Genomic DNA, 273,757 nt, shown 5'->3' with positions numbered 1-273,757 from the left:
TGAGAGGGAGAAAGGCAGCTTTTGTGCTGCGTCTGTTTGCAAAAGACAGCACAAGCCCCTTTTGGACTAAGGTTTAATTTATTGGACTCTGGAGAGCTGAGGTTCCCAGCCCCACAGCTGCTGCAGGTGGTGGCATTTTGGGGCAGCGATAGGGAACAGGTAGGGAGAGAGGTGTCATGAGCGAGGAGCTCCCTCGGAGGGGCTGTAGGACACATGGGACATGACGCCAGGTCCCTGTCTGCTCTGGGGAGAGCAGATCTGCTCTGTGACCATTCTGCTACAAGCACCTGTCCCAGGCCACCTGGAAGGGACAAGGGAAGCTGGTCTGCGTAGGCAGGAGCTTTCAGCCTGGCCCTTCCTGCTATTGTCCCTCTGTTCAGTGTGCCTGTTCCTGAGCACCTCCCGAAAGACTGCTGGGGGCTCCATAGCTGGGTTCGGCTTTCCTCTTCACCAGGCCAGGCCAGGGGGTTGCTGTGCTGTCACTGGGGCAGGGCACAGCCAGAAGAAAGATGCTGCAGCATTGCAGAGTTCTCCACAGTTCCCAGCCGGTATGAAATTCCCAGGGCAGGACCGTCTCGGTCAGCCCGTCTGGGACCCACTCACCCATTTTCAGCAGATGGATGAGAAAATGTTATTCCCTTGTGAATGAAAGGAGGCACTTGGATGCAGCAGGAATCCACTGTGCCCAGGTATCCTCCCACCCCATTTCGGATGAACCAAATTCCTCCCCTCCGAAGCTCCTGCTCGGCCATGGGCAGAGCTTGGCCCACAGAAGGCAGTGTCAGCATGGAGCACAATGCCCGGCAATCACAACAGGGGCTGCTGGCTTAATCTGCTCTGCACAGCTTTAAAAACACGGCTATTGTCAGGGTGATCCCACCGGTTGCATCAGAAGTCTGCATGGGACACGGGGCTGTCCCAAGGGCAGGCAGCACTCCGCGTGGGGGGGGTGCCTGGGGTGCTGCCTGCTCAGGACAGCGTTGTAGGGTGTCCCTGGGGCTGGCTCTCTGGGGCTTGGCAGATGAGCCACAGCTCGGGCTTGTGCTGTGCCCCTGACCTACAAAGAGAGCCTGTGGCCCTTCGGCTTTTGCCCTGCCTTTGTGTCTCAGCTGAGCTGGTGGAGGGGTTCATTCTTCATGTCATCCCTGCAAAGGCAAAGAGCTTAGGGTCTCCCTTTTGGTGGGGAAAACCCCCATACCATCTCTATTTTTCCCTTCCCCGCTTCCCCTGCCTCTGACCAGTGCTAAATGCTTGGGCCCTCCCAGGAGCAGCCAGCAAAGCAGGCGGCTCGGTGGGAACGATCCAATTTCCAGGGCAACGGGGACGGGATTGAGTCCAGAGCGTCCTTGACTCACAGTGCTGCTCTTATTTCTCCACAGTTTCCTCTCCATTTGCTTTCTTAATTCAGCCTGTCCTTTGCCAGGGGAGAAGCCAAAAAAGTAGAGATGTGGCACATCCAGAGTCCTCCCCGCTGGCTTTACAACTGCTGGGGGATTTTTAGCTTTCCAATTTCGGGAAAGCTTGCCCTGCCTGCCCTGAGGTCAAAATACGTTCAAAGCAAGAGCATAGGAAACCAGGAGGCCAGCTCTGACTCTTTAAAGGCTCTACACTGAACTCTTGGCTCCTCAGCAAGGGTCCATGTGCTGAAGACAGGGATGTGTATCCCCAGGTACGGATCACCATCCTTTGCCACTAGCACTGGCCACCTCCACCATGAACCTGGTGGGGACAGCCGGAACGACAATTCCTGGCGTGGCCAGAGGAAAACCAGAAAGGTGGGGCCCCTGCGGCCCACCAACTATCTCAGCTAAGTGTCTCCAAACCCCTCCTGCCACCCACTTGCTTCCCTTTTCCCTTTAGGGTCCACGGCTCCTCTGAACAGGGTCTCAGCGTGCCAGCGGAGCGGTGGGTGCTCAGCTGCATGCCAGGCAGCTCAGCAGAGAGGCTGTGATAGCAAGAAGCCAGCAAACCTTCTCCGTGAGCCTCCCAGAGCTCCAACAAGCAGCAGGAGCCGCACTTGGGATAGATGCTGGAAGGGCCACTTTGAGGCAAAGGGAGCTGGGCACGAAGCAGCACCGCTCTCTGCCATGGAAAACAATAGACCCAACCCAATGCAACGCGGGAGGGGTTTAAAATTCATCCCTAGGGCGAGATAACACAGAAAAGCTCCAGCTGTTTTTTCCAGATTTACAAACCCAACAGAGGAGCTGCCAATTCCTGCCAGAGAAGCAAACTTGCTTGTCCGCATAAAGCTGTGAGCCAGGCGTTGCTCCCCACGCCTGGCATTGTCTCTCTGTCCCCCAGGCTGAGCAGCAGCTCAGCCCCACAGCGTGTGGGGGAGTGGGGACAGAAAGCGTCCCTGTCCCCGCACTGAAACGGGCCCTCCCAGGTTTGCAGAGCAGAGCTTGCTCCCGGGCTGGGGGCGAGTGGCTGGATCCCGCTCCCTGACACGTCCGCCCGGGACCACGCTCCAGGTGCGGCCATTGGTAGGTGCAAAAAGAGGGGCCGTGAGAGGAAATCTCACTCCCTGTTAGTCCCTCCCTTCCTCTCTTCCACACAGAGCTCCAGCCAAGTCAGGGGGAGGGATGCACTTTCTGATTCCACTGGAAAAGGTTGAACACAGAGGGATTTGGGGAGGAGACAGAGAAGGAGGTGTCCTTTCCCATCCAACCTTTCCACCCCACCTTTCCACCCAGAAGCAGCACAGATTCCCCCGGTACCACTCACTATTTCTAATTCCTTGCAGGAAGAACGGCATGGGAGACAAAACCTTGAGCGAAATGACATCAGCATCAGTCCAGGCACACCTCGGGCAGCGGGGACCTTCGCTCTTCAGGGTTTATCGGGGGAGAGGAGCAGAAAAGTAGCCCTTGGGCACAGCAGGAGCCAAGTCCCCTCGCCCGCTGCACATTCGCCCTTGCTGCCCACAGCTGTGTCGGCTTCTGCGTGCATTAGAGAAGGAATTAGCTGAACACGTCCCCGGCAGGTGTGGTGTGAGCTGCCCGCATCCAGCCGGGTGACCAGCCATAATCCCACAGCACGGTGTGCTCTCCCTCCTGTTTTGCAGCTGCGTATCTCCAGCGATGCCCAAATTCCCCGCACCATCCCACTCACCGAGAAAGCTAGTGTTTTCCTAATTTCTCCGTTCCCACCTTTTCCCCACAAAGTGAACAGCAGAATTTTTTTTTTTTTTTGAACGTTCACACCATTAAAAATCCACCCCGTTAATCCTGGTAACAGATCCTGGGCGAGCTCTCCCCGGGCCGGCGTGGGCAGGCAGGTTAGTGCAGGAGGGAGGATGCAGCAGGCAACTTTGGGCAAGTCTGAAATTAAGGGGCTGGCAGGAGGGGGGTGACATCGCCAATGCTCACATCTCGCCACTGTAATTTTCTCGTTACTCTTTGCAGACACCCGATACGATTAATGTTCATTAGCAGCCTCAGCATCACACAGGGGATGCCAGAGGCCTCTCCAGAGCTCCCATCTCAAGGAAGATTTTTTTCCATGAGTTTTTCCCATAAAAGAGAATATTAAAAGGGAGTTCTCCAAATCTAATTTTTTTTTTTAAACTGTGGTTCTGGTCCCTCCATCTCCTTAAACAGCTGCTGATAACAGACGCAGGGCGGACGGCATGGGGAAACGCTGCTAATTTTAGTGGAAGGTCCCAAGGGAGGGACCCAGGTCCGGGCCAGGGGCAGGATGGAAAGTCACAGCGTTCGCTCGGGGCCCCGCACGACCTCGCTATTTTGGGGCTGGCCACATCCCACCTCGCCCCGAGCCCACAGACACGGTGCAGCATCAGCCCCGAGCCTTCCCACAGCCCAGCCATTCCTGCCCACAGCGCCGGCTCCTGCCAAACCCCGGCCAAACTAGACGGTGGTTTTTGAAGGGAAGTAAACAAGTTTCAGGGCTAAATCGAGATTCCCCAGAACTCATCACACCGAAGCAATGATGGATGAGGTATTTTCTGCATATGCCCTCATATGGCAGCTGTGTTTTCATCCAGCTAAGGGGTTTGTGCCCTCTTGGGTTTCTTTTACCCTCTGAAATCCCATCAAGCTCCAGGCAGACGAAGCCAGTGATTCCTCCACTGACTGGCCCTTGCAAGGAGCAGAATATGCGTGGCCATAAAGATCTGAATTGCTCAAGGTAGGAAGATTTTAAGGGACCTGAACTCCCCAGGGTAAAATCCAGCCTGGGCAGGGGAGTTTACAGGGGCTCAGAAGTGCACCGGGAGATGATCTGGAGGAAGCCAGCAAGCAGACATGGCAGGGAGGTCAGCGTTCTCGCTGTCAACGTTGGCCTGCAGCGGCTGTGTTTGTAAATCACAGAGTCATCAGATGCTAAAATCCTTGAGCGGTTGTCAGCACTGTCCCTGCCCACCCGACCTGCCCTGTCCCAACAGCCCTTCACGCGGCTCCTTGGCGGCGGGGATGGCTCAGTCTCCCAAGACATCCCACCCCAAAGCCTTGCCGCCAAAAAGCATTTCCTACTGTCTCCCCTGTATCTCCTTTGCTTGCTTCTGAGTCTATCTGTGACTGGCTTGTTCCTCTCTACAGGATCCTTCCAAAAGCACACTGCCAAAATCAATCCCATTTTGTCTTCTTTAAGGGACACCCTGTTTACGGAGCCTCCTGCAGCCGACAGCCCGGCTCGTTCGTCTGGTACATCTCAAGCCGGGGCTTGTTCTGAAGCAAGCTCAGCTCCAGCAGAAAGTGTCAGAGCAAGAGACTGAAAAATGCAGATTCTCAGGGTAGATACACGCAGGCTCAGCCGGGGGTGGCCCCGGGGACCCCCATGCTGTGCCCCTGCCTGCTGCGCTGGGAGGTAGCCACAGATCCAGCACGGTCCGATTCCCATCCAGGGATGCTGTGAGCTGTGCTAGAGGGGACGTGGCCTCTTGGGATCCCTCTGCACAGCGTGAAGCTGCGTTGCCTGGCTTATGCAAGAGCAGGGCAGCCGGGCTGTACGGCTGGCAGGGGACCGGGACGGTGCTGGGAGCACCGAGCTACACACAGACTGAATTACTGTGGGGCAGGGCTGGCCTGGAGGGGGGAAATATTTTGATAGGGTTTTGCCAGCAACGAGGGTTAATAAGAGGACAATAAAGTCCTGTTCTTCAGCCTCCACAGGGAGCTGCTAAGCTTTCCAGGCTTTAATTTAACGAGCAGCCCAGCCTCCCTGTCACCAGCGTGCCTTGTCCTCCCCAAGACCATCTTTCCCTGCTCCTCTTTGCCTCCAGGAATGCACAAGCCTGGAGCAAAGGCAGCCATTCCTTCAAGCCCATGTTCTCAGCTACCATGCCCCCGCAGCCAGCGCGTTATGCTGGTGACAACACCAAGCCCTGCCGCCTGCTTTGCCCCAGCCGTGGTCCCCATCCAGGGCAGCTCTGCCCCTTCCCCGCTCAGCCCCGCCAGAGACTCACCAGTCTGCCCACCGCATCGCGTGGCATCCCTGGCAGGGGAGACACCTAAATGGGCTCCCAGCAAATCACCACGGGGCTCCCAGCAAAGACACAACCCAGGATAGCCACTCCTTTCACTCCCAAGATTTAAGGTTGTGGGGCTAATTAATCTTAATTAAAGGGGTCTGATTACCAGTGATTGTGAAGTATGTAGCCAACTCATCCGAGAGCCAAGATCTTCTAAGAGGACCTCACACTCATAGCCTAAAAAAGTGGATGCAGCTGGCCCCAGAGAGCCTTGTGAACCCTGGCATTTGCTTTTCTGTTTTTTTCCTCACCCGTGGTTATTACCGCTGCTTTCCAGGTGGTGTTTGGATGTCCCAGAGCTTGCAGAGCTTCACCTGGGTACTCCCATCAAGGCTGCCTTTTAGGAGAGATTTTCAGGCTGTGTTTATCCATGTAGAAGGGCTGCCACTGCAGCCCAGGAGCTTCCCTCTCCCCGCATGTCCCAGGGGCTTGAAGGTGAATTCCTGTTTATTTCCTTAAGCAGCTCTATTCATAGCCTTCAAAAGCTGCCAAGCCGCATCTGTCAGGCCCAAGAGGACTCGAAAGTGCATCTTAGGTAAACACCAGGAGCAAGGTGGGACTGCCTGGAGTTAGCAGCGTTTGCTGCGCTTCTCCCTTGGAAGCTTTATTGCCTCTTCTGTAAGTCACAGGCACGTCTCCAACGCGAGGTCTCGAGCAAAAGTGAAGTTGGGCTGAGACACCAGACTGTAATTCAGGCACACAACATCTCCACGTTCAGGATTAATAGAGAACAGTCTCCTGCAGCAAGGGAAAAGTCCTTTTAGGAAAGGCAACAAGGTCCTTTGGATGTCGGAGGTATTGGACTAGGACCAAGCTCAGCCGGGCTGGATGTGCCCAGACCACACATGGGAGCTTCAAAAGTGTCTGAAGACCTGTCCTGTGTGATGGTGCCTGGTGTGACGGCTCCAGGCAGTGCTGTGGGGACCCTGCCACAGGGATGCGGTGGGGGGCTATAGCCAGAGGGGTTATATTGACCACCTGCTCTGGGTGTAGCTGGGGGCAGGCACAGCTGTGATGTGCAGACCTGACACCCACCGGGGCATCCAGGGCAGTGTAGGGACAGCTGGGGCACACCGAGATCCCTGCTTGTGCCACAGCTGGGGAAGGTGGTGGCTTTTTTCCCCTCTGCTTCTTTGGGATCAGAGTGGTTTCAGGGGGACAGATAAGCTTCTCCCAAGCCTGCAGCCCCACGTGTTTCCAAGTGAATGAGATGAGTATTGCAGGTGTAGTTTGAAAGAGGTGGGGGAGAGATACCTCCCGTGGGGCGTGGGAAGCGCTTTCCACCAGAAGCCCCAGGACACAGCTGTGAGAGCCCGTGCACACCACGGAAAGAGCGAGCAATCCCACAGCAAGCCTGTCCTGCCTCCTGGCTCCGTAGCCTGCTCCCGGGTCGTGACTCACTGCGGAGCCACGCACAGCTGCCTTTCCACCCCCTGCCCCGCAACCCTCTGGCTTACAGCTGAAAACCTGCAATGACATCCACTGCTCCTTCTCCATCTGCTTCTGGCAGAGCCAGCACCCCGTTTGCCTGCATCGCCCCATTGAGCCGGCTCACCCCCAGTCCATCTGCAGAGCACTGGGGCTCAGGCTCCCCCAGTCCAGGCACTTGGCTGGGTGTCAATTGCTCCATCTGGAGCAGGCATCAGTCCTACTGCTGAGCCCGGGGGGGAGAGTCCCGTCCTACTGTGGGGAAGTCCCTGCCCCATGCAGGACAAAGACAGCCACCCTCGGGCAAGTTCCCAGGACAGTTTGGGCTCATCCTGCCCCGTGCAGATGGTGCATCCCAGTGGCCATGAGTCTGCTTGGCGTGAGTCTAGAGAGCTCAGGCTTTCTGCCTCTGAGCTGCTTCTGAAATGGAAAAAAACCAGAAACCCTCCTGCAGGACCTGCTGACACACTCGCAGAGAGCAGGAGAGCTGTGACATTCCTGGGATAAGCAGATTCCTGCCTGCTCTGTAGCTACTCGTCTCACTCGTCTTTTCCTGAGCTGGGTGCTGGGTTCCCACCCCGGCGGCCGTTGCCTTTCCCCGTGCTGCCCTGTGCCTGCGAGGAGCTCAGCCGCCAGCCACACGCCCGGCGATGAAGACTGAGTAAATGACATTTCCACAGGGGTTGCGGGGCATCCTGTTTATTTATGTGCACTTTGGGCTCATTGTTTTGCAGCGGCCTCCACCAGCAATTAATGCAGAAACATCCTCTCTAGAAAAATTCGTTAGAGAATCCCTCCCAGAGCAGAGAGAAGGAAGGGCTCCTTTGACAGGTTTGTGACGAGACAGCAGGGCTGTTAATCCCCGCTTGTATTGTGTCCACCAAGCTGCTCACTTGCGTTTCCCTCCTTCTCTTGCGGCAGAATTGTTCCCCTCTTGGAGAGCATCAGGGTTTTCTCAGCTGCGCCAGCCCAGATCTGCCCAACCGGGCTTAAAATGGCACGAAGAAATTTGGATTTTGGACTGGGGTTAGCTGGAGTTCAAACCTCAGCCCTGCAAAACCTCTTGGCTTGGCTGTAAGCTGAGATCAGGCCTCGAGGGGTCTTGTCCTGTTTGCTGTTTCCATCGGAGTTTGTGTTGTCACTCGAGCCCGGAGCCCTGGCGTGCATCAGCTGTGCCCAGACCACCCTGCTGGCATGTGGTCGGAGACCCCAAGCTGGACCTGTGCTGCGAGGGCTCCTGGCGCTGATGAGGCCCCTTGGGCGATCTCCTACACAGCCAGTGCCCCAGACAGCATAAAATGACCTTCCAGCATGTGCGAGGTCCAGTTTTCCTCCTGGCAGCCTGACATCTCTTTGCCGGCCCCGCTAAGCCTTATAAGCGTGGAGAGGGCTTTTGAGGACTTCCCTTTGCAAGCGCTCGGTCATTTCTGGAGCTTCTCAAAGCTCCTGAGATTAAAGAGTCAGCCAGTCCTTTCAGGCTCTTGTTTCCCTCTCCGTGCGATCCCCCTCCGTCCCACTGCTGAGAAGGCACCCCCGGGCCTGGCAGTGTGTCCCTCACAAGACGCGGGACCCAGCCGTCCCCACCCCGTGCACGGAGGACCGTGAGGACCCCTCACTCCCACCCACCCGGGGGCTCACTGCCGCGAGCTCGGGGGCCGTTTCCAGATGTGACTGCATCACTGCAGCAGGCTGCTCTTTGCTTTCGCTCAAAACCAGGGTTTAAGCCGCCACGTATATAAAGAAATCCCTGTTATAATTATCTTCCTGGCACTGTCAGTTGTCTAAGCCCTTAGAAGAGGGCTTAGCTTCAGGCTACAGCGAAGAGCACTAAGCAATTGCCACGTTGTCAGTTAGAAAAGACGTGGTTTCTTTTCTCTTCTGTTTTTTTTTTTTTTCCCTCCCTAAAATTTTTTCCAGATGTCTTTTTTTTTTTTTTTTTACTTAGGAGATGTACCAGCAGCTGTACAATTTCAATGCGAGCCGTGACTAATCCAGCGCAGAGAGCATTCAACGAGAGCATTCAAATCCTTGGGGTGCGAATCAGGCAAATGGAACTTGGGCTGCGGGGGGGGACGTGTGACCTCTGGAGCCAAACTGGACCTATGGGTGGCACGGAGCTGCACGTGGGAGCTACGGATGCTTGTGGTGGGAGGAGAAGGTGCTCCAGATGCCACAGGTTGTTGGCTGCGTTAGAAGAACCCATGGGGTCTTAGATACGATCACAAAGCTGGCCTCCGCATGGACTCAAGGGGGTCATGTGGGGTATTTCTGGATGTCTCCGTGAGCGTTATCGCCATCCAAGTATCAGCACCCAGGGATGGCTTTTGAGCGGTGTGTAAAGACGAGTAAACAAATTTGTGTAAAAACAAGTAAAGAAATGGGTGAAGAAGACTTTCTTCTCTTGTTCTTTGCCACCAGCCTCCGGAGCTGCCTGATCTCAGGGATCGACCGTCTCACTGGGAAGTGGTGATGGTTTCTCACAGCCCCCTTCCTTATCTTTCCCCTCCCCTTTCCTTTTCTGTTTTGATTAGTTTTTGTTTCTTGTTGGCCATATGGACGTTTAGTCTTACATCTGTTTCTTTCACATGCAGCAGAAGTGTCGTGGGGCCGGAGGAGGAGCGAGCTGATAAGGGATCACAAATCACAGAGTAACAGGTGTCCTACAGAGCAAGGAGCCAGCACGGCCCAGCAGGTCAGGACAGGCCAGTTCCTACATTGACATCTAAATCCTCAGCGACATCGGTGGGAAGAGTTAAGCACCCACATCAGTGTCTCAGCCCCTCTCAAAGATAGCGTGTAATCACGAGGAACGAACCCAAACCCCTGGCAGCCAAGACAAAACATGAAGTTGCGTTTTGTTATGGTCTGGGGTGTCCTTCACCCAGCATCCGCAATCAGCCGGCTGGTGCCCAGATGACTGGTCCCCGGTCCTGCTGGCTACACGAGCCACCCTCTTTCCAGCAGCCCCTGGAGTGCAACCTTGCGTCGCCCGGGACGGGGGGAGTGTTGGTGCCACAGGTGGGTCACAGGCTGCAAAGAGCGGGACTATCTGCAGTGCTCAGGACAGCCCTGTATGTCACAGAGACACACCTCAAGGGCGCCCAAATTCCAGCAATTTGACAGCCTCTCTTTTTTGGCTGCTGGTTTTACTTTGCAGTGCAGTGGCGTGGCCATGCTGATGCAGAAAGGCCTTGGTGCAGATGAACCTTAAGTCCTCTCAGTCACGGTGAGATGTGAGGAGAGAGGAGCTGGGTTTTCACCCTGAGCATAGAGAGGAACATGGGAAAAGTCAACTCCGAACAGCTTCGCTCTGTGGCTGCCCCTGGCTGGGCAGCTGCTCCGGCTGAGTTATGATCTGTGAGGTCAAAATACTTAGTGATGTCTGAAGAGAAGATCGGATTCAATGGACCAGCAATTTCGACTGTGAGTTTTGCTCAATCAGCCCAGATCTGCTGGACAATAACCACAGCAGAGAAACCAATCTGCTGAGGGTCACGTCTCCCAGCACAGCTCTTCTCTGCCTACTTGGAGCATGTTTCAGACATGTCATAACTCACTCCACTCTCTGGATCATTCTTTCCTCTCCCTCCCCACAAGGCAGTCCCAGGTGGCAGCAGTGGTAGGAGAGAGGGTGGAGGAGCGAGGACTCTCCTGCCTTCCTCTGTATCCCCCTGACCCTGGGAAACACCAGCTCAGGGACTGAACTTGTGAAATGTGAACTTGTGAACCGAAGTGACAGCATTTAACATTTTAATTGCAGTAGGCCAAGGCGCCAGGAGGTGCACAAAGCAAGCACAGAGGTGGTATTCCTCCCTGCTCCCCCTGTGCTGTTAGTCTGAGAGCGCCAGAGAACTGACAAACTCATTGCAGTAGTGCAGGCAGCTGCTGCGGCAACGACTCTGCTGGGAAGGTTGTGCTGGGGGCTGATGTGTCCCTGTGAGAGACCCCCGTGATTTCCAGCCCCCCGCTTGATTTCTCTGGTCTGTCCTTTGGCCCCAGGCTGCGCCTCAGCCCGTCTCTGGGGCGGGGTATGGGGGGGACCGGGGACTGCCCACCGGGGAGAGAGGGAGAGGAAGAGACCGATTTGGAAAGATAGCGAGGAGGAGGAGGAGAGGCAACGGGAAACCCAACCCACCCTTTGGTTTCCTCCTGCCTCCTTCTAAAACCTGCAGATTCCTCCAGCCCGTCCAAGCGCCTGAAGTGTCCTCAGCCCTGCTGCCGGGACTGCGAGGTATGGCCTGAGACCTTCGCGTTTGCCTTTGCCGTGCTGTTTCTCCCGGCGTGGGGGTCCCGATAGCCCCACTGGCGGGAGTCCCTGTCCCGGGAGCCACTCTCCTCGTCCATGGGGTGCAACTGGTGCTTGGCAATGCATCGCTCGGGGTCCCACGGCATCCGTATCCCCACCCCGAGCGACGCATTTAGAGGCTTCTCCTGACTCTTCTCTTTCTCCTCTTTGCAGCATCTCCGCTCCTAAACTGAGCTGTTACTGTATTTCCCCGCCAGCTTGCCAGCTTGAACACTTTGGTGGCATCTGACTGTAAAGCTTTAACCTGCCCTGATTTTTCTCTCTCCCTCCCTTTATTCCCCTCCGGGTTTTCAGTCGTGGGGTATTTCCTTAGCGAGATGCGTGAGACCAAAGTCCGGGCACATCAAGCCAACCCGCAGAGCAAATCAGATCTAGTTATAAACCAGTAAACCCGTCCCGATTGCACCCAGCCTGAGGTGCGTTGGCAGGTGATGTTTTACTCACCGGAATATCTAGAGGAAGAACAAAAGAGTTGGTGACTTCATTTCAGCATTTTTATTTTTTCAGCACAGCCGCCCCTATTTCTCCTAAAAAAAAAAAAAAAGGAAAAAAAAAATCCCGACACTTGGCTTTTTGTTCCAAGCTGTCTTTGAAAGCGTTTCAAGTCCTGCTGCCCTGGTTTGCTGAACTCCAGCTGATCAACTGTTAGAGAGACGGAGGTTGCAGGAGAGGCGGAACAAAGCTCTTTTGGGTTTGTTTGTTTTTTTTTTTTTTAAAGTTTTAAGAACTTGGGCTCAGCCAGAGGGAATTTAAGTCCGTGCAGAAGAGCTGAAGGCTCGTTTCCTTTAAAGGCAGCCGCTGTCCTTCCCGTCCCGCTGACGTGCGTGGCAGCCTAACTCTGCTCTTTGTGTCCCTGCTCTAAGAAAGCTCCTCTCTGCTGCATCCAGCCAAGAAAAGGAAACTTAACGGGATGGGGGCCGAATTCCCACCCAAACCGAGAAGCAACGGTTTCAAGTTGGAGTGAAATCGGGGGCACCGGGAAGGTCGCCAGTACTCCCAGCCCTCAGTTACCACCAACTTGAAACAGCCCAAAAGCTCAGCAACCCGGCAAAAGGACAAACGTAAATCGCAGCCGTTTGTTAGGGTCGATCAGGCGAGTTTTAAGCAGAAATAAAAGGCTGTCGCATTCTGCGCAGCAGTTAAAGCCAAGCTATTGTCTGCCACATAGGCAGGAGCAGGGATGCGGGCGGTGCTGGGAGGGGGAAGAGGAGAACTAAACTTTTCAAACTTTTTTTCAAGCCCCTCCTTCCCCAGCCCTCTGCTCTTCCATGACTCAGCCCCAGAGGAATGTCGGCTCCCATGGAAACCCTTTCTGGGTCCTCTGGTCGAAGGGATGTCGGGGCTGTTATCGCTGGAGCGGCTGTGGCAGGGCGAGCCCAGGGAATGCTTTGAAGACGGTTTGCATTTTTGCAGAATATTTAGCGGACAGTTTCCTCTCTCTCTGCTTTGTGGCGCTGTGCGAGATCAGCTTTCCGTATTCCCCGGGAGCCAGGGGCACCGCTTGCACCTGGCACAGAAGTATCCCGGCTGCTTTTGGCACTGCCCCACGTCCGTTTCGAACAAAAGAAAAAGCTCAGGCAGGACAGCAAAATGCTGCATCGCCTGCCTTCTGACTGAGGTCTGCCAAGCGCTCCTCCATGCACCGCATCGGTACTAACTTAACTGTTTCCCAGCGTGGACGCAATTTGCAACTTAGACAGACTATGACGGCTTCGAGCCAGCACGCCCCGATGGTGGCATTTGGGCTCTTGCCCTTATATCAAGAAGCCCTGTGAGATCTGGAGCCTTTGTAAGTGCAATCAGAGCTGCTCAACCCCCTGCAAGGGGGATGGGTTAGTACAGCGTTGTGGTGTAGACGTGTCTTTAGTGACTCTGCATGGACAGATGTGGTATTTAGACTTTTTTTTCCTGTGTTTTACTGAGTGAGCGTGCAAGCGTGTGCCTGAGCTAAAGGGAATTTCACTTCCATCTAAACCTAGCTTGGCTTTCGGAGCCTGCCCGCTGCATGGAGGGGACTGTGCAGGCGGCAGGAGCCAGGCTGGCTTCTGCCCAGCCCTCTCTCTGCTCCTGCCCTGTTCCTCTGTGACCCCGTGCAGCTGCAGCACATCTGGGCGAGCCGGCACTCCCAGCAGCACAGCCCGGACACGCAGGGACCTGTTCAGCAGGGACCTTTATGGGGACTCACGCAAACAGCTCTGACTTCAATTCGAATTTTAGCCTGGGAGTGTTTACCTGGATAAGTCAAAGCTCAGAGGGTCTTGCTTGCATAGCCAGGTCAGGGCCAGATGGTGGCGTGTCTCTGTGGTGGCCACGCTTGGTCACCCATCTGCAGCTTGAAAACTGTGGCCCATGGTGGGATTTGTAGGCAGAAGCTTTTTCTCAGCTGGTCCAGCCTTTACATTCAGTCTGCGGTGCTGGGGCACGTCGGAGCCTGCAGAGCCTTGGAAGAGCAATGAGGAATGGAGGGTGGGTGCAGGAGACCCTGCGGCTGGGGCTGGCTGAATCCTGCGTGGCCGGGCTGGGGTGCCGGTAGGGAGCCGAGACACGGGAGGGTTTTTGCCCAACAATTACCCGCTCCTGCCCTCGGCTGCTGGCGATGGGAGGTGGCAGCACTGCCCCTCGCCCCCCAGTTAGCGGTGGAGGCAGCTGGGGTTATCCCAGTGGCCTCGGGGAGGAGCTGTCAAAGTGGCCAGGCAGAGACTCCTCCCCACGCTAACGTGGCATCCCGAAGGGCTTATGCAACCCTGGCCAGGGCCAGCACCACATGGGCCACGCTCCACCACCCATGGAGCCTCCTCTGGAGGCTGCACCCGCCTGGTCCTTGTCCTGCCCCAGCCCCCAAAAGCCCCCAGGCTGGGCAGGAGGAGACATGAGGGACCAATAGACCCCAGCGGCACAGACTGTCCTCTTCCCCAGCAGGAGAAATTTATGTTGGTGCCACAAGGTCAGGGGAAGGGAGGTAAAGGGATTGCCAGAGTAGCCTGCCTTGAACTTATGGAGGTGCTGAGGCTCAGCCTCAAACCTCTTTACACCCCTTGCCTCTGTTGTTAGGGACATGGCTGCAAAATGCAACAAGCAGCCAGCTCTGAGGGACAGCCTGGGCCACACTAAGAAAGTGGACCATCCAGTGGGGTTTATGGAAGCCACAAGACTCTATTTACACAGCGACTGGGAGCTGAAGCCCCTGCTTAGGATACAAGTGGGGTCAAGCATCAGAAATTCCGTGCAGGCCATGGGTCCTGCAGCCCATGGGTCCCAGGCCCTCCTCTTCACCATCGGCAGTCAGGAGGGAAGGTCTGAGAAGGGATAGTGACCGTGGAGGCTTCTCTTATTTTATATTCAGCAGCCCCCTTTGTGCCCATCACGTGCTGGTTTCTGGCGTGTCTTGCAAAGCACTGGCTTCTGTTGATTCCTCTAGGATACAGAAGGTGTAAGTCCCTTCTTGCTAAAATCCCTTTCCTAGTCCTGTGTTCCTCTGTCCAAAATGACCCCCTGCTGCGCCCCATTGCTCTGCCCCTCACGCTGCCCGCTGCCCTCCACGGGGCTCTTGCAGAGCAGTGCCAGGCATTTCCAGAGCAGGGCCCCTCGCAGGGATCCCCCCGAGCCCCTCCAGTTGGGGGATGGATGCTGAGCTCATGGTATGGCCCAGCTGCCAGCTCCAAAGAGCATCTTCTTGGACTGCAGGACCATGCTAGATCCATAAGGAGGGAGACTTCCACCATGGGCCAGGCTCTTCTGCTGGAGCAGCTCTGTCCCCAGAGCTCCTGAGCTGTTATTTCAGGACTTTTGACCACCAGGAATTCAGGAAAGACCATGCCTTTGCAAAACAGTGAGGTGCTCACAGACATTGCAATGTCTTCTGTGCACAGGCTCTGCTTCCAGGAGAATGTTATTTTTCAAATAAACTTGTTTTCCCATCCCTGGCACAAGACAGCTCTGCAGAGCTTGTTTGCTCAGACCCTTTCATGCTCCTTCTTCATCCAAACACAACACTGGCAGCTCAGACTGTCTGCTGGCTCCTAGCAAGCATGTAATTCCCTGACCCCGGTTTACTGCATGCCCAGACTTTGAAATTCAGGATTTTTTGGGACTTGGGGAAATGATCTGAGAGGGTCTTGGTCTGGGGTCGGGTTCCTCTTAATGCCGTCTTCCACGTGTACACGCACTGTCCTCTTCTCCGGGCTGGGCATTGCCGTGTTTCTGCCCAACGAGCATCACTGAACCTCAGAGCGTCTTCCAAAGCAAACAAGGCCCTTGGGAGAAGCCCAGGAGGAGCTTTTACAAGCCAGGGGACGGCAGCAAGGGAGGGGATGGCCAGATTCACCAGTACTTTTCCACCTGCCTCCCCCAAAACCACCTCTCCTGAAGCGAAGAACCAGTGATGTCCGCTGGCAGATGCCAGGAGAGCTCTCAGCAGCCCGCCGAGCAAATAAAGGCAAGGGGAAGGGACAGTTTGTACCGAGCAGGAGAGGGGGGAGCTGCTCAGCTGCAGCCTCCACAGAGCAAATGGACTCATCCACCCCCACCCGCAGCCCCTCTCCCCACAGGTCCTCTGTCCCCACCACCCCATGCTCCCAGCCCTCCGACGTCCCTGCAAAGCTCCCTCCGTGCCCTGACACCTATTTTGCCCAGGCATCCAGCCAGGGCTGGGTGAGGCGCTGAGGTTGGAAGGAGGATTTTGGCCTCTGCGTGGTTGAACCTTGCTAAATTAGGAAGCACAGCCCAGCCTGGCTGGTGCCCTGGCAGCACAGCGTTGGCATGGTTTTATACCCGGAGAGATGCCATGCGTGAGGAGGAAGGGAAAGGATGCACCGGCAAATTAGATATCCATCCGTGCTCCTTGGGAGAGAAGAAGACACCTTGTCCAACACTTTCTGTCCCAGCAAAGCCATCCAGGGCGCCGGCGGGCTGCGATGCCCCGGCCACGCAGGTGGAGCGGAGGAGGGCGAGCGGAAGGGAGGCAGCGGAAGCCTTGGCAGGTGGACAAGTCCCCTCGCTGGCAGGAGACAAACCAGGGGGTGTTTTGCTCTCCTGGCGGGCGGAAGGGAGCGCGCAGCCCTCACTGTCAGGAGTGGGATGCCACCAGCATACTAAGCAGCCAGCTGAGCTCCTCGCTGCCCTCACACAGAGGGGCTCCATCCTGCCAAACAGGAACTGGGGGGGACAAGGACAGGGCGATCGCACCAGCTGCGCTCTCCTTCTGGCTCGCATCGCGGCCGGTGTGAGCTGGGCTGCCTGGCTCCCGCATCCTACGGAGTCCCTGCCACAGCCCAGACCGAGGGTTGCAAAGGCCTCATCCTCCCGGAGCTCATCTCCCAGCAGGACACAACCCCAAAGCATCCTGGATCCCGCAAACCCACTCTGGGGACTCTCAGGTCTTAGGAGGAAAGGGAAAAACTACAGCAGAGACCCCAACATTTGGGGGTTCTGGGGATAGGGGACGGGTCGCTGATACCCCTAGAGATGTCTGTGTCCGTGTGGGAAGGGATTTTCTACAGGTTTTTATTCTCAAGTGCCCCATCTCACTCTCTCTCTGTTCTCTCTTTCCTTCTCCCACTTTCATTTTTCCTCTGATTGATGAATAAAATGGTAGACAGTTTCATTGCTTGTAGCTGGGGTTTGTATCAGGGGCTTTTAACAAGAGAAATTTTTTTTTTTTGGTTCAAAAAAAACCTCCTGTGAAGTACAGGGGAGCTACCATTTTGACTGCAATTTTTCTAAAGGCATCCAGGGAAGCAACAGAAATCTAAACCTCGATGTCCCATTTTGCAAAATCAAAGGAATTTGTCTTGGAAACATGATTTGGCTTAAGGTCTCGACTAGAAAAGCCAGCATGTGGGTCGGTGATATTGAACAGACAAGGAAGGAAATAAAGAGAACGCCCTTTTCGGAGTGTCTGGCTGCCAGCCGTGAGCTCAGCCCTGAGCCAAGCGGCACACGATGGCCTCCTTCCCCTCATCCCTCCTTTTCCTCTCCTTTATTCAGGGTCTGCTGAAAGATGAGGGCCTGGATTTTTTTCCTTCTCTGCCTGGCAGGCAAAGCCCTGGCAGCTCCGGTAAGTACAGGAGAAACGGAGCCTCTCTGCTCTTGGGGTTGTCTGTCCACTCTATCTGATGGGGATTTTCTTTTATAATGAATAAAAACCTGAGGGATGGGGGAGAGGAAACCCAAGGGTGGCCCTGACATCTGCCCTGGCAAGTCACCCCCTTGGCACTGTCCTCCCCGGGGACCCCAGCTCACGGTCCTTTTTCCCTGCAGCAGGAGGCTCTGCCCGATGAGACGGAGGTCATCGAAGACCCCACCACAGAGGTAGGTGACTCTGCTCCTCCTCGTCACCCATCCCTTGCAGCACCCGCTGCCCTGGGAAGAGCACCTCCGAAGCCCAGGGGAGCGGGGGCAATGGGCGGGGAATGGGGCCAAGCTCTTTGTGCACCCCCACCCAAAACACTGACCTCTTTTGCAGGAGCCCGTGGGGGCTAACCCTGTCCAGGTGGAGGTGGGAGAGTTCGAGGAACCCACAGAAGATGTAGAGGAGATTGTCGCTGAGAGTAAGTCGCTTTTCCGCTGCCCTCCAGCTTCTGCCCTCCAGCAGGCAGAGACCCCGTCCCTTCCCCGGGTTGACAAGCTTTAGACGCTCCAAACAGCGAGGGGTTTCTTTGGGGAACAGCTGTAGCACAAGGACGATGTCAACCTAGAGGCACAGTTAAAAGCAAAAGAAAGAGGTACATGACGTCTATCCAGCACTGGGTTCTCCATAACCTCTTATTTTGCCACGGAAAACCCACTGAGTTGTGTGGCTACAGAAAGGAGCCCAGGCTTAGCCCAAGGGCTAACATGGGCCTCTGGAAACACCCACATCTTCCTAATGCAGGGAGAGCTGCTTGGGGCTGTCCCTGGCGAAGTCTCTGTCTTCCCTCTGTGCCGAGAGGCCCCGGGGCAGCTCGTGGGAGGTGGGGATGGGGCAGGCTCTGACTTTGCTCCCTGCCCTCTCCCAGACCCCTGCCAGAACCACCACTGCAAGCACGGCAAGGTGTGCGAGGTGGACGACAACAACTCGCCCATGTGTGTGTGCCAGGACCCCTCCAGCTGCCCAGCCACCGCCGGCGTCTTCGAGAAGGTGAGGGCAGAAGCTGCTTGATGGACCGGGAACGGGGAGGGACCTCACACGGGGCATTGCCAGAGACGGTGGGGGAGACTGTCAGAGTCAGCGTGGCAGGTCCCCATCTGGCCTCGGCCAGCAGTGACCAAGGAGCCATTATCCACCCCAGGAAACAAGTTAAACACCTCATTTGGAGGCTCTCTCTGCTGACCTCGCAGCAGGGCTGGGCTTCACTGTCCCTCACGCAGCATCTCCCCCTCCTGCGCAGGTCTGCGGCACCGACAACAAGACCTATGACTCCTCCTGCCATTTCTTTGCCACCAAGTGCACCTTGGAGGGAACCAAGAAAGGACACAAGCTGCACCTGGACTACATTGGGCCTTGCAAATGTAAGTGGAGCCATTCCCTTAGACAAGAGGACCCTAACCTGAGCACAGCCCCCTTGCCCACGGGCTGAGGGAGAGCAAAGGTCCAGGCAGATGCAGGGCTGAGGTGGGGAGGCGCTGGGGCTGCGTGTCCAGGGGCTGTGCTGACCACCGTGTATGGCTTCCAGTCATCCCTGCCTGCCTGGACACAGAGCTGACTGAGTTCCCCCTGCGCATGCGGGACTGGCTCAAGAACGTGCTGATCACCCTGTACGAGCGCGATGAGGACAACAACCTGCTGACCGAGAAGCAGAAGCTCAAGGTGAGGGGCTGGGGAGGGAACTGGGAGGTCACCCTGCCAACAGAGCCCAGCACACGAGGGAAGCCCATCCAGAATGATCTGTGGGCACCTCATGTAAAGCCCTTCTCGGGGCTCCCCGTCACACACCATTCCCCTGCTGACAAGGTCTCCCCGGCCTCTCCTACGACAGGTGAAGAAGATCCATGAGAACGAGAAGCGCCTGGAGGCCGGTGACCACACTGTGGAGCTCCTGGCCCGCGACTTTGAGAAGAACTACAACATGTACATCTTCCCTGTGCACTGGCAGTTCGGGCAGCTGGACCAGCACCCCATCGATGGGTGAGTGATGGCAGAGCTGGATGGGGACCCCCACCAGGACCCTTTCCTACCTGAGGACCAGGGTGATTTGGTGGCAGAAGGTGTCAAGGCTGGAGATGTGACAGAAGTGGGTGGCTGGTGGCAGAGTCACAGGCAAAGCCCTGTAGAGGGGTAACCCCTGCACACATCTGGCAGGGGCTGGGGCAAACCAGGCTGGGGTAGAGGCAGTTTTCCTTTCTGCAAAAAGCTCTTCTGCAGAAAGAGGGGCCTCCCCCAGCCCCAGCTGCTCCCGTCTCCCTTGGGTGTGGAGTTTCTGTCTTCTCAGATTTACTGTCGTATGATAGTTCCCTGAAATATCTTAGTCCACGAGCCCCGGGATAAGTTCAACAGCTGAGATCGCAGCTGCTGGCTTAGCTGTGAGCTGGAGATGGGCACGAGAGCGAGCACACACACGGACCCATGGTGGGGGGGCAGGCGGTGAGGACCCCCAGGTGCTGGCTATTTCGTGACTAGCACAGACAGTTGCAAAAGCAGCCACCAGTCCTTGACCTTCACGGCACTCAGTGGCGGGTACTGGGAGGGCACTGGGACAGCAGGCAAACCAGACCAAGAGCTGGGGCCAGCATCTTGCCCCGCGCTGGCCCCCACGCCCAGCAGAACTTCTCCCCTCCCGTGGGAGGGCGGCTGGCGGGCGGCACGTTGACCATGCGGTCGCCTCGGCAGGTACCTGTCCCACACCGAGCTGGCCCCACTCCGTGCCCCCCTTATCCCCATGGAGCACTGCACCACCCGCTTCTTCGAGGCTTGCGACCTGGACAACGACAAGTACATCGCCCTGGAGGAGTGGGCCAGCTGCTTCGGCATTAAGGAGCGTAAGTACCGAGTAGGGAGGGAATGGGGGTGGAGGGGACACCGAAAAGCACCCCCAAAGCCCCCAGTCGGGATGAAGCAACGCATTGCAGCTGGTCCTGGGGAGGGAAAAGCAGGGGAGGGCGGGGAGGGGGGATGGCGGGAGCGGTGGGACCCTGGGAGCACCCTCCTCCTAACCGCGTCTCTCTCTTTTCCTTCCACAGAGGACATAGACAAGGATCTTGTGATCTAAAGCCCCAGCTTCCGTCTCTGCTGCCAACTTTGTCTTGTTTTAACCTTCCCACTTCCTTCGGTTCTTAAACCGCTTTTGTTTTGTTTTTGTTTTTTGTTTTTTTTCCCTGGGAACAAGGTGCTAATATAGATCTAAATGTATGTAGTAACGGTGCTAAGAGAAATAACAGTCCTCGTTCATAGCCTAATCTATCACCACTAGATTACTCACCCGGCTGTTTCCGCACGCTCTTACCAGCCCTTTCTCTCTCCGACGTGTCTTTACCATTGACCGACCCTGTTCCTGTCCTAAATATCCGCTCCGTCTCTGTATCCGCTCTCGGAACGACTGCTCTTAACTTCTTACTAACTGCACGTTCTTGGACACGCCAGCGCAGATGCAGGACCTCCCAGCTGATCCCTGATCCACCCCCCCAGTTACAGACCGCCAGCGAGGGACCGCAGAGCCAGAGGACGTAGGAGCATTGGGCTTTTTGAGCAGAGCAGCTGTGGGTGACGTTGTGGTCACCCAGCTCATGGTAGGGGGGATGGAGAGAGGTGAGAAGGATGTAGAGTGGCAGGATTTCGTTTTCCTTTTTTTTTTTTTTTTTTTTTGTAATTCCCAGGGCTCGAATTTAACAATCATTGGGCACAAAAAATAAAAGAAAAAAGAAAAAAAAAAAAAAGGGCTAATCAAACAAGCGAATAGGAAAGCGCACAAAATTGAAAACAAATAAAATGAAACGCATCCCATCCTGTAAAATCCCCTCGAAAAATAAAGGTTTGAAAGTGCTACGTGCTTTACCATTACTCAAGGATCGTACTGCTGTCGTGTTTTCTGTGCTGGAAAGAGAGACTGGGTGCGGCCGCCGGTTCCCCCCGGGTGCGCGTGGCTGGACCTCGCCGTTGCGATTCTGCTGTAGCTGAGATAAAGCTCTTGGCTCTCCTCAAATCACGGTGCCCTCGAGCACTTCCCACCTCTGCCTTGGTCATGCTTAAATTCCAGCCCTGCTCTCCCAGGGAAGCTGTGTCAGGCTTGGAAGGGACGTTTCTGCCCAGAAAGAGGTGTGCTTGCCACACGCTCGAGGGAAAGGCTGTGATGATATTTTTTTTTCCCTGTTGTGGATTTTGGGGTTTAAGTGATGAGGGGGAGGGAAGGGAGAAGGTATTTGGATTTTGCTTTATAGAGAGGGTCCTGAAAGCAGCGAAGGGATGGTTAAGTCTCACAGGCTGAGAACTCTTTTTTTTTTACCTCTGAATGTTCTCTGTGCCTTATATTATTAAATTCCTGCCACAGTGTGAGCAACCTGATGAGTCTCTGTAATAAAAAATACTGATTTGAAACACTGACAATAAACAAGCTTGCAATGTTCCTCTCTTTCATCCTATCCTGAGGAGGGGGATTGCACACATGCCAACCCCATGCATGTGTTCAGGGTGTCCCACGGGCATCCCAGCCCCGGGGAAAGGTCTGGTTTGAGGTAAGTTAAGGTGCTTCTGCCAGTGACAGCCCATCACTGCACTGTAAACGGGCTCGTTGGGGGATATGGGATGGGTAAAGCATGGGCAGATGGGGCTGGAGCGATGGAGACAGGCAGGGTGACTGCAGCAGCCAACACAGACACTTGCGTGGCTCTGAGGTCCTTGCTTTCATGAGCAATAAAATCCCTGGGAAAGGCAAAAAGGCACAACAAGTAGGAAAATAAACACCGCCATTTGCACGGGCTAAAAATATCTGTGCTGCAAGGGCTCCGGTTCAGCTGTGAGGTCCCCCAGTTAACAGCCCCTTGCTGGATGTGCTGTGCCCCAGGCGGAGCTGCAGGGTCAGATCCTGCAGAGGGTCCCCCCTGCACACCTCCCCCCCCCCGGCAGGTCCCATCATGGGGGACGGTCACTTTGGAAGTGCTTTGCCAAGCTGTTTGATCCCTGCGGGAGAGCTGGAGAGAGGGGCCGGGCAAAGCTTTTTCACCCCTACCTTGAAGCCGAGGGCTCATTCCACCCGGCCACGCTGATTCCCGGGGCTGTTATCCAAAGGGGGGATGTTCTCGGTGGAGACACGGCGAGTGCCTCCCCACCTCGGAGGTTGCCATTTGGCAGGCCTGGCACAGCGAGGGGCACCGCTGCCCCCCCGATCTCCACCTGCGAGATCCAGCTGGCTGCAGCAGCCATCGGTGCCGAACCACCTCCGGGGCCAGGAGAGCTGGCAAGAGAAGGTTTGGGCAGCGGGGAGGACGGGAAGAGAGGCGGGGATCAGAGGAGATGGGCCGCCCCGTGCAAACCTGCTTTCCAGTCGCTCCCTCTCAGCCAGAAACTCCAGCTCATGCTCCTCCACCAAGAGGCAGCCGCATTCCTTCCAGCTCCAGCCCTCGCCGCCAGCGCCGCCGGACAGACTCGGGCGGCTTCGCTCCCGTGCAAGGGAAGGTTTTCCAGCCCTCCCTCTCCTCTGACTTTCCCTCTTGTGTAGGAATCGGCTCTAAATCACAGCAAACTCAGGGAAGTCAGCAGGCTGCGCCAGGAGAGCCGGTTATCACGGTGCGGGAAGGCGAAGGGATGCATCTCTAAGGCTATGTCCCATCCCAGGGGACAATACTCATGTCCCAGCAGTCTGGCAGAGCCCAGAGGACCCAACTCAGCCCTATTACAAGTGCAGCTGTCCTGGCTTTAACTGAGCGTCAAAGCCAGCTCAGGAGGTTGCAGCTGGGCCTCCTTTAACCCTTCAAAGATCACAGCCTGAAGTATCAAGTTGCTGGAATTTCACTGCCTTGGGGCAAATGCCATACACGGGGTTACATCAGGACTTGAGGAATAAGCTGGTCTTTTTAAGCTTTCAGACCAAGACGGTCAGCAAGGGTGGAAGAGAACAGCCCTTTCCCTGTTACAGCCGAAATCGAGCCTTCCAGTGCCTGCACGGCAGTAAAGAAACTTTGCCTGTACTTTCCAAGTGGAAATTCTCCCTGTGGTTAGTGCTGACTGAGGACGCAGTTTTGTGAACTTGAAAAAAAGAAAATGGAAAAATAACGCAGAGCTCTGGATCCAAAACCAGCCCGACACACGCACAGTCTGACCCAAGTGCTACAGTGCATCTGCAGGCGGAGGTGGTTAATTTTGGTGTAGTTATTCAGGGCAGCACCACAGAGCATCTCACTCAGCATTGTCCTGCCTGCATTGAACGGAGAAGAGATGGGAAAGACAAGGATTCATGTAGAGATTAGTGCTTTCCTGTCTGTTTTCCTGACCCCCCCCCCTTTTTTTTTTTTCCCTGACCTTTACAAAAATAACAAGCTGCGGCATAAATAATCAAAATGCAAGTGATGCAAAAAGGTGACAAGCCAGGATCACTGTGACTGTGCCAATCACGCACCTGTGACAGCCCGGACTCCAAGGCCCAACATCTGCAAGGTGTAGCTGCACCTGGAGATGCTTCTGCTTTAGCTCACGATGTCACTGGAAAACCGCTGGGTTAAACTCACCCAGAAGCATGTGTGAAGGTTGGTATTTCACACGTGCTCATGCCTCGTTAGCTAGAATCAGTTCTGCAAAGGAAGACTGAGACATATAACCAAGGGCTTTGACCTGTATTTAGGCGGCCCTTGGTGGTGGGGGTGATGGGGTTACTCTTCCCAGCAGTTAGGTGGCTCTCACAGCAGCTAAAGCACACCCAGACTTAGAATCATAGTCAGAGAATGTTTAGAGTTGGAAGGGACCTTAAAGATCATCTTGTTGCAACCCCCCTGCCCTGGGCAGGGACATCTCCCACTAGAGCAGGTTGCTCAAACCCCCCTTCCAACCCTTGAATGCCTCCAGTGATGGGGCATCCACAACTTCCTGGGGCAACCTGTTGCAGTGTCTCACCACCCTCAGAGTAAAGAATTTCTTCCTGATATCTAATCCAAATCTATCCTCTTTCAGTTTAAAACCATTACCCCTTGTCCTATCACTACACTTACTGATAGAGACCTTCTCCACCCTTTCTGTAGGTCCCCTTTAAGTACTGAAAGACTGATGTAACTTGCTGCTGATGGGGGAATCTCATCATGACCTGCTGGGTCTGTCACAGGGTGGGTCCCACTGTGCTTGACAGGGACAGTGCCAGGACCACCCCCACCCCTCTGCCTGGCTCCTGCTTGATGAGCAGCTCCTGAACTGCCCATATCCACTGCAGAGCCTTCTTTTGGCTTAAACCAGCCTGTATATTCCAAAAACGGGCGAACTCAGTAAAAACAAGCCCTACCTCCAGTGAGGAGACAACGCCAGGGGAAAACATGTCAGGGGATGCTTATCCCTGCAGCCGGCCTGGAGGGAGAGCGGGAGGGAGGCAGACACCCCGCTGCCCCCCACCAGGTTGTGAGAGGTGCCCGCTCCTCCATCCCGGGCCGATCTCCATCCGTCCCCGGGCCGATCTCATCCATCCCCGGCCGGCCCCCATCCACCCGTCCCCGGCGCGGCGGCAGCGGCGCGGCGCGGCCGGCGGGGGGAGCGGCAGAGCCACGGACGGAGCCCGGCGCCGCGGGAGGCGGCGCCGGAGCGGGGCCGGCCGGGTGTCCCGGGCCAGGAGGGCGGGTTTGAAGCTGCCCTGCTGGGGCAGGGGCTGCCCGGGGACGGGGCGGGAGGAGGGACCCGCTCCCGCGGGCGCGTCTCCCGGCCCAGGGCTTTGCCCTTCGCAGCGGAGCATCTCAGCAGCAGCGAGATGTGGTCCCGCAAAATGCAGCCCTGGTCCCTTCTGGGGCTACGTCGCCGCCATGCTTGGCCATCCCATCCCATCCCATCCCATCCCATCCCATCCCATCCCACTCAAAGGTGCCCGAGCCCCCCCGCCCCCGGCCTTTCTGGAGCACGGACACGCAGCTTATATGATCCCAGGCTTTGCGTTTTGCCGATCGAGCTGCCTGTCTCAGTACAATTCCCTCTAATTATTGAACCTACTGGCTAGTTTTAACTTGATTCGATGGGGCATAAAATCACAAAGGCATCACATTCCTCAAGGTAGCACTAAGACAGACAGAACAAGGACACACACATACGGACAAGTACTTCCCTGCACAGTGGGGTTGAATTCTAACAGGAGCTGGGCTAGGTTTGCCTCCCAGATGCTCTGCTGCCCAAGGTAATTGCACGATAGGTAATTATTTATGTCAGGGACTATCCAGTTTCTGCATCAGCCACGGAGAATTTACATTACTTTCTATTTCATGGCCTACCACATAAACCATAGCCATTTCCCAACTAAGCCCACTTTTTGTCAGCCTCAGTATTGTGCTCCTAAGAATCACAGAAACTCTGATTCTGTGATCCTTGGGAAACAACTCGCCCCAGGACACATTTTTATGTGCATTCCCTACATTTTTCTTAATTTCATATTCCTTTTGATCACTGCTTCAGTTGGACCCGAGAGACTACACAAGTCTCTTGTTATTTCTTGTCCAAACACCTCGCTGATCACCTTTACTGCCTGGGTTTTGGAGACTTTGCTGCCGTCAGCTACAGGGCTGAAATTTCCCCTTGCGCAAAGCCAAGCCTGACCGCAGCGTGATGGTGGCCATCTGCGGCCTGCCCAGGGCAGCCATGGCACCGCAGCCATGCCCGGCAGGACAGTCCCTAGTCGCTGGGGCTGTACTGGCCACTCATAGGACATTTCACAGCCAGGACAAGTGTAAAAACCACACAGGACTCCCAGAATGAGCATCCAGTGCTGACCAGACACGTGGTGCATTTCCTTCCCATGAAATGAGGGGTCTCCTGGAAACCGAAAGTCCTTTCTCCCTAACACTGATGTCTCCAGAAGAGCTGCTTTGGCTCAGGAGTACCTGAGCTGGACACTGGCTGGAACCTGGGTGAGTATCTGGGGCAAGTATCACCACGTTTGCTATGCTCCCTCTTCCTGAAGCATCTGCTGTTTGGTGCAGAGATGAGTCAAGGCAGACCTTTGGTCTGACCCAGTCCTGCTGCTCTTCTGCACTAATTACTTCTGCAGTCATGCCCTGTCTGCTTAGGCTTGAGCAGCAGGACGCATCCTGCAGGATTCCTGTTGTTTCCTCTTGGTCATGGTGTTCCTAATGAAATCATTACCTTATCTACCATCAGATGATTCCCCCATCACTTGGGACCCAGCTCCACGTTTTCGCTCTGGTGCAGATTTTCATGCCCTTCAAAGAGCCGTTCCCTATTCTGAGCACTGCCCACATGCAGTCTGTTTGGTGAGCCTTTATCCTGCTCCACAGGAATAATTTCCTTTTCCTTTACAGCTTGCTCATCCAGGTTGGGTGCCAGAGTATTTTACTTAACATGTCTTGTTTGCATCCTTTTCCTCAGCCTGGCAGCTGGCATCTGATGAACTACCTGTGGCAGGAAGGAACACGCTATAATAATCAGAGGAGAAATCTGGAGGGCTCTGGTTCGCTCCTCCTCAGAGGCAGATGCCCATATCCCTTGCACATTAATCATAACACAGGGCCGGCACATACAGATGTTCTCCAGCCATTGCTGGCAAACTTCAACCCCTGGCCATGGAAGCTCGCTTCCCCTGGAGATCCTGGCACGCCGGTCAGACTGGAAGGAGCACGAAGATAATAATCCCCCTCCACACGCAAAGAGGAAAAGAGAAGGGGAGGAGAAGACCATACTCTTCTCCTTGTTTGCCTCTACCTGAAAACTGGCAAGGATGAAAGTGCTCCACATGCAGCTCACACCTGCCTGTGCTGCTGCCCACACGGGCAAGCCCTCTGGGGAGGAGCACGCCGGCGAGTGCCAAGCAGCCTCCGCAGCCCCCAGCGCTGCTGGCCTCGGCCCAGCACTTCTCCCACTCCCTCCACCCCTCCAGACCCCCGTCACCACCACGCAGCTGCGGTGCTGTGGCAATGAACCCTTGGCAGAGCAAGCCCTCCTCCTCTGGATGGTTCATCTCCCCAAGGATGCTCAGTTCTGGCTTGAAAATTTAGAAGAGGAGGAACTCTTGTGGAAAGGAGCTGTGATGGGAAGCCAGGGTACACATTTCTGCTCCAGCTGCACCAGCAACCAGCACCCCTTCCACAGTCATCGCCGGGTGGAAGCGCCGAGCTCCGGGCTGTGCTGATGGCTCCCCTTTTCCTCCGTGCTGGAGCCATGGCTGGCTTTCCCTGCGTTTTGCCTCCAGCCGTACCTTTAACATGTGTGGGCAAACCCAGGCTCTTGAATGCAATTCGGTTCAAGGCAAAGGTGTCGGGGCACGTTCCGCTTGGGAGAGGAGGAATGGTTGAACTGCTGGGGAAAGGCCAGCCTTGGGCTGCCAAAGCTGGGAGAGGCCTGGCTTCCCAATTTGGCCCTGTCTGGGGAGGCTTGTGAGCAGACCCAGGGAGGAGCCAGCGAGGGATTGTCTGTGCCTGGCACGCACAGGGACAGAGGGAGCAAGGTGGGGATGAGGCAAGACCTTTGCTGCAAAATGTTCTTTCTACAAGGGTGCCGAAAGATCTGCAAAAAGAGCGAGTGAGCCTGCCTTGCCATCCCTGCAGCTGCTTCTTTGTAAATGTCTCCTCTTTCCTTCCAGGTGGGAGAGCGAAGATCTTCTCCTTCTGCGCAGACAGAGCGGAGATTCCATGGCAGAGTTGTGCTTAACACACGCGTGTGCACATACACACACACACAGAGGGTTTCTTGGGTTATCTGTCAAGTTTCCTCTTCTCCTTCCTTCTTCTGCTCCCTCTCTTGCTTTCCCCTGGCCTCAGCTCATCTTTTGCACAGCCCCTTCCATCCCAGTTGCTGTGACACCACAGTAAAGCTGAATCCAGGCGATTGTGACTCTTCCCGGCTCCACGCCAGCCCCACGACAACCCACAGGCACCTCCCCACCAGCCCCGCAGAGGAGAGGGGCTGGGCTTGTGAACCCGAGCCACAACCTTGCAGGTGCCTCTGTATGGGAATCATCTGTTCGGACCCTGCTGCCAACCAAAACCCATGCCCGTTTCCGCACACCCTCCTCGCCCTGTCTCCCCTCCGTCCCGCGGAGCCGGCTGCAAGGGCTCAGGGAGGCAGCTGCCCCCAGTCTGCCTGAGAGCTCCTCCGAGTGCCCCAGGCCCTGTGGGGTTGGACACACATCTCCCCTGCCCATTTCCCAGCCTGTCTCCTCCAGAGCCTACAAGGCTTCCCAGGAAATGCTGGAAGGCATTTTCTGCCTTTCTGCTGTGATTTCCGGGAGCCAGAGCAACCTCCCCTGTATCTCCAGATCTAAATCACCAGAGATGTGCCACAGCCAGGAGCCACCCCAGCTCTACCCCCATCTCTCTGGAGTGAAGTCAACCTTCCCCCAGAGCTAAACAGGAGGCTCTGCTTCCCACCTCTTTGGCAAGCCCGTTGCTCACCCACAGGCTAATATCATCCTCCTTTCTCCCAGCCCCATCAGTCTCTCCTTCCCCGCTCAGTCACAGGTGCTGGGATGGAGCTGGCGCTGATCTCTTGGGACTTTCTCCTACCAGAACCCTGCCTGTGACCTCTCCCTAGAGACCTGCAGAGAGGAAGGGTGAAAAACATGAGCACAAATTGAAGGGTCTCAGCTGCTCGCCTGGGTCGATTCATATGCAGGGACCCCAGGAATGGGATTAGCTGTGGGGTCAGAGCCCTTATCCAAGTACTTTTAGTTTGATCCCGAGTTCCCTTAGAAGAGATGGGTCGATTTCTTGCAGATTATTTAGGGGACCAGAAGTAGCCTGGCAACAAAAATGTTTCTTCCTTGCGGGACCCAGAATTAAGTAGTGAAATGACGATCACACAGGCGATCATTAGCAGAAAAAAAAATATAAAAAAAATTCAAGGCCTCCCAGTGTCTTTTACTCATTTCTAGTTTTGCTCATGTTGCCCATTTCCAGTGCCCGCCCCCCACTCCCACCATTTCTCCTGACCCTGTGAAGACAAGAGTCATTCCAGCACATGGAAGCATTGACTGACCAAGTTCTTCATCCTTTTATTTACTTTCTTATCGACCAACAAGTGGCCAGGCTTCGATTCTCTGAAGAATCAGCCCTTTGGTGTTCTTGGAGACTCATCTACAGTGATAATCAAGCACAGATGCCCTCAGCAGGGTTGAGCCGTTTGCGGGAGGGAGTGCTGATTTCTTGGTGGGAATCCGATGAATGATCTCATCCTAGAAAGGAAGCCAGAAATCACCGTCTCCACTGGGCAAATCACGGTGTTTTCTGTCAACTGCACAGACAACCCCGTGCTCTCTGCAGATGGCCTGTGGTGCCTCTCCACCCCTCAGTCCTACCAACACCTCCACCTCCACATTCTTCAGCTTTGATTTCTTGGCAGGAGTAGTCGGGATTGCTGTCACCACTGTGACAGAGCCACTGTACCACCAAACATCAACTGGACATCAGACAAGCTGGCCAAAGAGTAGAAGAAAACCAGTTCAATGTTGGAGTAGTAATACACACCTCAAAGAGGGTGGCACAAGCAAGCGGTCTGACTGACAAGGACTGGATTGGCATGTGTGATGTGGTAGGAACTGCTGGGCTAGAGGCAGATCGTGTCATCTCAGCTTCAGCCCCATCCCTGTGCTGTCCCTTCCCCATTTCCCTGCCCTCATGGTGGTAGGACAGCCTAGCCATCACCCACATAGCCGGGTGCTGTTCTGCACCCCAGGTATTGTCCCAGTCATCCCTTCTTTCCTTAGCCATGGGACTATCAATAAGACTTTCCTGTTGCCTGCTAAGGTGGTAGCACATCAATGGGAGCATGATGAGGTACCATGTCCCTCATGAAGCCAACTGTCCTCAGCACATCCCTTCTCAGCCCTTTGGAACGAGGGCAGCAATGCAATGACTGATCTTCCCTGTGCACCAGGCACTGTTTTAGTTTCTCACCTGAGTCCCATCCTGCCCCCAAGAGCATGCCTGTCTGCCTCCCAGATGTGTTTTCTGAAGAGGAGCTTTAAATCTTGTTGATGAAACTTAGGAGCCATCAGGTCTTACGATGTTCACCCAGCCTCCATCACACTGCAGCCACAGCTCTGCTTTACACCAAGCCCTCAACCTTTTGCTTGCTGACACAGCCTGTTGACCTCCTGGAAGCAGTGAGGGAGTGAGTGACTGACCTGCCATGGTCATGGAGAGGGTAGGGAAGAGATGCGATTTCTGCATGTCCACAGACATCCATTGCAACGCTGCCACTGCCAGCAGGTCAGAGGCCCAAACCGGTTGGGAAGAGATCGCTCCTCAAGGTTCCTCCCCAGTCATCCACCTGGGAACACCCTGCAGCAGGGGGGCTCTGTGGTGGAGTGGAGCCTTCCTGGCCCTGGCCCACCTGCCTCTCACACTTGTTCATCCTCCTAGAGAGATCTCTTCTTTGTTCTGTGAATCCTTGTGACCTCTTTTTCCCCCTTCCTCTTTTTGTCTCAATCCAGTCCTCCAGAGCTCTAGTTCTTCCTTCCAGACTCTGTCCCACATTCTCTGTTTTTCTTCTCTGTTCCAGTGCCTTTTGCCACAGCCACCCATTTCACACATCTCATCTAATTATTTTTGCTCCATTTCTCTGCCACTCACAGGCATATCCCTCACCAGCTCCATTTCCCTTTCCAGTTCCACCCAAAAACCACCTCCACCCCCTTTCTGTCTGCTCCCAGCTGCACTCTCTGCCCACCTCCACCCACAGCTTCCGACAGCACTGCCTACCTCACAGGTGGCTTTCCAGGCTCACATTCATCCCTCCCATCTTCAGGCTCTCCAGGAAGGCGTGGAGCCACCAGAACAGGTCTACCCCTTCGGAGAGAGATCAGCCTGCCCAAGATCCCTTTCCATGACTGTAAGAGCCAGCCAAAGAGGTGAGGTACTTGAGATGGGTGCCTCCCTTCGGTGGGAGGAATTGGGGTCTACAGGCAATGGCTTTTTGTCTCCTGGGCTGAAAAGCCCTGCGGGACTTCCTTCTCTCCCTGCCTATCAGCCGCTCTTTCCAGAGAGACCAAGGTACCCTCTGCCAAATGCAGTGCAGGTCCTTCTCTTTGTTTCTATTCCAAACCTTTGCAATACCTTTGTTCACTGCAGATTTCAAATTGCTGAAAGATTTATAAGACCGCACCAAATCATAAGATGTAACGCCCAAACGGGGCTTTAATTATCATCACAAAGGTATTAAGCGTACATCCAAAAAGAGAGGGGGACTGCTCATCTCTCCGTGGGTATAATTCCCTGTTGATGTGTTTGGGTACATCTCTTCCCCCCACCCCACATATTTGTATACCAGTGCATGAAATCATCTTTGAAGGCTTTACAAGAATGTGTAATCTCCCTCTTTTATGTGCTTCCATATCTTTTCTGATCTCGATTTGCAGGAGTACTCCCCCTTAGTCATGTTCATACTATGCCATGAAAGGCATTTATGCTCATACATGGAGAAGAACGCAAACTGGTGTTTACTAACTCAGGATGTATTTCCACATAAATACATTCTGCATAAACTTCTGCTTTAGCACCTTGCAAAGACGTTTTGACATATGTGTGTGCTCGTGTATTTATTCTAGGTGCCTAAACACACTCATTCTGTACATGCACAACTTTGTCACTGCTTTCTCTACCGTCGGTGTCATATGCTTGGACCAGTACTGTTCCCCTGCCCACCGATAGCAGATGCCTAAGCCCGTGCATGCTGGCTGCCTAACAGAAGAGAAAGCAGCAAAGTGAAGTCCTGGTGTATTTTCCAGGTCACTCGTTTTATTTACACCACCTACCCTAGGTTAACACAAGATGCCCAACCAGCTTTGAAGGCAATCCCTTGATCCTGAAACCACCCAAACGCCTATGTTCTTTCCCTTGGAATTAACTCTGCCTTCAGAATTGGCTCTCCTCAAAAGCCCTGGCAGAGAGCAGACTTTCCCCCAACGTCATTTGACTGTCTCCTGAGCCTCACACAGGTCCACGTCTCCCCAAGAATAAAACCTTCCTCACACGCTCAGAAAGGTTGACTGTTCTGTGTAACCACCTGCTGTCACTTTGCCTTTACACTCTGTGCAGCCCATACATGCGTAACTCCACAGCAGAAAAAGACTTTGGCCAGGTACATCCATGGCAAGAGTTTACAGGGTATTTGTCCATCTGGTGCTCACGTGCCTGCTGAAAACCCATGCTCTAATTGCCTTGCAAAGGCTGCTCCATTCCTGTACAAGCAAGAGCAAGCTGTGTCCATGCTGTTTGTGTTTCTGTGTTCCCTACAGCCTTTCTGTCCTCTGTTAGGTTTGGGCAGATATACTTTGGAAATTATAAACCACAAGGTAACATAGAGGGCCCTTTCAGTGCTGCTGGCAGTCAGATAAGAGGCTTTCTTTTCCCTGTCCTTAATGATCTCAGGCATTTGGAGAAAGGAGATAAATCAGAGATATCAGAGCTCATGAGGACCCACGTATTCTCCTGTTCTCCCAGCAAACAAAGAGCAGAAGAATTTCAAATCCTGTAGCCGAGAAGCAAAGGGTGCCCCCCTGTGCTGGGGGACGGACGTCCGTGCCCACACGCTATGCTGAATACGCCAGACTACGTTCAGCCAGGGCTTCAGAGCTGAGCCTGGCTGGCCGGCTACTGCAGAAAGCCTCCTGGCCTGCCTTGCTCTCTGCCAGCACCGCAAGCTTTGGCTCATTGCACGTGGTTTTGGGAACTAGGGCCTGTCCCTCAATTCACACCGGCCTTGGCCCAAGGCACCTGCCCTGATGGGCGTCCTGCTTCCCAGGATTGACGACCGGATCCGCAGTGCCTGCCCGGCACAGTCATCAAGGACCTGGTTTACCCCTGAAACCACATCTGCACACCCAGAGGGGAGCGTACCCCAGCAGGTAGCTTCTGTCCGCATTAAGCCCCTTGGACTTAGTGGTTTAACGCAATCAGGGCCCTCGGGGATGCAGGCAAAATAAGTGGTGAGCTGATGGCTCTTCCCCTCACCGAGGGTTTAGTCACAGTCAGCGATGCCTCACGGGTCCCAGCTTTCCTCGCTTCCAGGAGATGAAAAGGCTGATCTGCTCTGGGACAAATTCCCGAGAGCATAGAGAAAACTTCACAAAGCTGGGGTGCTCGGCTCTCCCTCTTCCAGCTCTGGGAACCCCCGGGCTTGCCCGTATCCCAGCCCAGGGAGCTTGCTCAGGTGCCTGCAGACACAGAGCCCAGCTCCACTGCGCTTCCACGTGCCGCTCTGCCACCCTTTCTGCCACAGAGGTGCGTTCACCCCTAATCCCTTTGTAATTTCTCCCAGTAATACAGAGTTCTGATTTTGAAAGGGAAATCCTTTTTGAGTGCCTAACAAAGCCATGCCCCATAATATTCTACTCATTTGGGAATCCTGCATGTTGCTGAAGCTGGTACTACGATGGGCTGTGCTAAGGACTGGCAGGGAGCGCACGGTACTGCCTAAAGTAGAATTTCTCCTATAACCAGCTTAGGGAGTGTTAAGAGGACCATAATAGCAATCTGGGCCTGTTTAAGGATCAGCCAGCGCTGATCTACATCTGAACACCTCCTGTTGCCTACACCTACCCAGCAGCAGCGAGCAGCAGAGCCAAAGCGCATCGACACGACGGGGTGTGCTCCCAGCTGCAGCCAGTCAGGGCTCCTTGCACCCTGGGGCTGTAAGCACGAGGTACTCCAGGCTTAAAACTGGATGAAAAACCTGGCCGCGAGCTTATCTGAGAGCAGTCCTACGTCTGCTGATGGGACAGCCGCAGATCCTGTGCCCTCGCACAGCTCCAAGCGATGCTAAATGACGGGACAAGGGGTGGCTGGTGGACTGAGGATGGGCACCTCCACCAGCAGCATGTCACGTAGCCAGGCACAACCTTCCCTTCTGCACTGACAGCCGTGCAAAGGACACAGGGTGCAGGATCCCCTGTGCCTAGAGCAAGACGTGGCATTAAGGAGCACCGTGTGTCCTGCGTTGTGCTCCCACAGCATTGCCCAAGCGGGACTCTCAGCCAAGCAGTGCCGCAGCCGAGGCACTGGGACACCCGAAGAATTACCCCTCCCTGGTTGTGCAACATCTGCGTGATTTGTATAACAGAAAACTATTGCCCAACAATCATATTTAGGCTACTCACAGTCATCCTATGTACACATATGCCAAACCGTGTCAGCATTGGCCAATATATATTAGAAGATCTCAACCATCCATCTGCCTGCCTGCATGGCTGCAAAGTTTGTGGTGAATTAACCAGAAAGCTGGGTTTCACCATGGTCAATGAAGGAACTGGTTGTTTCTCAATTCCTGCTCTCCTGGTGCTTGGAATTCCTCATTTCATGGACTTCAGCCCTCTGATTTGATACCCAGGACATCCAAGCTGTTTGCCTGCAGCGCAGATCGATACGTGTTCAATAAAGATGTAATTTACATCTTTACCTAAGACAAGTTCAGACACTGGTGTTGAGGAATAACCTCATGCTCTGAGGATGCATGTGACCCTAGCAGGGTACCTGATTTATCATGAGAGCAAACCCCGGATCTTGTCCTCCTTTCCTTTCCATGTCAGCATGTCCCCAGAATTACTTATTCTCCATTAAAAGAAACAAACAGCAAGAAAACGCAACTGAAAGGAGATGCTCTCCAGGTACCAGGCAAAGCTTGTCAGAAAGAAGGCGGAATGACCCCAGTGGTCAGCTCAGCCACCTGAAGCACAGACACCCCCTCCAGAGCTCTGGAGGGGCTCTTAGTGTAAGATCTTAGGTTAGTTCCCAGTTAAAAGCCACCTGATACCTGATGACCTCTCCTAAATCTCAGCGGTAAACCTCCACCCTCAGCCCAGCTGGGGCAGCGATGGTGCACAGCGATGGTGCAGAGCGTTCACTTTTTAGTACAGCACGGGGCCGCATGGAGCTAGACCCTCCCTATACAACCATGGACAGAAAAGGCCCACCAGAGCCTGGAGGAGGAGGAGATGCTGATTGAGAAGATAATTTAAGCCAACATACCAGCCGAGGCTCTAAACCTCAGCCCAGGGTGCTCCGGAACCCAGGGAGACAAAGCCTCGTACTAATGCACAGAGCGGGGTGATGCAGGCTCTACGGCAGATCTTTCTTCAGGCAAGTCGTTAGATGTCCGGGAAATAAAACCCAATGAGAGCTTCGCTCTGGGTGGCACCCACAGGAGATAATTGCTGCTGGATAATTGCCTGGGGCTAAGGAGAAGTTCCTGAGCTGCTCCCCAGGTACCCCCGGCTCCTTTACATCCACGTCTCCCCCTTCCAAACTTCACCAGGGGAAATTCAGACAGATCGTGCAATCATTACAAGAGTGTCCAGCAGCCTCAGAGCATGATCATGCAAGATGGGTTAAATTGCCAGCAACAGGAGCCCACCGCCTGAAGGAGCCGTCCCCCGTACAACCCCGCTCCCCCTCGCCTGGTGGGTCCTGCCTTTTCCCGCTTCCCCCAGACGAGTCCCGGTTTGTCCTGAGGTTTGCTTGCTCGCCTTGTTTATACGAATGATAATTTTGGATGTGGTAATGGCAGAACTGTAGCAACACGCCTCCCTCCCGGCCCCCATCCTCCGTCGGTAGCGCGGGGCACAAAGCTGCATGTTGCCGTAGCCCAGCCATTTCAGGGCCCAGGAAGGACCAAGCTCCTCACAACTCAGCTTCCAGCCTCCCGGTCACATCCTCTCTTAATCCCAAGTCCCATCAGCAGACCACAGACCCCATCCTGGCCAGCACTGTGGAGTACCCATGGAAAACCTACTCACAGGCTGCCGTGCCCCCATCGCCCTCACTGCCGCAGCAGGGGTTGAACCAGCTCAAGGGCATTTCAGTGTTTTAACCTGATTTATTACACGTGTCTTCTGTGGGCCTGTCCCACACAGGTCTAATAAATCACAAACAAGATCCTCTCAGAATAATATTAATGACCGTGTTTATAGTCAGCAGTTTGCAGGAAATTCCCTACCCACACCTAACAGCGTCAGATTTGTCATTTTAACTTTCAGGGGCTGTGATTTTATTGGGACACTTGATTCCTGTGCCAGAAATAGATGAGCTGAAGGTCTCTCGCCTTGCCCCAGAGACGTGTATCTGAGATTCTTCCCCCGCAGTTATTGATCGTGTGAATTACCATAGCACCTCACAGCCCTCATCCTGGGACACCCCAGCCCCAGCCGCGTGAATGTGCACGTGTCTGCCAGCAGTAACAGCACGAAGAAGGTGCCTGAAGGATGGCGACACCAGCAGGGGGGAGGCTGGGAGCCCTCTTCCCAAGCCCAGGGGGCAACAGCCTACTGCTTGATATCAGATAAGGGATCATGGAATCATAGAATCATGCTTGACCATGTGGGATAAGCCATGATGCATCTTGAAAACGAAGGCAATGAGCCGAGTCTGATGTGACACAGGGTGGGGGGGACACAGGCGACCGCATCAACACTGGCTTTTAGGGACCTGTTTCCAGATCAGGCACAGCTTTGCTGTTGTCCAGGTCACTCCTTGGGCAGACTGAATGGAGCCAGCAGCGAGGCCCAGCGATACCGGCCGATATTCCTCCTGGAAAACTCAAGTCAGACCCCCAGCCAGGCACGGAGCCTGGCAGGCACCTCAGAGCACAACCCATGGGATGACCATGCATCTATCAACCCATGGGCGGGCTGACTGTGCTCCCTGACACCCGGGTCCGTGTTCTGGTCCTGCCCTTTCTCCAAGTGCTCCCAGGCTGCATCCACAGCTCCCCGGGGCAGGAGGCTGCTCAATGACTGGCCATAAGGCTGCTCCGACCTGATCGGGACACATTTTTGCAAATCCCATCTAAAGAGACGCTCACCAGACTCATCCATCACACCAGCTTTTTGGGGAGCCCAAAGCAGCTTTGCCCTCAGCTCCCAGCTCCAGGACTTGGGAGTGCAAAAATGATTTTGCTCCAAGTGAGTAATGCTCGCCGTGCTACAGAGTGCACCAAAACAGACAGGTCAAAGAGGAAAACTCATCAAGTGGCTTTCTTCTAAAACTGGTGTCATTGCCACAACTTATATTTATTCTCGTAGTTCTTAAATTAGATGCCCTTAACTGCTCCGGGCCAGTGTACAGCAAATGCAGATCACAGCAAATGAAATAATACAGCCAAAACAACACAACGAAAACTCACTCCCTCCGCTCAAAATGCCACCCACTGCCTGTTAGAGATGACAGCTGAGCAGGCAGGATGGCCCCGTACCAGCTCCCCTGCTTGCAAAATCCCCAGCCTCCAGCTCCAGAGAGCGGCTGTGGGAATGGGCAGAGAGATCAGCCCGGCATCAGCTCCACGCATGACAAAGCGGACATCCTCTCTCTGCGGTGGCCATGTCCCAGCTTGCCTGAAGCATCAGCAGAGAACGAGCCACCGGGCTGGAGACAAGCTGCAGCCCATGCAGTCGGAGCAGGGCAAGCACCGGCTGCTCTCCGCTCCAGGAGGACAGATGCTGGGGTGGCCTGCAAGTCTATACAGGAGCAACCAAATGCTACATCTCCACTTGACTCTTCTTCCTCTGCCACCCAAAACCCGAGCGTTGCATTGCAAAGCGGCCCCGGTCCCAAGCGCAGGAGGAAGGTTTCCCTGCCAGTGAATTCCCAGCTGCGTTCCCCTTCTCCTCTCCTCCCGTTCCCCTTCCTGCGCGCAGCAGGCAGGGCTGGGTAAGCCACTCCTGGGTGATTCACTCCCCACCAGGCAGAAATGCTTTCCTGGATACACACAGCTGGGCAGAGGGAAGAGGCTCAAGTCCTCTGATCTGAGCTGAATCACTGCGCCCCGAATGGGCTCCTGCATGCAGGGACACGGCTCCCACAGAGGTCGCAGCAAGGTGAGTGTTGCAACAGTATGTGTGACTCACCGGCAGAGAAAAATGCAATTTGGGGTAGGAATCGGGAATGCAAGGAGGAGAGCAACCCGCCGGGGCACAAACCCAGGGTGCAAGTCATGGAAACACCCAGGTCTGTCTCAGGTGAGCCCCTGGCCCAGGCTGCCCAGAGAAGCTGTGGCTGCCCCATCCCTGGAGGGGTTCAAGGCCAGGTTGGACGGGGCTTGGAGCAACCTGGGCTGGTGGGAGGTGTCCCTGCCCAGGGCAGGGGGGTGGGACTAGATGGTGTTTAAGGTCCCTTCCAACCCAAACCATTCTATGATACCATGAAGTGGAGACCAAACTTGTGCAGAGCGGTGCAAAAGTGTGGGAAACGGCATCGAGTGAGCGAGCCCACCCTGGGAGCCACGGGCACCTCGTTACGCTGATGAGGCTGGCGCATCCCAGCTCCAGCTGAGCACAAGTGGGAAAAGATCCTCATCCAGCCACAGCGCTGGGAGCTTTTTTTTCTCTTTCAGGACAGGATCTACCCACAGGAGTCCCCACATGTACAGGACGGTTCACCTAAGGTTTGGGCTGGATGACACCAGGGTGCATCTTGCTGAACTGTGCCGCGGAGCCGGGCTCTGGCAGAGATGCACCCACGCCAGACAGCGGCACTGGGCGGGCTCAGGGCAAACCAGCCACGCCACGTTTTTCTTCTCCTCCCCTTCACAGTCCCTGGGGCGGCAAGGGCAAGACCTGCACCCATGCCCCAGCTGCGAGCCAATGTCCCCAGCACCCAGATGCCTCCATGGGCACTGTTTTGGGTAATTCCAGTTGCATGCCCTACACCTGCCCTACAGGGTAACAGACTTTTTCCCACACCCGTGTTTTCTTGCTTGTCCCTGAAGGCAAGGCAGCCTTGATCAGCATTTCCATTTTGTGTTGCAACAAGACACAAGCTCCCTGAAGTCAGCTGCCCCAACAGCTTTGCCAGGGGCAGCAGGAAAAATGGGCAGAGGTTCTCAGTAAGGTAACCAGGCTTTCTTAATCCCTGCTAGGAAATGCACGTCCCTAGTCTGGGACACAGCCTGGTCCCTATTTCCAGCTGGCTGCAGCCGAGGGGAAGGTCAATTTGATGGGAGCATCAATGCCGAGATGACAAGAGTCATGATGGAGAGCTGGCAGGGCGTCCTCCCGCACCCCTGTGAGCCAGCTGGATTTCTTCCCGGGGACTACAGAGGAAGGGAAAGAGGGTGCCCATGAGTCATTCACACCCAGGTGAGCAGCAGGGGCTGCCCCGTCTCCCTCTAGTTACTGCTGTCCTCAGAAGATTTCAGGTTAATTAGGCTGGATGGTTAACTCAGGCTGCAGCGCCTCTGGTCCACGGGGCCCTAGGACTTATTCTCCCCAAGGGCAGAGCCCACAGCAGTCACGGAGCGATTGAGCAGGAGCATCCCCAGACGTGTGGGAGCGCCCACGTGTATGACAACAGCATGTCAGAGCAGGGGTACGGAGCCAGAGCCCTATTGTGCAGGATGCTGTACAAAATGGAGAACGACAAAAAAAAATAATAAAAAAAAAATATATCTATCTATATAAATAAACCAGGCACATCTCCACTGGGAATTTCTGAAAAAAAAAAAAAAAAATAATCATCACCCTTTGGGATGCAAAGCAGCTAGACCTGGAGAGCAGCTAAGCATCGTTATTAAATAAATTAATTAGCTCAGCAGAGCCCGCCAGGTACTGAACACTTTCCACTTCCAAGCAGGTAAATGAGTCCGTGGGAACAGAGGCTGCTCCACGCTTGCTTGGCAGCGCCGGCTGCATTTTCATGGTAATGCAATTTCTGCAGCTCTGCCCCTGGAAGCAGCACACTGGGGTGCTGTGTGCCCCCCCAGGAGGGGCCAGAGAGCCTCCCGACGCCAGGGGCCACGGCCACCACTCTCCGTGGGCCCTGATGCAGGAGAAGGCGCTGGTGGCAGCGGGAGGCCTGTCCCCAGCGTAGCCCAGCTTTCCCCGCCGCGGGGAGCGGGGCTGGCAGCAGCAGGTCTGGAGCCAGCGCTGCGGTCGGGGGGAACCGCGAGCAGGGCCGGGAGGACGAGGTGTGCAAGGGCTGAGCATCGCCTCGGAGAGAGCAGCCCCGCGCTTTGCATTGCCAACTGCTTCTGTAGGCAGGCAGGGTGCCTTTGATCCCCTCCCCAGCCCTATCGCGCTGCCTTTACAAACCAACTTTCATCACCCTGGGGTCTGGCAGGCGCAGGCTAAGTAAACTCTCCTCTCCCGTACCTAATTGCAGCCGTCAGACGACGCTGGCAGGCACAAGCCGGGCGGGCAGCGTGTGGGGCAGGCGACAGGGCAGCGCTGCCCTCCCTGCCAGCACGGGCGTGAGCTTGTCTCCGGTCCCCGATCAGGAGGAGGCGACCCAGGGACCAGGCTGTGGGTCAGAGCTTACCACGAGGAGGCAAAAGAAGTGGAAAACAGGAGCTGGGGAGGGGAGGCGGAGGAGAGAAGAGGGAACTCTCCTTCCCTCCATCCTCCCCGCAGGGCAGGTCCAGCCGCGATGGCCCTTCCCACATCTCCCCCTCCAGATGGTGCGCAGCAAAAGGCGTTCAAGTCCCTGTCCTCCTGCAGCAGCTTTGCTAAAACTCTGGGGATCTCAATGGGACTTTAGAAAACCCGCTGAAAAGCGGCAGCACCGCTCCAGCCTCCACTCCCAAAGCAAGCGTTCACCAGGGAAGCGGGAAGGGAGATCTCTGTTGTAAGAGGAAGTTCACAATTACAGCACAAGTCGTTACTGGAAAATAAAATTCCCTGGCACGTTGCAAATAAAATCTGAATTCCCCAGGCTGGGGTACAAGACAGCCCACAGCGTTCGTTCCAGGACCCAATTGAAAGAGAAAATGAGACGATATTTACGATGGCGGAGAAAGATAAAAGTTGGTAGGGGAAAAACTCCAGGAGGGCATTTCAAACAATGAATATTACATCCAAAACAGCACAAGATTCGCTTGCAAAAAGAAGTCCCCAGCGAAGACGCGCTGCTGACAACTGCGGAAATTAAATCTCTGCGCACACACCTGTAATCTGAGCAGCACTATTGCAAACAGCTCCAGAGATCCCGATCGTGCTGTCTCTTCCTCCGCTGGGAGGAAACGGGCTTATTCAGACCCTGAGAATCTTTGAACAGCCCTAAGTTTTTGTCCGCAGGTGAGGGGCAAAAGGTGAGGGTCTACAGCCATTCTGCAGACAACATCTACGTCCAGGGCACAGGGCTGCTTGCAACCAGCCACGGCAGCACATCAGGGCCGGGGGCTCTGCCATGATTCCGACTCAGGAGTACCAAGACTGACCCGTGAACAAGTAGTCGGTCCTTTTCCCCCCTAGCAAAGGATGCTGATTGAGGTTGATTCCTTATTGCACCCCGATCCCCACTCCGGATCAACCCTCTGCATCCCCCACAGGGACTCCCCTCAGAGCAGAGCCCGACCCGCCCCTCCTGAGCGCTCCTGCCTGCCCATACAGATGTGCCTGCCCATACAGATGTGCCTGCCCGTGCCAAACGCATCACCCGCCCTTTCCTCCCAGCCTCCTCCAGAGCCCAGACAAGCCACAGGAGCTCTCAGGCGGGCTGCAGAAGCATCTCATGTCGCCCCATAGCCGAGCAACCCGCAGATTTGCCCTGACTTGGGCAGGATTAGGCAGAGCTGCTGCTGCCAGGCAGATCCGCCCGGGGAGGAATGATTATTCCAGCCAGGAGCCAAGGCTGTGAAAAGGGACATTGTTTCAAGGATGTAGCTCCAATCTGGCTTTTTTGCGAGGTGCCTGCTACCACGTGCGGTCAGTGATAAGATCAGAGAGGGACAATCAAGGGAAGAAGGGAGCGAAAGCTGGACCAGTCGGTCAAACCCAGGATGCTCTGCAGAGGGGCTGAGCCCAGCCAGCTGCTCCCAGGGTTGTGCATTGATTTGAGGGTACCCCAGAGCCGCGTGGGGTGCTCTGTTCCCCTTTCAGACCAAACCCTGGCTTCCGAATACCCCCTGCTATTGCTCAGGAGCCACGTGTACGCAGTCATTGCTGGAGGGAACAGGTTGCAATACCTCACTCCCCTTCCCCAGCCCATCTTGGCTTGGGATATGCTGGCAGCTGGGAAGAAGCCGTGTTGAAATGGTGACCTCAGGCTCTGCAGGAGCTTGATTTGGGAAGGCGATGTGCTCCGGGCAGCATGGCAAGCCCACACTGAGGACTGCCATGCTGTCCTGGCCTCCTCATGCACAGGCTCACTTCCCACAACCAAACCCTTTGCCGAGCCGCAAGGAGGGGGACAGAAGGCAGCCTCCAGCTCTTTCCAGCAAATAAACTGCTCAGTCTGGCGTGAGCTGATTTCAGGGCTCCTACAGCCCTACATCAGCATCCCACATGGCTCAGCCCAAACGCAGTCCCTCAGGGCTGTTTAGCCACCAGCCTTCCCCAGGACAAGGGAATAGCCTAAAGCCGGTTTCACACGCGTGCTCCCGCTGCGGAGCCCCACTCCTATTTCTCTTTGCCCTACAAGATCCTCCTTCCTCAAGGCACTTTCCTCCACGCTACAGGACAGCAAATCCCACCAAGGTGGACTTACTTACCCTTATCTTTCTTCTGCTGCAAAGCCACCGCTCCAGCCTGGGTCACACCAAAGGACTCTCGGAGAGGTGATGGACAACCTCCTCCCCTGCCATTAACCGTAACCTCCTGCAGCTGCTCCCCTCCACTTTATCAGGCAGCAAACTCCCCACCTGTACCAGTCACCAGCACCATTTCCCCTAACCCTTTCTCTGCCAGCACGGTCCCTGCCCAGAGGCAATGGCAGGCAGGCCCACGTCAGCACGGCGTACATCAACCTGACCTCTCAACTCTGGGAACTCAAATGAAAACGGGCCTGGGAGATAAACCAGCCTCCCAGGTTTGCTTTTTAAAGCTCAATGCAAATGAGGACGTAGGACATTTTGCAAAAATCAACATTGCCTCCCGCTGCGGCGTTTCAGCTCTGTTATGAAACAAAAAGAAACCTGTGGTTTATGGGATGGCTTGGTACTGACTATATCAATGGGTCAGGAGCGTCTGTCAAACGCGCAGCCAAGTAAAGAGGTCAGAGGGTGGCTTGAGGTCTCAGCAAAGCCTCCTGCAAAGGACTTGGTGCTGTCAAAGCGCTGGGGAGGGTTTGTATCTGCTGAGCAAGGAAGAGTGCCTGGGGCTGCGCTCCTGATACCCATCGGTCCCCGTGGCCGAGGTTGCTCAAGCTCCTGGGCATCGTGGCTCGCCCCACACTGCTGGGAACGGAGCAGGAGCGCCGGGCGGAGGAGTCATGTTCGCGCCCTCAGCTCCCTCCAAAACACTCACGGATGGTTTGGAGCAGGATGCCAGAACCACCCATCATACTTCACTTTTTTTGTTTTTTCCCTTTAGTCTTTGCTATAATCCTTTAATGAATTAAGTGGAGCAATTAAGCAGGATTTTTATTTTTTTTTAAAGTGAACGCGCATGAAAATGGAGATGAGTATTTTTGCTGTTCAAACACTTAATATGATAATGAATGCAAAGCCCCTCAGCTCTAGGGATTCTCCACACCTCTCACCCAGCCCTTTTTCTGTTTATCTTTCTGGCAGACTGCCTCTCATATTTATTCTAACGAAGGTCGACCCTTCCTCTTGCTCACGCTATACTCAAAGTGCAAGCGAGAGGGGGAGGAGGGAAGGGTGGAGACTCAAAGCTGCTTCAGAGCAAAAGCCCCAACCCAACATCAACAGTGGAGAGCCCTTTCAGGGTAGAAAATGGGGAAACCTCCTTTCTGGGGCAATTCAGAGGGCACCACGACCTCAGGGCAGAGTCAGCATCGTGAGCAAAGCCCTGGCACCGTGGGGCTGCTCTGCAGCCCTCTCAGGGCCATGGTGCCTGGTGCTACAGGCAAAGAAGAGGAACCTTCATCCTCTTCCCACGCATGGCCCCGTTGCACCCATCTTTCACAGGTTCAAGGCAAATCAGGAAAGCCCTGTTTAGAGGGGATGCTGAAGAGACTCTGTGTTTGCTATCCAGTAACGTATCCAGCCTTCGTCTCAAGTGGCTGAGTTGATTCCTCATGCCCAGCTCACTGGGGAAGGATCTGCTGCACAGGGTGACAAGGTAAGGACCTTCGCCATCCCTGACAAGAGGAGGCTGGGCAGGCTCGCCTTCCCAAGGCAGCCCTTTGGTAGCCTGTAACTTCTGACCCCATCAAACCTCCTAGTCCTCAGGCCCCTTCTCCATTCCTCTGTTCTCCCACCTAACCCGTGTTTGGGTTAAAAAATTTGTAAGCATAGTTGAACGTCTCTGTGCCTCAGTTTCCCCACCCATGAAAAGGAGGTTAACAGATCCCCCTGCCTCCCTTGGAGGAGGTAGGCACTGGGAGATGACAAACATCTGGGAGATGTCACAGGCCCAGGTCAACACCGAGAGGTGCCCTGCCCCTCCTGCTCCCTCACAAGTGTTTTACCCCTCACCAAGAAGACTGCCAGCCCTACAGCTGTCCTCATCTCCCCGCCCCAGAAACCATGGGAAGGAGCCCAGGAATGAGAAAAACCAACAGCACAAGGAAACCACTGGGACATTTCTCTGAATGCTTGGGCAAAGCGTTTCAAAGATGGGCAAAGTCTTACCTGTAACTCCCACGGGCAGTTAGCAAATGTGGCTCGCTGGAAAGCAGGCAGTGGGTCACCGGTGAGTGCCAAACAGACTGTCCCCGCTGGGCTGGATGGTCTCCCTCGGCACTAAGATTTGCTGATTGGGTTGGGGAAATGCCTCTGCAACCCACAGTTCTCTCATTTTTCACTCTTTTTTTTTTTTTTCTTTTTAAAAAAAACCCACCTTCTTCCTGTTTTGATCAAAATGCATTTCCTGACACAAAAAGGTCTTGGTAAACGTTCCCTGACTCATCGAACTGGCCAAACAGATCTTCTGCCTCCTCGGGAACTGGACCATCCTGTTTGCGGGTGCAACAGCCGCCCCCAGCTGTGTGCCGAGGGCTGAGGAAGGCCGTTCCCATTGCAAAACACTCCCTGCCAGATGTGGGCAAGCCTTCCCCCACATCTGGACAGCAGTCAGCCATTTTGATTTCCTCTCTCAGTTGTTTGTTGCCTTGTCCTGGAGCAGGACAAGCCTTGGAGATGACGCTCTTGGCCCATTTCTGCAGAGCAGTCTACCAGCTTTTTGTCTGTAGGACCATGGTTTTGTAAACCTGGAAGGAAGGTACTAACAGCCGCGGAAAAGTAGCTTCACTTCTGGGAAAGAAGTTTTTATCCCCTCCTTTGATACCCTATGAGAAATCGGTGATGGTTGGGACACTGGATTTGTTCAGTAGCACAAGTTCACAGAGATTTGGGTGACTGCTACTGCGTCCGTTGGTGGCCACCAACCTTTACAACATGGCTGAGACCCTACTTTTCTCCGCACCAACGCACAAAGAGTGCTGCATAGGTTGGAAAGGCTGCAGTGATCATGGCCAAACATAACAGTCAATAAAGCTGATGACCCTTGCTTGATTGTCCAGTTCAGCCAAAGCAAACACTTTTCCCCTTGGGCAGCTGTGCAAGACGCTTCAGAAATGAGGGAAATTGCTCCCCCAACGTCCCTGGGAAATCTCAGGGACACACCATCCATCAATATTTTGCAGTGTGAGACAACAGCAACATCTCCTGCTACACTGGTACAAGCCCAGACACTGTGCTCTGGCTTCCTGTAAACAAGAACTGTTTAGCTCTAAATTCTTCTTTTGGCTCAGGCTCCCCTGGTTCAGGGAGGATGGTATCGAGATAATCATCACGGGGATTGTATTCCTGGTACAAGGCTCCATTGCACAATGGCACCTCTTTATAATGCCCTTGGAGCAAGGAAGTTCCAAGCTGGCTTCTCCGCCAGGCATGACTGGGCGTCAGGTCTCAGCACCAAGCCGAAGGAGAAGTGGTAGACAGTGAGGATCTGAAAGGGGAGAAGAAAAATCTGGGGTTGAGGCAACTGATTAACAGAGAAACATTTACAGACTGCCATGCAAAGGAGAAAAGGGGACAAAGGATCTGGGCTGGAGTAGGACAGAATTTTTTTCCCAAAGCAAGACATAGCAGGAGAGGAGCGGTCTTTCCTAGGGAAAAGAGTTGGTGGCCCCGGATTTTTCAGGCCAGACCAGAACAAACACAAATAATTTCCTTACTTGAAAATTAACCTCCACTTTGAAAGGGTTTCTGCTTGAGCTGGGCAAAATGGAGACCTCTGAGTGCAGCAAGAGAGCGGGCAGTCATAGAATCATAGAATCGTAGGGTTAGAAGGGACCTCTGGAGATCACCCAGTCCCACCCCCTGCCAGAGCAGGGTCACCCAGAGCAGGTGGCACAGGAACGCGTCCAGGCGGGTTTGGAATGTCTCCAGAGATGGAGACTCCACCACCTCTCTGGGCAGCCTGTGCCAGGGCTCTGCCACCCTCAAAGGAAAGAAGTTCCTCCTCATGTTTAGGTGGAACTTCCTATGCTCAAGTTTGCACCTGTTACCTCTTGTCCTGTCCCGGGGCACCACTGAAAAGAGCCTGGCCCCATCCTCCTGACACCCACCCTTCAAGTATTTATAAGTGTTGATAAGATCCCCCCTCAGCCGTCTTTTTTCCAGACTGAAGAGACCCAAATCCCTCAGCCTTTCTTCATAAGAGAGGTGTTCCAGTCCCCTCATCATCTTCATAGCCCTTTGCTGCACCCTCTCCAGCAGTTCCCTGTCCTTCTTGAACCGGGGAGCCCAGCACTGGACACAGTGCTCCAGGTGCGGCCTCACCAGGGCAGAGTAGAGGGGGAGGATGACCTCCCTCGACCTGCTGGCCACACTCTTCTTGTTGCACCCCAAGTGCAATCCCTGCTCTGCCCGTGCAATCCCCAACATGCGATCCAGTGCACTGGGCTAACGTTGGACACCCAGTCTAAGCAAGTTGTGCTGGGCCAGTAAGGGGAGAGAGGCATCTTCTGGGAACAGCTCATTCCCCCTGGACAGACACCTGAATTTAAGGGGTTGTAATTTAACTTCTCGTCCCTGCTCTGCCCTTCAGATAAATTAACTCGCTGTCCTCTTCCCCCACCCAACCACTTCCCATGGTCTCCCCACCACCCATCTTCACTGCCACCTTCACCAGCCTCTGCACGAACACCAAGCTGAAGCCTGCTTTCTCAGACAGGATGATGGAAAAACATGTCTGCTTTAATCCATCCACCACAGCCCTGCTCCTTCCTGAGAAACAGTTCCACGAGGAGGGACTTGCTGGGGTCCTGCCTTGGCTGGAAGCCACCATGCCTTGAGGTGCACGGTGGGGAGAAGGGGCTCCAGTGCCGTAACTTCAGAAAGAATTATGGTGGCCCGGGACACTCCTGGTGGACAAAAGCATGAGCCAGTGAAGTCCTGTGAAGAGCACCAGCTTCTTAACTAATTAAGCTAGGTGGGTTAAGGAGTTGGTGATACCAGAGGCACTGGCCATGTAGGCACTCCGGGAATGTAAGGCCAGCCACACTATCTCAGAAAATGAGAGAGGAGCCTCCTGCCAGACCTGGAGGCTGTTCCCTGTCCTTGTCCCCCCAGCACGCTCTGATGAAATCACCCCCTCAGGTCTGGTGGACAGTTTTGCTTGAGGTCACTTCCCCGTGCCTCTCAGGGACATGGTGGCTCCTCTCCCTGCACTGCCCCGACGGCCGCCCCGTGGAGATTGCAGTCACACGCCGCTCCGGATTCAGTCACCGCCACCCCAGCCAACGATGAGATCAGCCATCCGGCACGTGGTGGAGACCGATTGGCTTGAGATGAGCTAATGCCTGCTCTGCGCAGACGGATGGAGGGGGAGGAGGAGGAGACACGCTGACTTGCTAGCTCATCCCATGACGAGAGCCGTGGTCCAGCCCGTGCCCTCCCAGGAGGACAATCCGCAGTTCCCGCCTCCCAGTAGGGCTCAACTCAGACGATGGAAGCAGGGCCATGGCACATCCCGGTACTCTCTGCCGGCAGGTCTTCATTGCCTTCCCTGCAACACCAAACCTTCTCCTGTGGTCTTGCACAGCATCTCGCCCCATCCCATCAGGGCCCATCTGTCTGTAAAGTGATGACATCCCCTCTGTGGGCTGGCATCCCAGCCTTCTGTTGCGCTGAGCTTCTGACTCTGTCCTGGTGCCAGATGGCTTTGGAGGCAGATGACTTCATCTCTTTTAAAGGGGCAAGGGATCTGTCAGCATTGCTCTGTAGGAATCAGTGTGCATCATCCTTGGTGGAGAAGCCAACAAGGGGAGCACGGCACAGCAGTGGTTATGACCCCACAAAGGGCCTGAAGAGTCATGGATTCCAGTTCAACATGGCCAACAGATTTGTGTTGTTCACTCTTAGCGATCCATTGTGTTTGATCTGCATGACAGCCTTGCGCAACACCATAGAGAGTGGGGGGCCCGATTCCAGCACAAGCTCTGTGGTGATGCCCTTCTGTGCGTGTAAGGGCAGGGACTGCCCAGCATTCAGCTTCAAAAGCCAAAGATGGCTTAGTGGAGCCTGCACTGGGTGCTGGGGAGACCAGGAGGAGTCGTTTGCATTGCACCAGCCTCTATCCCCAAAACTAAGTAAGATGGGTGGCCTGAGTCAAACCCGCCCATCAATGGGCTCCTCTTGGACCTCAGGCCAGGATAACCCGGAGCTGCTCTAAGGAAATCTAAGTTCAAATTTGCATTGGGTAAAAAGGGTGAGTCTCAGAGTGAGAATCAGGTTTGCACACAGAGACGTGGTTCAGGGCCTTTGGTTACCACTCGGAGAGTCCACTGCAAAGGCAGAGATAGATCCACCCTGTGCCCCTTGGGAGGCTTCAAGAAGATGAGAGAGATGCCACCCGCCTGTCCCTCTCTGCAGACAGCACCCGCCTCGCTCCCCAGCGCGTTCTGCCCCGCTGGGAGCTGCACGGTGCTTTGCAGCTCCACAGGAACAATCCTGACTCATCGGAGCAGCTTCACGAAGGGTTATTATCAGCGCTGGTCAACGAGGTTGCAGTGCACACGCAAGCAGAGGGAGCCGATTCCTGCGCAGGGCTGGATCCTCCCCTCCCCCAGCCACACGCTCCCGCTTGTTGGGGAAAATGCTGCTGTTGTTCCAGGCAGATAATCGCCCCTTCCCTTGCAAGTCCCTGCACGCTCCCGTGCAAACATACCCACAGAGCGTTTCAGCACAGCAGATGCTGAGGCTCAAAGGCCAGATCCACAGACCGGCTCTTCTTTTTGCAAAGGGGAGACAAAAGTTGTTTGTCCCTGAGGGAGGTAATTCTCCGTCTGCCTTGGCTCTGCCTCAGGGTCCGTCAGACCCCGGCACAGCGGTGAGCGGATATTTGCTGTAGATTTGGAGGTGGCCTGATAAATCAGGTCAGGCACCATGGGAGAGCAAAGGGAGCTGGGACCACTTAGGAAGTGCCCACCACAAGGTTGGCTGCCCACCCTCACACAACGGCTGGAGAACTTCAGTCCGGATCTGGGCCAGCTCGCTAACAGAGTGCCAGACCCTCAGCAGGGGTGAGAAAGGGGGTTGCACCATCACATCTGTTTCTGAGGGCAGGAGGGTTTGGAGAAACACCCCGGTGCCACATCTCAAAAGCACTACCCCGACCTCCAGATCCATGGAGGCAATGTCCCAGCGGGGCCAGTTGCCAGTGTTGGCCAGAAAGGGCACATGTTTAGGAGGATGAGCTGGAAGATGGGCCTGCAGGCATGTGTTCAGGAGGCAGGCAGATCTGCTCCCCAGGGCAATGAGTAGGTCTAGCCATTGGCAGCAAGGCCCCTGTAAGTGTTTCTTGTTGGTCCAGAGAGGCCCATGGTGATTTCCCTACCCTAGCCTGAACATGCTGCTTCTCTCACAACTCTTTGCGTGCAGCTAACCCACAGCAGAACATCTTGGCTTTATCAAATGGAGATCTTGGGCGGAACCAGGAAATGAAATCCCTCCCTGTGATTAGGGAGAAAGGAGCGTGTTTGCCAGCCAAGCGATGGAGCCCTGACATTCCCCGCACCCTGGAAAAGGGCCCATTGCATCTGACGGGGCGAGATCCCAGCAGCGGGACATGGTGGTGTGAAATGTTGACACCAGCTTATGGAGCTTTTGTTGGCTTGTCTGATTGACTGTCAGAGTGGTGTGAAGCAGCAAAGCCAGGCATCACGCATGGCTCCGTCTTCCTTCTTTCTTTCCTCCTGGCGCAGCTCTCCCAGCCAGGTCAATCCTCTCTGCTGGCAAGCACAGGTAATTCTGCAACCCACCCCTTTCTGCAGGAGCAGGAGCCGCTCCTTGGGACAAACACAACACTTTTCTTCCCAACCCAGCATGACTTCAAGTTGAGTAGGAGAGCTGAGAAGGCAGAGACATCCAGTTTTCACCAGTCCCAGGCTTCCACCCACCACTGCTAGAGAATTAATAGCTGGACCTCAGGAGAAGTTCTCCTGTGCTCCTTTCCCTTCCTGGATTACTGGGATAACAACCAATCCAAACGGGCTCCAAGAGCCCTTGCTTGCCTTTGTACGGAAGGCAAGAGTCCATCTTAGTGTCCTAGCCAACTATAATCTGAGGATTTTGGGGTCCCTTCTCCACAGCTAGAATGCTGCTCACCCTGATGCTGTGATTTAATTAGGAAAGGCAATATTTCTTATTAAATCGCCTGGTACATTTGGAAAAATAGAAAGGGTTTTGGGCAATCAAGTCCTCCTTTGCTCACATCCCAAAAATGCCTGTCTATTTTTTTTTCCATCTACACCTGTTGGGCTAATATGTTTCTCTACTCCACAGCCAGGGAGCAAAGCCTTCTCTGAGAACTGAAGTCGCTCGCAGCCCCCTGCGGCAAACAAGACTGGTACCGTGCTCTGCTGTGGAAAGGAAGACCCGGCGTCGCCAATCTGCTGGCAACAAGGTGGAGCTGTTGGGGGCTTTTGCGTTCGCTGGGCATTTCTGTTTTGTCAGGGCATTGGGTAATAACCACCCCGAGCTCATGCCCAACCTTTCCGCAGGGTCTGCCTGATACACGGCTTCATACCAGCTTCCCCAAACAGCATTTCATCAGCAAAGCGCAGCAAAGCAAAGGAGCTGAAAGAGGGCCTCTGTGGCCACCTGGAAGACCAATGAGGCAGTGCAAAACGGAGAGCTGTCTTGTGAATGGCACGATAGTCTCTTGCCTTGCTAAAGAACAGCATTTTCAGCCTGGCTGGCCAAGAACTCACACCTTGCTACACGAGATGAGACCAGGTCCCCAAGTCCAATGTCTCCAGGGTTACCCGCTGCTCCAGATGCCGGCAAAAGAAGGAAGGCGCCTGGCCAGTTGTGAAAGGCTCCAAACACAGGGAAATGCTGGTTCTTGTAGCGATCAGCTGATGCCCCGAAGCCAGAGGTTTGCTCACTTGTACCTTGGTATGTCTAAGTATAATACAAGTATTGTTCGGAGCCCTGCCTCAGCCCCGTTGAAATCCAGCCGCCAATACCTGATTTTCTCGCCTTCCACGGCTGCGAGAGACGCAGCTGCGTGAAGGAGCTTTTCCTTTCATTCCTCCCAAATGCACCTCCCATCGCCATTGCTGACTGATCACCTGGACTCCTGTCATGAGGCGTCTTAAAGACGAGAAGCTGATTTGCAATTTCAAGGTACTATTACTTCTACTATCGCTTTTGTAATCCTCAGAACTTCCCTGCAAGTTCCCTTGCAAGTCATCTGACTAAACCAGCTGGGAAAATGGACAACTGCACATGTAGATCCAACCGGATTTATGCCCTCTTCTCATTCAGTTCAAACTATTTCTGGAAAGCCATGATGAGCTCCAGACCGAAGACGTTTTCCAAGCGAAATTAAGACGCCGTGAGGAGAGCACCCAACAGGAACATTTGTAGCACAAAAGTTAGCAGATCAGTCCCCAACCCAGCACTGTCTCGGGGTGACCCTGGGGAGATCGCTCAGTCTCACCACGCTGTGCGAACTTCCTCTCTTTTTCTTGGTCCAAGCTGTTCACTAGATTTAGCCTAAAATGCTGAACCATTTTTGATTCCCTCAAAACTGTATTTTCTGACGAATTTACCAGGTTGCTCTCACTCACCTCCACCAACAACCCAATATCTCTTGGGTCAAGCTCTCCCCATCTTTTTGGATTTGCACCATGAAAGCACGTGGATTTCCCCACAGATTGGTGTCCTGTGATTTAATTCAACAGTGTCTAGTTTGAGACGAGTTCCAGTCGAAGTGGCTGGGGGATTCTTAACCTGCAGTCCCGGGGGATTTGCTGGTGACTGGTAAAGTGCGAGTTTGCACCAACCATTCCTCCTCCAACGGGATGCCGAGAGGGTCTGTCTCTGTCCTCTACCCGCTCCTGTGATCACTTCCATCATTGTCCCCTGCACAGAGCCTCAAAAGGAGCAGTTAGGCACCTATTCAGATTGTTTGAAGTTAAAATTATCCACTTTTCACATTCTTTACTTGCAGGTTTTTTTTTCTTTTTCCTAAAACTGTACAGGAAGCTTTCTGGTCACTTCATCTGCAAAAATGCATCACAGGGTGGGGGGGAAACTTCACCTAAACCTGGACATTGATTTCCCATATTGAGACCTGCCCCTGCATCTGTTCAAACCCTGTTGCAATCTAAAGGGGGTACATTAGCATTTACCGAGGTTTGGGGGGAAAAGGAGAAGGGGAAGTGAAGGGGACTGGGACAGAGGGGACCGAAGCCATGCAGTGGCCGCCCATGCTCTAGACATTGTGACAAGGAGCACCCACAGCCGGGTCCATGTCCCTTCCCCCCGGGCCAGCCCTGAACAACACCCCCAGGGGCAGGATGCTCTTTTTTTTGCCAAGAAAAATCCCCCAAAGCTCCAGTACGACGTTTGGTCTCCCTGTGCTGCCGTCTCTCCTTGCTGCCTCCCTCTTTTTTCCTCTGCCTCCTGCCTTTTCAGGACAGGGACCACCTTTTCATCCTCTGCCTGTACAGCACCGAGCACCCCGGGGCTTGTTGGCAGCAGCTGGGGTTTCTGGGGGCTCCCCCAACACAAACAACAACAACCACCTTCAAAGTGCCTCTCCGCACGCAGCTGCTCCGAGGGCAGATTCAGGTTTCCCCCACCCCCTTCTCCCCATCCCCATCCCTCCTCGCAACACCCACCTGGCAGCTTCTTAAAAACAATCTAAAAACAATCTTTGGGTTTTTCAGGTGTGTTGGAGGGATTTACCTGACATATTCCTTCCCCCCCCCCCCCCCCCCCAACCTTGCAGTTGAGGTCCTGGATTTCATGGCAATACTAGTTCATCTAATAGTAAAAAGCTCTGCAATTATTTGGCTCTAAGGCTTGGGTCCTTGCCCGGCTCTGACACACACACACACACACACACACACACACACAAAGTGCACTTCTCCAGCGAGGGAGCGGGTGATGCCTCTCCTCTTCCTCCTCCTCCAGTCCGTCACGGAAGGGCTGGCTCTTCGGTGAGGGAGTTCCACCTCCTGCAACTTTCTCTCCCTCGCCGCTCTCAACCTGTGCCGCCGGAGTTTCAGCCAGCAAAATCCCTTCCTGCAGGAATTTCTCCGAGCCCCCTCCTCCCGTTCGCAAGCACCATGGACCCCCGGCAGCCGGCGAGGGGCTGCTGCGGAGGAGGATTTTCAGCGGTGAGGGCAGAGAGGCAGTAAACTTCAGGAGAGGTCTCTCTCCTGTTGCAACAGGTAAGGCACGCTGCTCGCTGATGTGGGGAGTTGGAATGACTCAGGGAGCAGTCTGTACAGCATGGATGGAGGCAGGCACGGAGGACGCAGAGATTTAGTCATGAAACTGCTTTCGCACGTGAGCAACTTTCGTTGGAAACAGCTTTTTCCTAAAGATAGGGATTTGGCATGCAAAGGGAGAGCCTTTCATCTTTTTCTCCCTTCTGGCAGCCCTAGCATGGGGGGTTATGGAAGAGCCAGGAACAGCTTGAGCCGTGTTTGCATGGAGTTTGTATCTGGTCTCAGCTGGGAAAGTTTAGCACGCTGCAGCCAGTGATGCAGGTGGGCTCCGGGTGGCAAATGCGAAAGCCACGCTGCTGAGCGAGGCAGGCGAGGAGGGAGTGGGCAGAGAAGCACTCCAGGTGTCTGCGCGGGCAGGATTCCTGCAGAGAGCACGCTTGTGCTGGAGTCCATGGATGTGCCGCTGCGGGAGCGGCGATGGCGCCCGGCTCTAGGCTCCGTTGTTGGCCATGTACAACCTCACTAACCGAGGTGGTATCGCTCCACGCTCTGTCTCTGTGTTCTCCATTAAGCCACCTCCACTATCAGCTCAAACTCGGCTATTCCTTGGGGATCCCTGTGTGTAGATGTGATGCTGGTGTTTCCCCAGCCCTGCCTCCCTGTACGGCCAGGCAAGAGCTTCTTGCCTGCCCTGGTCCCCCTCCACAGCGGGCAGAAGAGGTGGGGACCTGATGTGAGAGCCATCATCCCTGCTTCGCACGGGAGCACGTATGCCAAGGTGTGCACATTTGCACCAACGCAGCTATCAGGAACCTGATAGTTCTCTATCAGGTGCCCGATGGCCAACTAGGGTGAAACCCCAGAGCAAATCCAGTCCCAGTTCAGGGCGTGCAAGAATTATTTCCCGTGTACACGTGCGGTGCTGAGAAAAAGAGGTGAAAATACAGGGAGGGAGAACGGGGCACTTGGAGGAAACGCGGCCCTTCCAAACAGCAGTTATCAGCTAATCAGCCTCCCCCGGGGAATTCAAGGCAGACTCGGCAGAGTGCAGCGCTCCAGAGGGACAAAGATCAGCTGTCACACGACAGGGGTTGTTTCAGACAAAACTCTTGAAAAATGCTGGCGCTTGCTTGGGTTTGCTGCTGCGAAGGGCCGAGAGTTTCCAGGACGCGTGGAGAGTTGGGCTGTGTGGTGGCCGGAGCTGGGCAGGCTCCACCGGGGCAGGCAGGGCTGTGGCCAACAGGCTCCCGCTTCACCCAGGGTGTCGTGGATCCAGGCAGGAGAAGATGGATCCTGCTGCTTCCTCTGCCCCGGCACTCGGGGAGGGGTGCAAAGAGCAGGCATGGGACGCATAGGGAGCTGCCACGGTTCTCCGGGCTGTCAGCTAGAGAGACCTGGGAGGTTATCGGAGCCTCAGGACGGAAAGCAAACAGTCTGTATCAGGCTCCTGAGGAAGGCTGGGCTGTCTCGGAATTCGGGGAGGCAAAAAAAAAAAAAAAAAAAAAAAAATCACTGGGCTTGGTATTGTGCACCCTTATCATCTCGTAATATGCAGCACACCTCCCCTTATCGGGAGCAGTTCAGGGACAGCCGCCTGTCGGACACACGGTTGGGGTTCCCGAGGGCCTGAGCAAGAGGTTTCTAACCCAGCCAGGGGCTTCAGTCTCTGCTTCTCCCCATCTCCTTGGTGCGCTCTAACGTGCTCTGCAGCAGTGCAGAAGTGAGCCCGGCTGCCCTGGCCACCGAGGGGGGCGTACAGCAGCGTCTGCTCCTCTCCCGAGCCTTTCCCTTAGCTACAGCTCGCACCATGATAATGTGTTTCAAATCCTAATGCTCTCAGACACCAGTGCGTCTCCCAGCCCTCCAAACAAACAAGCATCACTCATGCACGAAGGGAGAGTTCAAAGGAGGCGTAACACCTGGAATCAAACATCTGTGAGGAACTAATGCATTTTGCATCCTACGCTCCTGCCAACAGCTCCAAGGCAAGTCCTAGAGGATCGTTCCAGCTACCTCCATGCTACAGAAATGGCATTCCCTGCTCCGTGCGCCTCGCTTTGTTTTTTTGCCACGTGCGGAGCGTACGAGCGCAGCTGCATCTCAAGCAGTAGCGAGCTTTCTTCTGTACCCTGCACAAGCATGAGAGGATTAAATACCCTCAGCCTTTTTTTTCTTTTCTTTTTTTTTTTTTAAACTGGGTTGGCAACGCCGATGCTCCATTGTCTATTAGCAAGCCGATTTGCTGAGCAAGCGATTTTTTTTCCTCTCAACCACACTTTTTCCTTGGCAATGGGGCAGGTACTGGTTTATTAGCGAAGCAACTTTCTTTCCTAATTCTCGCAAGAAGGAGCTCCAGGGAGGGGCAGGCTGCAAGGGCTGTTAGGAGAGGGTTGTAGCTCCGAATTGAACAAGCAACAGGTTTGAAACAAACCAAAGGAAGTGTTTTTATCCCCCCCCCCCCCCGCCCCGCCACACAGACACAGAGGGCATAATTAAATTTTGGAACACATTGCCACAGGATATTGCAGAGGCCAAGAGTGTACTTGGCTTACAAACAAGGTTTCGATCCATTTGGGATGGATGGCTCCAGTGGAGGTTGTTAAACCCAACAGCCCGAGAACAACTGTTGCACTAATGCTGGAAAGCAGGAGAAGGAGCACGTTACAGGTACCTTGTTTCTTATGCTCCTGGCACTGGGGGATCAAGATTAGCCATTTTGGGAGCGAGATTATAGAAAGAAGGCCAAGCGTGGCTATCTTGATGTCCTTACGTTGTGGGACTATTTTGGACTGACCAGGTTGCACCTCGGATGGATGCTGTGAGTCAGGCAGCCCGGGACAGGCGGGTTGTGCCATGAATAGATACTCCATATGGCTCAGGCTGGGAGGGACATTGTGTGCCCAGCCTGGTACCGGGTTGTCACGGGTGCTGCAGTGTCGGCACACCGCTGCCCGCTCCGCAGAAGTGTTACGGCGGCGAAAGCTTTCAGAAACGTGTTTCCAGCAGACAGTCCGGAGTGGGAGGTAGCGCCTTGTTCCAGGAGCGTAACGAGAGCGGACAAGGACACGCTGCGGCAGTGAGACCAGCCTGGGCAAACATCCCCGTCTCGGGGGTTAATCTTTTCTCCGGTGGAACCCTGAGCTCCCCAGGCCGGGGGCTGGCTTTGCATCAGCTCGTATGGCACTGCGGGTACCGCAGAGGAGGTGGGCTGCTGTAGGCAGGTTTCCCGAGGGCAGGCAGGTCTGGGAGCTGAAGGTTTTCGATCAGCTTGCAGGTACCACTTTGCATTCAATAAATGTCTGCTGCAGGGAATTTCTGTGGCACGGCTACCGGCATCCTGGCTGGCCATCCTTTTACAAGGAAGGATCATGCCCTGGTTCTCATTCATTCTCGGTCCTCTGTGTCCTTACGCTGCCTCTGAACATGGGAGAGGGACGGGAAGGAGCAGCACAAGGCAGACAGATGGCAACAGAGTGAAAGAGGCTGCAGGCAGGGCGGAAAGCTGCTCTCCCCGCTCACCTTCAGGCACCAGAAGGGAAAGACCAGCAGGGTGCTGGGCAAAGGAATGAGAAGATCTTCATATCAGCGCAGGGACAGGTCTGCGGGTGAATGAGAATTGCCTGGTAGGAGAGAAAAAGCCGAGGGAGGAGGCACGGTGGCCAGGGCTGTGCTGCAGGGCAGAGAGAAGTCAAGCGGTCCACGTCCTGCTGAGCGCCAGGGCTCCTCACCTGCATCCAGCGGGGCTCGAGGTCCCTCGCCCAGCTCTTCATGCCAAGATGCTCTTGGACTCCTTCCTGACAAATTTTACTGATCGCAGGATAACACGCATGTTCCCCACAGGGAATCACAGAAAAGGGCATCAGAGGACTACCGGCACTCAGGTGACGTAGCCTGTGTCCTTATTGCAAACATCCAGGTCGAGTTAAGGTGTGGATGAGGATGCAAAGGATCAAACAGCTCAGGGTTAGAGCCCCTTCAGAGACTGGGCAGAGCTCGTCCTCTCTCCGGGCTGGGGTGGGAGCTGAGCCCGGTCTGGGTTCACAGCTCCGGTGGGTCAGACGGGAGTTGTGCGCTGGGATCCCTGAGAGAATCTCACAGGCTTTGCAGCACCTAAATAAACAGCTGTTTTGCGAGCAGCAGAATTCATGAAGCTTGGTTGCCTCGGGCGCTCTCTCTTGTGTGGATTCTCTGATGTCTAATAATCGGGTTGGGCTCACATTAGAGCCTTTTCTTCCAGCTGGGAGTCCTAATTTGGATTTCTCTCCTCTCTCCTGTTGCTTTTCACAAGCTTGTGCAAACCTAACTCCTTTCAAGTCTTCACCTATCTGGTTAAATTTGGCCGAAACTGGCCAGTGGATCCAAAAAGTATCAGGGAGGACTGACAATGTGGATCCTGTGCACCAGCTTCCCTCAGTGGTCTGCAGACGGGGGAATGATTATCAGTGCAAGGCAATTCACATCCCAAGCACGAGGAAAATGTGAAAGGCTCAGTACGAGTTTTGTCGGGAGAAAGCAGTCAAGAAGGAGCGTAGGATCCCTTGTGGGCTCTCGCAGCCTGTGCTGGTGGTCACAACGCGCCAGCTGGGCCGGCTAGTTTGCAGTGACCGAGGTATGTGGCCCTCGGCACTAACAGCCTCCATGGGAGCTGAATCCCAGAGAGGGGCGCACGGTGCCAGCAGCAGGAGAGTTGGGCACGCTCACAGAAGTACCTGCCACGCTGCAGCTGGCTCTTGTGCCAACAGGCTTGGGCTGCTGCGCTGCGGTGCCCAGCCCCTCGCACCCTGCCTGGTGGGCAGCTCCGCCGAGCCCCCTTCCCACCGGCACTGCCCATCCCCCGGCTCCAAGACCGTTTCTCTTCACAGGCAAGAAGTACCCCATTCCCACCAGAGCCACCAGTGGGATCTGCTGCTTCCTCCCTGTCTCCTGGCTGTCCTAGCTGCCCTCCTTGGACAAGGAGATAGTCATCAACCCCGACACCTCCCTGCAATGGCAGCTTCTGGACCATGGGCAGGATTTATCTGCCTGCTGTCGGATAACTGGGGAGGGCAGGAAGCGATCAGTGAGAAGAGAAAAGCAGCTAATCTTTTCAGGGGAGAGCAGAGGAAGGGGGTTAGAAGTAATGCATAAGGATGCTTCCCCCTGCCCTTGGCACAAGCAAGTCAACCTCCCTGATTTCTCTGGGACAGGAGCCAGCAGCAGGGCAGTTGGCACTGCAAGGCTCCCTCAGACCCCCACTGAGGGCTCCACAGCTCTGGAGCTACACGGTTAACTCTTGCTCCAGAATGATGTTGCAATGCCAAGACAGATAAAGATCACTGACCCTTATAACTCTACAGGGAGTTCAAGCCTGTTCAAGTTCTCCTGTGCCTAACAGAGGAGCTTCTGGAGGCTTACAACAATGACAGAGAAACCTCAGCTATGCGACATATCTGAGCCAGGCTTAGGTGTTGGCGGCGGTACAAAAAATCAGGCTCTCCCCGGGTTTCTCACAGAGCATTGGACACAAATGTGCATCGCAGGTGGAAAGATGACAAGAGAAAGCCTTCAGCTTCACACGCAAGATGGTGCCTTGCCCATGGACAGAGGATGGCTTGGAGGCAAAGACACGTAGCGCCTGCTTGCTCCGGTGGAGGGGCAAACCAGGGCAGCAGGTAGAGCAGCAGGGCACAGTCAAAGCCATGAGGATGGGACAGTGGGGGAGACGTCCGAGGGGGAAGAGGGCGAGTAGCTGGCTGGAGAAGGCCACAGTAAGATAACATGGAGGAAGGTGCCTTTAGAGCCAGTCTGTATCTGAGCGCTCAATTTGTGAGCAACTGGCACGGTGACAAAGATGGCACAAGCATTCGGTTGTGTGGGGGAAGGAGGACATCAGAGGGATATCAGAGTAACTAAACGCTTCCCAGCCACCTTTCCCATGTGGGAGGCCATCCCACTCTCTCCTCTCCTGCGCGACTAACCCAAGTCTTGCACATGTGCCTTCACCGCTCCAGGGACAGCATCCCACCATGCTCCCACTGTCAGCCCTGAACGGTGGTCCTAGCAGGACCCCTGGCAGGTCCACTGGCTGCAGCCGACTAGACCCAGGGAAGTCAGCTCTGTCTCAGAATGAAGGATTTTTAAAAAAAATTTTTTTTTTTTTAACCAACCCCTGCAGCAATGCAGCCTGACTAGAGAAAAAGGGTGTTCCAGCACCATCCCAGGTCTACCAACCTGGGGCCCAGCTTGCCCCACGCAAGTCAATGACTCACAGGCTCCCCCCAGAATCCTTCAAGAGAGTCTCTGTTCCTCCAACACCCCTTAGAGACTGACGGTCCAAGCTCCCCAGGGTACCCAAACTCCCCAGGGCTAAAGCACCTGCCTGGTCCAGCTGGCAGATGATGGGAGGAACATCTCCGTGATGTTCATAGGGCTGTATTCATTCTGCTCAGGGACCTGTATGTGACCCCCTGGCATGCTGAGCAGCCCAAGCAAGAGTCACTGCTCCCTGGACCAGCACGACACTCATTAATCCAACAGCTTTCCATGGCTCTGCAGCTGAGAAGCTCCCAGTGCAGCCCACCCCATCTGCACACAATCTCTTTACCGCCAGGAACGGAGCTGAACCATGAAATCGTTACGGCGCAGGACCCAGGCACTGCCCATGGGCCACTCTCTGTGGGGCAGGAGCAGCATTTCACAGGTCACTCAGAGCAAGGGCAGACCTCGGTTGTGAAAGGCACACGCACCAGGTTTTAAACGATCAGCCGCCTTGCTCCAGGCTGTCTAGCAATCTGGAAACAATTTCCAAAGGTCTGTCCAAGCCTTTTGGAGATTGGAAAGTTGAGATGGGGAAGGAACAGCCCAACTGTGCCCTGGTGGAATCTGCAAGTCCACTAAAAAGCTGCACCCGCACTAACACCCCCCAAGCAGGCTGGTGCAAAACACAGTTCTGCAAACATCAGCCCTATGAAAACCATCCACAGGCACTGGAAAACCCCGAGATACATTAAGGAAGGAAACACCATAACTTCAGGGGCTCTTTTCATTAGTTTTCTGGCTTTGTGTAGTACCTCCAGGATGTATTTCTTCTGCTTTGCTGCAAAACCAGGCAGAGCCTGCACAACCAAATGCAGGAGCAGGATCTCCAAGGACAGCACCAGCCCGGATTCAGCATCCCATTCAGAGAAACACTGACGAGATCATGGGAACAGCTCCGTGCCATGGCTTGGGAAGGGATGGGTTTTGTTTGTTTTTCAGACTCCAAGAAAACAGTTCAAAAAATACCCATCTCCCAGCAGAATTCAAACCCCGCAGGCCCAGCTCTGTGAGCAATCAGCAGGGAACTCACCAGGACTGAGCAAGGCTCCAAATGGAAAAGGATCTAATTCCCATCAGCATTGCTGCGGCAGAGGAGAGGGCAAACATGAACCAAGCAGCCCAGGCCCCCCCCACAGGGTGTATATGGGTTGTTTCAGCGCCGGGAATCAAAACGTCTCACAGACATGGCTCAACACCCGTACAAGAAGCGTACTTTTTAATCTGCGACTTCCCAACATTAAAAACCCAGGGACTGCTTTCTGGTTGATCCTACGTGGCGGGTGGCTGTAAGGACATTACCCCAACCATAGCTGAATCCCTTCTGCTCAGTGACCACCCAAGCCAAGAGAAGACAGGGTGCCAACACCAATTCACTTTCCTAAAGCCTTGTACCCACCCTCTTGTATGATTTACTTCCTTTGCTCTCTGTCTCTATTCCCCAGCGACCTCTGAAATTCACCGTTAAACTGCCCCGTCATTGATTATTCGAACAACCAACGCATTTCCCTTCTCCCCCATCTTCTAGTGCTTGTAGCCTCCAACAAAGATGTTGAGGTCCTTGGGGATGGTTTTGGTCGGTACCTAGCCCGGGGGAAGGACTGTTTCTTGTAGTGAAGAAAAAAAACAAAAGAGAGAGAGGTGGGAGGATAGTGAGAGAGAAAGAAAGCTGAAGAAAGAGAGTTTTGGATGTGTGCTGGCAAAAGAACAATAAGGGAAGAGTTGTCCTTATTTTTCCAAGAAAATGAGGATTTTCCTCCAATCTTCTGATGTCAAAACTTTGGGCCAAGCCCCCACCACGGCTCGCGAGGGGAATGCTGCTCTTGGTTCACTCGGCACTCGCCTTGTTTTGTGCTTTTATTGCTTTTAAATGCTCCTCTTGAAGTGAATCAAAAGGTGGGGTTGGGGCCACACCTGCATCCTGGCAGGCTGCAGCATTTTTCTGCAACATGGCCGACAAACATAGCAGCCTGCATATCACAGGAGACCCCGGGGAGGACCCCCCAGAGGACCCCCTGGGCCATGACCCAGCCAGACGGAGTAGCCATGCCCTGCACCGATCCCCCCCAAACCACCCATCTCCACAGCCTCCCCACGCGCACACTTTGAACCTCGGCGCTGTGTTTGTTCCTTCGTTTCAAACCAACAGATTTGGGCATGCCTTTGACAGAGGATCACAATTTGGATGTTAAATTTAGACGCGCGCTTAGGCTCTGATTAGAGATACACCGAGTGTTTACTCGCTCTGCGGGGAGTTTGCATCTACAGGGCTGAGGGCGAAGCCCCTCGAGGCTCTCTGATCCTCGCCCGGTGATTAGGAGAGGAGGCTGAATCACCACATAATGATGCCCTGGTATTTCCCTCAGTCTGGAGCGTGCCTTACCTTCCTCAACTGCGCCCCACCGATGGGCTTTCTCCAACACATCTGCCTCTCCATGTGCCACCAGCTCCAGGAGGGCATCCGTGCCCCAGGAAGCCACAAAAAGGAGAAGCAGAGAGCTTTCAGGAGTAGAAATAACTGATCCCATGAGACGAGGGACCAGAGACAGGTGAGGATGTTTAAGTGTTTAATGCTTGCAGCTGATGAGACAGCCCTGAAGTGGGTATCACCCTTGCCATAGGTGCCATGGATCACACACTAATTACTGTCAGCAGGAGAACATGCGGTAGCACAGCTCAGAAAAACAGGAAAAATGTTTCTGCTAATCTACAGGAAAAATCTCTCACAGGCACAGTTGATTTCACCCAGCCTCAACATGGAGATCCTTCGACCCCATTGCAAGGACCCTTGAGCTTGGCAGCGCTGCCCCCTCAACAGCCACCTGCATAAGGGATTTTAAGGGCTAGTAAATTGATTTTATGCCGTTTCCACGTTATGCATGGCTTTGCCACCCACGGTACAAAAGCCATAGAAACCCACTTCATTTCTGCTCGTTCATTACTGACACCTTCCAGGGGCGGTTCCAGCGGGGCTTTCCCTGGAGCTCAGCCAAGGCCGTAGTTGACCAGATTCGCCCTCTGTTCAGAACACTGCGCCCCGTTTTTCTGTTGAGCTTCACCACGGCCTTTGGAAATGTCCCAGTCCCACTTCTGTATGGTTTTGCGTTGTGAATGTGGTGTAAATGGTCACAGAAGCAGGAGACAGAGGAGGGACTGCACAGTTATCTCCTGGGAGATTTATTACTCTTCCCATTACATTAAAACCACGCTGGAGAAAAAGAAACAAGACATCCAGTACATCGTTGTTTCCGTACCAAAGAAGAAAGGCTACAAGTAGTAGGTGATGGTTTCCAGTCCTGAGGCGGGATGTTGCGAGCTTTCCTGGTAGCCCCAGGACATTCAACTGGAATAGGCCAACTCTTGTAGGACACTATGGTCACCAACCCTCTCCATCTCATTCTTTTCCCAAAGGATAAAATAAGAGAGGATAAACATGAGCTTGTGTGATGGAACTGCTCAAACAGTGACAGGATATCCCAGCAATATTGGTATAGAAATTGTCCAAGCAGATGCACATGCAGTAATAAAGATGATGAAATAGCAAGTCTTGGAGCACAAGCAGTTGCTGTCAGGGGACACGACGGGGTCTCTGTGCTAATGTTGGGGCTTTGGGCATGAGCCCTGCCACAAAGAGAAACTATTAGACTTCAAAAGCCGATAGTGATGCCTCCTAGAAAATTCTCCCTAAGTTTTGTCTGTACCTTTCAAAGTTTCAGATCATTTCCAGAGGAAATGAGGCTTCTGCCTCATGCCCCATGCACGTAGTTACTCTCCATCCCTCATAATAACTGCTGAAGTCATTGATTGCTTTCAGCCCAGCTTGTAATTGAGAGCAAAGCTCTCAGAAATATGAGGTCATGACAGGTTTTGTAAAATTATTAGCTAGACAGAAGAGTATAACCCTGCTAATGCCCCCACGGAGGAAAAACCAGCGATGTGAGTGAAGCCCTCCTTAGATGTCAGGAAATCTACAGGCAGGACATTCCAGGAGAGATTCAGAAGAAAGTTTGCATCTTGTTAAACGCCAGAAAACCCACTCCTTGCTCCAGGTTATCCTCCCATATTGAATTGCTGGTGCCCAAGAAGGCATGTGCTTTAGCTCCAGCTTTTCTTGTGGTTGTGGAGTTCATAACGTCTCTGCCTTGTGGGTTCTCTGATGTCTTATAAGAGATGAGTTCACATTGCCGTTTCAGTACAATTCAATTAAAAAGTCAATTAGCCCAGATACAAAGTGATCGGCTTCATTAATTCTGCTGTTCATGGAACAGCACTATGTTTTGTTGCTGTTTTATTCTGCTGTCTTATTCTACTCTGAATTGTATGTGACTTTTCCTGCTCCGCAGTCCTAGTAGACACACGCGCACGCAGCATGCATACATCTTCTTTCCAGGTTCAGCAGTTGAAAATGTTGGAAGGGAGCAGCTCTAGGCAAGTCCCTACACGCTGCAAAACTTTTAAACGTTGTTAAGTAACAAGCAGAGCTTTTAAGAACATGGTTTTCAACTTCTCAGAAGGAACCACATGCCTTTCTGGATCACCTAGCCCTGTCCTCCAAGATTTTCTTTCATTTGCTGTGCGTTTGAGACTATGTTGTATTTCCTAGAAGTGAAATGATGTCATAAAAAAAAAAAAAAAAAAAAAAGAAGAGTATGAATTTTGTCAAATCCAAATTGCGTTGACTTCTCTGCACATTCTGGTAGTTTCACTCCTGCTTCAGACCATTTGTTTCAAAAAGGAATGACCGGAGCAGGGAGATTGCTGCATGGTTGACATCTATTTACCACGGAAAAAGGCATTTGAAGGAAGTATGAAATTTACAGCTTTGTATTTATCTGTAATTAGATATCTCAGAGAGAGAATGAGACACATACTGTTAGTCAGACTCTGATAATTTGTTCCTAACATTCAACTTGACTTATAAATTGAACTAGTTCTGGCTTTTAAAGAGATGAGTCTTGAAAAAGTGTCTGGAAAAACAAGTCTTCCCTGTTTAAATCAGGAATGTGCCAAATGACTGGCAGGTACTTGATATATAATTTAAATTTAAAAGAGGAAGAAACAGTCCTAGATAAAGATCTCCTGGGATATTTAGGGGAAATATATGCACCTATATTTAGCTTATCCTGGGTTTCAACCCCTGCATGCACACACAGCAGCACGCACTTAGCTTTTGAAAAGAACAGGCCTTGATCCCTTAACAAGCTCCGCAAAGCTCACTAATAAAGTTACATCCTTGTTAATCACGTATGTGCTCCCCGGTTCCTTCTTTGATACACCTTGTTAACAGAGACACGTCATGGAGCTGCAGATGTTCGTTAGAGAAGGAAGCTGATGGCGGGTGGTCATGGATGGCAGATCCTCCGCAGGAATCCTGACCCTGGGGCTTTGCCGTGAGAAAGGAGGAACCAGAAAGATTACTCAACGGCTGAGGGTGACATGGTCTAAGTGTCTTGCTAGAAATCTGCTCTTTCGAGTAACACAGAGGAGGCTGCCAGGGTCAGACCTGCGAATTAGAAGAACTTTGAGGTAACTGAGATACAACTTGACTAAGACCTGAGCTAAAGCTGTTGAAAAGGCCACATTGTAGAGCTGGCCATTCAGAAGGAATTTGCACAATGTAGCAGGACATGTCTGCTGAGGAAGGAGAACAGATTGATGCAGCAGGGGGAGAGGAAAGGGAAGACAAGCCACGGGGAGAGACATCAAATCACAGTTTGTATATTGTCTCTTGAAAATACTCTGCAAGAACTTGTGTGGAGAGAGAAGTTAAGATGGAGAAGGGAGGATGGAGAAACAGAACAGAAGTGAGGTTCGGATTGGGGTGGAGACTTCAAACGTGCTGTCTGACTAGGGAGAAGGCAGAATGAAGGGAGCGAGAGATCATTCACAGAATAGGAAGCCACATTGCATGGCTTTTTACATTTTGCCCTCTACAAGGGCAAAAACTAAAGGAGAGAAAGTGAATGGATATGAGCCAGCATGGGGATGTGGGAGGACAGGTCTCTCACTGGGATAGAGGGAAGAAGAGCAGAGCTAACAACTGCATCAGCAAAGATCACGGTAGGGAGAGCAGGGAGGTGAGGCTGAGCCCATGGAGACTTTTTGTCTAACACACGAGCCTTAATAAATTTACCAATGTTCTTCCTTTGACACCTGCAGGACCCAAGGAGACACCACACCATGGAAGTCACTGTCAGGAGGCACTTCCTGGGTTTTGCTGTTTTCCTGATGCACTGTGTGGTCCACAAGGCGAGCTGTGAGAAAGGCAACACTTCCCCTCTGCACTTCACCCACTTCTTCTACAATGCCACCATCTATGAGAATTCAGCCCCTAAGACCTACGTGGAGAGCTACGTCAAAATGGGTATTTACAAGACAGACCCCGAGTGGGACATCAGGTACAGAATAGCATCTGGAGACAACACCGGTCTCTTTAAAACAGAGGAGCACGTGATCGGGGATTTCTGCTTCTTGAGAATAAGAACCAGGAGCAGCAACACAGCACTTTTAAACCGTGAGGTCAAAGACAGTTATATGTTAATAATCAAGGCCACAGAGAGCACCTTTGCCTACGAAGCCTGGGCCAAAGTCTTGATCCACATTCTGGACAGAAATGACTTGAAACCTCTCTTTTCACCCCCCTCCTACAAAGTGTTCATCAGAGAAGACACTCCTCTAAAAACGGTGGTCAGCACGCTCAGTGCCACTGACGCTGACGCTGGCCAGAACGCTGAGTTCTACTATGCACTCAACACCAAGTCCAACCTCTTCACCGTCCACCCCACCACAGGAGCAGTTATGACCACAGGCAGGCTGAACAGCACCCATCGAGGCAGGCACCACCTGCAGGTTTTGGCTGTGGACAGAATGAGAAAGATCACGGAGGGGAATGGCTTTGGGAACTTGGCTAGTCTCATGATCCAAGTGGAGCCGTCTACCAGAAAACCCCCCTCTATCTCCTCAGTGAAGGTGACGCCACCTGACTCAGCTGAAGACTTTCTCTATGCAACTCTGTCTGTAGAAAGTGGTGACTCAGAAGCAGGGATAGATTCGGTTGACTTCGTGGATGGAGATCCGGGAAGACATTTCAAAGCCATCAAATCCTACTTTGGGAGCACTGAGTTCATGATTGTGTCCACCAAAGAGATCAACTGGCTACTTTATCCATTTGGTTTCAACCTCACTCTGCAAGCCAAGGACAAGAGCAAGCCACCACTGTTCTCTCCTATTAAAGTTATCCATATACCTCCCTCCAAGTATGTCTCTGCCAGGTTTGAGAAAGAAGTGTACCGGGTCCAGCTCAGTGAATTTTCCCCAGCCGGAAGCCAAGTTGTTATGGTGAAGATCACACCAGCCTTCCCAAATCTTAAATATATTTTGAGACCTACTCCTGACAGCACTAGCTTTAAAATCAACCCTCACACTGGACTGATAACTACAGTCAGAGCAATGGACTTCCATGAGCAGTCTCATTTTGAACTTGAAGTTACAACTGTTAACAGTCACACATCCACGACTGTTATCATCGACATCACGGACTGCAACAACCACGCTCCAAGTTTTAGTCAGTCTTCATACCGTGGGGCCTTTGATGAAAATGTTCCTCCTGGTACCAGTGTCTTAACAGTAAGGGCTACAGATGAAGATGAAGGAGACAATGGCTTTGTCACCTACACGATAGCCAACCAGAAAACGGTTCCCTTTGTCATTGACCCCTATTCTGGCATCATTTCTACCTCCAAGTCAATGGACTACGAGTTGATGCAGAGATGGTATCATCTACGAGTGTGGGCATCTGACTGGGGCTCCCCCTTCCGCCATGAAACGGAGGTGTACGTCTCCCTCACGCTGAGCAATGTCAATGACAATGCTCCTGTGTTTGAGAAGGCAAGCTGCAGTGGCACCATCCCACGGGACTTTCCTGTTGGGAACCCTGTGGCCACGGTCTCTGCAATTGACAGTGATGAGCTGCAGCATATCAAATACGAAATCAAGTCTGGCAATGAGTTACGGCATTTTGAACTGAATCCCATCTCTGGAGTAATATCCCTTAGAATATCTCTGCGTGATCTTCCTTCTGAACCGCCACTTTTCTACTCTTTGAAAATAACTGCAACAGATGGAGAGAACTACGCTGTGCCAACATCTGTAAATATCACTGTGGTCAACCAAGGTCTCCCTGTCAAAATGCAGTGTGAGGAAACAGGAGTCTTGAAACAACTGACAGAAACTATCATACACTCCATTGAGTCTCAGTCTCAAGGCCACGGGCAGGATGATGAAACCTCTCTGAACTTGCATCTTATAAACCATAACGCTCCAAAGTTCGATGATGGCTTTCCACGATCTATTGATATCATGGAGACTGTTCCCATCAACTCAACTATTGCTGACCTTTCAGCTATTGATCCTGATACTGGTTTTAATGGAAAATTGGTCTATGTGATCTCAGATGGAAATGATGACAGTTGCTTCACCATTGACCTGGAACTGGGTCTCCTTCAAGTCCTTTCTCCTCTAGATCATGAACGAACCAGCTTCTACATTCTTAACATTACTGTGTACGACCTTGGCACACCACAAAAATCATCCTGGAAACTCTTGGCTGTGAATGTGTTGGATACCAATGATAACACTCCTAAATTCCCACAAGGTGCCTACTGGGTGGCAATACCAGAACATGTAGCAATGGGGACAACGATAGCTCAACTGAAAGCAGAAGATGCTGATACAGATGACAACGGGAGAGTAAAATATTCTCTCCTAACCCCCACTGATAAGTTTGCCATTAACAGTGTCACTGGAGAAGTGACAGTTACAGGTGGCCTGGATAGAGAATTGTGGCCTGGCTACGTGCTGAAAATAGAGGCTAGAGACCAGCCCAAAACAGGCTACCAGCTGTTCTCCGTTACGGATCTCATTGTGACTCTGGAGGATGTCAATGACAACACCCCGCAATGCCTCCCAGCCCTCAACAGCGTGAAGGTCCCAGAGGACCTGCCCGTGGGAACCATTCTCCTGTTTCTGGAGGCTTTTGACCCAGACGCTGGCTCTGGGGGCGAGGTGAGGTACAGCCTCATTAATGATGAGGAGATGATGTTTCATGTGGATAAGCTGACTGGGGCACTCCGGTTGGAGAAGGAGCTGGACTATGAAAAGAAGGACTCTTACAATCTAACCGTGCAGGTCAGTGACGGCGGGAAGCCCTTCTCTCGCTCTTCCCTTTGCCACCTGGAAGTGAACATCCTTGATGTCAACGAGAACTTGCACCCACCACGCTTTGCCTCCTTTGTCTTCAAAGGCTGGGTGCAGGAAAACAGCCCTGAGGGCACATCAGTGATGATGGTCACGGCAAAAGATATCGATAAGGGGAAAGATGGAGAGGTTCAATATTTCCTCCGAGAAGGGACTGGCTTGGCTGTCTTCCACATTGAAAAGGACACAGGTAATGACAGCTTAGTTTAATGGTGTACCTTAAAGACTTAAATGGCATGCTGTGTTTGGCCTGACTTTTTGACCCAACAGGGCGTTTCTGTATTCTCTCTCTTTACAAAGTTCCATGCATTCAAATCTTCCTTGCTTGTGCAGGGATGTACAACGTACGTCCCTGTATCTGGGGAGGAGCAAGCAGGGTTTGTCTCCTTAAAATAATGGAAAATCAATGCCTGTCCTCCCCAAAATACTGAGGTCTTCCCTTTCACTTGTGTATTAGGTCACCGTCAGCACAAGCAAACCCTCACCTTCCACACAATCTCCCAGCCATACAAGGTTGGTGCCACAGTTTATACCTGCAGCAAAGACCAGGAAGTAGACTAGACACACAGACTGGTCTGGCATTAAGGACAAAGTGGTCTGAATTGCTTAAATCCCTCACGAGCACTTTCTGTCATTCTTCTAGGCACCATCCGGACCATAGGACCACTCGACCGAGAAGGAACGTCTCACTACTGGCTGACAGTGCTAGCTCTTGACCTGGGGACAATTCCGTTGTCTTCGGTGACAGAAATTTACATTGAAGTCACTGATACCAATGACAACCCACCTCAGATGTCCAGACCTGTCTTCTACGCCTCTGTGATGGAGAATTCCCCACCAAACACTTCCGTCCTTCAGCTCGATGCCTTAGATCCAGACTCCAGCTCAGAGGGAAAACTGACTTTTCACATCCTAACTGGAAATCCTCAAGGACTCTTCACCATTAACCTCGTTACAGGTAAGACTGACCCAACTCAGCATCTGTTTTTGAGGTTTCGAAGTGCCCAGAGGATGTTACATATTCAATACAAACAGCCCACACAGCTGCCTTTGTCACAACTTCCTTCTGCAGCAAAAGTCCCAGTCTCCAAATACACTGTGTGGGGAGGCTAAGGATTGAAACCCTCAACCTGAGGGCTGCGATTTGCATCTAGATGGGTCTCAGAATGACACAAATGTGCTACTTTCAAAGCCCTAACCAGAACCAAGCAGTTGCTTTTAATCTTCCCCCTTATAAACAACTGCCCTATTGCACAGCCTGAGCCAGGAAACACCCTTCTGGAGGTGACTGTCTGTTCCTGAGACAGACCAAGGCAGGATTAATAAAAATGAATCCCACTGCATTTAAAGGCTCCACCCGTTCTCCGGTGCTATTAACGTAGTAAGTGTAGTAAGCCTCTTCTGCCATCTTCCTAGACTGTATCTTTCATCTGAGGATTAATTACCAGATCTTTCAGAGCCATCAAAAACCCGCTGATGTTTTGTGTAAACAGCTTCCTCAAACTATCCCAGCGGAGCTGACATCAGGCCAGTCTGGCAAGGAAAGCTGTGCCGAGCCCTTCGCTCCATCAGCTCCTGGGAGAAGAGGGAAGGGAGGGCACAGAGCCTGAGTGTGGGAGAGGATTAATTGCATGACTTTGATCTCCTGTGGGTGATAAAAGCAGTTCACCTACTGCAGCGGGATAGGAGCCTGCTCTCAGATGAGAAAGGGGCTGGATGTATTGAAAAAGGCTGGCGCAGCTCTCAATTGCTTGTTACCTGTGCTGTACTGGCTCTCTGGCAGTCCTCTACAGCTGGCCAGGAGGGGGGCGTTTAGAAATAAATTGTTAAGCTGCAACACTGAAATCCTTCTGCTTGCAAGAGATTCATAGGGTGTCTCTATGTGCCACCATATAGATACACAAGGAGAGGTCAGGTGTGACCACTGTTACCCCCAGTTGTAGCCACCGCCGCCGCCAGAAGCTTTTTAGACAGGCCAGGGCATTGCTCCATATCCGACTTCCCCATACAGTCCAAACAACCATGCACAACTCCCCCCCACGCACAGCCTGCAGAAACACTGGGTTCCCTGAGGAGGTGCCTTCAGAGGCCCAATTTTAGAAGACCACTGGTGGGATTTTGGATGGGATGTGGACCAGAAATGGCCATCAGGAGAGCAGGCTGGCACCCTTCCTCCGCTGAGCACCGGCTTGCACCCGTGCACCTTGCAGGAAATTTGGTTTTCTCTATGCTGCGAGCAGCAGGCGAAACTTTCACCCCGGTGTGAGCGCAGCCCTACAAAGCCCTGCTCCAAGGATCTCATGTTTTATGGTAAAACAAGCGACACTGGCAAAATCTGAGCTTTTCCTAATGAGACGCCTCACCTCTAAGCCAACCCTTTAACTCCCATCTTAGACAAAAAAAGCTCTCTCGGGTATGAGTCATCTCCTATCCATCACTATCTACAGTCAGGTAATTTGCATGTGAAGAGTGATAAGTTTGTCAGTCCTGTAAAAAAACCCATGAGCTGATCTTATCTCTTGGACAGTTGCTGGAGGTCTCTTCTTGAAACCCTGAGCTTGGAGGTTGTTTAAGGACCTGCTTCCAAGCCTGATGAGGATTCAGTTATCCGTTGTTTTACTTGCATGTCACCCAAAAGAACAAATAATTACCTGCAAACATTGGCACAAACTGAGCGGTTTGTATCCTCACGCTTACAGTATCTAAAGAGAAGTCATCTGCTACTAATGCCAGAAAGAATATCACAGCTTGTCTAAATTTCAGGGCTGTAGGCAGCTAATTGGAAACCCCGTGATATTTTCATTCTCCAGACAAGGGCGTGCTAGTTGCTCTGTTAAGCACAATAAAAATATCATCTTTGGTCTCGGCGTGGTAGTGAAGCGTTGGAAGCTGAACTGCTGGTCTTTTGAGCTCCTGGTCATCCACATCAGTGCAGGGCTGTATTCAAAAAAAGGGTTATCCCAGTGCAGCGTAAATCAAATGACTTACATTTGAACTGCAAGTATCTGAGCATTATGGTGCTACTAGACCACTGGTGTTTATTCTGCATTTTTAGTTAGGACATGCCCTTTGTTTTTTAAATGCAATAAATGCATCTCTTCTTTCACTGCCTAGAGGAAATGATCACAAACAGACCCAGAAACATTTCAGTTCTTGAAATGCCAGAGATCTGTATGATCCAGATTGCCAATACTCCTTCCGTGGTCAATCCCAAATCCTATGAGAGCAGAAGAGTTTGAGTAAGCACAGAGCTGCTTATCTGTGATGAAGCTGAGTCTCTGTCACATTATTCAATGATAAACATTGAAGTTTCAAGAAGAAACCACAGAGGCTGCTGCTCTTAGTCACTCGATTTGTGCAAAGGACAGGATAATCTGCACGTGTCAGGAGTTCCTCCAGCACCCGGATCAGAAGGGAGACTCCTACATGCAGAGAAGACTGTGATGGAGACCTCTCCTCTTCTCCTATCCCACGCTGGCGTCAAAGGGCAAATGAGTCACATCGGCACTGAAATGGGCAGAGCACGAGAGGGCCAGCGGTCAGTCTGGGTCTCTCCTAGGCAGGGCACTCCTGGTGGGAGCCCCTTGGCAGAGGGAGAGGAGGAGGAGGAAGCTTCTCCTAATCCGTGCGCTAATAGGAGTTACAGTCCTGATTTACGGTTACAGCAGGCACGTCTACACCCAGAATAACCCTGCAGAAAAGCCCTGGATAATTATTCACGGCACAGTGCCACACTATTGCGAGTAACCTGTTTCTGATCCTGGAGCGGGCTTGTTGTGCGTTTGATCCAGTATCTCAACACGAGGGTGAGTCGGCCAGTGGAGACACAGCCAACAAGACCCCCTGACTTCTCCTCTCGAGGCCTTGCAAGGGGACAGGAACGTCTGTGACAACTGTCCCTCAGCAGGGCTTGGCTGCTCCAGCATCCCTGAACTACCACAGAAGGGCTCTAAGCTCTTCCAGCTCTCAGTTCCCTAAAGAGGGTGGAGGAAAAAAAAAAAAAAGAGGGAAAATAAATGAAAGGCTAATGAGAAGAAGGAATAAAACTGCGCAGTGAGATGAAAGCTTTCTGCCATCGGCGATGGAATCTCTCCAGCCCAGCCTGGCAGCTGGTGCAGAGCAGTGTTTGTGGGAGACAGAGAGATAGATAGATACATGGAGAGATGGAGAGATAGTAGGGTTTGGGGTATTCTTTTGCTGGAAAGGTTTTCAGCTTGTTTTGTGCAGGGTTTCCAGTCCCTGATGTGGAGTGGGTTCCAGTTCAGACAGGACTGGGAGGAATTGGGAGGCTGTCGCAGGAAGAGTCAGGACGAAGCCATTCATCCCGCTGAAAGGCTGTTTGGAGAATCCTTTTACCTTGGACTGTTCACCCCCAGATCTTACCTAGCGCTTGCTCTTCTGGTGCTTCTCCTGCTGTGTCAGTGTCCACAGGATTCCCCAGGATGCCTGTGGTTCCCTGCATTTCTCTGTGTGTGGAAGGACATCCCGACACAGCCTGTGCTCTTTAAATCTGAGGGATGGTTGCACTGCGGCTCCCCGAGCCAACGTACCACAGGCTGAGCACGCAGCAGTGCAAAGCAGGGTCGGAACAAGACGGGAGGTGGTAGGAGGAGGAGAAAAGAGAAGGTGAAATGGAAGCAACAGTGGGACAACAGAAAGAGGACTTCAGGAGAACAACCTATTCCCTTCTCAGGCTCTTTTGAAAGCCCCAGCGCCTGCAAACCTGATTCTGGCTATTTTCACTATCTTAGATTTTCCTCCCTGCAGCAAGGGCAGGGGGCCAGCAACCTCCACCCCAGCCCTGCTCTTGCCAGCAGAGGTTATTATTATTTTTTGCTCCCTGACAACAATGCACTGTTAATTTTGCTGCTCCTGTTCCGACACGACCAGCTTTCCTCTCTCCCCTTTCCAGGCAGCAAGCAGGAGAACTACAGGCAATCCTTTCCCATTGCTGTGTGTAGATAGGCTGCAAGAGCAGGGCTTGTGCCTCTCTGTGTGCAAGCAACAGGAGGGATCATTTCTGGACCTGCAGGTGAATGCAGAGCTTGGCTAATTGGCCAGCTGCAGTTATGGCCTTTGACAGTTTGGTTCAGTCTCTGTAGGACTCAGCAGAGAACTTCAGGGCCACGTAAAAGGACCCAAATAAAAGACAACCCACTCGATCGCAAGTCCCGTGGGATGGGCTGGCTGGTGTTTTCCAGAGGGGCAAGACTGCGCTGATAACTCACACACATGCACACACAAAACACTATCATTAAAAACTAAACGTGCTCTTCCCAGGTCCTTGTAGGGGGCAGCAGGAAGAACCAAGGAACTGTTTCCCCGGGCCACGAAAGCTGACAGCAGTTCCCCTCTAATAACAGTTTCCACTTCCATTTTAGCCCTCTGGCTTCACAGGGTGTATAACCAAGTAGCAACAAATAAAAATATGCATTAATTCCAGCTGGCTTCTCTCGAGCACCACGTCCCATCCCCATCTCCCTGTCTCTGGATGCTCGGCTGCCGTGTGAACACTGCTGGCAGATTGTGCATCTTGGCAGCCGCACGGCACCCCGGCTCCGTACGGGAATTAGAGTGATTAACCATCAACCACAAGAGTTTTCTGATCCCAAGGCAGAGTGGTAACTGGCTCTGGAGAGGGGAACGGGGAGCCGCGACTGAGCACTGTGTAAGGGACAGAGGGAGTTTGCCTGGGGTCAGGAGGAGAAGCCAACCCTTTGACTTGTGGCTCAACCGATACGAAGCTAAACCCAAAAATGTCATCCATTAAGACTCCCAGCTGGGATACGGTACGGGTCTATGCTACGGTACAGGTCAGTGATAGAGCGTGGAGTCAGCTCTTAACCCCCAGGAGATCTGAGCATCTCCAGTGGCACAGACATACAAGACAGTCATTAAGTTCCAGTTCATCTGCCTTTGCTACAGTCCTCCTCTGGCTCTAGAAAGCTCAGCTATGATCCTGTTTTCTTTCATTTTTATCATTAGGTCATGAAAGAATTTCAGGGTGTGTCCAGGCAAATTCAAATAATCACTTTGGAGTGGTTTAAGTTACCTTCCATCAGCTGGCATGCAGTAACCAAAAGCAAACAAGGCCTTAGTCTGTTGCAACAGAATTTTGCAATCCGATAGACTAGAAATATCCCAGGTACTGGGTGGCTCCGTTGTCAATATCTAGCTATGTGTCCTGTGGGATTGTTAGGCCAAAATTATGAACCGTCCCCTGAGGTTGCTGGAGTTTTAGGCTTTGCTCCCCTGTCCCATCCAGCCTATTGGCAACGTGGACGGGAGCATCGGAGATCTCAGTGAACCACTGCTGCGATTCCTTCTTTAGGCGCCCGTTAAGAGAGCATTTCCATGCACATCGCGAGTTTTGTGGCTATCGGAGCCCTGCAGCCTCCCACGAGCCTGGGAGGGATTCAAAAGCTCCTCAGCCGCTGGCTGCCAGGGCACTGCCGAGTCCTCTTCAGCTGCCGAGGTCTCAAAAGGAAGAACGGGGAGAAAGAACAAAAAAAAATTCCACGACATACAGGCAGAGTCTTTCAAATCGTCTTGTCGTAACACATTAAGGAGTGTTGATTTATGATTGCAAAGGCATCAAATAAATGTTTAGCACAGCGGCTCGTGCCAAATACGAATGATCCCAGAGAACAAGTGGAAACGGTTTGCTACAGTCTTGTTCCAAGCAGCTGCCCCGCGCTCCCTCTCTCACCGGCCCAGCGTTTCCTGCAGCCATCTCAAATTTTCTTCTGCCTGTCATGCTCAGACAGCGATACACCACAGAAGTAGGATACAACTGAAAACAATACTATTAATTAAAGCTTTTTGGCTTTGGACCGGGCATGCGAGGTGAGACGGGTGCGCGCAACGCCGGTTTACAAGCCTTTCAGGATGCAGGAGCGCACGTGCTCGCGCCGCGGCAAACACGCGCTGCCGCCCCCACGCGAAGCACTTCCCGCGATCCCGCGTCGCTGCTTGTGGAGGGCAGGAAAACCCCCCCACACACACCTTTCGTTTGTGTGAGGAAGCAGGACGGCCCTTCGCGAGGAACGAACGCCAGCCACCACAACAGCAACCGCTGGGAGCAGGAGATGCGGGGAAGGGTCAAAACCACTCCCAGGCGTCAGACCTGGTGACCATCAGAAAATCGTGCGCTGTGCGCGCAATTCCCATCATCTGTGACGCGGCCGTGAAAGCGGTCTAGAGCTGCTTCTCCCCAAAGGTGAAGAGCCAAGGCACTCGATAAGGACTGTTATCAAACCAGACGTGGAAACACAAGCCTCAACTCCACCATTTCCACACTTGCGTCTGCTCAGTTTATTCACTGACGGGTCGAAGAGAGACAATTATGACGATTTCGTTTAAACTCTAGTTTACTATAGACACAATTCCTCCCTCCTGCATCCAACCTGTCCCCTGCGGTTAAACTAGCGGGTATTTTTCAGAAATCCCTCAAATCTTGCAGCTGGTAGAGGATGCGCCCTGTCTCTCAGCAAGGCTTAAATAACATACCAACATTATTAACGGCTGTGTATCTTATTGTTAGCCTAAATGCATTTCTTCTAGCAGTAGTGTAGAGGGTATTTCCCGAGACAGAAGGCAAAACTTTTGTCAAAACACTGTAAATTACAAAGAGCAAGGTTCAGCACAGGGGAAATAGGAGTCGAGACTTGTTAAGAGGCCAAACTTGTGCCAGCGCATGCAGAATGTTTCTTACTTAGAGGCATAAGATAAGTCTTGTTTTCACAGTCCTGCAGCCTTTCTCACCAAATGCCTTGAGAACCCTCGGCTGAGGCAGGCGTCTGGGTGGTGTCCCCCCTCCTCCGCGGTCTCTGTAATCGGAGGATTCCCACTGGAAGTGGACAGCTTGCCCTCCGGGGGTATCCGTCTTTCTCCTCCGGTCGCAAAGGGAAGCTGAAACAGGACGGACGGGCAGGCTGATGTGGGGCACATGGGGATTCGGTCCACCCTGGCTTTCCTCGGACGGTGTCTTGGAGCTCAAAGGCTTTCTTTCTTGGCAGGTCTGATTTCTACCACTTCACGGCAGCTGGATCGAGAATACAAGGCTGAACATATCCTAGAGGTGGGTAATGATTATTGTAATTAGCTTTATTTACCTACAAGTGTATTAAGTCCTCAAAGAGCTTTGCTTGCAAGTTGGAGCACAGAGAAAGAATCTCATCCCATCAGCTCGCAACTGCTGGGAAACTTAATTAAATGGTGTGCGTTGCCCTAAGAGACAGCTGCAGCAGTACTGCGGGGTTTATTATTTCCTTACTGAAGACTGGAGCTAAAGGCCTGCTCTGGAAGCTGTGGGAATGCAGGAAGAGGACTGGAATTGTCCTCTAGCAGGATGGATAATAAGTTATGGGGGAAAGAGCGAGCCAGAGAAATCCACCCTGATTTATCTCATTGTATCAGAGGTTGCTGTGTAGCTTTGTGTTACCTGCCCCATCCTTAGCTGCTCTGAGCTACACTTATTTACATTAGAGGGATCTTGAGGTGTTGCAGTCTATCGGGGTGATTGAGGATAATACATTTCTCTCTGCAATGCAACACGCTGGGAGCGTGCACAGGCACAGCGAAGGGAAGATGGGGGACAACTTGCTGAGCCGTTGCCGTACAAAGGTTTTGAGTTGTGTGACCCCTCGTGAGCAACAGTCTGACCTAGATCTGACCCACTGCCCTGAACGGCTGCGGGCGCATCCCCCTGGGCGTGCACAAGCCTTGCACAGGGCCAGCTACAGCCGCCAGACTTCACCCTACAGAGAGGAGCAATGTCTCTGAAGGTGTCGAGCTACAAATGCAGATCCACACCAAACCCCTCGTGTAGTCATTGCCCACCAGGACGAAGGCTGGCTGCTCGTGTCCTGGGTCACGACAAACAGCTCTGTCACCTACTCCCTTTCCTTGCTGGCAGGTGGCTGTTTCTGACAACGGAGAGCCAGCCCTGAAGTCCACCAGTAGAGTCGTGATACAAGTCCTGGACGCCAACGACAGTCCTCCCAGTTTCCCCCACAAGCTCTTCATGGTGCAGCTCCCCGAGAGAGATGCCTCGGAGATGCCGCTGCCGGTCTACAGGCTGATCGCTTCAGACCGTGACCAGGGCCAGAACAGCCAGATCACCTACACCATCGAGGAGGAGGAGGAAGGGATATTCACCATCAACCCCACAACCGGCATGGTGTTCTCCAGAAAAGCTTTTCCTGCCTCCGAATACAACATACTGACGGTGAGAGGGAAACAGAGAGAGCCAGTGGGAAGAGATGGGTGGAGAGGGAAAGAGAGGAAAGGCTGCAGAAAAAGAAAAGATAAAAGAAGGAAAGAGATGGAGAGAACGCAGCAGTGGGAGGCGAGCTTGAATGAGACAGACCTGCATTACAGGGAGAGAAACTAGGAGGGAATGATGGGAAATGCAGAAGGTAAGAAGCTATTAAAAATGGAGTATAAATTTAAAATTAACTGTCCAACCCGCTCTCAGAGATTAGTACAGTGATCCACGATCCCATATTGATGTGGACCCGAACCTGAACAGTCTTGGGATTTCAGTGGTACCTCCGTTCGGCAGTTTGATCAGGACATGGGGCTTGGATGCAGATTTAAAGCTCTCACACGCTACGAGGGTCCCTGCCACAAGGCTGGTGATCCAGGTCTCTGCTGTGGACCGAGCTTGGCAGATTTGCTTGATAGCCAAGAGGAATTTGGGTTGCGTGGCTCTGCCTCGAAAGCAGGCAGAGCATGGACCACGGGGTCAGGTTTGTTTTGTGGGACGTTGAGTGCGCTCGGACCTGAAACTCCTGGTGGGTGGGAGAAGCAGCTTCCCATGGGGCTCCTATGGGCTAAATCAGCCTTCTCCTTGACTGCACATGCATTTCCCGGCAGGTCAAGGCAACAGACGGCGGCAGCCCACCACTTTCCTCCCACGTGCGGCTTCACATCAGCTGGGTCGCCCGGCCCGGCCCTTCCTCAGAACCACTAGCTTTCGATGAACCCCATTTTAACTTTGCTGTGATGGAAACAGATCCCGTAAACCATATGGTGGGAGTGATCAGCATCGAAATGGGCCCCAGCCAAGTGTGGTTTAATATCACAGGTGAGACACAGAAATTAAAGCCGGGCAGCGGTGTGTCTGGGAGCGCTTGCCCCAGCTCCCTTGGCTGTCAGCACTCGCATGCCTGAGCTAATGAAGTTGTTTGCTTTAGGTGTAGGTGAGCTACAGGGAAAGCTTTCTCACAGACACCAAAAGGCTTAAACAGCAATAGACAAAGCTGCCTGTCCAAGGGCTCCGCTGCCAAGTGCAATTATCTAACACGCTTTTTTTTAATGACATTCTGAGACTTGCCAGTGTTTGAGGTGTTCTCCGATGTCGTGTGAAAGGCAGGGCATGCTGGCCCCGGCTCCTCCTGGGAATGGAGTGACACTGTTGGTTGTGGTCAAGCAGCCTGCGAGGACCCGGGTGTCTGGCTGGGTCTTGCAGATACCCCCCGTCGCTCCCTCCCTGCTGAGCCCGTGGTCCCGACAGGGAGCCGAGAGGGAAGGATTCCTCAAAGAGCTGGCCTGACCTGACTGGTGGGACTCTCCCTTCCACCTCACGGCATCCCAGGGATGACTTAGACATGAAATGTGAGGAGGCTGTAGGGCCTCCTCTAAGACACACAATGCCAGGGCAGAGGGGACGTGGGCTGTCACCTCAGGGACTCGTGGGGCAGCACGTGTGCGGAACTGGTCCTACGAACGAGGGCAAATTGTGCTCGTGTAATTTGGGGTTTTGAAGCGGTGCCCCAATCTGCCTTGCACAGCCTTTCCCTGACACTGCCTGCAGGGCTTGCCCTCGTCAGACAAAGCCTTAATTGGGTGAGTGAATAGTTTTCCCCGTTACGGTGTTAGGGCAGGGATAATGGTGTATAAATACAATTAAGCAACAAGAGATACAGCGCTACAAGGAGCAGACAACATCAGTGCAAGGCTTATGTGGCATTAGTAGTGTCTGCTTGGGTTTGCAGCATTAACGGTGTATTCCTCTGAACGTTATCCCGTCGTTTCCCTGCTGAGTGCTTGCCTGTATGCTTGACCTCATCTTTACCAGTTTCTGGTGCCCCAAGTGCTACTCAGGGCTCTCTTGGTTTCTATACTGGTGGAAGAGGGCAGGATTTCATTTTCCCTGTTAGGGAAGCAAAGCATCACGGTAGCTGGTAACCAAGCGGGTGATGCAGAGATCCAGGAGCCTTCAGCACCTCATTCAAAAATTCGCCTTTCCCATTCCGCAAAAGCTCTGTCACTGGTGTCTGCAAGAACTCTGACAAAGCAGCATCTTTTTCCACTTCTTTCCTTTCCTGGGCTTCCTCTTTCCCTTTGGCAGCGTGCAAAGGGAGCCCTTCTCTCTTCTCAGGGAAACACACTCATGGGTCTCTCTTTTCCTCCGTCTCTGGTTCTTTCTTGTCTCCTTCCCAGCAGAAAAGTGGTGGTCCAGATGGCTGGCAACCACTGCATTTCTCCCGCAACGAAAGATGTGTCATTTAACTACTACACAAGATTTTCCCAGTTGGCAAGAGAATAAAGCAGAACCCAGAACACCCAGTAGCTGGGAAGGGAGAAGCTGAGACCGGGGACAAATCGCAGAAAACTGCTTCTACCTGTCCATATCTCAGAACAGCGTAGCAGTGTTTCACGTGTGAACGAACAGGCCGCCAGCGAGTGAGGCATGAGAAATGGAGGTGCCACGCCAGGGCTGAACAGCAGTGGCGTGAGGGACAGCCTTCTGCTGCTGAGCTGCTCAGGCCTGCGGTTCCCTGCACTACGCAGCCATCTGGGTTGGAGGCAACAGGCTCTGCTCACCCTGGAAGCACCGTCTGCCTCCCCAACTGTTCAGCTATTGGGCTTCTTCAGGTAGCCCACAGGCTCCAAACCGCGGCAATGAAGACCGTTGCTGACATGCCCACAGTGTGACCTTGAGTTGGAAGCCAGAAAGAGCGTCAATCAGCCCTGCAGGTCACCAATCCCTGCTAAGCCTGTGACACTGCATAGCTGGAGACCTTGTGCAGATGAATCAATGCTCAAATCTGCCTCTTGCAAATCTAGCTAGGACATCGTATGCATATGTGCATCCTTTCCCCTTCTCTCCTCCTCCTCACTTGCTCTAATTCCCCTCACCTTCCCTTTCATCCTCCTTTGTCACCATCTGTGACTACCTTTTTGTCCAGCTTCTCCATGTCCTCCCTGTCTCCTGCGTCCATCTAGCACATTTTGTATTGAGTTTCCAGATTTGGGGGAAACCTCACCTATGGCACTGTCCCCAGTCTAGCTGTGGCCAAAGAGGCACAGCTAGAATGAGTGCCTACATGTCCCCATTCAAGGTATATTGCCTGGCACACCACGTATCTGTGGCTGGGCATGGCCTCATGTGGTTTGTGTATGGTGTCTGGAGGGGAGATCCTCATCCTTCAAACCTCCAGGCGACTCCTGGAATTCCTTCCCCTGCAGAGGCTGCCAGCACCCGCAGCTTGCTCCAGACGAAAGTCTAAGTGTAACTGCCCCCCATTTCATTTTCTCATCTCTCCCTTATCCCAGGTGGCGACGACGACATGGATTTTGACATTGAAAAGAGCACAGGCAGCATGGTCATTGCAAGACCCCTCGATGCAAGGAAGAAGTCAAGCTATAACCTGACAGTAGAAGTCACTGATGGGTCCACTACCATAAAAACCCAGGTAATGCTTTTTTCTTTAGTAGAGACCCCATCTAGAGTGAGTATATGCCAAAGGGGATCTTCTGACCCCACTGAACTCAGGTGCCAGGCACAAGAATCTCCTTATACTGTGATCTTACTTTACACAATGGCCCAAGTCTTTCCTAAGTACCAAGATAAGTTGGTTTTTGTTTATGTTGTTGGAAACACAAATGTTCTAGGAAAGCCTGAGCCTTTCCTTGTTGATCACAGACAGCACACAAGGACACATCTACACCCGCAGCCAAGCTGGGGTGACCATTCACACTCACAGACCTCAACCTGCTCTCAGCTGCTCAGGCTGAACTACAACATTGCTGGGACAACGTGCTAAGACGTAAGGGAAACACATACGCCATTAGATCAGGCTTGGGACCATGGTACCATGTCAAGGGGTATTCCTGGGACTTACTAGTCTATGTATAGCCAGCACAGACGCATCTGCAAGAGGTGGGATGAGGCCCTGTCCTGTGCTGCTCCAAGTGCGTGGACCACTGATAACACATCAGCACTGAGGTCCATGGGACTGAGTGGGGCAACGGCAGAGATGCTGCGTCCTTTGAGTTGCCACGTGAAAAGCAAGCGCTGCCGAAAGGAGGCGCGCTGCTCTCGGGCATGCCCCCGAGCGCCAGTTAAAATGGCTACTGAGATTTGCCCATGTTTACCTACCCTCAGGAGGGGTGTTCAAGGCTTGATCTTTCACCAACCGTTTTCTGCACGCATAAGCAGCAGCCAAAAATCCACCCCTCACTGCGCAGGAAGGCCTAGAACGTGAGTCACCCGTCAGTGATGCTTATTGTGGGAAATTCACTGCGGAGGTTTGCGGGGGATGATGAGTGAAGAACACTGCCGTTCCTGCGAAATGCAATGCTAACGGATGGCTATCTCTCTCAACTATCTTCGAGTATTGTTCCAAATAAACAAACAAAGCCCCACCTTGCCTGGTGTGCATTCCCTGCCACCTTGCATCTCATCCCTACGTTTATTTTGGCACTCAAGGCCGCTAGCAGATGTCAAAAAACCTGCTTGCGCAAAACACCCGTGGCATGTTCAGGATTGCTAAAGGAAGCAAATTATTACACTTGGTTGGGACTTCCTAAGATGCAGTCAGCACATCAGTAGGGGGGTCAGGACAGTAGAAGGCAGAAGGAGAAAACAGAAGAAACTAGGTGACTTTGCAGGCAGGATTCAGGCAGGCCATTCTCAGGGGTTTGCTGTTAAATGCAGAGGGGAAGATGGAGCTACAAAGCGTAGACCACAAACTTTGCTTCTGCATACCTTCTCCACGCATCTGCTGCTCTTGAGATAGGCCAGCCCCCCCCGCCTCCTTTACCAAACGTCCCCTCTCTGTCAGCTTTCTGGTGTGTAAATAATGAGGGCTGGTTGTGGAGGCACCAGCCAGCAAAGTTGGCACCATGGCTGAGCCACTGCTGCTTTTCACAGCAGGCTGTGACAGTTTCCCCATGTGCCAAGTGCAGGCACGTTCAGTCTGAATGGCTTGCCAGATCGGAGAGATTAAAAAAAACGAGAGGAAGCAAACTGAAAATCACTAAGGGAAGGCATCACCAGAGTGCCTCGGGGAGAAGGACAAAAGGGCTCCGTGGATGGCAAAGCCCCAAGGGTTGGAGATCTGTGATGGTTCCAGGGCTCAGAGCGTTGCTACACCCCAGAGGGGTTGGTAGCTGAGATTTTATACGGCTGCATAAGTCAGGTTGTCCCACACCTCTGCTGCCCTCACTGTGCTGTCTCCCCCACAGGCCTTTATCCACGTGATTGATATCAACCAGCACCGTCCACAGTTCCTGGAGAGCCATTACGAGGTGAGGATTCCTGAAGACACCCCCTCGGGGAGGGAAATCCTTCAAGTCAGTGCAACAGACAAGGACAAAGGCAAGGGACTCATCTACACCATCCATGGCAGCGTGGACCCCAAAAGCACAAGACTTTTCCAGTTGGATCCAAACAGCGGGGTCCTCACAACAGCAGAAGGCTTCAGTTCCCAGCCCATGCCACAACACACCCTAACAGTGATGGTGAGTCCTAGCCAAACCCTGCTGAATCCATCACCTTCTCTGGGATATATAAGTCACTGGAGAAATTCGGACTGGTTCTAGTCTCTGAGGGAGGTCTTGTCTAGAAGCACAGGGTAGAGGAAAGCAGGATGTGAACCTTTAGTATATAACCATCCTGGATAAGTCCTGCTTTCCTCTAACCATGTGCCGAGACCATCACCTGCTGATTTCATTGGAGGGTCCCTGGATTCTTATCCAAGAAAGCCCAGTGGATAATTGTTAATGTTTGGTTTCAAGTCCAAGGCTGAGCTTTGGTGCTGAAACTCACAGGCTCATTCCCACCCAAGGGGTTGGTGCCACAGAAACAGACCACCCTCTCTAACAGTCCTGGTGAGCTACTGGAAACCTGGTGCAGGAAAGGCTGTCTGCTCCCTGATGTGACCATACCTGCTCTTCCTCTGTCATTCAGGTACGGGACCAGGAGGTCCCCATCAAGAGGAACTTTGTTCGGGTCATCATTCACGTGGAGAACTGCAACCTTCACCCTCCACAGTTCAGCAGCATCCATTACGAAGCAGAAGTGCTGGACTCAGCAGTGGTGAGCACAGAGGTTATACAAGTCAGAGCCCTTGATCAGGACCAAGGAGCCAACGCTGAAATCCACTATTCCCTTCAGGCAGGTGAGAGCCATGCAACAAGGTGGTTTTGGCTATGAACGTGCCCGCATTTCCGTGCTCTAGCTGGTGGCCAGACAGTTGACCAGCTTCCTGTAGCTTTTGCAAAGATCAGTAAGGGCCGCACATTGCTAAAATGTGATTTTTTTCCTACCCAGAGGAAAAAGCATCTTTCCTTAGGAAGACAGTTCAACCTTGAGTCACTGGTCTAAGAAAAAAATGGGACTGGACAAGTTAGATCAACTTAAATCTGCTCTTCCCATCTATGGGAACTGTGGAAGGGATCCCTGTCCAGTTGTTCGGCAAAAGTACTCCCATTCCCACAGCAGTCACCATCACTTCCACCAGTTCTACCAAGAAATACATCCTTGAGGAAGCAAGCACCCTCTCCTCATTGGTTGATGGTCTTTTTAGGTCACACAAGCTCAGTGGGCTAGTATTTTATCATTCACTTTAAAGGTTAAAACTTAAATATTTAAAGCTGTGCCACATTGCCTGTTTACCAGGTAAATCCTTTGCAGGAGACAAGCCATCCTTTGCCCCATCTTTCTCGCTGCAATTTAGATCAAGGACTGAGGAATTTAATTGCTCCTGAAGTATTGGTAATTATAAGCATGACAGGGCTTGAAGCAACTAGTACAGTCTGCGCTACCATGTTCTGCACACGAGGCAAAAGCTTCAAGCACATGCTCTGCCACCACTAAATATGCTCAAATTAGAAGGGTATTATCTCTAATTTACATTTTGATTGATTTAAAAGTTAACTTGTAGATCTCAATGGGTTCATTGTTCTTAGAACGAAAATTATTTAGAAACTGATGAAGATTGTTGTCTCCCAATGAAAGAAACAGATGTTAATTAGGTCTGAAATCAGGAGCATCTATGGAAAAGAGGATCAGAAAACCAAAACCAGTAGCGTGTCTGTGTTCTTCATGTTGCATTTTCTCTTCTTGCAGGTAATGGGGAAGGTTTCTTCAGCATCGACCCATATTCTGGAATTATTACAGTTGCCCAGAAACTGGACCCATCCAGGCAGGAGCGATTTACTCTTATTGTAAAGGCAGAAGATCAGGGGTTTCCCCAGCTTAAAGATTCTGCTACAGTACACGTCCGCATTAGACCCTCTGATCGAACCCCTCCAAAATTTCCAGAGGCTGAATACATCACAGAGATCAGTGAATCCACTGCTGTTGGCTCTCCTCTGATCCAGGTTTCAGCCACAAGCTTGTCACCAGTCAGCTACGAAATAAAAGATGGAAATGGAGATGGAGTGTTCTCCATGAACTATCAGTCGGGCCTTATTTCCACTCAGAAAAGCTTAGATTTTGAGCAGGTATCTTTTTACCAGTTGAAAGTCCGTGGCACCAACATGGCTGGAGCATTTATGGACACAATGGTACTTATCTATGTCATAGATGAGAATGACAACGCGCCTGTTTTCGTTAAGCCTTCCTTCGTGGGCTGGATCATGGAGAATGCTCCGTCACAAAGCATGGTTCTGGATGAAAGCAATGCTCCCCTCGTGACCCATGCAACAGATGCTGATCAAGACTCCAATGGTCTGCTGGTCTATGAGATTTTGGAACCGGAGGCACTGAAATATTTTACGGTAGATCCCAGCACAGGGACTCTTACCAGTCGTGCTGATATAGACTATGAGCTCACCCCAGTTTTCCACTTCAGTGTACATGCACGTGACAGTGGAAGTCCCAGCTTATTTGCATCCAAGCCAGCCAAGGTCACAATCCATGTGAAAGATGTGAACGACTCACCTCCGGTCTTTTTCAAAGACACTTATGAGCTCTCTGTCTTGCTGCCTGCCCACCCAGGGATGGAGCTTTTGTCAGTGCAGGCAAAAGATGCAGATTCGGAGGTGACTTACAGCATCGTGGAAGGGAACCTTGACAATGCTTTCTATATTCATCCACTCACAGGTCTCATCTCCATTCTTAATGCTACTGGCCTGGGAAGCTATCGCGAACTTATGGTGAGAGCTGGTGATGGCTTATATAAGAGTACTGCTCTGGTTAAGCTAAATTTAACTCAAGCACATGGTACTGGCTTAAAATTTGATCACGATGTGTATACAGCAACTGTGGTGGAGAACTCTACAGATGAGAAGACTCTCACTGTTCTTGGGGTCAAGGGATATCAGCTAAACGAACCACTTTTCTATTCACTTTTGAATGGAAAGGAAAGATTCAAAATGATCCAGGCATCGGGAGTACTCCAGACCAAGGGTGTGAAATTTGACCGTGAAACACAAGACATGCACGAGGTAGCTGTGGAAGTGAAGGACAACAGGAAACCACCAAGGGTGTCCCAAGCCACAGTTAAGGTTTACGTAGAGGATGTCAATGACAATCCACCGCAGTTTGAGAACGTGCCATATTACACCTCGGTGCAGGACGGCACAGAACCGGGTGACGTACTTTTCCAGGTGTCAGCAACAGACAAAGACATAGGGGATAATGGAGCCATTACCTACTCATTTGCAGAGGACTACAAGTATTTTTGGATTGACCCCTACCTAGGAGACATCTCACTTAAAAAGCCTCTTGATTATCAAGCTTTAAATAAATACAACCTCCGAGTCATTGCTAAGGACAAAGGCGAGCCTCCCCTCCATGCTGAAGAGGAGGTTGTGATCAGCGTGAGGAACAAATCCAACCCTCTGTTCCAAAGTTTGTACTACCGAGTGAAGGTGCCAGAAAACATCCCCCTGTACACATCTATCCTCCACATACAGGCTCGCAGCCCTGAAGGCTTGCGCCTCATCTACAACATTGTGGAAGAAGATTCCCTGAAACTGTTCAGCACCGACTTCAAAACCGGCGTCCTTACTGTCACAGGTCAGCTGGACTACGAGCTAGAGACAAAACACACATTCACCGTTAGAGCCACGGACACAGCACTAGGATCCTTTTCAGAAGCTAGAGTGGAGGTGGAGGTAGAGGACATTAATGACAACCCTCCTGTATTTTCTCAGATGATCTACACGGCATCCGTCTCAGAGAGTTTGCCAGCACAGACCCCAGTCGTCCAACTGTCTGCTTCTGATAGGGATTCAGGCAGAAACAAAGTGGTCTCCTATCAGATCTTGGATGATGGCTCAGATGCTACCAAGTTCTTCAATATTGATGCCAGCACAGGGCAAATTACAACGGCTCAAGCACTTGATTATGAAAAAAATCAACAGTTTCGCATGAAAGTAAGAGCTGCAGATCACGGGATGCCTCCCCTTAGCAGCGACGCCCTGGTAATTGTAGATGTGACAGACATCAATGACAATCCCCCTGAGTTCAGCCAGCTTCAGTATGAAGCCAAGGTGAGCGAAATGGCTACATGTGGGCACATCGTCATAAAAGTCCAAGCCCTGGACCCCGATAGCGGAGACACCACGCGACTGGAATATGTGATACTCTCAGGCAATGACAACAGGCATTTCACTATCAATAGCACTTCTGGAATAATATCCATGTTCAACCGCTGCAAAAAGGACTTGGAGTCATCTTACAACCTCAGAGTTTCTGCTTCAGATGGAGTTTTCAAGAGCACTGTGCCTGTGTATATCAATACTACAAATGCCAACAAATACAGCCCCTCCTTTCGGCAGAACGTATATGAGGCAGAGCTGGCAGAAAATGCTGAGATAGGTACCAAAGTGATTGAACTGCTGGCTATTGACCCTGATGGTGGCCCATATGGCACCATAGACTACACCATCATAAACAAACTCGCCCATGAGAAGTTCTCCATAGACAATAAAGGCCGTATTGCCACACTGCAAAAACTGGACAGGGAAAATTCAACAGAAAGAGTCATTGCCATTAAAGTCATGGCCAAGGACGGGGGTGGAAAGGTGGCGTTCTGCACTGTCAAAATAATCCTTACAGACGAGAATGACAACCCACCTCAGTTCAAAGCCTCTGAATACACACTGTCCATCCAGTCCAACGTAAGCAAAGGCTCCCCTGTCATCCAGGTACTGGCTTATGATGCTGATGAAGGTGCAAATGCAGATGTCATTTATTCCGTTGACTCTGTGGAAGACATGGCAGAAGACCTTGTCGAGATCAATGCTGCCACTGGGGTTGTTAAGATCAAGGAGAGCCTTGTTGGTTTAGAAAACAGAGCCTTTAACTTCAAGGTGAAAGCAGAAGATGGCAGACCCCCTCACTGGAACTCCCTTGTCCCAGTGAATCTTCAGATTGTCCCCAGGGAGGTGACATTGCCGAGGTTTTCCGAGCCCCTTTATACATTCTCTGCATCTGAGGATCTTCCAGAGGGATCAGAAATAGGGTCAGTCAAAGCTTTTGCAGAGGATCCTATCATATACAGCCTGGTGAAGGGAACCACTACAGAAAGTAACAAGGATGAGGTGTTCACGCTGGACGAACAAACGGGGGCTTTGAAAATCAAAAAGGCCGTGGATCATGAGACCACCAAGTGGTACCAGATTGATGTTATGGCTCACTGCTCACATCAGGAGACTGAGCTGGTCTCCCTGGTCTCTGTGAACATCCAAGTGCAGGATGTCAATGACAACAGACCTGTTTTTGAGGCAGATCCCTACAAAGCTTTTGTCATGGAGAACATGCCATCAGGAACCACAGTTATTCAAGTGACAGCAAACGACCAGGACACAGGAAGTGATGGACAGGTGACCTACAGTCTGGAAGCAGAATCTGGCAACCTCCGAGGGCTCTTCACCATTGATGGTGAGAGTGGGTGGATCACCACGCTAAAAGAGCTGGACTGCGAAGCTCAGGAGACATACCGGTTTTATGTGGTGGCCACTGACCATGGCAGGAAAGTCCAGCTCTCTTCACAAACCCTGGTGGAGGTCACTGTCTCTGATGAAAATGACAATGCTCCACAGTTCACCTCAGATTTCTATAAAGGATCGGTAATTGAGAACGCGGAGCCAGGGCAGGTTGTTGTCACGCTGAGTACCATTGATGCAGACATCTCTGAGCAGAACCGGCGGGTCACGTGCTACATAACTGGTGAGTTTTTCCTGACTTTAAACCTTCAGTGAGCAAGAATAGAGTATCATCTCAAAGTGAGGATTCGATACCTTGTTTTATAGAATACCAATCCAGAAGAGCATTATTCTGACAGTCCTATCAGAAGCAGGAGATGAAGCCTGAGCTCTGCCATGAGCGAGACTCTTGAGTTAGATGAGTCTGGGGCATCCAAAACTCTTTAGTAACGAACGCAGTGGGTGGAATTATCATTATAACTATTATCCTACCACTGAATTCTTCTGGTTTTTTGGAAATAAATACAATATATAAGAGTAGTTACACAATACTGTAGATACATATTTACACATGCTTAACAGAGAAATAATTAAGACAGCGTAATTGCCATGTCTATTGGAAGGACAGAAGCATAGGTGCAGCAGGAAGGAAGGTTTTTCTCACATAGATACTGTGATCTGTATTTAAGTTCTTTGACCCTGCTTTTTCGCCTGCAAACGGTGCAGTCAGTTTACGCAACACACATATGTGTAGTCTGCCTGTATTTTTTAATAACTATGTATATGCACATAGGATGCGTATCACTTTCTGGTGTCAAAAGTGTTTCCTGTGAGGCTTAACAAACAAGTAGACATCACCAGGCTGCAGTTAACCACTCTGCAGCCTAGTGGGTATTTGAGATCATCACGTCAGTCTCAGTGAGGGTTTTGGCTAAAAGAAATACTAAAGATACTAATTCTTAAAACTAACTCTTGCATCCCTGAAACATCCGTTGTGCCAACTAAAAATAACCACTGCTGTAAAACAATAAAAAAGTTGTGCTGGCATGTTTGTTGTGCATCTGCGCAAGTAGAAGCTTGATTTTACGGTACTTTTTGACCCCAAAGGGTCTTTCTCAGACCTGGAACAGATACTTCCAATTAAAATGTTTGTTCAAACTCAAATGAGGACCCTTCAGGGTCAAAACATTTAGTCAGATCGTGCTGCAGCCTGTTATCTGTTATTGTAACCATCCAAAACAGGGGGCGAATGCTGGTACTTGCAATTGCTTTATGGCAAGTCTAGGTATTTGCAAGCCTCTGGGAGGAAAGATTAAATCCGTTTATGTATTCGCATTTCTGCCACCTTAAAAGGTGGTAGTAACTTCTAACTACTAAAAACTTTCCAAAAAACTAAAAACTACTAAAAACCTCCAACTACTAAACTTCTAGGTTTAAAAAAACCTAAGAGAACGCACGTTGTTGTTAGTGGTGAATACCACATGTTCTCTTTGATTTGTACCGACAAGCACGGGTCAAGCTCTGCCCGTAAGCGTATAAACACAACTGGAGTATAGCGCTGCAGCAAAAGAAAGCAGGAGGTGAACAGAGCCTAGCGTCCCGTTGTTCACCTGCACATTCAAGCACACGGAAACTAAATCCGAGCACGGGCTGGAGTCTCCCAGCCTCAGAAGAAGGGCTAGGAGAGGTCTCACGGTGCCTCCAGATTCACAACCTCATCACCGCAAAGCACATGAAAAGGGGGAGAGAGTGAATTTAATTTACCCGGCTGTGCGAGGCCCTTCAGAGTCTAACACAAACAAGCCCTGCAGCCAGCTCTCTTCATCGCCTGCCGTTACCTAACGTGCTCCCTCCTCCTGCCCGGTGGCATGGGTTCAGCAGAGGACACCAGCTCCTTGCCAGAAGAGAGGGATTCTCCAGAAGGATTCTCCTCCCCATTTAAAACCTACTCTGTGTAGCATCAGCAGGAGCAGCAGGAATCTGGTGGACCTTAGAGCCTGCCTAGTCTGGATTTACCTGTCTCTCATCATTTGACTCTTCTAGAATCAAAAAGTAACCCCAGGAAGCGCAGCTATATGTTAAACACATCTGTAGATTAAAAGGAAATACAACTATACACGGCACTGTAGCTGTAAAATCCGACCGGTGTCTGCAGGGTATTTGCAGCTCTCAGATCCCTTTAGGAACACGCACCAAGAAAGACTGACACACTTTAGGAGGGTGAGACAATGTTGTTTTGAGGCAATGAATATGCATGTCCGGAGAACATTACGGAGGCATTTCTACAATCAGGAGTAGTTTCCTCCCTCCGGTGCAACACGCCGCCTGCACAAGGCGGTGAATAAGAGAAAGCGGCAGGGTATTTCTCAGCTGCGCAGTGAGGCAAACCAAAAGCTCCTCACCTGCCACGCCAGTCCCTCTCTGTGTCACCGCTGCAAGTCCTTCAGCTCTCCTAAGGGACCGGCAGTGGACACACCTAAACCCCCTTCCCTTATCGCTTCTGATTTTCAGCACTCGGTAAATGCCTTTTTTCCTTGCCTCCTGCCCCCTTCTAGAAGGAGACGTACTGGGACAGTTCACGGTTAACCAAATCGAGGGAGAATGGACTATTTCATCCAAGAAGCCTCTGGACAGAGAAGATACAGAGAAATATCTCCTCAAGGTTATGGCCTCTGATGGGAAATTTCAGGCTACCACTGAAGTAGAAATTTTTGTTCTGGATATCAACGACAACAGCCCTGAGTGTGGCCAGGTAAGACATCTGTCCTGGGACATCGGGGTCACGAGGGGAGCATTTGGGAAGCAGAGAACGCAATAGCACGGAAGAAAGAACAGAAAGAGCACATTAAGAGGGTTTAGCTTGTCGTAATTCTTCTCACACGATCCTGTTCCTTTGATTATGCTTAGTAATTTTAATTAAGCTGCATGTCAAGCAAGAACATTAAATCTAGCCTCCAAGCACGTTTGCCAGCAGTGAGTGAGTGCCTAAGCATTATGAAGGATAATTTTTGGAGATAAACAATGCCAGGAAGCCTCCTGGGTAGGGGCATGTAAATTACCGAGTTTTATATCCTGCTAAGCTGAGAGATTCCCATCAGGAGGTTTGTTATTGTAGAGAGCTGATTGCTGGTATGGATGTTACCCATGGTGAGAAAGAACAGAAGCCCTTGCTTCCCAAAGGAGATTCAAAGGCTTGCGTGAAATGAGCTCACTGGTCCCAGTCCACACCCCAGCAACCGGCAACGCGAGGCACGTTGTGTTCCCCTATAAACCACACGGTTTGTCCTTTGCAAAGATTCTGCTGGTCCGTTCCTCCCCACACGAGCTGAAGGTATTTCGGAGATGTCTCAAATGCCAATGACACCTTCTGCCCTTGCCAGATATTCTACACTGGGAGAGTCTCTGAAGACGCTCAGCCGGGTCTTTTCATTTTGAAAATATCAGCAACCGACCCCGACGTCGGCAGCAACGCCCAGATAACCTACAGCCTCCACGGCCCCGGCGCAGAGGAGTTCCGGCTGGGCCCACATACAGGTGAGAGCTGGGCAATGGGATGCTTTTATCCTCTTCCTCGCACACTCCCAAGAAATGCCAGCTCCAGGCATGGCTCAGGACCACTTATCTCCTCTTGCACGAACAAAAGGACTGTTCGTTACAGTTCTCCCAAGCCAGGAGGGAATGGCAAACAGGCAGGTTTATTGCAATACGGGATAGAGGAGAGCGAGCTCTGCGTCTTCCTGCTAGCTTTCTTTACAGATGTTGGCATTAGCACGGTTAAAGCGAAGGGCAGACACTATTGCTAACAGACAGGTCTCAAGGAGGAAGGATCAGCAGGTTTTTGGCTCGAGCCAAAGACCCAAGTTCTAAATCCTAAAGAACGTCTTATCGGGCCTTGGTCAGTATATTTGCCCAAAGAGATGATCATCCTAGAGATCACTTGGGGTTCTTTACGCTGCAGAAAGCTTAACATAGCTGGGTTCATAAAAGTGTTTAGCAGTACAATTTATTTATGAGCACTTTTATCCCATGACGGCATCCCTTCCATGGAGCTCAGCCTGACTTGCAGGACTCCCCGTGCCAAGCCCTGCCGGGCCACTGGCTGGCAGTGATCCGAGAATAGCCCCGAGCAATGTGGTGTGGACACATCACCACTATTACCTGGATTACAAATGGTGTTCAGAGCCGCTCTGCTGTCTCCCACGGTTCATCCAGGACGGCAGCATGCTTGAACCTCTCTGAGCTCTCCTTGGCTGCGGCTGCAGTTGCAGGAGACAAGACCATCTCCTGTTCTTTCCAACAGGGGAACTGACCACGTCTGCACCTCTCGACCGCGAACAGAAACCCACGTACCATCTTGTTGCCAAAGCAACTGATGGCGGAGGCCGTTCCTGCCAGGCAGATATAACGCTGATCATAGAGGACACAAACGACAACGCACCAAGATTCTTCCCCAGTCACTGCGCTGTGGCCGTTTTTGACAACACCACAACAAAGACACCCATCGCCGTGGTTGCTGCTAGGGACCTTGATGAAGGTGAGTTAGAATGGGATTTACTTTTTAGTAGAGCTCATCTTTCGTCCTGAATAGAAACCTTTGAAATCTAGGGAAGGGCCACAGAGAGCGATGGGCATAGATGATTGAATCTTGTTGAAGATGTGCCTAGATCTCATCGCTGACCTGATCTTGACTAGCAGGCTTTTTGTGACCCTGTAGGACTTGCAATGTCTGTAGAAACACACAAAGTCAGAGTCTGAGGACGCGCTCATTAACTGTAACCGTGATGCACAGTGCAAGCTGACACGCGGTTTGTCTGGGAACGAAATTGGACAGAAACTTCCATCCAAAGATGGAAATCGAGAATGAGCACAATAAGGAAAAAAGGAGCTTTGGATCTGGATGGGGTAAATGATATGGATGGAGAGGTCTTTCTGAAGACACAAAGATTCTCAGAAACATAGGTAAGGCTCCTAAAAATGGAGCTTTCAATAAACCCCTCCAGCAGAGACTGAATTTACAGTGACAGTGAAGCAAGATCACATTTATCTGCTTTGGAAGCAGCTATGAGGGGAAATTACATTTAAAAACAAGGGAATTAAAAATGGGAAGCACCAGTAAATACAGACAGGTGATGCTGATGGATGATGGTGAGGGTGGCTAGATGCCTGAACCTACAGATGGACAGGGGCACACTTGACGTTCTTACAGCCTCCATATTTCCCTAGGAATTTAAGGTCATTAAGTACACGTAGTCCTAATGGATTAAAAAAAAATAGGTTAATAAATCTAGAAGCATTCCTACCCATGAATTAATGCATCCTCTCTCTCATTCTTCCAGGTCTCAATGCTGAGGTGGTCTATTCTCTGTCTGACTCTGCCAACGGACACTTTTCAATTGAGGAAACCACAGGAGTGATCCGTCTGGAAAAGCCTCTGAAGGATTCGCAGCATTCAGCATTCGAGTTGACAGTCTGTGCTACCGACCGAGGCACCCCGGAGCCCCTCTCTGCTCTTGGCACTGTCACTGTCTCCGTTGTGGATCTAAATGAATATCTGCCTGTTTTCCTGGCCCCTGAATATGTGGCCATGGTAAAAGAAGACGTGGCTGTGGGTACAGAGGTCCTCAACTTGTCAGCCTTGACAAGGGACAATGCAGAAAACACAGAGATCAAATACGAGATTGTGAATGGCAACGACCATGGGAAATTTCAGCTCAACTCAAACACAGGTAAGACGATCTCATGCCCAAGCAGGTCCAGATTGACCCAACATCAAGGGCTGTCCTTATATGCGTCTTCTCTGGTTCTTTGCCATTTGGCTTGCACTTCTGCCTGCACAAGGGCAGGGAATAGAGTCTTCTCTTCTACCCTAAATTTTTCCAGCCCAGTCACTTAAGGAGTGATCTAAATCTTACTTGAAATGAATGGAAAGACTCCTGTTATATATCTGGGACCTGAGATAGGTCCAAGGGAATGACAAATACATGGAGAACAGGAAGGGGAAATTTTTCCACTTCAAAATGCAGGAGAAGGTGGTTTCATTTAAAAAGTCTCTCTGTCCTGATCCCACAAGGAACCTGCAGCCCAGGGTAACAGGCAGCTTTATTAGGTAGCACTCAAAGAATGTGGATAATACCGATCTGTTAACCATGAGCAGGTGTTGAGCCAGGTTTACTAGCCAAATAAAGCACTGCTGTGTTTCCACAGCAATCTGATAAGAGCTGTTATCAAAAGACCAATGTTAACTCCCTGAAACAAGCCCTTGGCTGCGTCATCAATGGCCTTCTGCCCTTGGCTGTAACATCCTCATTCACGGCGCCTTCATCAGCTTCTCTGTCCCCAAGGCTCTTGCTAATTTTTCCAAACTGATCTTCTTATTAGTTTGTACATCTTAAAAGACACAGAACAATGTCATTTCCAGTGAAAAATTTTGTGACAGTTTCAGTGCTGAACCCAGGACAGCATTGAACTACACATTCTGCTCCCCACAGGATATTATTTTTCCTTCACTTTATGTCTTCAGTCCATGTTCCTCGTTTGTTTTTTGAGATTAACAGCCACCTCCTCCTTTCTATGTTGCATCCCAAGCCTCACTTACAAATCACACCTTTTTCTGCTGTACAACTCTGCATCTACATCTCCCACCTTTTCATCCTGCCTATGACACAGTTCAGTGATGCCCTACTACTGCCTCGGTCACGGCTTTCAATAGCACTCTTGGACTCTCACCCTATTTTGTCCCAGATCTCCTCCAATCAAGATTCCTGGAGACCTTCCAGAATGAAAGTTTGTTTCACCTCGTCAAACGCTTGAGATGAGAATGAGGCAGGTTATAGCAGAATCAGTTCAGTTACATTTTGGTTTATGTGATGCCATGACCTTCAGTATCCTGATTTAACCAGAGAAGGTCAAAGTTAGGTCAACAGCACCTTTTCAGCGGGCAGTTTGGCAATTGTCTCTGTCTTCACATGCCATTCATTCCAAACGTCTTCTGTCCTTTTCTATCCATCTGCCAATGCAGGTGCCTTATACATAAATGGGAGCTTGGACTTTGAAGCGAGTCATGAGTATTACTTATCCATCGAGGGCACGAGGAAGGGCTCGGCTTCTCTCAGCGATGTGACCATGGTGGTGATCAACATAACCGACATCAATGACCATGCACCGGAGTTCATTCAAGACCCTTACTTCGCTGATATCCGGGAAGACGCTGCAGTTGGGGAAATCATTCTCACGGTATGATAGTGAACCAGGCCAGATGTCTTTGCCTATTCTTTTACTTGTGCTACGTATTATTTACTCTGCACTTTACTTTTCCTTGGACACAGCCACCTCAGTGGCTTTGTGACATTCAACATCTAAGATTAAATATGACTTTAAAAAAGGATGAGTACCAGAATTCCTGACACTCCATAGACAGGGAAAACACCTTGCCTTGTAAGACATCTTTAAGTGAAAGCTTGAAATACCTAAGGGGACCTCAGGAGCTTTGAGGACCTCCCAAGAGAGCTAAAATACCCGCAGAAGGCCAATACTCTTGTGACCTGGGGAAGGCAGAGGCTTCCCTTGGCAGAACAGCAGATCCCAAGGTATTCCTGTCTGGAGTTCCCTGCCCAGCCTGTTACCGTCACAGGGGTAGTAAAGTCAAGAAAGGGAAAAGGAGAAAGCTATCGTTGGAGCTGTGTTGAGTTTTGTCTTGAAAAAAAACTAATGAATGACACTTAGGTAAACCGCCTTCCTTCCTGCTCCTCCTTTGAGGCAAACTCAAACCAATACTCTTAAATGTTGAGGAGGTCTTGCCCCATTCCTCCATAGCAAGGCCTTTTTGGGCCAGGGTTTCTAGCTTTTTCTTCTCCTAACAGGTGTCAGCTGATGACTTGGATGGAACAATGAACAATCAGATCACATATTCAATTGTGGAAGGGAACCCACTGGGACACTTCACCATTCAACCCAAAAGTGGGCAAATCAGCATTGCCAAGCACCTGGACAGGGAGGAGGTGAGTTCAAGGAAATAGGAACAGGAAAACTAGAACAGATGTGCCCAAAAATATGGAGGAGGCACAGTATACTCAGATACCTCCTGTTTCTGCTCATAATACAGTAAGCAGAAGGCAAGTCTTTAATTCATTCATTTTCTAGACTCATAGACACTGCTGTAGGAAGGTTGGGCTTTAGGGAAGGAATATAGCCTTCAGTGGTCACAACTCTGGGCTTCAATCTGCTCCACTAGTGCTTCAGGCTGGCTGGGTGAGAGTCGGCCCCAAACTGGAAACCAGTGTGGTTGGTTTCTGCTTCTCTGCATCAGAGCATTATAGAAAACGGGTATGGGGAGGAGATAGAAAGGTCATCTGGACAATCTCTCATTCATAAAACAGTAGCAGCTCAAGCCACTATTGACACATATTTGCCCAGCTTAGTCTCATCCATCTTTGGCAAGTTGGTTCCCTTCTCTGCAACTATGGTGAGGCTGATTTTCTTTATCAACGTGCTTTGAGATTTATGGATGGATTGCATCAATCCATTGCATAACAAAAACAAAGCTATTGTTATGACGCTATGCGTGGCCTCAAGCATTTCAACAGTAAAACATCAATGTGAGAAAGCCACCATTCTTCCATTTCTCCAAGTAATCATGCACTACAAATCCTCCAGATCCCCAGTTATTCCCTGACAATTCGAGCCACGGACAACGGCCACCCTGCTCAGTTCAGTGACGTTGCTGTGCACGTCCACGTGTCTGATGTCAATGACAACCCTCCTCGGTTCTTCCAGCTCAACTACAGCGTGGTGGTGCAGGTAAGCATGGAGATGGTTTGTTCTCACAGTCCATCTCAGGGTACTAAGGTAATCACATGTGGGCTGCTGTTGGAGCAGGGGGGTGAGACAGTGATGAAGCACGCTGTTGCTTTGTGGTCATCACCACAAAGAACGGGTAGCATCTGCAGGGGCAGATATTCTGCCAAGAGATGCCATTTTCCCTTTCCAATAGCTTCAGGCACCTCCTGTCCTTTCAATACAGAGAGTACAGAGCTTTTCACACTTTCCAAGCCTGCCCTTGAAAACATCCATGTCTACACCATGACATAAAGAGCAGACCCAAGCACATGGCCAAGCATCATCGTGTCTGCTGGAGGCAGCCCAGTTGTCGCTTGGACCCAAAACACCTATATGTACTCAGAAAGAAACACAGACAAAACATGCTTTCATCTGCTCTTGTGCTGGCATGACTCAAGGGGCAATCAATGACATTGGCTCAACTGCCCATGCTTAGCTGCCACATATGTAATACCACAAAAGGGAGTCCCTTGCCACCACTGGGTTTCTGCCATTGCTGGCAAGAGTCTCAATCTGTGTGTAGTAGAGAGATGTACATGGGGTGGGGGATTTCCTTCCCTGTTCCCGATCCAGCAGCTCCAGGGGCACTGTGCGTTTCCCTGGGCGTCTTTTTTTTTTTTTTTGGCTTGCCTTTCTCCACTAGCCTCTTTCCCCATTTCAGGAGAATGCTCCCGTGGGTACAAGCGTCCTGGAGCTGATCATGAGCGACAGAGATTCCACAGAAAATGGACCACCGTATTCATTCCAGATCACCCAGGGCAACGACGGGAAGGCTTTTGATGTCACCCAAAATGGTCTGCTGGTGACATCATCTGTCCTGAACAGAAGAACGAAAGAACAGTACCTATTACAAGTCCAGGTAGAGCCTGCCTTACCGTCCTGGTGTCTGAATTCCCCAACCAGATTAGCAATAAAATGAGATTAGGATGGCACAATGGGTGGAAACATCTCTGACTTTGGAGAAATCCAATCCAGGCACAATTTGTGCATCTTAGAGCCAGCCCCAGAGATCATTTCTCCACAGACTGGCCACAAGAAGCTGGAGGCCAGCTTCTGCATTGATTAAATCAGATAACAAGATCATGAGAAATACCCTGTCAGCAGTTTCCTTAGACAGATGCTTTTCCCAGCATCATTCTAGTGCCTTCCAGTTTAAAGTGAGACCTGGATCTGGTCCTACAAGCTTTCTCCAATTATCTTTGTCATTTAAGAAGTGGTTTAAATTCCTCTTAAAAGAGGATTTCTATTGTTACAGAGTGAGTTAATTATTTTTCAATGTTATCAGTAAGGGTAGTCTGTTACAAACAAAAGGATAACAACATGTAAAGTACACGCTTCTTCAGTAATGGTAGTTGTTCTAAAAGCTAGGTGCTATTATATCATAAACTTCAACCACTAACTGCCTAAGATTAGGGAGAAACTTATCCTATAATCTGATTATTCACTTTTTTGAGGTTCCTTGACTCATGCTAGACAGACACCGTCAGAGGTGGGCCATGGGCTTAAATAGTCTGGAAGATGCGCAAACGTGTTGATGTGCGTAACTGCTTTATATATCTTTGTACGCTCAGTTACGCATGGAGCCCCAAAGACTGGCAATATCTCTAAAGATGATTAATCCTCAGGAAATCAGAGCCACTCAGGTGTGCCTCAGCTGCTGATGAGCACACACAGAAATGAGAGCGACCCCAGCGCTAACAGAAGGTCTCAGTGAGTCTCCATGCTGGAAGGCATGCTGCCGTTTCCCTGGGGCCGTCTCCGGGCAGAGGTCCAACGCTGCTCTCAATTTTCCCCATTCTTTCTTCCTTCCCAACCTGCTGCCTGACACCTTCCACCCACTGTTTCCTGCAAGTCACTCTCCTTCGCAGACCTTATCAGCCCATCCAGACAGGTGAGGTGACAGTAAGCCAGCATGTGGCTATAACAGATCCTTCTCTTTTCCTTGAAAGGTCTCCGACAGCGGTATCCCTCCCCTGTCCTCATCTGCATTTATAAATATCCAAGTGACTGAGCAGAGCCAATATGCCCCCTCAGCCCTTCCTCTGGAAATATTCATCACCACCAACGAGGAAGCCTTCCGAGGTGGTGTTCTGGGCAAGATCCATGCCACGGACCGAGACCCCCATGACACGCTGGTGTACACTTTGGTGGCAGAAGTGCCCCAGGAGGGGCTCTTCTCCGTAGGGACTGCAGATGGGAAGATCATTGCTGGGGACAAGCTTCCCCATGGCCACTATCTTCTGAACGTGACAGTCAGCGATGGTACGTTTACAGCCACCACCAGCGTCAATGTCCACGTGTGGTGCTTCACACAGGAGGCCTTGGACAAGGCGGTGGTGCTACACTTCCGCCACCTCTCCCCTGAGGAGTTTGTGGGGGACCATTGGCGCAACTTGCAGAGGTTTCTGGGAAACATCCTTGTCACCCGGCGCCAAAACATCCACATGGCCAGCTTACAGCCTGCAGCTACCTCTGATGGAGTGGACCTGCTCTTGGCTGTTGGAGAGCCACACGGCTCCTTGTATGAGCCTCGGGTCCTGGCAAACAAGATCACTGTGTCAGCTGGGGAGATGGACCAACTCGTTGGTCTCCGGATGAAGAAAGCAATTCATGTACCATGTCATGGGCCAGATTGTGCCCACCGTGTCTGCAAGGAAACCATTCAGCTGGATCCTGGCATGATGTCTACGTACAGCACTGCCCGGCTCAGCGTCCTCACCCCACGGCACAGCTTGGAGCAAATCTGTTCTTGCAATGGTGAGCAATCCTTCCTGGTAGTGTCCCCACCCTATAAACCTGGGCATATTGTGTTTTCCTTTGGTACACTGTAAAGCACCTGGGCTTTCCATGGAATTAGGTTGCTCAATGACCAACAACTCTGCCTGCAGTTTCAAAGCCAAATCTAGACTCTTAGAGCTTGAAATATTTACATAGGGTTTTGTTTTGTTTTTAATTAATCTCCTGTAGCATTTAGTAGCAGCAACATCTACCTATCTCTTTATGAAGAGTCACCCATACCTAGCAGGTAACGAAGCTCAGTCATCAGAATTTCGATCTCTGAGCTCCTGTGTTGATTCTAGCCTCAGCAAAGCACAGGCTAACTGATAAATTTGAGGAAAGCCAAATAAAGTAGATTTGTTATACTCACTCTAGAATACCGCAAGAAATAAATGGAGGAATCAGGGGTAGAGATTAACATCACTTGGACAGGAATGGTAGGGGGATACCATAGAATGATATAAAGACGTGTTAAGGATGAGGAAAGCCAAGGGTGTTGTAGACCACACCGAGAGCACCATTAAGGTGTTATGGGACAGAAATAGCCAGGCTGCTATTGCAGGACTGTTTTACAGTTCAGTACATAGAAGAAATACTTGGCGCTCCAAATGGGAGCTGTGGGAGATGCAGATCAGCGGTACATGGGTTGCCATGGATGGGACTGTTCCTGGACAGTTACGGTGTCAGGCTGGGAAAAGAGGAAAGGCTTGATATAGTCCACAGTCTCAAAGTGTGACAAAGATGAGACCTTGCGCTCATTCTCCTTCCAGGAACGGCTGTGAGGTTCGGGGGCCACAGCTACATTTGGTACCAGCACTCACAGATGGGCTCCTGGCACATGCACTTTCGCCTGAAGACCCACCAGCAGCACGCTGTCGTGTTCTATGCTAACGGGACTGACCACGCCACGTTGGAGGTATGTATTGCAATGAACGGGGGTTTCTTCCCAGCGTAAAAAAAAAATATAAAAAATCGTACTCTTTCGAGTAAAGGGATCACAGAAAGAAGATACAATAATATGTATCCTTAGTAATTCATCTAGCTAAAATATAAGACTTGGGAAGACCACGTGAAAGCCAAGCACAGTTTGGCAATTGCTGCAACCACAACTAGTGAATCATTTTTCACATCTATGAATGCACGCGCTGGTCTCTGGCGTGAAGGCATATCATAGATATACATCACCTTCTTTCCTTACAGCTTGCTTCTCCATCTCTCCCGTATATTACACCTCTCAGGGAAAAGACTTTACCACGTGGAATTTTGCCCAGACCAGTTTGCTTCCACGGTAGCAAAGGGCAAACTTCCCCCCAGACCTCAGGAGTGGAGTCAGACTCCCACTGAATGCACAAAGCATTTGCCAGGCCGCATTATGGCTCAGTCCGACACAGAGGAGGCAGCCACGTTGGGCTAGAGGGCTGGGGTAACAGAGTAGAGCTGAGGAGGGCACAGGTGAGCTCTGAGATGGGGAATATCACCAACCTTTACCTGCATCAGATCGTGTGCCAGTCACGTCATGCATCTAATCAAACAGACCTCAAATTAGAGGTCCCTTACAGTAATGGACAGAACAGACAAAACAGGAGACTTAAATGCTATTTCTCTACACCCTACTCTCTTCAACCACTTTCTTCAGGTGGTGTCACTGTTTAAGACACTTGCAGAGCCAAGAACATTTCACTCTGATCGCTCTCCTCCCTCTGGCTGCGCACTGGATCTACCCGGCATTCAAGGATCATCTCCCTCTTCCACTTTGGCAACAGGAAAGCAACAGATGACTAAAGAATAGGGTGTTTATACATTCCTCAGCAATTAAATTCAGACTAATTGGAGACCAAGATCATAGGACATATTTACCAGCTTACAGACATTTGTCCCTGAGACTAATCAAGTTGAGACACACTGTAACCTACCTGGAAGTGTTCATCCTGTCCCTGAATACCCTCATCCCTTCTTATGGTTTCACAACCCCATCTTCCTATTTTGAAATACTTTTCTTTCCACTGTTGTAAAAGACTCGCACAGGCAGGGAGCAGCCAACACCAGGGACCTGCCCAAAGTTCATATCGCAACCTCCTGCTGCCACAGCCATCGCTCCTGAAGAGCAAGAGCAGAGAAACATCCGTATGTCCTGTATCCATCTCCGAAAGTGACATTAAGCTACATTGTAAAGGGCTGACGAGAAAAACTTCACTTCTCAAGAAGGGTCTCTAGCTTTCAGCCCTGTCTCTGGGAAGGAGAGTCACCAAGCAGCTCAGCAGGAGTCCAGCACTCAGGCTGGTGCTCAGAAAGGATGAGACGGCAGGAAGCTCTACTGAGCCAGGCCTAACACACAGAGCCAAGGGAGAAGAGAGTCATTGATGGAGTTCGTTGTGCCCATGATCTCCTGTACCCAAATACGTCCACAAGCTCTTCAATAGGAAACATTCATAAACCCTCCACCATAAAGCTGCCTGTAAATCATTTCTTCCCTGATTCACTTTATTAACAATATCTCAGGAACCAAACATTTTCCAGACCACCTGGCCTGAAAAAAATGAAGGAATCTCTCAAGATCTTATGCTCTGTGGACTGCAGTGCTCTAGGTGTGAGCCAAAGCCTTGAAATAATCATAACCAATTGTTTAAAGATTTGGTGAAGAGGATAAGTTCTCCCAAGGGCATGCATATCATCGCCCATCCAGTTACTAAGCTGTCCCGAGTGCAGCAAGAAGATGGCAAACCAGGCAAGCTGGGAAAGACTTGGCAGTCTGTCAGTTCTTGCTGCAGGGAATCGAGTTCTCAGCTGTCTCCCAGCCCCAGAAATTGATAAGCCCAATCTACAGACCCATCTGAAGTGAAACCATGTTCCTCCAGATAAAGCGAAGTGACAAAGTTCTCTGGTGCGCTTGCCAATTGTGCAAAGCGATTTACACACATGTTGCCTCAAGGCCCTTCCGTGGCATGTGCCAGCTGCATCTAGTTCTTCCTTCCTTCAGCAGCTGCCCTCCCCTTCCACTGGGATTTATTTATACCATGGACTTCTCCAAGAGTTAACTGTTGTCCTGCTCTGCTTTTGGCCCCTCCAGAGTAGCCCCATCATATCGTATGTAGGTTCCTCTAGAGTTCAGTGTATCACTCATAGTCACCCCTCTTCTAGTCTCTTCCAAGCATCGCCACTCCGCTGTCCCTAACGTCCCCCACGGAGATCTCTTTTGCCTGGGATGAATTGCCTGATGTTATGTAGCAAGCTCTGCAGGTTTTCCATGAATGTTCTGTTCCATCCATCTCTTCTCTCCTTCTCCACAGGCTCTTGGCTTCTATGAGATAGAGGTTTTATCAACAAACCACTGGGGAGAAAAAGGGAAAGAGGGGTTTACCCCTGACTTCACCCTGAAACAGCACAGCTTATAATGCAGTAGACAGTGGCGCGGCTCACTTTTAGAAGTTCAGTAACTTGTCTCCTTCCCATCGGCTGGAGATCAAGGATTGGATTGCAACACCTATTAGCAGCTTTGGCCTGGCTTTCCAGCATGCTGGTGAAGAGCTGGGTACACCAGTAATTCCTTCCTCTGCCTCCCAACTCCTCCTTGCCTCCTCCAGAGAAAGCTGCCAGTGGTCCTGCTCACCGAGGTCCTTTCACCACCCTCACCCACGCCAAAGGGGGAACTGCTCCAGCACCTTCCCCACCACTAACGAGACAGTGAGAACAGAATAAAGGCCACAGAACAAGAGTGCACCTGTGACTGGTGACAGTTATGGATAGTCTGAATACCAGGGCTCTAATTAGGCTCAGGAAGGGGGAGAAGGGGTGAGCAGCTGCAGGAACACGATCACATGGCTCTGCACTCTGTTACGTGGATAGATGATCTTCCCTCCCTGCACACTTGTCAAAGGCTGCAGGGAAGGACCACGGGTGAAGTTGTTCAAGAGATGATGGTGTTTTGCAAAATAAGGGAGGTTGGGGTTGTTTAAACAGGCTTTGATTAGCCCATGCAAAGCTTAATATGGCTGAGAGAGCCTAGCTGATAATTCCTGGAGTCTGAAAGTTGGGATTCATCTTGAGTCTCGATGTTTAGGCAGGGAGAGGGGGGAACAAGCAATTAGAGAACAGTTGAAAGCCTCTGTGAACAGCAGCCACCTGTATCACAGCTAACCGTGTTTTCTGGGACGTGTTTTGCAGATGGTTAATGGAATCCCTCAACTTGGGTACAGCTGCCGGGGGAACTACGCCGGGAACCTCTCCTCCTCACGTTTTGTGAGCGATGGTGAGTGGCACTCAGTCTTCCTGGAGGTGAAGAACACGTCTGTCCGCCTGCTCATCGATGGACTGGGAAACGCTTCTCTCCAGCTGCCAGCGACATGTAGCATCTCCCAGGGCAGGCGAGACCTGCTTTTTGGGGGCCTGAGGCAGCCGCTGCAGTCCCAGAGAGTCACACGGGGGTTCAGAGGCTGCCTGGACGTGGTTGCAATCAACGGCAGAGAGGTGGTTCTCCTGCCCGGGAAAGGACAATCTAAGGAAGTCATGGAGGAGGTGGGGATCAAGCAGTGTTGCTCCCCCACCGGCGCCTGCAGCAGCAACCCATGCCTCAACAACGGGATGTGCTCCGAAACTCACGGAGGAGGTACGTGAATATCCCACGCAGAGCAATAAGCAGCGAGGAGAGGGAAAGATGCAACCTCTTCATTCATCCCTATGCAGGGGGGCGACTCCAGAGGAGAATCAGAGGTCCCCTGTCCCGGGGGACCTCAAGTGATAGCTGAGTCAGTGCAGCAGCAGCTGGGGGGTATGAGATCATCATCCTGGCTCTCCCCGGCGGACCATGGCCCGGAGGGCGTTTCTAAGGAGTGTGCATGACCTAGGAGAGCACGGCTTTGCCAAAAACTCAAATGCAAATAGAAATTCCACCCACCCCTCTGCATCCTCTTTGCTTAACGAGCCATTAGCAAGGCTGGAATCAGGCAAGATGGGATCATGCAGTGATAGCATCTGGGCAGAAACAAGCCAAGATCTTAGTCTATTCCCACTGCAGTCAGTGACTCCCCGGGGCTATGGGAAGGGATATGGGAAAACCGTAAACTCAAATACAAGAGTCTCAGGCTAACATGGGGTGCGCGTGCTCAAGAGGTTTGGTACCAGGCTTTGCCCAAGACAGTCTCACCGCTGCCCCGTTCCTCCCATCACAGGGTCTCCCCGCAGCGAGTTTGTGTCACGGGGACAGGGTGAGTTTGCAGTGGCCTCTGGGGGAGGAACCGCTCCCAGCAATGTCCACCCTTGTGTCACTGCCCTACACCCGCGTCCCAACTTCCAGAACAGGGGGCTGCTCCCCACAACACCCCGTCTATCGAGCTGGATACCATCTACGCTTTGGCCCTTCCTTGGGGCAGAGGGGTGCTTTCCGGGCTGCTGCATGGGGTAGGAGATCCTCCCGCAGCTCCGTGCTCTTTGGGGCTGTTGCCAAACCCCACACCCTGCCTGGCGAGCAAGCAAGGACGGAGGAGGGAGCACACCTCCTCCTGCCCTGCCCGCAGCCTCTGGGAACGAGATTCCCAGCCCTGTCGACTCAGCAGCTGCCTGGTTCAGCTGAACTTGTTTGACACGAGGTGCCTCCGTACCGAACGGTTAGCCTGGCTGGCACTCACGCCTCAGCCTTAGCCTAGGGACCCTCCGCACAGAAAACCCCTCCGGGTGGGCTGGAAGGGGCTCAAAACCCAAGAGGTGAAAACTCCTTTCTAGTCTAAGCAAAAGCATCACCTGCCTGCTTTGCAAAGAGGCACAAGGAGGGGGAAAAAGAACAATTGAAAAAAAAAAATAAAAAAAATCACTCCCTCATTGATAATCATCCAGCGCCCTTCCCAGAGTTTCCTTCCAAGGTGATCAATTTCCCTATGAATGGGACTGCCCTGGAAAGAGCCTGTGGGACACGGCCCCATAGAGAAACACTCAGGACACTGCTGCAGTGAAGGGGTTGCTCAAGGAACGGGTAGTTTGTGAGGTTATCCCGGGTGTTTGGCTTCCTTGAGCATTGCGGGCTCAGTCCTGGAGACCGCGGGCATGCAGCACGAGTTTATGCAAAGTTCTGCCCAGGGATCTCAGGCGTGGGATTACATGCACAGGCAAAGACACGTCTGTGCAAGCGAGCCCGGGAAAGCCACGTGGCCACGTGAGAACGCATCTGTGCGGAAAGGGTCAAAGCCAGACCAGCCACCACATCAACTGCAGCGCCCAGGACCACAGGTGCCAACCCATGTGAACCCCCACACCCAGGAACACGTGTGTTGGGGCACACACAGCCCTACGAGCGATGTCCGGCACCTGCCGTGCGAGTGGCAGCATGTCCTGGCTGTACAACCCCTAACACGCATGTGGAAACAGGTCTGCCTTTGTTCACTCTGTGCTCCAAAGCAGGGAGGTTTAGCGTGCGGATGACTAGCAAAGGCTTTTCAAGCGTGCTGCAAGGTGGAAAATCTGAACTTCCCGCATGGCACTACCAGCCGAGGGACTAGCAGGAGCTCAGTGCAGCCAGGGACATTCCCATGCTTAGGGCTAGACTAAACAGTAGCCAAAAACGCAAATGGCAGCAGCCCTCTCCGAGTCCCCAGGTACGCTGGGTTTCTCTCTGGCTGAGACCAGACACCTCCTGTAGGCAAGAGAAACCCGGCGTGTTGAGACAGGTCCTTCCTACCGCAAGAACTCGCAGGACCAAAGGCTTCAGAGAACAATGAGTTAGAGAGGATTGTGTTTAGCAGAGTCAGAAACTGTGAATCAGCCAGCCGGGCTCCCCTTCCTTTAACCTGCATTTGTCCCCCAGCTTGCTTCTCCGTGCAATAAAGCCGTGCCCTGACTGCATCCCTGGCGGGAGAGGATCTGTGTCAGCCCAGCACGGGCTTGATATGTTAGGTAAATAGCTGCCCAGTGTCATTGTGTTGCCCCAAAGTGGCCATCCAGCCTCCAGCAACTGCTCCAGGTCCTGTAATGTGCCCACCAGCCCCCCACGGATGGCTTGGGAGCCCCACAGCACCAAGTACCTACGCTTAGGTAGCCACATTGAGCCCCCTGTGGATGCCATCAGCTCTGGGCACTGCTCCTCCTTGTTCTTGCTAGATCTTCCATGCAAATACAGTCTCTGTATGTCACTCTCACCCTCTCCAGGTTACACCTGCATCTGCCCTGGGCTGTTTTCTGGTGAGCGCTGCGAGCTAGGGGACAGTCCCTGTGAGTCCAAGCCCTGCCTGCACGGGGGAACCTGCACCCTCTCGGCCACCGGCTACTCCTGCCTCTGCCCCGACTGGTACCTGGGCGAAAGGTAAGGGCTGGGGAGGCTTCGGGCTGGGTGATCTCCCGTGGTGGGCTGAAAACATGATCTCTACCAACAGGCACTGCACACTTCTGGACCCCACCAGATCCAGACGCTCTGGGATTAATTGCGCCTGAGCACGGCAGCAGGGAAGTGTCCAAAGGCAGAGCTGAGCAGACCAGGACATAAAAAGCTCTGCCGTCATGTGGCTGTCACCCCCCTGTGCCCGTCTCCTCTGAGCAGGAAGAGATTTTTTAAAAAAATCTCTCCGTACAGATGCTTTGAATGCCTGCAGGTGTTATGCCTGCTGCAGGTCCAAGGTTTCTCCTTGCGATGGCGGGGGGGGGTCTCTCCCCACACGCTGCTCCTCCCCGCGGTGCGATGGTGGCACCCTCCCCGCGGCCAGGGCTGCCGGGGAGCAGGGTGCGGGCAGGCACTGGACTGGGTGGCAGGAGGAGGCCCCGGGGCTGGGGGGAGGCTGGCTAGCACACATGTGAGCTGCCCCCTCCCTCAGTAGCTGGGACACCCACCCTGAGCGCTTCGGGGGCTGCTTCTGCGCGAGACCAGCTCTGCAGGGCTCATCCAAGGGGATTTTCTGTCCCGGGTCGCAGCCACGATTCATCTCAGGGTAGTGGGCTGCACTGAAAAGCACATGCAGGATGTGGTTCCCCCGCTCCTCTCAGATCCCCCTATGGATCCCTGCTACCACAAGGTGTTGGAGCGTTTGGCTTTGGCCCTGAACCCTACGGTTCGCGTCCCTTTGAAGTTGTCACCATCAGTGTCGCAGCTTGGATGCATTTCCCATATATGAAATATCAACGCACGCTTGCCAAATATCTGCAGCTGGAGAATTAAGCCAGGCCCTGAGGCTGCTCAGCGTTACCCACCGCAGCCGCGCACCCCCTCCAAGCCCCCTGCCCTGCCTCCAGCCCAGCCCCATGAGAGGTGCCCAGCACAGGCTCAAACAGCAGCACGTCCAGTTCGTCCTTCGGCCTTAGCCATTTAACCGGGATGAACACTGGTCCTTCGAATTGAAGGCAAAAATTATTCGTGCAGCTCTTGGAATAAAAGTATGTAGCCGAGCATTAGGTGGCAGTGTAATATCTGGAAGCAACGGGAGACTGTCACACACGCCAGCTCACACATCCTGAAACACTGACTAAGAAGCAGGAGGAGCCCAAACCTCACAGACTTTGCTCAGTAACAAGAAAAATAAAGGAAGGAAAACCAACAAAGCATTGTGTATTCCCCCTAGCATAGAGAGATCATTACTGTTGGAGGGAAACTACTACTGGGGAACGTTTATGTTGCATAGGATGGATCAGGACAGACAACCAGAAATTCAGTGTCAGCTCTGCAGATTCTCCATAAAATGCCAAAAAAGCCTCGCCAACGGGGATACCTGTTCACCCCTTCTCAGGCTAGATGTTCCCCAAATGTCTGCTGCAAACTGCAGACATCTACAGATCACCTGGAGACCCCACAGAGCCTGGAGGACATACGAGACTTCACGAGAGGTTAACACATCTCAGAGTGACCCTGGGGTCCCTAATTTAACAGGATGGGAGCATCTTTCTATGTGGTGTTAGCCCTAGAAACTCCAAATACTCCTCTGAGGCAAGAAGTCCCCCCATTTCAATTTGTTGCATGACTGAAAAATAGGACCATCCTGTAAAACAAGGTCACCTGAAAACCATCATTTTATACTCAAGGATCACAGTCTCTGGCAGGAGGGCAGGTAGCATGAGTCTAGCAAGGGAGGAAGAGCAGACCAGGATGAAGCATCCTTGGCTGGTGCAAGTCAGAGCCCTGAATAGGATGACGCCGTTTTCGCTGCATCCCTAGGCTGACGGTGGTTGTCTCCATCCTTTCCTCCCCACAGGTGTGAGAAGCTGGCCGAGGAGTGCCAAGACAACCCGTGCCGAAATGACGGGCGCTGTGTGAGCAACCAGGGCTCCGTCCACTGCATCTGCCCATCGGATTACCAGGGGGACTACTGCACGCAGCCCATCATCACCCCTGCCATCGTGCCCACCCAGTGGGCGGTGGGCCCCGAGGAGATCGCGGAGATTGTAGCCGGAGTGTTGGGGGTGGCCATCCTGGCCGCCGCCTTCGTGCTCATCCGCAAGCGCTACCGCCACCGGGCCAAGGCACACAAGCCCGTGGCCCGGGAGGACCCCGACCTGCTCTCCAAGAGCGAGTTCTCCAAGAGCGTGGGTGTGGGCACCCAAGCCGTGCCGCCCATCGAGCTCAACATCCTCAGCGATGCAGCACACAACAACCTGGACCGAGCCACGCCAGAGCAGCGCAAACCCACCAGCACCCCCGAGTTCGTCACCTTCAACTCAGCCAATGCCCCAAAGCACCGGGGCACCATCGTGTGCAGCGTGGCACCCAACCTGCCCCCTGCCGCACCCCCTTCCAACTCCGACAATGAGTCCTTCATCAAGTGCACCTGGGCCAGGGAGGAGATGGGTCAGTAGCCACAGCTTTTTCTTGCTCTTACACATCCCTCTTCCCTCTGCAAAGCGGATAGAAGGTGTGCAAACTTGAGGGACCGACAGCATTGATTAAAGCCAAGCAAAACACGGGCAAATGCTGCCCAAGCCCTGCTATGGGTCCCTTATTGGCCCTTCCCTCCCTGCTCACCTGTACATCCCAGTTTTCAGCTTTATCCTGCTCAATCTCGTACATGATCAGGAGGCAAACCATTAATGCATAGCTTGGGTCAAAAGACCTTATAAAGGAGAATAATGAAGCTAAAGGGAAAAAAATTAAGAACCTAAAAGTCAGTGTGAGTTTTAGCGGAGGCATTTTCATGAATGCTCCTGGGCAGAGGGAAACACTTTGCACGGCTCTGGACAGCAAGGTTACTGCTTCCTCTCCATCCAGGGCTTCATCACCAAAGGATGCTCTTAGAAGAGAGTTCACGAGACTAATTACAGGGAAAGAGAAAGATCCAGTGGACCGCTTTCTCTGCCCCCATCCCTTCATCATAGAATCATAGGGTTGGAAGGGACCTCTGGAGATCATCTAGTCCAACCCCCCTGCAAGCTTCTTGCATCCGAATGGTGTGATGAAGTGCGTCTGTTGGGTGCTAGAGTAGAGGATGTCTGAAGGCTGGTGGGAACACCGCCTCGGCAGAGCCAGGGGTGCCCTCAGGGCCCCTCAGTTCCCAAAGCAGCAACTACAGCTCCCCTGTCCCCACGTCTCCTCTCTTCCCTGCTCTGCCACATCGCCTGCAGGCTCAGAATCTACAGAAGGAATTAGCAGGAGGGCAAGAGAGGGAAAACAAAAGCTTGAACTGCAACTAACTCGACTCTGTTTTATTCCAGTCTACCCAGCAGAAACGACCTACTGGCCCCCCCGCTACCTGTCATCAGACGTCCAGGAATATTCCCACTACGAGATCATTCAAGGCCCCCCTGCATCCTCCTCCCACCCTCCTCTACCCCCGCCGCCCCCTCCGCCAGCGGACACGGAACCGGTCGCTCTTTACGGTGGCTTTCCCTTCCCGCTGGACCAGAGCAACAAGCGGGCCCCCATCCCGCCCCGCTACAGCAACCAGAACCTGGAGGACTTCTTGCCGCTTGGCCCCGTGGACATGGGAGCCTCCCAGTGCCAGAACGAATACACGGCAATCAGCTACTACCCGGCCCAGCTGGTGCAGGGCGAGGGCATCCCCTACCAGCCCGACCCCGGCTACAAGCGGGTGAGCATGCGCCTGAGCGTGGCCCAGCCCTCCTACGCCGACTGCGAGGTGGGCCACCAGCCCAGCATCCGAGCCCAGCCCCTTCCACCCCCCAACTACGAGGGCTCCGACATGGTGGAGAGCGACTACGGGAGCTGCGAGGAGGTGATGTTTTAACGGGGGGCTCATCCTTGAGAGAGATGAGAAGAGAAGGGCATCTCCACGCAGAACAGTGTGCAGGGAGCTGGCGTGTGCCGCTGAAGGGAGGCTTATGTGTGTCCCCCCAGCTTGCGGCACCTCCCCCTGCACAGCTGGGATGCAATTTGGCTGGATCTTTCTCCCCACTGCCCTCCATGGTGCTCCTGCTGCAAACGGGGAAAACGCTCCAGCCACTGCCAGGACACGGAGGATGCTCCTGGGATGCCAATGACTAACCCGCCGCCTTGTCGAGAGGACTTCCTCCGACACCACGCAGGACCGCAGCGTGCCACCTCCTCCCACCCCGGGCTCCCTGGCCACAGGGATGGTGAGGAGGAGGAGGAGGGCAAGCACTGTAGGCATGGCAGCGGCCGTGGTGGAGAAGGTGAGAAAAGGACTAGCGATGCACAGCCTGGGAGTGCCCCAGGTGGGATAGCAGAGGCTCCCTGCCCCCAGCTCTGGCTCCGTGGGCTTGCATCAAGCCAACAGTTTGCCCGGTGGAATGGATCAGCTGGTGCAAACCCTCTTCCATGTCTGCTCCCTGACACAGACTGAGAGAGAAGAGGGAATGCAGCTGGTCCCATCAGTTCGTCTCTCACTTGGCCAACAGAAGTCCAAGGAAAAAAAAAAAAAAAAGAAAAAAAAAGTTCATTTCTGTAGAAAAACCAAGCAACAAACTTTGTCGCACCAGGAACCACCCACAGACTCAAACCAGCAACAAAACAAGACCCCTGCCCAGTCGGGCTGCGCTCGCGGGAGAGTAAGGGAGACCCTGCCCCGAGGATGCGAGCACAGACACGTCCCCGTGGCTGCTGTGGGCCCACGCTGGACGCAGCGGGACACGGTCCTGCCACACAGCTGGGACTCCACCGTGTACCCCAGAAAGACTGGCCAGGACTGCATGGCATCTCCTACCCGACAAGGGGCACGGAGGCTCTCGAGCGTGGGTTTGCCTGGATGTCCTTGTGCTTGGAAAACGTATCGTTTCTTCGTGAGAGGTTCTTTTTGGCTGGTTGTTTGATGTAACTTTTTTTGTTGTTGATTTTTGGAAAGTATTAAAAGAGTTTGGATTTTTTTACTATTATGATTTCATTCGGTAACTCAGGGATTCCCTTGTAAATAGGACGTCCCTGCCTAGCTCCAGCCAAGGGGCAGACCAAGGAATAAAAGCTTATTTTGGACACCAGCACCCCCAGCCTCTCGAGCCTTCGGAGGAGTACCAAGACAGCAAGTTCAATGCATCTTTGAGGATCCTATACGGGCCGGAGGAAGGCGGCAGACCCACAGTAGCCTGCCTACTTTGGGAAGGCATGAGCCTCCCGAATCTGTTAACTCAGGAGCAAGGGGGTTGAAAGGACCCAAACCCAAGCCTTGCCTTGATCCCCGTCCCCAACCAAATGCGTTTGGGGAAAACAGAAATTCATCTCATTTCTGAAAGTAAAGCCACAGCCCTTAAAGAGACGACCGTCACCCGGTTAACCTGGAAGTCACATCTGACTCAGGTATATCTGCAGAGGGGTCCCCAAAAGGCCCAGCACAGGCTCTGTGGGTCACAGCAGCCAGCCCCAGCACCTGTAGACCCTGCCCGCAGCCCCGTTCCCCTGCCCGAGCATTCCCCCGGCATCAGGGACACTGCCACTGCTCCAGCACCCCCCAGCCCCCCAAAGCGCTCCCCATTTTACCTCTCAACGCTCTCATGCGCTTCGGCAATATTTTTCTCACCAAAAACCCCAGGCTCGTCACCGCCGTCACTCCCCCACACATGCTGGGCAGCCTCCTCTGGGAGGGCTCACGGTCAACTGGAGAGCAGGGTCCATCTCAAGAGTTTCCCCAGCAACAGCTGATGACATCACTAAGGCTCAGCGATGCGCTCGGTGGCAGTGACGTCACTAGCTGTCACCATGGAGATGGCAAAGGGAGGACCAGAACAGCAGTGCCTCCAGGGGCTGAGGTCCGCAGAGGGACAAGTGAGCCCAACAGCGACGGATGAGGGGGGACCGTGTCCCCTGCCCGGGGCAGTGCCTCAGTGTCCGCCCCCCAGGGGAAAGGCAGGACCGCAGCATCCCCTGGCTCCACAACCCACACCCCCAAAGGGGATCCCTCAGGGCCAGCCCCACGCCAAGGCAGAAGGGCACTTTGCAAGGCCTGATGCCACAGGTGAAGGGCACTGGTTTGGCAGATGCTCCCAGAGCAAACAAACTCCCCCAGCCCAGAAGTGGACAAACGCTGTGCTCCTGCCGACTGCGGCAGAGCTTGGACAGCCAGGGATTGCCCTGGGACCCCAGCAGCTGGGACGCGGGCAAGGACCCTCCCTAGGATTTTCTTTCCACCTCCATTTCTCTTGTTATTCATAAAGCCTTTAAGGCCTTAAGAGTGTTTATGGGCACTGACGCACCTCAGGAGACTAGACCCTGTGAACCTTGGGTGAAGCATTAGGAGCACGCGCTCCTGAAGAGATGACAGAGCTGCCCCGACCTCTGCTTTACCCTCAGCTCTGCCAATACCTGAGAAAGAAGTGCCCAAGTCTCACTCAACCCTTCGGTTACCCAACAACCCAGAAGCCCTGGGCAGACAGAGCACAGCAACGTCTCTGCCAGCCCCAGGAACGGGGCTACCTCTGGGCAGGGGCAGCAGGAGAAGGGAAACCCACCCACACGGCACACAGCTCCAAACCCCCCCGACTGACCACACAAGGTTTATGCTGCCCCGGCACCTCAGGCTGCAAATCCTGCCACCAGATCCATATCCCAAGGCAGGAACTCACTCTGCTCCCCAAAACACCCCGGGAACACCACAGAATCCTACCTGCTGGCTCGAGGAGGGTTCATCACGCAGAGATGCTGAGGAGAGAGTAGCACAGCAACCTCCCTCCTGCTGGAACTGCCGGCTACAGGACAAGCATCACCTGGAAGAGCCAGACACCCCCCTACCCCAGCCCCCTTGGCCCACCACAGCTGGGCTTAATCCCAAATTAAAGCCGGGGGAGGGAGCACTTGGCTGCACTTGTGCAAGTCCCCAGCCCAGCTTTCCTCTGCCAGGATGGGCTCGTGAGCTCTGCAGTTCTCTCTGGCTATCTTTAATAAAACTCCAAATGCAGCCGGGTCCCCACAGCAGCTCATCCCTCTGCAGGACGTTGTGAAGAGCAGGTTGCCACTCGCGGGCTTGCTGGGGGAGCAGCATGTTCTTACAGCCGAAGGAAAAGATGGGGGTCCACCTGCTCTGCCCCTGTTTCCTGCTCATAAAGCCCAGTTTCTGCCTTTGATCCCCGGCATTTTCAGCAGAGTGGGATGGCATGAGCAGTATCGGAGCCCTGGCATAAGCGGTATCGCAGCAGGGACTCACCAGTGCTGCTGGCTCAGGGTCTGGGCAGGCTGTCCCCCTGGTGGCTTCCCATCCTTGCTCCGAGGGTGCCACAGTTTCTCAGCAACATGCACTGCTTTTTTCCCATAAGGCAAACACTGGTGCCAGTCTCTTCTCACAGGTCATTAGCGATAGAACAAGAGGGAATGGGTTCAAGCTGCAGCAGGGTAGGTTTAGGCTGGACATCAGGAAAAAATTCTTCACGGAAAGAGTGGTCAGACACTGGAATAGGCTGCCCAGGGAGGTGGTGGAGTCACCATCCCTGGATGTGTTTAAGAGTGGTTCTGATGTGGTGTTGGGGGATATGGTGTACGGGAGAACTTTGTAGAGTGGGGTTGATGGTTGCACTCAGTGATCCCAAGGGTCTTTTCCAACCTGAATGATTCTATGATTCTATTCTAAACACAAATTCTTCTTCCCACCATCAGAGGCAGCACAAATGACAGACGCGCTGTTTTCCTTTAGACTTTTTGACTTTTAACTCCCCAGGGTCAGGTTGGCTGGCAGCCGCGGGGCAGGGGAGGGCAAGGGCAACAGAGACGCCGCTTGGCTAAGGGACGCCTGGGAAGGGGCCGCCTCAGCAAAGCCATTTCACGGAATGGGTGCAGCCCTGCAGCGCTCAACCCTTGGAAGAAAGGACAGACATGGATCTGGCCATGGTCAGAAATACCCTGACCGGCAGGAGCTGCCTGTGCTCAGCTGCTCCCCCCACCCTGGCGTTCGAGTTCCCCCCGCCCCGAGGACCACGCTCCCCATCAGGCCGCGTACTTCAAGGAGACTTTTCTGCCACAGCTCCCAGCCATTACCGTTTCTTAGCACTGATTTCCCAAACAGCCCCGCTAATGACACAGGGCAACGGCATGAATTATTCAGCAGCGGGAGGATGAGCCGAGCTGCAGCGATGCTGGCGATGCTGGCGTGGTGCCCAGCCGTCTCCCAGCGTGGGATGGCTTCTGCTCCTTTGATCTCTCGGGTGCAGCAGCAGCAGCAGCTCGGCATCCGCCACGCCGTCAGCACACGCCGGGCTCTTTTTTTTTTCAGCTGCAGCCCCCCTTTCGGCATAAACCGGGCTGTACGGTCCCTGAAGAGCCCAGCCAAGAAGCCAAGGTCCAGCTTTGGTGGGGCAGAGAGGAGAGCCAAGCCCAGCGAGGCCGCAAAGGTTCTGCCCTACTTGCACCAACGCATTCAGAAGAAAAAAATTATAATTTTCAGAGCAGCAAAGCTGAAACACACTTTTATTTGAAACCCTCAGCAGAGACCGGGGGGGGGGAATCTCGTATGCTGCTGCGGGGGTGGGAAAAGCACAGGGTCTGTCTGACCTGCTGGGCTCCAGATCTCCTGCTCTCCCATGGATGTCCCCTCCTCCCCAAGCCCTCGGGGGAAAAAAAAAAAAGAAAAATGGGGAGAGGCGGGTGGAAAAAAAAAAAGAGATGAGTCCCAAAAGTTGTAGTATGTCCACTGGCATTAATGTCACACCACTGCCCCATCCAGCCTGGCACAGCAACGTCCCCCTTGGAGACCCCCAGACCTGCTCCATGGCTGCCCAGGCCATGCCAGGTAGTTTTACACCAGCCCTATGGAAAAGAAACCCCCATCTCACCCCTCAGCGAGGCCACTTGTTTGTGGTTTGTTTTTTTTTCACATAAAAATAGATCATATTTATTGATTAAAGTGAGATACGTGATTCAGGTGCAGCACCAGCTCTTCCACTGGGCAGCTACACACGCCGTACACTGACACTATCCATAGGTACAAGACACGTACATTAATCATTTCTATATTTACACAATTTCCTTGGTTACAGAGCAGCCTACGATACACAAGTGTCAAGTTTTTATGTCCATGGGGTCCCTGCGTCAGGTCCTCCTGGCTCGGCAGGGCCCCTCACGCCCTGTCCCCCTCCGGCCCCATCTCCGACCACCCCCTGCTCACCCCGATAAAAGTGAAGAACTGCAAAAAACAGTTAATGCCGTTGTGATACCCCAGTCTCATAGAATCATAGAATCATAGGGTTGGAAGGGACCTCTGGAGATCATCTAGTCCAACCCCCCTGCCAGAGCAGGGTCACCCAGAGCAGGTGGCACAGGAACACGTCCAGGTGGGTTTTGAATGTCTCCAGAGATGGAGACTCCACCACCTCTCTGGGCAGCCTGTTCCAGTGCTCTGCCACCTCTGGTCTCCTGGGAAATGAGGTCTTCACCGCTGATTGCAAAGTGAACTGGATGCTACTTCCCCCCCCAGCAAACCCACTGATGCCCGGTGCCGGGCTGGGGACAGGCCCTGTCACATGGCTGTCCCCCAAAACGCAGCCAGCCCTTCTTGTGGGGTACTGACAGAGCCGGGGGGCCAGCACCAGACATCCCCCGCCCCTCACAGCATGCCTTCCTCTGCCGAGGGTGACATTTCTGCACCCAGACCCCCAGGGGCCACGCTGGGGTCAGTACACAGCCATGGATGTGAGTTATTTGTGAATATTTGTGAATATTGCACTTTTCCCGTCCGCAGGGCGTCCTGCAGCCCCCTCCCAGCCGTGGCTGTTTGCTCTCCACCCCCACGGTGTCCTCCCAATGGAGGATTTGACTTAAAGCTTTGCTCTGCCCATAACCAAGCGATGCCGGAACATGCCGAAACCTTCACCAGCACAGACTGGGAGGAGATGAGGTGAGCCCCGAGAGGTGCAGCGAGCAGCGAGGGGCTGGAAAGGAGCAGGGACGCGGCACGGACCCATCCACACCTGGCCATGGGTCCACGTACGGGCAGGGGGTACCCAAAGCAGAGCCAGCAAAGGGGACGCAGTGCGAGACACCGAAACACCACCCATGGAGGAGGCAGCTGCAGGGACACCGCTCTGCACAGCCTTCTCCTCCCAGAAGTGGGTCAAACAACCGAAAATAACACCAAGCCTCACTCACCCTCCATCAAAGATAGGAACACAGCCCACCAGCGCTACGTTCGAGCTCCTTTCCCTCCACTGCCAGCAGCCTTTGCCCATCCCCAGGGAGACACGGCCGCGGCGGGATGTGGGGATAACGGCTCTCCAAAGGAGAGGGAGATGCTGCGTCTGCAGGGAGGAGTTTGGCCCAGACAGGGGGTTGCAGAGGGGCGGCTTTCACACCCCTAGGAAAAGACATCCCACGGAGGATGCGTTTGCTTTCGTCTTAAAAAAAAAATAAAAATAAAAAAAATAAAAAAATTAATCCAGCAGAAAGGCAAGCAAACATTCCAGGGAGGAAGCTGGGCTCACCGAGAGGAAGGAAAGCAGCAGCGCGGTGGGGACCGTCCACCCCAGGCATGCACCAGCCACAACGCAAGAAGCAACAGGAGCAGAGGGAGAAGCACCAGAGAGCTGCCTCCTACCAGGGGACGCGGAGCTGGGGTGGAGGATGCCACCAGGAGGGAGCGGGATGAGGATAAAAAAAAAAAAGGGTATAAAAAAAAATTATTATGGGTCTTTCGTGAGCGATTTGACATTCAGTAACGGCCTGCAGATGCGGCCGGAGCGTGCCGGGACCAGCTCGGGCACTGTAAACAAGGCGATGTATTTTTGTGGCGTGCGGTGACCCCCGGGGACACCCCATCCCACACAGGGAGAGGCTCCCAGCCAAAGGTGACCAGCTTGGACCCTCGTTATGGCAGATCCCGTTGCTCTCCGCACACCTCGCTTCTTAACGCTTCCGAAAGCCACGCGTTAGGTATGTGCGCTACGATGGGGAAAAAGAGTGTCACTACTGAAAGCGTGGAGTTCAGCAAAACCTCCCAAGATCAGGGAGGCGCCGTGCCCCGTACCCGGCTCCAGGACCTGCTCAGCCCCTGAGGCAGCTGGAAACAAGAGCCGGAGCGTGGCAGGAGCCAATGCCCGTGTCCCTGGATCCCACCGCAGGAGAGCTGGGGGGCCCCGGGATGCTCCGGACCTCGGGCTCTGCCCTCTGTCCCCGCAGGGCCGGGGTGAGGCGGCAGCTCCACACTCTCCAACCTGAGCTGAGGTTTCTCTGTTGCTGTAAAAATAAAGTGCTGAGGCGGAAAAAAAAAAAAAAAAAAAAAAACACAAAACCCAAAAAAACCCAACCAAAAACTGGCACAAAAAAAGAGCAGTCCCTGTTCCCCGCCCTGGCTGAAGGGACGGGGGAAATATGGAAAGGTTCGATTTAAAAAAATAAAATAAAACCAAAATCTACATCCCCAGGATTCCTCACCTCTCAAAGCGACTATTTACACAGGTGCTGAGGGGGCTGTTTTGCTCTATCACCCGCCCAAAAAAAAAGCCCCCAGGGAAGGCACTGCCCCAGCTCCGGGCCGGATCCCACCTGCCCAGCCGGAGCCCAGCACGGGACCCTGCTGCAGCCGGAGGTGGGTGGCCACGAGCCGGGGCAGCCCCATCCTCTCGCAGACCAAACCCACCATGTTTCCCCAAGAGCGGAGGGGAGACCGTCCCCTGGGGAACAGCAGCGCCCGGTGCCCGCGTGCCCCCAGCACGGCATCGGGGGCTGGGGGGGGCGGCGGGGCAGAGGGACCGTCACTGCACCATGATACTGGTGCCGTTCACAACGGTGGTGGCGGGCGCTATCAGCTCCACCAGCGCCTCGTACGTCCCCACCACGAAACCCACGAAGCCGAAGAGGCTGATGGCGATGTCCTTGGCGATGACGAGGGGGTGTATGCCTTCTGTGTAGTAGGTGGCGATCTCCAGCAGCGGGGGGAAGATGAGAGCCAGGGCGCTGCTGCTGATGGAGCCCACCAGCGAGATGACGAGGTCCAGGCGCGGGATGAGGATGGCCAGAACGCCTGGAGGAAGAGAGGACACAACGTTAGTGCTGCCAGCTCCGGGATGGCGGAGACCCCGACTCAAAGCAAGCAAAACCCCACCGCAGCGATGCCATCTGCTGTAACCTGCCCTTACCCCTGACACAAGAACTTTGAAGACATGGCTGCGTGTTTTCCAGCAACTCCTCCCCAACGAGCAATTAAGCCGTTGCGTTGAGTTAATGAAGTGCAGCACGCAGGCCAAACCCTTTTTGTCGCCCTGGGCACCGCCGCAGCGAGCTCCGGGGCTGAGCACAACCAGTGCCCCAGCAAATCCATGCCGCCGACAGAAGAGCGGCTGCCGGCACCCCCCGCCCCCCCCGCGAGAGCCAGCACTCCTGCTCCCCACACCTGGGGAGCCGTAAAGCCTCAGAAACCCCATAAAAGCAAGAGGCAGGAGGAAAAAGCCATCGCCCCCCACCCCGCATAAATCCGTGTGGTTTGCGATGTGTTTAGAGCTGCTCCAGCAGCAGAGCGCCCACGGCACAGCCCGGGGGAGAACATTTGTTAGGTAAAAACTGCAGCCAAGGAAAATCCCCCTGGGAGACTTGTGACAGCTCGCGCTTAGCGGCCGCAAACTCTGGCATATTCCTGCCCCCCCCCCCCCCTGCTTGGGGCCAGGGGAGGATGGAGGGATGCTGCCTTCTCCTTCCAACCAGCCCACAGCCACCACCGCCTCTGGGCTCCTCTTGGGCCACGGCAGCGTGGGCATTTGGGGAGCAGACTTAAAGCATCATCAAGGTCCCATTTTGCCACCGGGAGTGGTGCCCCTCGGCACGCTCACGCACCGAGGAAGCTCCTCATCCGCAGCAACCTCAGCACTCGAGAGCATCGCTGCTGCTTTTTGGTCAAACAAAACCCGAGGAAAAGGCAACCAGAGCTTTGTACGACAGAAGAGCATCCTCTGCAAGCAGAGCAGGCTCCGGCGCTTAATCAAAGTGACCAAGAGAAATAAATCGGTTTATTGCTTCGAAAGCTCTGCTTAGAAATAGGTGACACCTAGAACCATGGCAGGTAGAGCCTTGGTGGAGAAGGGATGTCTCAGGGCTCCTTACCAGAGGGATTTGTTCACTCCCTGGCAATCAGCTACAGGCAAGAGAGGCTGTTGGAGCCTCCCTGAGACAAAGATCACCCCCAGCACCACAGGAGACGGAAGGCTTGGGAGGCAGCGGGCAAAGACACAAACAAGAGACGTTCCTGCACACGGCCACCACTCTAGCCCTGCCGTCATCTGGATAAGCTTAGAGATGAACCATCTCTCCACCACGGGGAACAGCAGCAAAGGTCCTGGCTGAGCTGACCTGGAGGAAGTTTATGCCAGCGCTCAGCCCCTGCCCAGAGCCAAGGGAGGTCTCTGCTGCAAAGCAACATCCCCGCTCCAGCAGCCGGTGGGGAACGCAGAGCAGCCGACCACCAACAGCATCCTCAGCCCACCCCACACCGCTCTTTGGACTCAAAATAAACAAAATTATTAACACCCCCCTCTAAAACAAGCAGAACTGAAGCGCCAGCTGCAGTCCTCAGCCTCCAGGGGCAACGGTTGTGCTTTCTGCAGGTATTAATTCAAAGGTGCTTTTTTTTTTTTTTTTAAGCGTGCTGGTTTTGAAGTCTAAGCTTAAAAGACACCCATACACCAAATTGCATCCTCTCTTTGGAAGCCAAAGCCATGATGCAGGCTTGTTCTGTGGCCATGCAATCATCCGATGAATATTCATGCAACCCCCCTAATTGCTTTTATCCTCACCAGCAGCCACAGCGATTTCTTACGTGGAAGGGGAGAGAGGAGGTACAAAGGAACCAGCACCCTTCCACCAACACCTCTGCTGCCTCCCTACCCCCGAACGGGAGAGGGTACAGCCACTGCCAGTGCCTAAAGCCATCCCATCACTCCAAGCCTTCGCTTCCCTGGCCAAGCACACCCCAGCGCTCTCCAGGAGAGGTTCCCATCCCGCAGGCAGGCTCTGAGCTCAACCACCGGCACCGGGCTGGTCGCAGCACATGGTGCAGCATGGCAGAATTTCATCCCTGCAGCACTCCTCCAGCTGCGGGCGTCGAGGCAGAACGTGTTTCAGGAACGCGGAACAGAGGAGATGGGGCTTTGCCCACCTCCGTTAATGCAGCGTTTCTGTCCCACCATTAGCGACAGCCCAGAAACCGGCAGCACTCTGCTCCCAGGCAGCTCCGCTGCCCTCGGGTTAGCATCTCGCTCCTCTCCAGCCCAAACCAAAGCCAGCTGGGACGCGGGGCCAGGTCCCTGCTGCTCAACTCTGGTGCATCAGCAGCGTCAAGCCATGGAGAAAAGCTCTTTTTCAGCACATGACGCCTGGGAGCTCAGTCAAGCGTCTCAGCTGTGCTGACAACAGCAAGGAACCAGTCCTCAGGAATCAAAGCCAGCCAAAATCTGATACCCCTGCACCTGATTTGCTCCACAGCTCTCCCGGAGGCCCACCAGGCTCAAGCCCGGCAGCCTGCTCCACCAGAGCCTCGCTGCAGGCACCAAACGCCATCAAGGGAAAGGGACCATCTGGGGCTGATCAGCCGGACCTGCCCTGTGGCCACAGGCACACCGGGGCTTTGGTCATGGGTTGTGTACCACTGTCAGCTGTCTTCTGCTGTGCTACACGCTGCAATGAATGTGCGTGTACAAGGACACCTATTCCTTCACGGTCAGGGACCCCTCTGCAGCCATGCCCCCGTCATGCGGGCACGAGGAGCCTGGCTGCACGCTGTCTACGGAGAAGAGGACTCCAGGGGACTCCCCGCTGTGAGGGTCTTAGTAGCAGGGCCAGAGGCAGCAAGGCGAGGGGCAAAGGCTCTCAGCACCCACAGTGGGAAAGGGGTGCCATGTCCTCATAGGGGAACTCGGACAAGCTGCTTTCTACTCACAGGTCACGCTGACCAGGGCCACCCTGAGGAGCAGGTTGACCACCCAGCCCCAGCGCTCCGACACCCGGGCGACGAGGGGAGGGATGATGATCTCGGCAGGCACGTAGAACTGCACGGCGTACGTGAAGAAAATCCCAAAGGAGAAGAGCAGCTTGACAGCCTGGTAGAGCCTGCAAACGAGAAGGAGGAGACCCGGTGAGGCACGCTCTTGCTCCAGCCCCCACAGCATCAATGGCAGAAAGCAGAAGGGGAACACTCTGCCAAGAAGACTTCTGTGTCCAAACAGTCTCCCCCCCGAACACTCTCCTGGGAAGTTAGGGCTGACGCATTCAATCCACCGAGACGTTTCTTGCGCAAGAGGAGACAGCGCAACCTCCAAGCTGGGGCAACCCACACCTAATCAGAGGCTTCAGCCCTGGCTTTGCGTAAGGCCAAGAGCTGAGCCAGCAGCTCTCAAGTGCCACTTCCCCTTGGGAAACCTTGTGGGCACAGATATCGAGCGCTATATGGAAAAAAAAAAATAAAAAAAGAATTACTGTCCTGCTCTTAACTCATTCAAGGGCACAGGGGTGTCCTTGGCCAAGGGACCAGGAGCCAGACTTGTTCCTCCCCAAGCTAAGGCATCTACCGACATTTCTAGATGCTCTTGCGTTCAGGACTGCCCTTGGCTGCACGAAGTGACAAGTCTTCCAGGTACCTCGCTCCCTCAGAGGGATACAGGCTCCGTACCACCCTCTCTACTTGACCAGGGCGGACTTTGCCAGGTCTGCGGTGGCACAGGGTGGCCTTCATCATCATCACTCCACACAGACAACACCCAAATACCGACTAGCACTGGTAGTGCCAGGAGCCTGCAATCCTGACTTTTGGCCAGTGACCCAGAATGAAGCTGCAATCCTCACCCATCTAGAGGTTCCTCACCTTGACCTTCACTAACAAAATCCAGGCTCCGAGCTGCAGGAAGGAAAAAAAACCTCCTTTTTCTACTATTTGTAACCAGCTGGATTTTATTCCTCATCTTAAAACAGGAGATGAAGAATACTTTCAAAGAGGTTTATCAGCTGCAGACAGGAGTATTTCACAGATTTCGATCGCTGCCTGGCTTCCGAGGAGGGGGAAGAGGACAGCACTGCTGGGATAAGTCTGGGCTTACAGAGCAAACGTGATGCAAACGTCACCACCACCACCACCTGCAACTCAACCTCCTCCAGAAAACAAAAAAGAACAGCTATTTTTGGAATGCTGCATAATGCATGTTTGTGGGGAAGACAGTTAAAAGAGCGGTTTGGGCCGCGCAGAAGAAAGGCAGAGCGCAGACAGGCTGCAAACGGCACCTTAGGCTCACCCCCAGTCAGATCTCACCACATCCCAGATCCTACAGCGATGTGGCAGTGGGGCAAGCGTGGCTGCAGGACAGAACCTGTTGCAGGTGGCCAAAAAGCCACCTCCCAGCCCCTCAGCTCCCCAGCAGCAGAAAAAAGCCTCTCCAAAAGAGGAACGATATCTAGTTACATCACATATGGTCCTACCCGTTCCCCAACTCGAGACATGCTGACCAAGCAGGAAACGTGGGTCCTGGCCACACCACTTGGGTAAATATGAAGTGGATTCAAGCTGAGGAAGGCATCCAGCTCCTCCTGCCTTCTTATACCCCTTTACCTTCTTTGGGCCCAAGCCAGTGTCCCTCTGTACGTTGGCTCTTAGCCTGCTACAACAACAGTCTCAAACCAGAGAAGTCCAAGGAACTTTGAACACTAGTGCCAAAGTCTGGTGGAGTCAAACATTCCCCACAACAGCAGAGGACGGAGTTGGGAATCACCTAAGTGAATGAGACATTAGGCAAGTCCATGGGACCAGATCAGGTGTATTCCAGGTTATGGCCAACATCAGCCTGAAGCCACTTTATCATCTTTAAAAGAGCAGGGTGACCAGAAAGAGGTTCCACTGCCTGGGAAGAAGAATCATACCTTCTTTCAAAAGGGATAAGGGAAGCTAATCAGCCTCTCCTCGATCCCCAGAAGGGTATGGGCTAAGTCCTCCTGGCATCCATTTCAGGGCACATATTGGACAGGGTGAGCTGCCAGCGGGGATTTGCTAAGAGGCGATCATGGAAATACCCTCATTGGTGACCTGGATGAGTTCTCAGCGACCCAGACCACACTCTTGGCTCAATACCGAATTGGAGAGAACGGCTGACGTGCCTTGGAGCGGGACCTTAAGAACATAGCAGCACAGACAAAGTTCAAATGCAAACACAAAATCCCACAGGAGAACAGGACCTGGAGGTCTTGGTGGGCAGCAAACTGAACATGAACCAACAGCAGGACCTCGTAGTGATTAAAGTCAATCAAATATGGGGATGTGTTAGCAAAAGCGCAGACAGCAGGTTAAGGATAGGGATTACTCCCCTGTTCGGGGCTCATGAAGCTGGATATTGAATATTGTGTCCAGCCCTGGGACTCCCAGGACAAGGCAGACGTTGGTGTACCTGAGCAAGGGGAGTGGAGGCACAGAGTTGCACAGCAGAAGAACCAGGGGCAATGGGACAGAGCCGCATCCCAGAAGGGTAGTTTAGCACCAGAACAAGGGGCTGGAGAGGTGGGGAACCTCCCTCCTTACCGATATTCAAAATTTAAGTTGGCCCGGCTTTGAGGAGGTGGGAGGATCCGATGCCCTCTCTGACCTGAAATATCCTGCGATTCCATAGGCAAACTAAAGACAAAGTTATCACAGAGTTCAGAGTGCACCCATTCAGCCACACGTGAGTTGAGCACACAGTAGCCTTGAGCCACCTACCCCATGGGCTGCCTATCTTATCATTGTATTTCCAGTTAAATGACGCTGTAAAGCCATAAAGCGTTCAGTGTCAATCCATGATTAAGGGATGTTACTAAAAAAAGGTACAGAAGAAGGCTGAGTACCAATCCTGTACAGGTCAAGAACAAGGATAACAAGCTCAAAGGGCATTTTAAGTACCAAGAGGAAGAGCTCAAGCACTAGCCCCGACCCACAGAAAACACAGGTCCACGCAGGGCCCTGCTCTGCCAACCACAGCAACCGCCTGCTTAACGCAGAGAGCCATGCCAACAAGCTGCAAGAAATGGCACACCTCCTTTGAGAGTAAGCTCTGCCATTACCTACCTCCAACCAGCCATACTGTCACGGTTTCAGACGGGATGGTCCGTGACACATACGCAACCAAACATCTTCCCCCTCACTACAGCATTTCTTCACTCTTCAGACTGGGGGGGGCGAAGCAACCCTTCCGAGGACGCAAGGAGGGATTTCTGCACAGCAGCGCGGTATTTCGGAGGCTGTGGTTAGGCCTGGGCACTAGGAACTGACACACTCCTCATTTGAGGAAGCTGCGGTTATAGAGAAATGAGGCTGGAAAAGTTCTCAGTCATCCTGCAACTCAACGGTTCCTGACCCGTCCATCAAATCTGTTCTAGAGACCTCCAGGCGATGGCTACAGCCAAGGAAGGACACAGCATCTCCGACACAATCTTCTCCTTGTCTCCCACGCCGCAGGCAAACCCCGTGACTCCTCACCCACAGCCCTTATGACCAGCTCCTGCAGCCCAACGCCTTTTACTGCTGAGGAGAAAACCCTCAGGCAAAGCAGGATGGGCAAAACCACTCATTTCAAGAGCAAGTCTTCACCCATCACCTACAGTTTAAAGCATGGGAATACAGCGGTCAAGGCTTTAGCCCAAGTATCCCAGCCCTTAGGTTAGATAACCCATTCCCAAGTCCAATATTTACAGCCTCGATCAAACGTTCTGCCAGGAATAAACATGCACAAACACTGATGCGCTTCGCTCGGTGAGTCACAAGGACCGCAGCATGCCTTCCCCAGAGACAGCCCGCAGGAGCCCTGCCGTGTGCCGGGGCTTCCCCAGGCACTGCTTCCAAAGGGCTTTTCTCTTCTCCCTATCTCAAAAACCCTGCAGTTGTTTGGTTTTGTTTTTTTTTCAGAAAAGTACCCTGACAGAAAGCATGGGCACTCCTAGAAACGTGCATCTGAAATAGGATCTTTGTAGCCTAGTGAGTCACAGAAATCCCATTACCCTCTTCTACAGGAACATCGTCCTTTAGAGCAAAGAAAGCTGACGTTTCCCAGAGAAACCCCTGGGCAGCATTACAGGTCCGCAGACGTTGTTCCAGGCTAGTGGCATGAGCTGGTGCCCTGAAGAGCCCAGGACCCAGATCTGAGCTGCCTCCCACCTTCAGGAGCAGCAACAGCATTTCACCCCCTCCACACCTCACTTCAGCTTGCCGGATGGGATTCACACCTACTGTGCTTGGCACAGCGGGATTCAGACCTCACTACAACACAGGCACGTTTTTCCACCAGCCCCATCCCTCCTCACTGAGAGCAGGGACCTGGCAGAGCTCCCAGCCCCTGCAGGGGACAAGGCCAGGCTCTCGGCAGGAGCAGGACGTTCTGCCACACCGACACCAGCATCCAGCAGCTCAGTCATTACACAGATCCAACGTGAACGAAGGTCCATGCACTCAAATTGAAAGAAACAGGCAGTGACCGGAGCATCTCAAGAGGCCTCGCCAGATCCCCGAGGAGGACAGACAGGTTTGGGGAGCTGCAGAGCTCAGCCCCCACGGAAAGGAAGGGGGATCCTCGCAGCACCAGTGCTCACAGGCAAAGCGTTGGCTCAAGCCGAGCCACATCCAGACACAACACGGAGCCCAGGAGTGGGAGTTTGAGCTCCAGGGCTGCAAACAACACAGCCCACGCGCAGAGACGTCACATTTCACCCCCTCTGGGAGCTCCCAGCTTTGGGTATAGTTTTCCATGTGCTTCATTTGGGGAAGAGAAGCATTTTTTGCACTGTTGAACAACCTTCTGATACAGCCACACGGGGGTTGCGTTCAATGTCTGCTAACCAGAGCGCTGCTTAGCCCCCAAAAAGACACCGCAAGGCTTCAAGAAAAAGGCAGGAGCTGCACCTACCCAGGCAGGGACCACCAGGGACCCCGAGGAAGCTGCTTGAGCTGCAGAGCCAAGACCAAACTCGGACAGTGCAGCAAGGAGCCTCACCATGCCATGTATCAGATAACCCTTGGCAAGCTCCTTAGGACAGTTTGGCTATGGCACAGTTGATCCTTCCCCAAGCTCACCCAGATTAGTTCTCCTAAGGAGTGATGTCCCCAACTGTCCCCTCTCCCACCTCCCTGGCTGGGACCCTCCTCCCTCGCCCCCCAGACTCACCAGCAGTTGGGCAGGTTGAGCGTTATGCTGGCCTGAATGTCCGCCCCGAAGCGCAGGTACCCCAGGACACTCAGGCTGATGTACAAGATGGTGACAACGGTCATCCCCACGTAGAGGATGACTGGGAACTGCCTGGGGTTCTTCATCTTGTTTTCCAGAGGCAGCACCTAGGAGAGGAGGAGGAGGATGAAGACAGAGCGGAGGTTGCCCCATTCCTGCCCTGAAAGCTTAGCCCCATGGCCAAGCACAGCCCCCCGTGCCAGGGGATGGGATGGTCACATATGGAGCCCAGAGAACTCAGCGGAAAAAGCCGTTGTACCGGAGATATGATTTCTCTGCTCCCATTTGAGACCTTCACGCTTGCTGGGGCAAGTCTCCAGTGGGGTCACTCATGCCCTTGCCCTAACGAAGGGACCTGCTCCCTGCCCTTGGCAGGAGCTGTGCCCACTGGCGCCTGCATCTTCGGGCGATGCCATCCACCTCGCACCTTGGTTGTATTACACTCTGCACCCCAAAACAGCACAGCCATGCCCACTGGGACAGGCCCATCATGTTACATCGTCTTATTTTATCCCAGGGACTTTTGCCTCTCCTATCCAGTTTGTCCAGACAGATTTCAACCAGGCAAGACAATAAAAAAAGGAAGGACAGGGGCGAGTCCCTCACCTCTACACTATTAACACTTGCTTCCAAATAAAGGACTTCAGCAAACGTTTTTATAGCTGTCCTTGGGTGGTGGGAATTTCAAGACAAGACACAGTGGCAGAGCTGGTGAGGAGGCAGGACCAGAAAAAGCTTTTATTGGCTTCTCCACCTCCAAGTCAGGCAAGGAAGAAAGCATTTGTGCCTCATTGCTGGCAAGAGCCCTCTGCACAGCATTCAGTAAACACTCCTCCTGTAATGGATTTGGCCCTCTCTACCCCTGTGTTTACACAGCCAGCTTATATTAAGAGATGAAAACATTTTTTCCTTCTTTGAAGGGAGCTCCCGGAAACAACCCACAACATCTTAGGGAGCCATTAAGCTCTCCGCCCACCCACCCAGCTTTTTTCACAGACGCAGCTGGTCTATTTACAGCATCTTCTCTGAGAGGCACATGCAAATCCAGCCCCACAGCAGGCTGGGGCCACGCGGCTGCCGAAGGGAGATCTCAGTGCAGGGTGGGAAGGAATGGATCACGGGTTTTTTTGGTATCATGCTTTCTGGCCTCCCTCTTAGGCAGCTTCAGGATCCAGCCTGGTAACAAGACTCAGGATGGTTCCTCATCCGCAGGACAGCCAGCGGAGCCAAAGGCAGCTGCCAGTGCGATTCCCAACAGAGCCCGATTCTACTGGCAGACACGGCCACCTTCAAAGCAGCAACCAGTACAGGTTGGGTGCTGACCTGCTGGAGAGCAGCTCTGTGGAAAGAGACCTGGGAGTCCTGGTGGACAACAGGATGACCATGAGTCAGCAATGTGCCCTTGTGGCCAAAAAGGCCAATGGCATCCTGGGGTGCATCAAGAAGAGCGTGGCCAGCAGGTCGAGGGAGGTCATCCTCCCCCTCTACTCTGCCTTGGTGAGGCCGCACCTGGAGTACTGTGTCCAGTTCTGGGCTCCCCGGTTCAAGAGGGACAGGGAACTGCTGGAGAGGGTGCAGCAGAGAGCTACCAAGACGATTAGGGGACTGGAACACCTCTCTTATGAGGAAAGGCTGAGAGATTTGGGTCTCTTCAGTCTGGAAAAAAGACGGATGAGGGGGGACCTTATCAACACTTATAAATACTTAAAGGGTGGGTGTCAGGAGGATGGGGCCAGGCTCTTTTCAGTGGTGCCCGGGGACAGGACAAGAGGTAACAGGCGCAAACTTGAACATAGGAAGTTCCACCTAAACATGAGGAGGAACTTCTTTACCCTGAGGGTGGCAGAGCACTGGAACAGGCTGCCCAGAGAGGTGGTGGAGTCTCCGACTCTGGAGACATTCAAAACCCACCTGGACGTGTTCCTGTGTAACCTGCTCTGGGTGACCCTGCTCTGGCAGGGGGGTTGGACTAGATGATCTCCATAGGTCCCTTCCAACCCTATGATTCTATGATTCTATGAACCAACCTCCCGAGGTTTGGAGCGCGTGCTCCTCCAGCCTCAGATGGAAGCAACAGGGTTCGACCCAGGAGACAGCCTGGAGGCCAAAAGCTAACAGCAGCATCCAGAATTTGGGCTACCGTCAGAGAAGTTCATCTGCGAGTACAGCTGCAACACAGAGCAGGTGCTGCGGCAAGCCTGAGCACGGGCCGAGCCTCCTGTGCAGGCAGCCCCGCTGCCACATGCCAACTTACCACCCCGATGCCTTCGAAAGAAAAGATCGCGGTGCCAAAAAACAGAGGGTAGGTCTTCCAGGCCGCTGCTAGAGGCAGCCTACTGGGATCAGGAATGTCCTGGAAAAAAGCCCATGCAGAGTTCAGATGTGAGGAGGATGGGGAGGACCTGGCCCACTCCCACCGCTCCCCGTCGCAGCCCCACGCTGCAGGGAAAGCCCTGCGGAACAGAGGATAACCACCGTGCCCATGGGAGCGAGCAGCTCCCCACAGCGTGCAAACATCCCAACGCCGAACTCCTCCCGCCCGCCAAAGCACGAGACATCAGAGAAGTGACGGAAGGGAGCCGTACACACGTACCCTGACGATGTACTGGTAGATCATGATGAGGCTGATGAACATGGCCACGTTGGCCAGCATGGAGAAGACAGACAGGACCTTGAGATTCTGGATGAACGTGAGCAGAACCACGAAAGGCAGCAGGGAAAGCATGTACAGCCGGGAGTCCATGGTGGGGGTCATCACCACCGTCCTGTTCGGGGTGCAGTCATTGGTGGTCCCGTTTGCTGCAGATATGACCTGGGGAAGCACAGGAAGGCTTGATGTACCCCATCGTGCAGGTCTGACAGCCGTGGATCTCGGCAGCTCATCCCAGGTGGGTCAGAATACTACCCCATGAGCTCACTTTCCAACGCAGCTAGTCGATTAAAACCAAAGCAACACAGGTTTTCGGGTAGTTTCGAAGCAAAGCCCTGTTACCTTGCTAGGATCAGAGGTGGGACAGCCACAGCATCTGAGCTGAGACAGCAAAACCTGCCCGAGCCCAGGCACGTGAACCCGGCAGGCGAGCATGCCAAGGGCAGAGGTTGGTTTGCGCTGCTCACATGCCCAATTGAGAAGAGAGGAAAGAGGCATTAAGTCCAATTTACTCAAAGGTCCTTTTCCTCTTGCTACATCACGTTGCACTCAAACATCACACACCGCTTCAGTCATCCATTGCCCTGTTCCCGTGCAAGGGCATCTGGAAGCTACTGCTGGCCCCCAGCTTCGCTTTCTTCATGCGAAATCGTTCTTTCCTTGGGGTCTTTCCTCCCAAAGGCACTCCAGGCCACGTGCACACCACTAGAGCCAGTTTTGCCCCAGGAACCAGGTGGCTGAGCCATCCCTCCCAAGAGCACAGGCATGCTGCAGATCACCAATACAACCACGGTCAAGCTGGTACCGGGTACCATCCCACCACTGCAGCAAAGGGCTAATTTAACCTGCTCCAGAGCAAATACTGCCCCAAAGGAGAGGCTTCTGTGCAAATCAGCATCCTCCATGGGATGCACAGAGCCACGCACCCGCAGGGCAGCATTCCTCTGAGCCCTGGCCTGCCCTGCCTCTCCACGGCTTGCTCCAAAGCCATTTTCCAAAGCAAAGCTCTGCCCTGAACAGCAGCACCTCACCTGAGGCACCACCTGCACCATCACTCCCCATCCAACACGTTGTTCCCCACCGCAAAAAGTAACAAGTAACACTCCCCTCTCCGCACCCAAAAAAATTTCAAAACCAAAGCCAAGGGGTTTCCCAGCTGTCACCTAAAATGGGCTGGATTTGCAGGTTTTCGCAAAAAAGGGGCCAAGCAGACAGGAGCCCGCCTCGAAGGAGCAACAAGGGGCCGTTGGCAGGGAGCAGGGGACCAGCAGCTGCCCGGCCCTGTGCACGCACTCTGCTCGCTCCTGCTCTCCGGGCTGTTGGCGTCGGATCACCAGCATTCACCCATTTACTCCTGCCAGCCATCCCACGGGGCAGCACGAAGGGAATCTCCTCGGCTGCTGCTCCCGGAGCAGAAGCAGAGCCTGTCCACCCCCCACCACTCACTGGGAGAGCCCCCTCGCTCCCCTGGGAGCCCCCTCCGAAGCTGGCGGGCTTCAGGGAAGGGCTGATGAAGGCCATGGCCACGGTGGTAGCCACCGGACCTCCGTTGCAAGAGCAGAGCAGGAGCGCACGGGGGAACAACGCTGAGCGCGGCACTGATCTGGTGGAGGCTGGGGACAGGGACTTGTAATTCGCAGTTTCTCACAGCGCAGAAGCCAGACAAACATTTCAGGGTTTCTGTTTATTTCCTCCCAATGCCTGGCAGAAGGCAACTCTTTCCCTAAAGATGTAATTAAGCTCCAACGCCACAGGATGAGGCAAGAAACTGGAATGCAAACAGGTCCAAGAAAGGGAGAAAAGAGTTCACAGCAGGTCCTGGTACCCATTACACATCACCGTCTACACAGAGTACCAATAAACCGACTAACTCAGGTGGGCAGGACATCCAAGGCACAGTCCTCCTGCTTTCACCATGTTCCTGCCTTCCCTAACAAGGAACGGTCCCTGCTTCCCCTGGGCAACAGGGATGGCTCCAGCACCTCCGCACACACAGCAAACTCGCAGGGACTCTCAGACAAATCTGCCCTGTTTGAATGGGAAAAACGATCCTCAAAAACACTCAGGCAGACAAGCAGTACCTTCCTGAGCAGCATCAGCTACAGAAAGCAGACCTTTGGTGGAGAACAGGGCCGGGACACAGGAGCTAAGAAGAACCCAAGCGCCTCCACACCCTCTCTGGCCTTCCCCTTGCTCACAAAGGAAGGAGTAAGTCTAACCTGTTTGAGATTGTCAGCCAGAAAGACGAAGTACACGCAGCAGAAACCCAACTGGGTGACGATCAGGAAGAGTCCCACTACACGCCTAGAAAAGAAAAAAGCCCGTTGGTTAGCCAGGCCATAGAAACATAAAAGCCCGCTTGGGTTGCTCGAGGGCTGCCCTCGAACACTGGAGCGATGCTGCCCTCCTCAGGGGTTGAGACGTGCAGGTCAGAGCACGCCCAGGTCGCTTCTCCTCCATGCTCAGGGAAGAGGACCGTGCCCTCCATCTAACCTCACAGACCTCAGGCTTTCCAATCTCCCCCTTTTCTCCCCTCCAGAGGGTCAGGACCAGCCTCAGGAAGAAAGTTTAGCATCTCCAGCCTGCTGCTGAATTCTCACAGCTGGAGACAACGCTCTCCAGACACAGGAACAGGTGGATGTTCCCAGCATCTGATGTGCAGCGTGACCTGCGTGCAACGTCTGCACGATGTGATGCTGATAGCATCCCTGGGAGCAGCCATTAGACATGCTCAGTGTCTAAAAAGATGGGCCAGCGCTGCAGTACATGTTATGTACCCCTTTATGCTGCAGAGACTTACTTCTCCCACCTCTTTAGTATAAGTCACATCTGGTTGGGGACAGGACTGGGTCAAAAGACCGCAGTGTTACCCCCAGGGGGACATCAAGCACTCAGGGCAGGTGGGCCAAATAACATTTTATGTCACTTCTGCTCATCTGCCAACACAGCTCAGAGACCAGCCGGCTTTTCTGGAGCACGTGCTGGGCTTAAAGACGAGTCCCTGTCTGGAGGGGGGGAACAGGTACCTTCCCCAGATGGCATGTGTCCGCAGCCACGCGCTGGGAGTCGACTCCAGCCCATACACCACGGTACCCCCATAGTCCAGAAACTGCTTCTGGAACCTGTCCGGAGAAGAGAGAAAGAGAGAGACAGAGAGAAGGAATGTCACACCAGCCCCTTCTGCTGGTTCCCAAGGCAAACGATGACATTAATGGGAAAACAGTTCCTGTCAAAAAGCCCGGCAGTAGTTTTTTGACCGAGGCGTCGACAGGGGCAACTTGCTGCTGGGAGGCTTCAGAAAAAACACAGGGTTTGTTGGGAAGGAAGGAAGGGCCGTAGGAGCAGCAGTGCCGAGAAGGGGAGTTGCTCCTTACCTGTGGCAGAAGTGATGGGCGCATTTCACCAGGATGCCCATGCAGTGCACAGCCACGATTCCCATCACCAGCAGGCTCACAGGACCCAGCTGCAGGGGAAGAGAGGGGGAAGGCTGCACTCTGATGGCCAAAGGCAGAGCTGCACCATGGGTTTTATTTCCAGACAAAAACCCACGGGCTCCGTGAGCCAAAACACCGCTGGAGGCTGAACCGAGCTCAAGTGCTGCTCCCCGGGAACCAGCCCCTGAGGACGGAGTAACCCCACAGAGAGACACAAGCTTGGCAGGAATGATGCAAAAGAAGCAAGTTGAGGCAGTTTGGGCATAGCAAAGCGCTTCCAGGATTGTTTTTCAAACTATCATCTTGCACATGGCTATTATACAGGTGACAAAAAGGTCATGGTCCGGACAAAGGAAGTTTTCAGTTTTAATTCTTTTTATTTTCCAATCTGAGCAATGGGAACACTGCACAGCCAGGTTGCCCCCACCTCTAACACAGACGGTGGTCGCTGGGCCACGATACAGACACAGCGGAGCTGAGCATCAGGACAGAAGCAGGGAGGAAATGTGACAGCGGACGGGGGCTGCTGTTTGACCCCCAAGCACGACCTCAGCAAAGCTGAATCACGTCCACTGAGCTAGACATGGCCAGAGCTGTGAGGCTGGGCCACCCCCCGTAAAACCCCACAGAGGGAATCACGCCGCCATCTCCCATCACCAGCCTTAGCCACTGACCGACAGGGCTCATTACATGTGTGCTGTGCTCATAGGACTGTCAGGAGGCACTGAGCCTGCTCAGCATGGACCTGCTGGGGCAAACCCAGGTGGAGGTCGTGCTGAACCTGCCACCCACAGGACCAGGGTGAGGAGATGCCACCCGAGCACAGCACGGAGCGTTTTGGGAGAAAGGGGCTGATGCCACAGGGGCAGGGAGGTAACACCCAGATGGGTGGAGGGGCAGGAACCCAGCACCCTGCCTGACCCCAGCGGAGGAAACTGCAGCCCCAACTCACATGCTGAACTCCTCAAGACCAGCAAGAATAGCCTCAGCAGCAAACGAAGGGAGGCACAGAGCCCAGGGTGCAAAAGCTCGCGAGGCACAGAGCACCAAGAGGCGTCTTGGCAGGGAGACAAGCTGCTGCGCCCCGAGGCTGCGCTGCCCCATGGGCAGCAGCGGGGTGAGAGCCGCCTTACCAGGATGCCGGCGTTCTTCACAGCCAGAGGCAGCCCCAGCAGCCCTGTGCCAATATTCCCCTTCAGGAGGTGGATCAGGGTCTGGTACCACCTGAGGGAGAGGAGATGCAGAGATGACCGTCAGCAGACACCCGCACCCAGACCACGCACAGTCTCAGCCCCCGGCTCGTCCTGCTCAGGGTCCAGGCGCTGCTCTGAGCTGCAGCGGCAAACGCAGAGGTCTGGATCCTGTCCCCTGAACCCAGCACGGCCCAGCGGGACCAAGGAAGGACTGAAGGCAAAGACTCAAACAGATTTTGGATGGGCATTCGCAAAACTGGCTTCAAGGCAAAACCCAGCATGAGCGCAGCTCAGCACCAAGAGGCTGCACGCATCTCTGAGTTGAAGGGATCAGTCTCCTCGGGCAGAGACAGCATCCTCTGCCCACCTGGGTGAATAAGGCATGAGAAAGCCCCCAGGGAATGGCTGCAACATGCCCACATATCCTCTGAAGCTGGACATGCTGTTTGCTCGCCACAGCTTCCCATCGAACCAAGCTGGAGTGGGGGAATACTGGGAAAAGCACCAAACTCTGCCTGCTGCCAGCAAGCCCAGCTTCACCAGAGAGCAACACTGGGGCAGCTGCTCGCTTGGTGCTAGCGCTCCACGGAGGGGCCACAGCTCTGCCCTCACCACCCCCAGGAGGGATTCCCCATAACGCCACGGCTCCACCATCCTCCAGCAAAGCCGGCAAGCAGCAGGGAGCCACCGTTACCTCCTCCACCCTCCCTGGGTGCCGGACCAGCCCGGGAGGGAGGGAAGCATCACTCACGTTGTCCCGTTGGTCTCCCCAAAGCGCTGGTAGGACTCAGGGTGGGCGAAGCCATTCATGCCGCCGGGCGGGCTCCCCTCCGGCGTGACATCCGTGGAGCTGTAGTCGTTGTAGTCCTCGCTGCGGAGGCGCCGGGTGGACATGGTCCCTGTGGGGGGAGCTGCATTAGGGGTGCTCAGCTCGACACCCCCCTTCTCGGACTCCTTGGGGTCAGCCATCGTGCAGAGAGACCAGCTCGTACTGCCAGAGCAAGGTCCTCTCCTGGGCTTTTATACAGCAACGCGCTCCTGCCCAAGTCATCAGGCAGCTGGCAAGTCCCAAGGTCAAAGGTGCACGGAACATTCCCACTGACTCTTCCCACAGGCTCATGCCCCCAGCACGTGCCCTGGGCACACCCAGGCGGGAACAGGCTCGGGATCCTGCAGGAAGAGCCTGGATGCGACCCGCTTCATGCTGGGCAAGGGACCCGTGCATCTCTGCTCAGGGGTGGCCAGCATGGCACCACCACCACACGCTGGCAGTGTCCCCAGCCCTGGCACTCAGGCAGTCAAAAGGACAGCCAGGAAAAAGCAACCGCTTTTCGCCCACACACAGTTTGCTGCACAGGAACAGCCTGCTCTTGCCAGGGAAGGGAAAGTTTCCTAACTTCTTTTTTTTTTTTTTAATTGAAGAGTTTTTATTTTTAAAAAATGAAAAAATATTGATTATGCTCCATCAGGCGGGAGCACAGCCCACGTGCTGACAGCAAACCACCCACCCCAAAGGTTTCACAGCCACGGAGGTGCCTACAGCACTAAGGGGCTTCCCAGGATGAGCCTCCTGCACAACCCGGAGCTCTTGCTCCAGCCAAAACCCCAGCAGGATCCTGCAAGCCAGGAACACCGGCACGAGCCCTCACCAAGGACACAAACCTCCTGCCTTTGTCTGGAAAGCAGGCAGCTGGTTTAATTCCCACGCGTGCCCTGAAGAGCTCCTGCTGCTTCTGCCCAGCCTGCTGCCCCCATCCCAAAATCAGCCCTTGCTTCCTCCAGCCCCCCAGTCGCACCCAGCCCCCTGAATGCCCGCTGGGAAGGAGCACAGGAGGCAGGGAAATCATCCATCGGGCCCCTGCCACACAGCCTGGAGACTCAGCCCCTGCCCCAAGGCTCCTCTCGGGTGTCCTGCCGCAGGCGTCACCCCACCCCCAGCAGTCCCAGTCCCCTCCCCTGTCATAACATCATATCGAATCACAGGGTTGGAAGGGACCTCTGGAGATCACCCAGTCCAGCCCCCTGCCAGAGCAGGGTCACCCAGAGCAGGTGGCACAGGAACGCGTCCAGGCGGGTTTGGAATGTCTCCAGAGTCGGAGACTCCACCACCTCTCTGGGCAGCCTGTGCCAGGGCTCTGCCACCCTCAAAGGAAAGAAGCTCCTCCTTGTGCTTAGAAGGAACTTCCTATGGCCAAGTTTGTGCCCATTACTTCTTGTCCTGTCCCCGGGCACCACTGAAAAGAGCCTGGCCCCATGCTCCTGACACCCACCCTTTAAATATTTATAGTGTTGAGAAGGTCCCCCCTCAGCCGTCTTTTTTCCAGACTGAAGAGACCCAAATCCCTCAGCCTTTCTTCATAAGAGAGGTGTTCCAGTCCCCTAATCGTCTTGGTAGCTCTCTGCTGCACCCTCTCCAGCAGTTCCCTGTCCCTCTTGAACTGTCACTGGCGGGGAGCTGGACCGTGGCCGAGCGGAAGCAGCAGTGAAATATCGCCACCGCAAACGGGCTCGTTTCCTGCCAGAAGGCTCCTCAGGCGCCCGCTGGGTCACGCGAGCGCCCGCAGGATGCAGCCCTGGCACAGACCGAAACATTTGGCTGTGCAGGGAAAGCTCAGCCCAGGCTGCTCGGGTCGCGCTCCAGCCCCAGAGCCCCCTGGCATTCCCCCTGCCCAGCACCGCTCTCTGCAAACCTGGCTGCCACATACAAAAACAAGCCAGGAGCTGCGATCGCTGTGAGAGATTCCCTTCTTCCAACCAGAAGGGAAGCAGGGAATAAAGGACTTTGCTCGACTGGATGCTTGCTCCAGATCCCAGCTGCTGCGGAGCAGTCACCCAGGATGCAACAACGCTGTTTTATTTCCTCCAGCACCAGGCAAAACCAGCAGCGGAAAGCAGTCCATCCTGTGCAATACCAGCCTCCGGAGCAGCGGCGAGCCCGGCTTGCAGGCAGGGAGCCGAAGGCAGCGCATGCATCACCCCTGCCCAGCCTTCTCCCTCGCAGCCAGGCCACGTAATTATGCCCTGAACCGGCTCCACCACAGGCAGGGCCATCCGGCGAGGCAGGGACCGGGAAGAACGGCAGCATTAGTTTACACAAGGAAAGCGTTAGAAGCTGTTTGTCATCGGTGACGGGCCCATGGGGCAGGGAAGAGACGTGGGAGGCTCTGCCAAGCACCAAGGGGTGGTAGTGGGCAAGGAGAGCAGGCAGAGGGGGTGCCAGGTTGATTCAGGCTTGGATACCCCTCCCCAAAGATGGCCTGCATGTTATCTAAAGTGCCCAACAGCAATGTTCTCCAGATAAAACACAACACGGTTACATTAGTCTGCCTGATTGCTCTCTGTGATTTTTTTTTTTCCCCCTCTCAAGCAGGCCTGGCTGCTTTTTGCTTTGAAGAGCCAGGGAAATGCGTTCATCTTGACTTGCCTTCTTTGTGTCTGGATTAAAGGTTGCATAGCAGCAGGGAAAGAGCACTCAGCTCCCCCGCAATCAACAGGAAGAAGCCGTCTCATCCACAAAATGAATATTTCAAACTGAAGCAAAACCCCACTACATCATCTCCCAGTCATTACAAAGAGCAAAGATAGGAACAGCCACATTCGGTTTCCACTTTAAACCCGACTCCTCAGCCACTTTCACGTGCTTTCCCCCCCGACACACCATTTCACTGTGGTGAGTGGAACGCTCAGGAAAGCCAAGGGGCGGGGGGTGACAGCATTTTGTCCCTTTAGAGTGACAACCCCACGCCAGAAGTCAAAAGCAAGATGCAACTCGCTGCGGACCTCACCAGCCCTCCCCAGCTGTGTGCGGAACAGACAACAGGAAATCTTCCAGAAAAGTGAGCCGCTTGGCAAAACTCACTGCCGCCTCCTGCCACGCATGTGGAATCCTTTATTTCCAAAGCGCTGCTTGTAACCCACCTCGGCGTGACACGGGGGAGAGCCGGTGCTGCCAGGTCCCCCTCCCACCTCGCCCCACTCCCCTGCCTGCAGGGAGGCTGTAGCTGAGACCCTTCCCCAGGTGACCATGCCCAGGCCGGCACAACACCTCCCAGACAGGACGGCCGCATCAGCTGCGTCCCCACAGCACGGGTCCTCTTGTGCCTGTGTGACCCGGTGCTCTCCCAGCCCCAGAGTCACCCTCAGGCTCACCTTTCCATCGCTTTGCAGCATGGCCTGGTCCCCTCAGCCTGGCTTCTCCCCACTTGGGGGGGGGAGGAGATCAGCACCGACCCCCCCCAGCCCCCATGCTATGCTGTGCTGCCCCACTCCCCCTCTACTCTGTGCCCCCCCCGCCCCCCCAGCAGCATGGCTGCACCCTCCAGCTCGCCCTCCCCCCAGTGCCACACAGCACCCAGCACCCCTACCAGCACCTCACACCCTGGTGCACAATGCATGGGGGCTGTGCCCCCCACATACTGCACGGCACCCCCGGGCACTCCGAGGGGCACCCAGCACCCCCACAGGGGCACCAACCAGCACACACCCCTGAGCGTCTGTGCAGGATCTAGGCACTCATGTGGGCGCCGGGCACCCTGAGGGACCGCTGCAGGCTGACAGGACGCCCCCTGAGGGACCCCTGCAGGCTGACAGGACGCCCCCTGAGGGACCCCTGCAGGCTGACAGGACGCCCAGAGACCTCTGGGCACCCCTGCAAGCTGCCGGCACCCCCCCACTCAAGCTCTGCGCATCCCCACACACACACGTGGCCACAAACACAGGCGACCAGCCCCCCCAGGGTCCCCTGAGCACCCGTGCGGGCCGCCAACATGCTTCTGCACCCACAGGCACCCATGCCTGACTCCAGCACCCCCGGGGAGCTCCACGCATCTATGCAAGCTGCCAGCCCCCCCCAGGCCCTGAGCACCCCCCTCCACACCCGGCCACGTATAAGGGCTGCCAGAGGCCCCCTGAGTCCTGTCAGGGCCCCCAGGCTCCCCTGACATCCGCGGGGGCTGACAGCACCCCCGGGACCCCGCGCCACGATGCGGACTGCCGCCCCCCCTCCGCCTTCCTGGACACCCCGTGGACTGCTGCCGGTCTCCCCCCCGCATCCCTGGGCACCCCGCTGGCTGCCGGCCCCCTTCGTGCACCCCTGAGCACCCCCGCATGCTGCTGGCCGGCTGACCGCCCCCTCCCGCACCCCGCCATTCCCCGCCGAGCCCCGCACCTCGCCGCCGCCGCCCCGCGGCCCCGCCGGGCCCGCTCCCTCGGCCGCGCCGTCACGTGACAGCCGGCTCAGCTGACCGCCGCCGCCGCGCCTGCGCGCGGGGGAGCCGTGAAGGCGTGGGGCGGGGCGAAGGGGCAGTGGGGCGCGGCGATAGGCGGAGGGGCGGGGCGATGGGCGGAGGGGAGGGACGAAGGCGCAGTGGGGCGCGGCGATAGGCGGAGGGATGTGGCGATGGGCGGGGCGATGGGCGGGGCGATGGGCGGAGGGACGCGGCACTGCAGCGCCGCCTAGCGGGCGCGGCGGTGACCGCGGGCTAGCAGCGGGGGCCGCGGGCTAGCAGCGGGGGGGGCGGGATTCCGCTGCCACCGAGTGGGGCGAGCGCGAGCCCTGAACCCCTCCACGCCTGGGCAACGAGGAACATCCGCCCCGCCACCCCTCAGCGGGACTATTCCCTGGGAAAGGCCTGCAGAGCAGGGCGGGCTGGCAGGGGTCAGGGGGACAGGCCTGGGGAAGGGGGACCTGGGGGTGTTGGTTGGTCGGCAGCCGGCTGGATGGGAGCCCAGGTGGCCAAGAGGGCCAACAGCATCCTGGCCTGTAACAGGAACAGCGTGGCCAGCAGGGAAGTGATCATCCCCCCGTACTCGGCACTGGCGAGGCCCCACCTCAAACACCGTGTCCGGTTTTGGGCCCCTCACTACAAGACAGACACTGAGGCGCTCGAGCGGGTCCAGAGAAGGGCAACGGAGCTGGTGAGGGGTCTGGAGCACAAGTCTGGTGAGGAGCGGCTGAGGGAGCTGGGGGTGTCCAGCCTGGAGAAAAGGAGGCCGAGGGGAGACCTTCTCGCTCCCTACAGCTCCCTGAAAGGAGGGTGTATCCAAGGGGGGTCGGTCTCTTCTCCCAAGGAACAGGCAACAGGACAAGAGGGAACGGCCTCAAGTTGCGCCAGGGCAGGTTTAGGATGGACGTTTCTTGACAAAAAGGGTTATCAAACATTGGAACGGGCTGCCCAGGGAAGCAGTGGAACGGCCATCCCTGGAGGTATTTAAAAGATGTGTGGACGTGGCGCTGAGGGACATGGTTTGGTGGTGGTTTTGGCAGTGTTGGGTTGATGGTTGGACTCGATGATCTGAAAGGTCCCTTCCAACCCAGACGATTCTATGGTTGTTGGGGACGAGCGACATCCCCGAGCCTCCCAGCATGGGGTGTCCCCCCTGGGGGCGGGAGACAGGGGCTGTCCCTGTATCCAGCAGCAGCGCCTGCAGATCCCCGCTCTGCCCCTTGCACAGGAGCCGGCCTCGGGGCTGCTCACACTCACCTCTTCTGGCTGCAGCATCCTCCACTACTGCCCTCACAACACTTTTGCTGCCCTCCAGCTCAAAACCCTGTCCCCACTATTTCAAGGGAAACAAATACCACCCCCTAGGTCACTCCCAGCACAAGAGGCACCAGCCCTAGGTCGCTCCACACCAAGAGGCACCAGCTCCGTTTCCTGGTAAAAAGATTTATTAAGAACCTGCAGTAGCTGCCCAAAAGGAGGATGCCGCCCTGGCACGGGCGCTGCGCGGCGGCGGGGAGTGAGGTGAGAGGGTTAGCGCTTCTCCAGGCAAAATAAACCCAGGTCGGATCCAGCAGCAGGATGACACGGAGCAAGTCGAGGGCACAGAAAGGCGGTGGCAGCACATCTGCGTGGCAGAGGACCTCCCGCCAGGGCAGCCCGGCAGTAGTTAAGGCGTATAAAGTGCTTGGAGGAAGACCTGCCCTACGGCGGAGCTAAATAATGCAAGCAGGGAGGGACAGCGAGGGACGTGGGCGGCTGGTGGGTCACCTGCACCTCTGCCCTGCGGGGACCTGGCATAGGGGGTGATGTCGGACACACCGTGGCCCCCATCCACAACCAGGAGATGGGCTCCAGGGCTCCCAGATAGGACCCAGGGAGCTGGTCTTCATGGTCATCTCCCAGTCCATCCCATGTCCGGGATGCTGCCCCACACTGTGAGGGTGCCTCTGCCGATGCACTGGAAGGATGGTCCCAGTGCAGCGTCCTGCCTTGTCTCAGTCCCAGTGGCAAAATGAGATGAGTGGGACTTGCCCTCGGCCATGCTGTGCCCCAGCTGCCCGTCATGGGTGCGTGTCCCCCTGGAGCGAGCGCAGCTGGTCTGGTGTCTGGCCACCTCTCCTGCTGCTCGGAGAAGCACCGGCTGCTTGGTCCCTTGTGAGAGGGAGCGTCCGTTGGGGGGTTGGGTGCTTTCAGTCCTGTTGTGCTTGTGATGTTTGTTGCAGGAGGGACACGAGGAGATGCCTTCACCCGTGCCTCGTATGGCCGAGCTGGTCCCACATGCAGGACAGGGATGCACCAAAGGCAGACCCAGAGCTGCCATTGGAAGGACACTTTGGGGACACTTCTGCAAAACAGACCTGTGCTCTGGCCAGAGGTGGCGGGGGCAAGCAGGGACACCCTCTGCAGCTAATCCTGCATCCCTCCAGCCTGCCCCAGCACTCCCAAACGCTCCCTCCTTCCCAAGGACTGCTCCAAGAAATACTGCTTTTCACTGGAATGTTTGTGTCTAAAATTCCCAGGATGGGATTAAGAAAAAAAAAAAAAAAAGAGAAACTAGGTAAAAAATAACTCTCCCCAGGCAATGCTAAAAGGCTAGGTTAGCTCTACAGCAACCCTGTCCAGGGCAGGGGACACCCTGGTGATGGGGTTGGGGACAGCGGGACAGCTGGAGGGGCCTTTCTGTGTGTAGCAGGGGAGGGGGACACCGAGCAAGGGTATGGGGGCTGCCTCCTCCTGGCAGTGGGAGGGATGCACCTCACAGGGACAGGGTGGGACGAGACGGGGTGCAACTGGATGGGATGGGACAGGGGACCAAGGCGGTGGGGAGAGGAAGGACGTCCCCACCCCTCACTGGGACTGCAGGGAGAAGGCCAGCTTGACGCAGCCGAGCTCCTGCCCGCCGCTGCTGACGACAGCCCGGACACGGTAGTTGCCGTTGGTCATCCAGGCAGGCAGCTCCACGTCGGGAAGGTCGAAGTCACTGGCTGGCAGGGAGTAGGAGCCCTGTGGAGAGAGGGGACACATAGGCAAGATGTCAGACAAACCCCCCAGCCCCACGCCGAAGGGCACGGTGGTACCCGGCAGCGCCGCCGGCATCCCACCGGTCAGGGGTTTCAGGCGTACCGCTTTGAAGGGGCAGTGGCAGGGGATGCCGTAGGTGAGCAGAGGCTCCGGGCAGGTCGTGCCGGGTGGGATGAGGTCGTCAAGGATGGTGCAGACGTCGTTGTAGGTGCAGCTGCCCAGCTGGTCGATGCAGGGCAGCTGGATCCAGAGGTCGCCCAGCGCCTTCTCCACCACCAGCACCGCCTGGAGGGAAGGTGTTCAGCACCGGTACAGCCCCCACGGGCACCCACAGCTCCTCCAGCCTGTCCCACCCCACCATCCTAGCCGTCTCCCCCGGCCGCTGCTCATGCAATTCTTTGGGGCGTCCATGGGGACGCTGCAAGCCCTCCCGCTTCCCCCTCCTGCTTTCGGTTCCTCACTGCCTCCAGGTTTCTCTTCCTCCAACCCAGCTTGAGAAAACACGTCCCAGCATACCACACACCTGCTCCTTCCCCTCTCCTGTGTCCTGTCCCAAAACCGGCCGGCAGCTGCCATCCCGCAGCTCTGCCTCCACGCTCCCCCAGCACGCTCCCCGCTGCCCCAGACAGCCACCGTGGCATTGCTCAAGACAGCCCGTGCACCTTGGGCAGAGAGACCTGTTCAGTCTCATTCCAAGAAGTCCCCAAAAAGCAGCGCAGGGCAGTCGGGCCGGCCCAGGGCTCCCGCAGCGGTGCCGTGGCATATCCCTGGAGGGAACAGTGGGGTCTGGCCACTGAAAAACGAGTGCTGCAGTGACTGCCGGGAGCACGCACGGCACTTGGGAGGTTCATTTCCCTCCCTGAGTCATTACCCCCCCAGGATACCACACAGCTCAGGTGGTTTCTCCTACTGCGACGAGGTTGGGAGCTTCCCACGGGGCTGTCTGCTCCCACCGCGGGTGTCCCCGTGCCCATCACACCATTCTGGCTTACAGAGCCCGGTGCGCTCTGCCCTGCACCGCTCGGCGCCTTGTTCCCCCAAGGGCTGCTCATTCCCGTACCCGCTGCTGGGCATTTCCCAGCTGGCAGCGGTTCTGGGAAGCTCTGCCCTCCCTTGTCCCATGGAGGCATCTCCGGCACGTACCTTCAGAGGGGAAGCCATGGCCTTGCTGCTGCTGACGGCCGCGCTGACGCGCAGGCTCCCCGGGATGCTGATGGGGTCCGGCACCACGGAGAGGCTCTTCAGCACCACGGGGTCCTTCCCGTCACCGCAGTCCTCCCAGGCAAAGCCACCGACCTGCGGCACCGAGGGACAGGAGGAGTTAGAGCCCGGGCGAGCCTTGTCCTGGGTCTGCAGGAGGTTTCCCCAGCGCTGGACCCCCAAAGCCCCTCGCACACACATCTGCTCACAAACACAGCCCGAAAATGACCTTCAGCACCCCCTCAAATGCCAAATAAATATCTCCTTATGCATTTCTTGCACTCCCAGCTCTCCGAGCCTGAGGCCACTGCAGAAACTCTCCCGTCCAACGGCAATTACCACAACCCCCTTTCATGTACTTCTACACCCAAGGAGGGCTCCCAGGCTGTGATTTCCAAACCGGCCTGGACTCAGCCTCCGAATGCTTTGCATCCGAACAAGGCGAGAAACATCCTTCAAGCCAGCGCCGACGGCACCAACCAACGCGTTTGAGAGCGAAGGCAAGCGGGCAGGCAGGGTCGGGGCTGTGCTGGCCAGGGGGATGCTGTGCCCTGCAGGGGCTGTGAGGCCAGCACAGGTCCTGGCTTGGCCAGGACCAGCCCGGCTGTTGCAAGCCCTCATCCACCAGCTCTGGCCACCTGGTCCCGCACAGGAGCGAGAATCACACTCATGCGTTGCCATAAATATGGCTTAACATTTCCATCTCTGATCCTGAGCTGGTTCAGTCCAAATGAGGGATCCCTCCACCAGGGAATGCACTGGTGTTGTTCGCAGTCCTGAGGGATATGGGTCAGGGGAAGAGTAAAGTCAGGACCCTGAATTTTAGGAAAGCAAACTCCCAGCTCTTCAAGGAGTTAGTCAATAGGACCTTCAGGGTCCTCAGACAACTGTCCTGAGGGATGAGGGAGCAGAACAGAGCTGGCAAATCCTTAAGGATGCTTTCCATGGAGTGCAAGAGCTCTTGAACCCAAAGTGTAAGAAATCAGGAAAGGAGGGCAAGAGATCGGCACGGCTGAGTCGAGACCTGCTGGTCTGTCGTGGTTTAGTCAAACTAAAGGGCAAGAAGGAAATGTATAGTCAGTGGCAGCAGGGACAGGCATCCTGGGAAGAGTACAGGGACGCTGCCCGGTTGCATAGGGATGGCATCAGGAAGGCCAAGGCGCGGCTGGAACTCAACTTGGCAAGGGATGCAAAGAATAATAATAAGGGCTGCTATAGGTATGTCAGCCAAAAAAGGAAGCTCAAAGAAAGCATACCCCCCTGCTGAGCGAGACTGGCAAACTGGTAACAACGGACGAGGAGAAGGCTGAGGTACTCAACAACTTTTTTTGCCTCAGTCTTCACCGACAACCTCTCCCCAAACCTCCCCAAGGCAGGGACTGGGGGAGCGAAGTCCCTCCCACTGTAAGGGACGATCAGGTTTGTGACCACCTGGGGAATCCAAACATGGAGAAGTCTATGGGACCTGACGAGATACATCCCAGAGTCCTGAGGGAATTGGCTGATGTAGGGGCCAAGCCGCTCTCCGTGATATTTGAAAAGTCACGGCAGTCAGGTGAAGTCCCTGGAGACTGGAAAAAGGGAAACAATGCACCCGTTTTGCCCAGAGAGGTGGTCGATGCCCCATCCCTGGAAACACTCCAGGCCAGGTTGGACGGGGCTCTGAGCAACCTGATCGAGTTGAAGATGTCCCTGCTCATTGCAGGGGGGGTGGACTAGATGGCCTTTAAAGGTCCCTTCCGATCCAAACTATTCTATGATAACGAAAACCCACATGCAGGGGAAGTCACCTGGATGGGAGGACATCATATGTGTATCCTGGCTGGGCTGGGAGCCATGCTGGGAGCCACCCCCTCTTTTCTCCAAGTCCCACCAGTCCCCCCCAGCCACTGCTGGCAAAGCTACAGGCTGGCAACGGCCTCGGAGCCCTTTGCTCCCACAACCCAGGGTCAAAGGCGGGGGGATGGCGGCACTCGCCTGCAACAGCCACCCCCAAACCTGCCATGAACCGGTCGGTGGCGAGAGCCCAGCCCCAGCTCCCTCCCCGAGCAGGCTCCAGCCTAATTACAGCTCTTTTCCTGGCAGGGAAGCAGGAGGATGCCTGGGCTGTGCACCCCAAGCAGGTTTGGCCGGGGCAGCCCGTGTCCCTGTGTCACGGGCCTGGGGCTTTCCATGCCTGCTCAGCAGCCGCAGAACCGGTGGAGGCTGAATTACCTGGTGCCAGGCGGCAGCCCCAGCGGGCAGCGCTGCCCACGCAGGCGAGGAGCCCGTCCCGACGTCCCGCTCGCCAGCCCGGGGAGCGGCCCAGGGCAGGACACGGGGCTCAGGGCAAGCCGGGGCAAGGGGCCGGCTGCGCCCCGACATTTAGCGAGAGCTGGGAGCCCCTCGGGTCTGCGGGGAAAGAGGTTCCATGGGAGCTATGCATCGGAGCGCGGCTTCATACTGTGGTGCCGCAGACCTTCTGCTGCCCCGCAAAGCCCCCTCCAGCCTTCCTAACCGGCTGCCCTTTTATCGGAAAATAAAATAAGAGATATTCCCCTCCGCACCGCGTGAGAGTCACGCATCTTAATCATCTGTATCTTAATCAGCGCGTGTTGATGAGCCCGGCCCAGCGCTGCGTGGGAACCGGGAGGCAGCAGCCTGAGCTGGTGAGCTGGAAAATGCTCCCCAAGAGGGAGGAATGACAGGCGAGGTGCTGGGAGGCTGCGGGGAAAGCTCAGCCGAAGGCAGACGGGCCGCTGGGCTTCTTGGTTCACAACAAAACCGAAATCCCCTCCATCCTCGGGGGCTGAACCCGAACCTGCAGCCCCGCTCCCCCACTTCAGGCGGCTTTATGGGATCCCAACTCCGCTCCCCCCCCGCCCCAGCCCAGCCGCAGACACGCAGCCAGAATCAGGCCTTGAACTTGTCCTTCTGGAACATTAAAAAAAAAAAAAAAAAATGCTTTGGATCCCTTGCAAGACCCAGCAGGACAGCGAAATCCTCCGCCCGCACCGCTCGGCCCCGCTCCCCCCGCCGAGCCCCCGCAAAAAACACCCCCCCCGGGCCCATTCTCTCCCCAAAGAGGAGCGGGGTGAAGGGTTCGGAGCCTCTCACCTTGCTCAGCCTGCGGGAACCGCTCCGCTCCACCAGCAGCGGCGGCTGCGCGCCGCCGAGCGCGGCCGGGCAGAGCTGCAGGGCGGCGAGCGCCAGCGCCAGCCCCGCCGCCAGCATCCCTGCGGGGGGGACGGGACACCGGGAACCGGGGCGGGAGAAAAGCGAGCGGCGAGGCCGGCGGGAGGCAGCGACGGGCCGGGACGGGGGGGGAGGAGTGTCCTTCCCGCAGCCGGGACGGGACTGGCAGCGGCGAGACTGGGACGCCCTGTGCCGTGGGGCTGCACCCTGCTAGCTCCTCGCCCGGCCCACCTCCCGTGTCCCCTCCCTCCCCTTGTGTACGCTCAGAGATTTCCCCTTCCTCTTTTTTTTCCCCCCCTCCCCTCTCTTTTTCCCCTCCCTGGTTTGGTTTTCAAGCGCAGGACTGGAATCGCAGGGATGCTGGGACGGGAAGCTGCGCTTTCCCAGGCATCCACGCCGGCACTGGGAGCGGGAGCGGCGGGGCGGGGGGGGGGAGCATGCCCAGCTGCACCCACCCACGCCAGGACACCCCACACCGCCCACCTTGGGTGGGTGAGACCAGACCCGCCGCCCCCCGCTCTGCCTGGCCCGCGCTTCTGCCGTCGGTGTCCGCCCCGGGCAGGCACCCGGGACCCCCGCGCCCCCCCCCCGCCCTCCGCCCTCGGCAGCTGGAGAGTGGAGATAATTTGGGACCCTGAACCCGATGCCGTGTGTGCTGCCGGGGGGCGAGGTGGGGGGACACGCACCCGGCTGTCGGGCAGTCCCCAACTGGGCTGTTTGCCGCAGCACCCCACTACCCACCTACCCACCATTTCAGATTTAACACCCCCCCCCCTTCTTCTCACCTTCCCCCTTTGGGTGCCCTTTTCCCAGCCAGAGCTGCCCCAAAGCCCCCCCCCCCCCCCCCATCACACTGGAATGGCCCCACGGTACCCCGCCATCACAGATGGCACAGGAGCATGGGTTTTTCCAAATATTTTGGTGAATGGATATTTTTTCCCTGTGAAAAGCTGGAAGGAACTGAGCCAACTGAGCACACGGGACACGAGTATGGCAAGTCTCAGACTTTCCCCCCCCACCACAGCACGGTTAGGACCGATGTGTGGGACCCTTCCCCGCAGGCAGCTTGGCTCTCCCTCACACATTGATGCTGGCCGGCTTCCTTGTATCACTCCGGGCCCTGGGAAGAGTTGCCTGGCTTGTCCAAACCCCTGCCTCAGCTCTATTTTTAGCCTTTCGTCCTTATTTAGCAGCGAGGCCGGCCGGGAGCGTGCAGGCAGGGCGCGGAGCATGCAGGGGCCGTGACGGATGCTGCTGCCCACCCCGCGCCGGCAGCGACAACTGCATCCCTGATCCGCTGGGGAGGCTTAAGGGCGAGGAATAAATAGCCCTGTTCCTTCCACCCGGGAGTGGGGCGGAAAGTTATCCCCCGGGATTAGTTTTCACTTTGAGGCCTTGGAGCAGCCGGGGGGACAGGGATGGGGACAGGGATGCGCGGGGAGAGGCACGGGCATGGCTGGAGCATCATATCTGGGGCCAGGAGGGAACCAAAGCCCCTCGCCTCGAGCCCCCAGCACCACGTGCTTTCCTGCTTCTCACAAGCAGCACGGGTGAAGTTTTCACTTCCCCATTCCCATCCTTCCCCCCTCCATTCTGCCGTGGGGGAAAAAAAAAAAAGAGAATAAAGCACTGTGAGGACAGGTTAACCCACATCTTTTTGTGGGGGAAAACACAAGCAGGGGCAGGAATGACTTGAAAATCGCTCTTCTACCTGAACGCAGAAGCGTGCGTGACCTAGATCCCCACCAAAGGAGTCTGCAATGGCTTTTTGCGCTCTGCCGCACGCAAGATCCTCTGCAGTTGAAACAGTTTCTGAGCAATCTCACCCATGCAAAGCCCGAGTCACGAGGTCTCAGCAGGTCTAGAGAAACATCTTCAATTTGCATCGAAGAAAAGCAGCCGGCGCAGAGGGGTGACAACGTTAATGACTTCGTTATGTCTCATTTTATAAATGCAAACAGATCGCAAATGATGCGCGGGGCCGAAGGGTGCGACCACAGACCACCCTCTCTCCACCGCCCGGGGCCACCAGCTCTGCTGGGACTCACCGGGCATCGCCACCGGCCAGCTCTTCACCCGAAAACCTTCCACGAAATCTTCTCCCCCATTTGTTGTGGTTTGTTGTTTGTTTGTTTTTTTTTTTTCCAGGCTGGCTTTCTGAAAAAAAGAAAGAAACAAAAAAAATAGGAATGAACACATCTGCGTTCACAGGACCACCTCGCTCACAGACTGCAGGGCCCAGATGGAAATGCCACACGCTGGCACCGACACCCCCTTGTACCCACCCCGTCCTGCCCAGACCTTACCAGCTGTAACTGGAGAGAGCCGAGACACTTTAACAGCTTGCATAAATACTTCTCTTATCCCTAAGCTTTGGCAAACACTTTAAATGACCATTGGTACAAATTAACTCGACGTTCAGCCAGCTGTTATCCCATTTACGGCAATTCAGCTGAGCATGAGATAAACCCTCCTAGGCTCGCTTTTTCCAGGCAAAACCCTTGAGATGTCTCCTGCCGCTGTCGTTCCTGGGGAGAGATCGCGATAACACCGAAAAAGATATCAGGGCAAACTTCAAAACAAGCCGAAGCTGCCCCAGGTGTGTCTGCCGCACACTGCCTCCGCTGTCCTGTCTTTACACGGGCAGAAATCCCCTCGCTGCCACCGTCCCTGTCATTTCCAGCCCTCTGCGAGCAGCTTCCAGCAGCCCCGCGTGCTCCAGAGATCCTGAGGCTCCTCTGGTTAGGGAAAGGGGGATGAGTTGTTGCAGGCAGGAATCCCACCCCTACAATGCCACGGAAAGCCCCTGTTTTGCTCAAAAGCGGCTGGACAGAAAAGTTTCTGGCCATTGAAGTGCTGCGCTGCAAAGGGAGCAAGTTATCGGTGTGTTGGGGCAGAGGAAGGTGAGGGCTGAGACGGGAGATCACTCCAGCAGGGACGCATCCCGTGCAGCCCACACTGGAAAGATTGGGGAAACCGAGAAAATGATAAAATCAAGCTAAAACAAGAGGCCTTTGGGGCAGCACGGGCAGGGCCTCTGGCAGGCAGCCTCGCAGGTGCGCCCGCGGGCTGAAGGAAGGATGTAACGTGGTCTGGTGCGGCCCCTTCTCCTAAAGTTAGCAATTTATAGACGCGCAGGGTCGTCGCTGCCACGGCGAGCACGGCACGGCGGAGCCCGCGGCGGCAGCACGGGGCGCAGGGCTGGGGAGTGGGGCCCCGTCCCCGAGCCCCTGGCTGGATGCCTCAGCCTGCTGTGACCAAATCCTCTGTTTTTCCTCCACCATTATTAGCAAAAGAAACCCTACCCAGAGCCCCGCTTTGTGGCCCAGTGCCCCCCCCAGCAAAACCAGAAATTATCACAAGCGCATGTGCAAACTGCTGCAGCTTGGTGCCCGACGCGATGGCAGCTGGACAGGCTCCTCGGCAGCTGCCCACACAGTTGCTTCTGTTGGCTGCCACCGGCCCCAGCGATGCAAATCCAGCCTGGAAATACGCATGTGCTTTTGTGCTTGCCCCTGTACGCCTTCAAGTCACCAGAGTCTGGACCAGGATTTTTAATTAGCCCAGGAGAGGTGGAGACCAGCACCTTGCAGTGAGAGAGCCTTTTATCCCACAAAGGATCTACTCAGCCCCTATGAGTGCTCCCAGGCGGGGAAGGAGACCTGCCCCATGCATGAAGTGCTGGGGGAGATAAGAACAGAGACGCTCTCAGTGGTTTCTGGGCGGTGGGAGCTGATGCCTGGAAGCTGCCGTGACTCATGAAACTTCACCCAGGTTAAGCAGCACCTACCCAAGAGGACGCAGGCAACTGGTCCCACCAGTCCCAGGATACTTGGGGCAGCCATGGGCCTGCCCCCCACCCTCCTATCCAAGTGGCGTATCACAATTTCCCCAGTCCCAGGGCTACCAGGGCAGAAAAAAACCCACCTCCCAAGTCACACGTGATGGGGGCGACCATGCACCTCCGCTCCCTGGCTGGCCGGAGTGGCGGCAAAACGCCAGCGTGCTGGCAGCCCCTGAGCCGCGGGCTGCTTGGACTTCTCCCAGGGGATATTTGGGAAATGTCAGAATAGAAACTTGTTGACAAAAACTGGCAGTGTTTCCATATGGGCACAGCCTCGTGACCAGGTCGAAACACTCCTATTTCAGCAGTGCTGTGTGGCAACTGTTGACTTTTCAGGTCAGAATGTGTGTTCATTTAGAAATGTCTATTATTTCACGGCATTTAAAAAAAAAAAATCATTAAAACCAAAACACTGGGAGGAACCTGCCTTTCCTCCCATTAATTTTTAGACAGGACACTTTCAAATCCCTACCTCTTCTGGACCCATTTCTGAAATGCACAATTTCCTCCCGGAAAAAGGCACCCTGGCTCCAGGCCCAACATTTGGGGTGTTTGGGATGCTCAAGAGGGGGGTTGCTAGGATGCAGCCCCCCCCCCCCCCCCCCCCAGGCAGTATGGACCACACCAAAAGCCCCCTCCAGCCAGCACAGCTACCCCCAGAGCAGAGCTGCTGCCAGAAGCAAACACCCCAAAACCACCCGCCTTTACACAACTACCCCAGCACGAGCTGAAACTTCGTGGGGTGAAGGCAACGGCCAGGATGAATCCTGCTTTTGCCCCTCACATCCCTTCTCCCAGGGGGCTGGGATAGGTTCAACCAGGGCAACCCCAGCCCCGGCGCAGGGGTCCTGCTCCCCTTTTCCCCCACCCAGGAGCATCCCCGCTGCAGGGAACCCCAGGGACAGAGCATTCCCGGGGTGAGGGGGGGTCCCACTCCCCTGCTTGGGACGAAGCATCCCGAGCCCAGGGCGGGGACACCCCAGGGTTGGAGGGGCCCCGGGGCCGGAGCACCCCCGCCGGGCGCCCAGGGCCAGCCCCGGGGGCGGGCAGGCTGCGGCCGGGGGCCCTGCCCGCGGCTCGGGGGTGCAGAGCACCCTCTCCCGGCGCTGCCTGCGAGCAGCTGCTGGGACTTTTTTTTTTTTTAATTATTTTTTTAATTTTTTTTTTTTTTTTCCTGCCTGCCAGCCCCAGCTGGGGCGGCTCGTCCCGTCCCGTCCCGTCCCGTCCCGTCCCGCCCGGTCCCGCCGGGCAGCCGAAGCCGCTCGCCGGGGGATGCCCCGGGGCTGAACGGGCTCCGGGGCTCCATGGGCTGCACCGGCAGCGCCCTGCGCTGCTGCCCCGCCGGCGGCAAGGTACAGGCTGCGGGGGGTCGCTGGGCTGGGCTTGGGCTGGGCTTGGCGTGGGGTGGGGGTTGGCGTGGGGTGGGGGTACGGGTGGGACCGGGGTACGCGTGGGGTCGGGGTACGCGTGGGACCGGGGTACGCGTGGGGTCGGGGTACGCATGGGGTCGGGGTGTGTGTGGGACCGGGGTACGCGTGGGACCCAGCGTGCGTCTTGTTGGGGTTTGCACGGAGTTGGGGTTCGCGTGGGGCTGGGGTCTGCGTGGAGCCCCACTTGCAGTGCTGGGGAGGAGGTGTGCTGGGGGCACCCGGCGTGGGTTCCCCACCACTTTGCCCCCCCGGGAGCGGCGGTGGCTGTCCCCTTGCTGTCACCCCGTCAGCAGTGTGGCGGGGGAGCCGGCACCGGGCACGGCGGGAGCTGGCAGCCACCTGCCCTTGCTCCACCCTCCTGCACCCCTCCGGGCTGTCCCCCCACATCACGGGGAAGCCCGTACTAAAGGGGGTGCAGCGCCTGGGGTGACAATGCCTGTTGAAAATGCTGGTCCCATATAGGACAGCGATGGCTCCCCCCAGACCTCTGCCATCCTCCCACAGCATCCTCCCTTGTCCCAAAAGTTGTGTCCCCCACCTTGTGCCAGGTCCCCCCTTTGTGCTGAACGCGACACTTTTGCAGGGGAACACCCTGAGTCCCCAGCAGATCTCGGTGCGTCGCTCTGCGCTCTTCTGCGAGAAATTATCTGCTGCTAATTACTATTATTTTTTGACGTGCTCACGCTGCCTTAGTGCCCCGCCGTCGGCTTGAGGAGTTGTTGGTGAAGTCGGACGTGCTGTGCTGTACTGGTGTCGGCGGGTTGTGGTCGCCGGAGGGTGGCAGGGGCAGGAAGAGAGTCGGAATGGCCCCCTGCGGTACTGGCGTGTCCCCCGGCTCAAGGCAGCTGTGAGAGCTCGGCCGCCAGGGACCATGCGGCCAAAGCACAACCCGCTGCTGGGATGTGTGGGGGGAGCAGGCGGGGAGCTTGCACAGCCCCGGAGCCAGCAAGTGCCTTTATTTACAGCACTCGCAGGCTTGGCTGCTTCTCCGTATCATGGAAAAAAACCCAAACCCCGCTCTTCTCTGTGTCATAAGATCAGACACTTCTGGGCTGCTTGGTGACTCTGAGAGCTCCTAAGAAGGGGCATGGGACAGGGAGAAACAGCAGCCCAGAGGCCCCAGGTGTTGAGAGCCGCACATTTATCAAAATACGGAAATTTAAGTCAGTCATTTGCCCGCAGACGCCTCCCTTCCTGCACTTGCCCGCTCTCGGGGCCTTCTGCTCAGCCTCGCAGCGTTGCTCGCTGCGGTTTCTGCCCCATAAAACGGCCCTGCTGCTGTGACTAAGTTCCAAATTAATTCCGAAAGCAGCACTGAAAATCCCCTTTATGGCAAAAAGGGGTAAGGGCGGGCATCGAGCCGCTCCTGCCCCTGTTCTCGTGTCCCGGGTACCAAAAGGCGGGGTGGGAGACCTTCACCCTCCTGCTGCCGATGGGTGGATTTACAGGGCTGATCCCTTGGGGATGGGGGACCCCCGGCAGCCCCGGGATGCACATCATGGGGCTGGGGGCTGTCATGGGGCTGGGGGCTGCAGAGGCTTTTGGGGCCGGTCCCGGCTTGGAGGTGACCTTGGGGAGCCCTTGCCGGGATGGATGGTGGGCGGACGGCATACCAGGCGCCGCTGCATGCCCCGGGGGAGGCGGCTTGGCAGCTTCATCCTTCGCAGCCCTGGGCTGCGGGGCGATAAGGAGGCACGGGCACAGGTGCCATGGCCAGAGCCCGTCCCCGAGCTCGGGCACCGTCCCCAGGGGTCCCTTCTCCTCCATCCCCATCCACCCACTCGTGGTCACCGCTCGCCCTTCGGTCGGGCTCCCAGCGTGAGAGAGGCCAAGATGCCTCCCTGAAAGATCAGGGCTGAGGCTTGGCCGCCTTCCAGGGCTGGGGTGAGTTTATTTTGGAGCTATAGGAACTATATGTAGCAGCCGGAGCCAGGGAAAGGTCAGGACGCAAAAGTCGGGGCTGTCAACGGCGTGAAGGGTTTGCGTACGCTCTGCGGCACGGGTCTGACTGTACGAGAGGTGATAGCCATCTTGTAACACAACCGTCGCCGGAGGAAAAACAGCAGCAGGGTCGAAGACAGGTCCCACGGACCTATGCCAGCGTTGCTCTGGCAGCACCGAGCATCTGCTGTGGGTCCTGGGGAGGTTTTAGGGTCCCGGGCCAAATCCTGGCCCCCTTTTCCACAGCCACAAAGCAAAACCTCGTCCCCAGGAGCGCAGTCAGGATTTAAGCGCTTGTTTCCTGCCTCTTTGTGATTTCGTTCGCTGACGGTGTGGTGGTTTGATTGCTCAACGTACTTGTAAAACAGGAAAAGAGGAAGAAAAATACAGTTCAAAACCCCACCTCACGCTAAAGCTGGAGCAGGGGCTGCCCCTGCAGGGGTGCTCCCCGCTGCTGGCGCCTTCCGCGATGCCTCAGGTTCTGCTGGAAATCCCGATTAATCCGTCTGTAAACAGTTTTTCTCCAGACCGTTAGAAACATTTAGTTCTAAGAACGTGAGGGCTTTTTTTTTTAATAGCAAGAAGGTATTTTTTGGCATCAGCCTCCTCGAAGCCGAAGCCAGAGGTTTCCGTGCTGAGCCCTTTCAGGATAAGCAGCGCTGCCGACGGCCTGCACCTGCGGGATGTTTCGGGATGCTTATTCCCTGGGCCAAAGCTGTTCCAGCTGGAGCAGCTCCCAACCTGCTCCCTGCACACACAGCTGATACCGGGACTGTCTTCCAGCTCTCCAAAATGTGCCGGGTGATTCCAGAGATGTGGGTGCCACGTGCTGCTCTGGAAGCGACAGCGGAAAGTGCCTCTATATTTCAGTTAGTTTTCAGCCACATTTTGCTTTTCACCCTGGTTTTGGCAGTGGAGCTCTCATCCCAAAGGAAAATTGAGTGTTTAGGAGTACGACTTAGCTCCAGACAGCTATTTTAATTGCTCCTAGAGGTAGGAAGGTTCATCGCTCGTAGCCTCAGGGCAGGTATTTAGATTTGTCTGCCGATGCTGGCATACTTCTCGCTCCCTTTAGCCATCTCTAAGCTCAGTGCAGTTGTCTCAAATCATCCTCCCCGAGCTGCCGAGGGACTCCAAGACCCCATCCCGCTGTGTCTGGGGCACAGGGGAGAAGTGACAGTGCCCTGGATCTGCCCTGGGGACATTGGCCATGCTGTGGGGCTGACCAGGGGTGACCAGCCCCGGGCTCTCTGTCCTTGAGCATCGCCTTCGCCAGCGAGCGGGACGCACGCAGCGGAGGTGGTTTGCTTTGGGCAGGTGAGGTTTGGGGGGGGGTCCCTCCTGGAGGAGGTGCCAGCATCCCGCTCCCAGCAAGGCGCGGATCATCCCAAACCCTTGGGGGCTGCGTGACCCCGTCGTGCCAGGATGGTGTCCCCCTTGCACAGCCTTGGCTTTGTCGCGGTAAAAGCTGGAGGGGGGCTTTTGATGTTCCCGCGATGCCCTTGGGCTCCCAGAGCCCCGACTGTCTCATCCGCTAACCCCCCACCACACTGCAAAAGCCAGGGAGAGACACGGGATACATTAAACAGCACATTGGCATGAGATGGGCGCTGGGGACCCTTTGCAGGCAGGGCCACCGGGGCTCGGCGGCATCCCGGGCCACCCTGCGTTCGCAGGGCGAGCCGTGTGGGCATGGAGAACCAAACCCCACGAATCCCCACCGCCTGGTGCCTCCCGGCCCCGCCGCCTGGGCCGCGTTCAACGCCGCGGCCGCTCACGCCATAGAAGGGAAGATAAAGCCGTGGCTTCCCCGAGGCTCGGAGTTTTCCTGCTGTCTCTCTCTCTCTGGCAACTGCGCTCCCCTCCAGCTTCAGAAGGGGGGCTGCCGGGGAGGCGGAGGCAGGGACGGACGCCTGTTTGCTTTGCCACGCTTTTTTCCCAAGCCAGGCTCCCTAATCCGGTCTGTATTTGGCCACGCTGCTGTGACAGCGGGGCCAAGCCGGGGTGCAGCCGGCACAGCGGGGTCCCCAGCACCCCGACGGGCTGGTTTCGTGAGGGACTGGTATTTTTAGGGGAGGCTTTGCCAGGGGCTGGAGAGCGGTGACATGTCTGCAGGTGGATTCCCCCTCCCACGGCTCATCCTTCCCCCTGCCCAGAAGCACAACGTGGCGATGGGCATCGGGGGCAAGATTTGCCCCGCACCGGGGAGGCAGAGCTGCTTGAGCTGGCAAGCTTTGCTTCTATCTTTCAGCAACAGATAAAAATATATCCATCTCTTCTTCTTTTTTTATTTTTTTTTTTTTATTCCTCCCTCCCCAAGTGACTAAATTAAACGCACGCGGGGCTGGAAGGCGTCCCGCCGAGCTGTGTTGCTGAAGGCAGCTCCCGGCTCTGGGTTGTATCAGCCCCGCGGCAGCGGTGGGAGCGTGCGGGAGTGCGCGGGGCCGAGCAGCGCATTCCTGCGCTCCTGAGGTCATTGCTTGCGCCGCCGCCAGCCCTCGCCTGCTGCCAGCCCTGCACGGGGTCGGCATCGCCTCCGATTTAGAGTTATTTTTCATTTCTCACTCCTGCTCCGGCCCAGCTGTGTAAAGCACCGGCAGAGGGATGCGTTTGGGGTGGCAGGGACCGGGCTGGCCCTGAGCATTCCCGGGGCAGAGGGGACAGGGCAGGAGGTGGGTGGCAAGGAAGAGCCATAGCAGGAGCCCTGACAAGTCCTGCCTGCTCTCCCCCACCAAATGTTTTGCTGACAGAGCCTATTTTGCACCCACCAGCACCGTGTCGGGGGCAGGGGGGTTGTGAGCATCCCTTGGGTATTTCCAGCCGGTGGCTGGCAATGCCACATGGCAAAGCAGCCGGGACACAGGGAAACGGCATGAGCTCGGGGCTGCCTGCCAGGGGACACGTGCGCACCCATGGGTGCTCGGGGCTGGCGGGGGGTCGGGGAGGGACCACGGCTCCTCGAGCACCCGTGTTTTCGCAGGGCTGAAGTGGGCTCAGCACAGGGTGCCTGGCTGCAGGGTGTCCTCTGCCTGCAGCCACCTGCCCCCCTTGTCCTCCCCCCGGCTCCAGCCCCCTCTCTCTCTGCCAGAGACAGCTAAAAGCCCAGCAGCAGCGGGGACCGGCTTCCCAGGAGCTCACGGCCTTGAAGACAGAGAACGGTGAGAAGAAAATGTGTGTCTCCCCCGCCCCCCCCCCCCCCGTGCTTTCTCAGTGTGATATTAAGAAAGGAGTAGGACAGAGCCCAGGGCAGCCAAGGATGGGGACGATGGCTCCAGCCTCCACATGGCGCTGGTGCAGGCATCCCAGAGACGATGGCATCCCAGAGACGATGTCCTCGATGGCATCCCATCCTCTCAGTCAGACAGGTCGTCCCCAGGGCAGGAGGCCTAATGGGCCGTGTCATAGAATCACAGAATCTTCATGGTTGGAAAGGACCTTTGAGATCATCGAGTCCAACCATACACACACACACAAAAAAAAAAAAAAAAAAAACAAACCAAAAAACCACCCAACACCCTACAATCTCTGCCACTAGAGTATGCCCTGAAGTGCCACATCTGGACGTTTCTTAAACACCTCTAGGGCTGGTGACTCAACCCCCTCCCTGGGCAGGCTGGTCCAGTGCCTGACCACTCTTGCAGTAAAGTAATTCCTCCTAATATCTACTCTAAACCTCCCCTGCCGCAACTTCACACCATTTCCTCTGGTCCTGTCATTATTCACCAGGGAGAAAAGTCCAACCCCCACCTCTCTACACCCTCCTTTCAGGTAGTTGTAGAGGGGGATGGGGTCTGCCCTCAGCCTCCTCTTCTCCAAGCTAAAGTGTCCTCCCTGAGCCTGCCAGCGCCATCCCAATTAGTGCTAATTTGCACCAGTGAGATGGGGGGGGAGATATTTGTCCAGCAGGAAGAGGACAGGGGCTGAACCTAGGCCACCGCGCTGGCAGGTCGCTGCCCAGGACATCCGAGCAGCCCAGTTAGCAGGACACGGCCGGCCCCATTTCAGACACATTTGCGTTGCAGCCAATGCCACCCTGTTGCCCGAGGATGGGAAGGAGAAGGCAGCTCTGCGAGAGGAGCGGACGGAGAGCGCGAGAGTCCTCCAAGGCCAGGAGGAGGAGGAGGAGGAGGAGGAGGAGCGGCTGCGGGATGCCGGCCGGGCAGGGACTGCCAGAATCGCCCAGGACGTTAACATCCAGGTCGGTCAAAAAGGCCGGTGCTGCTGCAGGACAGTAGCCAGGCAGGACTTTCCAGGCAGCCATCATGGACCTGGCACACGCTGGGCTGGGCTCTCCCGTTTTTGGGAGGAGGAAGGTGTTGGGAAGGGGTTAGGAAGCCCGGAACGGTATGGGTCTGGCAATGAGTCACGGAGGGTCTGGGAGGGCCAAAGCGTCTCTTTATGCTGGGACAGGTAGGGTTTGTCACCTCCTTGCTTCCCAGGTGGAAAAGGGAAAAGACCTGGAGCTGGAGGAGCAGTTTGATGCCCTGAGGAGAGAGCACATGGAGACCCTGCAAGGTGCGTGCCGGGACAGCAGGGCTCCCCGAAGCCCCCCTGCCCGCTACCCCCCCACTGCCAGTGTCCCTCCAGCTTCATGCGGGGTCATAGGGATGCTGCCCCCCTGCTCCATGGCACCGTGGGGCTCATGTGGGGCTCTGTGCCCTGGTGTCCCCGCGCTGGTGACGCTCAGCTCTTGTCCCCCATGCAGAGCTCCAGAGAGCGCATGAGCAGGAGAAGCTGCTGCTGGCAGAGTCCCACCACAGGTCCCAGGCGGCCTTACAGGTACCCGTGGAGAAATCCCTGGGAAAGGATGCTGGTGGAGGGCTAGAGGACCATCTGCTGGCTCCGCCATGGTGCCCTGAGCTCCTCAGTGGCCACCTTGGTCTCTGGTGTGCCCGGGGACCATGCAGGCTCCTCCAGACCTGGGGTTATCGGGGTGCCATAGCCCAGCAGTGCCCCTGCTCGGGAAGAAATCCCGGACACCTCCCATCCTGCTTCTTCCTCGGCTGCCCTAGGAGACAATTCAGGCACTGAATTCCCAGCTGAAGTCCTTCCAGGAGAGGATGAAGCGGGTGGAGGAGTCGCTCTTGAGCACAGACTACAAGAAGCACATCCAGGTACAGGGACCCGTGGCCTCTGCAGAGGGGTGTCAGGGAGGGGAACCCGGGGTGCTGGCCCAAAGCCAGGGGTGCTTCTCTGATGGACCCTGGGAGGGTGGCTGGAGCCGGGGGAGGGCACAGGACAGCTGAAGGGGGGAGGAAAGCCCCATCCCTGTGAGGTGCACATGCTGCTGGGGTCTCTTGAACACAAGTGATGGGTGAAACGTGGTGCCTTATGGGTACAATCCCATCCTGGCCCATGAAGGGCCCCAGCCGGCAGCACTGGCCCGCTGGGCTCATGTGTGGGGGGGTGAACCATGGCAGATGCCCCAAGTGCCCACCCCACTGCAGCTGCCATACCCCCTGTGTCCCGCAGGAGCATGGGAGCCCCAGCCCCTTCTGGGAGCAGGAGCTGGAGAGCCTGCACTTTGTCATCGAGATGAAGAACGAGCACATCCACGGCCTGGACAAGAAGCTGCTGAACCTGGAGACCGTGGTGGGTTGAAAGGGAGGGGTTGCAGGTGGGCTTTCTTCTTCCCGTCTCTTCTTCCCACCTGAATCCTGTCCAGAATTGCAGCTGAAGCGGAGGTGGATGGAGCCTGGTTCCTCTCGGAGTGGGGAGGGGACATGAGTGCAATGCCACCATGCTCCCACCAAGCCAGCACTCCCCCCAAGATGGGGTGGGGGGGGTTCAGGGGCACTTTCTGGCTCCCTCCTCACCCTCGCCCCCCCGGCTTCCAGGTGGAGAAGAACCTACTGCTGGAAGAGAAGGTGAAGACTCTCCAGCAGGAGAACGAGGACCTGCAAGTTCGCACCCAGAACCACTTGGTCATGGCGAGGTAAGTGGGTGGTCTGGGTGGCTGGTCTCACGGGTGGCATCTCCGATGGGGCGAGAGGTGGCAGCGGTGGGGGAGATACATCACAGCACCGGGTGCTTTCTGGGGAGCGGAGGGGGCTGGCGGGCGCTTTGCCCGGTGGCTCCAGCAGCGTGTGCCGTTTTCCCGCAGGCAGCTCTCAGAGGAGCTCCTGGCCGCCCGCGGGGCGCTGGAGAAGGAGTCGCAGCTGCGGGACCAGGCTCGCCGCGAGAAGGAGGAGCTGCTCTACCGGGTGCTTAATGGGGGGGACGGGTCCCCCTTCCCCATCGCTGCCGGCGAGGTGTCCCTCATCGCCACGTAGCACGTCGCCGACCGGCACTGCGCGCTGCCGGGGGGGCTGTCGGGGCTTTCCTCCGGGTGCATGAGCCCAGGGCTGCTCTCACGAGTGCCCCCGCTGCTGGGACAGGGCCCCGGGGTGGCCGAGCCCTCAGGGTGGCCCCGTCCAACCGGGGCGATGGAGCATTTCACAGGACACTTGCGCCTGCCTTTCCCCGGCCCATGTGGGGCTGCAGGGGAACCCTAGCCACCCCCCCGCCCATGCCATCCCTGCACCCCTTCCTCTCCTGAGAGGCCTTCGGGGGTGTTCTGGGGGTAAAAGGGGTTGGCCAGGACACACAGACATGCATTGGGCTGGATCCCACCCAGCGCTTGGCTCTGAGCATAAGCAGCATCAGTGCTGCCCAGGGGCATGGAGGCCAGGAACACAAGGTGGTCACAAGGACAAGCACCGGGGGGATGAGGAGGGCGCTGGGGACACGGTGGTGTTAAGGTACCTTGCTCCCTGGGGAGCATCCCTAGGAAGTGCATGGCCAAGGACAGGGCTAAGCCACGGAGGCTTTCACAGGGCAGGAGGGACGGGCGCAGACGGGTAAATCCACCACCTCTGGCGCTGTCCCTGCCAATGATCACGTCAGCCTGTCCCATTTTGGGGCTCGCCCTCCTCCTTAGGCTGCTCTGAGCGGATGCCACTGACTCCTGCCATTTCAAGGGAAAGCAGGGCTTCCCCTGCCCAGGACCTGCCTTTGCTCTCTGGGGAAGGGGCGCCAGGCAGGGCTCCCACCCAATGCCCTCCTCTCCCCATCGTCTCCTCCTTCTTCAGCAAACGGCTCCCAGGGATTGCTCCTGCAGCCCAGGCGTGCCCCTGCTCACTGCCACATGGACACCAAGCCCTCCTCGTCCCCGCTGCCCATCAGCGGCACCAGCAGCTCCATCCTCTCCCCCAAAGCCGGGCAGAGGCTGCATGCCCGGAGGTGCACGTTCAGGGAGCAGAGCATCCCCCCCAAGGGGGAGCGGGCTGCCAGCAGGTCACATCCCTCCCTGCTCCCAGCCAGCACATCCCCCTGGGGGAAGATGCTGCCAACACGGCTGCGGGTCAGGGCTGGATGCACACAAGCACTTTCCACTGGGTGCACGAGTGTGGTGGGACAGTCACTGCCCCGGGGGCTGGCACTGGCCTGTCCCCTCCCCAGGGCTGTTAGCCGGGGTGTGTATGTGTGTGTGTGTGCGCGCACCAGGCCAACTGGCTGTAACAATTACAAGCCTGTAAGGAGCAGCAGCCTCAAGAATTCCTTGTCAGTGGTTTGAGGGACATCTCACAGCAGGGCCACACGCTCCACACCTAGGGCAGAGGGAGGACGCGGAGGGGTGGGAGCAGGCACCACAAAGCCACAACAAGGGAGCTCCGCTGCCCGTCCCCCTTTTCCTGCTCCTTCCCTCGTTTCACTCATTTCAATGGGCTCCCAGCACAGGCAGGGCCACCGCAGCAGCCGCTTCCGTCCTTTGTGCTGATCCTTGTCGGGAAAACATCAGCTGAACAAGGTGGCCAGGAAGGCAACAGAGAGGCAGGGTCCAGCTCCCACCCAAGCACCTCCATGGGGTGCCCAATGGGTCAGACCAGTGTCCTCCCAGAGCACCCACTGCTCCATGCATCCCCACGGCTCTGGGAAGGGGTGATGGGGCAGCCTCCGGCTTTGCACAGCAACCTCAGGGATGTGGGGAGCGGGGGGACAACGACATGCCAAGTGCTGTAGCAGCAAAGCAGGGATCACAGGGCAGGTTTCTACCCCAGTAACTCCTGTCTAGCCATAGTTGAAGGGAACAGGATGGCTGGGCAAAGGGAGATGAGGCTGGCAGGGTCGGGCATCCCGTTCTGGGCACCTGGCACTGCATCCCACACACCCCCTCCCCACAAAGGCAGATCCTGCGTGGGACCTGGAGGAATGCGCCCAGCCCTTGGACAGAGGAGGAGGGCTGGGAACCGAGGAGGAGGAATAAACGAGTCCAGAAAAAAAAAAACAACTTGCCCACAGTAAGGAGGAAAAAGCCTGGCACAGGCAGTGCCTTGGGGGTCACAGGGGGACAAGGCAGATGAGCCCTGCCCACCTCAGGGTGCCGAGGCAGCGTGAGAAGCCCCCACTCTGCTCCGCCAGGAGCAGCTGAGGGACAGGGCGGGCAAAGGGACAGGGGGAAGTTGGGGAGCTGCAGGGAGAGGTTTTGAAGGCAAAAAAAAAAAACCAAACCAGCACCACAACCCACTAACAACAGCAAAACCACTTGTCTGCTTTATCCTCTCCAAACAAAGCTCCTCCAGCAGGGGTTTGCCATTAGGAGTGAGGTTGCTCAGGGAGATTCACCAGACCCAGGAGAAAACCACTCCTGGGGCTTGTGTCAGGGCTGTGACCCTCCGTGGGATGGGACCTTCAGCCCATGGGGCCCCTTTGCCCTCGGGCACAGGGAGGAGGGAGCCAGGCGCTCGGGGACCAGCCTGTCTCCTTTATTGCCCTGCAGCAGGTGGGCACTGCGCCGTCCCGCAGGGCTCCAGGGCCACCTCCCTGCCCGTGCTGCCCGGTGGCTCCCAGGGCGCTGCTTCTTCAGGCCGGCGGCTCTCAGCACTGTGCCGGATCCCGTAGCCAAAGTAAATGAGGAAACCTGGGAATGGGCAGAAGAGATTGGGGATGAGGGGTGTCCTCTCTCTTCCCTCCCAGCCACAAAGTTCCCACTCCTTTGGGGCCACGCATCAGAGGATGGCGTGCTCCTGCCACCCTTTGGCATTAAAGTTCAGCATCTCCTCCATCCGCCCGCCACCGCTCTGCAGCCAGCATTCATGCTGCAGGCTCTCGAACCACCTATGCTTCACCCAAAGAGGTTGATGCCAGCTCTGGGACCTCAAGGGTGGCCGGGCTTACCGGTGGCCATCCAGAGCAAGTACCGCAGCCAGGCAGCTGCGCTGAGCCGGGCCATCAGGATGCTGTTGATGGTGATGCTGAGGAGCGGCAAGAAGGGCAGGCAGGGAACCTGCAGGGACCAAGCACAAGGTAATGGGATCATGCCTTTGCCCAGAGGCACTGGCTGCCTCACGGGCAGGGGTTTTACAGCCTGCTTGGACTCTTTGCTGCCCAGCCATCGGGCTGTGAGGCTCAGAGACCTGAGCTGGAACCACAGCCTGTGCTGGAGAGGGATGCTTGTGGAGGGTGGTTTGGTTGACAGGTTCTGCACCAGGGCAGGAGGTCCTGCAGGATTTAAGGGGGAGGCAGTAAACCACTAGCAAAACCAGTCCAAGGTGTCAGAACTGGGTTTCTTTTTACTGAAGAGCGGCTCTGTTTCATGCAGCGGGCACTGGGCTCAGTTGGGGCTGCAGGAGGTGCCCCTTTGGCCTGTGAGATGTGGGGGAAGAACCAGGCAGCCCTCACAGTCCCTACAGAAAACCCCATAAGCCACCCAATGCCTCCAACAGCGCTATGTTCAACGGGGTGCAGCAAAGGTTTGCCTGAGCTGAAGCAGAGGGAACACCCCCCAATGCAACATAGCAGCCCCTTTCCTCATGGGGCTGCAGCACTTGCCTCCTCTCCATCCCCGAGGTCCTTCTCCCTGGGGACAGTCCCCGAGAGCCAGGCCGTGTGCTCACCATGAAGGATGCTCTCTCCCGGCTCTGCGGCTGCCTCCAGATGAGCAGAGCTGCCACCAGGATCCCCAGGAGAGGCAGAGCCAGCGCAGCGATGCACCAGGCGCCCCCAGCCCGGAGGCAGGGCAGCCCGGTGGTGCTCCCCCAGCTCAGGGCACAGACCAGGGCGGCTGCAGAGGGACCACAGCAGCACGTCAGGGCAACGCTTCCCTGGGATGAACCCATCCCTCTCCTGGGGCGCAGCATCCATCCATCCACCCTGCCATGGCAGGAGGGACAGAAGAAAGCCAGGAGACAGGGTTGGGTGGCTCATGAGGGTTGGGAGTGTAATGATAGGAGACGGAGCAGGGAGCAGGGTAGATTTAGATTGGATAGCAGGAGGAAATTCTTTACTGTGAGGGTGGTGAGCCCCTGGCCCAGGCTGCCCAGAGAAGCTGTGCCTGCCCCATCCCTGGAGGTGTTCCAAGGCCAGGCTGGATGAGGCTTTGAGCAGCCTGGGCTGGTGGGAGGTGTCATGGCAGGGGGGTTGGAAATAGATGATCTTTAAGGTCCCTTCCAACCCAAACCATTCTGTGATCATGGTGGGTTTAGCTTTTCTCCCGAGCCAGCCTGGGAAGCAGAGGGAGCAGGAGGTTTCCCAAGGTCCCAGTGGGGCAGTCAGCTGTGTGGCAGTCAGGAGAGGGCAGGAGGGAGCCAGGCAGGCCCTGCCTGCATCCCACTGACAGCTGGTTTCCAGCAAGCAGGAACCTGCCAGCCCATGCTGCAATGTCCCCCGTGTCCCCCACGCCAGCTCCTCATAAAGCCCACCCATCGCTCCCAGGCATACCTACAGCTGTCAGAGCCCAGGCCACCGTGGTGGAGGAACGTGGGGTGGGACGCAGGGGTGGCTGGACAAGATGGTCCCACCAGAGCTGCACTGCTGGGACCTTTCCCACAGGAGCGTCCTGAGTGCTGGGTTCAGGTTGATACCTGAGGAGCAGATAGTGGATATTAAGACACATGGAAAGTGCACCTGCAGTGCACCAAGGCCAGTGCCTCGCCCCGGCCATGACCAACACCAGAAGTTGGCCGAGCCCCATCCCCTGTCCCCAGCAGCCTCACCTCAGCAGCAGCACACAGCCAGCCACCAGCGAGTAGCCCAGCAGCGTGCCGATGGACATCATGTCAACCAGGGCTTTCAGGTCGAAAAGGAGAGCCAGGAGAGCTGCCGGGGACGAGAAGCCCTTTCAGCCTCCCAGCAGAGCTGGCAAGACTGCTGCTGTGCCCATCGCAGCCGTGCTCTCCCTCTGCCCCCCTGGGTCCCCCTGACACCCACTGCAGCAGGACTCAAGCACTCGATGACCTGGTGGTGCTTCGGTCACTGGTGCAAAGCATCCTGCCACCTCCTCCCTGGCAGCTCGGAGAGGCTTGAACTGGTGTCCGGGACAGCATCAAGGCCAAATGATCTCTCTCCCAATAGTGAGGAGATCTCCCTCTGGGCAAGGAGATACTGCTCAAACAGCTACTGGAAAGCTAGGAGGTCTGTGTTGTCCTGCTGAAAGAGGACATCCACCAAACCCTGCTCAAGGTTAAGGGGTAACTCAATCGCTCACCCACCTGCCACTATTCCAGACACCAGCGTTGCCACCACCGGGCACTGACGGCGACTAACTTTAGCCAGAGGTTTGAAGAGGAGCCCATCTCGAGCCATAGCGTACAGGATCCGTGGCATGGGGAACATGGAGCCCAGGAGGCTGCAGAGAGGGGAAGAAATGGGGGAGAAGAGGGCAGGCATCCAGGAGGTGCCCATCCTGCCTTTTGCTCCTCCTTGGGTGCCAAGGGAGTTCCTGTTCATCTGTACGGTCCATGACCTTCTCAAAACCATGCTGACACGGCCAGCACCTCCTTCACCATCAGACAAGGGACAGTATTGGGGAAGCAATGTCCGCAGGTCACCAGGAGCCCTGTGCACACCAGCCTGCTCCTGCAGTCACGGTGTCACCAAACACCCGACCACTTCCTCCAATTTGGGCTGAAACCAGCACATCAAGGTGTTTGGTTGCTCTCTGTGATCAGGAGGGGTCAGGCTGGGAGCAAGAGGGTTTGTGAGGGAAGGCTGAGGGATTTTGGCCAAGCAGGGCAGTCAGGAGGAAGGGGTTGGGGATCGCTCCTGGATGGGTTCTAGCTCCAGAGCTGCCATCAGAGCACTCGCTCCCCTCACCTGGTCGTCAGGGCACACAGCGACCCCACAGCCACAGCATGCTTTGCACTGCTCCAGCCAACGTATTCAAAAGCCGCTGGGAGTGGGCTCATGGTGTCTAGGAGGTAGTAGGGCATCATCAGGGTGAGGGCAGCAGACACCCCGAAGTACGCCAGGAAGCAGATGAGGAGGGAGAGGATGATGCCCATGGGGATGGACCTCTGCGGGTCCCTCACTTCTTCCCCTGGGGGAGACAAGCTCAGCTGTAAAAACAGATGGTCATTCAATGCGCATGGCATGCTAAGGGCCCAGATCAGGCTGGAGGGCATATCCCGTATCTCCCCACGAGAGGGGACACAGAGGTCTTCTAGCAAGGACCACTAGACCTCCTGGGCTCCAGGGTTATGGGGATGAGGACTGTCTCTGCTTTGGGATCAGCCCAGTCGTGCCACATGGACCCTCACAGTTCCTCCTCTGAGCACAGAGGGCAGGAGAGAGTGACTGCCGGCAACGCGCCCATTCCCAGCCCAGCCCCACACCAGCTCCCAGGGCTGCGGAGAGAACCCCTGCCATGGTCCCCCCACCTGCAGGGAAGGGTCCCACTGGCATCTCTCCCCCACCTCACTTACCCGTGGTAGCGATGCAGTCAAACCCAACAAAGGCATAGAAACAGGCAGAAGCCCCAGCCAAGGTCCCAGTGAAACCATAGGGCATGAAGCCTCCCACCCCAAAGGCACTGGTCATGTTGTTGGCCACAGACTGGTTCCTGGGAGGAGGAAGAAGAGTCAGGCAGAGCAGAGGGGTCAGCGCAATGGGGTCCCAGGATGGGGACAGGCTGAACAGCCCACCCCACCCACTCACGCACGCACACCTCCAGCATCAGGCCAGCGGGGCTTAGGACTTTGGCTCTTCGATGCCAACAGGGCAGGGAGAAATGGGGGAAAGCAGGATTTCCTGGGGTAAAGCATTAGGTTGACCCAGCCATTTCCATCCCCATGAACGCAGCACGGGGAGAGAGAGGAGCCCCTCGTACCCAGCCTCGTGGGCAGCTGCCCGTGGCAGATCATCCTCCCTGAGCTTCCAGTTGCTCAGGTCGCCTTTGATGAAGCCGCTCACTGTCACGAAGAGCAGGACAAGCACATTGAGAGCTGTGAAAGCTTTGTTGACCGTGGTGGACTCCTTCACTCCAAAGGAAAGAAGCCCTGGGGTTGAAAAGAGGAAAAACTGGCCAAGCCTCCTGGAAGACACCAGGCCCAGGGTAGACATTACTGGGGATGGTGGAAAACAGGGGACAGTGGTAGAGTCAGGAACATCTGCAGGTTTCTCTTGTATTCCCCATTCTTTGCTCAGGGCAATGGCAAAGCCTCAGAGGGGGTTAGCACCATCCTGAAGAGCCCATGGTGGGGTGAGGACCTCATCCTACCTGATGGAGGGTGGCACAGGGGGAGGCATCCTACCTGCCAGCAGGACCACCAGCCCAGCGGCAAAGGCATCTGGGTGCTCCGCCAGCCCCACAGAGCTCATGGCTGCGTAAGCACCCAAAAACCTCCCCATCTTCTTGTCGAGGAGCTGGTCAAAGGTAGCGCTCCAGGCCCGGGCGACGCTGGCAGTACCTGGGGAGAGGTGGCAGCTGGGGCAGCACTGGTGACCCTGCAGGGTCTGGGAATGACACCCAGCAAAGCAAGGAGGGATCAGAAGGGCCTTATACCAATGACATAGGACAGCAGCAGATTCCACCCAGCGATGAACGCCCACAGCTCGCCCACCGTCACATAGCTGTAGAGATAGGCGGACCCAGCCAGGGGCACACGGGCCCCAAATTCGGCATAGCACAGCCCTGCCAGAGCAGACACCATGGCTGCAATCAAGAATGAAAGTACGATGCTCGGGCCAGAGCTGCTCTTAGCCACTTCCCCTGCCAGGACGTAGACACCAGCCCCCAGCGTGCTGCCCACTCCCAAGGCGACCAGGTCCACAGTGGAGAGACAGCGGCGAAGGCTGGAGCTCTCCGAGCCGGCTGGGACTCGCTTTCTGCGGGAAAGCGTCTTCAAAACAGAGAGCAGGGAGTCCCAGCTTGGCATCTGCAGGAGAGGAGAGCAGCAGGCTTCAGGATGCTTCTGCCCCTCGGGCACCACCCTGGAGATGTGACCCAAACCCAGCCTGAACGTTCTCCTTGCACGTCCCACCCCCCACGCAGTGCTTTCCACACTCCCTGAGCGCTGCCTGTTTTCTGCCCCTGCCAGAAAAGCAGCTCGTTTTGCAGAAAGATGGGGCTCAAGTAGCTGCTTTCTTCTCTCATCCCTGCTGAGAAAAGGGGCATTGCATGACTGGGGTTTACTGGGCTCTGCCCGATTCATGCTAGGGTGAGAGGGGACACCTGCTTGTCACCCCGCCAGCCCAGAAAGTCCTGCTGCTCCAGCAGGGGATGCAGGATCCCCAGCATCCTCCCAGCTTTGACACTGAAACTGAAATGCAGAAACTGCAGAGACTGACAAACAGCTGAGTTTTGGACCAGCACTGGGCAAGATAAGGATGGATGGGAGATGCTCCGCTCCTGGAGCAGCCATCTGCCTCGCAGCGCGCCTGGAAAGACCCATCTGCTCAGCTGAAGGTGCTCCCGCAGCACCTGTAACTGCGCATCAGAGGCACAGCTGGGACAGGGACCAGGTCCCCAGGGCCCTCAGCTTGCACAGTAACGCTGAGGCTTGCTCAGGTCATCGATGGGGATGTCAGCCTGGCAGAAAACCCAAATTGTGTGACACTTGTGGGATTCATGTGCCTTCCCCCATCCTGCCCATCCTTCCCCGGGAGTTCCCTGCACTGGGGAAGAGGGGCTGCATGCCTCCGCATCTGCACAGCGCTCCCAGCACCTCTGTGCTGCCCAACAGCCAGGCAGAGCCCATGCTGCATGCTTCAGATCCCATAATCTGCTAATTACAGAGCCAGGGACCCAGCTGGAAACCCTGCCCACCGGCATGTCCCAGCAGCAGCGAGGATCACGGGGCCACGCGGTCCCTGCTGCAGTGTGGAGCCCAGAGGGGACAAGGACCACCCTGGGGCAACAAGGACCACCCTGGGGCAGTGCCCAGCACCCCAACCCATGGGATGGGGCACTGTGAACTGTGCAGGGAGCCCCAACCTCTGGGGACAGCTATCATGTCCCCTGGGGGCTGGAAAGCCACCGCCCGAGGCTGGGCGAGATGGGGCTGCCTTCTCGCCACCCCCCTCCGAGCAGCACCCACCCGCTGCACAGCGCCAGTCCCACCCAGGGCATCTCGCCCTGATAATTTTCCCCTTTTCTGCAAAACAAACTACTTACTCCAGCCATCCTTTGGGCAAACGGCTCCAGCTGCGAGCTGACGGGGGGGGCAAGCACTGGGCAGCCCCAGTTACAGTCTCCCCTTAAATCCCTTTTGGGAGCGCCCTGGCCCTCCCCCCCTCAACCACCGCTCTGGGCTGCACAATGGGAAATCTATGCAGAAATATTTTTCCCACAACGCCTTCCAAATCATACACACGAGCCTGCAATGCTAATAGGCTCAGGGGCATCATGGAGGGGGTTTAATTAACATTTCAAAGTTGTGCAGGTGGAAGGGGGAGCCCTTTCCCTCATCCCTGCTCCCTGACACCAGAAGCCCCCATCCCAATCTGTGGAGCAGATTTTGGAGGAAATCCAAAGAGGAGCAGAAGCACAGCCAGGTCAGGATGCAGGGACGTCCCCAGGCTGAGCTGTCCCTAGGAAGCACAGAGGAAGGTGAGCAGGTCCAAGGACTGACTGCAGCAAGGCAGAGGAGCACAGACCCAGCTCCCAGAAGCAGAGCCCTGAGGCTGCCTGCACTGCCCCAGTATTTGGGCACCGAGACCCCAGTTTCTGCCCACACCTTGTCCCAGCCCCATTGCATAGAGACAACATCCTTAGAAGAAAAAGGACCCACTCAGCCCCAGCAGAGCCCACAGCAGCACCGTCCATCACTGGCCCACCCAGCCTTGCCCTGGGACCAAGGCTGGGGCTGCAGCCCTCAGCCCAAACAACGCCTGCCCCATCCAACCCCCAGATCCTGCCCCAGTTAGGGGGCTGCAAGAAGATGCCAGTACTCCTCAAAAAGGAATTAAATAGACACCAGGAACAAGCCTGATACATTACCTCCCCCCTAGGGTACAGCCTACAGAGACTGAGCAGCAGAGGGTGAATAGAGGCTGAGGTGGGTCCAGGGCTGGGCTTAAATGGGGCCGGGGGCTGTGTGGGTGGGGGTCCCAGGTGAGGCTGCTCAGGGCCAGGAAGGCATATAAGTGCCCTCAGGCCCCAGCATGGCTGTTCTGTAAGGCTGCTCATAGCAGGGAGAGGATGGGGGCAGGGCGGGGGGCAGGCAGGGGCTACTTGTAGTGTGACCTGTCTGGTCTTCAGCGTATTGAGAGAAGACAACGACGACCAAGTCTGGGCTCTGAGGAGAGTTTAAGAGCCGCTATTTTTGGAGGGAGGATCTAACTTTGATCATGTTATAGGCAGCATGCAGGCTGAGCCTGATTATGGTGTTTAGGGACAAAATTAACTTAGCTTGTGCATAAGCTATGATGTAGTTCAGCACATCCTCCAGCCTTCCGGTGCTGTGAGAAATTGTAAGGAGCAGAGGAAGAGGAGGATATCAGCAATGCAGGAACAAAGCAAGGAAGGATCTAGAGCACCTCAAGTGTGGGTGTGTGCTCTCACCATAAGGTTATTCTGCCCCAGGGCCCCGGTGCACCCTATGAGGTGCTGGGGCAGGGGGGCTCAGCACACCGTGGCACAGCCAGGGGCAGCGGGAGGAGAGGCAGGGCTGCTGTCCCGCGCTGTAGCGCAGGGTGAACAAAGCCGTGCTTGTCACCCACGCAGTCTCACATGAACGCGGTCTCTAGACACCAACGCCAGCCCAAGGGAACATTGCTCCGAGGGAACAACAGGGTAGGAAGGAGCAGCCTGTGAGGGCCGTCTCCTCCCAGGGTGCCTCCGGTCTCCCGGGGTGGGGAACGGGACACAACACAGCCATGTTGGCTGCAAGCCAGCCATCAGGTATGTCACACCTAGCCTGGGGGTCCCTGCTGCCCAGGGCCACTGTCTCTCAGGACAGGCAGTTCTGGAGAGATGCTCCAGCCAGCGGGTACCACCAGGGCTTGGATGCCTGAAGGGTTATGTGCCAGCAGCGTTCAACATCTCAAGGGGGCCCTTGGTTTCACCTGTTCCTGCTGATGTCAGCATGTCCACAGCTCCCTGGGTGTCCCACCGGCTCCCCCAGCCCTGCTGGGGCAAAGGGTGATGGTAAAGAGGGAGGGGGGTTAACCTGGGGAAGGGAATGGCCTCGGGGTGCTGCAGGCAGCGGTGCAGCCTTCCAGGAGCATCTCAGCCCGCACCTCCTCCCACTGCTGTGCTGCAACACCTTCTCATCCCTCTCTGCGCACCAGGAGGGGAGGTTGGTGGGGACAGTGAGCTGCCTGTGCCAGCTCGGCTCCTGCCCCACGGATGGTTCTTGCAGAGCCCTGGTCAGCACCTTCCCCCCAAAGCAGGTCCTGGGGGGCCAACCCCCCCCGCCCCACCTTGCCTTTTGCCGAGGGTCTGGGATGGTCATTTCCCAACCACGGCCCCAGGGAAGGGGGTGATTTGGTGCGGGTTGAGGTGGCCAGCAGCAGGACAAGCTCGGGAGGCAGCGGGGTACCCCGCACCCCAGCGTTCACCAGGAAACCGGGGCTGGGGGGGGGGGGGCGGGGGGAGAGGAATGGACGGAAGAGGGTGAAATTTCCGCAGCTGAAATGCAATCACCGTTATCGCTTTGCACCGCGCACGCCACCGCTGCTGGCACGCAGCCCCTGTGCGCACCCGAGGGGCTTTTCTGCCGAGTGACCCCCCGCTACTTCCCCACACCCTGGCAGGGACAGGGCGCTTTTGCGGGCGGCATCGGGTCCCCCCAAACCCGAGGGGCTGACGGAGGTCCGGCGTGGCGGCGGGGGTGGGAGTGTGGCCCTAACCCCGGTGCCCCGGCAGGCGGGGACTGGAGGGCTCGCCAGCGGTGACGTCTCGCCGGGAGGACGAGCCACGCACCAAGGACGAGCGGCAGGGCCACAAGTACGCACCGAGCGCGCCGGTGGCCGGCTGTTCCCTCAAGCGCGCCCGGACAGGCCTCGGTGACACTGGTGAGCGTGGGCTGGCGTGCGGGGGGGACCGTGCTGGTGTGCGAGGGGACGGTGCTGGTGTGCAAAGCCACCGCGGTGGCGTGCGAGGGGAGGAAAGCCCTGGCCCGGCGGTGAGCCCTGCAATGGAGGGGGACTCTCTCCAAGGGGTGGCTGCAGGGGGGGTCCTGGTTTTTCTTTTGCTGAAAAATCCTTCATTTTTAACAAAAGGCTGCGCTGCCGGCGGGTGCTTTTTCGGGCGCTGGCGTTGCTGCAGGGGCCATGGGTGTGTCCCCCCGGGATGCGCCTTTGTCCCTGCTGGGGCGGCCGTGGCAGCACCCATCCCTCCGTGCAGGGGTCTGGGCTGGGTGGGGAGGATCCCCCCCCCCTACTTCGGTACCCGACGAATTTTGCACAGACAAACACACCCTACGACACCCCAGAGGCACGGAACTTTCGAGGGGCAGGGGGACTTTTGGGCGCTGGGGTGGGGCAGGGGACCTTGGGGACATCCCTTGCCTCGCAGGGAGGACGGATGCTGCTTTTTTTAACCTGGAGAAGGTCCCTTTCCACCCCGCGGGCAGGACGATGGGGGACTGGGTGTGCCGTGGCCTTCGCTATGTGCGGCCGTGCCGGGAGAGCCCCAGCCAGGCAGCAAAAATATCTGCCGGGCTCCTGGGGTGAAACCGCCGAGCCCCGCGCCATGGTGGGGCCCCGGAGGGGCTGGGGGGGTGCACGCTGCTGGGGGGACAGAGGCATTTTTGGCAAGGGCGGGTTGTTCTGCAAAAGGGATGGGCTGTGCGCAGTATTTAGGGTTTTTTCATGGCACTTTCTGTCCAGGGACACCCCCCCTCAATCCAAACCTCTCCATCGTTTTGAGGGGCAGGTACATCCCCGTGCCCGGGCTCTGCAGCCCCCAGGTTTCGCCGCCTGCCCCATGGATGTGTTTGCCCGGGCATCCTCCCCGCATCGCCTGCTGGCAGGGCAAGAGCTGGGGCTGCTCCCCCAGCCTCTGCGGAGGTGTCAGCAGCCGCCGGGGACAGGGACGGGGCGCTGCAGGGACAGGCTGGGGACTGGGTGTGGCCGGGGATTCTCTGCCGCTGCTGAGATGAGTTGGGCGGCCTCAGCCCGGCTGCGGTGCGTGCGCGGAGCGAGGCCGCAGGGCTGTGCCACGCGGGGCCTTCTCCGTTCCCTGGAAGGTACGCAGCTTCCCGTAGGGGCTCCTGAGTGGCATTCAAAGGCCGTGTGGGCCGGGGGCTGAGATCCCCTGGCACCCACCCAGTAGCCGGCCGCAGTGCAGCCCCACTGCGCACAGGGCTCGCGGGGGGTCACCCCCGCCCAGGAGCCACGGGGAAGGGCGGCCGAGGCTTGCAGCTTCCCCAGCTGAAACGAGAAGGGGAGGCGACGGCAGCTCTGCTTTTCTGCAAAACTTCCTCCCCTCGGCAAGGGATGCCCACCAGTGACAGGAGGCTTCCTGCACCCGAGCGGGGTGACCCAGCTGCACCGGCGGCCGCAGGGCTGGGTCCCCCCCAGCCCATGGCTGCTCTCGCAGGGATGCGGGGCCGAGCCGGGGGAGTTCATGCCATTTCCACTAAATCGCTCCATGGCATGAAATCGAGCTGGGCTGGGGGTAGAAATCCCCCCAGGGCGGCCCCACTGCGCCTCCAGCTTTCCTGCAACGTGTCGCGGAGGGAGGGCGAGGAGAGGGCTGTGCCTCATGGCCGGAGCTCAGCTGACGCTCAGCGGTTCATTCACGGCCACGCTCCATTTTCCAGCTGTTTTTCTTCCTCCATCAGCTTTCTCGGAGAAAACTGCACTGCCTGGGGACTTTCTCTGGGGGGGTGGGGAGAGCCAACGCTGCAGAGGGTTACAGCTATAAATGGTGCTGGTGTTAGAAAACAACCTACGAGTTACCCTGGAAACCCGTCTGCGTTTCCTGGGCTCTGCTGGGTGTGTGGGACTGATGGCGGCCTTGATTCGGTGCACAGAAACTCAGATAAAGCTGGTGGGCCTTTGCGGGGGCTGCCCGGCCCCAGCACCGTGCAGCAACGGGGCGTCCCCAGCAGCTGCTGGTGCCAGGGATGGACCCAGGGCTCGGGGGGCTGCAGGCTGCGGAGGGGGCATTGCAGCCTGCAGCGAGGAGGGTGAGCCTGGCGGAGGATGCTCTGCCCATTTCCACGTATTCAGCACTTTCTTCCCTTCCCGGTTTCTCTCGGCACCATCCGGAAGCTGCACGGGGGCCCATCTCCACGGGTCCCAGCCCATCTCCACGGGTCCCCAACTTGGTGACAGATACCAAAGGACCTCAGTTCTGGTGACCGTAGGGCGGCTGGCAAAGCCCCTCACCCTGAGCATCCTCAGCAGCCCGCGGCCATCGCCCTCCCGCGGGTACCGCACCCGCAGCCACGGCGGGAGGGAGCGAAGCCTCCCTGAACCAACGCAGCCCGCAGAGACTCACGTCGGCTTTTCTGTTCCCTCCCGCAGCTCCTCCCTGCCCTCCCTCTGGTGATTTCCAGCTTGGGAAGCCATGGCACCCAAAGGAAAGGTAAGGGTGACCCACACACTGCAGGGAATGGGTCCTGGGGATGCTGTGGGGGTCCCCGCCATGGGGCACACCCCAGAGCTGGGGAAGCACCTCCATCATGCAGCAAGGATGATGGCCGTGACGTGTGCGGGATGTTTACATTCCTGCCTCTCCAGCCAGCGCTGTCTGGATGTGGGAAGCGCTGTCTGGATGTGGGAAGCGCTGGGGGTGGGGAGCTGGGAGAGCAGGGACAGCGAGGAGGCAAAAATCCTTTTGGGACCACAGTGGGATGTGGAGGAGAAGAGACGTTGCACTGAGAATTTGGGCTTTCGCTGGAGAGAAATCCCGCCTGTGCCTGAGCCCGCTGCAAGGCGTTCAGCCCTGCTTTGGCTTCTCTCCCCCTGCCCCAGCCTGGATTTCTCCCCCCTCGGAGCCGGGGCTGGTGCAATGTGGCAGCTGGGTGAGCAGGTGCTGCCTCGCAGGCAGGAAAACATCTCGGCGTGGGTGGAAAACGCTGCCTCAGTGGGCAGCTGGGGCTGGCAGGGTGCAGGCTGCCTGTGGGGTACAGTGTGCCAGGCAGGGGAGGAGTCCAAGCCCAGACTCCGCTGCTCTCTGCTTTCCATTCCCTCGAGAAATCAAGTAATTATTGCCTCAAGCCTAATTACCCACAGCTTCCCACCCAGCCGAGGGGGTGGTTGCCTCCGGGGTGGGGAAACTGAGGCACAGCGCCGGTGAGCATCACCCTTGCGGTGGTCCAGGACCCCGAGCAGCTGTGCGGTGGGAAAGAGTGAAACCACGCTGGGAATTTTGCTTCCACCCTCCCGGCTCCAGCCTGGCTTATTTTTAGCTGGGAGGTCCCAGGCAGGCCGGGATGACTCAGAGGCTGGAGGAGGGGAGGCGGGGGCCCCCGGCAGCTGAAGCAGGGATGGAAAGGGGATGGGGGTGTGAGGAGGGCGCAGCGGGCAGGGTGCTCTTTCCCTCCCGAGCGACGTTTCTGCACCTCCCTGGGGCTCGTTCCCGCGAGGGTGCGGGGAGCGCGGGGCGACGCACAGCGCCGAGCTCCTGCCTCAGTTTCCCTCGCCCCGGCAGCACTGCGGCGAGGCAGACAAATCGTGCCTCCATGGCTCAGCAGGCAGGAACACAGCCCTGCTCCTCCTCCCCATTTAACCAGGGCCAACGTCTTGTCTCCCCATCCCCACCCATGCGACCCCAGCACCTTCCAGCCACCTTCCTCCCCTCCTGCTGCCTCCAGGCACCTCCTTTGTCCTCCAACTCCTTATTTATGTCTCTGCAAGGCAGGTGTGTAGGCAGCAACTTGCAGCAAGCCAGGAGGGTCTGGGAGCTGCTGGGAAGCGGGGCTAAATCCAGCTCTCCGGATAAATCACCTGCAATACGATCTGTCCCCGCGCTCGCCCGGCTCCCTCGAAGGGCAGCGTCTCCTCTTGCCGGACCCGGTCCCTACCACATGGGACACCAGTGCCAGCAGCTCCTCCCGAGAGGGCCTGTGGGATGTGCCCAGCCTGAACTGGCTTCTGTCTGGAAAATGGGGGTACAGAGGCCAGCTGTGTGAGATGCACAGTGGAGCTGTTGTGCCACAGCGTTGGGATGGGGCCCAGGGGAGTGACAGGTACCGTGTCCATCCCCCTTGGGTTCATTCCTGGAGGCACTTGCTGTGTCAGGGATGCTGGCACTGGTGCTACCTGCCTGATGCCCGTCTTCTCTGGGGATGTGTCAGCTTTAAATGCCCACACTGGAAACAGACCTGGGCATTCGTGCAGCTCTCAGGGATTTTAAACAAGCCCTGGGAGGTGTATGCACCCAGTCGGCACATGGTACAAGCAGGGCCGAGGGAGGATGCTCAGAGTTTTCCAGGTGCTGACACAGCTGAGAGCCCCGGCTCAGCTTTCCGCTTAGCAGCCCATGATGATTTTGTGCCTGTAAACGTGCCTCCTTGCTTGGAGGCCACGCAGAGCTTGGGCATCCTCAGCATCCAGAGGGTTCCCCTGCTCGCAACAGGCAGCAGGAAAAGGACTTCCTTCATCGCTCCCTATCCACGCCCCATCACTCCCTTTGGCCCGGCTGCATTGCAGGGGGATCATCCCGGTCCTTCCATGCCTTCCCCTGCGTTCAGCGCACCCAACCCTCCCGTGGGGTCTCCCCTTTTCCTGCTGAACCCCTCCCAGAAGGAGCTGGGAACCCAAATGTGCTCAAGAAATGTCCCTTCAAACCACCATCTCATGCTGGCGTGGTGGGGAGGGTTGTTGCCAACTGAAAGACAGGGCACATGCAGCAACCAGAGAGCGATGCCAGCGAGATACCAGAGGGAAGGCTGTGTGCTCCAGTGAGCCGGGGCGCAAACGATTTGCACAGTGGGGAGAGCAAACAGGAAAGAAAAAACTGAGGAGAAGAACAAGTGTTTATGTTCGAGGTTGAACTTTGTCTTCGGGCAACCCGAGCAGGAGAGGATCTCACCCCAATCCTGCTCAGCTTCAACTTCTCCTTCCCCCATCCCACCAGGGGCTGCTCCTTCCCCTTTCACCTTCTCACTTCCTTTCCCCTCTAGGTCTACAGGGGGTCAGTGAAGGATTTCCCAGGCTTTGACGCCAGCCAGGATGCAGAGGCTTTGTACAATGCCATGAAGGGATTTGGTAGGCACGCTCCTCCAGACTGTCACCCCGAGGCCACCCTGATGTCCCCTATTCCTTCGGTTGACCTTTGCATGGCTGGGCATCCTGCATCAGCTCCCCTCTCAGCTGCTTGTCTCCCTTAGCATGCTGCCTCTCCTGGCCCCGCTTCCCTCCCTGGAGCCAGCTCGGCTCTGCTTTTCCTCCTGGCCCTGAGTTGGAAGCAGCTTTGGGCATGGCAGGATGACTATGATAAGCCCAGCCGTGGGGGGCGAGACCCAGCCGTGGGGCTAAATGTGACTCCCGGCTCTCCCGGCAGGCAGTGACAAGGAGGCCATCCTTGACCTTATCACGTCCAGAAGCAACAAGCAGCGAGTGGAGATCTGCCAAGCCTACAAGTCCCTCTACGGGAAGGTAACAGCAGAGACGCTCCCTGGTCCGTGCCCCTGCTGCAGACATAGGTGGCCGTGGCTGCCACCAACCAGCCCACGCAGGGACACACCACTGCCTGGACCCGCTCAGAGATGCTGTGGAGCAAAGGGTCCCCCAGCCCCTCTCTCCCCCCCTACCAGGACCTCATCGCAGATCTCAAGTACGAGCTGACAGGGAAGTTTGAGCGGCTGATCGTGAGCCTGATGCGGCCCCCAGCTTACAGCGATGCCAAGGAGATCAAAGATGCCATTGCGGTGAGGGGTGGGCAGTCCCCCCAGGGCTCCCCCAAGGACACCGTGGCTGTCCCCGCTGCTCATGGGGCTGTGTCTCTGCCTGCAGGGTATCGGCACGGATGAGAAGTGCCTCATTGAGATCCTCGCCTCCCGCACCAACCAGGAGATCCATGACCTGGTGGCCGCCTACAAAGACGGTGAGGGCTGGGGAAGGGCAGGGGCTGCCCTGTGTCCCCTTGGGCCAGGAGAAGGGGCAGAGGTGAGGGGGATCCTGCTCACCAGCCCCTGACCTCTCCCTCTTCCACCAGCTTACGAGAGAGACCTGGAGGCTGACATCGTTGGAGACACATCGGGCCACTTCAAGAAGATGCTCGTTGTTCTGCTTCAGGTATGTCCCTCTGTCTAGCATCTATAGGTGATGGGTGCCCGTGCTCAGCAGGGCTGAGCCCATCTCTGTTCTACAGGGCACCAGGGAGGAAGATGATGTTGTGAGTGAGGACCTGGTGGAGCAGGATGCCAAGGTGAGGCTTGGCAGGTTGCTGGGAGTGGTGGCACCCGGGCAGGATGGGTCTGGTGGCATTGGGACCATCAGGACCTAGACCTGTGAAAGGTGGGTGAGCGCCAAAGGCACCCACACTTGGGCAGAGCCCCATGTGAGCAGCACCCTGACTTGGGCTCTGCCACCTTCCCTGTCCCACAAGGACCTGCTGGAAGCTGGCGAGCTGAAATGGGGCACGGACGAGGCCCAGTTCATCTACATCCTTGGCCGGCGAAGCAAGCAGCACCTCCGCCTGGGTGAGCATCTCCTGCGAGCTCAGGGTTGGGCTTCAAGGTATCTTGGCAGCTTCTCCAGGCATCACCTCGCTCTTGTCCTGCAGTCTTTGATGAATACCTGAAGATTTCTGGGAAGCCGATCGAGAGGAGCATTCGGGGAGAGCTCTCTGGCGACTTCGAGAAGCTGATGCTGGCCGTGGGTAAGTCAGCCCCTGCATGGGGGGAGCTGCCAAAACACAGTGTTGGCCTCGCCGGGGTGGGAGGGCTCAGCGCAAGAGCCAGCAGGATCAGGGCTGTGACTGTACCCAGTTTCCGGGAGCTCAGGGAGGCTCCGTCAGGGCAGGTGGAGATGTTGAATGTGGTGCCCGAGGGGCATGGGTGCTCAGAGGCTGGGGGCACTGGTGAAGCTGGGTGCCGGCATCCCTCACCGCGCCTCAATTTCCCCGCAGTGAAGTGCATCAGAAGCACGGCAGAGTATTTTGCTGAAAGGCTCTACAAGGCCATGAAGGTGAGTGGATCGCCCCTTCTCCCGGGGGTCCTCCGCAAAGTTGTGGGGACCCAGCCAGAGGAGGGGTCCCCTTGCCATGGGGCTGGAGGGCAGGGTGATGCAGGTCCATGAAAACAGGACTTATGTGACCTGGGGTCTCTGCTCTTCCCTCCAAAGGAGTTACTCCTTCAGACCTGGGGCTGGGTAGAAATCTGACAGAGGGTCCCAAATGTGATGGGCTGAGCAGGGTTGCTTGATACGGGGGCTCCTCTGTTGCAGGGTCTGGGCACCAGAGACAACACGCTGATCCGCATCATGGTGTCCCGCAGCGAGATCGACATGCTGGACATCCGGGAGGTGTTCAGGACCAAGTATGAGAAATCCCTCTACAACATGATAAAGGTAAGTGCTGGGGGTCTCTGGTCACCCTCCTCGTGATGCCAGCGCCCATGGGAGGGCTGAGCCCCCTCTCCAGCCACCCTGTGCCAGGTGTCCATCTCTAAGAACAAGGCTCAGGGAGACCCCTCTCCATGTGCCCATCCCATGGCACTGTCTTCACCCTCCCTGCCGCATGGTTTTCCATCCGTCTTTGCAGGAGGACACCTCTGGGGAGTACAAGAAGGCCCTGCTGAAGCTGTGTGGAGGGGATGATGAGTAAGAGCACCTGTCACCCCGTTTGTCCCTCTTCATCCCCTTGGTGCTGGGTACAAACCACTGGGTCGGAGCCTGGTGGAGCACCTGGACTGGCAGCACCTGCAGTGACAGTGGTTCAGTACGGGGGGCCCTGTGGCCCCTCTGCATGGCCAACCACACCGTCACGGTCCCTTCTTGGCACATGGTAGCCCCGCAGGGCAGAGACGAACACCTGGAGGGAGGATGCTCCGGTGGGGGCAGTTGGGATTCACCTCCCACTTCCCCCCATGCCCACCCAGCCCCACAGCAAGCACACAGCTCTTGCCCCCATGCCCAGCACCCAGCGAGTACAGAACATCCCCCACGGAGGGGCAGGACGGGGTGCGGGACCCCCACAGCTCACTGTCCCCTGTCCTTGCCCTCCCATTGCAGTGCCGCAGGTGAGTTCTTCCCCGAGGCGGCGCAGGTGGCCTATCGGATGTGGGAGCTTAGCGCGGTGGCCAAAGTAGAGGTCAGCATCCCCCTGAGCCCCCCCGTACCCTCCTTCTGCTCCCCGCCAGCTTGGGACCCCTGGCTGCTCCTCTCTGCCGCGGGACATGGCCAGCCCCGCACCTCCTCCGCTCTGTCTCTCGCTCTACGGCTTCTCTCGACACCATTCTCCAGTTTTGGGGCACAAAGTTGGTGGGACGTAACACTGGCAGTGCTGGCCACCTCCCCACGGGCTCCACTAACCCTTGGGGTGGCATGTCCTGCATGTCTGCAATGCGTCACACACAGCCCTGGCTCCAGTGCCCTCCGGAGAGACCCCTGCAGCCCACCCCGAGGCCAGGGCACGGCCATGCCATGGGCAACCAGGACACTGCATGCAGCTGGAGGCACCCACAAAAGGGCACTTTGGGATGTGCAGGAAAGGCACCCTGAGCCCTACGTGCACGGGGAGGATGGAGCTGTGCTGGGAGCTGTTAAGGATGCAGGAGCACAGAATTACAGGGCAGGAGCGGGCATCCTTTCAGCGACTCCTCTTCTGGCTCTCAGCTGATGCAGCCAGCCCTGGCCAAGGTGTCCTAGCACTAGGGGAGGCGGGTATAACACCGAGCAGGACACTGAGACTCCAGGGACTGCCTGTTACTGTCTTCTCCCCTCTCTCTGCTAGCCTGGCCTCAATGGAAGGGGTGACAGTGGCGGGGACATCCCCACTGAGCCCCAGGTGCTTGCACTAACACACAACCTGCTTTGGCCTCGGCTTGCCAGGTGGCACCTTCCTTCCCTCCCTCCATCCCTCCTTCCATCCCACCCAGCTCGGGGATGAACCCAAACCCCTCTGTGCCTCCACAGCTGCGAGGAACCGTGCAGCCTGCAGGAAGCTTCAATGACGACGGGGATGCGCAGGTGCTGAGGAAGGCGATGAAGGGCCTGGGTAAGCTGGGACCACACGCCCAGCCCCTTCCTGATGCTCCTCAACAGCTCCTGGGGCAGAAAGCCCACCCTGCCCCACGCAGGGCTGCCTGAAAGTCCTGGGGGAGGGGGAAAAGAGCCAGTTTTGGAGCCATGGGAGCTCCCTCTTCCCCATCTCCCTTTTACCAGGGGACAGCAATGTGCCCACAGTTAGAGGTGACATGGTGTGGCTCTGCTGTCCCCCTCGGCTCTCCCCAGCATCACTGCTGTCATTGCAGGTACGGATGAAGGGGCCATCATCGACGTGGTGACGCAGAGGAGCAATGCCCAGAGGCAGCAGATCCTAAAGGCTTACAAGGCTCACTACGGCAGGGTACTGCCACCCACCTCCCACCCTGCTCCGTCCTTCTGCCTGCATCCCACCCCCTCCCACACGGATACCTGCCCCTCGCTGAAAGAAATCCTGCCCGGGGAGTGGTGGGCAGCCAGGACACCCCAGTTTGCTCTGTTGTGACTCCCCCAAAGGAAGACCAAGTTGTCAATCAGCCTCCCGTTGTGGGAGGGCATCCCTTCCCCTTCGCTTGCCCCATCCTCAGTCCCACACTCCAGAGCCAGGATCTCCCCAGAGCCATCCCCCCAAAATGTCACCTTAAACCACCCCCAGGGTCTTCCCAGATATCTTCCACCTCCGTGCTCTCCTCCCCTGTTTTCTCCCCGATGTTGCCTCGGCCGGTCTGTCGGAAGGAGCTGGGGACTGACCCCACAAACACTCTTGCAGGACCTGATGGCAGACCTGAAATCCGAGCTGTCGGGCAGCCTGGCAAAGCTGATCCTGGGGCTGATGCTGACGCCGGCGCAGTACGATGCCAAGCAGCTGAGGAAGGCCGTGGAGGTAACTGCCACACTGGTGAGATCGGCTCCAGCATGTGAGGATGAGGAGGTTTTCACTGTGGTTGTACCCACACTGCTGGTGGCCCGGGGCTGTGAGTGCACCCCAGCTTCACACCCCCCCAAGCTCTCGTCTCCTTTATGGAAGGAAAGCAGAGCAGAAAGCACCGGGACAAAGACCTGGTTTATACTCAAGACCCGCCAGGAGCCCAGTTTGGCCTCTTTGCAACCCAGCTTGTACACAAAGTCTTTCAAGGAGGCCTTCCATGGCTTTACAGAGCATCCCACCTAAACATGAGGAGGAACTTCTTTACTTTGAGGGTGGCAGAGCCCTGGCACAGGCTGCCCAGAGAGGTGGTGGAGTCTCCAACGCTGGAGACATTCCAAACCTGCCTGGACGCGTTCCTGTGCAACCTGCTCTGGGTGACCCTGCTCTGGCAGGGGGTTGGACTAGATGATCTCCAGAGGTCCCTTCCAACCCTATGATTCTATGATCCCCACGTTGCAGCAGGAGCAGTGCCCTGCCAGGCAGAGGCAGGCACAGGAGAGCCAGAGTAGGGGCAAACCAGTAGCGTGTAGCACTATCCACCAGTCACACCAGTTGGTGTTGGTCACACCCTACTCTTGGACACTTTCATGCTGTTTCCTACCAGCCCATGGGGCCGTTTGCTGGACATGGACTTTGGGCATGTGGTAGCCCTGTGGTTAGAGCAGCCCCTCCTTGCCTGGCACTGGTGGGGCGATGCTGCCATGTCCCCGTCCAGCGCTGCCACCCTCAGCACCCACCATGCCGCTCTCTTCCAGGGGGCCGGCACAGACGAGAGTGTCCTCATCGAAATCATGGCCACGCGAAACAACCAGGAGATCGCGGCTATCAACGAGGCGTATCAGGAAGGTACGGCATGGGAGGGACGTGGGGAGCACCAGGTCCTGGGTAGAGACCGCATTTAATGCTGTATGAGGCCCTTTCCAAAGCCTGGGGTACAATTGTCTCTGGGTTGGGTCCATGGCTTGGTTCTATGAAGGTCCATTAGTCCTTCCAGGCAAGAGCAGCTTTTCCCTAGTTCCAACACCTTATTAAAGAGCAGTAGAATCCTTGGATGAGGATTTCTCACACCTCCAGACCACACACTTCTCTTTCCCTTCCATCTGTGTCCCCTTCTCCCTAGGGAACAAGAGCTGCAAGCACCAGGTTAAATCCCCAGCCTCTTCCCTCCCAGAGACCCCCCGGTTTTAAATAGAGAGCTCTGTGGCTGGTCACCCCCAGCAGAGTGCGGGTCCTGGCCTCTCTCCATGTCACGGTGACATGCCCCCACCTCTGCCACCAACTTCTCCTCCCCGGAGAGCTCTTTTGCAACGACCCCGTTCCTTCAGGAGCACCTGGAGCAAGAGGCTGTGCTCATGCCCAGGGCTTTAGAGCTGCTGGGCTGATCCCTGGGCCTAAGAATGGCAGATGGAGGAACCCAATTCAACCATGCGAAGCCTGGAGAATAGTCACCACTGTCCATGGGCCCCGTGGGGATCCACGGACACAACAGGCACCGGTGGGCGGGAAGCAGAGCTGCAGGCAGGGTGCAGGGCTCAGCTTGTACCCTTTCTCCGCAGCCTACCACAAGCGCCTGGAAGATGACCTGAGCTCCGACACATCAGGGCATTTCAAGAGAATTCTCGTCTCCCTGGCTCTGGTAAGGGCAGGTTTCTTGCTGGGGATTGTCCCCTCCCTGCTGTGGGCAGTGGTGGGGGTCTGCGAGGACGTGGCTATGGGGAAGACATCACCATAGTGCTGGGCAGTGCTGCTGGACCCTTCTGCCACCCCCTCGCTTGGGGGTCTCCCGGGAGATGTCCTCTCCCCAGCTCCGTGATTTTCTGTATTGAACCACAGGGCAACCGTGACGAAGGACCAGAGAACCTCACACAGGCGCATGAAGATGCCAAGGTAAGAACCGCACTGACAGTGCCGTTACAGGCTCTGCAGAATAAAACATGAGGATGTTGCATCCCCTGGTCTGGAAATGGCACCCTCAGGGAAGGATGCTGCGTCAGGGTCTCTGTAAGGTGCAGGTGGAGATCCCAGGTGACGTGAAACGCTTGGTGGTAAAGGTCCCAGGCCTGATTTCTGCAGCCCTGGGCTGTGCTGCTCCACGGGAAGCTGCAAACCATGAGAGCACCACTGGGGGTCAGCCCCGGGGAGCTCCCAACCAGGGACTGCAGGGTTCCTTGGGCAAAGCTGCCACTCTGGGGTCCGGTAACACACACTGATGCCGAAATCTGGCACTTGAGCTTCAAAGGCGGCTTCGAGCTGCTCTGCAGGAACCAGCCACCTCTTTGTGTTGTGCCTGGGGCAGCCCTGAAGCCTAAGCTGCTTTTCACCCTGCCAGCACTCCGGGATGCCAGCCCCAGCTCCCAAACCATTGCTTCATCTTTACTGGGCTGTGTCAAGCTCGAGGGGGAAGGCTGAGCAGCAGCAAGCGGTGCAGGGGGGGTGCTGGGGCCCCATTGCCTGGCTCAGATCCTGGTCCCAGGGGATCCGGGACTCCCGGGCTGTGCACCTTGGCCTCCTGCTCCTTTGGGCCAAACCTCTTGGAAAGCTCGGTGCGGGGTCAAACCCTAGCTCTCGCTTGGCTGTCCTGCCCCAGCACCGCTTGCCCCGATGCATGCTGGCAGCAGCGGAGGCGCAGCTCTCCCAGCATGGCCGCTGCCGGCAGAGGGAGCGGATGCTGCGCTGCCTGCGCCCCGCCGCATGCGCTGCCGCTTGCCTCGACCTGCTGCGGAGAAAGAGAGAGCCAGGGGTGACAAACACAGGGACGAGCCAGCCAGGTGGCAGCTGGCCCGGCGATAACGCTGTATTTTGTCAGCAAAGCTGCCCTTCCCCTCCTCCGGGCAGAGACGGGCAGGATGCTGTGAGCCAGCCTGGGGCCAGGCAAGGATGCTCCCCCAAGGAGCAACAGGCTGGTACCCACGGCCCAGGGGTAGGGGGGGGTCACCTTGCTTGGCCAAAGACCACCCTCCCCTGCCCCAGGTAGGGGTGTAGAGGCCAAACTGGAGGAGGACACAGGTCCTAAGATCAGGCCCACCCGTGGGGAAGCAGGGGAGCTGGAGACAAGTCATTTTTAGGGGATTTTGCTAGACTTCCCTCGCTTTGTCAGGGAAGGATAAAGGTTGAGCAGCACCTTTTCTGACCCTGTTGTCTTCCTGTCTCTCTCTTTCTCTCCGCCAGGTTATTGCTGAGACCCTGGTGAGTGCCTGCCCCTTCGCTCCTCAGCCTTCTGCATGTTTGGGGGGATGCTGGGGTCCTTGGATGCAGGGCTGGGGCCGGGAGGAGCAGCCCCATGTGCTGGGACTCCTTTGGCCACGCAGGCTGTGCTTGCTTGCTTGGGGTTCCAGGTTCCTTGCATGAGGATGGGCGGCAAGGGGACAGATGGGACCTGCACAAAGGCATTTCCCTGCAGCACTGAGCCGGGAGGGGGGAAGGCAGGAGAGAGGGAAAGCCACCTTCCTGCCCTTGGGTGGGCTGGGGACCAATCCTGCCCACTGCCCGCGTGCAGGACCTGTGTTCCTGGCAGCACGGGACTCAGGGCTGGCTTCCCCAGCTCACCAAAAGTGGGAACTGGGGAAGGGGAGGCTTTCTACTGCAATGGCCTGAGGGTGTGACGAGTACAGCTCCCCCTGAGCCCCGCAGCAGGGGTGGCAGCCATCTGAGCCACCGGCAGCACTGCTGCAGCCCAGGGCGGAGGGTGGCTCCCGTGTCTGGCAGCTCCGAATTTCCTGTTCAATATTGGTCACTCCCAAAACATTCTCCCCAAAAGACAAGAAGAAAGTCTTGTCCATGAACATTGCAAAGCTTTTTTTTTTTTTTTTTTTTTCCATAAAAACTGGAAAACGTCTTTTCTCAGAGGTAATGTGTGGGTGGGCAGCTGTGCACCTTCACATCCATGCATAGAAAATGCCTTTTTTGGCCAAAAAAAGATATTTTCCTGCTCATAAGAGCCACTCCCTTTGCAAGAGGGTGTTCAGGACTGGCTGTCCCAGGAAGAGCTGTTTGATATCTTTACCTCTTCCCACTACGCCCGTCCCCTTGCCTTCCTCTTCACTCTTGGTTGCTCTTTCAGAAACTTGCTGACGTCGCCAGCAACGACTCCAGCGACTCCCTGGAGACCCGCTTCCTCAGCATCCTCTGCACCCGCAGCTACCCCCACCTCCGCAGAGGTAGGACCACATTTCTCCATCACTGCCGGACCCTCAGCTGCGACACAAGTGCTTTGATTTGGGCTAGATGGGACTCCTGGGCAGTAGGAGGTTGGGGTGCCCCTGTTTCCCCAGTGGTGGGAGGAGGTGGCATTTGGGGTGGCTGGTTGTAGTCACCCAAGCCTGCTCTCATCCCATCCGGTCCAGAAGCCTCCATGGTTGAGGCTAGATTCTCCTGGGTGCGCAGGGCTGGGATGGAGCAGCTTGGTGGTGACCCTCTCCTCTCCCCCATCCCCAGTGTTTCAGGAGTTCATCAAAATGACCAACCATGATGTGGAGCACGCCATCAGGAAGCGGATGTCGGGGGACGTGAGGGACGCCTTCTTGGCCATCGGTCAGTGCCCAGCGGGTGATCCCTCGGGGCCGGGCTCCCCAGAGGGCAGGCAGCCCCTTCACCTGTCTGTCAAGGCAAACGCAAGGGCATATTCCTGCTGCCTTTGGGCCATGGAGAATCCCAGTGTGGCATGGGGTTGGGGCACTTGTAGGGTGTCCTATGGGGCCAAGCCTGCACCCTTGTACCAAGGAGGGTTTGCAGCTGACCCAATGGGTGGCACAGCTCCTCGCTGCGATATGTCCTCTGGGTGCCAGGAGCCATGAGCCCGCTTTCTCTCCCCTCTGTGTGTTGCAGTCCGGAGTGTGAAGAACAAGCCGGCCTTCTTCGCTGACAAGCTCTACAAGTCCATGAAGGTGAAGACAGGATTTCCTGGGGCTGGGCTGCGGGAAGGGGCGATGGTGGGCAGACACCCTTTGGGACTCTCTGATTTCAGCCCACAGCAGTGATGGGGTTTGGCCCCTGGCCATCCCCAAAGGAGCGGGGCAGGGCTGAGCTGTAACCAATACTGCATCAGCTTTCTGGGGTTAGCAGGGGATGCAGCAGGCTTGTGTCTTGCCAGCTGCAAGCCCAGCACATGTCCAAGGAGAGATCACAGAATGATAGAATAGTCTGGGTTGGAAGGGACCTTTAAAGGCCATCTAGTCCAACCCCCCTGCAGTAAGCAGGGACGTCTTCAACTCAATCAGGTCACTCAGAGCCCCGTCCAACCTGACCTGGAATGGTTCCAGGGATGGGGCATTGACTGCCTCTCTGGGCAACCTGGGCCAGCACTTCACCACCCTCAGCGATAAAAACTTCTTCCTTATATCCAGTCTGAATCTTCCCTCTCCTAGTTTAAAACCATTACCCCCTGTCCTATTGCAACAAGCCCTGCTAAAAAGTCTGTGCCCATCTTTCTTATAAGCCCCCTTTAAGTACTGAAAGGCCAGTACAAGGTCTCCCTGGAGCCTTCTCCTCTCCAAGCTGAACAACGCCAACTCTCTCAGCCTGTCCTCACAGTGGAGGGGCTCCAGCCCTCACAGCATCTTCGTGGTCTCCTCTGGACCCAATCCCCAGCTTGGGCTGTGCTGGAGCCGGATGCCTGGGCCCCAGTCCCTCGGGGGTTATTTGTTCAAGCTCCTCTTTTGCAGGGCGCCGGCACAGATGAGAGGACCCTCACTCGGATCATGATTTCCCGGAGCGAGATCGACCTGCTCAACATCCGGGGCGAGTTCATAGACCTGTTCGACAAATCGCTGCACCACATGATCGAGGTGAGGGGACCTGGGCATCCCTCCCCAGCTTGTCACCTTGTCTGGCTGAGCCCTGGCCATGAGCCCTGCAGGGACCCGAGCCGTAAGTGGTGCCACAAGGGGCTGAGCATCACCTGGGGAGGGGGAACCTGCCCCAACCAGCCCCAGTGTGGGCTGTAGAAGGGATGTGCCGACATCTTCCACTGCTGTGCAGATGCCTGTGGGGTGGCCAGGGCATGGAGCTATGCCTTCCCAGTGCCTTCAACCGGGCTTCCCCGAGGCCGGCATCAGCAGGCAGCGCTTTGACATGGGTCTCCCTCTTGCAGAAAGACACCTCTGGCGACTACCGCAAGGCTCTGCTGGCCTTGTGCGGCGGGGAGGACTAGGCGGCCGCAGGAGCCCCTTCGTCGTGTCTGAGCCAGCACACACGCACCCACCGCCTTGATGTCACTGCAGCTTCGGGGGCTTCGGGGGACGCTCGGTTCCCTGCAGAGGACGACTCACTTCGCGCTGGAAAGCGGCACCACATTGCAAGCGGGGGAGTCTCGGGGAGGGGAGCAGAGGGGTCTGGGTAGGGGGATTATTGTCTGTCTCAGTGCAAAATAATTCATACCCAAACACACCACTAGCCCAGGAATTTACCCAGATGGAAAAGACAATTTTAAATCTCATAAATAAAACCTTACTGTTGCTGACCCTGTGGCCAAGAGAGACGATTTATTGGGGCGGGTTTGGGTGGGAGGGAGCCCGTGCTGAGGAGTCGCAGTGTCTCCTTGCTCACACGGGCAGGAGCCCAGTCCCAGCCCCAGGGAGAGCCCTAGAAACCCCAAAAGCCCTCTGAGCAGCACCGCAGGATCCTCCAGTGCTGAGAAAGGGTCTGGAAATGCGTCTGGGGCTGGCAGCAGCTCTGGAATTTCACTTCGTGCCTCTGAAAACCCCCGTCAGGATTCGTGCCGTTGTGTGGATGATGCTTTTATAAACCAGAGATACAAATCGGACTTGGTGGCATTCACCCGTCCTTGCACGCAGTTTCCTGTGCTTTCAAGCTGCTGAAGAAGCAGTCGAAAGGCACATGCCACAGACGCTACACCCCCAAACAGTTTATGTTTGCACTTCCCCCCCAGCGCCCAGGAGAAAAGAACTGGAATTTCCAAAAGTGGGAAATTCCAGCACTTTCAATTGTTTCCAAGTCAGAACAAAAAGTCTTGAATACCCAAGTCTTCCTCAGAACAGCCGGGTGAGGAAAGCTTCACCTTCAAAATATCAAAGCAGCGTTAGGAATAACAACACAATATTATTACAACACTTCAAAACCAGCTGAGGTCGAGAAGCAGCAACATGTAGAGACAAACCAGGGAAGGTGAAACGACTCAGCTGGTTGTTATTCCACTGAAAATTCCCTTGATGCCTTCCTGTAAAACATCCCCTTGTAACAAAATCACCCTTCTTGGGGGGAAAAGAGCCTGGCTAAAGCTTCTTCACCCTCTCCCATCGAGATCTCGGCTCTTCTGTCTTGTCCCTGTGTGTAAGTAGGAATGGGCATCCCTGTCCAGGCAATGTCTGGGGGGGGCTGAATTCACCCCAGGCCCACAGCAGCCTGGGGATCACCCGCTTGGCCAGGAACGTGCTGTACAAAGGCTTTGAGCAGATGCAGAAGATGTTTTGAAGGGCAGATATAACCGCAGTCTTCATCTGCCCGTCTCTTCCTGTGGCTCAGCACTGCAGCTCTCAGCTTCGCAGCACAGGCACGAGGCTGCCGGAGAGCTGGGCATGGCACAGCACCCGCGGGGAGCAGAACCGGTCCCACCCAGGGCTACATCCCTGCAGCTGGGCACGGTGCTCTCAGGGACCCAGCTGCAATGTCCAAGGAAGTTTTGGGGCTCAGGGGACGGGCCCCAGCCCAGCATCCTTGGGAGAGCTGGATCTGGGGCAATGGAGCTCTGCTCCTCCGGAGCAGGGGGGAAAATCTGCTCAGCATTAGCACAGGTCCTCAACACGCGAGCCATCATCCTGATATGTTGCCAAACATCCTTCTTGTTGCCAAAACAGAGGCTTCTGGGGTGCGCAGAGGGGGTGCATTCCCCGGGCACAGGCGTAAACGCTCCAGGGAAATTCCTGGCTGTACCAAAATTACTATAAGCCTGTGACCAGTGACTCCCGGCTGCCTCGAAGCAGCGCAGGACCGTGAGTGAGACCAGGCAGCCCCTCGGGGCCGGTCCCCAGCCTGGCTCAGGCTGATGCTGCCACCAGAAAGCCCATCTGACCCCAGCACAGCGGTCCCAAGGCTGGGAATTTCCTCGGCACTCATTGTCAACTGCTCCTACGATGAGGGCAAGATACCAGGGTCACACAGTGTTTGGGGACAGGGAGGGAGAGTGGGATGGGATTTCCTCCTTGGAGCAACTCCCTCTCCTGGAAATTCCTGCTGCCAAAAAGCCCTCGTCTTGCCCCAGATCCATAGTAATCCGTCTCCAGCAGTGGCTGCTACAGCCAGAGCAGAAAACAGCCAGCGGTGTTTTGATTGTTGCAAGTACTTAAGCAGACTCAATATCCTATTTAAGCGCAGGATGTTTCAGCATCCCGCTCCCACGCTGCTGGGGCTGGTAGGACACCTGGGGCTGCTCACGGTGGGCTGCCCAACGAGGGAGAACCACGAACCGGACTGAGCTCAGCAGAGCTGCCCACCCCGAGGGCAATGCCAGGAGGGTGACAGCATCTTGGGAAGCACAAGCATGGCCTCTGGGACTCGTTCTGCACCTGGGGCATTTTCTCCCCCTGATGCTTTCTTGCAGAGGTTGATGAATTTGCAGCCAGCTCCTGTTTGGAGACCTGCCCCCATTTGGTGTCATGCATCGCAGTAAAGGCATCTGCCAACCGAATGAAATTCCTGCTGCCCTCCCATGCTGGAGAGCCTGAGGACACCAGGCCCAGAGAAATGAGACGCTCTGGTTAAAAGCAGCCAGGAGGAAGGAGGAGGCGCTGAGCCAGGGGCATTTAGAAGGACTTTACAAGGACTCCAAGAGAACCAAAAGGAGCCCGGGACCAGCAGCACCAAGAACAGGCTATGGACCCTGGGACACAGGGAAGCACAGAGGAGTGGAAGAAACCCAGTCAGAAGCGCAGAGAAGTGGCAGCCAGAAGGTTACACGTGACCTGTCACTTTGTCAAAGGATTTGGGATGTGTAACCTGCAGTGAAACAACACTGAGTCTAGGAAGATGAAAGAATATGTTTGGCCTAAGCCAAGCCTGGGAGGGAAGAACGCTTGTTTTCTTTAATGCCCAAGTCACTCACTAGCAATCTGTGTTAACTGACAACAAATTAAATAAAAATTCCCCAAGTGAGGACTGTTTTGCCCACGAAACCTTCTATGTAGGCATGTCATAGAACCTTAGGACAAAGCAGCTTTATCCCTGTAGCGTCACAGTCTCCAGAGAAAATGCATTTCACAGAACCACTCTCCAGGAACACCTCCACTCCATCCACTAGCTCCAACCAGCCTCATCCGAGGGCAATCGGTCACAGATCTCATGCGTTGCCTCTGTGACCGATAAGAAGGCAAGCGGTTCAAGAAAGCTGAGGAAAGGGAAGAAGAGGACAAAACGATGGGCAGAAAAAAGGGGAAGAATTAGAAAGGCTGTGAGCAGGGCAAGGGCTGGAGGCAGGTCTGTGCTGGCCACCCACACTTCAGCCTTCAGGGCTGCTGCAGGGAAGCTGCTGCCAGGGTCTGGGATTTACACACCAGCACCCGGCACACGGCTGTTTTGCACATTGACCAGCAATGCCGGGGGCAAGGACTCACTTCCAGGCAAAGCCAACACTAGATTTCACAGGTTGCGACATCCAAAAAACCCCGTGAACCCGCGTTTGGTGTGCAGAGGGTTGGACCTCTCCCTCTGAGTCAGCTCCAGGAGCCACTGCAGATCCTCTTTACCACCAGACCCTGAGAGGAGCCGTATTTGGTGCAGAGACACACGGGATGTTGGTCTTGGTCTTGGCCCAATGCTGTAACATCCGAAAGCTGTTTCCATCACACCCACCATCCTTCACTTCCCCTGCAGGGGAGAAACCCAGCCTTGAGTCTTGGGAACCGGCAGAGGTTTCTTCTTCAGCTCTTCTTCCCAAGCCAAAGGAGAAAGAAGCAGCCTTGCCCCTTACAGCCATGTGCCGCTCACTGTGCAGCCTGTTCCCCATGGTTAGCTAAGGCTGGAGAAATCACAGAATCACAGAATGGTCAGGCTTGGAAGGGACCTCTGGAGATCATCTAGTCCAACCCCGTGCCAGAGCAGGGTCACCCAGAGCAGGTGGCACAGGAACGTGTCCAGGCAGGTTTGGAATGTCTCCAGAGTCGAAGACTCCACCACCTCTCTGGGCAGCCTGTGCCAGGGCTCTGCCACCCTCAAAGGAAAGAAGTTCCTTTAAGAAGGAACTTTCTATGCTCAAGTTTGTGCCCATTACTTCTTGTCCTGTCACTGGGCACCACCAAAACGAGTCTGGCCCCATCCTCCTGACACCCACCCTTTAAGTATTTATAGGCGTTGATATGATCCCCCCTCAGTCTTCTCTTCTCCAGACTTTTTAGACCCAAGTCCCTCAGCCTTTCTTCATAAGAGAGGTGTTTCAGTCCCCTCATCATCTTGGTAGCTCTCTGCTGTCCCCTCTCCAGCAGTTCCCTGTCCTTCTTGAACCAGGGAGCCCAGAACCAGACACAGTATTCCAGATGCGGCCTCACCATGGCAGAGTAGAGGGGGAGGATGACCTCCCTCAACCTGCTGGCCACACTCTTCTTGATGCACCCCAGGATGCCATTGGCCTTTTTGGCCACAAGGGCCCATCACTGGCTCATGATCATCCTGTTGTCCACCAGGACTCCCAGGTCTCTTTCCACAGAGCTGCTCTCCAGCAGGTCAGTCCCCAACCTGTCCTGGTGCAGGGGGTTATTCCTCCCCGGGTGCAGCACCCTACACTTGCCCTTGTTGAACTTCATAAGGTTTCTCTCCGCCCAACTCCCCAGCCTGTCCAGGTCAGGCTGAGCTCACTGAGGCTGCTCTCCCCACGCCATCATCCCTGGCGCTGGTTTTCCAGGACATGATGACTGCTGACGGGCCCCTTTCTCAGGCATTGCAACTGGCTGAGATGTGGTGGCCTGGGAAGAGAGGAAGAGGGGAAAATCCCCTTTGCGTCTGCTGTTGCTCTTGCAAATTTGGACTCTGAATAAGCCAAAGCTTAAGGCACCCAAGGAAATCCTTTGAGCACTCCTGGAGCCAGTTCCCACAGCTCGTGGCATATCCACTGTGGGGCTGCACCAGGTCCCACCATAACCCATCCCCTGCTGACTGTGGAGGAGGGAGGGGGAGGATGGTGAGGCTGTGGAGGAAGGCAAGAGGTGGTGATCTCCTCCTGCAAAGTGGGTGACACTGAGCCTTGCCTCAGAAGGAGAAGGGAGCTCTCATTCAGCGAGAGGGTAAACCCAGCAAAGCAAAAGCAGTCCGACATCCTTGGAAAGCCACAGTGTGACTCCGACGCCCTGCAAAGGCAGGGTGCTGTGGGAGGTCTGGCAGGAGTGAAATCCCACCCCAGCATCTCCTTTCTCCATCCCTCTGCTGACCCCGATCCCTTCCACGCTCCCTCCTTCCCTCTCCCAGCAGCCCACTCTCCCAGGCTCCCTCCCCTGCCCTCCATCCCAGAGCCCTCCCATCCTGCCAGGTTAATTTGAGTTCCTGATTTGCATAGGCAGCAGATCACAATGTTCTGGAAATCCCCTCCTGCGGCCGGAGCTTCCTCCCACAGCGTCACTGTCAGCCTTCTGCTTCCCTTCACTGCCGGCGCATGGGGACCCATCCGATCAGTGCGGCACAAGCAGCAGCCCCCAGCCAAACCTGCTCCTGATGCCAACAGGCACCCATCAGCAGCCCCCGGTAGAGATAAGCCCATCAGCGGCCCTGGGGTGCTGTGGCAAATCAGCTGCACCCACCAGCAGCTCTGCAGCCACCCATCTGCTCCCACCTTGCTCCAGGGCCAGCTCCTGGCACGGCCGCCCATGACAGCCAGACTCTGGCTGGCCCCATCGCCCCGGTAGGGTTGAAATGTGCCCCGTTCGCCCAGCAGCATCCACAAGTGGATTTCTTGGGCGCCTCGGGCTGCTGGGCCACTTCTACTCGGGATCCGCACCATCGGACATGCACAAAGCCCACCCTGCTCACCCCTGAGTGGGGTCAACATGGAGGAAGCTAGTCCTGATCCAAAAGAAGCAGGAGCAGAGGGAAGGAGGGGTCCACGCCTTGTGCTCCTAGTCGCCCCGTTTCCTGCAGCAAACATGGAAGCAATGAGGGTGCCTTCACATGAACGAGCCTCCACTGAAGGTGCTGAACTCAGCTCTCCATGCCAAAAAAACCCCGTAGGCTGTAAAAGTGTCAGCTATGAACACACCTTCACAGCCACGCAGGCGTGCTCATGAATCACAGCTGGGTCAAGCGAGGTTTCTCTCCTGGGAGCACAGTAGGACCGAAGGAATGAGGAAGGACCAACAGGACCAAAAACTTTTGGTTTTCATAGTGAAATTCGTCCTGGCGTTTGGACCAGCCCAAGCTGGCGACCTCAGGTAGAAACACAAAGACCATCTGGCTAGAGAGTTGGAGAGGCACTGGGGGAGAGCACGCCATCGACCGACCACCAACACGGGTGCCTGGGCTGCAGGCAGTCCCCAGACCCCATGGCTCCTCACCCCTCCTGCCAAGCACTCACTTTCCTACCACCCAAACCAGCCAGACTAAAGCAGGGCACTTTTCAGGCCTCGCAGTTCACTTCTGGCGAGTGTAGACCGAACCCCCTGCCAGGTGCAACCTTGTGCCTGGTGGCGAGGAACCAGGGAGCCGAGATCAGCCCCTGTAAAACAGAAACACGTAAATCCCTGGCGTTTATTCCAGCACCAGCTGGCTCCAGCCTTGCTTCTGACCATCAGTCGTCTGGGTGGATGGTTTCCAGGGACTACCTGCAACCCTGGAACACCATCACCTGTCTGGCTCCACCAGCAGAGCCAGCTCTTCCCCGCTCCCTTGGGAAGACACATCCCGTTCTGACTCCAGAGATCACAGAATCATAGCATAGTTCGGGTTGGAAGGGACCTTGAAGATCTTCTAGTTCCAACCCCCCTGCCATGAGATGGACGAGAATGGGATGGAAACACACATGGGACAATGACAACACCTCTCGCAAGACACAGCAGGTTCCCCGGGGAGAAGCACGACGTGTTCACGAACCAGGCGAAGTCGCTCAGAAACCAGGCGAGGAGAATGATGTTGTCCAAAAGTGAATCACAGCCTCCACGACAGCCCCCCCCCCCCTCCTTTCACTGACTAATATCTGACAGGGCTCAGTGGCCCCTGGAAGGAACGGCAAAGGAGAGCCCTTTAAGCGGTGCCTGGCTCCTTATCAAAACCACGAAGAGGCTGTCTGGGGCCTCCATCATGGGGAATTCCCCTTCTCCATGCCTAAAAGTAAGCCCAGCCGGGCCAGCCTTCCTGCATTTGGGGATCGCAGCTGGAGAGCGCCTGGTCCAAAGGACTCTTGCCGCCCCGAGCTCCTCCGCAACCCGGCTGGGTGAGTAGAGCTATGCTTTTTTCAGTGCGAGCGTGGCCAAGACAGAGCGAGGTTTGGCTATTTTTTGCAGGATGAAACATTACCTTATAAACAAGATGCTGTCTGGTTCTGTGGGACTGCATTTAGCTTTGACTCCAGGTTTTCCAAGGACTTACAGAATAGCGCTGGGCTTCTGGGGTGAAACAAGCCCTTTGGGGAACAGAAGGGACGACACTGCCTGTGCATGGGGTCCTGCTGTCTCATCCCCAGTTGAGACCTCGGACACAAGGACAGCCAAAGAGCACACCGGGGTCCCAGCACCCACTGAGCTGTGTCATAACCCAGCCAGGCTGCCAGAGCAATGTCCTGGTTGGAGTAAAGAGCAGTCAGGGAAGGAAGTTTGGTTTTGTTTTTTTTTTTTTAAATTTTTACAATCCAAACCATCAAATCACCAAGAAGCGGTGGAACTGTCTGAGCCGAGCTGAATAGAAAGCCAGGACTGGGACTGCTGGAAACAGCACGATCACCAGCGAAGGACACGGCCCTGAGGCCAGCAGCAGTCACCTAAGGAGGAAATGTCAGCACAGGCAGAGAGCAAGCTGTGTGCCTGCTTACAGCAGGCTTTGTTTCTGGTTTGGTGTTTTCATATGTATCTATAAAAAAATAAAACACCTTCCTTGTAGCAAAACCAACACAAGAAAGAAAACCAGGTAGCGCTACGGAGCTCGTCTCAAAGAGCTACCTGAAACCAGGAGGCGTTCCCTGTGGTTCTTCCTCCTCTGGCTGATTTCTGCTGTTCACAAATACACTATTACCAAAGCAGCAGCACAGAGGAAAAGGATCACTAATAATAAGCGCTCCAGCTGGGGGGTGCGATTTCCTTGTGTAATGTTAAGTCAGCAACACAGCCTCGGTGGGGAATTCTCCCTGCCCCAGCTGCCGAGCCTCAGCAGGCCCACACCTCCCTCCCGAGGCTGAGGGGAGAGCCTGGGACCACCACGGCCCACCTCCTAGCACAGGCAAGCGCCCAGGGTCTCCTCAGCGCGACCTCCCCTCAGCTATTTGCCCACATTCCAAAACGGCTGCACCCGACAAGCAGCACCGGGGCAGCCCCACTGGCAGGAAGGCGCCGCGGCTGGGCCCTGCCCTCCCCTCGGCCCCGCCATTTTGTCTCTCGATAAGCCGGGGGAGCCGCTGCTGGGCTCGGGCCTGCCGTTCCCCAACAAGCGGAAACCCTCCTGACAAGGAGGCAGACCGGTTCCTTCCGCCTCAGGGCCCCACTATACTTTGGTGGGGGGGGGGGGGGGGGGGGGGGGGCGCTCCGCAGGACCCCGCGCAGCCCCAGGGAACCGCGAACGCGCCAAACAGCCCCTCCGCCATGACAAGCCATCCGCCTCCCCTGCCCTCCCTTCTTATACCCTCCGCTCCGCGCCGATTGGCTGCGCCGCCTGTCCGTCAGGCTGGGAATTTCCCGGGGGCGGAACCTCTGTCCCGTTCTCCCCCCCGCTTCCTCCCGTGCTGGCGGCGGAGCGGTACCGGCACCAGGAGCGGTACCGGCGGCTGCTCCGCTGCGGGGGAGCACCGGCAGGTGAGCTTGGAGCGGTACGGGGGTTCTGCTGCCCATGGGGAGAGGGGCCCACGGGGGTCTTACCGGGCACCGGGTCGTGCTGCCCCAGCGAGGGGTCCCGGTGGTGCTGGGGGTGCTGGTGGGGCTCGGGGTTGTGCGTTGGGTACGTGTGGCCCGTTCCTGGGATGGCGATTTGCCTGGGCCGTCGGGGTGAAACCCAGGAGGGGGGCGGGGCCGCGCCGTCCCCCGGGGACCGGCCCGGGGGCCGCGGGCGGGTCGCGGTCGTCGTGCCGTGCCTCGGTTTCCCCTCTCCCGGGGCAGGGCAGGGGCTCCCGGCACCCCCCGTCGCTCCCGAAGGGGTGGGGTGGTTGCCGGGGAGCCCGGGTTCACCGAGGGGATGGGGGGAGAGGAGAAGGGCCCAGAGATGGGATGTGGAGCGGGTGGGGGGGGGCCATAAAGGCGGCCGAGGCTCCAAGGAGCCCCCCAGGCGATGGAAGGAACCACATCAGATGCGGATCCCGAGGCTGGAATGGTCGGAATGGGGATGTCAGCATCCCCATGGGAGGGGGTGCCCAGCTTGCCTCCCCATCTCCCCTCCCTCCGCTCCCTGGAGCCCCCCACCGAGGGCGGAGGAAAGAAGGATGCTGCCTGTCAGCCCTGCTTTGGGTGAAAATAGCTCCGGGTGGGATTTGGTGGGGACCCACCGCCTCTGGGACACAGGGCTGTCCCATTCCTCAGTGCCCCTGGGCACAGGTAGCCCCCTTTACCAGGGAGGCAAACACAACTTTTCCCCTTTAGCTCATTATTTCCATCTGCTCGGGTGGGTAAGAGCTGTTCTGCCACCACGAGCTCTTCTGGAGTGCAGATTTCACGGGGAGCGCTGGCAAAGGCCACCGGAGCGTGCCGGAGCTGGGAGACTGGACTTTGGGCACTGGGGCAAGTTCTGGAGGCAGGACTCATCCTTGAGAGCTGTCTCGGTGGCAAGGAGAAGTAAGCAATAAGTAAAGAGGAAAGGCTTTTTTGCAGCCTTTGGCATGATTCCTGGCTCTGCAAGAAATCCCACGATGCCCTTTCGGCCTGACCTGCGCCAAACAGGCCTATTTAGCACGGGGCCATGGGTCGTTGGCTTGCCAGCAGCTGGTACAAAGCACTGGTGGGTGGAGGAGGCTGAACCATCTACTCCCGTGGCGTTGCAAATTTCGTTTTAAAGCAACGATTCTTACGCTATGGGTGACAGAGGTAGCTTGGCTGGTGTAACTTCGCGGTGCCGCTGTCTTCTGCTGCTTGGTGGTTGCCCGGCTCAAGCACACCAGGTTGGACAGGAGTCACCTGGATTGTGCTGGAGCGGCAAGGAAAGGGGTGGCCGTGCCTTGCTCTGCTTTTGAGTGCTGTGTCAAGCAGCCATGATAGCTACCGAGCTCTGCGGGGGGAAGAAACGGAGCAGGCAACGTGAGGCAAGGTGTCTTTGTAGGGAAGACAGGGTCTTGCGTAAAACCCTACCAGGCTGCGCAATGGAACCCCACCACCGGGTCTGGCCGCCTCGTCGGGAGCAGGTTGTTTTGTGGAGTCTCTGCGGGAGGTGGGTTTCGCGGGCGAGAGTGGGATTTCTGGCCAGAGCACATCTGTAACATCTGCTGCCTTTCGGATGGGGCTCTTGCCTTTCCCTCTCTCTCTTTGCATCTGGCCAGGCTGGGAGGAAAAACGCCTCAAGTGGAGGTTCAGACCTTTCCCTTTGAGACCCGAGCCTTGCAATGTCTGCTTTCCTCTTCTTTTTTTACTCCCAGCCCAGTGCCCTGCAGTGCCCACAAACTCTCCTCGGTATTGCTTCCTCGTGAAGCCAGCTCTGCGTTTGCTTCCCTGCAAGTGGGACCAGCCCAGGAATGGTTGTCCCTGACTGGGGAGCTGCTGGAGCTCTGGAGAGGAAAAGAAACCAGGCTGGGGGCTGTGGCATTTTGTCATTTTGTTGATTTCCAGTAAAATGATCAAACAAAACAAAACAAAAAAATCCCTCCATAGTGTCTATCTGAGCGACTGATGCTTTTCCTCTGGGGAGGAGGGATGCCGGGGGCACGCCAGCCCCAGTCATGGGAAAACGATGCTGGCAGCCTGCGGGGATTTGCTTTCGCCTGGTGCGATGCAGGCGGGGAGGAGAATTCCTGGGAATGTTGCATGCCGGGGGTAAGGAAAACCCCCATTCTCCGAAGGGCTGGGCCGAGCCCCCACAGTGGGTTGCGGGATGGGAGTTGATGGGCTGCCAAGCCCGTGGCTTCGGGAGGCCGGTCTCCACCCCGGGGCTCGCTGCCGAAAGCAAACCTCCAGCCGTGTCAGCCCGCTCGCCGCGCAGGATCCGCATCCTCTGCCTTCGTATCTTTAGCTGTTTGTTAATTTTAAAGCGGGAATCATTTCCTTCTCCCACTTCTGCGTGGCTGCTGTGGCCCCGGTGGCCCTGGCAGTGCTGCACGGTGGGGAACAGGCTGTCCCCGGTGGCCCTGGCAGTGCTGCACGGTGGGGAACAGGCTGGCCATGGCTACACGGCGATGAAGCCCTCCCCAGCCACTGCGCAGCTGTTTAAATACCACCCTGCTTCCGCCTTCGCCTGGGAGTCTCCCTTGCCCTCTCGCTCTTCTCTCTTTTTGCTGAGTTGTCATAAAAATTTACTACCTAAAGGTCTCGATGCCCCGCTTGCAACCAGCGACGCCCACGGGTGACCGCGGCGTCTGGCAGCCTCTGCCGGCGGCTGGGCATGAAGCTGGGGAGCTTTACCGGGCAGCCATGGTCTGCAGCTGGCCCTCAGCCCCCAGGGCGGTGAAATAACCGGCAGATTAGCTTAGAAACTGTTGATCGGCAAAAAGAGAAGGTGTTTCCTGGTGGTTGGGTGGTTTCTTCTGGAGTTTGTGGTAGTCGTGTTTGCTTTGTGTTTCTAAGCATCCTTAGGTGCTGGTCTGTCATCCTCGTTCACCTCCCCCAGTGTTTTTATTGAAACATGAGATTTTTTGCTGCAAATCTCACCTTTCAGAACACTTAAGGGAGGGGGACGGACACCAAACCCAAGACAAACCAGGACTGGGAACAGTGACCTGGTCCAGGGTCCTGTCCCCAGGGTCCCAGCGGCTCCTTGCAGAAATGGGGCTGTTCCTCCACCCCAGGCAAACCTGCCCTGACCCCGGTGATGGGCTCAGATGCTGTGGAATCCCTCCCCTCTTGCTGGATTTTGTTTGCTGGTGAATTTGTGGCTGGCTGGCTGTGCTTCTGGCTGTGCTTTCCGAGATAGTTCAGGTCCTCTCCCCGGCTGCTGTTTGAAAACAGCTCCTGCCACCCCTCTGCTGCTGTCTGCCTGGTGGGGTGCAGACCTTGGGTAGAAAAATCCTTGCTAAAACCACGTGATTTGGGAACAGCAGAGGCTTTTGGTGGCTCCATCCGGCTGGAAGAATACGAGGTCGCTGTGAGTGAGCTCTGCTGGTGGGCAAGGTGGTCAGTGCAGCTTGGGTTTGGGTGTTTGGTGCCACGTTGCCTTGCGGGCAGGGACGCGCAGGGGGCAGGAGACCTCCCATGTGTGCTGTGGGGCAAGGTGGAGACCCACGTTTTGGGGTCTGGAGTGCAAGAAAATGGGGGCTGGTATTTCAGGCTGCTGCAAACCTACATGGGGAAAGGCTCCATTGTGAGAGAGCAGCTTGTCCTCACCTTCCTTGACCCACACCTGGGTTTGTCCTGGCAGAGGACACAGACACCCCATGAAATGCTCGCTGCAAGGTCGCTTTGCAGAGCTTCTCCCAGAGCCCTGCGTTTGGATGTGGAGCAGCACGTGGTGACCGGACACTGGTGAGAAACAGGCTTAGGTCCCCAGCCTGCCTGTGACACTGTCCCTGTCCTCTGTCAGGGTGGCCAGGCCAGTAGCATGGCCACAGGTGATGGCATTCCCTGCCACGGAGGTCCCCTGGCCATGTGCATGCCGCCACCCCATGCTGGGCTCCATCCTGCCTTCCAGAGGGTCTGCTCCGGGAGTTTTCCTCATCCCATGGTGGAGAGCTGGGGGGGAATTTCGTACTGGCCGTGATGGTGCTGCCCGACACTGGGACCCACGGCATGGAAACTGCCCCGGTTCTCCTGCAGCTTCCTGTCAGCTGCTCTGGGCTCCAGAAATAGCCGCTGCTTGGCCCGCGCTGCAGCTGGGCAGCTCCCGGCCATCACCACCTCCAGCTGCTTGGGATGGGGTGTCAGCTCCCCATGGGGGGCCGTGGGCACTGGGGGGCTCGGCAGCACCCGCAGAGGAGGAGGAAGGTGAGACCTACCAACAGATGCATCTCCCAAAAGCCTGTGCGTAATTCCCTGCCGCCAAGGCAGGCGTTAATTGCCGCTCCAGTTGCAGATGCTGCCAGGTGGCAGTTGTCATCTGGAAAGTCCCTGCCGCTCCCTGGCAGCCAGGTCATCTAAACCGGTGATCAGCCCGGAGCGCTCGTGGCATGGGCATTAGTCTGAGGTCGAGACGGTTTCGGGTACGGGCTTCCCCAATTCCTCTTTCCAAATGGTCCCCCCTTGGCTCCCTCCCGCTCATGAGCACCCAGCTGCCTTGGCTGGGGCAGGGGGGGAGCACATGGGGGTGCTCCGTTGGTGTCCCCCCACAGCTGGCACTGACAGGCAGCACAGCAGCCCCAGCTGGCATCGCCCCCAGGCTGTCTCAGCTGCTGCACTGCCCTTGTTTATAGCAAGCTGGCACCAGGGGTGTATTTTTGATAAGTTGGGCTGTAATTCACAGCAGCTGCTTTCTCACCCCCAGGAGATGGGCAGAACCTGGGGCCGGGATGCTGCCGGCCGCCCCCAGGCCAGACCTCGGCAAGGGGAAGCCCTGAGTCACCCAGGAATATAAGAAATCAAAAAAGCATATAGCACGCTGCGTGCAGGTGTTTCCTCTCCTTGTACTTTGCTCCTGGCCGGGCGCACGCCTGGTTATTCCCCATGCTCTGATTTGGGAAGCTGTGCCATCGGCAGCTGGTTTCTCTGGCTGAGCCGGAGGGCAGAGCGGGTCCCTGCCTGGCTGCCAGGGTTTGTGTCCCCCTGGCGCTGCCCAAACCGCCCACCAGCTGCAGGTTAAGGCTTCTGGAGCTGCAGATACTGCCTCTCCCCAGACCGCTCCCCGCAACCCTTTCTGCACTCCAGAAATATCCTGTGGCAGGCGGGATGCTCCGGTGATGGTCTCCGGGTCCACGCTGGCGTGGGTGGATGTTCCTGGGCTGGGTCCCCGTCCCCATGGGGATGCAGGGGCAGGCAGCTATGACCTCCTTGGGGGCTCCCGTGCCCCACAAGGGTGAGAGCCAGCCCCAAGCAGGGCTGGTGGTGATGCCTTCTCGCATGACACTTCTCATGGCCCTGAGTCACCCTGGCATGTTCACCCCAGGCAGGGCTGGAGGGGGAAGTGCCTTCACCTGGGACACTTCTCTGCTGGCTGGCGAGCAGGGAGGCAGCGCTGCCTCCACTGGCACGGCACCCCAGACCCTCGCACGGGTGGGACCAGGGGATGTCAGCACCGTCTGGAGCCAGAGGAAGGTGACACCGTACTCCATTGCCTTGCAGGGATGCCTGGCTGGGAGGCAGGCGACTGAATGGCGGGGATGGAAGGGAGAAGACCCTACCGCATCTACGATCCTGGTGGGGGGACGGAGGAGAATGGATCCGCAGCCTTTGAGCGGCTGGTGGAGGAGAACGCCCGGCTGAAGGAGAAGATGCAGGGGATCAAGTCTATCGGTAACTGCTGGGGGATGAATTTTGCCTTCAGGCGAAAATTTCCAGCCTGTACCCATCGAGCCTGGGGGTTTCTTGCCCTGTTGAGGAAGGGGGCTATAAGAACCTGGGGGTCTTGGCACTGAGGCAGTAGCAAAACTGTCCCTATCCTGGGGGCTGAGCAGGATGTCCAGGCTTTGTCACACAGGGGTTCAGAGGGAGCAAGGCTTTTGCTGAACCCTTGGGGTGCTTTACGGTGGGATGAATGGCTGAAAAAAAGGAAAGTGGTGGAGCAGGGTCGGCTTCCTGGTGTTCTGCAGTGGCAGGTTGCAGATGCCAGGATCTGTCCTGCCTTTGACGAAAGCCCCTACCTTTACAACCCCTGTCGCATCAGGGGCTTTTCCCGGGTGCTGCTAAAAGACCCCAGGCGTTGGGTGCTCCCCGCAATGGCAGGGAGGTACCAGCAGTGAAACGCTCCAGACGAGTCCTTCCACCGCCTTTCTCCTCCTTGGCCGCCTTCCCCCACCCGCCCCTGGTTTTGCTTTCGGTCTCGTGACCCAGCTTCCGCTTTCGAGCCCCGCTTCTGCAGCCGAATTTCCACCTGCCTCGTGATTCCTGTCCTGTCACCATGCCCCTGCCTGGGACCGGGACCTGCCAACGTGGGAGCAGCCACACGGGGTGGGGAGAGGATTTGCACTGCTGGTGCCAGAGCCCAAAGCAGGCAGGCTGCACCCCTAGGTCCACCACCTAGCCTTAAATTTGTCTCTTCTGGGAAGCGGAGGAGACCTCGGAGAGATGCGGTGCTGCCCTTTTGCCTCCTGTACCCAGTCCTCTGTGTGTCAGCGTGGGGGACTCTGCAGCTAGCGAGCCACTGATAGAGCTTTGCCATGGGATTTGGGCAAGAAAAGTTGTTTCTGGATGAAGAAGGACCATACTGGGCACTTTTCCACCCAAGCAGGGGGCTTGGTGCTGGTGGATGGAGCTGCTGCAGGGTGGGCACTGAGGGAAAGGAGGTTGAGCATCTTTCTGTTGTCTACCGCAGGAGAGCTGCTGGAGGAGTCCCAGGTGGAGGCATCCAAGCTGCGGCAGAAGGCGGAGGACCTTGTGAAGGACAATAAAATGCTGATAGCCTCATCTTCCTTGGAGGACCTGGTGGAAACTGGAGGTAGGAGCCTTGCTGAGGAGGGATGACCTGATGGCTTGGGATCTTGAGCTCAGGGGAAGGGAGGTGGTGTGAAGGACTTTCGTGACAGTTTCTTGCAGCCCTGTCATCTCTGGAGTGTATCAAACCACTGCTGTCCTGCCTTCTCCTGGAGGGAGGTTTCTGTCCCGTCCCCATAGCTGGGGTAGAAACCATCCATTGGTGCCTGACCTTGCAGGGTACCGGCTTTCTGCATCCCCTCACCAGACGGAGAGAGGCTCTGCCTTCCAAAAGACTCATTGCTACATCCTCTCCCCTCTCCACAGCCGTCGGCCCTGATCCCAGCTCCACACAGGCCACCCCAGGCAGCACCCAGCCAGACATGGAAACACGGAAATCTCCTCCAAGTGTGAGTCTGGTGAACGTGGCATGGCTGGAGGGAGACCCTCCATCTGGTTAAAGCAAAAGGAGGCAGCCTTGAGTCTCTAGAAATGGGGATAAATCTGAACAGAGGGGTCAGCTTCCCTGCTGTGCGCCCATCCCAGCTGTCCCTGTCTGCGCGTGGTGGGCATCCTGGGTTGTCATTCCCCAGGGAGACCTGACCTGGCTGCCTCCCCTTGCAGGGATCCTCCTCGGAGTTTGAGATCGTCGCTATCGAAGCGCAGGGGTTTCCCCGGGAGAGCGGGAGAGTGGTGAGTGCCCTGGTACCTGCAGGGTTTGGTGGGCGGGGAGTCGAGCCGGTTGGTGTGGTGGTGGTACTGGGGACGCAGGAGGGTGTGCAGACAGGCAGCAGTGTGTCCCGGTGGCGTAGCTGCCCACAGGCAGGGCTAGGGGACCCATGTCAAGGCGGTCCTCGAGCAAACCACAGAGGAGGGATAAACTGTGCCCAGGTGTTCCTAGGGGAGCAGAGCCAGCCCCATGTGTCCAGTTCTGGGCTCCCCAGTTCAAGAGGGACAGGGAACTGCTGGAAAGGGTGCAGCGGAGGGCTACAAAGATGATTAGGGGACTGGAACACCTCTCTTATGAAGAAAGGCTGAGGGATTTGGGTCTCTTCAGTCTGGAAAAAAGACGGCTGAGGGGGGACCTTATCAACACTTATAAATACTTAAAGGGTGGGTGTCAGGAGGATGGGGCCAGGCTCTTTTCAGTGGTGCCCCGGGACAGGACAAGAGGTAACAGGCGCAAACTTGAGCATAGGAAGTTCCACCTAAACATGAGGAGGAACTTCTTTACCCTGAGGGTGGCAGAGCCCTGGCACAGGCTGCCCAGAGAGGTGGTGGAGTCTCCAACTCTGGAGACATTCAAAACCCACCTGGACATGTTCCTGTGTAACCTGCTCTGGGTGACCCTGCTCTGGCAGGGGGGTTGGACTAGATGATCTCCAGAGGTCCCTTCCAACCCTATGATTCTATGATTCTATGAGTGACCCCCGGGACAGTGCTCGTGCTCCAGTGCCCAGGCACTGCCACCGATGACAATGAGGGGACCTGGCCAGTCCATGGGAGGAGGGAACCGTGCAGCCCCCGTGGCTGGTCCTCCCCATGTCTCAGTGGGGCTGGATGGCTCAGGAGCAATGGCACGTGTGCCCCAGCATGTACCGCTCCTCTCGCCTGGCCGAGGCGGGGAGAGGGGACAATGTGCAGGCTGCCCTCCAAGGACGAGGGCTCCTGAATACAAGTGGCCTGGCTGGGCTGCCTGGGCCCAGGGCCAGCAAAGCAGACCCATCCAGATGGGGACACTGGTGTCCCCAGATGCCACGTAACAGTGACAGGAAGAGCTGTGATGTCCCGAGGAGCTGTCAGCGATGCTTTCACACTCACCTCCTGATGCCCACGCTGGGTGGGAGGACCAGGTCTCTTCTCCAAGTCCCCCTGTTGCTGACAGGGTCTGCCCCAGCCAAAGTACCTCCGTGCGCTCTGTTTGCTGCCACCTGAACATCCCCCTGCCTGGCACTGCTCATCCTGTCCTACTCCAGCTTTTTGGGTGTGCTGGAAGGGAGGGGAGCAGGGATGAGGAGCCCAAGGGGGACAAACATCAGCTTGCATCGCCCGATGACAATAAGGGGACGTGCTCTCATTGCACATCCCTGTTTGCATGGTCCGGAGAGGCTCCAGGAGGGGCTGTCTTGTTGGACCCCACTGTGGTGCAGCTGTGGGGCGATGGAGGATGGGGTTGGCATCTGCTTGGCAATGGGCTGCTGGCACCTGAGCCGAGTGCTAGTCCCATGCCCATACCCAGGCTCTCCTGGCCGCCCTGGCTGGGCTCGGGTCCTCACTGCCTCCCCTCGCTGGGTGGCACAGGCGGAAGGAACCAGCCGTGCTGTGCCCCACACACACCCTCCGGTGGCAGTTTCAGGGCTGTAAACCCAGGGACAGGGTGCTGGGGACATGCGGTGCTGCCCGGGGCATTCCCACGGGCGGCTGGGTGAGTCAGCGGGGCTGGGAGCAACGCGGGCAAAGGTGTGCCAGCACGTCCTCACCTCCTCCCCGGTGGCGGTGTTGTGCCTGTGGTGTCTCCTAGGCAATGGAGGAATTAACCAGCCGCACCAGGAGAGGATGAGCCCGTTGGGGACACCCCTCCTGCGTGGGTGGGGGTGTGTGCCATGACGCTGGTGGGTGCGCCCTGACGCAGGTTCTCCCAGACACCTTTTAAATCCCGTGTATCACCCTCTTGACTGCCACCTGCCAAAGAGCTTGGCTTCCCGGTGCCTGCTGTGCCGTGGTGGGCAGGGGAGTTTCAGAGCCATGCTGGGGGACGGGAGGAGGGAGGAGACGGAGGCTGGGGTAAGACCACTCCTCACGTGGCAAACCTCAGCTCCTGGCATGGGCTGGGGCATACGTGGAAAGGACAGTCTCAGGAGCTGGGATTTCTAGTCCTGGTGACAACAGGGAGAGCTCGGGGGAAGAAGGGTTCAGGGGTGGAGATGACTCTTGCTGTCGGCGAGCTGGGAGCGGGGTTTGCTCAGACTGCTGAGGGGCATGGGGAATCCACGGGCTGGGAGAGCTGCTCTAATGTCTCCCTCCACCTGGGGACTTGGTGTCCCATGTCCAGCAGCTGGGAGTCAAACCTCTACAAAGCCGACGCAATTTTTCAGCAGACCGAGGGCTGTTGCAGAGTCTCTCAGTGCTGGCCCAGCTCCACACCGTGGCCCTGGATGGGCGACCGGGCTCACCTGCCCTGAGAGGGAACTTTGCACTGCTCCTTGAACTGATCTGACCGTGCTTCATCCCCTCCCCGTCCCCAGGACTTGGAGCAGCCGCTGAATGAGGATGCCAACCTGCTGCCCCAGCTGCAGCAGCTGGAGAACACGCTGAGCGGCTGCGCCAAGGAGGCCAGCAAGGACCAGGTCTTCGTGCGCATGGGCTACATGGCCTCTGAGCTCAAGCGCCTGGCCTCCAAAGTACACAAGAATGAGCAGAGAACATCATTCCTGCAGGTGAGTGAGGGCTCTCCAGGTTCTTCCTGGGGGTTTTTCCTGTATCTTTTTTTTTTTTTTTTTTTTTTTTTTTTCCCCACCAAGCCCCTCCTGTCCAACCCGAGGTGGACATCCACCTCCATGTCAGGGCTTGGTGGGAGGTGGGTGGCCAGCGAGGCTCCTGGGGCTAGCAGCGGTCCTCATGCTGCTGGTGTTTGCTCCCCAGACACTGTGTGAGACGCTGCACAGTGAGAACAAAGAGCTGCGAACCAAGCTGGAGCGGGACCTGGAGCAGAGAAACCAGGCGCTGGAGAAGCTCAGGTGAGGGTGGTCAGCAAGGAAGGGGACGGGGCCGCCCTGGGTGTTTCTTCTCGCTGACCTGTCCCTCCCTGCCTGCAGGTGCGAGAACCAGGAGCTCCGGAGGATGGTGACACTAAGCAGCCAAGACAGCGGGAAGAGGGAAGCTGCCGAGCAGCAGCAGGTGAGGGAACAGCATCGCCCTCGGAGAGGGCTGGGAAGGAGGCAGGGAGCCCGCTGATGCATCAGCAAAGGTGGCCTCGTGTTAATCAGCCCCCCAGTTTGTCCCAGTATGACCGGCAGGACTTCTCGGGGTCTAAAGGGGATGGGGGAGGCCGTGGGAGGGGAACTGGCTTGTGTTTAGCCGGCCTTGGGCACAGCCTCCGCAAAAGCCCTGAGGGTACCCCCCGTGCGCGTCCAGCAGAGCGGGGCTGCGGTGGAGAAGGCACCGGGCAGAGGAGAGCTGGAGGCCAAGGAGAAGAAGGTGAAGATCCTGGAGCACCAGCGCAGGGAGGTGAGGACCAGGCTGGGAGGGAGGCACTGCCAGGAGCAGGGTGGGAGCGGGCGGTGGGGAGCTGGGATGGCATGGGGAGACTGGGGCAGGGCTGTGCAGCCACAAGGAAGCGCTGCTGGAGCCAGGATCTCCATCCAGCTGATTCCTGAGGTGCTTTCGTAATGGGAGGCTGCTGTGGAACCACCATGGCTGGCTTGGGACAGGGATTGGGCTCCCATTCAGCCATCCCTCTCTCCCTGCAGCTGCTGGAGGTGAATAAGCAGTGGGATCAGCACTTCCGAGCCACGAAGCAGAAGTATGAGCAGAAGGTAAGGCTGGGTGCTCAGAGCTGGGTGCTCAGGGAACACGTCTCTGCTGGGAGACCTGGAGGAGACCGGCTGTGGGGAAAGGTTTGGGGGCTGCTTGCACCTCCTTTCCACCCACTGTGGATCCTTCCAGGCAGGCCAACATCCCTGTTCCCTCCTGGCAGGTCACGGACCTGCACCAGGAGCTGGCCGAGGCTCGCAGGGCATTGACCGAGCTGGAGTCGGAGCGGGAGCAAAAGCAACGGGATTTTGACCGCAAACTGCTCCTGGCAAAGTCCCGGATCGAAACAGAGGAGGCGAGTCCCACGGGAAGGGTGGCAGGGAGCTGGGGAGCTGCCCGCCCTGTCACCCTGCCCTGGCTGATCCCCCCCTCTCTGGGTCCTGCAGGCGGAGAAGGAGAGGCTGGCCATGGAGGTGAGGGACCTGCAGCAGAGGATGCGGTTCCTGCAGGAGCAGCTGGCTCCGGTCACCAGGCAGCGGGAGTACCAGGAGAAGGAGATCCAGAGGCTGAACAAGGTAGGGGCCAGGGCACAGCCCCTCCCTGCAAAACGTCTTTTATGCTCTCCGGCCTCTTCTTCTCTCATATCTAAAACTGACCCTTATCAACCCCTTCCCGCCCAGCTCTTTGCCCAGGTGGGAGCTTGTGTCAGGCAATACCCACCACATCGATCTCCTCAGGCTCCCAGGGAAGGAGGATGGGGAGGGGGTGTGTCGTGGTCCCTCTTGCTCTTGCCCAGTTGTACCCGTTTCCCACGCTGGGCATGTTCGCGTGGCCCTCTGGAGATGTCATGGGCACAGCACCTTGCTCTGACCACCTCTCCCTGTTCCTCCTCTTCCTCTCCAGGCGCTAGAGGAGGCCCTGAATGTCCAGGCCTCCCCACCACCCATCTTTGCCAGCACCATGGAGACAGCTGGGAAGGTGCCGCAGCAGGAGCTGCTGACCCAGAATGAGCTCCTCAAGCAGCAGGTAGGGCAAGATGTTGCAGCTCCTGCTGCTGTAAAGGTGGGGAGGGAGCTATGTGCCCTGGGATGCCCCAACAAAGAGCCTGGTGTGGCCAGGAGCAGCTCAGCAGCCCTAGCTGGGTGTCCATGCCACAGTGGTGGGGAGCAGGGACCGAGCTTCAGCATTTACCAGGCCTTCAGATGGAGGGACCACAGCTGGGGGCCACCGTGGCAACCTACCTGCCTGAGGCTTGGTGTAGCTGGTGGGATCAAAGATGGCAACGCAACGATGGGGGGGGGTGCATTTCGGGGAGGTGCCCACCCTCGGCCAGGTGCACCCACACCCCTCCCTCCTGCCAGGTGAAAATTTTCGAGGAGGACTTCCAGCGTGAGCGGAGTGACAGGGAGAGGATGAATGAGGAGAAGGAAGAGCTGAAGCAGCAGCTGGAGAAGCTGCAGAAGCAGTTGGTCCTCTCCAACAACCAGGTGAGCAGTGCTGGGTGCCATGGGCAGCCCTGTGCCCCCTCTCCCCCCCCCCCCCGCCCAGGTACATCAGAGGTGCTTGTCCCATGTCATGGCCCCTGTACCCATCTCGGAGCAGGGGCTGAGGTGGGACAGAAGGGATGGAGTGGTGGTTTTGCTGCCGCTTGTCACTGCTAGAGCATCTCCTTTCAATCCTCTCTTCCTCCTGCCCCTCTCCTGGGAATCTGAGGGGGGGGGGGGGACGGGACGGGACCGGTGCAGGCATTCCTGTGGAGCATCGCAGCATCCCCTGCCCCACAGACGAGGGGGTGGCAGGGTGGGCTCTGCACTAACCCCCCCTTGCTCCCAGCTGCGGGCCTCCAAGGATGACTGCCAGAGAGAGAAGGAGGAGAAGGAGAAGCTGAAGAAGCTGCTGAAACAGCACAAACAGGTAGGGATGGGGGAAAAACCCTTCCTGTGTCGAGGGGCTGGGGGCTGTGGGCCTGGCCCCAGCCCCTCGTCTCCTGTGGAGGGGCAGCTCTGAGCCAGGCGCTGGGGGATGGTGGCGGTGGGCTGCCACCCCCATCCCCGGCATCTCCCTGGCTCCTCGCAGGCTTCTGGAGAGAGACTGCACGCTGAGCCGCTGCCGGGGCCGCTGGGCCCTACCTGCCCCATGTACACCTACCAGTACAGTCCCCCCGTGGCTCACCCCATGTACCACGGCTTTGACGAGTGGCAGCAGATCCGATACCCGCCAGCGATGCCGGGCGAGCACACGCCGGGACAGAACTTCCACCATTTTTCCCCGGTGAGTGTCTACCTGCGCCGGCAAGAGGGTCCCATGCAAGCGGGTCTGGGACTCAATGCCACCAAGTCACCGGTGAATGGTGAATGCCACCATTCACCAAGTCAATGCCACTCAATGCCACCAAGTCACCGAGCGGGGAGCTGAGCACACGTGTCCTGGTGGCCAGACAGGACAAGGCTCAGCCCTCTTCCTCCCCTTCCTCCTCCTCCCACCCCAGCAATCAAACACAGAGCGCAGCCTGTGAGTCGCATCCCTGGTAAATAGCTTTTTTCTGTTCCATCTCCTCCTGCAGCCCGAGTACCCCTGGCGCCCGCCCTGCGCCATGGCTCGCAGCCAGAACGCCCAGGCCGTGGCTGGGGTGAAACCGGTCCCCAAGGACTTGGGTAAGGCTCAGACCCTTGGCGAGGGGAGGGCTCCTGTCCCTCACCCTGGGAGCCCCAGGCGGTTGGCCGAACACTTGGGGGAGGGATGGGGGGGGTATCTTGCCAGGCAGTGACCATTTCCCTTCATCCCCAACCTCTGATCAGACGAGGGGACGATTCTGCTGTGGGTCGGTCCCTGCTGCATCCTCCCCGCAGCATTTGAAGACAGGCGTGAGCCTGAGCCCCAGCATCCCCTGGGCTTATGGCAGTCAGTGCTCTGGGGGAATGGCCATCCATGGCTGGCATCCCTGACGCGGGGCTCATCTGGGCACGAAGAGCCGTGCTCACCCTGTGCCACCCCTCTTGTGTCTCAGAACAGGCAGGTCCCAGATTGCCCTAACGCCAAGGACCGGCTGAGCTGCGATACCGGTGGAAGAGGAGTAGGGTGTGTGTGTGTGCCCGTGTGTATATATCTAGGAGCTTCCTCCAGCTGCCTCCCCCGGTGCACGGACGTGTGGTGGACATGGCTGCACCCATCGCCAGGAGCGGCTCAGCAGTGCATCCCCCCGGGGAAGGTGCAAAGGAAGGACCCGAGGTGCCATCGCGGTGGTGGCCAGCACAGGGTCAGCCCCCCATAGCTGTCCCCTTCCCCATGAGGCGTCAGGCCTGGTGTCGCTGTAGACCCGAGCCAGGTCTTCAGGGAAGAGGAGCCGGCGTTTCCCAGGAGCTGCCACGGTCCAGGGGGCTTTGTCGTGGGTCTCGGGGCGGTTCAGCCCCTGGAGCAGTGGGTGACAGCGGGGGGGACTCTCCCGGCGGTGGGAGATCCCACGCTTGCAGGCGGGTGGGTGCCTGCCCGCAGCCACAGCCCGGGCTGAGGGTGGTTGGTGTCTTTGTATTTATTGAAGGACTGAAGTGTAGCCGAGTCTCTCTGGTTTTATCCCAAAAGCCGCTTCCTCTGGGAGGGAGGCCAGGGCTGCTGGTCCCCATGTGCTCAGGTGTGTACCGCGGGGCTAGAGTGAGAACAGGGGAACCCAGCCCCAGGATTGCCCCAAGTCTATGCCCCCCACCTCCCTCTGGGTGCTGGGTTCAGCCCCTCTCCCTCCCCTCTCCAGCCCCCCCTGCCTTTACCAGGGTAGGGACACCCCTGCTCCCCCCTCAGCCTTTCCCTGCAGCAATGGCCGTGGGGCCCGTGTCTCACGTGCACCGAGCCAATCTTGCTCCAGGAAAATAAGTCTGGAAGGGAGAAAAAAAAACTACCCCAACAACCCTATTTCTGTAAGCCTGGCTGTCCTGTGACAGCAAGAGGAATGATGGCCCAGCATGCTCCTTGCCCGGGGCTGGTCCCTGCTTCCAGCCCCTTTTTTGTGCCCCCCCTCCTCCCTGCAGTGACACACACACACCCCCCACATCATCTCCCCAACTGCTGGGCTGTGATGATAAATCCATGTTTGCAGTTGCCCTGGAAAAAAACGGAGTTGCTCTAGCTGGGAGCCATCCCTCGCTGCACGTACCCTCAAACTGGCCCCTCTGCCCCTCACTCTTTTCCCCCCACCACCCCTGGCCAAGAAGTGGGGCTGTGTGTTTGCAGAGCCTTTATTTGGTGGGTTCTATGGCGGGGGTGAGGGGCCGGCCATCCCCAGCCGGGAGAGGAGCACGTCTCTGCACCGGGACCGCAGGCAGCTTGAATGCACTGAAGAGCCGCTCTGTGTCCGGCAGGATCGGGCCAGGCCCGCCCCGCACCAGGGGCTTTCGGGCCAAGCCTTCATGGAGACGTGGTCTTCTGCTCCGGGGGCAGCCAGCCCCTGCATCCCCCCACTGCCCGGGATGGCAGAGCTGGGAGCACAAGGGGACACAAGCTGGTGGCCAGGAGGAGATGTCACTACTAGGGATGGAGGTGGGACACGGGGTTATTGGGAAACGTCCCCTTCCCATCACTGAGGTCGCTGCCACTGGGTTGCCCAGCCCAGCATCATCCTGACCAGGGGGTGGCAGAGACGGGAGCGATGGGGGGGACAGCGTGCTGGCTCGGGGTTTGGCTCCTGCTGCTGGGGAGCATCCCAGGAGGGGACAGATGGGGAGCAGCCCTGCAACAGCTAGGGGGGTGCCAGCGGGTGGGGGGGGGGACCACCCCCTAAGCTGGCATCCCCCACCTCTACTGGCCCTGCTGCTGCCTCATGTAGGCGATGATGTCATTCTTCACGACGGCGATGTTGGCGCGGTGGTACCAGCGCATGACGGGCACGCCATCAGGGCCCACCAGGAACTTCTCGAAGTTCCACTTGATGTCGTGGTTCCGCAGGGGCTCCCAGAAGAGGTTTTTGGGGTTCCCGAACTCCTCCGCCACCGGGGGACAGGCGTTCTGCAACGGAGGACCAGCACATCACTGCCTTGCCTCCCCAAAAAAACAAGCTGGGCGCTGTCCCCCCACACCCTCCACCACCACAGCACTCACCTTCAGGAAGGTGTAGACCTTCTGCTCCTTGGCCCCATTCACATCCCCTTTCTGGAAGAGCTGGAAGTTGGGGACAAAGCCACCCCCCGGCCGGACATACCTGCAAGCAGAGGATGGGCAACATCATGCAACAGGTAGCTCTTCATGCTACGTGGGGGTGCCAGGGGACCCCACAAGCCCTGTGCTTTTGGGGGTCACAGCCAGCAGGAGCTGCAGCCTATGCACCCACTGCCTGGCTGGGGACCCCAGCCCAGCCTCGGGGCTCCAAGTGCCCCATAGCCCCCCGCCACCGTACTCACTTCAGCGCAGGGAGGATCTCTGAGTTCTGTCCGGGTTCCTGCTTCCCAAATTGGTTGGAGGGGAAGCCCAGGACGACCAGCCCGTAGGGCCCCAGTTCATTTTGTAGTGCATTCAGTTCTGCAAGCAGAGATGGGTTAGCAGGGGACCAGATTTACCCCCACACCTGCACCCACCCCCTCGGAGCATCCCTGGCCATGCCGGGTCCTGGGACGCAGGTGTTACCCCTTCCCTCCCCCAGCTCCCCGGGGCAGGACGGACCATGGGGACCTGCCAAGGGCTGCACACCTGGGTGACGCTGCCTGTCCTGTCCCCCGGGGTGCCCGTGCCCCGCAGGACCCTTACCAAGGTACTGCAGGGTGAGGCCTCAGTACGTGGCCACGTTGACGAAGAGCACCATCTTCCCCGCGTACTTCCTAAAGGGGACGTACTCGTCCCCATCGATGGTTAGGGCCCCGTAGTCGTAGATGGTGCCCTCCACCGAGCCGTAGCATTTCACCTGTGGGGCGAAGAGCATCCCATGGGACCGGGCTGGGGGCTGCCAGCCGCCCCCCTCACCCGCCCCACGGCCACCCACGCCAACCTGAGCAGCAGGTTCAGCCCTGGCGCTGGCTGAGATGGCAGCTGCCAGCTTTGTGTCTCCTGCCCCAAATGCCGCTGGCAGCAGCCAGGCTCCGGCATGCCAAGGTCGCCGTGGTGGCTTGTGCATGCACATACGTGTGCACATACGTGCATGCCCGGCCAGCGGGGCTGGCTGCAGCTGGAGGGATGTTTACCCAGCCAGGGTCAGGCGGGAAGGCGAGAGGCTGGAAAACGGCCGGAGCTGGCGTGGGGACACCATCCCCAGCCTCCCCAGGGCTGCAGGCAGGCCGGACCCTGCCACCCGTCCAGGGCAGGGGCGGACAGGGCGCCCAGGAGCTGCTGTGCCATGGCCAAGCCAGGCCCGGGCAGGAAGGGATCAGGGCTGGATCAGATCCATGCAGGGAAGGGCTGGGGTGGAGCAGCCTCTGCCTGCAACGCTGCAGGGGTTAACCCAGGGGAGCCCATCTCCTGTTGCCATCAGGGGACCTAAGCTCACCCAAGGGCCACTGAGGGGCTATTTTGGGAGCTGGCAGGAGATAAAAGTCACAAGGGCTCTGGCCCGGGGAGCTCAGCCTCCGTGGGGCTGGCCAGACCCTGGCCGCAGGGCTCTGCTTTGCCCCCCAGGGACAGGGAGACTGGCCAGGGCCCGGGGGGTGACAGCTACCCCTGCTCTCTGCCCATAGGGACGTGGGGACACAGCGGCCCCCGCACCCTCCCAACATGGGTGCACCCCCCTGGACACTGCACATGGAACAAAAGCCCCACGCTTTGCCCCTATGGGGGTCACTGGGGGGGGGACGGGGGGGGACACGGGACACAAGGCTCTGTCCCCCTCTGCCCCCAACCCCAGGACAGTGATTCATTCCTCCATGCCAAGAGCTAGCTCACAAAAATCCCAAAATCCTCCCCCCCACCCCCGTGATCCAGGCACCCGGGGGTCACAGGACCACCGTGCCCCACTCTACAGCAAGCCTTGGGGACAGGCGGGTCCCCAGGGTGCCACATCCCCCCCTCACCCCCCCACCCCTCCCCGCAGCCCCTGTGGGGGGGTGTCCCCCCTTTCTCTTACCTTCTCCCTCTCCTGGCTCTGCCCCGGCTGGACGAGCCCAGCCAAGAAAAGGGGCAAAATCCAGGCGCTGCGGGACCAGCCCCCCATGGCCGGGGCGGGCGTGGGGTGCGGGGACCCCTCCTCACACCCCCGGGGGAGAGCGACACACGCGACACACCTCTCCCCGTCGCCTTCTGCCACCTCCGAGCCCGGCAGCCGAGAAATAGCTGCTGGGCTGAGCCGGGGGGGGAGCCAATCTGCCGGAGGAAGGACGGGCCGAGGGCTGCGTTAACCGTGTGGTCCCTGGGACGGACAGGGCGGCCATGGGCGGGGGGGGGAGGGGGATGCGGGGAGGAGGAGGAGGAGGAGGGGGGTGGGGGTGACAGTGCCGTTGCTGGCACCTCGGAGGGGCAGGTATGTGGGGACAGCCGTGTGCCGGGGGGTTTTGTTTTATGGAAGGCGTTATATGAGACACGGACGCGGGGATTAAAACCGGCACGGGGGGAGAGGTGCCAGGCAACGTCCCCACCCTGCGCGGGGCAGCCAGCCCAGGGGACATCCAGCCCCGAGGAGGGGTGCTGGCACCCGAGGAACAGGCACCGAACCGCCCGGGGAAGCTGGGCTGGGGTCCGGCGTCTTCCCCTCCCATGGCTGGGCTGCTATGGGGTGGGGAAGGGTTAATCGAGCTTCCCTCATTTGCAGCCCAGCAAATTAGGGTGCTCCTAGAAGCTGCCTTGGGTTAGGGTCCCTCCCAGGGGGTGGGCTGTGCCGGGGCTGGGGGGGGTGAGGGGGGGGGGCGTAGCCCCACGGTGACCCCAGCCCCATGGTGCCTCCACTGTGGCCAAGGCCAGGGCACAGGGCACAGCCGTCCCTCAGTGTCCCCAGGGGCAGGAGTTTCCAGGGCCCTGTTTGCAAACCTAGGGAATGCAAACATTTACTCTGGGCTGGCTCCAAGGGAAGTATCCATGGTGAGGTGTAAATTCCCTGAAATCCCACCAAAATAATTATCTGATGGGAGGATTAACTGGTTTTGGGGGGAGCTGCGGTCGGAGTGTGGGCTGGCCTGGGGACAGAGGGCAAGATGGGGTGGCAGCGGGCGAGCCCCCAGGGGCTACCAAGCGCCAGCTTGAGGTTTGGCTTTGCTAGAAAGCAGTGCCACCCCTGCCAGGGCACTGTCACGCAGCCGGCTGCCGGAGCTGCGGCTGGGGCCAGGGAAGGGGAGCAGGGCCATGGGCTTGGGGGAGGCTGGGAGCCATCTCCCCTTCCGTGTCCTTCGCCGGCAGGAACGCCGTGTCCTGGGAAAGGCTGACGTTAGGCTCCGAGGGCAGCCTCAGCTGGCGTGGGAGGGCTGGGGGTCGGGTACGTCCCCCAGGCACACGGGGAACCCGTGGAGCAGGGGAGCTGAGGGTCCCTCCATCACGGGCAGCTTTAAACCTTCTTCACTGCTACTGGAGAAGCGGCTTAGCCCTGCCCTGGCATGGGTCCCTGGGCGGTGTGGGGTGCTCCCCCAGGTCCAGGCAAACCCCCGAGACACACAGCCGCTGCCTGGGGACTGCCCAGAGCCCAGCACGACGCGCTAACAGCCGGGCTGGCCGCAGGGATGCTCCGGTCGCCCCTCACAGATGTGGCCGTGGACGGCACGAGGCGGCTCCTTGCCAAAACCGGGGAGCCTGTGGGAGCCAAAACCAGGGCCTCAACCCTTCCCACCCACTTCGCAGGCTCTGGGGAGATTTGGGGCCACGGGGCCATGGGGTTGCAGCTCCTGGCCGACATGCTGCTTGCGCCTTGCTGCGTCCTGCAGCCGACAGGGACTGGTGCGTGCCCGGCATGGTGCCACGCTCCCCGGCATGGTGCCGTGCTCCCCGGCCAGCTCACACTGCTGACCCTGGCCCGGGCTTGAGCCACCTCCTGGGACAGAGCCGGGACACAGCCAGGGAGCTGCTCTGGGCTGCTCTCACCACAGGAACAGCCACCAACTTCTAATTATATCCCCTAATTGCCTGCATGAGGCTTTGGTGGCTTTCCCACCAAAGGGAAACACAGTCCCTCCCACAGGGACTTGGAGGCCAGGAGGAACAGTGTGGCACGTGTAGGGGTGGCACAGAGTAGCTGTGTCCCTTCCACGTGTCCCCGATCCCCGCCACATGCAGGGAAAGGCCGAGCCACTCCCAAACTGTGTTTTCCTAAAACCAAAATAAAAATAAGGAACCTGTTTTTCCAAGTCCCCTCTCCTTGGGTCCTGGCGCCAAATCGGCCTCGGCGGAGGTGGGGAACAGGGGAGGAGTTAATGAGCCGCAGTCGATGGACCCCATCTCTGCCACAGAGCTTCTGTGGGACCCTGGGCATGTCACCCAGTGTCCCCGCCATGCTGTGCCGTGCCAGAGGCAGCACGGGAGAGCTGAGGGTGTCAGGGGCTCTAGCAAGACCATCTGAGGGCAGCGTCCTGCTCCACCCTGCCGGATCGGGGCCCCCCCACCCCAAATGGCAGACGTGCTGAGCGGGCTGACCCTTGCACGAACCTCCTTCCTCGGTTGTTTTTCCACCAGAGCCGGGCTGGAGCCAGCCCCCGCCTGCTGCAGATGTTTGGCAGGAGTCCTGGGGCAGGAGGCCAGGTGCTTCCAGCCCCTCAGCCTCCATGCTGCCGCTGCCAACTGCCTCCCTGGCTGTCCCCAGGCCATGGGCTGGGGGCTGCAGAGCCATGGTGAGCACAGGGAACGTGAAAACGGCGGTGGGGACCACGTACTGCTGCTGACTGGGCTTGTCCCGGAGCTGAGTGAGGAGCTTCTTCCGTGCAGAGCAACGGGGATGGTGCCAGCAGCGTGCCAGGGACGGTGGGGAGGGTCTCAGGCAGCGTCACCCTGGCTGGCGGCGGCACTGCTGCCCCCCTGGCAGCCGGACACGGCATCAGTTCCCGGGCAACCTCTGAACTTTTCTTCTAGGTGTGCAACGGGAGGCGAAAGCAAAATAAGCTCTGCCGGGCGAGCAGCCACAGCAGCCCCAGTGCCAGGCTTCCCCCCGCGCTGCCGCCCCCGCAGCTCGCCCAGCCCTCGCCACCCTGCCACAGCCCGTCTGCTCGCACAGCCTTGGTTCGACCGCAGCCTCCCTGCCGAGCACGGTGCCCAGGGCCCTTTGGAGAGGGGACCCCCCCCCTCCCCGAGTGCCCCCACACCCTCTGCGCTATGGGTACGGGTGCTGCCCCCTCCGGCGTCCCCATCCCTTCCTCTCCCAGGCAAGGATTCGGCCCCTGCAGAAACGCCCCTGGCCCATTGTCACCCCCAAAGGGGACAGGGGCCCACAGTGACCTGCTGATGCTGAGCAGGGGAGGGGAGACGGGTGGCCGCTGAGTGCTGCTGCTCTCCCCTCCAGCGCAAAAAGCCCCCTGAGTGCTCCAGCCCCGCAGGGATTTGCTCCTCCCTGAGGCTGGGGAAGGACGAGCCCACCGGCCATGGTGTTTGTGGTGTGCTCCTGGAGACCCCACTGCAGAGGGAGCTTGGGGAGCCCTTGGGCCACGGGGCTTGTGTTTGGATCTTGTATCAGCGGTTGCTCCAGGCGACACTTCCCCCCCAGCGCCCAAGATGTTCGGGGTCGGCTCCGGCTGCACAATTGCCGCTGGGGCTCCCCACAACCCTCCTGAGGAGCCACAGGAATGCTCCGTCTGGCAGGGATAAGGCAGCTGACTCGGGCGCTGGCATCCCCGGCATGGCTCTGATGGCTGCTGCCAGAGGCGAGGTGAGAGGCAGCATCCCACATCACCTCCTCCTCGCCGGGGCCGCCAGCACGCGTCTCCCCCAGGAGCAGCCCCCCGCGGGCTCCCGCCGTGCTCCAGCAGCCGCCGGCGCTGGCAGGGAAACATCCCGGCGGATGCTGAATCACCTCGATGCCCGCATCGTGTGGGACCTGCTCCCCGACGGGTAGGAAAAAGGCATTATTTTTTTTTTTTTTCCCTCGGCAAAACGCCACGCAAACGCTGCCTCCGAGCTCCAGCGCTATTCAGGCAGCGAGGCCAGGGCTGCGGGGGGATTTGCTTATCTTGCTCAGTCCTGGAGGAGGAATTTCCAACTCAACAGTGCACATTAGTTTAAAGTCACTCCCCCCTCCCCGTTGTCACACTTTAAAAACATTTCAGCTTCTCCCTGCTCTCCCCCCTACCCCCATTTTGCTCCGCGCAGTTTGTTGTTGCCGTGAGCAAACCCATCTTTCCAAGGCTTCGCAATGCCTTTCCTGGAAATGTTTGCCACAGGCTTGAAACTTCTCAGAAAACTCCTACCATGAAAGGAAACCTCTCACAGCCCCTGCCTGACCGTGACAAGGGGCACAGGAAGGTGGGAACGGCCACCGGGGACCGGTGGGGGTTTGCATGCTTTTCTTCAGGCGTTTTGCTCCAAACCAGGCTTCCTTCTCGAACCATTCTAATATTTGTCGCTTCTTCCCTATTGCTCTCCCTGCTCAGCTCCGGTTCCTGGGGTCAGACACCCTGGCTGTCCCCACACCCGATGGTGTCCCCCGGGAAGGGACGCCGGGGTGGAGCACGGGGGGAGGCTGCTCCCACCCAGCACAGCCGTAATCTCCTCCAGCTGCGGCCGCCGCAACGTGCCAGCGAGGGAGGGAGAGAAGGGGAACAACAGGAAAATAACTCCGGTTATTTGTCTCAAATTCTGCAACTTGAGAGGGGGGAGAGAGAGAGAGAGAGAGAAACAACAAGCTCAAAATAAGAAATTTCTTTCTGGGCCAGGCGGGGGATACGTGTCTGCTCCCTCCCCAGCACAACCGCAGCCCACAGCTCCAGCGCAGGCGTTTCCGCTCCCCGGGGGCTGTGTCCCGGCGCCGGGCTCCCTCCCCGGGGAGGGAGGCGTTGACCCAAGGTCCTGCTTCCCTGGGAATCGCCTGCCCCTCTGGCCCCAATGCCAAAAGCAAACCCGATGCCGGCTGTCGCCGATCAAGCCGCATAGGGATGGGACACGGGGTTTCCAACGCCATGGGGCTGGTTGCTCTTTGCAGCAGAGAAAAAGGGATTTGAACAATTCCCACCAGCATCACCGCAGCGTTTCCCCGCATCCCAGCCTCATTCATCGTGTTATTTGTGACCTTTCTCGCCGTGAGTCACCAGGACTCCTGCCACACACCAGAGCCCGGCACAGGGCTGGCGGTGGGTAGCGATGCCGGTCACCTGAGTGGGAGAAAAGCAGCCACCGCCACCACCAGAAAGTCCCCAGGGATCCTTCCCACCCACTGTCTGGCAGTTGCTGCCACCATCACAGCCAGATTCAGGTTCACACCCCCAGAGCACAGGGCTGGGCTAGCAGCATGCCTCCCACGGGGCTGTGGCCGGCGGGCTCAAAGGCTGGGCAAGAACCCTGGGGACCTCGAGCCAAGGCAGTGCAGGAGGTCAGCGCAGGGAGGGTTTCTGGAGAGGCTGCAAAGTACCCTAGATCCCACCCATGGGCACCCGGACACCATCCGTAGTGTGGACAGAGCTGCACGACACGCTCACATGTAGAATAAAGTCCATTTATTTCACAGCAAGGGGCAATCTAAGCGCTTACATGGTCCATTGCCACTGCCTGGGCACAAACCCCCTGCTCGCCCGGCTTTGCCTGCCCAGACAAGGGGTGCACAGACCCCCCCGCAATGGGGCTGGTGTGCTGGCAGGAGCTGCCCACGCTCCTCTGTCTTACGAGACTCAGAGGAACCGAGCACCCCATAATGTTTTCCTACAGTTTCAGCAGATATTGGATGGAGGAGAAGCCGGTGCCAGCTGCACATCTGCTGTGCAGCCAGGATGGGCTCCGTCACCGATGTTTTTAGCCGAGTCTCCAAATGCACAACCAGAAGCCACATGCGTCTTGCTTTGCCCCTTCTTTCCCAATCACCCCAACAGCTGGGCCTCCAAAAAAGGAATAACTTTGCCGGGCATTTCCACTCCTTGCTGCTTGCCTTGGAAAAGATGGGGTCGCCAGCGAAGGCGAGACCAGTCCGCCTGCCTCATGGGAGCGAGTTGTTTCTAGCTGGACACGTCTGTAAAGTCAGACATCTCCCTGCCGGTGCCAGGGCCACCATCTCCCCGACAGTCCCTGTGAGCACGGGGGGTAAATAGGAGGCAGCGAGTTCACTCGGTGAGAGCCAGGTACAGGGCAGGTGTCTGGGTGCTGGCTCACCCCGGCTCCTGCCCATCTCTCCCCAGCTCTCGGGATGCCCCACCGGGCTCTGCAGGGTCCCCAGTATGGGATCCCATGGCTGCGGCCCCCTGCCCGGCAAGCTGGCCGTCCCTCGTCGCCTCCGCCTCACACGATGCCATTGCGTGTGGGGTGAGTCCGTACCCGATAGATGATGACGGCAGTGGCCGGGCAGAGCACCAGAGCCGTCATGATGAGGATGGTAGCCAGGATGATCAAGACGATGGCCCAGATGTCCAGGATGTGCGTGGGGAGGGCGGCGGGATCTGTAGGGTCAGAGAGGTCCATCCTGCAAGGGAGAGGCAGAGGGGTGATGGGGCAGCCCCCTCCATCCCCCCCATAGCAAAAACCCCCCTCCCATTGTTCTGAGCACCCCACTGCTTTCTCCAGGGAGATCGCTGCGGCCACATCCAGCCTTGTCCTCCGGCTCCTTTGAGGGCAAAAGGCTTTGGTAAAGGCTCCTTCAAGAAACTCCAGGATTTATAGCGTGCTTTGATGCAGCTGGATAAAAGCCCAGGGAAAAAACTTCCCTGTTAATTGCTGTTAAAGGAGCTGATGAAGCAAAGCCACAAGCGGGCATCCCGCTGGTCACTCCCCAGTGGGGTCAGCGGGTGGGAAACAGCAGGACCAAGGAACCCGGAGCCCCCCTCGTTTTGGGGGAGCCTCGCACCTCTCGAACCCCCCCCCCCCCCCCCCCGCGGTACCTCCCGCTGAGTCACGAGAGTTAATGGCTTAATTAGCACCCTTCCATGGGTCCCGCAGCTGCCCTCCAGCCGGGTGACACGACCGAGAGCCCCGGGCTGAGCCCCGACCCTGTCGCGCCCGCAGCCGTCCCAGGCTACAGCAGCCCGGGGTGGGCGGCGGCACGACGACCCCTATCGCGGGGGAGAGGCGGCGGCAGCTGCCTGCCCTGCCCGTTTTGCCCACCCTGCCCGTTCTGCCTGCCCTGCCCGCCCAGTACCTCCCTACCTGCGGCGCTGCCCGGCTCCGGCTCCGGCTCCGTCGAGCGGCGGCGGCAGGATCCTCGCCGGGGGAGGGAGCCTCCGCCCGGCCCCGCCCGACCGGCCCGGCCCGCGGGGTAACGGGGCGGGGAGGGGAAGGGAAAGGGAGGGAGGACTTTTTTTTTTTTTCTGCAGCAGGATAAAGCAAGAGCAGACTCCGGCTCATCCCCCGCCTCAGGATGGGGGTCCCACCGGGGGAGACCGTCTGGAGCCATAAGGAAGGTCTCAGGTGCCAGGGAGGCGCCGTGGGGACATTTCACTGCGTAACAGCTTAATAAAGGGCTTTGCATAGAATCACAGAATGGTTAAGAGTTGGAAGGGACCTTAAAGGTCATCTAGTTCCAGCCCCCTGCCCTGGGCAGGGACACCTCCCACCAGCCCAGGTTGCTCCAAGCCCCGTCCAACCTGGCCTTGAACCCCTCCAGGGATGGGGCAGCCACAGCTTCTCTGGGCAACCTGGGCCAGAGGCTCACCAGCCTCAAGAGTAAAGAATTTCTTCCTAATATCTAATCTAAATCTCCCCTCTTTCAGTTTAAAACCATTACCCCTCATCCTGCCAGTACACACACTGATAAAAAGTCCCTCCACAGCTTTCCTGTAGGCCTCCTTTAAGTACTGAAATGCCACTATATAAGGTCTCCCCGAAGCCTTCTCTTCTCCAGGCTGAACGCCCCCAACTCTCTCAGCCTGTCCTCACAGCAGAGGGGCTCCAGCCCTCGGATCATCTTCGTGGCCTCCTCTGGACCCGCTCCAACAGGTCCATGTCGTTCTGATGTTGGGGGCCCCAGAGCTGGATGCAGTGGCCTGTCCCGCTCCCCTGCCCCGTTCCCCTCCTGGCTCACCAAAGCAGGGCTCACGCACACTTGCCTCTGAGGCCCGGGGCAAGAGGGAAAAGCAAAACCACTGTGAGCCTCCATAAAACCCCAGCAGTGAGGCACCAGTCAGCGCTCCCCAGGGCTTTCGGGCAGCACTGATTTACAGAGGCGCAGGCAGAGAGCATCTCCGGGGAGGCAGCACACCTCAGCACGCTGGCTGGGAATGGCATTTCTGCTACCCAGTGGAATATTCCACTCTGTCGGTGATGCTGAAGAGCAAAGCCAGCAGCAGCTATTCCCAACCAGCCCCAGAAAGCAAGGTGGGATGCTGTGATCTTCCTGCTGGGACACAAGCCTAGTGTCACCTGCACTGAGACCCACACACTGCACCCTTTACCCCCACCTTTCCCAAGAAAACTTGCTGGATTCTCCATGGAGGAAACCACTACCATGTGCTCAGACACTCCTGCCTGCGGGCACTTCCCAGGCACGCAGCTTCCCGCTGCCCCCGGAGCGGTGCACAGGCAGCCAGCAGGCAGCATCCTCTCTGCCTTCCCAACGGATGCTGCTGTCGGATACAAAGCACATGGGGGTTTTATCGCGAGTGGCAGCGGATCCTCGTGGGCAGGGGTTTCCTCTGGAGCCTCACGGGCGGATTCCAGGGGCTGACACAGGCACAGCGTCCCCAGACCTCACACTTTCTCTGCAAATCCCACGATGTGGGGATGTTTGCGCTTGTCAGGATCCCGCGTTAGTGACCATGAGATTAAAGAGAAACCACCCCTTTGGGGGTATGAAGAAGTCTGGCACTTTGTGGGTTCTGAGGGGAACGTGGACAGCAAAGCAAGCGTGAGCGAAGGCTCAGGGAAAGGGAAGAGCACGGTGGAACGCGTTACAGCAGCTCTAGGATGGGTGAACAGGCCCCGGCCCTGCGCCCCCTCCCAGCCCAGGGGAGCGCCGGGGCGAGGGAACGGCCTGGCAAGGGACAGACGGGCCACGGCTCCTCTTCCCCCCCACCACGGGCATCGCTCGGTCCCGCAGGGGCACGGAGCTCGGCCACAAGCACCGGCCCAACCCACCCCAGCACCGCCCGAGGCCCACCGCCCACCGGCGGCCATTACGCGCCACCGCCTCCTCCCCCTCCCGCCGGGGTCACGTGGGCGGGGCGGCACGGTGACGTATGACGTCGGCGGCGCGGCGCCGGCCGCCCCCCTGCCAAGATGGCGTCGCTGCTGCAGTCGGAGCGGGTGCTGTACCTGGTGCGCGGCGAGAAGGAGATGCGGGCGCCGCTGTCGCAGCTGTACTTCTGCCGGTACTGCAGCGAGCTCCGCTCCCTGGAGTGCGTCTCGCACGAGGTAACGGTGGCCCGGCCGCGCCGCGCCCGTAGCGCCGGGTGGGAAGGGGCGGGACGCTGCCCTCTCCGAGCGCAGCGATTGGGTGGCTCTCCCGCCGCTCACTCGCTACCTGCCTTGCTATTGGTTGGTGGCGCGGCTAAGGGGTGGGTACAGCGATGCCTCCATGGAGCGGGATGATTGGTAGCTGATGAGGGAAGGGGCGATGGCTTGCCTTGGATTGGCTGTGCGCGCCTGTCCGTCGGCGGAATTCGAGCTCTGATTGGCTGAGGCGTGCTTACCAGGGGTGGGGCTGCTGTGAGAGGCGGCTTCCCGTCATAGAAGATGTGACCCCCCCTCTCCACGGGGCCCAGCTGGGTGGGAGCGGCCCCCCAGCGCGACCTGGACGAAACAGCGGGGTTCCCTCCCCCCCATCCCACCCCTCCGTGGGGCCAGGCCCGGCCAGCGGGGACGCCCCCACAGTCCTCCGTGGGCCCGGCCGGGGAGAACAAGGACCCCCACCCACACGCATCCCCAACGGGGCCAGGCCCGGGGTGGACAGGGACACCCATAGGCCCGCAGCGCCCCATAGGGCCCGGCGTGAGGCGAAGACCGAGCCGGGCGCTCCTGCGCCCTTCCCGGGCTTGAGCTGGTGCTGTTTCACGGGGGTGGGAGCTGCTGTCGGACGGCCCCCAGGGTTGGCCGAGATTTGCTCTGTGTGTGGGGGGGGCAGCATTTGCTATCAAAGTAACAAAACCCATGCCTTCAGCGTGCATCGTACTTATTTTGAGAATAAATTCGGGGTTGAGAGTGTTTGGTGTGAGTCTTATTTCCACCTGGATGAGATTTTTCCCCACGTTACAGGGTGGGATTTCTGCTGTAGAGGCTTTGTTCTTTGTCTGGGGATGGCTGGGGCCTTAAGCTGTAGATTATCATCAGGCTGGAGCCAGTCTGCTGGTGCGTGGGGGCCTGCCAGGAGCGCTGCTTTTGTGCAGAGCACAGGCGAGCCTTGATCCTGGCGCTGCTCGTGTGACTTCACAGGTCGTCATAATAAAATCAGTAAAATTGATTTTCTGAAAGTCTGGGTGAATTAAGAAGCTACAGTAGATGAGAAAAGCCTTAAAAGAATGACCACGCAAGCCAGATCTTAGAAGAGCTATCTCATCGGAAACATCAAAGCCTCTGAAGAGTAGGAAATGGATTTGTCACCAGCCTGCATCCGTCATGAATTCGTAATAATGTGATGAGTGCAGTCAGTCGGGCATTTCCATGTTTAACAATACATTTATTTTTCCCTTCAGAAAGGAAACTCCCTTCTTGCTGCTGTTTTTTTAATTAAAAAAATGTAGTTTGTGACAGCAGAGAGATTCAAAATGTTTTATGAAATGTATGGATTTCTGACCAGTGTAAGTACAAGTGAAGAATAAGTTTGGACATAAATGAAAAATAGTGTGCTAAAACCTGCTGTTCAAGCTGAAAAATGAAATTCTGGTAACTGCAGAAGGTCAGCACACAGTTATCCTTTTCCCATTTACTAGGCAGAGTAGTTTATTCTATCCTGACTTAGGAAAACACCTGACTTACATTATTAAAGATCAAAATCTGGCTGAGATGGGATAAGATTTCAGATACAAAATATGTCTCAAGCCTTCCCTGACTTCACCTGTCTGTTGCCAGACACAAAGCCTTGTTAAATCATGCAGTAGAGTTTTCAGGCTGCTGCCAGCATGCTCTTTAGGCAAATGTGTGCTGGGAAGTGTGAACTGACCTTCTCGTTCCTCAGGTGGACTCTCACTACTGCCCCAGCTGCCTGGAAAACATGCCTTCAGCTGAAGCCAAGCTGAAAAAAAATAGGTAAGGTTGCTTTGGCTCTTTTCATCAAGACTCCCTATTTTAACCAGCTCTTTCCTTAATCAGTGCCTGACTGTGTGTATCTGAAACTCTCTTCAAAGTTACATTGCTTTTTGTTACCTTTTAGTCAGTTTTGAGGAATAAGTGTCCTTCCATGAAGTGTCATGGCCTTTTCATGTTCTAGCTTTTTTGATGACCTGCTTTCTTAATACCAAGGGGTTTTTAGTCCCAGTATTTCTCACCATCACCATTCTTATGTTGACTCTGAACCCCTCCTGCTTCTGTTGATGGCTCTGTTGCTCTTTTTTCCTAATGCTGTTACATAGGATGGAAAGGTCTGTTAGTTTAATCTTGGTTTGCTTGCTGAGAGCATTTTCCTTGGTCTGTGATCCTTGTCAAAGCACTGTCTTAAAGACCTTCCCCTTTACAGGTGTGCCAACTGCTTTGACTGCCCCTGCTGCATGCACACCCTTTCCACTCGGGCCACGAGCATTCCTGCTCCACTCCCTGATGACCCGGCCAAGACTACCATGAAGAAAGCATATTACTTGGCCTGTGGATTTTGCCGCTGGACTTCCCGGGACGTGGGCATGGCAGACAAGTCTGTTGGTAAGTGACAGTCAAAGACAGAAAACTGAGTACCAGCAGGAGCCCAGTTTGTGTTTTGACGATAACAGATAATCAAATTAGTTTTTGACCGTACGATACACATAATAACTGTCTAGGTTTTGAGTCACAGTTGGAAATTCACAGGAAGACGGTTTGTTGCTGAAGTCTCCTCTGAAGAGTTGAGATGTTAGTGGAATGTGTGACCCACTTCCATGCCTCTGTTACCTGACTAGTGAGAAACGTGTCAAACGAGGGTTTGTTTTTAGTTGGTGTGCTCTCCTCACAGTTGAGATCTTGTTTGTGTACTTTCAGAGTCTTTGAAGCCACTCAGTCTGACAGAATAAACATCTAATTTATTTTCCATCACTTTAGTTCACTTAGGCTTATTCCAGAGTAGTTAGTGTTTGTGCTTGTTTTTTCTCTTCACGACAGCACTAGAACAAAGTTTTCATCTATTTCTTGGTGCATAAGGCATGCAGAAAATACTGTTGGGCTCCAAAAATGGGGCTGAGTAGACCAAGCAAATCCTCTGACTTCCAGTGTTGATGTAATTGAAGACTGGGAGTTGAAGATGCCGGGTCATGGGCCCCAGTAAGAGGAGAGTGTTCTTGTAAACTCATGTACCTGCTGCTAAAGTGATGCCCAGGTGCTGTTCTGAGTACCTCTCAAACAGCATTTGTGTAAAAACACAGCACAAAAGCTGGTGAAGCTCCTTCAGCCCAAACCTGCCTGTGAAAAGCTTTCTTAGGCGTGTATTTATTTGTGCAAGCATGCATGAACTTGAAGAATTGCAACGGTAAGTGTATCAGGAACAGGGAACAACATATTTCATGAGTAAAACCGAGATAGCTGAGTGTTAGATGTGATTTCTGTGTGGAGTCTGGAAATCGTCTCTTGAGGACTTTGTTTTTTCTCTTTCTTGTGCAGCTAGTGGTGGCTGGCAGGAGCCGGAGAATCCTCACACACAGAGGGTGAGTGAGGGGGAAGGCTGTGCTTAGTCTGAGACACATCAGCTAGAAAGAGCTGTTAGAGATGCCAGGCCCTCTCAGTCGTTTTTTTTCTGCATCTATATAATCCTTCAGATACCAGTTCCAGTTCCTAATCTCCACCTTGACTGAATTGAATGGAAGGAAGGGCTCTTAGAGGCTCTCCTGTGGATATCGCAGTATAAAATCTCATTTTCAGAAGAAACTCAGTTGAAAATATCGTATCTAATAGTGCTGTTAAAATGACACTACTGAATATGCTGCGTATGTATGTGAAAAAAGCTGTTTTCCAATCAAGAGTGTGTCTAGGATCTGGAAAACAGAGCTGCACCTTTACTGCCCTTCCCTGTCACCAGTTAGGACTCTACGCTAAATGCGATTAGCCCCAGTGGGGGGGAAAGATGCTCTTTGCTCCACTAATCCAAATTGCTCAGTTTTGGCCACGTGACGTTACTCTGTCCAGTCATGGAAAATGGGTGAACAAAGTCTCAGTTGCCTAACTGTGAAGTGAGGGTTGGACACTGCTCTCCGATAGATGTCATTCCCAAAGGAGGGGCAGTTTGTCACCCGCAGCGTGGGTTAAGACACACAGACTTCTTTAATGCATATCCTTCAAAATCCAGATAGTTCTAGGAGCAGAGTGAAACAAGTAGCAGGAACCCCAGCTTGTTCACAAACAAATACTGCAGCCGGTCTGGCATTTGTTCCCCACTCACTGGGTGTCTGTTCCTTTTCATCCCTCCAGATTAACAAACTGGTAGAGTACTACCAGCAGTTGGCCCAGAAGGAGAAGATTGAGCGGGACCGGAAGAAGCTGGTGCGGCGCCGAAACTACATGCCCCTGGCCTTTTCGGTGAGCTGGGAGTACAGTGTTCTCAGAGCAGGAAAAGTGATGCACAGCTACCTCAGCTTGGAAAATTAGATAGTTGGTAGCACAACAGGGCTACTCAGCTTTTTTTTTTTTTTTTTTTAATTGAGAACAGTGTGAAGAAAATGTGCTAGGGCACATGGTTTCTTTAGGGACAGGCAGTTTTACACACATTGTTGTGTATTGCATTGCCTCTTTCTCTAATAGTCCTCTCTGATAATGCCAAGAGGGTTTATATTTGCTGTGCAAAGGAGTATGTTATCCAGCAGTGAAACGCAATGCAACCGCAGTTGCAGTACCAGTGGTAGCTCTTTCTCAGGACAGCTGCGTACCACAGCTCAGTAACAGTTAGATCAGGATTGTCTGGCACTTTTCTGCATGAAGCCTCAACTGAAATTAACTTTAAGGCTTGGTTGCGGCCTGAATGACTTGTTTATTGTAACTGGCAGGTAAATGCTTACTTTGTTTAGCTGGGTGACTCTGCATATGCTTGCTACTTCTCAATTAACTGTGCTTGCTCTGTGCCCTTGCTTGTGTCTTATGGCTGCATTTTTTGTCTCCGTTGCTACCTGCTGCTATTTTGGGGGCTCTCCACAGCAACACACTATACACGTAGTGGTAAGTCTTTTCACGGTTTCTGCTGGTGTTAAAGCTCTCATGGTACCAACTGAAGGGCAGTAACAGATCCTACTCCTCACCTTGCCTCAGGGCCTCTGGCTTGGATGTGCCTAGAACAAATGCACATGAAGGCTAATGAGTTAGAGGGTAACATCTGTTACAAAACAATATTTTTTGTTAGCTTAGAGACAGGGCAGTGTCTTTGGGTAAGTAACACACACTTGGAAAGCAGTCCTTCACAAAGCTTGGTTGAGACGCAGCCGTGTGTCTGCCGAAGGCAAATGGCACTAGCATTACTCTTCTGATCCATGAAGAATAACGAGGGTAGGCTGATACTCCGATTTCTCATTTGGACAGAATTCAGGTTTTCACTCCTGCCCAGAAGAAAGATTTCTGCCTCCAAGCACCCTGTTCAGCTGTAGAAAGCTGAGGAGTAGCTCAGCTCTTCCTGCCAATTGGTGGTGCCAGGCATCACCTGTAGGTGATGAAACTTGTTGTAGGTCGAACCTTCCGGCTGCTTCTAGTGGTGCTACAGAGCATTTCAGATGGATGCATACCCACATCGACCCAGTTCTTTTGGCAGTTGAGCTCTCACTCTGCACTACTTGACAAGCAGTTGCTCTGAAGAGAAGATCAAGGGAAAAATGTGTCAGTAGTGCAGGCTGGTGATTTAAGGAAAGAGCAAAAGCTTTCTAAGCAGTAGCCACCTATATCTGTCTCTCCCGTTGCAGTGCGGTGGTAATTATTTTCTCTTTACTAACAGTTTGAGCAGAAGAAAAAAGTCTTGGGAAGCACTGAATACCTTTCCCTTTTTGCTTTCCTTTGCTTGTCTCCCTATGCTTGTCATGCAGCTCAAAGGATGAGTTTGCAGTAGGTCTTTTTGTCCTGGCAGGAAGCAGGCCTGAAGCTGACAGTTCCTTTTTTCCTTGTAGGACAAATATGGCTTGGGAACCAGGCTTCAACGCCAGAGGCCCGGAGCACCGATCAGTGCCCTCGCTGGACTCTCGTGAGTCTCAGGGTTGGGGTTGTCTTTGCGGAGGTGTAGGCAAGAGAGCAATAAAGCAACTTCAGAAAGATGATGAGCCATATTAGCAGATAGCAGGGAAAGGAGCTTTCTTCTTTGGAGCATTAGAGAGGTGTCAAATCCCCAGGCATCTCTGTGCAGCTGCTCCAGGTGTTTTGCTTTCTGATAGTAGCAACAAGTGACTGCTTACCTCTTTCTGCAGTTACTATTGTCTTGCAGTCTCAGCTCCCGCTGCCTTCTGTGTTATAATACAGTTACTGCTGTTGCTGTCGGCCAGAGCACGTGTGCTGTATTTTATGACTGAGTTGTCCCTTACTTTGCTTCAGGCTGAAAGAAGGAGAGGACCAGAAGGAGATCAAAATTGAGCCAGCTGACGCAGTGGAAGAAGTGGAACCTCTTCCTGAGGATTACTACACAAGACCGATCAATCTGACAGAAGGTAACACCTTAATATTCTGTCACCTTTTGCCCTTACGTTTTATAACAGGGGCAGTGCCTGGAAACTTGTCAGTGGGGTTCCTAACGGCCTGAGGTTTTAGTAATTTTTATGCTGGGATTGAAACGGTGGGACATTTGTGACTTTTTTAAATGGTAACTTTGAACGTGGCCTCAGCTTCATGTTGTACACAGAAAGCTCAGAGACAAGTACGTCAGGCCTCTTAACAGTTGTTTAATTTTCTTGCTAACTTTTAATTTCTCTGCATGTAAAGTGTCAACTTTTGAATGGAGAAAAGAGTTGACGTCCTTTTTCAAATAATAGCAGGAAATAAGGAAGTAGCTGAGCTACTGGGGAGTTGGAACCAAAACTGAACTCTTAAGTAACAATTGCGCATTACTTTGACATCAGCTTGGAACAACTTGCGTACACTTGCCACTTATTTAGCTGGCTCATGATTTAATCAGCAAATATTGTAAATTGGTCAATGAAACTTCAGAGTCAATGGGATAAAACAGCAGGTAAAGGAAGAGATGTGGACTTCCTGCTGAGGTGACTCCAAGTTGTACAGATGTGCTTGGTAGTCCTGCAGGCCTACAAAGTCCGCCAATATTAATTAATTCATGAAAGGTTCACGGAAAGGGGGAGGTTATCTTGGTCTCCTTTTCTCATGAGACTGTCAGCATTGTGAGAGTATGATGTTGGTAAAGAAGACAACTTTCGTGGTTCCACACAGTGAGGGAAAGGCTGCCAGGTGGCTTACTGCCTGTTAGACACTGGGGACAGCAAGGAACCTAGGTTTTGGGAGAAACCCATGGGAGGTTTGGCTGCTGGAGTTCTTTGCCTTGGGAACTATGTAGTCACTAATTCCGTGCGTGAGTCTGAGTTATGCAAGCTCCTTGCTGAGAAGCTGTGTATTGTACTCATGCAGCACCCAGCTGTGAGGGTAACAAAGCTATGAAAACTCATTTGCCCTTGGGAGGGAAAGAATTTATTTTCTAGATGATTACAAAATTCTGTTTCCACCCCAGCTGAGCTTTGAATAGAGATCAAAGTTTCTTGTTTCTCCTGGGCTGGCACTGATATTGCTCTAGTGTTACTGTGCCCAGTGAGGGCAGCCCTTTCTGCAACTCGTACCTTCTATTCATGCACTACTGGAAACAGCGGTACTTGCCAGTGGCTTCTGAATTATTGGGTGTGGGTGAAATTAAGTTTCGTGGAGATTGTAGCATGTCCACACACTGTGCACGGCATACTTGCTCTCAGGCCAGTGCACGTGTCCAGTCTAGCTCGAGTTTCAGGGCCTGGATGAGACATTAATTTGGTCTTGCTTTCTGTTGTGCACCCAGTGACGACTCTGCGTCAGCGTCTGCTGCAGCCTGACTTCCAGCCGATCTGTGCTTCCCAACTCTACCCACGTCATAAGCATCTCCTGATCAAACGCTCGCTGCGCTGTCGGGTAGGTAATTAAATACAAAAAAGTGCTTTTACTAGGCCCACAGAACTTGGATTGTGGGAAATGGGCTGTGTATTTCTTTTTGAAAGAAACTGCTCAAATGCTTCTGGGTGTTGAAAGTCCACAACCAAATTACTGGTAACAGCATTAGGAGACGAGGGAGGCTGTCACATTTCTGACGTGATGAAAATTGTGAAAGGGGGACAACATTGTCAAAGATGCATAAAGATACAAAGGTGGGTTCGCATAAGAGTCTCTGTGCTCTGTGCAGCCAAAGGATCATAGAAGGCTGCCAGTACGGGCAGAATTAAAAAATTTCTCCTAATACTAAAGACAAAAATCAAGTCAGCAAACAAACTATTAGTGAGAGGCAGTGCAGAATACTGAAGATGCCCTTAGAGCGAAGGCAGAAAGAGGATATTTCAAACAAGAAAAGCAGAGAGCTGGGAAGTGAAGGTAGATAGGAATTAAATTCAAGTTCTGCTGTTGGCTTGCTTACGTGGTCTTCAAAAAGCTGCTTCCTTTCTCAGTGAAACAGGAATATTTATCTAGTTCCCAGAGAATAATACAGCAATACTCTTCTAAGTGTTTGAGATGTAGAATGCTTTGCAAATGCAGAATATTTTCTCAGTAGTAAGTAATGTCAGGCTGAGCCTACGTTTGAAGAGTAGCCTGTAAGGAGATCAGTCTTGAGTTCCAGCTTTTTGGGTTTTTTTTAATGGATTCTGGAGTGTCAGTCAAAGGGCTTGTGGGTATTTGTGCTTTCTTCCTGTTGCAGTCAGTGAGCATCTGAGTATTTTTAACTGGGTTCCAAATCTCTTGTTTCTGAGATTGCGCTGATATTGCTGAGTATGAGCAACGTCAGATTGCTCTGACATTTTCAAGAGTATCAATAACTTGACGCAGCAGTGGCTACACACACCCCAAGGTAGTTTTTGTCTGTGCTGTGCTAGAAGCCATTAGTGCCGTGGCTAGTGGCATGGTGCTTGTAGCTCTGATTGTTTTGGTTTGTGATTGCACACTGTCTTTGTGGGCTGACTAAAGTATGTTTGTCTCTAGAAATGTGAACATAACCTGAGCAAACCAGAATTTAATCCAACATCTATCAAATTCAAGATCCAGCTGGTTGCTGTGTAAGTAAGATATGGGGGCTGGGGAGAACAACCGCCTATCTGTGCTTTGTTAATGCCTTCTGTTTTCATTTCTTTTGTTCTCTTGATTTGATCTCTCGTATGATTGTGTCATATCTTAGGATGGCGTAATCACCTTTTTAATATATACACCTTATCTGTAGTAGGTTTGTGTCCTGATCTACTAAGAAGTTTAGAGTGTGCTTGAAGATTTCAGCAGTTTGAAAAAGACATCGCATGCTGTGCCAGCCCCGCACAGTAACGGGAGTTTGTAGGATTAGGCGCTTATAGCAAAAAGGCGCTTCATTTTTCTGTTTAATGTAAGCTAAGCTCTAATGGAATTGAAAAGTTAGCTGGATGGCTGTGAAGAGGCAGGTTACAGACAGCAACACAGTCTGTCACGGTCATTTGCTTTGTTCTTGTTGCAGTAACTATATCCCTGAAGTGAGAATCATGTCTATTCCCAACCTGCGCTACATGAAGGTCAGTACTTTTTTTCCAGAAATGTCTTAGGGTGAGACACAGCCGGGAGGTGTGGATGTGGGATCCTTTTGCAAGATGACATGGTGTGATGATTGTTCCCCGAGGGCTTTGCTCACTGCATTTAGAGAGGGTACGGAGTTCAAGGGAGTGGTCGGAATAACATGGCATGTACTTGTCGCTCTGCGTGAGCAGATTACTGTGCAGTGTTACGTTTGGCATCACAGCCACACGCCAATATCTGAAGAATAAAAGGTGTGGATTTGAGATCTTGGCTAGATGCCAAAGATGTGTCTGTCTTCTATTAAGAGAGAGTGCTGCATGGTGTTGGCACCTTTCTTACAGGCTGGGGATGTTGCCTAATCATCCCTTGAGCGTGTGTGATGCAATTTTTTGAAGGTGTTGATCAGTCACAGAAGATGGAGGTGCTAACAGTAATGATGAATTTTAGAGTAACTGCTTCCTGAACTGCGATTCCTGAATCTCCCCAGGAGAGCCAAGTCCTGCTGACTCTGACCAATCCAGTGGAGAACATCACACATGTCACACTGCTGGAGTGTGAGGAAGGAGACCCTGACAACATCAACAGCACTGCCAAGGTATTGTACCCTCCTGCTGCGTGACCCCAGGCCTCCCCAAGGCTTTCCACTCCCATTTGTCCTTCCACAGGTCACACATTTCGTATGTGCTTCGCTCGCTGCTGACTGTGTTGCATTTTCCTCCCTAGAACTTAAATGACTGTTACCAATGTAAACCTTAGCTGATAAAGTGTTTTGAAATTGTGTCTTTTTGTTGAGATACAGAACCCAAGGGAGAAATACATAATTTCACTGGTAGAGTGGTAACCAGGTGGTACCAGAGCAGAGGAAAGCCCAGGATGAATCACTTTTCTGTTAAACCATAGCAAAGCAGCTCTCAGAAGGGGATGGCGCTCTGCTGCTCGCAGTGTAGGTGATGATCAGTGCTGAAAAGCTTCTTTTCTCCGTGCCGTTTCAGGTGGCAGTTCCTCCCAAGGAGCTTATTCTGGCTGGCAAAGACGCTGCGGCAGAATATGATGAGCTGGCAGAGCCTCAAGACTTCCAGGATGACCCTGAGTGAGTGTTGTCTGTTCTGTGGGGATCCTGTCCCTTAAATACTTGGCGTTTCAATCAAGTGACTTCCTTTCCTCTCTGTCTTCAGCATGTTTGTTTTGGGGTTTTTTTAAGGTTTTCTTGGGGGAGATTGGTTTTTTTTTTGGGGGGGTTCAGATATCGGCAATGCAAATCTTTCTGCTTGTGGACTATTCAGGAGACATTCATTCCCTTTGAGGCAAGATGTGCTGTTACAGCAGTTGAGTTATGGGTGGTGGTACTAATTCTCTCCAGGAATACTCTGCGTAATCCTTTCCTGTGCAAGCAGAGGGTTCGTGGCAGTGGTGAGAACTGCGCAGTAGGGTCTGTGACGGAGTTGCCTCCAGCCTTCCAAATGGACTATGTTCTGCAGCCTCTTACAGAGCGACTTGAGCCGTGGACTGTGTCCCTTCCCTGTTGCATGGCTGGGTACACAACTCCCACACCCAAAGCAGGCGTGTTCTGTTTGACGGATGTGCCGGCAGCTGCCAGCGTAAAGGGGGGCACCCACGTTCTGACCGTGGGGCAGGAGGGGCTGTGGGCCTCCCTTCCCCCGCCCCAAAAAGAGCAGTGGGGAGTAGAGCAAGAGGTAACGGGCACAAACTTGAACATGGGAAGCTCCATCTAAACGTGAGAAGGAAGTTCTTTCCTTTGAGGGTGCCAGAGCACTGGAACAGGCTGCCCAGAGAGGTGGTGGAGTCTCCATCTCTGGAGACATTCCAAACCCACCTGGACGCGTTCCTGTGCCACCTGCTCTGGGTCACCCTGCTCTGGCAGGGGGTTGGACTAGATGATCTCCTTCCAACCCTGACCATTCTGTGAGTTAGCTAGAAACCAGGGCAGCTCTTCTAGCCGGGCATATTCAACTATAAACTCAGCATCCCTATTACATGGTGTTGGAATAAATCTCTGAGAACGATTGTTTGAGAACTTGGCTGACCCAGCGTTCTTTTGTTTTCTGCCTTGCAGCGTTATTGCCTTCAGAAAAGCCAACAAGGTAGGAGTTTTCATCAAGGTCACCCCGCAGAAAGAGGAGGGCGAAGTGACCGTGAGTTTCAAGATGAAGCACGAATTTAAAAACCTCGCTGCTCCAATCCGGCCCAGCGAGGATGGCGAGCACACCTCTGAGGTCATCTGGCTCACCCATCACGTGGAGCTCAGCCTCGGCCCAGTGCTCCCATAAAGGCTCCCACCGCGTGCGCCCCGAGGGCTTGGCCGCAGGATGGACCGTGCGGGTGGAGGAGGCACCTGGTGAAACGTTCTGCGAGAGCTCCTTTGTGATGTGTGGCTGTGTGCCACGGGCCCCGGCCGGGCCGCCGGGAGGTGGCTGAGGGTGCCGTGGTTTGGGATGGTTTGTTCTCTCTCCCCTTGTCGTTAGTGCCCACTAACCACCGCTCCGCTTCCCCTCGCCGCCACGGGCTACTTTAACTTGCAGCACGTCTTTCAGCACGGAGAAAGGTCTCCCTTTCTCCAGATTTGCACTACACCTGCCTGAATTTGGCTTTATCAACAGAAAAGAACCCTTATTGTTTCTTTTTTCTTCATGTCAGCCCACAAACCTGATGTTACATACTTGATAGACAACAAATTCTTTTTCACGCAGAGCTATGCACTTCCCGAACGAACGTTTTAGGAGGTGGCTGTGCCTGCTGCGTTATTGGCAAATTATTTGCAGCAGCACGATGCGCTCTCTCTTAGCTTTCTGCTTTCCCATAGGATACCTCAGCTGTGGGGGACTGGGATGTACAACCCTGCCACTCCAGTGTACGTCGCTTGCTTAGCTGAGGTGATGGATCTGTTTTCACAAAGGAAATGATCGGTTTTGCCTTTAAACTCAAAATGTTGTGTGCCGTAGTGTCGGTGGATTGGATTGTCAGCCCGCAGTGATGTAGGTGGATGCGGTAGCACGCTGCGAGCTGGGAATCCAGGTCCTGGCACAGCTCTTGATGCTCCGGAGGGGCTGCCTGGCAGTCTTCACGTCAATTAACGTGTGTTAATAGGGGTAGCGATCAGAGTATGAAACCTGGGGAGTTAGGATTAGAGCTGGTAGACATAAAACTAGAGATGATGTTTGAGTTCTTTTTCCAGTCGGGGTGGGTGGGACAGAGGTGTAAAGGTGGAAAGGCAGTTATACATTAACTAGCGTACACCCTAGCATGAGGTGATTTATCCGGGGTGTAATTTGGCTGTAGTCCGAGCTAAAATGGGTAATTAAAAGCAGCGTATCCAGGATACTGAATTAACCGCACTGCTTAGCGCGAGTGGCTCTTCCCACAGCGCGTTCCCGGTTTAGTCACTGCCCTCTGTGACATTCCTGGTGGCCTGTGCTTTGCTGGGAAAGGCTGGATTGCCGTCTGGCCCCTCGTTCCTCCAGGCGGGATGAGGCTCCCCCCGGCCATTGCCCCCGTGGCCCCCGCGGCTGGGACCCTGCAGCCGGTCCCAGCCCAGCCAGGCCATGCAATGACCACTTGGCATAGGTCCCGCAGGGATGTGCATGAGTTTTGGAGATGTGGTTCGCAGTTGGTGTCCGGTGACAGCGTCTGCTGCCACGTCACCGGGGACCGCAGCGCTCACCCTTCGGCCACCATTTCTCCTCCGCCGGTAGCCAAAATCGCTGCTACACTTGCCACACTGATGTGAGCCTTCGGGGGTGCGCGGTTCCTCACTGAAAACAAAAAGGTGCGTTGGTTTATGATATTGTGAGTGGGCTAATTATCTCGGTAAGTGTGTGTGACACCCCCCGCCGCCCCCCCGTAGGTGCTGTAGGCCATAGCAGAGGTGTCGGTGTCCCCGCCTCGCCCCCTCCCTGACGGCGGCTGTTGCCTTGCTGCTTGACGTCGTGTAGTGACCTTCAATAAAGCAAACGTGGCTCTCGGATTCTGTGCGCTGCGGCTCATTAGATAATAATAATTAAAAAAAAAAAAAGCTCGAACACCGCACCCCCCTCCCGCTTCTAATGGTCTCGTCCGCCCGCCCTCTCCCCCCCTCCGCATGGTTCCGCCCGTCCCGTCCCTTAGCTGAGCTCTGTGGTTCGCCGTGCCAAGAGCGCCCCCCGCCCTCTCCGTGACCGCGCGTCTCTCGTCCTCGTTGGCGGAAGTAGCGTCACTTCCGGGCACTGCCGCCTGCCGGGAAGGAGGCGGAGCGGCGCGGCGGCTTCCGGCGGCTGAGGGGAGCGGAGCGGCGCCCGCCGCCATGTCGACGTCGCTGGGTTCCAACACCTACAACCGGCAGAATTGGGAAGACGCGGTGAGCCCCGGGGGCGGCAGAGAGGGTGTGTGGTGTACGGGGAGGCCCTTGGGGCTGGGCCGGGACCTCCCCGCCGTCCCCCCTTCCGGGAAGGCGCTGCCGCCGTTTCCCAGACCCTCCCTACGGGCAGTGCAGGCTGGAAAAGGGAACGGGCTGCCCTGGGCGGCCCCCCCGCGGCGGGTGTGGGGTGTCTGGTGGCTGACGGGGAGGGGGGGGGTCTCACGGCAGCTGTGGGGCTGAGCGGGGCCCGCCGTGAGCCCGCGGCCGCGGTCCGTGGAGCTGAGGCCTCTCCTGGGTGGGCGCAGTGCGAACAATAGATGCTGAAGGGTGATGGGGGATGTGTGTGTGTCATCTGCCGCAGTCGGGTCCCTGAATAGCGAAGATCTCAATAATTTTGTTTAAGTTTTACTTCAAACTAGAATAGCCAGCAGGTCGCGGTGTTTTCATAATACAGGCCTTGCATCGTGCTCGTAGCAATCCCAATGGCTGTTTTTGAGTGACTCTTTTTGCATTTTTGAGTCTGATTAGTTTAGCTGGGTTGCGTTACTACAGGAACTGATTTGAATGCCATTTCGATGATTCCTGATTTTCTTTTTTCTTGCTTGGTTCAGGATTTCCCTATTCTGTGCCAGACATGTCTTGGAGAAAACCCATATATTCGAATGGTATGTGCCCGTTTGACCATACAGTCCTTTCCTCTGTGTTGGCCCTAGAACTGCTGAGTTTCAGGGACTAAAATAAGCCTGCCTGCAGGAGGAGATGCTGAGATGCACTTGTACCCCTAATTAGTTGGTTCTGCACAACAGAATTTGGTTCCGGCCATTGTTGGTGTGTGATGTCATATCATTAGGTATGCGATTTAAGAATAAATCAGTCAAAAAGGAGAACAAGATGATATAGTCTAATGTCGAGAGTGTAGGAGATACTAGAAAAGAGAGCTTTGGTACTGGTAGATTGTGGGAAGTAGAGAACAATGAGCTGATGAAATATTTAAATAAGTTAAAACTGTCTTATGAAGTCTGTCTGATGGTTATTTCAATTCTTGATTGTTTACCTTGGTTTCCTCTGTGCAATATGAGTCAGTCTCCTTACATTACTTTTCTCTGTGCTCAGTCCAGTTGAGTATGACCTACATTTACATTATCTTTCCTTCACATTTCCATTCCACCAACTTTGCTGAGGGAGATCATGATACTTTTGTGAAACATAACCGTACTGCTGGTATAGGTGGTGTTTCAAAACCTGCTCATTTCCATGACTGACTTCATGTTACATCATCTTTGCTTTAAAATAGCTATTAATATTCTATTTCATTCTTGCCTTTCATCAGTACATGAGGTGGAGTTTTATCATACTGTCTTTTAATGAATGTTTCTAAAACGAAAATGGATTGAGAGTTTTTCAGGACTTTTTTTTGGTTTTGTCCTGTTGACCTGCCAAGGTTTAAGCCCAAAACATGGGGGTGGGTGAGTCTAAATGCAGCATAATTAGGAAAAAACCACTGTTCTGTAACGTCAATTATGTCTTTCATGTTTTATGTTGAATTAATGGTATTTTATATTTTCTTTTGTTGTTTTTTATTATTTTTCAGACCAAAGAAAAATATGGGAAAGAATGCAAGGTATGTTTGTTTTCTTTTCAAGAACAAACATCTGAATTGGCGCATGTCTAGGAATATTAAATTTCAGTGTTAAAAAAAATGTCTGTCAGCTTCAGAAAATTGATTATCTGGGTTAACAACTTAAATTGTTTATGTAACCACATACATTTTTAGGTCAGTCTACTGTGTGCTTTATTAGACACAGCCAGTTAGCCTTAAAGTAGTAAAATTATTGAAGACTGTTCAGACGAGCTTAGGATTTGGTCATGTTTATCAGGATTAGGTTTTATTAATATTGTTGTACTATATTTGAAGGTATTTCATCATTTTAAATGATCTCATATTTTCTCTTGCAAGTTTACTTTTACTCGTAAGTGGTGTATAAATAATGAGAGTTTAGTTTTCACTGTATGTTACTCATGGCTGGGTGATGATTTGTGTTAGCTGTCTAAGAAGTAAGCCATGTTTATTTCTAAGCAAGAAATATTTAGTGTTGTCTTGACTGAGAGAAATTCAAGAGGTTTTTTGCCCCTTTTATCAATTGTCATCTGTGGTAGGGAGAAGGTATGTGCTGAAATCTTGCTTCCCTTCCTCAAACCGTACATGCAGCAGAAGCAGATGCATTGTTCCACCGGGTAAGATAGAGGCCAGTAGTTTTCTTCTGGGCCAAAAGTCTCATAACCTCTCACTGGGCTTGCTGCTACGCTGGTGACAGATTTAGAAATAATTGGTAATTTAATAGCTCTATACTGACATCTCCCGGAATGATGGAGAATTTGTTTTTCCTTTGAGTAGGTCTGCTTTCAGCATTCGAGTTATTGTACTAAATAAAAAAAAAAAAAAACCCAAGGAAAAAACATTCCTAAAACTTTCTCCTGTCAAAGTAAGGCACCAATATTTCTTGAGATCTGAACGTTAGCACTAAGATGAAGAAGTTGTGTTTATGATTTAAAGACATTAGGTGTGTTTGGATTTTAAGTTTCTGTGCAAGAACCAGAATGGTAACTTCACTACTGTGCGATAGCGATCCAAGTGTCAACCTTCTGTCTTTCAGATTTGTGCCAGGCCTTTCACAGTATTTCGCTGGTGCCCTGGTGTTCGTATGCGTTTCAAGAAAACAGAAGTATGTCAGACATGCAGCAAGCTGAAGAACGTCTGTCAGACCTGCCTGCTTGACCTGGAATATGGTGCGTACCAAAAAACGTAAACTAAGAGGAAAAGCTGGTCGACTTGCCCCTGAAATAGAAGGTGTTGAAATGTCTTTAGATGTGTGCATGTAATTGGTGCGGTTGTCTCTGGACGATGGAACAAGTCTTGATGATCACGTCTCTTCAGGGGTTCAGGGGCCGCGTGTTATACCTGAGCAGTAGATGAGTTATCTCTGGCTAATGCAGGTTGCAGTAACTATTTCTGCTCTTTCAACTCGTGCTTCATGCAGATTTGTTACTTTTTCTTTTTTTTGTTTCATTCTAGGTTTGCCTATTCAAGTTCGGGATGCAGGACTCTCCCTTAAGGATGAAATGCCGAAGTCTGATGTCAATAAAGAGTACTACACTCAGAACATGGAACGAGAGGTAAGAAAGTGTAGTTACAATCACGCTCTGCGTGTGTGCATGTGTATAGGGGAGGAAAGGGGCCAAATTCACTTTTATGAAAAGGAATTACTTGGCTCATCTTAAAATCCTTTGCTTGCTCTGAATCTGTGCGTTAGTTTTCAATTATGATAAAAATCTTGTCATTTCCTTCTAACTGCTGTTCAGATATCCAATTCTGATGGCACCAGACCAGTTGGTGCACTGGGAAAAGCTACTTCCACCAGTGACATGCTGCTGAAGCTGGCTCGGACCACTCCTTACTATAAACGCAACCGTCCTCACATCTGTTCCTTCTGGGTGAAAGGAGAATGCAAGAGAGGAGAAGAGTGTCCCTACAGGTACAGACACAGCTTAAACAGTTAATCTGTTCACTACAGTCAGATACAGCTCCCTTGGGGTTCGAAGAACAGGAAATGCTGCAGTGGGCAGGAGACACAACGCTGTGACTGGGGTCAATGCAATCAGTTGTCACGCAGCGACAGTGAACGAATTTTTGTTGTGGCGAGTTCGTTTGTGAGGAATTAGCTGCGTGGTCTTGTAGTGTTTTGCTGAAGCAGTGACTGCAGCTCTTCTCTGGCATAGTTCATTTTTTCCCTTCGTGGCGTCAGTCCCCTCAATCAGAGATCTTTGTATTTGAACAAGAGGCCTTTTGAAATCCAGCTCTTGTGTTTTGTAGCGCTGAATGCTGAGCTGCTGTCAGAAGTGCCATTCATTCAGAACTTGAGGCAGTCCTGGCTGCAATTTAACTTCTCCGGGCTTTTTTTTGGCATGTTTATATGAACAGGGTTAAGCATACAAGCAACCAGAGGCCTTTAGAAGGGAAGGCAGCAGTTAATAGTCATTTTAATCTGATGCAGCTGTGACTGGTGTTATAAAATGCTTTGTTTGCTGAACCTTAGACACGAGAAACCTACAGATCCAGATGATCCGCTGGCTGATCAGAACATCAAAGATCGTTACTATGGAATTAACGATCCTGTGGCTGATAAACTTCTGAAGCGAGCGTCAACCATGCCTCGTCTAGACCCCCCTGACGACAAGACTATTACTACACTGTATGTTGGAGGGCTTGGAGATACTATCACTGAATCAGATCTCAGGTGCGTTGCTGAATTTGTATTGCCTTTGCCTTTTTATTTGGTGCTTTGATTACTGCTCATCTCGAAGTGCAGAAATCTCTCTTGCAAGGAAAAAAACGAGTCTGGCTTTTAGTTTTCCTTAATAGGGGACCGGTTGGTGGGCAAGTGCAGAGGAGTGCCAGCTTGTTGGAGAACAGATAAACAGGCACATTTCAAATGCTTTGATTAAAATTTCTCTCTTTAGGGATGAGTCATCCTTCTGAGCTGTTGAGGATACTGTGTTTCACTTTTTACAAGGAAGTCCCCTCACCTCTCTCTAGCTAGCTGCTGAGAAAAGCTGTTATGGAGTTTTTATTGCTCCATAATTGCACAGCGGGGCAAGAGACTTGATTTCTAATGGTTAGTCTGAACTGGTGACGGAGAAAAGAAAGGATCTGAGCATATCTGTTTCAGCACATGATGAGATCCTACTCTGCTTTGTACCCTGCGGCTACGAAGAGTCAGGTTTCGTAATGATTTTTTTTTTTCCCCACACAGAAATCACTTCTACCAGTTTGGGGAGATTCGGACAATAACTGTAGTGCAGAGGCAACAGTGTGCTTTCATCCAGTTTGCCACCCGGCAAGCTGCGGAAGTGGCTGCTGAGAAATCCTTCAACAAACTCATTGTCAATGGTCGCAGGCTCAATGTCAAATGGGGAAGGTGAGTGCGGGGTGAGGAAGCCTTGGGGATGCTGCCGCAAGGTTCTTCATTCAGTTTATGCAGTCTTGATGAGCAGGACTGGATGTTAAGTTGGAGTAGATGCTGACTTGATAAATATTTGGGCTCCTGTTACGGTTTGTTTTTCTTTCAGCAGTGGGATTTGGGTTGGAGATTGCACAAATTGTGTAAGGGGTTTCCTGGTTGAGTGTTATGGATGAGTTTCTGTAGGTTTGCGTTTATTTTAGCTATCATAAACACTGTTTGCATGCTTTGTACCAGCTGTCTCTGATATTCTGTGCATTTTTCATCTTTGGCCTGAAGCAATGGATCTGGAGTAGATAATCTGAAACTTTTGTGGTGTGAATATATCTGCTTATCCTGCCTTTTCTCATCCTTGTCCTAAAACGTTTGTCTGATTTTTAGGTCCCAGGCAGCAAGAGGAAAAGAAAAGGACAAGGAAGGTACTACAGAATCTGGGATAAAGCTGGAGCCAGTTCCAGGACTTCCCGGAGGTGAGGGACTTGTTTTAATCTCTGAAACACTTAATGCTGACCTGCTTCCATGGGAGAGGCTGGTGTTAAACCTCTGAGAGCAGTAACAGAGATCAGGACGGCAGAGGCACTGGTGAGCCCAGAGTGGGCAGCTACACAGTAGGTTTGTGGCGGATCCAACTAGGATGGGAGGTGAGCTTTGTCTAGAAGCAAATTCTTGATGAAAAGAGAGTTCTTTATGTGATGAGTGAAAAGTTAATGCTGAATTAAGTTACTTAGGTCTGAGATACTGGCAACCCATGCTTTTCAAGGCTTGGTTAATGTTTTTCTAATCCACTGAGTGTTGTATGATGGAAAAAACAAAGCTGGTTTCGGGTGAAGAAAAATGGTGACTGTTCCGGAGTTTCAGTGCAGTCCTGCTTCTCTCTCCGGTTTGTACGTACAAGAGTAGCAGCAGTTTGCTCTTGTGGAAGAGCTGATCGTGCCTCCTCTCTGAAGGCAGATACCTCTGCGTGTCATGACTGAGAGATTTTCCATAACCACTGTATACTTTTTCTGCAGCTCTCCCCCCTCCTCCAGCTGCAGAAGAGGAGGCTTCTGCAAATTACTTCAACCTACCTCCAAGTGGCCCTCCAGCCGTGGTTAACATTGCCTTGCCACCTCCTCCTGGCATTGCTCCGCCACCGCCTCCAGGTACTCATGTTTCCCCTTCAAGGGGGGGTGTCTAACTTGGTGTTAGAGGATCTAGTCCCCCTTGCTCGGCTGCACCGTGCCCTGAGTTGATTTTCCTCATCCCCCGTCATACAGTGTAAACCGATGATCTAAAATGAGCTGTCAGCACAGTTTAATTAAACCGAGCTGCCTGTTGTGGTATGTGTTTATTCACTTGCAAATTCTCAGGCACGTCAGAGATCCCTGTTACTGGTACTGAGACCTACTCAGTGCTTTTGCTGGCTGGGTAAATGCCACATCGGCCTGAACTTCAAAGGGTAATTCTGCACCTGGTTCGATGCCAGCCTGTGTTTGGCTCTGTGTATGTATCTGTCCAGAAACCCTTTTTTTTTATGGGATGTCAGTATCTTGTGGATGCATTTGCTTTGCTCCACATTTGAGTAGAAACCACTTGCTTTGGCGTTACAGACGCCTGCCCAGTCCCCCCACTGGCTGTTATCTGTGAGTAAGGATGTGTGTTGGGTAAGGATTGCGCCTGCTTGTGCTGGAAAGAGGGGAAGGAGTTTGGGGTTTTGAGGAGTCGTGGGAGATGGTCACCTTTCTAAGGCACAGCTGTGAGCCAGCTGTTTTCCGCCAGTAGTTTCAAGCAGTAGTGCATCTGCATTGCCTGTTCTGTTGCTTTGCCTGAAGCTGCCAACTTTGTTTCTGCAGGTTTCGGACCACACATGTTCCACGCCATGGGGCCCCCGCCTCCCTTCATGAGAGCCCCGGGCCCCATTCACTACCCCTCTCAAGATCCCCAGAGGATGGGTGCCCACGCGGGAAAGCACAGCAGCCCCTAGCACGTTGTGCCACCCTCATCGTTTAATTAAAAGTTATTTTCTAGTTACCATGGTAGCGCCGTATGTTGAGCTGTGGGTGAGCTAGAGAAGCCTTATTTCCCTGCTTGCAGACACTGGGCAGGCTGAGCTCCGTGTCTCCGCTAGCTGATCGGATCGTTGATACATCCCAGATCTTTCATGTAGTGTTGAGGGGTGGGAGGGGCAGGGGGGGCAGACAGAAGGGCCGTCGGGGCTCTCTGGATCAGGTGTACCGGAATTCCAGTGCTAACCGTGTATCCCGTTTGCACACTTTTGAAATAAACTTCTGGAAAAACAAAACCAAACCCTTTTCAAGCCCATTTGATATCCTCAATCTGAATGCTGTGGACTATTTTAATGTAATCAGAGACTCTTCTGTCTGACGGGTAATGACTTATTATTCTAATGAGGTATTAAACCAAGCTGAAAAACAAGCTTATCAGATGTGCCAAACCCATGGCTTTGCCTTCCTATTGTTACAGAATTTTCCTCCTTCCTTTTTCCTGACATCTCGCTTAAAAAAACCAACAAAACCTTTTTTGATGCTTCACCTCTGATCCTGCATGTCCTGAGCAAGAGAAGTGTTAGTTCTTGCAAGCAGACCGTGGGTAGTGCAGCGTGATGTGGGGTGACAGTTTAGCGGTTGCCTGTTTTAGCCCGGTGACAGCCCCCCGTGGCCCCCCGAGGCTGGGCTTGTGTTGCTGACAGCTGCAGCGGGGGGACGCGGCGCGGCTGCAAGCTTCTCCGGGGTATATTTGGAGCATGACTGGGGCTTTCGTGGCCTGTGGATACAGTCTCCTCTTAAGCTGGGAGATGGATCCCGCTTTGTCCTGCTTTGGTAAGAGGTGAAACTTCTCTTTCTGTGCTCCAGCTCTAGTGGTTGCCCAGGAGCACCCGTGTCCTGCACGGAGCCTGCGCTGTGTAACGTGTGTATGTGGGGCTGGAGGATTTTAAGTTTTATCTGTGCGTCGGCTGCTTTCACGCAATGGATCTGTGGACATCTTTCTGTAAAGCAAAACATGACGGGACTTGCTCTGAAGCCTCATTTGCTTGTTTTTCAAAAAAACACATTAAAATATTTGAAATTTTCAACACTTTGCTTAGAGCCTGCTTCCTGGAGCAGAGTGGCCGAGAACTTCGATTTTTATTTGGCTGCTGCCAAAGCCGAGGTGCGGAGCTGGCAGTGACAGCGGGTCCACTCAGTTCCGAGTGGTGTCCTGTATGATCTGGGCGCAGGTGGTGAGTTTGTCAGGTCCGAGCTGCCCCAGGGCGCTGTTGGAGGACGGGCAGAGGGCTGCTGGGGACGTGGGAGGGCTGCAGCGTGTGCCACGGCTCTGGCCCCGCATCTCTGCAGGCAGGGCCGTGAGCGCTGAGCAGACAGATCTCGAATGCCAGCAGGCTTTACATTATCGCAATTTATTTATTATGTCTAGCCAGGTCCCTGGGGTACACGGGTTCTTCAACTGATGGACAACGAGGAGGGAGAAGGGTTTGGAATCATCGTAGATTCTTAACGTTTACGGAACAGACCTTTTCTCTTTCCATTTGCTTGTCCCCTCCTGCTTCTGGGGGAAGAACAGAGCAATGGAAGTTTCCTGCCTGAATGGGGTGTTGCGGCAGCAGCATCCCTGTGTGGGATTTCCTCTGCGCATCAGTCCGCACGGCATTACAAATACACTTCACAAGCGAGGCGGCTGTTAACTGCACTTTAACCACAAAATTTACTTGCCCGATTCAACCGCGGCGGTGGAAAAAGAAACTTTTATCCTGATGCGCCTGCTTTTGCAAGATGAAGTAAGGGTAGCGTTAAGAACCTGACAAAAGCAATTGTAGAAAGCCGGTGTTAAGTTAGAGTTTTTGTTAGCGGTTAGTGGGGTTTTCCAGATGTTCTGACGACTGTCCGATAGCCTGTTGTTAGCGGCGTGTCCTGCTGTGTGTCACTGCTGAAAACCTTCGTGTAGCTGAATCCTCGCTGCTGATTTTTGCGTTCAGGGGGAAGCCTGCGCTTGCTCCGGAGTCATGGCTGCGCCGCTTTTCCTTCCCGCTGATGCTGAAGTTGCCGGAATACCCCATCAGGATCCTCAGACGGGCGCAATTCTGCAGTGCGGAGGGTCCAGGCAGGGCCTGATCCTTATCGACCAACTGTATGAAGCGCATCTGGCGTAAGTCCATCAAAGGGCTTCGGTGTTTAAGCAAGGCATGCAAATAGCAGTAGGAAGGGGAAAATAACAGCTGCCAAGTGCTAGCCAGTAGCTTGTGGAAAACGGGGCACAAGTTTCCAATTCCCAATGTTCCTCTCCCATCTATCCTGGTTGTGCTGTGTTGGTGAACAGGCAGATTTCCAGCTCCTCACTTGTTTCTGTTGTCCAGCCAGGCCCAAGGTAAGTGCTTTTAACGCGCCAGTCCCTCTGGTAACTTGTTTTGCTGCTGCTCTTCAATTATCACCTCCTCTCACTGTCCTGACCGGAATGACAGATGTAGAGTTGTCCTGAAGGTGGAATTTCTCTCCAAAGGCACCAGCTGTCGGAGCAGGTCTTGCGTGCCGGTGAAGAAGCAGCGAGACAGCTTGGTGAGTCCTGCCATTTTCCACGAGGACAGGCTGTACGGCATGCTTTGTCCGGGAGTTCACAGTGATCTGCTTGGATTAACGAGGAGGGCTTGGCTGGTTAGCTTAGCGCTAAACACCCTTGTGACAATGGCTGGTAGGAGGGGAATTCCAAATGGTCCCAGACTTGAGCTTGTTCAAATCCCGCTGGAGAGGATGACAACCCGCGACCACTAGCTTAGCTTTCGCAAAGAACACTCTCCCCTACCGTGCGAAGTATGTTTGAGTCTGGCGAGAAAAGCATCCGTGGCGATGGGGAAGGGAGCGCGCGGCCGCCTACAGCTCATCGCTCTCCGGCAGAATCCGCACCCAGCCTTGCGGCGTTCTGTTGAAGTTGGGTCTGTAGGAGATCACCTCCAGAGCGCTCAGGTTGTCCAGCTCGGTGGTAGGCGCCGAGAACAGGTCGCTGACCAGTGCTCTGTCGAAGGGGGCGGGAGTCCTGCGGCGGGAGAAGCAGCAGATTTAGCACGGCGGGAGGAGAGCGTGGGCATGTTGTAAAGGGCTACGAAGAGGATTAGGGGACTGGAACACCTCTCTTATGAAGAAAGACTGAGGGACTTGGGTCTGAAAAGTCTGGAGAAGAGAAGACTGAGGGGGGATCTTATCCATGCTTATAAATACTTGAAGGGCGGGTGTCAGGAGCATGGGGCCAGGCTCTTCTCAGTGGTGCCCGGGGACAGGACAAGAGGTAACGGGCACAAACTTGAGCATAGGAAGTTCCACCTAAACACGAGGAGGAGCTTCTTTCCTTTGAGGGTGGCAGAGCCCTGGCACAGGCTGCCCAGAGAGGTGGGGGAGTCTCCAACTCTGGAGACATTCCAAACCCGCCTGGACGCGTTCCTGTGCCACCTGCTCTGGGTGACCCTGCTCTGGCAGGGGGCTGGACTGGGTGATCTCCAGAGGTCCCTTCCAAGCCCCACCATTCTGTGAAAAAGCAGGTCTGGATTTACTAACTGAGCCCAGCAGCAGCCTAGCAATGCCTGTAGCAAATGACAACCCTCCTCTTCCTCCCCGGGATGCTGTTGGAGCCTCTGCAAGCCCCGCGAGGTGCTTCTCCTGAACGGAATCACACAGCCAACTTCAACCCAAGCTTTGGCAGGCCCGGGGAGCGGGGTTTGGTGTTTGAGTGCCAGTGGCCGTGCAGGGGAGGGAGGAAGCCCGTTCCTACCTTTGCCGTAGTCTCTTTCGGTGGGCTCTGCCAACAGCAGCAGAGGCGTTCGGCGCGTGAAAGGGGTTAGGTTAAGAGAGCAGGTGACGGTGACAAACCCCCTGGTCTTTAGAAAGTGACTCGGCCACAGTGAATGTGTTCTGCAGAGGGTTGAGGCTGACGGTGCTGCCTCCTGATCGCTCTAGCACATGTGCAGGCAAACGTCTTTCTCCTGGCCCTGGCTCCAGCCTGCCTTTTGGGACAGCTTCTCTTGAGCTATGACTAACAGGAGGAGCACTGCGGGGGCAAGAGCTGTCATCCCTTCCTGGAGAAATGTGGAAATGGACCGGGGAAGAGAGTGCCAGCCCCCGAAGAGCCAAGAATGTTGGTTTTGGAGCAGCCCGTGGAGGCTGAGCTATCAATGAGGCATAGCTGGGAATGTTTGCTTTGGGAAGCGCTGCGCGAACATGAGTAACACATGGCACCGTTTTGCAACAGAGGAGAAATAAAGGGGGGGAAATGTAAATGAGGGAGGTTTGTTCCAGAAACTTTCTCCCTTCTGGGAAATAGACGGTCCTTTTCAAAGCTCGGGTTTCACTCTCTCCTAAGGCAGCGCACCTTAGCAAGGTGGCCGAAGGGCTTTGCATCACAGCCTGAACCTTTAAAGTTGGGAATAAATCGATATCTGCTTTAACGCAGCTGCTGTTGAGACGGTGAGCTTGCCCTTGCCCTGTGACCCATGTGAGCTGTGCTGGGATTCACCTAGCTTTAGGCAAGACCGCTGGCTTCTCGCTAGCCGATTTGTTCCAAAAAAGCTTGTTTTTCCGCAGTTTGGTATTTGATGAACTGAGAAGTCGATTTAAAAGCCAACAGCTTGGAAGATCATGAAAAGCCCAGTGAAAAGCAGATTGGCTCTCTGAATCTTCGTGCCTCAGTGAAGAATTAGAGGAGGTGGCGAGAGGCTTGGTGTTAAATTAGCATCCGTCTGTATTAAATAACAGTTCAAGACTTTAAATAGAAAGGCAGCGTGCGAGAGGGGAGAAATGGTACGGGGTAAAGCATTATTCGGAAACATGCCCTTGCTTCAGTCCCTGTCCGTAAATAAACGCCGAGGCAGGAACATGGCTCAATGTTGACAGAAAAGAGCCAAGCGTCTGCAGCAGCTCCTTGTTCTCCCCCTCCGGCACCTCCTCGGATGTTACTGCTCCCGGAAAGCTCAGGATGGCTGAGTGGCTGGGAAGGAGAACCTGAGGGAATCGCTGAGGCGGCCCCTTGGCTTCCCCACGGTCCTTGTCCCTTCTGGTAACCCCATCCCTTCTTCCCTCTCTCCCTCAGCCCCACGCCAGTGCAAACCAGTGGGCTGCCACGCTTTCACTGGTGTGGGAGGGGAAACACGAGGGGGCTGAGCGTGCTGCAGCCTTGTGCTACGCCCCACGGCAAAGCCCCAGGGCTGGGGGAGAGGAGAGCGGCGAAGGAATGGCGGCAGCGTCATCTCGGCTCCACCAGCAGCTGGGCTGATCGTCGCCCTTCGGAAAGCGAAGGGGTTGTGGTTCCCCACAGCTCAAAGCCCAGCAGTCATGTCCCCCGTGACTCAAATCCAACGTCGGGGCAGGCTCCGGAAAGCTGCCATCTCCGGAGGCCCAGCACAGGGGTAGATGGTTTGACAGGGAGCGGTGCTGTGTCCCAGAAGAGATCTCCAATGGGAGCTTGCCTACTGGAAGGTGATTTTGGCCAGGCCACCAAGGCTAATGTACTTTCATCCTCACGGAAGAGGCTTTCCGTGAGGAGGAGAACCAGGACCTTGGTTTGCAGGTTCCCTGGGATGATGTCCATCTTGAAAGTTCAGTTCTCGTTATTCTACCTTGGGCTGCTGGTGCTTTGTTACCACCAGATCTCTGTCTCCTGGATACCCACCAAGCACCTTCCCAGAAAGGAGATTTTCCCCAGTGTTCTCTGCTCCTGGGTCCCAACCTCGACCCCAGTGCCATTTGGAGGTGCGAGGAGGCACGGCAGCCACGCTCCGTTGGAAGCAGCCGCAGGGCATGGAGCTTGCCAGGCTGAGCCACCAGAAACTCCCCTGTCTTGAGACTTCCATCTCAAGCACATGTTTGGAAGGAATCTGGTGACCTCTTAGCACTTTGTGGGAAGATTAACCTTACACCCCCACTGCTTCCAGCAGCTGCTTGGATACCTTAAGGAAATTAGGAGAGAGACTTGGCACTGTTTGTGCCATTCCTCCACCCAGTCCAGAGCTAAGCCCGGCTGGGAACAGCAACGATTCCTTCTCCAGGACCACGTGCGTGAGAATTAGTCCTCCCAAATTTCATTCCCGAGGTTACCCAGTGAGGTCAAGCTGCTAAAGCCTGCGTAGGCCAGTGGTGGAGCTGAGAGGGGATCTGGGGAGCTGCTGGAGGCAGGGACCTTTGCAGAGGAGCCACGGAAGAGCTCCTGATCAGCGGCAGAGCAACCTGAGCCCTTGCTGCTCCCCTGTGCTGCGTAACAGAGGGCACGGACCATTGATTTCCCTGGCAGAATGGTAGGTGCTTCTTGAGGCTGAAAGGTTTGGCCAAGGGATGGACAGGCTGGTGGTGCCTGCTCCTCGGCCAGCATTACCTGTTGAAGCTCCTGAAGTCCCACGGAGTGGGTCTCACGGGCGGCTGGTTTTTGCCATGCACAGCGTTGTCCTTGTCGCCGAGGAGCGCCTGCCACGGGGAGCGGTAGCCCTTGGGGATGGCGGTGGCGTTGAACTTCTCCGGGGGGACTTCTTTGAGGGGGCCCGAGTATCCTGGGTGGGGGAGAGATGGCGTGGGCTGCTGTGGCCACAGCTGGGCTGGGACAACGTCCCGAGCAGGGAAGGGGAGGCTGGGAACAGCCCTGCCTTTGCATGGCCACGGAGGACCTGCTGCTGGGGGCAGGATTATGTGTATATAGCATAAATATGTTATCTATTCATATATATAACAATTCTGGGGGAGGGTTTTGGGGAGGACCCCTCAGCAGGCAGCAGCTCGAAGAGCCCCACATTACTGAGACTACAACGGTGCCGGCTTTGGGGTGTAGGTGGCGTTTACCTGGGGCCAGAGCATCGGGGTTGAGGACTTTGCTCATCTGCAAGACTTTCTCCGTCTTCTTGGGCACTTCGGGGGGGCCACCCTGGGGCGACGCTGCCACGTGGAGCTCGGAGTGATAACTCTGCTGGCCCCCGGCATCCTCCCCTGCCTGCGGAGGGGACAGTCAGCGGGTGCCGGGACCTCCCCCTGCCCCAGTCAGGACTTGGGAAGCTGTCCAAAGCACTTCAGAGCTTCCTCCACCTACTCACCGTCCACTCGTTTGCTGTCCCCTCCGGGTCACCTTTCTCGGGGCGGTGTGAGCCACCCGTCCCTTGGAGCTGCGGGAGGTGAGGAGCGGGGTTGGTGGGTGCAGAAGGGGACCGGCACCCTTGCTCTTCGGTGGATGTTGGATGTGATGCTTGCCCACCTCCATGCCCAGCCCACCAAGCCGCCTCTCCCCTCCCTTCATCTGGGCGTAGCGGGCGGCTGAGCGTGGCTGCCCTGCTGAGAGACCCCCAGCCCCGCCAGGAATCGCTTCCCTGCAAGGGCTGCAAGAGCCAGGGAAGGGCCGTCCCGCCCGGAGCCAGGGACGAGCCACAGACCCACCTGCCTGTAGCCGCTGGGATGCTCGTAGACGAAGCGCTGCACCCGCTTCTGGCGCTGCTGGAAGAGCTGAGAGCCGCGGTTGTTCCGCAGGGAGAGCTCCTCCATCATCAGGTCCTGGGGCACGCTCATCTTCTTGCCCAGGTCCAGCCGGGGTGCTGGGGAGGGTGGGGGAGAGCAGAGACACAGCTGAGGCCCCTGCCAGTGTCCCTGTCACAGCTCAGCCATGCCCCCACGCCTGGAGCTGCGTTTCCTTGGTGGGGGGAATTGTCGGGGAGTTATCTCAGCTCCAGAGGCTCAAACAGCCTCTCCTGCCCCCGTGCATGGTCCCCTCCAGCCTTTGGCACACGATTGCTGCGCATGATCGGGGCTGTAGTGCAAGAGGGGACCAAGAAAGCAGGCAGAGAAGCCCCAGGCAGCGGGGACAGTGGCCACAACCAGCGGTAGGTCTGGCCCCTCGGCAGGGCGGGCACTGCCCCGGGACCGGTGGCACCCCCCAGCACCTCCCCTTACCGTCTTCAGGGCCCGGTCTCATGATGGTCATCACTTGCTTCCGTGCTCCTGGGGCAGTTAGGTGGGAGGGGGAGAGATCCTGCCCGGCTGGAAGAGAGAGGCAGCCCTGGGGTGACACCAAGCCTGGGGACGTGTCAGCCCCAGGAGTGCCATGGGGAGAGACCAGGCTTTGGCTGAGCATCTCCCCCAGACAGCATCATCCCTGAGCCACCTCCCCTGGCCACCATCGTCCCTGAACACCTCCTGTGGCCAGCATCATCCTCACGCTGCTCTCCATTCCCTTCGACAGATGTAAGGAAATGTCCAAAGCGCGCCACCGCTCAGCCCCTGCTTGTCATCTTTCCTCCCTGCCTTTCTTTAGGGCAAAAAATGTCCCCAGCTCTGTCCTTGCCCACAGCAAGCCGGTGTTCTGGCATCCTGAGCCCCCTGCGAGCAGCCCCCACAGCCTGCGGGACGAGCGGGGGCCCTGGCTGCCACCCCACCGCCACCTCCTCTTTAGCAGAGCTATTTTCAGCCGCTGGCCCCGAGGGTGCAGGAGATGTAACCCTGACCCTGCCGGGGAGCTGGCGAGCCCGGCCAGCGGCGAGACGGGCTGTGGGGCTGCTGGTCTAGGCTGCTCCTTTGCGGGGAGGTGGCTGGAGATGAGACCAGCCCTGGTCTGAACCCCCCCGGTGCTGCTGGGGCGTTCGGCTCAGTAAGTGCGAGGAGCAGGGTGGTGGCTCGGCCCTGTTTGGTGCACCTGGTCTCCCTGGGCTGGGGCTGGTGCTGTGCAGCTTCCCCTAACAGCCCTGCAGAGCAGGGGGTCCCCGCGGGGCCGCGGGTGCCTGGCACGCAGCTCCCTGCCAGCTGAGTCCAACACCGACCATCCGCACGGCCAGCGTGGGATCCGCGCCCCGTCCTTCCCTCAAAACCCTCGGGGAGACCATACCCTGACCCCCACGGTGGGGACATCCCCACCACCAAGACTGGGACGTCCCCAAGCACCCACCCAGCTGCTGAGCCCAGCGTTGGACCTCACCTCCTTGACCTGGCCAGGGGACGCCCCGGACGCCGGGGACCGAAGATGCTCTCCTGCTGCGGCTGGGGATGGGGCTGGAGCCAAGCTGTGGCCACCAGCCGCTCGGTGGTCCTGGCTGGCCCTCCGCGGCACCCCCGGGCTCCCAGCCGCTCGCCCTGACCCGTGCTGGGCTCCAGCCCAGATGCCAAGGTCCGGCCGCGGGACAGCAGTTATTTCTGGCTGAGAAAGGGGGCGGAGCGGGGCTGACCCTTGGGGACCAGGGACACAGTCACCCCAGCACGGAGCAGGGCTGGCCCTCGGGGACCGGGGACGCCGTCACCCCAGCACAGAGCAGGGCTGGCCCTCGGGGACCAGGGACGCCATCACCCCAGCACGGAGCAGGGCTGGCCCCTGGGAACCAGGATGCCACCACCCCGACACAGAGCAGGGCTGGCCCCTGGGGACCGGGATGGTGGCCATGCAGCAGCAGCAGGAGGTGGCCATGTGGCACGCGTGCCCAGGCCACCTCAGGGACGGATTGGAGCCAGGCAGGTCAGGCTGGGTGGGATAACGGCAGTTTATTTCCGAGCTGGGGGTACAGCTGTGTGGTGAAGGCGGGTTGTGGTGGCTGGTGGAGCAGGGGGGGGCTGTGTCCCGGGAAGGGCAGGCTGCGGGGCAGGGGGACCCCAGGGAACAGGGATGGGCTGGCTCTGACAGCGTGTCCTGGGGAGAGGGAAGGGGTGACGGGGGTTCCCTGAACAAGGAGCATGCCAGAGCCCCGGCAGCCCAAACGCATCCTCCTTTCTCGGTGCTGGTGTCAGGCACCAAGGCTGTGTCCCCTGGGTGGGGGCTGTGTCCCCTGCGTGGGGGCTGCGGTCACTGCCGCAGGGTGTCCTGCCTCCCCAACAGGCGCCTACCCACCCCTGGGTGGGGACAAGTGTTTTGGGGACCCATTGCCCTCCCGGGCACCTACCGCTCTCCCCAGGCCCTGCCACATGACTGCGTCCACCCTGACGCCCTCCTCTCCCCATTTCCCTCCCCCCAAACCTCCCTCTGACACTGCTGCCCTGGCAGGGGGGGGCTCTGCCCGCCCCCCCAGCCCCTTGCAGGGCTCCCCATGGGGACACCGGCTTGTCCCCAAGACACTGTCAGCATCGCTTCCTGCACCGACACCTCCTTCAAACCCTCTGCAACCCGTACCGCTTCCTTCAGCCCCCCCACGGCCCCCCCACCTCCTCCCACCCGCCCTGGCCACCACAGCCCCCACGGGTCCCCGTGTGTCCCTCCATCCCGCAGGGGTGGGGACAGGATGGGGTGAGCCTGGGGATGGGGACAGTGACAGGGGACAGGATGGGGCTGTCCCTCTTTGCCTGGGCAGGGCAGGAGGGCACCTGTAAACGGTCCCCTTGACGTGGCAATAAATAACTTTGGTTCTCTTTTTGGTGACGGCGGAAGGATTAAGGGGAATTCCTTTGAGAAACGTAAAATAAAAGCAATGAAGAAGTGGGGGGCTGGAATGAAAAAATTAACTTTTCCTCCCCAAAATCTGGTTTCAATTGAAACCAGCCGTATCTGGAGGCTGGGACAGGATGAAAGAGGGTGCCCAGCTGCGGCACCCACCCGGCGCTGCCCACCCCAGCAGAGCAGAGCTGCGGTGACACCCCGGGGTGACACCCCAGCGCTGGGGACAGGGGACCACTGAGCCCGTCCCCGTCTTGGCTGTGTGGCCTGGGGCTGCCTGCGGAGGGAGGGGACAGTGCTGGGGGCTGGCTCCCCCCCACCCCACCCCCCCCCCGCTGCCTGCTCTGCCTGCGCTGCCTGCTGACCAGGCAGTCCTGCCCCGAAAGGTTAGGCTGGTAAAAATAGAGCGGGGCCATGGGATGGCGGGCAGGCAGCAGGCACCTGACCCCCCCGGCACGCCGAGGGGCCACGGCAACTCCGCCGGGGAACGGGGACACCGTTTTTTGGGGACCGCAGCCCCGAGGGTTGGGGTGTTCCCAATGGAGGGTCAGCGGGTGGCATCGCCCGGGCTGGCGGGGCTGGGGAGAGGGTGGCCCAGCCGGGGCTGGCTCGTTTAGGAGGTGCAGGGGGCCCCCGAGGGCAGCCCCCCCGGTTTCAACCGCAGGCTGCCGGTCCAGCCCCGGGGGCAGAGGTTGAAGCTGTGGATGCCCGGGCTCTTGGCCCCCGAGTCTTCGGAGTCGAGGGAGACGTCCGAGTCTGTCGGGGACCGGGAGGTGCAGCGCTTGGCTGGGGACCGCCCGCCCACCACGGGGGATGGCAGGGGGCTCCTGGGGCTGGGGGACAGCCCGGGGATGGGGCAGGAGGACGCGCCGGGTGGCAGCAGCAGCCGGCGACCCTCTGCCCAGGCGGCTCGGGACATCCCGGGGGAGGCACAAAACTGGGGACCGTCTGCCCGGGGCGATCGCAGGGGGCTTTTGTGGGTGGGCGAGGGGCTGCCCAGGCTCCCCAGCACGCTGCTGGCAGCCTGCGGTGCCAGGGCTCTGGATCCCTCCGACCGCACCGGCCGGGGGGACTGGGGCAGGCTGGGGGGGCCGGCGGGGATGGGGGTGAAGGGCCGGGAGCCCTCCAGCCCCACGGCTTTGGGAGAGGAGCTCTTTCTCCGAGCAGCGTTGATGATGTTCCTGGCGAGCCGCGCTTGCATCTGCCGGCTGGCCCGTGGGTCGGCGTCCTGCCGCAGCGGCGACAGGGACCTCTCGCTCCACGGAGGGGACATGGGGGGTCCCTCATCCAGCTCGGGCACCGAGGCCGGGCTGGCCCAGCCGTCCAGGCTGCCCGGGCGCCGCACCAGCCGGGGGGTCCAGGTGGGTGAGGCGGGGAGGGACGGCCGCCTTTCCTGGAGGGGGACAGAGAGCGGGTTAGTGCCGGCACCGCTCGGGGGGGAATGACAAAGGGGGCAGAGCAGAGGGACAAGGGCAGGATTGGTGCCGGGGGGAGCTCCGTGCTGGCTCGGCCCTGCAGGAACCAGGGATGCGTCCTCATGCATTGCACCCCCTGCAAGGGCTCCCCCAAAATGCCTTTGCCTCTGCAAACCCCTCGCCAGCCAAGGAGGCTGGGGCAGGCTGAGCCTGCAATTAATCATCCTTGCCCAAAATCTCACCCAGGACCTCTCGCTACTTGCAGCTTCCTAAATCCTCCCTCCAGGTGATGCGCGGAGACCCCCCCCTGCGCCGCTCGGGGGTCCATCGCCCGGCAGCTGCTCCCACGCCGGCAGGAAAGAGAAGAGCCAGGTCTGACAGCGCAGAGTGTATTCAGAAAGAGGGGAAAAGAAAGAAAGAAAAACGCAGGAGAAATAAAAGCACAGTCAAAAGGCAACTCGTTACCACGGGGGGAGCGGCAGGAGAGATGGGCAGAGGCACGGCTGGACCACGAGCATCAGGCTGAGCATCACCCAGCTGGCCCTGCCATCGCCTGCCATCCCTCGCTCCCGGCCGTGCCAAGCAGCGCTGCCCGTCCCCAGCTCCGGCACCGGAGGGCAGGGACCCCACAGTGTCCCCGGCACCGTGGGGCTCTGCCATTCCGCCAGGGATGTGGCTCTCCTCCGTGGCATGGAAACAAACGAGGACAGATCCTGAAGGAGCAGCAAAAGAGACAGGAGCAGGCACAGTGAGGCTGAAAGGCGGTGTGTCCCCTCCGGGTGTGCTTTGGTAGGAGGCCGATAGGAGCCGGCAGGACAGACGGCGAGCGGGCAGAGCTGGCAGCTGCCAGCTGCAAGAGTTGGAAAGGCAGGAGGCGAGGAAAGGAAGGAGCCAGAGATGCGATGCTCCATACAGCTTCCAGGCGAGAGAAGAGAGAAAGTGCCGGCGGTCCCACAGGATAGGCAGGCTCCGGATGGCTCTTTGGGATCCCATGGGCTCTTATGCCCCCAACTCCTGCCACCTCCCCGGGACCCCTCGCCTCCCATTGCACTGGGGGCTCAGCAGCGCCTGTCTCACCCATGGTCCCAGCACTGCAGCATCCCAGCTACTTCTTTTTTCCTATTTCTTTTTCTTTTTTCCCCCCCTTTTTGTGGTTGGTTCGGCTTTTGGCACACCCATGAGCAGTTAGGGAGGACTCAGCCAGTGCAGGGAAGCCTAAAACCCCCCTGTTTTTCTCTCCGCCACCGCTACTTGTAGCAAAAAGAAGGTTTCCACACCTGCGGCTCGATGCCGGCGTTCCTGGTGGAGTAGGAGGGCCGGGGTGCCTGGAAGCCCCCCTTCGCTCGGGGCGGCAGCAGGCGGCACGGGGAGGCCAGCAGCGCCTCGGTCGGGGCTCCGGGACCGGCACGGCTGCTGTGAGTCAGGGGCAGAGCCCCGGTGGCACCAGGGAAGGGGCTGGAGGTGGTCTGGCTGGCGCTGGGCACGGCGGTGGGATGCCATACTGGGGAAGGAGGCAACGGAGAGGTCGGGCAGGAGGTTTGCTGGGGGTAGGGGTAGGCATCAGGAAGGGAGGGTCTGGGTGGAGGCATCTCCCGGGGCATGGACTTCCCTGGCCCCTTGGATGGGGAGAGGATGAAGAGCGAAGACTGGAGCTGGTAGGGCTGGTGCTTGGAGATCTCTATCTCCTTCTGGGAGACCTCATTCTCTACCAGGTTGCCGCCATACAGAGATGCCGGGGGGGTTTTGGAGGGCCTGGAGGGACTCTTGGAAGGGCGTCTGGAGACCATGGGTGACAGGCAAGCATTGGCATCGTACTTCCAGGAGGGAGGCAGGGACATGGTGGGTGATGGGGACCGCAGCAGCTCGGGCTGGGAGGGAGCCTCGATGATGAACTTCTCCATCCTGGACTGCCGGCGGGCAAAGAGCTCGGCCCCCTTCCCTCTCGCTTCGCTGAGGTTGTGGCTGGGCTGTGGCTTCGGCTTGGGCTGGATGGTGGGGGACTTGAGGCAGGAGGACCACGCCGGAGCATCGTCGGCCGGCGGGAGGTGCTGCCCGCCCCTGGCTGTGCTGTTGGGGACAAAGTTGGCGGCTTCAGCCCCAAGGGCGAAGGGCTCATCCTCGGCACCGGGCTCCCCCTGCTCCTTCTGCTTCTTCCTGCTGTCCGCGCTCTGCACCAGGTCCAGCAGATCGGGGTTGGGGCCCAGCTTCGGTTTCTCGACGAAGGTGAACATGGACTTTTTGCCGGCTCTCCGGGCGGCCGACTCCTCCAGGATCCCTGTTTTGGGCAGGGGGTTCGGTCCGCTCACCCCGCAACCCAGGGGGGGACCCGGCAGCATCTTCTGCTCCCGGGGCGGGTACAGGGCCGAGTAGGCGGGGGGCGAGCGGACACGGGTGAGCGGCGGGGGGCTGCTCAGGGTCTCCGCGTAGGTGGGTGGTGGGGGCAGCTCGGTGGCTGGGGGTCCCTCCGTGGGCTGGCTGCTGGTGGGGGATGCCTGGGTGCCGAAGGGTCTGGCCGTCCGGTTCTGCACCGGCTTGGGCTTGGCCAGGGTGAGATGGACCTCATAGTACTGCCGGCCCCGCGCCCCGTTCTGCTGCTGGCTGGCCAGGGGTGTCGTCCCCGTGGCCGTGCCCACTGGCGCACAGGGCACCTCGCCGGGCACCTCGCCGTTCTTCCCCTCCTCGGGGCTCTGCGGCAGAGCGAGAGCCACCGTGCTCGGCCCCGCAGGGGCTCCCGCATCCCCGAGCCCCCCCGCCCCGCTCTCCATCCCGCCGGCAGCCTGCTCCTGCACGCCGTTGGTGGCGGCCGATGCCATGTTCTCCTTCAGGTAGACGCTCAGCGGGACCTGCTGGGCCTCAGCAGGTGGTTCCCGGCACGGGGAGGCGTTTGCCCGCAGCTCCTCTCCCAGAGTGCCGGACTCCGGCTTCGTCCCCTGCCCCTCGCCCTCCTCCATGGCTGCTTGCCGAGGCTGGGGTGCAGGGCTCAGCGGCAGCCCCCCGCCATGCCCGGCCCCAGTGAGCCCGTCGACGCGCTGCTTGCGGCGGTTGAAGAGCAGGACGCCCTTGGAGCTGGGGCCAGGCGCCGTGGTGAGCTGCGCCGCGATCCTCCGGCTCCGCGCCTTCGCCTCCTTCAGCTCCTTCTCGGAGAGGCTGGCGCTGCGGGAGAGACCTGGACAGAGGGGAGAGGGGGGTTAGGGGGGCTCAGTGGGGGTGTGGGATCCCAGCCCTCCCCGTCCAGGACCGACAGCCCTTCCTCCAGGTATGCCTTGGCGTCCCAACCCCTTCCCCGGCAGCTGGGGGAAGGCAGGAGGGACGCTGCGGGGGGATATCACAGTCTAGGGGTGATGGGGAGCCGATGAGATGCTGAGCTGCAGCTCTGCACACCGGGGGGGAGAGAAGGCAAAGCCCAGGGGACACGCAGGGGCTCTCAGGACCTTTCCTCCCATCCCACCGCGGTGACCGTATGGGAAAGGAATTTCTCCAAGGGCTTCGGCAGGTCTCACATTGCAGCTGGCATGGTTTTGGCCCCCGGCTCGAAGAGGCAGTGGGCAGGGAAGGGGCCAGCGTGCGTCCCCCGTCCCCTTGCCCCAAATCCCGGCACGGTCAGCCCTGAGTGGGCAGAAAAGCAAACCCAGCATCAGCGGGGAGATGCCACCCACCACAACCTCATGGCAAGGCGGGTGGCCAGTCCCAGCTGGGGACTGATTTATGGAGCAACACGAGATGGCAGCAGCCGACAGAAGCTGTGCAGATCCCGACCCGTCGGACACAGACACAGCCCACAGCAAGGAGCCAACCTCATGCCTTCAGAGCCTACGCAAGCGCTAAAAGCAAAGTGCTAAAAAGCCCGGGGAAAGCCCCGCAGCAAGTGGCCGGAGTGGTGCTGGGCTTCTCGTGCGCTGGCCAAAAGGTCAGGGCACCAGCCCTTCCCGAAGGCCAAAAGGATGCGGAGCTGCCAGGAAGGCATTTTCTCGGGGTGAGCAATTTCCTACGAGCTCGCCCTGAAGCGCCGGCGGGAAGGGCAGCGTCCCCAGCCCTGCCGAGGGACAGATACCAGTGCGGAGCCATCAGCATCACCCCAGCACCCACCCAGGGATCAGCCCCCTCCCCAAACGCGCTGCTGGGATGGCTGTGATGGGGCGTCCCTGCTCCAGTCCCAGCAGGGAGTCGGGTGGTCTGGCCGCCTGTCCCCAAGCCCCACTCCCCCGGGTGCCGCCAGCACCCGCTCCCCTTCCCTTCCCATCCCTTCTTCCCTTCCCTTCCCATCCCTTCTTCCTTTCCCATCCCTTCCTTCATGTGTTTCTCATTTTCTTGCCTTCTGTGCCATTTGGGAGCCTTCCAGGATATTTTCAGCAGTGGCTCAGCCTACCAGCGAGGGAAGGGATGGATGACTAAGCCAAATCCTTCCAGCGAGCCCACGGCGAAGCAGGAGGGCTGCTGCGAGCTGGGCATCTCCTCTTCCTCCCCCTTCATCCCTCCCACCTCCCCTCAGCTCCCAGCAACTCCCTGCCCCGGCCTCAGCACCGCCAAGGCACACAGGATGGTCCTGCCTCCCCAGAGGGGCTGGAGAGGAGGAGGAGGAGGAGGAGGAGGAGGGTGGATGAAGCCTTCGGGCTGCAGGACGGGAGGGATTTGGCTGGCCACGGGGGAGAGGAGGCAGAGATGCCAGTGGAAACTCTCTCCTGGAGACAAGGAGCCCATCCACAGCAGCAACGCCGGCAGCCAACGTCTCCCCCAGTTAGCGCCCGGCATTGTTTAACGCCCCACTTCTATTTGCTTTGGCGGCGGCACAGAGCGGAGCCGCGGTTTCCTCCGGCCGGGCTGGCTGGAGGGCGGCCAGCACCGCGGCTCCCGCTCCGCAGGGTCACCCTCGCCGCCTTTATCTCCGAAACGGAGGAGAAATACAGCCAAGGAGCCGTTGAGAAACAAGCCACAGGCTCCAGATGTCTGTGAAATTCGTGCTCCGAGCCGAGCATCCCTGCTTCCTCGGAGGCCGAGGCCGCCTAAGAAGCCGAGCTCTCGGCGGAGCCATTTTGCAGCCTCTCGCTCTTGCTACTGCCTTTTAACAGCAACCGAGGGGCCTTGGGGGATCTCCTCCACGCTGGAGGGATGACTCAGCTCTTGGCCAGCCCGTTCCTGCTTGGACTAGCCGCCGGATACGCTCCCGCATAGCCGGGACCAGCGTTGGGATTTTTCCCCCGGGATTTTGCCCCCAGGAATCCCCATCCCTCGCTGCCACCCTGGGCACGGGCATCCTGCCGGGCCACGGGGTGCTGCAGGGTGGGAGCCCCCCTCACCTGAAACCCCCCCACCTGAAATCTCCCCTCTGGCGTCTGCTCCCAGCATCACATTCCGCACCCCCATCCCCTACGTGCTTCCAGCAGCCCCTGCCCACCTGGTACCCGCCATTCCCGGGCTGCTCCACCTCAGCCTGCTGGGAATGAATCCCTCAGGAGAATAATGGGGGCTGGGGGAGGAGGTAGTAATTGCTCTTCACATCCAGTTTTCACCGCATGGATGGAGAGCACCGAAGCCTCCAGCAAGCCAGAGGAATCTGCAGAGAACCCCCCCTGTACGCCGCCCGGCTTGCACAGCCACACAGAGCCCAGCGGATGGACGGACGGACAGGCGGACGGACCCTGCGGCCCTGCAACCCAGCTCTGCAGGCACCGTTGCAGATGGGGCTCATCACCGCTCAACCTGGGGTGACACCCCATCCCCAGCCGAAGGGCAGGGACCACCTCCCTCCCCTCTCCCCTCCAGTCTGAGCTGGAGGATGAGGTTATTCGACCCGGCGTGAGAGCTGTTAGCCATCTGCCGCGGTGGCCGGAGGGACCCTTGTCACCCGGGGTGGCTCCTGCACCCTTCTGTCCCCTCCCAGCTGCAGGGAACATCCCTTCATCCCTCCCCGCCATCCCCTGCCAGCCGCGGAGCCTCGGGTGGGCTCTGGCTGCTGGTTTCCCCCCGGCCCCAGGCAGCCGGGAGGGAGCTCAACCGCTGAGAATGTCCAGGTGGTGGGGAGGAGGAGGAGGAGGAGGAGGAGGAGGAGGAGGAGGAGGAGGAGGGGCGCGGGGCCGAAGGCAGCCTGAGCGGTGCGGGGAGGAGGCAAAAGCAAAACTATGCGTGGCTGACCACGCCCGGGGCTCCTACGGCACTGGAAACGGGCTTCCGCCCATTAATGGGAGTCCAGTCCAAAATCCGAAGGGTGACAGGCTCTTCTCGCGCTTTTCCACTCTTCCTTCCTTCCTTCCCACGCCGCACACCGGCTCGCCACCATGCTGCCCTTCGGGAAGGAAACGGTTCACCTCTCCAAATGTCCCAGTTTCTTCCAAGAAGAATGAATCCAGCCCCGCCAGCCCTCTCCGCTGCCGTGTCCCCGTGCTGGAGGGTCCCCCCGGCAGCCCCCAGCCCTGCGGTGCAGGGATGCCGGGGACGGAGACGCTCCCTGTGCCCTGCAGGACTGCTGGCCCCCCGGTGCACAGGAGCAGCCAGCCCCCTGCAACGCACGGCACCTTCGGCCAGAGGAGCCTATAGATCTCTATCTATATATTTATACAGGCACTTGCTCCATAGGCTTCCTGTTGCTCCAGGGGTGACTTCCAGCAACATCGCCCAAGTGCAAGGGCTTAACAGCTTCTTACCGAGCTGTCAGTCATCCCTCCCGCAGCACATACTGTGCTCTCCCTCCAGAGCGAGGATGACGAGGGCGATGAAAGGCATTTTTGTTGCTCTCCCCTCCTGGCCAGATGGGGGGGGCGGAAAAATAATCCTTCCAGCTCAGCTTTCCGTGCAAAGGATGGGTCGCCCCGCGCAGCTTTACTGCAGAGCGTCTGAAGTCCAGCCAGCAAAGGCTGGAGTCACCATCCGACCCCAAATGACGGTGAAGGATGTATCAGACCCTGCTTGTGGCCTGCCCTGCCCTGACACGGACTCCAAGAGCTGGAATGAGATGAGGATTTGGCCCCAGACTGCAGGGAGGGGAGACACCCCAGGGCTCTCCGAGCTGACAGATCCAGTGGAAGTCGCTGGTCGTGACGTGGCTGGGATGTCACAGCAAGAGAACCAGCGGCTTGGAAGCTGTCACCTGGCAGGTCTGGGTGGCTGTGAGCACCAGGCACGGTGGTGGTGAGAAGTCCTTGTATGGAGAAGCCAAGAGGTACCGGAGTCCCAATGGGGCCGGTGGGATGCAACAGGCCATGCGAAATCTTGGACTCAAGGCTGGCAGGTGACTCCAAAATCTATCCCTAGCCTGCTCCGGGTTTGGATGCTCGGCCATCCCGACGCTGCAGCCCACCTTGGCAAGCTCGCAGGAGGATGCTCGGGATGTCCCACCAGGCCACCCGCCGGCCCCAGGGCTGCCCAGGGCCACCAGAGCACGGACCAGCAAGCCCAAATCCATCTTTGCACGGCGCAGCAGCCGCCATCCGTAACACGCAGCTGCTTTTCCCCCTTTCTGACCATTTCTTGGGCTGCGGCGGGTCAACCCAAACGCTGCCTCTTGCTGGCAAAATCCCACCGGCAAACCCGGAATTAAACCAAGAGAAACGCCTGTCTTTCCAGAGGGACGCATGCTGCCGCCGTGCCACCTCCCTGCCACGAACCCGAAAGCACATCGACAGCCGGATGGTGCTGGGGAGGCGGGATCCAGTGTTTTCACCCAAACACCGAGGGCTTTGGACACCGAGGAAATGTAAGCAGGTTTTTTTGGCAGAGGAGCCAACTGGCCTTTTGCCCCAGCTACAGCTGTGCAGGATTTTTTGCAATGCGCACTAACTCGCACACATTGAAGCCCGCGCTTCCCTCCAGCTCCCAGAGTTATCCCAAATAATCTGCTGCTAGGAAAACAAGGAGGGCAGCACAGACGGGCAGTCAAGCTAGCTAGAAACTGAGACGATTGAAACATATGGGTGGAAATACGACAATTTTCTGCCTTGTTCCCACCTTCCAACCCTCCTATACCCCAGATAGAAAACCTCCGTGAAGTTTTTATCCGTGCTGGCCCTGCCCATCCAAAAAGCCCCGGCTCAAGCGGTGGGTGCCGTGGTGGGAGCAACTTCGCCTGCCTGGCAGGGCGCACCGTGCTGGGCCTCTCCTCGCGGGCGCTTTTGCCAGTGACAAAATCTGGCACAGCGAGAAAATTCGATGCGCTTGCAAGTTTTTTCCCTGCGCTCTGTTCACAAGGGCTTTGCTGGATTTGGAGCTGTTTGCCTCCCCATGCTCCTCCCGGGCTCGCAGCCGTGTCGCCGCCTTGCCCAGCACCCTAATCCTGCCGAAAATCAGCCCCAAAGTCTCCAAGCGGCAAGCCCTGGTGCAGCCATCTGCCAGCCGGGGGAGGAGGAAAAGGGGCCAGGGGGGGTTTTGCTCTTTAATAGGGACTGGCTGCCGTGCCCCGCTTTCCCGGGCCATGCCAAGCCGAGGGGACGCAGCGAGCAGCCCCGGCCCTGTGCGCATCCGCGCTGGGGAAGAAGAGGCTGCTGCTACCACCTAAGTGGAGGCAGCACCTTCCCCCAGCTGGCCAAAATTAAGCTTTTAGCTTTGCAAAAGGAGGCTGGAGCTGGGCAGAGCTCCTCCAGGCTGCCCTGCCATCCATCCGCCCGGAGCGCAGCAGAGCCAGCCCATCCCATGGCCGGGTACCACGGGGACCCCATCCCTCCCTGTAAGTGAGTCACAGCCCCCTGATGCCCGGCGGTGTTCGGACTCGCCGCAACACGCCCCGGGCTGCCGGGGCACCGGTGGCAGCCCTGCCAGGCTGGTGCCATGAGCCGGAGGTGAGAAAAGGTCATCTGTCTCGGCTCGTCCCCGTCGGACGGACGGAGCAGGGAGGGGAGCGGGATGAAACGGGGCCTTCGCCTGTCCCTTGCACAACCGGTAAGGGATCCATCCCGCTGGCTGCCAAGCCGCAGGGACAGACCTTGTGTCTCCAGCGCAGGGTGGCACGGCCAGGGGAGATCACGTCCCCGCGGGGGGGGACAGGGGGACAGGGGACATTGCCTGGGAAGACGCTCTGCAGAGCTGGGTGGTGAGACCCTGTTGAGCCCCGAGGGGGACCCCCAAGTCCATGCCGGACCCCTGGGTGTGGGCAGAGGGAGCCGACACCCGCCCGGCTAATTTATATAGAGAGAAACCCCACTCACCCCTTGTCTCCCCCCCGCCCCGGGGCTAGCTGCAACTCCACTCGCCTGCCCTTCGCCCACCACCAGCACCCTACGGGGGATGCTGGGCGAGCGCCCCCCTACATCCCCGTACACCCCCGGACCCTCCCGTGCACTGCCAGCCCCCGGCACCCCCGGCCATCCCCAAACCCCAGCGCCCCCCCCTTGCCACCCCCCTCTGCGCTCCCATCTCCCCCCCCACCCCCGGACCCCCGGTCCCTGCTCCGGTCCCCCGGCCGGCTGCCCCCTCAGCCCCCCCCCCCGGTCCCCGCCCCAGCCCCGCTGCCCCCCCCAGCCCTGGCCCTACCCGCGGTGCCGGTGCCGCCGCCGCCCCTCGCAGCCCGACTGTACCGGGGAGGAGGCGGCGGGCAGGAAAGTTGCGGCAGCTCCGCCCTCGGAGCGGGCCCGGAGGGGGGGGGGCGGCGGGCGGGGGCCGGGGCCGTGGGGCGGGGGGGTGGGTGATGGGTCCCGCCGGCCCTGCCCCTGCCCGCCCCGCCCGACCGACCGGACGGGACGGGTCCCCCCCTCCCCGGCGGCACCGCCAGCCGCCCCGGCTGCCCCCGCCGGCCCTGCCCCGCCGCCTCCCGTCCCGGCTGGGTCGGCGCTGAGCCCCACGGCGGGTGAGAGCAGCCGGGCACCCCCTTACCAAGCCTGGGGCACCCCCTTAGCCAGGCCGGGGCATTCCTGTATCCCTGCCCTGTGCATCCCCTTATTCCTTCCTGGGGTATCCCCCTTATCTAGCCCTGCATATTCCCCTTACCCAGCTCTGCGCATCCCCTTATTCCATCCTGGAGCATCCCCCTTGTCCAGTCCTATGCATCCCCCTTGCCCTGCCATGCACATCCCCCTTTCCCAGCCCTGTGCATCCCCTTATTCCATCCTGGGGCATCCCCTTTATCCCTGCCATGCACATCCCCCTTTCCCAGCCCTATGCATCCCCTTATTCCATCCTGGGGCATCCCCTTTATCCCTGCCACGCACATCCCCCTTTCCCAGCCCTGTGCATCCCCTTATTCCATCCTGGGACATCCCCTTTATCCCTGCCATGCACATCCCCCTTTCCCAGCCCTATGCATCCCCTTATTCCATCCTGGGGCATCCCCTTTATCCCTGCCACGCACATCCCCCTTTCCCAGCCCTGTGCATCCCCTTATTCCTTCCTGGGGCATCCCCCTTATCTAGCCCTGCATATTCCCCTTTCCCAGCCCTGTGCATCCCCATATTCCACCCTGGGGCATCCCCTTTATCCCTGCCATGCACACCCCTTTCCCAGCCCTGCGCATCCCCCCTACCCCAGCCCTCACCCCCTTTCCCTCCCCCGAGCACTGCCCGGGACCTGCAGCACCTCACCTGGCAGGGAAGCAGGGCCCTCCCTTGCTGCCGCTTTCCCCAGTGCCTAAAGAGTTGGGGCACTCGGAGCTGGGCAACGGCGTCACCGCCCCGGGGACCCTCTGGGAAGAGCACGGAAAGCCCTTAGCCAGGGGCGGTCGGCTCCCAGTGATGGCGGAACCACAGCCGGATGATTCCTGGGGAGCCGGCATCACCTCTCAGCAGCTGGGGCTGCGGAGCTCCCAGGCACCGCTGCCAGTGGGACCAGCCTCACCCCCTTCCCGCGCCCGTCCACACCGCAGGATGAGCTCTTGGCCTTATTTTTTGCCTTTCTAATTTCCTTTCTTCCTGCCCTTCTTTGCTTTTTTTTTTGTGCTTTTCTGGTTTTTGAGGGAGACTGGCGCTGGCTCGGCAGCCCCCAGGGAGCGAAACCTTCCGTTTATTTGCACACCAGACAGAGAAACCAGTCCTGCCTCCTGCATCTCGCAGCCGCTGCCTCTACCCGGGGCTCCTGCGCTCCTCAGCCTGCCCCGAGAGGTGCCAACCAGCTCGGGCCGCCGTGCCGGATATTTGGGAGCAGCCAGCCTGGCCTTGGGCTGCTGGATGGGGACCAAAGGGACACCGGGGACCTGCCTGAGTGGGTCTGCACCGCTTGAGGCAGGGAGGGGGGGCACCCACTTGGCTCCCAGCTCTCAAGGCCACCCCTGCATGATTTTGGGTGCGGATGGATGCACCCCTTTCTCTTGCGGGAGCTGCGTGGGTGGGGGTTATTTTACCCCCAGCCAGCGAAGGAGAAGAGGAGCAAATCCCCGACAGCTCCCGGGGATGCTCCCGCAAACGCCCTGCCGCGAGGGCAGCCCCGATGCCTCCTGCACAGGGACCTGCCCTTCCCTCCCTCCCTCCGCCGCCGTCCCTGCTCTGAACCAAACCTCTCCTTCGCAAACCTGCAGGTTTTTTCACAAGGGCCCGGCACCGCCGCCAGCGCTCAGGACCCTCAGCGACATCCTGCCCGGAGGCTCTGGAAAGTCTGACGGATCCCACAGGCAGTGGCTGGTGGTGATCTCACTTGGAGGGGGAGGAAACGGGACAGACAAACTCTTTCCAACAAACCTGTTGAGTTACTTTAAAATTCCAGGCTGGCAGCAAAAGTGCTGGATGGCGGCGCGGGTTAGGAAAATGCTGAGCCTGGACACAGTCAGGGCTGACCTTTCCCCGCCGCGGATCTGCCGTCCCAGAGCAGAGGCAGGACTGGGAGGACTGTTTGGGTCCGCCCGGATTGTGTGGCTGGGCCCTGAAACACGACGCCCGTGCGGCCGGGGAGCTGCTGGGGCAGCGCTGAGCCAAAAGGGCTTGGCAGAGCTTCCCAGCCCTCATCCCATCCAGGGAGCCGCTGGTTTTGAGGACGGCTGACACCCCAAAAAAAGTCAAGGGGCGGATTCTGCACACCAGGTTCATTGTCAAGCATCCCCAGCCGGTCCCGTCCCTCCCCATCACTGGGGCTGCTTTGGGAAAACCAGGCTCTGAGCGGAGCCGCAGCATCCGATAACGCCATCCCATGGGGACAGTGACACACCTGCCCCGGCGCCGCATGGCAGCTGAGATAACAGCTGGGCAGGAGCGAAATAGAAAGAAGGGTGGAAGCAGGGTTTAAAAATGGGTCCGATGCCTGTAAGAGGATGGGTCTGACCCTGCGGGAGCATCTCCCCAGGGTGGGGAGGTCTGCGGTAAACCCGAGATATGTGCCTGTATTTGTGTCACCGCGGCCGAAGGGACAGTCACAGAGGGGGACCGGCTGTGAAGCTGGGCTGTGAAGCGAGGCGACGGCAGAGAGCATTGTCGGAACCAACCGGCCTGAAATAAAGCGCTTAATTTTTAAACCAGGAGCTGAAAGAGAGATGGCCCCAAGCCACGTAACGAATGCTTGGCCATCCCTGCCCCGACAGACCGGGGAGAGATGTCCCCATCCCAGGCAGTGCCCCAGGAGCTGGTCCTGATCACCCCCTTCTTGGCAGGGTCCCGCCGAGCCCCGAGGCCAGGGTGATGGCCAGGAAGCCCGCCCTGCTCGGGCTTCCATTGATCTCCTTGAGACTGCGGGAACCCGCCCGCTGCCTTCCCATCCCCCTCCTGAAAAAAGCCACAGATTCCTCCTTATTTTTAAGGCCAGAGAGATCATCTCAAGCTAAAATAGTCCCAGCAACTCAGCCGGGAGCCTGGGACCTCTAACCCAGCGGAGATCCTGCCCTGGGAAGAGCCGGGCGTTCCCACCGCTGTGCCAGGCAGTGGCAGCCCTGGCACTGGGATCGCAGCAGTGCTTTTCGGGATGCGGGATGGTGGCCAAAGGGGGTTTCTCTTACCCGCTTTCCTCGGCTCGCCGGCAGGGTCGATGAGGACCCGTTGGATCTTCACCACTTTCCACTCCTGGCTGGGGTCGGATGTGGGGCTGGCTGCTGCGGGGGGCAGCTCTGGGGCAGAGCTGGGGCATTTTGGGGGCGCTGCGGGCTCAGCCGCCGAGGCCAGGCTACTGCCATCCAATGTGGCAACCAGAGCATCCCTGTTGAGCCCCCCGGGCTCCTGCCGACAGCTCCCGCTTGCCTTCCCTCCCAGCAGTCCCCTCTGTCCCTCCTCTTCTGTCTTGGAGGCAGGAGCATCCTGGGGGTGACACCTCTGCCCCCCTCTGCTCCCCCTCTCCTGCCAGCAGCCGTTGTCCCCCTCGGCGTCCCCCTGGGCCGTCCCGCAGACACAGGGGTTTTGCAGAGCCCGGCCGGGCGCGGGGCAGTGGGGCTGGGTTTGCAGGCAGCGCTGCTGCAGTGTTGCCTTCAGCATCTCCGCCGCTTTCCGTCGCTGGATCTCCACGGCCTTTCAAACCCGCTCCGCATGGCCGGGGGGGGGGTTGCTCCTGCCTGGCAGTGTCCCTCGGAGCACGGGCAGTGTCCAGGAGGGAAGACGGCCACGTGCCGGGCACGAGCCCAGCTTTACTCCTCTTGCAGGCAGCAGGATCAAAGGAGCAGGCAGCTTTTGGAGATCCAGCCGTAGGGATTTGCCTAGAGGACACACATCACCGAGGAGGATTTTTCAGGAATTTCTCTTGTCCAGGCAGGCAGAGGAGCAGCGTCCGAGGACCTGCACGAAGGGAAGGGGGAGTGTTGAGCATGCTTGTGCGTCCACTGGTTGCCTCTGGCCACAGCCCACGGAGAAGCTCCCGGTGTCCCCAGCCTGGGCTCCAGCCCCACGAGGAAGGACGCCCTGAGATGCCAGCACTCCCTAACGGCTCATTTGGAAATGCCCCACACACACACCCCAGCAGCCCCCTGCCAGTGCCACGCTCACCACCCCAGCACCCTCGTCCATCCGTCCTCCCCCTGGGCACAGCCCCCACGGCCGGACCCCGCCGATGGGCTCCCTTCGCTTTTGCAGCCCAGACGTGGCTGTGGACACCCCCGTTTGTGGCCGGTGCTGGGGGACGGTTGCTGCTCAGGAGGTGGGACCGCTGGGGGAAGAATCCCGTTCCTTGCACACTGGGTTTGCTCAGGGTCAGCAGGAGCCCTGGCTCCCACCTCCGGTCCTGCTGGAAAGCGAAATTCCCCGCATCCAGCTGATAAAGCTGTGTTTAACCATTGAGTGACTCACGCGGCGCCGGGACAAGCGCAGACAGACCTGCTTCCCTTCCGCCGAGCATAAATCCTGCTGAATGACGAAGGCGCGCACCGACACAGCCGACAGGCGAGGTGTCAGCTGGGAGAGGGGGATGCCATCGCTCCCGGGACAGGATACGGGTTTACAGCGTAACGGGAGGGGGAGAAAATTCCTGGGCCGTGAGTCCTCCGCAGCTGCTCACCCCACGTCGCCCAGCCCCGCTCCCTGCGAGGCCGGATCCCAGGGAAGCACCCGCTGGGCATCGCTGCTGCTGGGAGACCCAGACGGACCGTGACGGATTTCCCAGGCTAACAGCCGGCTGAGGAGGAAAAGAGGTTTCTGCTCGACCCCAAACCCTCCCTGAGTTATCGCAAGATTATTCAGCAAAACAAGAAAACGCACTAGGTCACCGCCGCGGGGCTGAGCTCAGGCAGGAATACACCCTGCCTGGGGCTC

The 273,757-nt window shown here is 56.1% G+C and overlaps 14 protein-coding genes across 23 annotated transcripts; 7 read left to right on the top strand and 7 right to left on the bottom strand.

Moving 5' to 3' along the window:
* Positions 1-10,994: 10,994 nt before the first annotated feature.
* SPARC (secreted protein acidic and cysteine rich) lies at positions 10,995-21,204 on the top strand. The gene is made up of 10 exons (XM_063349145.1): positions 10,995-11,150; positions 17,211-17,280; positions 17,484-17,534; positions 17,689-17,773; positions 18,221-18,342; positions 18,593-18,713; positions 18,878-19,011; positions 19,181-19,329; positions 20,032-20,180; positions 20,382-21,204. Exons 2-10 carry the CDS (start codon positions 17,224-17,226, stop codon positions 20,408-20,410), a joined length of 897 nt encoding a protein of 298 aa, XP_063205215.1. The 5' UTR covers positions 10,995-11,150; positions 17,211-17,223; the 3' UTR covers positions 20,411-21,204.
* A 32,333-nt stretch (positions 21,205-53,537) lies between these two features.
* Positions 53,538-113,514, top strand: FAT2 (FAT atypical cadherin 2). Its single transcript, XM_063349168.1, has 24 exons — positions 53,538-53,846; positions 66,300-69,585; positions 70,039-70,353; positions 77,414-77,475; positions 78,313-78,624; positions 79,275-79,485; positions 81,960-82,099; positions 83,874-84,149; positions 84,598-84,808; positions 85,759-89,811; positions 92,123-92,319; positions 92,948-93,101; positions 93,868-94,101; positions 94,904-95,293; positions 96,586-96,800; positions 97,427-97,564; positions 98,220-98,363; positions 99,064-99,261; positions 100,352-101,159; positions 101,951-102,096; positions 105,342-105,783; positions 108,312-108,465; positions 110,339-110,931; positions 111,792-113,514. Exons 2-24 carry the CDS (start codon positions 66,321-66,323, stop codon positions 112,322-112,324), a joined length of 13,191 nt encoding a protein of 4,396 aa, XP_063205238.1. The 5' UTR covers positions 53,538-53,846; positions 66,300-66,320; the 3' UTR covers positions 112,325-113,514.
* Positions 113,515-116,949: 3,435 nt separating this feature from the next.
* On the bottom strand, positions 116,950-141,147 carry LOC134522028 (proton-coupled amino acid transporter 1-like). 2 transcript variants are annotated; one of them, XM_063349243.1, is made up of 11 exons: positions 141,126-141,147; positions 136,710-136,857; positions 135,899-135,989; positions 134,706-134,794; positions 134,358-134,453; positions 133,551-133,635; positions 131,275-131,493; positions 130,936-131,034; positions 128,622-128,788; positions 123,392-123,561; positions 116,950-120,487 (listed from the first exon to the last, which is right to left on the bottom strand). In XM_063349243.1, the coding sequence occupies exons 2-11, from the start codon at positions 136,850-136,852 to the stop codon at positions 120,219-120,221; spliced, it is 1,428 nt and encodes a 475-aa protein (XP_063205313.1). In that variant the 5' UTR covers positions 136,853-136,857; positions 141,126-141,147; the 3' UTR covers positions 116,950-120,218. The 2 variants fall into 2 exon arrangements, with proteins under 2 accessions (XP_063205313.1, XP_063205312.1); XM_063349242.1 differs by lacking the exon at positions 141,126-141,147 and having other exon boundaries at positions 136,710-137,000.
* Positions 141,148-142,606: 1,459 nt separating this feature from the next.
* On the bottom strand, positions 142,607-148,830 carry GM2A (ganglioside GM2 activator). Its single transcript, XM_063349370.1, has 4 exons — positions 148,501-148,830; positions 145,348-145,500; positions 144,307-144,489; positions 142,607-144,186 (listed from the first exon to the last, which is right to left on the bottom strand). The coding sequence occupies exons 1-4, from the start codon at positions 148,615-148,617 to the stop codon at positions 144,031-144,033; spliced, it is 609 nt and encodes a 202-aa protein (XP_063205440.1). The 5' UTR covers positions 148,618-148,830; the 3' UTR covers positions 142,607-144,030.
* Positions 148,831-153,635: 4,805 nt separating this feature from the next.
* On the top strand, positions 153,636-164,166 carry CCDC69 (coiled-coil domain containing 69). Its single transcript, XM_063348868.1, has 9 exons — positions 153,636-153,774; positions 158,882-158,951; positions 159,816-159,991; positions 160,233-160,308; positions 160,499-160,572; positions 160,806-160,907; positions 161,266-161,385; positions 161,631-161,728; positions 161,897-164,166. Exons 1-9 carry the CDS (start codon positions 153,727-153,729, stop codon positions 162,063-162,065), a joined length of 933 nt encoding a protein of 310 aa, XP_063204938.1. The 5' UTR covers positions 153,636-153,726; the 3' UTR covers positions 162,066-164,166.
* A 178-nt stretch (positions 164,167-164,344) lies between these two features.
* Positions 164,345-171,208, bottom strand: LOC134521846 (cationic amino acid transporter 2-like). Its single transcript, XM_063348867.1, has 12 exons — positions 171,164-171,208; positions 169,553-169,925; positions 169,302-169,457; positions 168,878-169,046; positions 168,474-168,610; positions 167,866-168,088; positions 167,262-167,398; positions 166,767-166,869; positions 166,492-166,634; positions 165,669-165,835; positions 164,950-165,058; positions 164,345-164,692 (listed from the first exon to the last, which is right to left on the bottom strand). The coding sequence occupies exons 1-12, from the start codon at positions 171,170-171,172 to the stop codon at positions 164,538-164,540; spliced, it is 1,881 nt and encodes a 626-aa protein (XP_063204937.1). The 5' UTR covers positions 171,173-171,208; the 3' UTR covers positions 164,345-164,537.
* Positions 171,209-173,836: 2,628 nt separating this feature from the next.
* ANXA6 (annexin A6) lies at positions 173,837-190,478 on the top strand. Of its 3 annotated transcripts, XM_063348865.1 has the most exons (26): positions 173,850-174,006; positions 176,467-176,527; positions 179,070-179,154; positions 179,450-179,544; positions 179,703-179,816; positions 179,902-179,992; positions 180,104-180,183; positions 180,260-180,316; positions 180,497-180,590; positions 180,674-180,769; positions 181,019-181,077; positions 181,336-181,458; positions 181,652-181,710; positions 182,122-182,200; positions 183,025-183,106; positions 183,363-183,457; positions 183,863-183,976; positions 184,777-184,867; positions 185,578-185,657; positions 185,855-185,908; positions 187,190-187,207; positions 188,082-188,178; positions 188,456-188,551; positions 188,846-188,904; positions 189,682-189,804; positions 190,110-190,478. In XM_063348865.1, the coding sequence occupies exons 2-26, from the start codon at positions 176,510-176,512 to the stop codon at positions 190,167-190,169; spliced, it is 2,019 nt and encodes a 672-aa protein (XP_063204935.1). In that variant the 5' UTR covers positions 173,850-174,006; positions 176,467-176,509; the 3' UTR covers positions 190,170-190,478. The 3 variants fall into 3 exon arrangements, 2 of the variants coding, with proteins under 2 accessions (XP_063204935.1, XP_063204936.1); XM_063348866.1 differs by lacking the exon at positions 187,190-187,207; XR_010072882.1 differs by lacking the exons at positions 182,122-182,200; positions 184,777-184,867; positions 185,578-185,657; ... (5 more) ...; positions 189,682-189,804; positions 190,110-190,478 and having other exon boundaries at positions 173,837-174,006; positions 183,863-183,909.
* A 6,799-nt stretch (positions 190,479-197,277) lies between these two features.
* Positions 197,278-213,805, top strand: TNIP1 (TNFAIP3 interacting protein 1). 5 transcript variants are annotated; one of them, XM_063349284.1, is made up of 18 exons: positions 197,278-197,381; positions 204,496-204,666; positions 205,685-205,807; positions 206,110-206,192; positions 206,407-206,475; positions 209,028-209,219; positions 209,425-209,519; positions 209,598-209,679; positions 209,917-210,009; positions 210,252-210,317; positions 210,479-210,610; positions 210,702-210,830; positions 211,159-211,281; positions 211,617-211,742; positions 212,089-212,169; positions 212,332-212,526; positions 212,819-212,909; positions 213,268-213,805. In XM_063349284.1, exons 2-18 carry the CDS (start codon positions 204,525-204,527, stop codon positions 213,303-213,305), a joined length of 1,860 nt encoding a protein of 619 aa, XP_063205354.1. In that variant the 5' UTR covers positions 197,278-197,381; positions 204,496-204,524; the 3' UTR covers positions 213,306-213,805. The 5 variants fall into 5 exon arrangements, with proteins under 5 accessions (XP_063205354.1, XP_063205355.1, XP_063205353.1 ...); XM_063349285.1 differs by lacking the exon at positions 197,278-197,381 and adding an exon at positions 198,804-198,948 and having other exon boundaries at positions 209,920-210,009; XM_063349283.1 differs by lacking the exon at positions 197,278-197,381 and adding an exon at positions 198,804-198,948.
* Positions 213,806-214,467: 662 nt separating this feature from the next.
* Positions 214,468-217,502, bottom strand: GPX3 (glutathione peroxidase 3). Its single transcript, XM_063349368.1, has 5 exons — positions 217,289-217,502; positions 215,983-216,136; positions 215,640-215,757; positions 215,341-215,440; positions 214,468-215,247 (listed from the first exon to the last, which is right to left on the bottom strand). The coding sequence occupies exons 1-5, from the start codon at positions 217,373-217,375 to the stop codon at positions 215,041-215,043; spliced, it is 666 nt and encodes a 221-aa protein (XP_063205438.1). The 5' UTR covers positions 217,376-217,502; the 3' UTR covers positions 214,468-215,040.
* Positions 217,503-222,777: 5,275 nt separating this feature from the next.
* On the bottom strand, positions 222,778-227,721 carry SMIM3 (small integral membrane protein 3). 2 transcript variants are annotated; one of them, XM_063349302.1, is made up of 2 exons: positions 226,513-227,721; positions 222,778-223,729 (listed from the first exon to the last, which is right to left on the bottom strand). In XM_063349302.1, the coding sequence occupies exon 2, from the start codon at positions 223,726-223,728 to the stop codon at positions 223,549-223,551; it is 180 nt and encodes a 59-aa protein (XP_063205372.1). In that variant the 5' UTR covers position 223,729; positions 226,513-227,721; the 3' UTR covers positions 222,778-223,548. The 2 variants fall into 2 exon arrangements, with proteins under 2 accessions (XP_063205372.1, XP_063205371.1); XM_063349301.1 differs by lacking the exon at positions 226,513-227,721 and adding an exon at positions 224,410-226,276.
* DCTN4 (dynactin subunit 4) lies at positions 226,408-240,031 on the top strand. Of its 2 annotated transcripts, XM_063349297.1 has the most exons (14): positions 226,408-226,611; positions 228,371-228,441; positions 228,869-229,047; positions 229,975-230,018; positions 230,779-230,886; positions 231,499-231,519; positions 232,452-232,525; positions 232,870-232,982; positions 234,329-234,438; positions 235,495-235,568; positions 235,994-236,048; positions 236,537-236,644; positions 237,042-237,139; positions 238,124-240,031. In XM_063349297.1, the coding sequence occupies exons 1-14, from the start codon at positions 226,477-226,479 to the stop codon at positions 238,335-238,337; spliced, it is 1,404 nt and encodes a 467-aa protein (XP_063205367.1). In that variant the 5' UTR covers positions 226,408-226,476; the 3' UTR covers positions 238,338-240,031. The 2 variants fall into 2 exon arrangements, with proteins under 2 accessions (XP_063205367.1, XP_063205369.1); XM_063349299.1 differs by lacking the exon at positions 231,499-231,519 and having other exon boundaries at positions 226,410-226,611.
* Positions 240,032-240,218: 187 nt separating this feature from the next.
* On the top strand, positions 240,219-247,429 carry RBM22 (RNA binding motif protein 22). Its single transcript, XM_063349300.1, has 11 exons — positions 240,219-240,400; positions 241,012-241,065; positions 241,992-242,021; positions 243,055-243,187; positions 243,474-243,574; positions 243,761-243,933; positions 244,495-244,695; positions 245,212-245,376; positions 245,800-245,888; positions 246,429-246,560; positions 247,251-247,429. The coding sequence occupies exons 1-11, from the start codon at positions 240,347-240,349 to the stop codon at positions 247,379-247,381; spliced, it is 1,263 nt and encodes a 420-aa protein (XP_063205370.1). The 5' UTR covers positions 240,219-240,346; the 3' UTR covers positions 247,382-247,429.
* Positions 247,430-247,781: 352 nt separating this feature from the next.
* MYOZ3 (myozenin 3) lies at positions 247,782-256,819 on the bottom strand. The gene is made up of 8 exons (XM_063349304.1): positions 256,692-256,819; positions 256,336-256,596; positions 255,318-255,404; positions 254,808-254,962; positions 254,471-254,539; positions 254,223-254,370; positions 253,765-253,936; positions 247,782-250,443 (listed from the first exon to the last, which is right to left on the bottom strand). Exons 1-8 carry the CDS (start codon positions 256,816-256,818, stop codon positions 250,281-250,283), a joined length of 1,182 nt encoding a protein of 393 aa, XP_063205374.1. The 5' UTR covers position 256,819; the 3' UTR covers positions 247,782-250,280.
* A 1,566-nt stretch (positions 256,820-258,385) lies between these two features.
* Positions 258,386-272,777, bottom strand: SYNPO (synaptopodin). The gene is made up of 3 exons (XM_063349303.1): positions 272,023-272,777; positions 260,468-262,356; positions 258,386-259,168 (listed from the first exon to the last, which is right to left on the bottom strand). The coding sequence occupies exons 1-3, from the start codon at positions 272,489-272,491 to the stop codon at positions 258,389-258,391; spliced, it is 3,138 nt and encodes a 1,045-aa protein (XP_063205373.1). The 5' UTR covers positions 272,492-272,777; the 3' UTR covers positions 258,386-258,388.
* Positions 272,778-273,757: the final 980 nt, after the last annotated feature.

The sequence above is a fragment of the Chroicocephalus ridibundus genome, chromosome 11, assembly GCF_963924245.1.
Source record: "Chroicocephalus ridibundus chromosome 11, bChrRid1.1, whole genome shotgun sequence".
Taxonomy (NCBI): Eukaryota; Metazoa; Chordata; class Aves; order Charadriiformes; family Laridae; genus Chroicocephalus; species Chroicocephalus ridibundus.
This window is presented reverse-complemented; position numbering and strand designations above follow the sequence as displayed.

Bases quoted from the DNA above. Each gene is read 5' to 3' on its own strand.
- SMIM3 (XM_063349302.1), bottom strand. From the start codon at position 223,728: ATGGACCTCTCTGACCCTACAGATCCCGCCGCCCTCCCCACGCACATC.
- TNIP1 (XM_063349284.1), top strand. From the start codon at position 204,525: ATGGCGGGGATGGAAGGGAGAAGACCCTACCGCATCTACGATCCTGGT. The intron at 206,193-206,406 runs GTGAGTCTGGTG...CTCCCCTTGCAG, and splicing joins CACGGAAATCTCCTCCAAGT to GGATCCTCCTCGGAGTTTGA. The intron at 210,318-210,478 runs GTAAGGCTGGGT...CCCTCCTGGCAG, and splicing joins AGCAGAAGTATGAGCAGAAG to GTCACGGACCTGCACCAGGA.
- ANXA6 (XM_063348865.1), top strand. The intron at 179,817-179,901 runs GTGAGGGGTGGG...CTCTGCCTGCAG, and splicing joins AGATCAAAGATGCCATTGCG to GGTATCGGCACGGATGAGAA. The intron at 180,770-181,018 runs GTAAGTCAGCCC...ATTTCCCCGCAG, and splicing joins GAAGCTGATGCTGGCCGTGG to TGAAGTGCATCAGAAGCACG.
- SYNPO (XM_063349303.1), bottom strand. From the start codon at position 272,491: ATGCTGAAGGCAACACTGCAGCAGCGCTGCCTGCAAACCCAGCCCCAC. The intron at 262,357-272,022 runs GTAAGAGAAACC...CCCTCTGTCCAG, and splicing joins CGGCGAGCCGAGGAAAGCGG to GTCTCTCCCGCAGCGCCAGC. The intron at 259,169-260,467 runs GTGTGGAAACCT...GTCCCCCTCCAG, and splicing joins ACGCCGGCATCGAGCCGCAG to GAAAGGCGGCCGTCCCTCCC.
- MYOZ3 (XM_063349304.1), bottom strand. From the start codon at position 256,818: ATGGCCACCTCCTGCTGCTGCTGCATGGCCACCATCCCGGTCCCCAGG. The intron at 254,371-254,470 runs GTGAGTAGGTGG...TCCCCTCCGCAG, and splicing joins GGACAGCAAACGAGTGGACG to GCAGGGGAGGATGCCGGGGG. The intron at 253,937-254,222 runs GTAAACGCCACC...TCCCCCACCCAG, and splicing joins CCCCGATGCTCTGGCCCCAG to GATACTCGGGCCCCCTCAAA.
- RBM22 (XM_063349300.1), top strand. From the start codon at position 240,347: ATGTCGACGTCGCTGGGTTCCAACACCTACAACCGGCAGAATTGGGAA. The intron at 241,066-241,991 runs GTATGTGCCCGT...ATTATTTTTCAG, and splicing joins AAAACCCATATATTCGAATG to ACCAAAGAAAAATATGGGAA. The intron at 246,561-247,250 runs GTACTCATGTTT...TTGTTTCTGCAG, and splicing joins TGCTCCGCCACCGCCTCCAG to GTTTCGGACCACACATGTTC.
- LOC134522028 (XM_063349242.1), bottom strand. From the start codon at position 136,927: ATGGCTGACCCCAAGGAGTCCGAGAAGGGGGGTGTCGAGCTGAGCACC. The intron at 131,494-133,550 runs GTTAGACTTACT...GTGCTTCCCCAG, and splicing joins TGGCTGACAATCTCAAACAG to GTCATATCTGCAGCAAACGG. The intron at 123,562-128,621 runs GTGAGTCTGGGG...TCTCGTTTGCAG, and splicing joins CTCAACCTGCCCAACTGCTG to GCTCTACCAGGCTGTCAAGC.
- CCDC69 (XM_063348868.1), top strand. From the start codon at position 153,727: ATGGGCTGCACCGGCAGCGCCCTGCGCTGCTGCCCCGCCGGCGGCAAG. The intron at 160,908-161,265 runs GTACAGGGACCC...TGTGTCCCGCAG, and splicing joins ACTACAAGAAGCACATCCAG to GAGCATGGGAGCCCCAGCCC. The intron at 161,729-161,896 runs GTAAGTGGGTGG...GTTTTCCCGCAG, and splicing joins AACCACTTGGTCATGGCGAG to GCAGCTCTCAGAGGAGCTCC.
- GM2A (XM_063349370.1), bottom strand. From the start codon at position 148,617: ATGCTGGCGGCGGGGCTGGCGCTGGCGCTCGCCGCCCTGCAGCTCTGC. The intron at 144,490-145,347 runs GTACGTGCCGGA...CCTTCCCTCCAG, and splicing joins CCATGGCTTCCCCTCTGAAG to GCGGTGCTGGTGGTGGAGAA. The intron at 144,187-144,306 runs GTACGCCTGAAA...CTCTCTCCACAG, and splicing joins GCCACTGCCCCTTCAAAGCG to GGCTCCTACTCCCTGCCAGC.
- DCTN4 (XM_063349297.1), top strand. From the start codon at position 226,477: ATGGCGTCGCTGCTGCAGTCGGAGCGGGTGCTGTACCTGGTGCGCGGC. The intron at 236,049-236,536 runs GTCAGTACTTTT...GAATCTCCCCAG, and splicing joins CCAACCTGCGCTACATGAAG to GAGAGCCAAGTCCTGCTGAC. The intron at 237,140-238,123 runs GTGAGTGTTGTC...TCTGCCTTGCAG, and splicing joins GACTTCCAGGATGACCCTGA to CGTTATTGCCTTCAGAAAAG.
- SPARC (XM_063349145.1), top strand. From the start codon at position 17,224: ATGAGGGCCTGGATTTTTTTCCTTCTCTGCCTGGCAGGCAAAGCCCTG. The intron at 18,343-18,592 runs GTGAGGGCAGAA...CCTCCTGCGCAG, and splicing joins CCGCCGGCGTCTTCGAGAAG to GTCTGCGGCACCGACAACAA. The intron at 19,330-20,031 runs GTGAGTGATGGC...TCGCCTCGGCAG, and splicing joins GACCAGCACCCCATCGATGG to GTACCTGTCCCACACCGAGC.
- LOC134521846 (XM_063348867.1), bottom strand. The intron at 169,047-169,301 runs GTAGGATGCCTC...TTTCAACCCCAG, and splicing joins GCTGGTGGTCCTGCTGGCAG to GGCTTCTTTCCTTTGGAGTG. The intron at 168,611-168,877 runs GTACGAGGGGCT...TCCTCCTCCCAG, and splicing joins GCAGCTGCCCACGAGGCTGG to GAACCAGTCTGTGGCCAACA.
- FAT2 (XM_063349168.1), top strand. From the start codon at position 66,321: ATGGAAGTCACTGTCAGGAGGCACTTCCTGGGTTTTGCTGTTTTCCTG. The intron at 89,812-92,122 runs GTGAGTTTTTCC...GCCCCCTTCTAG, and splicing joins GGTCACGTGCTACATAACTG to AAGGAGACGTACTGGGACAG. The intron at 98,364-99,063 runs GTAAGCATGGAG...TCCCCATTTCAG, and splicing joins ACTACAGCGTGGTGGTGCAG to GAGAATGCTCCCGTGGGTAC.